This window comes from Sander vitreus, chromosome 13 (genome assembly GCF_031162955.1).
Source record: "Sander vitreus isolate 19-12246 chromosome 13, sanVit1, whole genome shotgun sequence".
NCBI classification, from domain to species: Eukaryota; Metazoa; Chordata; class Actinopteri; order Perciformes; family Percidae; genus Sander; species Sander vitreus.
In genome coordinates, this window is record NC_135867.1 from 15682077 (window position 1) to 15926039 (window position 243963).

The window sequence follows — 243963 nt, forward strand, 5'->3', positions numbered from 1 at the left end:
GCCATGTCATCTGCTAGTGTTGGTCCACTGTGTTTTCTGAGGTCCAGGGTCAACACAGCCGTCTACCAGGAAGTTTTAGAGCACTTCATGCTTCCTGCTGCTGACCAACTTTATGGAGATGCAGATTTCATTTTCCAACAGGACTTGGCACCTGCACACAGTGCCAAAGCTACCAGTGCCTGGTTTAAGGACCATGGTATCCCTGTTTTTAATTGGCCAGCAAACTCGCCTGACCTTAACCCTATAGAAAATCTATGGGGTATTGTGAAGAGGATGATGCGATGCACCAGACCCAACAATGCAGAAGAGCTGAAGGCCACTATCGGAGCAACCTGGGCTCTCATAACACCTGAGCAGTGCCACAGACTGATCGACTCCATGCCACGTCGCATTGCTGCAGTAATTCAGGCAAAAGGAGCCCCAACTAAGTATTGAGTGCTGTACATGCTCATACTTTTCATGTTCATACTTTTCAGTTGGCCAACATTTCTAAAAGTCCTTTTTTGTATTGGTCTTAAGTAATATTCAAAAAATGTTGGGGTTTTCGTTAGTTGTCAGTTATAATCATCAAAATTAAAAGAAATAAACACTTGAAATATATCAGTCTGTGTGGAATGAATGTATACATTATACAAGTTTCACTTTTTGAATGGAATTACTGAAATAAATCAACTTTTTCATGATATTCTAATTATATGACCAGCACCTGTATACAGACATGTACATTTTTTAGAGTCCAAGTGTGTGAATAAATGTTATCCCGAAGGTGCGTCTACACAGTCTTTTATACTTCTCAATGGAAGTGGAATGCTGCCATTCTCATTAACAAGAGGGCAGTCCCTACCATCTTTGTATTCAGAGTTTGTCTAGAAACCCTTTCCGAGTGAGTGGTACTGAAACAATTGGTGTGCCACTCTAATCTCAGCACTGCTGCTGAGCTTTGGACTTAGCTGTATTTGGTGGACAGTCTCCCCTTGTGGTGTGTGGTGGCCTGCAATGGCTCTGGTCTCCGTGGCACTTCATGGTTGCCAAAATCTGAAGGAAAGGTCATTTATACTGCAGACACAGTGGGAGAAAAACACCCAGGTGTCTGCAAGATAAGCTGCCTATGTCATACTGAAGTTGTACATCCATTCTGGACAGCACTAGGCTGTGAAGCCTTTTCAGTTTCTGGTGCGTTGTATTAGCTACTTACCATTTCCTTCCTCTGCAACCTAGTGTTCATTTCGTCAGACGAGACTATATATGTTCGTCAATGACCTTTTTTTCCATGACTAACGTTGATGATCCATTTGTCCGTGCGACACTTCCGTCGCGCTGCGCTCAACTTTATTCCTATGGGACATTAAGCAACTTTAACGCACCCGTAAAGCAACCTGGGAAGGCGGCACTGCATTTGAAAAAATGCTGCGCCTCAAGAAGCTGGCCGATGCCCATCTTTATGCAAATGAATCCATTGAACGCGGCGCGACTATCCAGTAGTAGTAGTAGACAAAAATCTTTCAAACTAACCTTTGTGTCATGTTCCTGCTCCGCTCTTATTTTGTGTTTTTTGGACTTCCTGTTTTATTTTGAAGTGCATTGTTTGTTGTCATTACAAGTCACTTGTCTTCCCCTCTTTGTCTGTTTTCCCGCCTGTGTGATTATCGTCTCATTCCTAATGTGCATCACCTGTTAGTTATCATCATCCCCAGTTCCCACTGCATATATTCTCCCAGTGTCCACTCAACCTCTGCCAGATTGTCGTTGTACTTCGTGTCACTCTCTCCAGCGTTATTTTCCTTGTTAGTTCTCTATTGTTATTTGACTTTTGCCTTACTCCTGACAACAATTACTGCCTACTACTTTCTGTACCGCCGCCTGCTTTGTTCTGTGAACAATAAATCTACGTACCTGTGATTCTCTGTCTGAGTCGTGCATTTGGGTCTGCCATTGTACCGTAACACTTTGTCGATCTGAAAGGTAGACAGATTCAGCAACTGTATGGCCTATTTCTCGCTTAAAATGTTTTCAGAAACACGTTTTGGTAAACTATTTTCGTAAAATATGAGATTGTATTCTGACCGAGCCGCCATGACAGTCAGTTGAAATTCTCGAGCAGCCAGACCCACGTGATGTGTTCGTCCAACATGGATGTATTACGTTGCGACACCATGCTTCAGTCGTGTCGCAAAGATGGATCAGTACTGTAAGACTCAACGATGATGAGACTGCACCAATGTCCAAAAACGCTGACTAAGACTAAATTAACATGTATTATTGACGAAAAAAGACGAGACTAAAATGTTTTGCATGAAATAAAAGCTAAGATAAAATCTCTCTTCATTTTCGTCTATAATCGTCTCTACTTTTTCATCATGAGATAGAACTAGTGCAGTGCCCGTTTGGAATACATGCCTGTTCCAAACAGGCCAATTGCTTGGTTCCCAGTATTTTTTTTTCCCCACAACTTTATCTAACTAAGCGCAGTTCAATCAGGCGAGGTTCGGCTGCGGCTCATCTTAGAGATTCGGCGTGTCCCCTTTGTTCGTCTAGCCGTCACACATCCAGGCAGCGATGTGGCCCGGGTGGGAGAGGGAGGGAGGAAGCTCGGTTCAGCCTGCTGCAGAAGCCGCTACAGCGCGTAGCGATATGCCCCGGCCCCGTGCAAGGGAAGGAGCCGCTCTTAAACAGCTTGCAGAACAGCCGGAGAAATGTATGCAACCGCTGGCAACAAAACAACGTGCTGTAGAGCCCAGGAGCCCTGGCGCTTATCTAACATGTGTCTGTGTACGATTGTATTTGCATGAAGGAAAAGGCTCTATATAAAACCAGACGCGTTTAACAAAGTTGCATTCAACAAAAATCATTCAACAAGTGTATTTTGTCAGGTAATTATGACATTTACCCAATATTTGAGATGTGTGAAACACTATTTGACTGAAATGGTTATCAGAAATAATCTCTTATTTAAAAAGAGACTAAAATGTTTTGACTAAAACTTGACTAAGATACCTTGAGTTCTCTTTTGATTAAAACTAGACTAAAATGACAAGACTTTTAGTTGACTAAAACTTGACTAACAAAAAAAGATATGTGAATGACTTAATATGACTAAAAATAACAAGGACATTTGGCACAAGATTAAGACTAAATTAAAAATAGGTGACAAAATTAACACTACTGACACTTTATCAATGTGTTTTTTTCTTCTCTGTCTGGACTGAATGTATCTAATTTTCCAGTTTTAGCATGCATACTGACTACATGATGTGTGTGTTGACAGACATTCAATGCCGAACTGCACACACTTGTATTTGTTTTAATCTTTAATCTAATTATTATTTATCCATCTATTTCACATTTGTTATTGTGAATGGCTTTGTAAATTGACGAAGTAGGTCATTCAACTGAACCCACACACACACACACACACACACACACACACACACACACACACACACACACACACACACGGATGAAAGAAAATTTCAATATAAAAGCTGAGGTGATTTATGTCGTGCCCCGCCCTGTTCCATCCAAGCCAAAGTGCTTGGCCCTCAGCTTGGCAACGTGTGTCAGCCTACATTAGGTGGACCAGTAAACAATGGTCTCAGCCAGGAGCAGGTGGTGGTTACTTGAAACTATGAGAGGAGGGTGTGCATCAGTGGCGTGTGTGTGACAGAAAGAGAGAGACTGGTCTATCTGCCATCTGGAGCACCAGGACAATCCCAGGTGAGGCGGAAACTTGATTGTGCTGCTTGCTTTCTATCAGTTCACTGACTGGCCTCTCTCCTGGATCCAAACTTTTTTTTTTTTTTTAGAGAAGACCTAGTGGTTCCTTGCTATGCCTCTAGTGATGGCACACAGCAATTTTGAGAGTGTGAAATGAGCCATGACAAGGTGTGCAGCACCCCCTCTTAAAGTGGATTGACCCAAAATGAGATCAGCAGACCGAGTCAAGTTTATTTATAGATTGTTGTACACAAACAGATCCTAATCTTTTACAGAAAATAAGGCACAATGTAACAAGTGTATTTGTGTGCGTGTGTGTGTGTGTGTACATGTATGGGACAGTGTGTTTATATGAATACCGGCCTGCATAAGAAGGAAATGAATGACTGCTGAGAGTCAAGGCAGGTTATGAGTAATGTGGAATAAAATAAAGTGCTTCTGAATCAGAATTTTATACCATATCATCATTTTTAAATCATTGTGAGTCAACCTTTTGCACTCTGACAGTTCTTAAATGAACTGAAAAAGTTACCTGGCAGTATATTTTTACTTTGTTGTCTGGTGGGGGACACTGCCTGCTAAGCAGCTTTACATGTGTGATTGAATTAACTTTGGGTTGTTATTAGCATAGGTAGACAACTTCAAATAAGCAAACTTAATTTTATAAATAATGCATAGGCTGTTTTTAGAAGCCATCTTATAATCAAGCTAAATATGCAATCTAAGAGAGAGACCCCGTGCCCCAGAAATATGACATGAAAGATTAGACATATGTGATACAGTATGTGATTGCCAAATACATTTATTTACATAAAGCATTTGATAGATCCATAACTAATTCAACTTTTTTTAAATCACACTAGTCACACTTTGCCAACATTTTACAAAGAACACATTATTAATTTACAAAACCTCTGATTGCAAGCTTCTGATGTCCCTCCTGAGATTATTCATATGATGCCTAACATTCATTTATACGTAGGCTGCAGTAATTATAGTTCAAAGCTGTTTTTTGAGCTATAAAAAAGAATAAAAAAACTATTGTTAGCTATTCTACTGTATGCTATCAGATTATATTCTCATAAAAGCTCATTATAATGTTATTCCTCTTCATATGTTCATGTAGCATCACAAAGAAAGCAGTTTGTAGCCCCTTCTCTCTGATCTCACAACCAGAAGTCCTCAAATTACTTAACTGGTTTTTCCATAGGGCTGTAGACCGCTTCCACCCCCTGTCCCCTACGCCTATACCACGCATTGGCCCATCACATCCCACCTCACCTTTCCACCCCTCTGATTGTCCTCCGCAAGACAATCTTCAAAGCTCAGGCAGTTGTCAACCTTAATATTTCACAGCCCTCTAACCTGGATCATCGCTATCAACAGAGAATGAAATAAAACATATACGTTACCCAATTCATGTGGAAGGACAGCTCACACCCAGAAGCACGTTTGCATGCTCTGTTTTGAATTCTGAGCCCATTCTACTTGTACACTGCAAAAAATGATCCGCTTGTCTCTCAAGTTGTACCCTGATGTGGCTGACAATAATAAGGTCCATTTAAGACATTTGAGGTCCTGGAAGCGATTCACATCACAAGATTTCACATCATATTTTTACAGTTAAACAGCTGAAGCATTTTCAAAGTTTTGCAGTGGCTTACAGCAGGTTCCAAATAAAACCTTCTACAACTCGTTCATCTTTGCTGCATCTCCTGCTGCTGCAGATATTTCACCTTCAATAGCCAAACTGTTATTTATAAAGAATGTAATTCATTTTGCTTCAAGTTTTATTTAGGAGAGATATTTGCACAATAATTTTCAGCTTTCCACCTCTTCACAGGTTTTATTTTTTGTGTCTATGTATGTAGGTGTGTTAGTGTCTATGTGAAGATGTATCTTTTATGTTTCTCAGTGAGTTATTTGTTATTGTGCAAACAAATGAAATAAAATAGAATGAATTAAATTCTGCCACTGAGGGGAAACATAATATATAAGTTAGCCTAATTTATTTATCCTGAGGGAAATTGTTGTGCAGCAGTTGCAGTACAAAGAAGCAAAGAATGCAAATTAAAAAGGTGCAAATATAAAACATAAAGCATTTTTCCCCTCAAAACAGTTAAAATACTTTCGAAATATTTATGTCATTATATTGAGCAAGCTTTGACCTTTCTTAATGGAAAAGGGTTGTTAACTCATTCAAATGGCCTTTTTCTGTTGAGACTCTTGTATTTATTTATTTAGTAGTCAGTAGGTTCAGAAGCTAGCTGAAATTGATATTTTTTGCAGTGCCCCCCCCCCGTCACTTAGCCCCCGGGTCTTTGTGATTGGCTCACCTTTCATGTCCGTCAAAGCTTGTGTGGGCGGGACTCAAACAATCCACTCGTGCTCCCTGCGCTGTGGATTGTGCGCCACAGCAGACCAAGAGCTCGCCAGACAGTAGTACAGCAGCGACAGCATCTACTCTGTCACCGGAGGACGACTGCTCTCAGTCCCTGAGGTCTACTGCTGTGTTTCAGAGTCCCGTACACTGTACCTTCACGCTGCTGCATCCCTGAAATTGTTTTTAAGGAGCGAGAACATTTACGTTTTCAAAAGAAACAGTCTATAGGTCGTGAAGTCGGTTGTGTCAACCCCTTTTTCCCTAAGACGCACAAAAGAAGCACTCCCAAGTCTACCTGGATAGCTGACAAAGTCGCACGGTCCGGTTCGAGGTCCAGTGGGGAGAGACGGTGAGGAGAAGTTAGCGCGGAAGGCAAGAGCAAGACAGAAGACAGGATGAATCTCAAGAGTCATTTGATTTTCACCCTCTACACTATTTATGGGATTCTTCTGAAAGGTGAGACTGGGACGAGTGGTGTGCGGGTGTGTTTTGTGTGTGTGCTTTATGTGTTTGTACGCGCGCATGTTACAGGCCAACAGCGGGGCAGAATGAAGGGGCAGAACGCGCGGTCACACGCGGGTCCTGGCAAGAAGATGCGGAGCTTTCTCTGAGGGGCTTTCTCATTCTCAAGTGGCCTATTTGTACGTCTGTGCGCGTGTGTACGTGCGTTGAGTGTATGTGCGTATGCAAACGTGCGTGATGTGAGACAGCTTGAAGAGAGAGAGAGAGAGAGAGAGAGAGAGAGAGAGAGAGAGCTTGCCCTGTAACATTCGGGATCTCTTGGATGTTAATATTCAGGAATGAGGAGAATCCTTTTCTTAAATGTGTGCTTAGGACACGACCTGCGCACTGACACAGGTGCGTGTCCTGCGTCTGCGATGTGTTATGTTCTGTGCACGAGTGACATAAAAAAAAAAAAATGAGCCGGCTAGGAAGACACACCTCAACATGAAGTAACCAATCCCGCTGTTGTTTTTGACTTGCAGCACTTGGATGAGTCACGGAGACACTGGCAGCGTTTTACGCACCGAGCAGTTTGATGCTGATGATTACGGCAGCTTTAGAGGCTCACAGTCGTGCATATCATTTTGATTCCCTAATTTGGTTTATTTTCTTCAATGATTTTGACTTCTGTTTCTTCTGTGTAGGTGTGGTGACTGTGGCTAGTGCGTACACACATCTCCGGTGTGTTGTGTGCCTGCTTGAGGTTTCATAGAAGGCTATTGTCCATTACCTCAAACGACTCGTACTGTAGGAATAGGTGTACAAGATTGATTGGAATAGCAGGGTTCTCCATTAAATTCTAAAAAGTTTATTTTCCGTTGTGATACTATTAAGATCGGTCTTCCTATGAAATTCTCGACACTGTGCTTACCTTTTACGATGGAAATTAATTAAGCGACGGCTGAACTCAACTAAATGTGAATATTCTGATTTCGAGACTATTTGTGATAATTACACGACAAACAGCTCGCAGTGGTGTTTACATATATTCCTATATCGACTGTAATCAGGAAGGTAGGGTGACATTGGGGGTCAAGGTCACAGTGAATTGCGGGGGCATGTTTTTAAGATGGTTCAGTGTCTTTTATAGGTATATGCATTGAAGTAGATCCATAACAGATATATGTGAAATAACATAAAATGAAAATAAAAAAAGCTTTTGCTAAAACAGTGCCACCGTATAGGCCTACAGTTTTTTAGGTTTCTTTTATGCTTATATTTATAATCTCTAAGTGTCTTGAATAGATAATTGTAAGTAACAACAGAATAGATGATATATATAATATAGATTGTGGAAAACACTTCTGTATGATTTATAATACGTATCATTAAAAAAAAGTGTTCACTTCAGGCTCATTTGAGGATTGCATACCACACTTTGTGCACTGTTTTCAGCTGTGTGGAGCCATTTTTCATTCAAAATAGTTCCACTTTTAACAAATCTGATATATAGTCGCATGAGTACATTCCAGTGGTATTTTTCTGTGGTGATGTCTCAGTACACTTAGCACAATTTAGAAAACAATGTTTAGTACTGGATGGCAATTAAGGGAATATAACAATACACCAATTTTATGTAAGAAGTTAAAGAGGGAGCAGTTCTTTAGTTTCTGGACTGGTACATTCAGACTGTGTACAACAGTGGCAGAAGGGTGATGGATTAATTCTGAAACAACTGTCAGTCTAACAGCATGGCCACATATGCCACGCTGAGCTTTAGTTTTGAGATAAAGTCCACTTTATCCCACTCAAATCATATCAAGATCTATTTAAGGCATTTGATACCAGATTTATTAACATGAAAGTCTTGACTTTAACTGCTTTTTTCCACACAATTAAATGAAAAATCCCAACTGAGTGATCATTTGGGCCCAATTCCCTTGATCATTTGTTGTTGTCTCTTTGAAGTGTATGTGTGTGCATCAGAGAGAGAGAGAGAGAGAGAGAGAGAGAGAGAGAGAGAGAGAGAGAGAGAGAGAGCAGTCCTTCCTTAATAACAGACATGATTAAGGCCATTCTTGATTTAATGAATTGATATGTAATGAGGTATCTGATATATCTGACAGCTCGCACTGCAGCATTTATTGACGTTAAAGGGCCTTTCTTTTCCTCTTAATTCTCCTAAGGGTGACACTCTCATTATGAGAGTGTGTGGTGTGTGTGTGTGTATGTGTGTGTTTGCATCTATTCCTGAAAATGTGGGCCATGTTTGTATAGCTTATGTCTGAAGAGGCCTAAGCAAAGACTTAACCGTGTCGGTAACAGCAGAGTGCATCTTGGGCTCATTTCATGTCCCCACCACACACCCTCCCATCACTCACTTTCTCTCTCTTCCTCTCTCTCCCTAACCCTGAAGAGGATAATGCTAGGCTGCTTGATTTGAACAGTCATCTCGCAGTGCAATACCTATTATTGTTTAGGTTCCACACAGCAGGCAGGTCAGCCTCCTCCTGAATGAAGTCTATCTCGCTGAAGCCGTATCCGTGCACTCTGTAAATGACAGCTGTTTCAGCCCTCTCTGGCCCGGTGCCAGCTGGCATCAAGAGATCCAGACACGCTGAATCTCTGTCACCGACTAGACCTGCGCGGTATATAGTGTGAATGTGAAGTGTTGTGATGGAGGTTGTTGTTTACCAACAGCCCGAGTTGTTAACATATTATCTAGTGTGTCTCATGTGCCACTGCCGGAGCCAGAGAAAACAGCCTGTTATGCAAATGGCCTCTTACGTAAGAGCTCGGGGCTGAGCGGCAGGCGAGGGGAGATAGAGGCAAGAGAGCGACAGAGAAAGAGGGAGATGTTCTAGAATAGAGGAGTTGATGTAAGAGTGATGTGGGAGGAGAGTTGTGGAGGAGGAATGTGCAATCTCCTCAGTTAAAGTGTGTGATATGTGCACTGGTTTTGGATGCCTGTTTATCGCTCTGCCTGCCTGGTAGTTTGTTTTGAACTCTTTAGCCTAAATACAAACCCCCGCTGAGGGATGTGTTTATCCCCGCAGTGAGTCTAAGCTGCTGAAGGCTGACCCACCATCCCTCTGTACTTCCGTCCATTCCTCCCTTGCTTCATCCTCCCATCCTGGTGTGGAGCTTTGTACCACAGCAGCGTGGGAAAGCTTCTGATAACAAGCGGCCTTGTGTGTGTGTTTGCAGAGCCACTGATTACACGGGAAAAACAAGATGTTCTCTCTTTCTTGCTCACTTGCACTCACCCTCCCACTTCTGCGTGTTTGAAAATGTGTTCATTTTCATGGACACGCTTTGACGGATAGAACGTGTGAGGGGCTCTGTACTTTACACTGATGCCATGAAGCTTCAATGCTGAGAATCCTCAGTAGAGCAGCACTGGCTCAATGTCACACAGACACACACACACACACACACACACACACACACACACACACACACACACACACACACACACACACACAGAGCTCCACTGTGGATTTATTGCTGCTCTGCCAAGGGATTTCCCATGATCAAAGCCAGTCTTTTGTTAGTCCAGGTGTTAAAAAAGTTGAAACAGAAAGGAGGAGGAGGCTGGAGGGGAATGTGGTAGGATTCAGAGCTTACAAGCACTTCATGGCAGAGCAGAAATGACACTTCCAGTGCCACCTGTTCCAACTGTGTCTCATATCAGTAAACACTTGGGCAGGTTTTGCTTGCGAATGTACAGCTATGACGAGTTAAATACAGATGCTCTTACAGTGTGTTTAGACATAGGGATACAATGAGGCAGGAGGCCAGTGATTGTTAAGCTTAATACACATGTAGTTGCAGATGGTAGAGATTCACAAGTAGTAAAAACAGAACCTAGCAAGACACCATGGGGGAGTGAAAAGTTCAGAGCATTATGCAAACTAGTACAGTGCCCTTTGAAAATGTGCCTGTTTGGAACAGGCCGATTGCTTGGCCTGTGGTATTGCTGGTTATAGAATTCTCCAAAACCAAATTGTACCCCAAAATTACTTACAGAGGGACCCCAAACCACTTAATATTCAACTCCACTGTATAGCTTACTACTGACTAACAATGTAGGCTACTTCAACATTAGAGGAAGACATTGTGCTACTATATTTACCTGACAGAAAACGTGGCAGATTCACAATTTAATCACAAAATACCACAATTAAAATGCGGAGTAATCAGACAAAAGTTTGGTTGTTAACGTAATATCCAGTAATCATGTAACGCAAAACAGTCAAAGTCAAAGCCGTTGAACCTCTCCCCGAAGCTGTACAGAGCATCCTCAACATTTTTTTTTTTAAATTGCTACAGTCAACCTAGGGGAAAGACTGTTAAATACATTAAAGTATTCGGTGTTGTGTCGAAGTTTGTTCCCCCGTTGAGTACTTTATTGTGATTGTAGTAATCTATTGGATGTAATAAATATATTAGCCAGGTTTTTGTGAGGGAGATACACGTTATAGGCGTAACGTTACAGGTACCCTGGTAATAGGCGTATCATTTGCTTTTTTTAAACGGTGGTATTAACGTAATAAGTTATAAGTGGTGAAAGTTAGAGGCAAACTTACACAACAGTTGCGATGTTCCTGTATGCTATTCACTCGTGCTCCAGGAAAGTGAAGAACAGTTAGTTTGGTATATCCAGCAATCATGTAACGTTGGATGTAACGTTGGAAGCAGGTATTAGTAAGTAAGTGTACTGGAGTCAAAGCCGGTACCCTATTTTACTATACCAGTCCAGTATTAGATATGGAAAGGTGGGCAAGATTTTTACCAAGCAAATATCCCCTTCAAAAGATAAAACAGCGGTAAATAAACAGATTTTTCAGGCACCAGGTTATCTAATATCATAGACACACTCTTTTTTGCCATGATGGCAACCTCAGAAAACATCTGCCAAATTTTAGCCCTATGTTTAAAATACTGTTTGTGCTCATTGCTTAATACCACCAAAAGCTACAGATTCAGTGAAAGGCAAGATGTAATCTGCCTATTTGTGTGAACACACTGGTATGAAGACTCTGTCCTCTGAGAATATGTCCTCACAGTAGCTGCTGAAGTATCATACATAACTTCCAGGTCTCTAGCTCTCACCATTGTGTGGGTACACACACACACACACACACACACACACACACACACACACACACACACACACACACACACACACACACACACACACACACCCACCAGCAGAGCTTTAAAGCAGGCAACACGTTTATTGAATTCTGCAGTACAGGGCTTTACTGATCATGGCAAGAATCTCCTGAAAATAGAATAAATACTCTATAGAGTAATTGACTGTGTGATGGCAATGACGTAGCATCACAGGTTGTTGTATTAATAATCACTGCACATTTCAAGCATGCAAATCACAAGATATCTATAATTGTTTCACATTTCACATTTATATCATAGTAATTCCAATAAATAGTATATTATTTTAGCCAAATTGATAGGCATTATCTAATAGAATCCTATGTTGCTGATGCTGTGAGCTACTGTAATAGCTTCATAGTTACAAATGCAGAACATGTCAACGTGCAACGTTGTAGAGAATCAATGCAGGGGAAATGTAGATTTTTATTTTGGCATTAAGGCTGTGTTTATATTTCTTAGGCAGAGTGGTATTTAAAGCCAAGCGAGAGAAGGGAGAGATGAAATACAGCCTCCCATGGAGAAACGGGTGAAAACAAGCCCACAGGTGGAATTGGCTGCAACAGCAGTGGCAGCAGACAGCGAGCTTGCACCCTAAATGCACCTCCCAATAGTTGAAAGAAGTATGCAAGCTCAGCTAACAAATCAGCTGATGGGACTTTTTCTTCTAAGTTAACATGTAGCTATTTATGTATACAAGTAAGGATATGAACTAACATGCATTTATTGATGTGAGACTAATGTAATAATAAAATAAAACACCCTTACAGTTAGAAAATGATGCTGGAGGTTGCATAAGGTGTTCATTTTTATAGTCTTGACTGACAAGCAAAGGATGTTTGGCTTGTTTTGTTTGAGTCAGACTTCAGTGATCAGATATAATCTACCCATACAAATTACGCACATAAATTAGGAAAGACATAGGCTGTGTTCTTGGGTGTGAGTGCATCAGTCTGTGTGTATGCGTACGTGTGTATGTGATGTCTGTATTAGCATTAAATTCCAAAGGATTAGTGAGTGGCTAATCTGAAACTCCAGTCTTTGACAAACCATGTGTCACTAATCTCAAACACTCTTGAATAAAGAGACACAAACACAATCACTTTTTGGATTAAAACTCTCCAAACAGAGATTGGTTGTAATCTTCCACTCAAACCAGAAAAAGGTAAAGGAAGGTTTAAACTGAAGAAAAAGAGAATTTAGCGAAGATTACTAAATTATTTGTTGCCGTCTTTTTCTCTCTTACACACATACAGTATGTGCATACTTGCAAAAAAGGAAACAAGTAGGTTGATTTAACATGCATTTTAATGTGAACCTAATGTTCTCGACAGGTTCCTATATCGTCCTCTTAACAACTCTTAGCCTAGATAATGTTCTTTTTATGTTGCATGCCCTTTCATCTGACAGCTTCTTTTCATACAATTCCCAGAGGGCCAGAGTCTGGAGACTTGGTAGTACATGTTACAGTAATCATTTCCTTCAATAGAGATAACGATATGGACAGCCGTGACTCTGCCTAGTCCCTCAACTCTCCAACTCTGATATTGTTTGGGGACTGTTTGGTGTCTGTTCTTGATAGAAATGAATTCGGCCAAAGCAAAGACAGCCCATATTGTGTACAGTAACGTTCTTATATGCAGTGTGTGTGTTTGTGTACACCATAGACACACACAAACTGGCACAAATACTGTACACATGCACACGTATGCACACAAAAACCCAGCAGTGTGAAGACACAGCAGTGAATAAACACAGACACATATTTTGTTTTACGGGACTGCATTTTCTGGAGTAAACACGGGATGAAGCTAAAAAAGTGTGGCATTTTGTGACTTTATTGCTGTTTACTGCTTTTTATGACCGATATTCAGAGATAACCTTTTTTGTCCACACACAAACATTTTCTTGTCAAATCAGGGTTGACGGGAAGAGTAAATGGATTATGTTGAAAAAGGTTGGAGGTAGAGCGAAAGCAGAATGCGGAAGGAAGAAAAAGATACATCTGCTATCTCCAGGCCCTACGATTTGGGGTTTAGATGGGAACATACCAACAGATCTCTTTTCACACTGCGAAAAACATTGTCTATATTGCAAAAGTTCCATTAAAGTGAAAGTCCAGTTAGTACATAAACAGAAAATGAACCTATGTCCACAGAAAATTAATCTATATCCACAGAAAATCACACAGATGTTCCCCCAGTCATGATTCATATTTTTGCAAATCACCACTGCTATTCCATAAATGTAATCCCTAAAATGAGTTACATCCCTCTTTAATGACAGTGCTCATTTCCTCCTGATGGCTATTACACATTTCTAATGGATATTTATACTTGTTAATTTCTCTTTGCAATAATTTTGTTTCAAATTGGTTTCAAAATGCAGCTGCGTTAGCTCCAGTACATTGGCACAAGTCGTTTCATGTTTATGCTTCATTTTAACGTTATGGTTCTTTAATATCGTGCAAAGCATTGGTAGTGGAGTTGCTTAACTTGTACTTAAACAATAACAATATGGAATTATGTCATGATACTAATTGAAAAGCAGGATTTACGGCATCCACAAATGCAGATCTATCTATGCACTTGTTTTAGCATCATGGTCTCACAGGAAGCCTAGAAGTAGCTAAAGCTAATTGAAATATAATTCCCCAAAGACGCATGTTCATGTTAATTGACTTTCTGTGTGTGTATGTGTTTGTGTGTGTGTGTGTGCGTACACTGAGTGTGTATCCCTGTATGTTTTTGTATTCATATAATCGCCAGAAGTCAGTTTCTAGTCCCTTGTCTAATCATCAGCTTGAGGCCCCCCCCACATCTTAATTTAGTGTTTGAAAACCATTAGACACTCCTTTGCATGAGCACCATTTCTAAACACATCTAATATAGTGAAATTATGCAGTTAGTCTCCACTGATGTTGTCTTAAACTCAAATTGAGCTCCATTCCATTGTGGTTGGTGCACACCATAAATCAAAGCAGTTTTTACCTCTGTGTTGTTTCAGATCAGGCAACTGGTAATGTGCACAACAATAGGGCTTTAGATGGGAGCAAAGGAAGGATTTGTGCAAAGGTTTCTGCGTGCGTTTCCCTGTGAAAAAAAGAACACACGTTTCAAGCCTGTAATTAAAACTACAGGTGTGAAATGTCATCCAATTGAAAAGGTTTCACACCTGTCACCCCTGTTAACAGACAAGCATTAACACACATACTCACATAGAATATAACCATTAACATAAAAACATGTTTATACCGTACGCAATACAGTAAAAGCTGACAGACAATCAAGTACATTTATACATACATAGAAACACGGACACACACACACACATACATACATACATACATACATACATTATATATATATTAGGGCTGTCAAAATAACGCGTTAATTTCGATTAATTAATCTGAGAAAAAATAACGCGTTAAAAAAAATTGACATAGATGTGTTTTACTGTAGAGGATTTAACACCGGTATGTAACAATCTGCAGCTGCCGTCGGAGAAACAACACAGACGGTGCGTTCAATGAAACTGGTAAAGTACAGCCTCGTGGTGCATTTGAAGTTATTGTAAATAACTTTTTTTCCTATCTGGTTGTTGTTTTTGTCGTTCAACAGCAATTTACTAGTGAAATAAGTTATTGTTATTGTTATACATTATTATTAAATCATTTAATTTTGACCATATGGCCTTAGCAATAAACAAGCCGTTCTTTAATGTCACCAACTGTTGTTTAGTACCCTTTTTTTTCTTTTCTTTTTTTACTTTCTTAAAAAGTATCGGTTCAGGCACCATAAATTATGTATGCGATTAATTTAGATTAATTAATCACAGAGTATGTAATTAATTAGATTCACTCGATTGACAGCCCTAATATGTATGTGTGTGTGTGTGTGTATATATATATATATATTAGGGCTGTCAAACGATTACATTTTTTTAATTGCGATTAAGCTGTATTGCTATAGTTAATCGTGATTAATCACATATTTTATCACATGATTAAAATTCTATTATTTTGCATTTCAGAACAGTTTTTAAGTACATTTTAACAATCGAAAGCAATTCTTAACAGTGTATCTTGATTGGGAATCAAATGAATGCAAAGAAAGTTACTTTATGAACTTGATTTTAAGATTTGTAATTAATTATTTATTTACTGTAAACAAAAGAAAAATGTGTGAATCTGTCATTATTGCACAATTCCTCCACGTACCTAACTAAAAAACTCTATCCTTACCAGAGTCAATATAGTGGTTAGTAACTCCTAAATAATTCTGATTACTGACTGAAGTCCAGTGATCACTGGTTAATGAGACAGTGTTTGCAGCACCTTGCAGCAGTTGGGCTGCTTTTTCCGTGTCATACAGGCTGTGTGTGGGGCTGTGGTCCCCCCCGACGGCAATGAGACGGGTCAGAACATGCCAACCGTAGTACGTCTTTAAGACCCGAGTCCTCTACGATGCTGACAGGTCTGCAGTTAGTTGCCACCCGTTTCGCAAGATCTGTAGTAATTTTTTGGGATTTGGTTTCATCCACAGGTCGGCAAGTAGCACTCTCCAAAATATTGCTTTGCCTGAGTGGGTAGCATGCTAGCGGGTAGCATCACGTTAACTGTACTACTATGCTTAGCTTCGTAGGTGGTAGCTCAAGCTTGACGTGCTTCGGTGATATTTTAATTCGGCTTTACACAATTTGCATATGGCTTCCGACTTGTCTACGAGCCGTCCGGGAGTTTTGGAAAATAAAAAGCGCCATTCAGAATTGTGTTGCTGCTGTCTTTCTCCATCATGCCTGCAGCCTGCAGCAGCAGGATGTGTTACGAGGAAGTGGCAGCTCGATGATAAGTAACGGTGCTGCAAAGGGTCAAAATAGTAGCCTGTTAGGCACTATAGCCGAGTGAAGTGTAAATAAATTAATAAATGGCGGCATGCGATTAAAAAAAAAAAAAAAAACGCATTATGCTTGGCCCTTAATCGCATCGCGATTAACGTGTTAATAGTGACAGCCCTAATATATATACACACACACACACACACACACACACACACACACACACACACACACACAGAACATGATCGTGACCTTGCCATTTCATTACTCCAAATGTCTCTGTTTCTCTCTTTGTGGCTCTTTGTCTCTGCTGTCATACTGCATGATGTCTTCCATTCAGTTGTGCTTAGTGCTGTCTGTATTATTTTTTACCATATGGATCTTATTTCTAAGAAGAATTCCAAAATCCTATATTGGTTCTAAATTTGGAGTCTGGCCGCTTTCTGTGTAAAGATTGCTCCAGGCCTGTTGTAGAGGGGAGGGAAGATGGAGTCAAGTGAGACAATTTATAACAGTTAAAAACCAAATGAACTGAGACCCTTGGCTTGGGTGAGCGAGCGGCAGCATACATAATGTGCCTTAGGGATTTATTCTCCACACATATTGGGCTGTGTGTGTGTGTGTGTGTGTGTGTGTGTGTGTGTGTGTGTGTGTGTCCAAGCTAGCAAATACATAGCACACAGAAATACAAAGCACCCTCCACCATCTGTCTCTGTTTGCCACATTGCAAATGCATTATATGCTACACAACATTATTCCCCCCACCGTAAGTGGCACACACCCCTGAGCTTACTTCAACTATCCTACTCAGTGGAACGGTGACAATTTGCCACCGCATACACATCTTTGTCAAAGATGCTGTGGCATGTTTCCAGCTGGATTTAATACATATTTTCATGCTCCATTTGCATTTTTTGTAAATTGGTGTTAAGCATTGATGCTTTGAGATTTTACAAGCCTGTTTGCTTGTTCCTGCTGCTTCATGTGGGAATTTGTGTGATGTTTTCAATTGGTCCCCATTGAACTGTCACTGGACTTTAATAATCCTGCACCTCTAGTAATACCGGTATTCATTTTTGCATTTTGGCATACAGATTTAACACACACACACACACACACACACACACACACACACACACACACACACACTGCATGAATCTGGCTATGGTTTGGCTCAGTAGTTTTATAGCTAACTCATCTCCACTTCTAATCAAAAAGCTTCCCCAGCCCTGAACCTCCTGCTGAGGAAACAAAGAAGTTATTATGTTTTTAAATGGTCTCCAATTACGGGTAATTTCACTGCCTATCTTAAAGCTATTTGCTTTTCTCTCACTTTGCTCCGGTTGGGTAGAGCAAGCATTGTGCTCTGCAAATACAACGACTAGACAAGTTAGACGTAGAGCAGATGCATTCTTTTGGAAATAAAAAGAATGGCCTGCCTTTCTTTGCACTCCCTCTCTGTCTCTCCTTGTCTCTTATCTTTAGAAATGGGAAAGACAGTTAACTCAATTCCTCCTTTATCTTCCTCATTAGTGTTTGTCTCACAGTGCACTCCTTTACCCAGAAGTCAAAAGCCCCACTGGCTGAAGTGAGTCAAAATTCTCATGTAGTAAGATTCATTAGTGAGTAGTGAGTGATGCCAAAATTGTGCATTAATGTGCTTAAGATAAACATTTTCAATCCATGGCATGTACACTGCTTGTGTGGATTGAAACAAGTTTAGTATAGCCATGTCAGTTTGCAGCCTGATGCTACATTTCTAGGTTTACATAACTTTTACACTACTAGTCAGAGCCTTACTGCTATGGCATTTTACAATTTTAAATGTTAATCTATAGCCCACCTGGGAAGTGCATTTAGCACAGCTGGATTTGTCTTGATGGATTGGATTTCAGTTGTAAACTTGTACACTATGTTTCAGCTTTTTGTTTTTTTTCATTTTTTGTTTGTTTGACATTTCAGTAATAGCAGTTTTTTCACTGGATAATTTGTCAATATTTGTTGTTGCTTTTTAGAAATGTGTGTTCCTCCTGGTAGCATTCTTGTAACGGCTCATATCATCTGGCGATTTCATATCCAAATAAGAGGAGTAAAAGACAGGCAGGAACTGAACTACACAAAACGGAGAATACAGTTGTGGTCAAACAATCAAAATTATAAATTAAAGACTGAAACAAGCTTTTTGTATCACTATTAATGCAGCTGAATGAACCAACTTCCTTTTGAGAATTTCATTTTTTTGATTTTCAGAGACACTGAAAGTCTTTTGTGACGTTTTTTTTTTGAAACTGTGCAACTGTGTATTTCTCTTTCTCGCTGCTTCCTTATCTCCTTCTGCAAATTCATGCTATAGATACTATCCCAGACTAGTTTGCCAACATGCTAATGCTGCTGTATGTGTATCCAGTTCAAATGGACCAGCTAATGCTAATCTCTGCTAATCCCCTGAGAAGCACCCTCAGAGCAACATTATCGTGCTACTCTGTAGTTGACATGGATACTGCAGGAGAGGAGACAGCAAAATGGTGAATGGAGATATCAGCATAGCAAGTATTAAATCATAACAGCTGACACACTCAAATCATCACACCAAAGGTCACTTTCCAATGCCCCCTTCTCCGCGCACAAACATACACACACCCACAGGCACACACATGTGCACACAGAGCTGCAGACACAAGCTATTACTGTAGAAATAGCCCCAAAATCTCCCGGCATGGCAGTAGTAATGAGTCAGTGTTAACCAAAGTTGCACTGAGCTGCTAAATGGTAACCTACTCACCAGGACTAAGTGCTGATCCTAAGCCCTTGTTGTAATGCCCTGGTCATCCTATTCCTGACCTTATTAAAAGTGAGCCAGAAAGGAGCCATATCTTTAGACTGTAGTAGTTCCCCAATACAGCTGGTCCTAGCCCAGGCTGTTAGATACGAGGTGATCTTCCCATGTTATAATCCGAGCGCCATCTTTCACCCCAATAGGCATTATGATCACGGAGCTGAGGTCACGTCAGAGTTAAATTTTGTGTTTCGGATGATACTGATAGCATTTATTAAGAAGATTAAGTAATTGAATTCTAAGAAAAGTGCAGTGTGTAAAAAGTACAAAATCTAGGAATAGTATGATTGTGTATATCTGACATTTCCTGTTTGATATGGATAATTTCCATATTCACACACTATCTCAGTGCAAATGATACCCTGCAGTACACAGAGCAGTGCTCTGTATAATATTGCACATGGCAGCAAGAAATAATGAAATTTGAAATAATAAGAAATCTTTTCTCAATCATCTTTGGTAAATTTACACCATTTAAACTACATGCTCATATCCACATGGCAAATGTATAGTGATGACAATGTTTTTCTTATCTGAGATATTTAATGAAAAGCTGTAGCTTTGATATATTTTCATAACACCATGGCCTACACTAGCCTTGGTGTCCTATATGTCCCACATAATGCCGCTTTACTCGAATGAAATTGATCAGTAAAAGATAATCATGAAATTGATGAATTGCAGTCTTGCCCTTCTCTCTCGTGAACACATGGCTCTGTCATGCTGTTGGAGTGATTTAATGTGTTAATTCCAGTGCTTATTTCTTGCACTTTTGGGTTCATTATATCTGCAAAGAGATATGGCTGCATATATATGTCTGTTACTCCCACAGACAGAAAATGTGACATTTAAACCTATGACACTTTTCCATTTTAAATTAAGAAAAATCACTGACATTATGGTGCATTATGTCTGTGCACAGTAGTGTAGTCTGAAATATCGTTAGCCTATATTAAGAATAAATTAAGAAATACTAGACACTACTGCTGAATGTACTTGTGAAGCAACTAAGTAGACACTTATTTGTTAATTTGTATCAAATTAGGCCTTTTTAAGTATGCCGCTATACCAAACAGAAGTACTTTCATCCCTTTCCAGCTTGATTAGAAAAAATAATTGCATAATCCTTGAAGTCTCAGCAGTTCTCCTGATACCCAGTGGGTATTTGTCATTCAAAGAAGACCACCTTTGATAGAAGAGATAACAGCAAAGAGAAAGCAGAGAATGCACCACGGGAAGGTGATGGGTTGTTTTGAAATGTTATGCAAGTATATGTTGTGCCCGTGGCTTGGCTGGGATCCTGGTTGACATGTTACTGGCCTCTGCTGTGCCATGCTCTCTTAAAGCCTCACTGTGATAGAATGACATGAGACAGGGATGAGGGTAATAGCAAAACATTGTGTGTGTGTGCGTGTGCGTGTGTGTGTGTCATAAATAGGTTGAGGGTGAGGGGCATAAAATATGTAGAAGGCTGTGGGAGTAACCGGATGGATGGGGGAGAATAGAATAATTCCTATGTCACATCTGCTCCTCCACTATATACCAACAGGATTGTAGAGCAGAGACAGATTAACCCAAAGAGAATTTGAGAAAAATAAATAAAAATAAATGAAAAACAGAGCCAAAAAAAGAACAGCACATAAACCAATCTGAATAGTATACGCAAGCATTAATTTGAACCATTTAGGCTTTTATGTATGTAAGCACAATCACAGAGATAAACAATGGATAGTTATATTTTATAAGGTCCATTTATTTTACTTTTTTAGAAGCATCTCACTGACTGCAATAAAAATAGTTAAAAAATAGTAGCTTCATATGTTTTTTTTTCCTTTCTTTTTGTGCCTCTCCTTCCACTCCTCCACTCTCTCTCCTTCCTATCTGGATGTTTCATTTCTTTCTTACCCCCGAACACCTCACTCACCAGCGTCACCCTGGGCTTTCATCTCGGCAGGGTGCTTCCTTTATGAGAATACTCCAATTGGCAGACAAGCGTCCTTGTCAGACACCATTCATTGCACTTGCATAGATATGAAAAGTGTTTTAACAAGCACCACTGGGTTTTGCGGTGCACTGGTAACTGCATACCAATGGCAATGCAGATCCTGTAACCAAATTAAAGAGGCAGTGAAGTTTGGAGACAGTTATGTTGATGTCCTTATCATACATAAAAAAGTTTTATTGCAGCCGCCCCAAGGACAGCCGCTGGGACAATATGCATTTGTCCCGATTCGGTTCTTTCACAATACATGTGTACTGATTGAATTTGTATTGCGATTTTCAGTTATCGCAATTCTAGAAGTATTGCGATTTGAAAGTATTGAGTATTTCAAATCAATTCAGTTTATTTATGAAAGGGGACAGTGCAAATTAATAAAACGCATGATTTTACATGGGTTAAAAATGCCAGAAAGGAAGACAACACAAGCAAAACAAAACTTCACAGAAGCAGAAAGATTAACAATAAAACAATGCACAATGCAGAATGCAGAAAAAGGGTTCAAAGACATGACACTAGATAAGTATAGACATTGAGTAGTATTATTGTATGAGAATGTTGATAATGGTGATGATTATGATGAACATCATTATTATCATTATGGTTATCATCATTATTTAGGATATTAATCACCTAATGGTGGTAATGTACTGTATGTATAAATGTAGGTAAGTCTATGCATTGACACACTGTATGCATGCATGTATGTAGAAAGTTATCTGGGTAAGTGTATATGTTCTTTAGTTTTTTTTGTATAATTTATTTTCATCTTTCTTATCTTGTAAATTATTTTCCTTGCCAATTTGTTTGTTACTCTTAAAAAAAATGTGAGAGGGGGGGCATTATATAAACTGAAGCTTCTGACCCTACCCTTTGGTTATGACCAATAAACTCATTAATTCATTCATTCATTCAGCACAAGCCAAGACACAACACAGAAGCAGAAATATATACTGCAAAGCAACAGAGTATAGGGTAAAAAGATTAGAACAGAAACAGCTGTTAAGAACAATAAAAGCAGTAGTAAACTAGGAGGAAACAATAAGTAAAATGCATATATGTCAAATTATTCCCTAATATCAGCTCATTCCAGTTTTCCTGTTGGATTGAGGTTTGGAAATTATTTTGCTCATTCCTTGGAATTCTATAAGATTCTGTTGCAACAAAGGGTTTAAATCGTTTGCTGTTTAGCTTCCTGGACACTATAATGAAATTATGATCAGACAGTCCTGTTAGCATATTGAACGATTTTAAGATTCTCTCAGGTCTATTGCTAAAAACTAAATCAATCTGTGTACTGGTGGAATTAGCTGTGTGAAATCCATCCCATCCATAACCTTTTTCAGATTTTTACTATTTTGTTTATCCTCCCAGTTTATATTTAGGTCACCCATGATGATTACCTCTTTCTTAAAATTGCATTCTTTCAATACATTATCAAGTGTTTCATAAATGTCTAGATTTGATAAAGGGGGTCTGTAAATAACTATAAGGACATTTAGACCAAGACATTCCAGTCCATTTTCATTTGATACATGGATTTCATGACAATTCAAAATATTTGTGGCATAGATCAAAACCCCCCATCCCTTTGAGCCCAATATGTCCCTTCTCTATATATATATATATATATATATATATATATGTGTATGTATATATATATATATATATATATATATATATATATATATATATATATGTATATATATTTTAAGAGTCTGCTCTGAGGTCACTTCAAGAGGGTTTAGGCTTTATTTAACAGATACATGGCTACTACTGTCTGAATAAGGAAGTGTTAAAAGAGATGTTTGGCCCAGGATAAAGGAAAGAGAAGGAAGAGGAACAATTCAAATGAGAGAGATGGATGACTGAAAAACCTGTTCAGCAATATTTTGGTCTTGTGCCAAATACAAGGTATGGAACAGAATCTTTTTGTAAGTTATGCAAAGCTAGCAGACTGGGGGGTGATGTGGTAGTGAAATGTGCCTCCCTGCTTGCCCGGTCAAATTGACTACTTCAATGGTCCTTTTCCTTTTGTTGTTATAATGCCCCCTTTGTTCTTGATCCCAAGTATGTTTTACAATGACTGTAACAAATCTGCAGCCCAGAGAACCTGTGTGAGGCACTAGACATCATTTTTGAATTTGAAAATATATAAAATATTCTATTGATCTGACTTTAACCTGTAACAAAGGCTATATACAGTACTGTGCAAGTGATTCTTTTTAAATATATGTTGAGCCAATAATTCTTCACCATTCGTGTCATGGTGCATACCGACAATTCTAATCCCAGTAAGATACCAGCATGGATTTATCAAAACTTGACTGAAGCAGTCATATTCATAGCAAGTCTTCGAAATATCAAATAGGGTGTAAAGGTCTGTCATATCATTATGCTTCTTCTATTTTGGCTTTTTGCGCTGGTCAACATATGTGAATGGAATTCAGGAAAGTCTATCCCTAAAGTAGCTTGATCTTCTGCATTCAGCTACAGCAGAGAAACTTAATGTCTTAAAGGAGGTGATGTCATCATAATTGAGGCTTCTACATCCAATGTACAATGGTCTAAACCACAAGGATACTGTCTCTGAAAATATACAAAGTGCTTGCTTTATAGACCATGACATATAATTTCCTCTCTTCAGAACGATACGTAAAGTGCTCTGTTTCCACCAGAATGCAGCCAGGCTGTACGGATGAATCTGTTAAACCAGCAAGCTATGTTCTTTTTGTTTCATTCTGTGTTCTTTACACTGTCTTTCTCTCTATCTCTGGATGAAGTGAGACTTCAGCTTGATATCGGTGCTTTGGCAATTCAGCTGTACAAAGGTTATGTACATTCAAATGACAGTTATTTTTGCAGTCGTTCAGAGATGATGTCTGAACTAACCATGTGTGTGTCTTGTCCTGTATAATGTTTAGTGTATAGCATAATAATTATCCTAATGGTGTCTTTCATAGTGGTGAAAGAAATGTGGAAGTTACTGTTAGGTTCCTGTAATGAAAGGGTTAATTGATTTGACTTGGAAGAGGATTTCCTGAGGAACTTGTTGAACGTGACCCGGAGTTGTATCCCAATCTCTGCGTTGCCTTTTGTTGAATGCAGGAGATGGGGAGCAACACATTACTGACATCTGGGTACAGCAGCAAGATAGTTGGTTAAGAGCAGGTGCGGGGAATAAACAGTTGAAACACCAAAAGGCAGCTGACAGTGTGGAAAAAACATGAATACAGGCTTTGTGGTAGAACTTTCTCCATTTGTTCCATAATGAAAATCTATCGATAACATTGGATTTAATGGAAATAAAATGCCACTTTGTAGAAAAAAGATGTCTATGCATTTAATTTAAACTATAAGCTATATTTATACTTAAGCACAACATTTGTTGGTTGTTGTAATACAGTATAATACTGGTGACAGTGAATGCAGCTAAATATAGAGAAACAAAAAACATAGCACAATTAGGACTGGCCGGGTGTTGAATGGCATTGCTGGCTAAGTAACAATCAAACGTTGACATAGTGTAAGGCCATAAACATACATTTACAAGTGTGTCCTGATTTGCCAAACATTTCAAAAAGCGTTTTGTTTATATTTCTCCAAATAAGTATTCGAAAAATGTTGGTATTTGTACCAAAAGTCAGGTATTGTTTTGGCTTTTGACTGTTATATACAGCTTTGAAGGAGACAGCATGCTCATTTCAGGTTCATACTGGTTTCTACTAGAACATGTTTACATGTTTTAATGTTCAAAAAACACAATTTTTCTCATACTGTCTGTCTGAATGTACCTGTCTTCACCCTCTGTCTGGGTGGAGATACTCAGATGGGGGGCAGTACATTGTAATGAAATGTTACATAGGAAGGGGAGCCAAATTTGAATTTGAATTGAATGGCTTGTTGAAGCCCATGTTTTCTGATCTAGGCAGTCCACACAAAACTTACTGGGTTGTCTTTTTTTTTTTTTTTTTTACAGTTTTTGCAAGAACAAAAGTTTGAGGTGAGCAAAAAAACTATGTGATTTTATATCACTATTTCCACTTTCAATTGTATTAGGATGAAAATGATGCAATTCATTTAACAGAGTGGCACTTAGTGTGCTATATTGTGCCTCATTGGGCTCTGTGCCACAGGTGACACAGACACATGAGACTGCATAAAAGTTTCACGACAGACAATCATGTACATATTGTAAGCTACTGATCAGCTACAAGGAATCTCACATCCGTCTGACTTTGCCTCTGTGTGTGTGTGTGTGTTTGACTCCTGGAATGGAAACATGACTTGTTTACAGTCTCTGCAGCAACAACTAAATGAAATCACATTTCCCCTCAGTCAGTGGGCTAATTGAAGATAGCTCTTCCATTAGTTGTCTGCTCACATCTTCTTTGTAGGAAGCCAGACCGATCAATACACACACACACACACTATATATATATATACTGCTCAAAGTTTATGACTTGCAGGTGCAATCATTTTGCAACATGGTCTTCGTTCCATACTGAAAATGCTACTGAATACACCTTTATCTTTCTCTGGTGTTTTCATTTCAACCAACCTTTTTTATTTGCAAATGTTTTTGCATGGAAAAATAGTTTCACTGCTGTATAAGGCTGAAGGTGATAAAATCAAGGATAATACTTTTGCTGCTTCGAATGTATGTATTAGGGAATGGGAGATTTGAGCTGCTCTTTTACCATCTTTTGTGGTATAAGAAGGACTCTAGCTGTTCCCACAGTCTTGCAAATCCTGCCTTCCCAAATCCTTTTTTCAGTCATTCTGTTGTCCTGCCAACGGTGAGTGAAAGCGCAGAAGTGCATTATGGACTGGTCATGCATGAATAACGAGGGCCCCTTTAAATCGGTGTGCGTGCGTGTGTGTGTGTGCGTGCGTGTGTTTTTTCTGCCCCATAGAAACCTAGTTATTATGCAGTGGCCCTAAGTGGCCCTCTGCTCCTCAGTTATCGCACATGCACACTCACACTTACACATCAGCATACACACAAAAAATACACATCAGCATTCATTAGAAACTTGCTTCTGCAGTTCACTGTAATGAATACACCCACACCATCCTTCAGCAGCAACCCCCAATTTTCCTGCATAAACCGTCTGTAGTAGCGAGGCATTAACAGTAAAATCACTGAGTATGATTTCATTTTCAGAACAGGTTGCCGTGAGCTTCTTTTACTCTGGACAAACCAAGCCAAGACAAACCTGACTCAGTTAGGGAGACTGTGACAATTTCCCACATGCCGGCAAAAGAACATTTTGCTGTTGGACGAGGCAGCAGTTCGGATTCAGTGTTGTGAGGATTAGGGTGAAACATTAGTCCAATCTGTGTTGATCTAGCAAAGCAGGAGATGAACAGCCCGTATGTCCGATTGTCATTTGGATGGGTTTGGGTTTTTTATCACGTCACGCTTTGGTCCATTGTGTATTGGCGATGCTTTTGAAAGCTGTACCGTGTTTGCTTTTCAATACCTCACTGGTGCCAGTGCAGACAACTGTCATCAGCAGAAGAACGGCCAATACCGGATACCAGCCATATAGATCTATTTTATAACTCTCTTAATGTGTCCATGTATATTGCATATTCATATTTAACACTTTCTGCAGCCTTTCTGCAGAAATAAAATGTATATATATTTTGGATATATATATATATATATATGTATTGAGAGCCCTTGATTTTCAGTTTGAGAAATTAGTCAAGCCATAGTATAGCCATACATACTATAACGTAGGCTTAGAATATTTTTCCTATCCACTGTCAGCATTCTATTCTGTTTAAACAGATTTTCTTTAAACCTGGCCCGCTCAGTACCTGTCTTGTCTCCTACTTACCTTTTCTCCTCGCTTACATGTCATGGCACAGACATGCATTAAGGTCATAAGTGATTACTTAATCAGAAATTAAAGCTGTACAACCTTGCCTTGTGCATGTTGCTTAATGATGTTGACAGCAGCCTGTCACATAATAGGCGCCTACATGGAAGTAGATCATCACCGTTCTTTGATTTAGAATAATTTGAGCCTAAAGAGTTGATATTAACTTGCTGTTTGATATAGAGTAAACAATCGCCAAGCAACTACATGTGATTTTTTCACATACCACCCACCAAACACACACATAGTTCCACATGCACTGTCAGCTACTGGTGTCTTTCTGATCTCAGCCCATGTCAGTGTCTCAGTCACATGCAGGTCAGATGTAATCAGCGTGGCTCCCACACATAAACACAGGCACACACCTTTAACCAAGGTCATGTGTAACTTGTTCAGCATGCTGAGATGTATTTGCTGATGTTGCTTTGCACTCTTTACACCCCCTTTCTCTTTGTTCTCATGAATGTTTCAGTGTGGGTGGGGTTATTGCACAAATAACATGTGTCTGTGCATAGTATGCATGTGTAAGTGCTCAGACATGCTGTCATTTTCCCTTGCTACAGGCAGAGTTGTGGTTTTGAGGCTGGCATTATTTGGCTTTCTTTTAGTCACATTCTATTTTTGTTGTGCCTCAAATGCATCATGACTTTTAGCCCACGGCACAGCATAGTGCAAAGTAACAGAATGCCAACGCATAGGATTTGTGTTATGTCTTTGTTTCTGTTTGTTTATGTGTCTATGGCTCTAATCAATGAAAACCCACTGTTACACAGATGTGTAAATAAAGGATTCAGTACCAGCAGAAATATAACAGATTTCTCTCTGGTTTGGGTGGCTGCAAGTGTTTGCATGAGTATTTGCTTATGTGTCTTGATGATGTGAAAACTGCTGCTGTGAATCGTTAAATAATGACCAGTAGTGACAGAGACAGAGGCTTTGAGGCTCTGGAATTGTCTTTCTTAGCCTCTCAGCATGCAGCCAGCCAGAGCCAAAATGGCTCTACAGGGTCAGCTTCGGCCCCCTGACAGGCTGACGAAGCGACCGCTGTCTGTTAGGGGCCGGGCCTATTAAATGATCTGAGTCTATGCTCCCCTGACACCACTTTGACTGAGAGGCCTCAACTCCTTCCTGGAGGCTGGCCCAGAAGTGTGTAATTGTGCGCAAAAATGTATGTTTGAGCATGTTTGACTTTATTTTCAGTTTCTTTTGGAAAAGCTTGTATTGCATAACAGCCACAATATATTTTGATAATTCAGTACAGTGTTTCCCCGGGGGCTTTTGCGTTCAGGATTGTTGTTACGCTTCAGTTTTTTGGAGCTGGCACAGCGCTGTGAAAATGTAAATTGACTGTCAGCTGTTATCAGAGTACGCAGATGAGGGAAACAAGAAAAAACAAAAAATCTAGAACTGCAAGCAGTTATGATGGGGTCCAAGCCTCCCAGTGCCAGCCGCCCCTGACGACCCGGGAAGCGTGCGGAAGCGGGACCCAAAGCTCGACGGTGGGGAGGCAAACGTCACTAAATATCGAGAGGTGTGAGGTGCAAGGTCTGCGATACATTGCCATTGCAAATATCCCATTAACATTGATTGAGTAAAAGGGCCAAAAGTGGTTTAGTTGACTATGGCTACGTTCACATCGCAAGTCTAATGCTGTTCACATTACCTTACATTTGGTCAGGTCGGTCTGGAGATGCTACCTGCCAAGTTTCGTGCGGATCGATCGCACTATCGATGCGATCGCACGTCGGGAGTTTTAGGTGGAGAAGAATGGAAAATGATAGCAAGGGTAGGATGGCGAAGGCAGATAGGATGGTGAGGGAAGACAGGGGATAGGTAGGATGGCAAGGGATCTTACTGGGATAGGATGACGAGGGAGCTCGGGGAAACCGGGGCCGAGGGAACCGGGGAGGAAGCACTGGAGTCCGGGGAACAGGGAGAGTCCAAGAGGGAAAGGCTGGGAGCAGGAGCGAAGGCAGGATGAAGCGGGGGAGAGTCCAAGAGGGGAAGTCTGGGAGCAGAAGCGGAGGCAGGGTGAAGTGGAGAGCCGTGAGGAGGGGGACCAAAGGGTGAAGCCAGCTGACTGGAAGCGAGGTGTGGAGCTGATGACTGAGGGGAGAAACACAAGGAGAGGTAAGGACAGGCACAGAGTAACAACAGGTAAGTCTACAACTATTAGAGGCGCGCGCCTGTAGCGAGTGCCACCAGTATGGCGGAGACAACAATCCAGCAAGGATAGTGAGTGGAGCTGGGGTTGAAGTACTGAGCTTGATTGCAGATGGAAGGCAGGTGTGAGCGGCGAGGGACAGTGATGGTGGAATGAGGAACAGGTGTGCATCGTCAGCTGGCAGTAGCAGGCAGGAGGAGGGAAAACACAGGAGACAGATAAAGGAAGGGCCAACAAAGAAACACACAACAGAGAACAAAAAAAAAAAAAACAACCACGACATGTAGAGCGGCTATCCGCAGAGCATACGCACCACTACGCACTGCTCTTGTGCCTGGTGTGGCCACTTTCATTGATTATAGTGAAAAAGTAGTGTTGGATGGTCTGCTCCTTTACCATTTGCCAACTGCTTCCCACCAGTGTCTATAAAGGCATAGATACACAGGCACAGCAAATCGTGACATCTGGTTGCAAAAACCAAGATAGCAACGCCAGTATCTCCAAACTCAAGGCTTCAAAACTGCAGTCCACAAACCAATGGGTGACGTCACGGATGCTACGTCCTCTACGTCTATGGAATAGCCCTGCGGTCGCCTCTTCTCCGTGCACCAATGCTTAAATGCAGTAGCCTCTAGTTTAACCGTATATCCGCAACGATTTTACAAGTTCACCTGGAACGACCAAACTGCAAGTAAGTCTGTTACTCTCCACTGAGCCTAACGTTAGCTATGATAGCTGACACTAGCTAATGTTATCGCTTGTTAAAGTGGACCTCTGCTTAACATCAGATACGTTAAAAAAACATGAAAAAAACAGATGGCAAAGAAATAGACTTTGCTTAACAACATACTTGCTTTCTGGGAGTTCCAGGTGAACTCATGGAAGATGTTACTGTAAGCTAGCTGTGTGATAATGCTGGGCTTCAGTGCAGTGGGCTGTGGGTCCAGAAGACTGAAGTTGTCTTCCAATTACATGTAAATCGAGCTCTCCTTGCCTCCTTCCCTCAAACCCCTCAACAGTGACAGAAATTAAATATGAAACAACATATGCAAAAATGCAAAAAAAAAATCTAAATAAAATATTATTTTTCATGTCTTCATTACTCGTTTTAGTGCACTTTAACACTGTCAGCTGTTGCTTTCATACAGCTCCTTTACAATTGTCTACAGCCATTGTTATTGACAGAACTTAAAGGAACACGCTGACTTATTGGGACTTTAGCTAATTCACCGTAACCCTCCGAGTTAGACAAGTCGATACATACCCTTCTCATCTCCGTGCATGTTGTAACTCTGTCTGACGCCCCCAGTGCTAGCTAAGCCTAGCACTGGGGGCAACCGGTTCCAACTAGCCTACTGCTCTGAATAAGTGACAAAATAACGTCAACATGTTCCTGTTTACATGTTGTGATTTGTATAGTCACAGGCAGGCCCGGATTATCCATAAGGGCACTTGGGTCAGTGCCCATGGGCACCAAACATTCACAACCAGTGGGGGGGCACCACATGAGACAAACTTTAAAAATATTTTTCGTAAATTCTTATATTATTCACTTGAAATTGTTGAAAGACCATACATAACTCGTTTATGAACACTAATTTAATAATAATAATAATAAATTATAAATAAATCAAGATTACATAACCACTATCACTCCCCCTCCCTCCCCAATCTGTCAGAGTTGAGTTGGTTCACAAGTACGCGCAAATGTACAATTTTTTTTAACGGCTACAGAAAATTAATCCAAATCCAAAATGGACAGACGTCAATTGAGTGGTTTTGCAAAAAGAAAGTTAGAGGAAGACAAGGACTCTAGAAGTTTAGCTACAATTCAAAATGTTCCAGCGATCGGAAGTTTTTTTGTGAGAACATCAGGGGGAATTGCGATCACTAGCAGCGCTGACAAAGCCGGAGCTAACCGTGGAGATGGTAACACTAGCATCTCAGATGGTACCGCTAGCACCACTAGCGGGGGAGAAGCTGCAGCCCTTACTGCTAATGTTAGTCTAGGCGTCGGCGATGACCATCAGGCGAATGAGGATACTATTCTTGGGGGAGATAGGAGCGAGGAACAGAACAAAACATCTGAACTTGTATGATAAAATTTGCACTTGTAAAAAATATTCACAAATACATGATCTGAATTTGAATTCAAGGTTAGGCTGTGGAGCTCTGAGCCAACAGAACGGGGAAAGCAGGGTTTCTATCACCAGATGAGGGACAACTCTGTCCGGCTTATTTATGTAGCATGGAAGCTTGGTGGAATAGCAAGCGAGCGTTAGCTAACTAGCAGCCAGCCTGCTTCTAGATAAATACCTTTTAATTATCTAAACACTTTTTAACCGTCAAACTGAAACACTGGCGGTGAGCTCCAGGTACTGCAGCCGCAGACGGATCCTCATCAGTGGGGATCAGCCAGCGTAGCAAAGCACATTGCTATTGCCTGAAAGCTTCGCTGCCGACTTCAACCTGCAGTCGGAGCAAGTTGCAGCTGTCATTGTGGTGTCAATGTAAATATCAATCTACACATAATATGTGTAGATTGATATATTTTTTCTCTGACTTCACATTCAGAATACAGGTGTGTGAACATTTTCTACCATTGCAAATTTCAACTTACAAGTTCAGATTTTTTTTTACAAGCTCTCATTTGTTTTTGTTTTCTTTGTGTGACTTCAAATTCAGATCACGTGTGTGTGAATATTTAATATAAAACATGCTTGACACTTAACATAAACATAACATAAATGTAAAGGACAGAGTCATTAAGAATAATAATAATAAAAAAATGAATAAAAGTAACAATAACTAAAAGCTTCTCATCACATCCTATTAGATTTGACACAGCTTCTCAATCAGCCATTGGTACGTCATTTCCACGATGTTCAAGAAAGAATAAGAAAGGATTCCAGATTTCCTCAAACCTCATAGATTTACCTTTCACAATATAAGTTATCGTTTCCATAGACATACTTATTGCCATTTCTTTCAACCAGTTACCTATACTTGGTGCCTTTATGTTCTTCCTTTGTAAAGCGATAAGACGCTTTGCTTGTAATAGACACATGTCTATGAATGCATATTCCTTACTCTTCAGTGGCATGTTTAGAGGATATAAATGTCATATAAATAATTTTGCAGAAATTGGTATATTGATTTTCAGGATTTTATCTATCATGCATTTCACATCCTTCCAAAATGTCATTATATGTTCACATTTTCATTATATTTGTGCAACATGGTGGGGGTTATGTAAGTTCGCAACAGCCATTTATATTGCAATAGTTTCAATCAGACATTTACTGTTTGGGTTTGAGCTTCCTTGCACGCCTCACAAGTGCAAATTTTAACATACAAGTTCAGTTTTTTGTTCTGAAAGTTCTCACATGGTATTCTACAATCTCTCACATTTTGCACCATATTTACCTTCATATACATTGGCGATATGGTCGAAGGCACTTCCAGCCAGTACATGAGAGTGCACTCCAAGGAGATGGCGACGAGGAAGACGAGGGGGAAGACGAGGACGTTAGGGATGTCGTCAATAAAGACACCTCCAGGCCAGATGTGCAGCCGAAGCCAGTGGATCATTTTACCCTCCCAACTGATCCTGCGCTATGGGGAGATCTAACTGAACTAATGACAGAACTGGCTATTGCTAAAGGTTCCGCCACCTATCACAATTGGGCAGCTAAATACCCAGCATCTGCACGGGACACTGGTATGAAAAAGCAATTTCTTTCAAATGATCTTTTGCAATGCCACCTCCCAAATAAACAAGTGGTGTCTAGAGATTGGTTAATGTACTCGCCTTCAACAGGCATGGTTTATTGCTTTGCATGCAAATTGCTGTCCTTGCAGCAAAATGCTTTTACATCTGGATATTCTGACTGGAAACATCCTGAGCGAGTTTCAGCTCATGAAAAGAGTGCAAGCCATTGTGAAAGTATGTTAGCCCTTTTAAGGAGATCAAGGAATGTGGGCACAGTGGATGCCTTAGTCAGGCAACAGAGAGATGATGGGGCGAAGTATTGGAGAGAGGTTTTGCAGCGTGTGGCTGTAATCAAATTCTTGAGTGTGAGAAGTTTAGCGTTTAGAGGGGATGACGAACTTCTGGGCTCATCGAGCAATGGCAATTATCTCAGACTGTTGGAACTCATTGCAGAGTTTGATCCATTCTTAAAAGAGCACCTGGAGAAGTATGGTCAATCTACTGTGTGTGATGAGCTCATTTGTTTAATGGGTGAGAAAGTAAAGAGGAGGATTGCATCCGAACTACAGCATGCCAAATATTTTTAAATCATCACGGATTCAACACCCAACATGTCACATACTGACCAGCTGACATTTATCTTTAGATGTGTCAGTGATGAAGGCGAAATAGTTGAGCGATTTGTTGGTTTCGAGCCTATTTATAGCCACACGGGAGAAAGCCTCGCTGATTGTGTCGTGAAAATTATAAATGATCTTGAGTTAGACCTGTCAAATTGCAGAGGCCAAAGTTATGACAATGCCAGTAACATGTCCGGTAAATACAATGGCCTTCAGGCTCATCTTAAAAAAAGAAATCCCCTGATTCATTATGTGCCCTGTGCTGCACATTCACTCAATCTCGTGGGCGTGAACAGCATAGAGGACCGTTGTCCACATGCAAGAAATTTCTTCGACTTGCTCCAGTCTCTCTGTGTTTTGTGCTAAGTCCACACACCGCTGGGATAAAATGTTCCACAACACAGATTTGATCAGGACTCTAAAACCCTTATTCAATACCAGGTGGACATGCAGAGCGGACTTGACCAAGGCATTGAGGGAAAACTACAAGGCCATCAGAGAGGCTTTGGGCAGATTTTTCATCGATCCAGAGGAGAAGGGGGACGCCAGATGTGAGGCCAGATCACTCTGCGCTCAACTTGATAAATTGGAGACCGCGATTTTGACAAATGTTTGGGATAGCATACTAACCAGGTTCAAGGCCACTACTGAGACTTTGCAAAAGCATGACATAACTTTAGACACTGCAGAACGTCTTTTGGAGTCACTGCGTTCTTATGTGGCATCGCAGAGGGATCATTTTGAGAAGTACGAAAATGCCGCTCGAGATATTGAAGGAGTTACTCGCCTATATGAGGAGGAGACCAAAAGGGTCAAAAAACAAAAATATTTTCCAGATGAATCAGGAGAAAGCGATGCTCTACTAGGCCTGCATGGCAGCCGACGATTCATAGTGGAAACCTACAATGTCATCTTAGACAAGTTGCTGTCTTGTCTTGCCAAACGCATCGGCGCATACACAGAATTGAACGAACTGTTTAGTGTTTTGTTTAACACCGACACAGACTGTGATAGTGTGCATAAATGCGCTGCTAAACTCTCCTCCAAATATTTGGATGATCTGGACAAAGACTTTGGAGAAGAGCTCATCCAATTTAAGACTTTCGTCCAGGAAGAAAAAACACGTTCTCCTAGGGTAATGCTACAGCTTCTACACAGACGTGGCCTCCAAGAAACCTGATAGATTTGTTATTATTTTTGGGCAAACGTGAATTGATGCTGTCAATGAATTGATGTACATTTTGAATTGAGACATTTGAATATAGTGCTCACTGCTCATATGCCTTCATGTATGTAGTTGGACAAGTTAGTAAATTACATTTGAGAAATCCCCTATGTCTGACGGGGGGACTTTGAGGTATAGTGCCCAGGGGCACCACACTGTCTGAATACGGGCCTGGTCACAGGGTGTACAAATAACAAGGTCACTATGCTTTTACTATCTAGTAATTGTTGCTTCTGTTACTCCAACTCTGAGCGAACTCCAGGCGAACTCTCTGCTCCTCACCACAGGGCTTCAGGTGCTGCTAGCAAATCACTCCGCCGAAGTAGCAGAAGTAGCAGTATGTAAATAGGAACATGTTGGCGTTATTTTGCCACTTATTACAACACGCTACAACACGCACGGAGATGAGAAGGGTATGTATCGACTTGTCTATCTCTGGGGGTTACTGTGAATAAGCTAAAGTCCCAATAAGTCCTTTAAACAAGCCCTACTTTGCAGAGTTCACAGGTTCAGGTGTTTCTATGGGTGACGGCATTACATGGTTCTGAATACAATAAATGCGACCTTGATGGCCGTGCTCTGGAGGAGATACTGAAACCGATTTCCAGGAAACTTGAAGTGTAACCAGAAGTGAGATGGGTCATGATTGCTCTAGCAAGCACATTGCCACATCTGTTAACATCACAGAAGGTGTTTTTTAAGATATATTTAGTCTAGCCTATCTATAATAGTTTTACTCAATTATGGCTGACCTGCCAGATTTGTTATTCCAAACTGTAGTTTCTGTGATGTGTCATGGTGTAAAAAAATCCAAAAGAGGCCAGAAGTCAGTAATTTTCATTCTTTTATTCATCAAAACCTCTCCTAACTCCTTATTCTCTACTCCCTTTCTGTCTTTGTTTTGTTTTCACCCACTCTGTGACTTTGTGGTTGGAAACCAAGAGTTGCATATGGTAGACAGACAGCTCTAGATTTAATTTAAAAACCATCCACAATAACACTGCATAATGCCATCCCCAGGCCCATTGTGTTGGTTTGTTTTACTGTGTTTATGTACATGAATTATATCTCTCTCACTCTGTCTCACAAAGTTTCACATGTTAATTGACAACAAATTGGCAGTTTGATCCCTGACGCCTTCTGTCCACATGTCAAAATGTCCTTGGGCAAGACACTGAACCCCAAATTCTACAGATAGTTAGGCCTTGTAACGCTACATGTATTTTGCTGCCATCAGTGAGTGTGTGTGTGATTGAATGAGAGCAAAATATAAAGTGCTTTCGATAAAAGGGTTATATAATTGCAGTCTATTTACCATTTAATTAATTGAATATGAAAAATAAAACATAACAATGAATTATGATACCACTGGAAATTGTTTTGTATTGCATGTATTTACCAAGAATTAAGTGTACAAAATTAATTAAAGTTGTTTTATAAAAGTAAAATGACTATAGCAGGTTGTGTGTGTCATTAATCAAGTGGAGTATTATTGTTTTCAGCATCTCGCCCAAGTCTACACATTACCATTTTAATGACATTACTCTCCTATTAATCTGCCTACCACATAGCCACTGGTGCAACTTATAAAACTATCAAAGAAGTACTTTCATAAAAAGAATAGAAAAAACAAGGCCATAAAGAGAGAGGGAACAGTAATTAAAAAGCCACTCTTATGAAAGAAACTCATAAACAAGAAATAAGGGTAAAACTGTGGAAAAAGTGCATATGCTGCAGTCTTGAATTAGACGTGCGGCAAATAAATGGATGCCCTATTCAGCACAGAAACACTGAGTGTGTGACAAAACAAAGTCATACTCAATGCCTCCAGCTATACCCTCTATAATTTAAACTTAGTTCGTTCCCTGGAGACTAATCAGATAACTAAATTAAAGCTGCCATCAACATCTTGCAGTCTAGATTTAGGAGCTCAGGAAACCGTTTCCAAATGGTTTTTAATGTCAGTTTAAATATTTCTGTGCTTTTCTCAAGCATCTAGGGGTGAAGTGAAGTGAAGCTGAAGTCCCTCATCAATGGGAAGATTTTTCTTTACCAAATGATGAGCTGATTAACCTTGGTCACCAGGTCTAATGAATCTGTGAAATTCATTTACATGGGGTTTAGGAGCAGGACTTGCGGGCATCCACAATGATGAAGGGCAAATAAGGCCCATGGGCTGCACTTGGCCACTGCACCTCTTAAATCTATGCCCTTCACCTCAATTTTCAACACAAGAAAAAAATTCAACCATCATTTTCACAATATTAATACATCTTGTATGCCTAACTTAATATATACAATTCAATATGTGTGTATCTATGGACGTGTGTGTAGAATACAAAGAGAGCTGGATAGTTTACCTGCTTGAACACACAGCTTAAAGGAGACACTTCCATTCCAAGTGTCGTTGTTCCTCAACGGTAAGCGTGATTTGGAGTTTCAAACAAAGTTTGCTTAGCTTAACCTATCACAGGTTAACTAAGAGTCCTAAAAAGAGGACTGAAGGGACTGACTTTTTACATCCAGTATATTTTAAATAGTTATTCTGCTTATTATTTAAAATATAAGCTATAACACAGTACATTATCTGGTCTTATGCTGATAGCGCAAGCTCAATAACATAAGATATTTTGCAATTCAACATTATCAAACTTGCCTCCTGTATAACATTGCACCTCATGTAGCAATACTAATACTAAACTAGCTAATACAACTCAAATTTAGTTGTGATGTTTCACTGTTTTCTGTTGGAGATTCACAAATGTGTTTCAGTTTCAGTTACGTTTTCTTTTTGTCGCTCATTAGCTCTTTTTGGGGCACTTCCTTCTCTTTACTTCTCTCAGGAACACTGTGTCACACTGTGTCTGTTAATTGGGCCTTTCACTACTAGTTGCTTGTAGTTAGTGCTTATCCTGCTGTTTTGCTCTTTTTAATTTGCTCTGGAGTATGGATGTTCTGATCAGGCTTTTGATCCTTGATGAATTATTGAATTAATGCCTTAAGAATTGGTCAATCCAGTGCTGATCCTGTTTTGGTGAACATTTTTACCAAAACCTCCAGCATAAGATGCCCTATTCAAACCACCTCATTTCCATTATGTTGAAAGAAGGTTACCCATGTTGTTTGCAAAGTTGGACTCACTATTCCAAATTATTATATACATTCCTCTATACGACAACACATTACAGGTACCACACTCTCCGCCAAAAAGGTTATGTTTTCAGTTTGTTTTGTCAGCAGGATTACAGAAAAAAATACTGGCCTGATGATTTTTATGATACTTGGTGGAGGGGTGTAGCACAGCCCAAGGAAGAACCCACTTCATTTTGGTGTGGTTCCAAATCACGAGGCAGTTACACAAATAGTTTTTCTCTTTTGTTAACATTGCGACAGGGCACAGTCCTGGCAGACGTCTGCGCTCACTGATTGCCTTTCTAGTTTTTAGAGATGCATTACATACTCTTACATATACTATATTGCTTTTCTTATAATAATATAGATATATAGATATTTATCAGTCCACTTCTCTTTTAACTGCTGAAAAACGGTATCTTTAATAACTTCAATATCTACCTTTTCTCGCATAAAATATTATTCTTCAAATTCTGTCCTCTGAAATAACATATGGATATACTCAGCCCAAGACCCACCCATCTGCATGTCCCATATTAACATTTTCTTACATGATCTACTGTCACTCATATCCAAAACTCTATTCCATAATCTGCACATAGATACTACCCAGCGAAGTTCACAAGGTTCCCAACCGATGTCTCCTGTAATTGCTAGTATATTCTATAAATATAAAATTCCATTACATTTTACATTTTTTGAGATAGTGCTAGTATTGTTTACAACTACTACATTTGACGTCTTTTTAAAAAAAAAATATTACATGTTGAAAAATGAGGAGGGAGCGAGTCTGCCAGTTGGCCAATGTGTGTGAGAGGGGGAGGGTCGGTGAGTGATTAGTCAACTGTGTGGGTAACGTCATCTACACTCGTGTGTCTCGCTTTCGTGGCATCACACTCATTGTCTGTAAAAGACAACCATGGCGAAACGAACCATTGACGCATTTTTTCCATCTCAGCTCCTCCTGTCCTGTATCAGAGCCAGGCCCTTTTATAGCAGCAAATCGCAGCGGTCGACAAGTTAGAGTCAGAATAGGCTGTGGCGAAAAGGGCAAGAACACACTGACAGCATTGGCTGAGGGAGTTTACATGGCTTATATTTAGCAAAACCCCCAACACCATGAGCTGTATTTTCTGCACTAGATGTGGTCCACAACATGCAGAGAAAACCAAGTTTGCCGAGGCAACTGGCACCGCACAGTTTAACATGACACATGTTAAACTGAATGAAGCACAACAGCCGCTTTAAACAAAATATGCAGAGACAGATACAGGGCATGTGCCCACAGGGGGATGTGCTCTGTGGGAGAGTAAGGCGAGGCAAAGTTGTTTACTTGTTATAATGCTGTAATGACAGTAAAGTGACAGTTGACCAGTGACCACTTACAACATGTTTACATCTAATGTATTTGACAGCAATAATACTTTGTTCACATTTCTGAATGTGCATTTGTTAAGCACCATTCAATTAAAATGTGACTGTGAACTAAAATAACTAACAGCACATTGTAGTTTCTGTATTTATTACCAAAGCATTTATCAGTAATAAAGTTAAAATGGAGAAAATGCGAAAAATTGCGTTGCAGGTCGATTTAAGGTGTGCGTCCCTAAATCTTGTGCCTGTGCCCCTAATATTTTCAGTTAGTGGCTACAGTGTTCATAGTAAAACAAGTTATTCTGGAGCCCTGCAGCCAATCTGGCCTTGAACCACAGCTGTTTCTGCATCTTGGTTCCCACTAATGCTTTTGGGTATTGCAAAGTTGAATGAGATGACATTTGGCAAAAAAGCATCTCGTCTAAATCAAATTCTAACACACCTCTGAGAATGATCAGTCACCCTTTTATGACGTTACACCATGCCATGTATAGAAAGGCACTGCCCCTGTCAGGTGGCTCAACAGAGCAGTGGGATGGGAATGACAACTCTTTATTATCAGTTTCCCTGATAAGGAAATTTAAGAACCACCAGTTGAGGCATTTGTAGTTAATATCAGCTGATTGGGATTGACTCTGATCAGAATTGATCAGTGTAACATCTCCTGAAGTGTAAGTCAGATTTTTCAAATGTAATGTGAATGTTTTTACGCCCAAATACCATCAAATAAACTTTATGCTAATACAATTCTTTCAAAGAGGGAATATGAAAAAGAAATCCAGAAGTATCATGAGATCAATCTCCAGCCTGCTACTCAAGTCAGCTCAAATGAGTTTTAATGTAGACACAATCATGAAATGGAATCTTTGCCATAAGAGAAGATAATGGAAGAAAAGATTGCGTCAGGTAAGGGAAGAGAAACCGAAAGGATGTGAGAGTGAAAACATTGTATGAATGCCTGACATGGGTTCAGATAACGTAGTGGAGAAAGTGTCATACAGTAGAGAGATGTCAGGATTTCATGAAAAGGGTTTGTGGTGGCTTACATAAACAAATAAACAGATAGAAGCTGTAGCAGCAGCAGCCGTTGTGGCTTCTAAATCTATCTCGCCGCTCTTTCACTCTCGTTTTTTTTTTCCAGCAAATTTTTGCAAGTGTCATTTTTTAGAAGCTCAGACTGGAAGATGATTCCTGAAAGTTGCATCCTGGTAGCACAAATGTGCTGTCCAAGAAAAGGTCTTATTGGCTTATCGTGTGCTGAGAAGACCCATTCACATAATCCTTAAGCAGCTAGAATCCAGAACATCCATCCCTGTCAGCCATTGTTCTATTCAGGAAAACAGATAGTTTGTGTGTGTGTGTGTGTGTGTGTGTGTGTGTGTGTGTGTGTGTGTGTGTGTGTGTGTGTGTGGCACATACATATAAACGATGCTGCCTACACGTCCATGCTTTCATGTGTCCTTGTCGCACATTGAACTACAAATGTGTGTTTATGTGTGTGTGTCTAAGTGTCACTTGGAAAAGAATAGCAGTGCTTTGAAACATGGAAATACATCTTTATTTAGATGGTGGCAAGAGGAAGAGAAGCTTAACATAGTTCTTTGCCATTCTATTGTAAAATCAAGTTAGAGGACTGAGCTGACTGTAATCCAACTATTTCCATTTCAAAAGCAGAGCTAAGTGACTGTGTTAGATACAAATGCAGCCTATTACCGCTGTCATTTTGTGCCTGTTGGATCACAGGACCATGTTCGCCATGGGATGTCCATGTGGTCAAGGGGAAAACTTTGCATGGTACACTAGATAAAGTTATGAACCCTTAATTGGGAATTAGTGCAGCACATCAGAACTGACCAACATCGTTGTAGTCATTGTAGTAAAAGTGTGTGCAGCTGTGGCTCTCAGTTTGTGTGTCTTTGTGTGTGGGAGTGGGGCGTAGTGGGAGGGGGGGTTGTTCCCCTGGCAACCTGACCAGGGTCAACATGTCACACTGTTTCACTGGCTGAGTGTGCTGCCATATGCAAATGAAGCCTGTGCCAGCCTTTAAACATTAGCATTAGTGAGCATTTGCAAATCAACTTTTGCCGATGTAAGAGCAGGGGAGACACTAGAGAGCGGACGGAAAGATAGAAAGAATTGGGGTTTGAAAATAAAATACGTTAACAACAAATTGTTTCAGCAGTAAAAGGCAGCTTTGCCCTTTTTCACCCATTTTCAGATAAACAGTAACTCTCTTTGAAATAAATGTGTCTGTGTCAGTGGCGTAACAAGCCAATACCGGGCCCCTATGCAGGGTTATCAAGGCGGGCCCCCCTAGTACAGCACGTGATGACGGCACAATGTCCACGAGTAGGCTACCATAAATAGGACAGGATAGCATCATAGAGACACAGCATATAAGAGATGAGATGACTGACAAAATCAGGAGTAGCCTACGCGCACCACAACAACAACAAAAAAACACTGGTGAATGTGTACCATAACACATGAAAAAACACACAAGGGCAGTCCCTCCAGGATTTCGAGGCCTTTTTTTGAGATTGTTGCGGCCCAAAATGCCTGATTTCACGGGAGCTTTTGTAAAAAATTGCGATAAAATTTGCAATTTCTTTTGTATGTTTGTTATGTTTGTATAATTTTTTTTGTATAGTTCTTTAAAAATAAAAAGGAAACTTGTTTTGGGGAGAATAATAATTATTACTATTAATTAATTACTCTGGGCTGAGATTTCCTAGTAACCTTACCAAAAAGGCTCAAGATGCTGCAAATGTTGGTGTAATATGAAAATGACTGGTGGATTTAAGACAAAAAATAATAATTTATTGAATTAATCAAATATGAACATATCTGTCACTGTCAGTGGCTTGTTGATCTTTACATTGTTAGTTAATTTCCGATCCTGGCCACACACACACACACACACACACACACACACACAGATATTCATACAGTTTGATAAAGTACTTATTGGACTTTAACTTATCATTGCACTTACAATAACGAGCGTAGCTGTCCTCAGTTTAGGTCATTGTGTCGTCTCATCTGCGTTTTTTTATTGTGTGTGTGCGTGCGTGTGCGCGTCAGTCGTGGGGGAAATGGAGCAGCAGCCCCATCCGCTGCAGACAGCTGACAGATTGAAACAGCAGCCGCTGACTTTAGAGTGAAAAAAACGTTCCAGCGTACATTGATGTTAAAATGTATGCAGGTTGGCAGGACTTTCGCTGTACGTTTTGTTGGGAAATGTGAGATGTTCGAGTCACACACGTCTCGTCTTTATAACAGAAACAAGGAAATGAATTTGACCCGTTCTCACTCCCGCTTGGTCAGTGGCTGCATGTGGAACTGCTGGGATTGTCGCGAGTAATGAAAATGCGATAGGGGGCCCCAGCTGTCAATCAATATCTTCCAGTGATGCTGGCCCCTGATTGGTCCGGGCCTATAAGCACCGCTTACCCTGCTTACCGATAGTTACATGTCTGGTCTGTGTAGTCTCCAGCAGGGCTGAGAATGCCCTGTGTTAATGAGGTTGAGACCTGCTAAATTATGTCATGACTGACATGATGTGCAAAACACTTCATGTTTTCACTATCAAGATACATTGTTTTGTGTCTGTCTGTGTGTGTGTGTGTGCGGGTGTGCGTGTTTGTGTGTAACATGGATTTGTCTCCAATCAGCTTTCCACACACCAAGCCGTTCTCCAGAGATCAAAGAGCCTACCACTAACTAGCCTGCTTGTGGACCAGGTGTTGAGATGCCAGCATGCACCTCTCCCTTTATCTGTGGATTGAACTCCCTCTGTCTCTCTTGCTCTATCAATTTTTCTCTATGTTGCATTATTGCAGCCAGCTTTTGTCGCTTTTAGTACTGTTTCGAGCAAAATGGGGCAGTCAGCTGAAAGCAAAATATATTGTCAGATAAACACATCACATTTTCTTCTTTTCCTCATTAGTTTCTTCTTTAGTTGTGTGTTCGTGAGTTTGCTGATTGTGAGTTGTACTAAACAAAAAAATAGATCTTTTTGGAAAATGCTTGTTTGGGTAGAAATAAAATTTATCGCTGCATAGGGCCAGGTACTTGGACTATTAAAGGACACCAAGTGAATCTCGTTATAGTGCCATATACAGAATACTGTACAGTAAACCAACTAATGATAGAAGAATGAATGAAGGACGGAGGAAGAGAGGGATGGATGGAAGTCATGAGAATTTGTTATCCCTTCTTATGTTTAGAAAATCTATGAAAGCCTCATTTGTTTAACAGTCTACATATTGTGGCCCTGTGTGTGTGTGTGTGTGTGTGTGTGTGTGTGTGTGTGTGTGTGTGTGTGTGTGTGTGTGTGTGTTCCAGCCAACAGTGAGAAAGCCTGTTAGGCACAGAAAAATATCCGACGCTCCCTTGGGTTTGCTTTTAGTTCACAGAGTGTAGTTTGTCACAGTGATTGGATATCGACAGAGGCATCATGCTCTAGGCCATAAGTAGACCATGCACACACACACACACACACACACACACACACACACACACACACACACACACACAGAAAATAGATAATAGATAATAATGTATGGACGTGAGGATATTTAAAGATCATCAAATATATGAAGCTGTGTAGAAATAGATGGATAGGGTTAGACTAGAAATTCAAATGATCTTTTATAGATTCATAGATATTCCTTATTTTCTCATTCTGTCCTTTTCTGTCTCCTTCCATTTTTTCTTTTCTCACTCACTCACTCACTTACTCACTCACCTACTCACTCACTCACTCACTCACTCACCCACTGAGGCAGTGGGCAATTGTCCACATGCAGCAGTTTTCATTTTAAAGCCCTTTTTGTTTCCTGCTGCTAAATGATGTTCCCCTGAAGGTGCCACAGGGAGGAACCTGCAACAAGCAAATATCTTGTCCACCTTTTTCCCTACACTCCCCCATTTCATAATCTTCCTGCTGCTTCTTCTGCTCCTCCTCAACCCTCCTTCTCCTCTTTTGCCGTTATTTCACGTTGAAGAACTGCCTGCTGTGAAAGCTTATGCAACATTACACACACTACTACACACACGCACACATGCATACACAAACTGAGGGGTAAAGGAGTGAGCACAGATGAGAAGAAGGGATGAAACGTTTTTTTTTTCTTTAGCTCACACATCAGAGCAATTAAAAAAAGTTTATTGAGTAGTTGTTTTTCTTTGATACATCTGGCAGTCTTATGTTTACACAGTTTTCATTGTTCCGTGGCATAAGTTGACACCAGGCTGCCAGATATTTAATTAGCTGGAAACAAATGATCAGGTTATTGAAGTTGGGTAATTTCTCTTGAGAAGTAGGCCACCCTGCTTCCATGATTCTGTCTGTTTTTACATTCTCTCTTGACTGTCTGACCTGAAGTAAGAACTATTTTAAGAAAAAATGCTCCAACATTTTAATGCCTGGAAAGAAGCAATCCCATACATGCAGAATAACGCATTCTATGTCTGTTGGTCACTAACTTCAAACTGGCATGACTACTTTGTAGAGTCAAATCAAGTCATCTTTATGTATATAGCACATTTAAAACAACAGAAGTTGACCCAAAGTGCTTTTCAGTTCAAGCAGATGGGTATTTTTAAATTGGGCAATAAAAGACAAGGATTGTTTAAAAATGCATAAGATACAATTGAAAAAATACTGACGGTTTGACAGCTGCCACTCTTTCCATCTATTGTGCATAATAAATTATATAGTTAAATTTTTTATAGTTGTCTTCATTGATAGTGATATTTCTTGTTTGTTTGGCATGTAAAGCATCCCCATTGATTTCCTTTAAAACCTCTGTTGCACTCGCAAACACAAAATTGGAAGCTAGTTGTTTAAACTATATGTTGTCTCATGTTTCTCCTCTCTATTCTTTTCCTATTTGGGGTTGTCGAGCATAGGTTGTAAAGCTTGTCTGCCTAAAGGGGAGGAATTAAATTATATTGCGTCAGTTACACAGTATGTTACTGTCTATGTTACTATCTGCTGCACTTGATTCATTTTAAAGCCTTTTTTGTTGCATGCTGCAGTATTACCTTTAATTATCCCCTCCTAAATCATTGGGTTGACTTTAAAACTTCACAAGACTCTAAAATTCGGTGATTTTGCAATGTATAAATTGACAAGAACTAAAATGGTCCTCTTGCTGTCTCATATTGTTTGCAAAGCACAAGCAATCAATTCATCACAGCTACAGGAAATCTACTTCCAGATGAGTTTCGGTAACAGATCTAACGCTAAACTTAGATCACCAAGATCACACAGGCCATCAGGTAACTTGCTGTTATGGATCATGCAAATGCAGTTCAAAGTACAACTTTGTACTGTATGCGTGTGTTTGTACTGTACATGGGTGCATGTGTTACCGAGACTCCTTTAATCCCATATGGCATGCCACATATTGTGACAGGGGCTGTCCCCGCCCACAGCTTTGATTTTGTGAGAGAAAAGATAATTATTTCACCTTTCACTTGAAATTCATTATCAGAGGAAGAGAGAGATGTGTAAATGACATGTAATTGCTTTTTAGAGTCAACACCATTCTCCCTCCAATATACCAGAGAAAGCAGCGAGATGTGAGGAATAGAAAAAGAGAAAGTGAGAGAAGCGAGACAGAGTGGGAGGAATGAGAAGGAAGGGCTAATTTCCGTAATGAAAAGGTAATAATTTGTGGTGTTAGAGTTAGTTTCAGTCTAGTGTCTATGCTGTGTCAGCTCCTTGCTGGAGGTCATTGTGTGGTACCAGTCATGCATACTAATTCATTAACAAAACCTCGCCCGCATGGCCTGCCCCCTCTCAAGAATGTCAGTTTCACCTTCCCTCTTTCCTCTCATCTTTCCAATCCCACCAACCCACACTCCCTTCCCACCACACCCGGCTTTCTCTGCTCCTTTTTTACTTTCCCACATTTCTTTTATCTTTTTTTCTTGCTCCATCCAAGGGCCTCATGTGGTAATAAGGAATATACACATGATGAATTATATGCAGTCGTGGAATCCCACAGAGGCTATGAAATACTATGCCATCTAGCGTTCCCTCTCACTTGTTCTATTCTTATATTGTAACATAAATAGAGGCCTCTACTATGTCTTCTCACGCACACGTACACACAAACATACACACAGAGCCCCCTCCACCAAGCTACATGAATGATTTAGGAGCATTCACATTGACTATCTGCCACCTGCCTTGGGCTCTGCTCAGGCCCACCTAGCGGCTGCTGGCCCTGCATGTTAATGCCTACTGGATAGGGACTTGCATGTTAACATGGAGTGGGACACTAGGGTAGCTGACAGATTGACAAGGAGCTGACACTGTGCACCTCCACTGCCGGTTAAAGGGCTAAGATAAGATATCAAGGAAGCTCTGCTTTTAAGTTGTTTTTTACTTGTCGTGCATGTGTTCAGCTGAGTTAAGTGATTTAATGATTGAGCTATTGGACACAAGTTGGACTTGATAAGAGTCATTCACTGAATCCCTATGTAAAGGATCTTTAAGGGTTTTGACCAGAGCTGTTGCAGAATCGTATGGAAATTTCAAGTGAAAACAAAACATTGAAGCTGTTAAGTCAGTTAGTCAAAGGCAGATAGCTTTTGTCCTTTTTTCCACTACAGTAACCCCCATTTTTAACAACTGCTTTCGGGAAGTGCTGGCGATGGCAGCTGCTGTTGCTATGTGACTAATGGAAACACGCTTGAAGTGCACTTCCCTTTTGCAAGCTAAAAGTTTGTCTTTCTACTCCTGGTATCGTGAGCTCTAATCACGTGCTAAGCTCTCAGTGCTGTTGTGTCCGTTGTAAACAAGGAGAAGTTCTTTGTCTCGGGTCATAGCAACGGTGAATCACGGAACAAGACGTGTGTGTGTGTGTGTGTGTGTGTGGGGAGGGTGGGGAGGGGGGCTTGTTGCATGCATTTTACACTGTCACAAATTTTGTGGTTCAATCTTGGTGAAGTTTCAGAAAGCTAACATACTGTCTGTAAAATTGAGCAAGTGCTTTAAGCTGGTCTTTAAAGCAGCTTATCATGCTTCTTACTATACTTAATAATAAATTGTAAGCTTAGAATGGAATGTGAGGATGAGAGTTGTGGGTTTATAATGAGAGCATTTGATCTTTCCTCACACTTTTACTTATATTTCTTTTAGCTTAAATATCAGTTTACAATAAAAAAAAAAATATTTGTCTTTGTTTCCACACCCAGTCAGTGTGTGTTCATCATTGTGGGATGGGAGCTAGTGTCTGAGCTTGGACAGCAAACAGAGGTAATTGAAATTCATTGTATGTCTATGGTCACTTTCTCCCCTTTATTTTTTGTTTCCAGCTCGCTTGCTTTTCTAAAGAGACTTAATTCTTTTCAATATGAAAACATGTGCTTGAAGAATATTAATGTCTCACTTGCAGCCAGTTTTAAGAGGTTGAATACATCATAGGTTTAGAGAAGACTGTTCCTGAAATTTAATTGGCATTATTAATAATAAAGCAGACCTAATTTCAAAGAGATTGATGCATTTGCATCAGAATAAGCCATTCTCAGTGATAAATGTGGATTTGGTAATGTGGGCTCACACACAACATCCTGTGGTTATGTATGAGCTAACTAAATAACACGGAAACTAATCTTAGTGTAGAAGAATGAATATTATACTTGGGTTGTGAGCAGGTCAAATAACTCAGTTTGGGTTTAAAACATAGAAACCTGCTCCAATATTTAAGGTTTTTCTGTTTGACTTATGCATGTTTTTGTTCTCTAGGTGAAATTGTGGTCTGTGCATAACTGTGTAACAGGATTAACCCAGCTGGGTTGCATATCTCTTCCCACTATCTCCCACTGGAAATGCAGAGTGTGTCAAGCTGAGAAGGCAATCAGTGGGTGGGCGACATATTCGCTAGAGGGGGATTTTATAGAGTCTGGCAACTGCTACAAAAAGGACTCAGGCAGGTAGCTCCCCTTCCTCTATCCACCTCCCTCCGCTGTCTGGGCTTGTCACTACTAAAAGGGGAACAAAAACGAGAGCAGCTAAGGGATTTGATTGTTCTTGTTTGGAGGAGAAATGTGTTGTTAGTATGTTGCTAGCATTTGTAACAGGTTGTTCAGTAACATCCTGAACATGGGTTTATGCTCAAGGTGTGCAGGAAGTTGGCTGGCTCATCAAAATGTGCACTTGTTCCATGTTTCCTTCCCTCCAGATAATCAATTCCTGAATATTCTCCGTTGCTAATGTGAGTGTTAAATGCGCTGTCTTAGTGATGGGCTGACCCATGTCCTTTAAAGCAGACAGGCATGGCCGCTAATTCAGGCACAGGTGCAACTGCATCAACACTTTGTCTCTCTCAAATGAATATGACATCTACGACAACACAGTGAGAGTGCAGCTGACAGGACTGTAACATAATGTGATGGACTACTGTACATCTGATATACACAAACACAATAGCAAATGACTGCAGTAAACCTCAACAAAGCTTATTTTCAAATGCTGCAGGGTCCAAATACTCCAAATATGGTGTTCATAATATAAGCATACATGCTATCATTGTAAAATGAATATTTTTGACTTGTTACTTTTTTTTTGACATTTCACACAAACTAAACTAAAACTAAATTGATTAATGGGAATAATTAACAGATGAATCTAGAATACAAATAATCATGAGTTGCAGCCCTTAGTATATATCATCTTACATTGCATTGCAAACTAATGGTGCAGAATCAGAGCAGAACATATACACACACACAGAAGCGGCCACGTGCACAAACACATGCAGACGTTTCAAGTGTTGTTGATTGTGCTCATTAGCTCTCATAATCCTGGTTGCTGTCATCAAGTGAAACAGTAATTGGTTTTTTTTTTTTGTTGCATTAAATGCTGTCGATAGGGAAGATTTTATGAGAAAGGAAACTTAACCATGCCACTTTCAAAAACACTTACTTCTCAATTAACACAGACATGCATTCACCCTCTGAGAGGAACATGTGAAATGCTGTGGCACGCAGGGGCAGTATCTTGTTTACTTTGTTTTGCTTAAGCGGACAGCCCTCTTTTTTTACATAACTGTCTCGCAAGCATGCGAGACAGTGAGTGAGAGCGTCAGAGAGGGAGAGAGATGGGGGGGGCTTCAAATGTTTTCTTGTTGGGCACTGAGGCATGGATAAATATTCTACTTGTAACAATAAGTGGAAGAGACAGAGGTTGTCTGATCTCCTCTCCTCTCCTCTCCTCTCCTCCTTACCTCTTTATAGTGTCTCTTACTTCTGTTAGCTGATATGGTCATTATTAAACCTAGTGTCGATATTTGAGCCAAGTAGCCCAGAGCTCTGACGATGAACTAGTCCCTTTCTTCATGCTGTATTGGTCATGTAAATCTACTGCATTGTCATAGTACATACAATAATTTAAAGAAGCCTTTTTCCACGTGCATATCTCTAATACATCACAAGCCATGTACAAATATATAAACCACCTGAACATGAATATTGTTATTGTTAACAATTTTATTATAATATTGTGATAGTATAATAGTATGATTTTGGAGGGACTGTGTGCATCGTCATTGTGTTGAGCAGTTGATCTGCCAGTTGATGGACAGACAGACTGGCGTTCAGAGCACTCAGGGGACAGCAGACACTTTGCCTCCCCTGGGTCAGTGATGAGGAACAGAGGACGCCACAGGGAGCCAGCTGACACCTTGGTCACTCTGAGAGAGTCTGCACCTCATCTGGCCTCTTTGTTTCACTTTCCAACTCCTAATGTTCTCTTTAGACATTTTGCAAATGCCATTTCTGCATCGGTATAGAATGTGTGGTTGGATGTTTTTTTTTACCACATTCACAGCTTTCATGTTTGTGTATTTACATGCAAAATTGGAAAGCAGCTCAGATCCGGACTGGGAAATGAATGCCAATTATTGCAAATGCCAAAGAAATCGGGTAGGGATTTCCTATAGAAAAATGCAATGATGTTTCGACAAGCTCAGGAAAGGAAGTGCCACTTTGTAATGTGAACTGTGATCTTGCAGTATGCCAAGCATTCCAGTAGTTTAAATCAAACTCTGAATAATATGTGCATCTCAGGTACACATCTGCTCATGCACATAGCACACACTAATCTCTGATAGTGTTTTTGACGTAGGTTGCTACGATGTGATGATTATATATTTCTGGTACAGAAATTTGTACATCCTGTGATTGACAATTGCGCTTGCATCTGCTGTAACTACGATATGTTTCACTTCATGAAATAGGCCCTGAGTACAAGAGAGTTCTGTCTGTAATAATAGCATCCTTAGCAGGGTTGAACCTGTGAGATGCTGACGGCACACCAACACCAGAACAACACAACAGCTCCCTTAATTTCATTTGCAGTTCCAAACCATTGCTACCTCAAGCCTATGTTCTTGTGTTAAGCAGTGATGAAACATTGATACTTAAAGGAGGTGCAGCCTGGATTGGAGCAGATGTGACATGTTTGTCAAATGACCTACTTCTGTCCCTATCACGAATTAAAATTGTATGATGAAGACTGGGGCGACTAATGAATGATAAATGCTGGGGGTGGGGCCAAGTGGGTGGAGAGGGAAAACAAAGGTTACGCAGACATAAATGTGTATTTTTTTATGCTTATGTGGATAAATAACACATTCCACTTCATGTGCCATAAACAGATTGCATTAACCTAGAGAATAAGCATAGACACAAACAGGGATACTGACCCACACATCACCCGCCAAGCCTGACCGCTAATGGCTCTTTAATTGGTTGAGTGTTTGCAGGGAGGTAGCTGTAGACAGATGTTATCTGGCCCTACTCTCTGTAGGAGGTGAGAGTGGGGCTGTAATGGTCTGTGCATATGGAACCAGGACTTGGACCCGGGGTGGAGACAGAGCCTGCTGATCTGGCCCCTTTAGCTACTTAGCTGCTGAATTAGTTAGCGTGGGAAGAAAGTTGACTAAAGGAAGATTAATTTCCACATTTTGTACCAGACCGTATTGTGCCAATATCAGCAAATAGTGTGTCAACTGCTTCTGGTAACACTACTCTTGCCCTTATGGACAAACAGCGGCTGTGAGTAGGATGCTGTTTTTGATAAATGGACAGTGGCTTCTCTCAAGAAAAGTTGTATGTCTGTCTTGACCCCCGCCCTCGTTTGTCTTTCTTAGTGATTCCTTCTTTGCCTCATCCTCCTCCTCTTTGTCTCCCTGCTCTCTCTCCATCTCGCTTGCTCCCTCCGGCTCAGTGAGGCACAACTGTGTGTCGTGAGAGATCATATCCTTTTGACCTTGCTCCAGGAGTTCTGATATATTTCATCTTTTATCGATTTTCTATCCTCTTTCTAGCCATTTTTTATCACCCACTCCCTCCCTTCCATTGCCATCTTTCTTCCTATCCACAGAATCATTTTCATCTCTCATCCCATACAAACATACTAACAGAATTTCTATTAGTCAGAAAAAAAGAATGGAAAAAGCAAGAAAGTGAGGGGATGAAACAAGATCACATTTTCCATCACAGTGAACTCTGAGAAAATGTCCACAAACACAAAGAAAAATACAGGTATGCTCACAAAGTAAAGATGAGAAAAGAGGTGGAAAGGAAAATCAATACACTCACGTGCACGCAGGTGCGCGCACACACACACACACACACACACACACACACACACACACACACACAAAATAAAGTGTGTTTTATGGATGGGCCCTACTTACAAAGCACCCATTTACTTCTATACAATAACAGCAGCACTTCACTTTGAGGTTTCTAAACACTTGGGTGTCACTAGATGTGAAAAGAAAGAAGACACAAAACAACTTCTTTCACCAAATGACTTTTGGACCTTGATGCCCGTGCTAATGTATTTTGACTAACACAGTCTGTGCCATTAGCACCCATGCTGTTGGAAGCCTCAGGGTCAACCACCGTATGGTGTAATAGTCAGGGTTCAGGGTTATTGTTACGCGTGCAGCATTGGCATCATGTTTACTGTCCACAGAGGTGACTTGGCCCATGACCTGCCACCCTGCTGCACCTTGGTCCTCCCTGTGGAATGGCTCTTTGTCGCTTTGTGCATCCGACCTCAGCTGTCACTCAAATCCTCTCATCACCTCTCATTGGTGTGCTTCATGCCTTGTTAGGGATGAGTTGTGAGAATAAACAGGATGAGAGATGGCAAAACAAGAGACATCTCACAAAGGAATGCAATGGCTAAGGTTTTCCCCGTCAACTCATTTCAGCAGTTTGCCTCATTTCAACATAGGCAGACACACACAGACATCCCTGGAGTGAACAGCTCCCAGAGGGCAGAACATTATGATGGTCAAAAAACACGAGTGAGTCTTTTCTGGGGAGGATGGCACAGACTAAGCAGCATAAACAGACTCCCTATTGATTTGTCGGCTTGATTAAAAACAGGGTTATGCAACATCTTGCTCCATCTTCCTTGCCATTATAACTAATTGTTCTCTTAATTTAGCCATCAACAAAATTTGGTATGTGTGTGCACATGGTGGTGCTTATGTAATCGAATATATTATTAGTATTATTATTACTATTAGAGAGATGGAGATTTGCACTGTTATCTATTTCAATAGTGTTTCCATTGAGCACAAATTAAAATGAGGCACTTACATAATTTTCTGTCTCATTGTTTTGTAACACTAATGCTTTTTGCTGTTCTGTTGCTCATTTTGTTCTCTCTTTTGCCTGGTGCTTTTGTTTGTTTTTTCCTTTAATAAGAAGAGACAGTGGGGTCAGTCCAGTGTCAGTCCATAATGCATTTTTAAGCAGTCACTATTAGTATATGTTTAAGTATAAGTATATGTTATGCCCAAACAGAAACTGCCAGGGCAGTCTCTTCTTGTTTCACTGTTCATTTTGCTGTTGGTATGTCTCTCTCAGTGTGATTGTGTGATTGTTTGTGTGTGTGTGTGTGTGTGTGTGTGTGTGTGTGTGTGTGTGTGTGTGTGTGTGTGTGTGTGCCAGCGTGCTCTGTGTCCCCTCTCAGGACTGTCTAACCTGCTAAAAAGTCAAAGGTTACAGCACTGGTAATTTACAGCTTTCTCCCCTATGGCATTTGTAGAGAGACACAGATAAATAAATGAGCAAATAGGAAGTTCAATAGACAACAGATCACACCAGGTCCTCTGTTGTTCTATTGATTACATATTGGACTAGCAGACAATATATTCAATTATGTAGAAAATACATTTTAGTTACAAACTGATGGTCAGACAAGGTATTTTGCCACTCCTCTGGCTTGTGGATAAAATGGCAGCTGCAACAGCTATTATACCTGAGCTTCTACAGTTAACTTTGGCATGCACATATACACACACTCTTTTACTGTCTTAACTCTTTAACAATCTTACTGTTTAATGCAATTCATAGTGGCATACTGGTTTCATTTACACTATATTGTCTGGAAGACAATGCAATGCAAATTGACTTAAACTCTGTCGTAGCTGAGGAGTTTGCCAGGTAGAAAAAAATAAGGAGCTCCATTGGTACGTTGAAAATGTCATAGGCACCGGCTAACAGGCTGATAACTTGACCTGGAGACATAGCTTCCTAGATTTTTTTTTTCCCTACATAATGTAATAATTCAAGAGGTTCCAAGCTGTTCTTCAGCTACACGTTCTTGCTGTAGAAAATATTAAAAAACAAAACAGGTTAATCATATGCATATATAGTTCAGCGGTATGTTTCAATTATTTGATTCTAGGATGTTCAGCAGCTGCCACCTGAAATTAATTTTACAGTTGATTTTGTGTTCAAAGCAGTTTTGTAAGCAAATACAGGTCGACTGATAAGTAATATCCAATAATGAATTTTACATTTATGGTTTTCTACGAGAATATATCAGGTGTTTTAAAAAAAGGGTAAGATTGGTAATTTGTTTTAGCTTTTTTAATGGGGTAAGCCTTACCCCAACTCAACCTTATATTATTAGCAGGCTTTTCTATCAGGATGCATCGTTCACTGCAGAGGCTCTTTAATCAAGTGATGTGGAACACTGTGCTGGCCAGAATAATTTAATCAGCTCTCCTGTTTATTTTAATGGGACTTTCACAGAGTTCACAAGTCATTCACACACATTCCGTTAAACTAAAATAAATATCCGTTTTTGTTTTTGCCACAATAAGCTGCAATGATGTCTTGGTTTAAGTGGCAGTGAACATTTTGTGTTAGTTATCTTTTAAGCACTGTCTGGTTTTCCTGAGCTGTTACTGTTCAACATATTGTAAATAACAAGTGCAGAAGGCTAAAACAAAATTATATATTGTTTGTTTTTGTATATTATATCAGTGTGTTAACAATTTTCAAAAGCAGGAATTTTGGGTAAGGTCCGACATGATTAGGTGCTTTTGTTATTATCATTGACCACCTTGTGTTTTTGGAAAACATGTTGTACAACCGTGCTTTAAATACTTAGAATATGAGTTTACTCTTCACCACATAACCCTGGTGATTTACAAAATGTCAACACCCAATCCCTACCATGTTTCCACCGCATTGTACCGAAAATAGCTATGGAAATTCATTTTTCATGGATCACTTTCTCTGTTTCTGGTCTAAGTCCTTACCCAACCCTGTCCATCTCATCAGAGATTGTGGAGGACATGGTGAGCAGCTTGACCTCTCTATTTTCATGGTTGACTGAAAATAAACTGAGTCTACCTGTCCCTGTGGAGTTGGAGAGGATTGTAGAGGGCAGGCCGTGGCAATCTATTCCCTGTGTGCTCATGGTTGGCCTCTCGTGGACAGCCAGATCCGCAGCTGACATTTACCCACAACTTACTCGGCTCCCAGAAAGAGTAAAGAAAAAAAATGTAAGACTTGGATTAACTGACATCTTAAGTTCAAGTCGCTCAGTCTTGCCCAATAATAGCACGCACAATGTTTTATGATTACAAGCAATGGATACTATAGACTCAGCTTCATGTGGTGAAACATTAGTTTTTCAATGGCGGACTTTGTTGTTACATTAGCTATAAAAAAAAACATACTGATTAACCAGTTTTAATTCAGCCCAGATATTACATTCATCATTCATTACAGTTCCTGTTCCTTTTTCAGCTTAATTTAGCAAACTTGTAAGCAGTAGAAAATGAACTCTCTATTTATAGATAAAGTATTGATTTCTATGTGCATGTGTTAAGTGTTTTATAACTAACAATCTGGAAATATAAATGTGTTGATAAGTGTGGTGGTGTCTGTCTGGTTTTGCCACACTGTCAAACATGTCTGTTGGGAGCAGCAATGCATTTACACACCATTTCACACAGTTAAGTGCTCAAAATACTCGCTTTCTCCCACACAACTCATTATACAGTATACTGTTTATTTATTTGATGCTGACCTCCCTCTATTTCTCTCTCTCCTTTTCTCTTTTGCTCATAGGTGAGTTCTAGGACCCTGGGGGCATGATGTGTCATGGTTGTGAGAAGCACTTGGTTGGTCGTCACAGTAGGCACTCGCTTTACATTCAGTTTTGTCTCCACCTTAGATTCACTGTGATTCTTGAGGGCATCTGCACTCCCCTCTCACTCCTCTCACTTCCATGAGTAATGGCTGATTATTGTTGTGTGCACTACAATAGATAATCATTAGCCATATGCATTGTGTACGGGCATTGCTCAAGATTTAGAGTGCTGTCCATGGTGCTGAAAACAAATCTATTGCTGCCAATTCAGCTCAGTTGTATAACAGGTCTATTGTGTGTGCAAGAATCTGTGGGAGCATGTGCCAGTGTTTCCTTGTCCATCTTTGCAGCATGTGTGTGTGTTGGCGTGTGTGTGTAGCTCCATTATCTTTGCGTCTGAACAGTTTTCCCGTCCCATGCATCATCCACCCCCGTCTGTCTCCATGTCAGGCCTGATAACAGCTCCTATTGCCCACAGAGATGACTAATCAATAACACACAACCATGGGAACAACAGCTTGCTGTCCACACACACACACACACACACACACACACACACACACACACACACACAAACACATACACGCAAGGCGGAATTATTGGCTCACTGTCCGCAAACAATGCATTGATTGCTGTAGACTGACAAAGAATCTAGTGTTTTCTGATTTCAGGATATCTGAAAGACTCACACTTTCACAACAACCCCGAACCCTCCCATAGCTACATCACACCTTCACAGTAAAACATGCATGTGCTCTCTCTCTCACACACACACACACACACACACACACACACACACACACACACACACACACACACACACACACACACACCAATCTGACAATAGACCCAAAATCAGTCATGCTTTACCAGCCTGACAGTATCACTGTGTGGTGCTGAGGATGTTTCTTTTGATAAAGAATCTTCAGTTTCTTTCTCCTTGCATCACGCTCACCATTTGTCCTGTTGCCTTCTTATCTATTCATGTTCTTCACTTTAATATACTCTCCAAGTACAAGACCTGTCGACTTCTGTGGAAGCTAAATCAGTGCCTCAGCTGAGTGGGACTGCTTACTGATTTCACTTGATTCAATGCCCCTCACCTTCAATCAGTATCTCAGTCGGCCTCAATGGAATAACACAAGAGAGATGACAATAAATGCATAAAACGCCTTAGAAGGTACTGACAAAGCACTTTACCTTCTTCCCCTCTTTTTTTTAAGTCTTGAATTCTTCCACCTTTCAGCAAGGTGTAATTCCCATAGACAGACTGGCCTGTATAAAAGCGTGCCTGTGTCTGCTGTCCTGATTCCCCCCTGAGGTGCCATTCTGACCCAATAACTCCTTCATTCCATTCATGCTTCATTCACTCCTCTTTCTGCTTCCTTCCCGCCCTCTTATCCCCCTCTCACTCTTTCTCGGTCGCTTGCTCTCTCTCCCTCCGGTGGCCAGAATGCTGTAATTGAGTTTTTTATTCGAGTCAATTAAAAGTGCAGGACCAGCTAGAGACCAAACAAGTCTGCATAGTTGCTTTTTTTCCTCGGGCTGCATCATTATTTATTCACTCTTTATTCACTCTTTATCATACTCTTTATCATACTCTTTATATCACTTAGTAGCTAAGAAAGCACGGGGTGTGTGTTTCATTTCATATGTGTCATTAAACTGTTTTGACATTGTTTACAATGTAATTTATCTTTCTCTATGACGCCTCCCCTTCCCCCAAAAGAAATCCTATTTAAATGGTAATTCAAACTTCCATTAAGTTGGGGCCTTTGTGAATGCCATACAGAAGTTGCTCTATTCCTCCCCTCTGCCTCAGCAGGCATCTGAGGCATGATTGTTTACTCCCCAAATATTCATCAAACTGAAACAGCGGCTATGTTGTCTTCAGTTGATAATGCTTTCCTATTCTCATTTAGCATCATATTTTGTTAGCCACTGAGGAGCTAAATGATGGTGCTATTCATAGGGATAATTCAAGATGATAGAGCTTTGATATCTGTCGCCTGTCGATGCATAATAACTTTGTAATCAGAGGGAAGGTTCACCGAGGTTTGAATAAGCTTGTCCACTTCTGAGGAATAATCCCAATTTGAGTTGTGGGTACAAATTGTAGATGTTGACAGAAACTGCGCCACATATCACTACTTAAATGTTTCTCTCCCTTGTTTACTGAATCTCAATTCATCTTGTGAAGGTGATGCTCTTCATGTGCAAATGAGAAATAAACTGTGAGATTTGCAGCATTCATTTAAGGAAAGCAATGAGATTTATGGTGGCTGTGGGGCTAATTTTCTTTAAATGCCTTTATCAGCAAATCGTTTGGAAGGCACAACTTTGAAATAGAAGTACACACACACACACACACACACACACACACACACACACACACACACACATACACACGTACACTGCATATAGAGAAGTAGGTTGCAGGGTTGAGGTAGGAAAGCTGATATATTCCTTTTTTTCCAGGTCAATTGTCTGTCAGTTTCTGATTCAAAAGTTTTGTGCTACATAAGTTACCCCACTGAGACACTAAATTCATTGTTATCCTTTATACTTCTTTTTTATAGCAATTTTAGTTAGCAAATTATTCATTAGAAATGCACAGAGTCATCCTGTTGAAACTGAGGCCCTCTTATTATTATTGCACACTTAAAGAGAGAATAGAAACGCTTTCAAAACTCCCAGCATTCTGATGAAATACTACATGTAAGAGAATAGCAACATAATGGATGTGGGATGGACGTCGTTACACTGTGGACCGCGAGTGGAGGTTCATGCCATTTTGTAAGCCAGTGTATGTATTATCTCCAAAAGGACCTAATGTTTGAAATCATGGTTGTATACAGGCCTACTGTGTATGGTTTTACAAGCCCACTAATAATTAACTCCTAAATCCAAATATTGCTAACAAAGTTGTTGTTTCACTATATATATTCAATATATAAAATAGAAAAGTAACGCACTCCAAGGGCCATCGTGAAGTGCTGATCACTGGAGGTAGACCTAAAATTAGGGGCACAGTGTCGCACACTGCACATTTTTATTTATTCTGACAACGTTTCGGTCCTTCTTCAAATCAACAAATTAAATCGATTATATGTATTCAAACCATGATGAAGACATTAGGGATTTTGCCGTATATGTCACCTAAATGTGTGGTTGTGTGGGAAAGTAAGCACCAACTACAAATCAACTGCTTCTCTTCCAATAATCTAAACGGTAGTGGATGACTCACAGAAGCTAACTTTTCCTAGCTAACCTCGAGGTGTGAACATTTACAGCTACTATCTTTGGTTGTGTCCTGTGTTAATAGCCTGATTGTTAGCCCTTCATTATTTAAAGGAAGTTTGCATTAGAGCAGTGTAAATGCCATGAATAACTGAGGGAAGATAATTGATGTTGCCTGTAGACTGCAGAGGAGGATATGTCTATTTAATCAATACCTGTATCAATACCATCTTAACACCATTGCTCACAGTAGAATCGTTTAATAACATGGTTTAGGTTATACAGGATAGATGTGGCTGGTTGTGAAACATTTTTGTTTTGTCAGAGGTTTTTCCTTCCTCAGTCAATTTGTTCACCTTTCTGTAAAGATTGAAAACCACTGCATCAGATCATTTGATGCTTGTAAGCAAAGCAATGTTGAATCCGGGCAGTAGTGCAGCTGGGCAGATTGAAATTATTTCTGAATCTGGGAGATCAGACATTCATAAAAAGTCTCCTTGAATAAGACACCAAACTCAATCCTTTTTTTTACTGTCCCACACACTGGCACTTTAACATCTAGTTCAGATAGCTGGTTGCTGATGTACCTGACGATTTGAAGCCTCTTGTTCTCATTGGTAATTATTTGTAAGATGGTACATCATTGTTTTCAACATCTAAATGAGGTTTTTGATTGGAAGCTCACCACAGGTTATGGCACAAAAGATTGTTACATTACATCCTGTTTACTGGTAAATGCCACCGCACTCATTTTAATTGCTTTGGATGAGAATACCAGCACAATAACTAAAATGGAAATGGAGTCATTCTTTCTTCTGACAAACTAAATCAAAATGTATGAAGAAAGTCGACAGGGTGAGTTATTTCAGATTATTAGGAAAGTAATACACATTTCTGATGAGCTATCCAGACCTACCAGACCATTAATTCCAAAAATAAAAATAGGAAAAATAAAAGCCCACCAAAGGCAGTTTCAGTTGATGATAACAGAGATAAATACATAGCATATAGTAGTCTCTGCACATCACATAGAATATGCTGTTGGTTAAATGAGTTCAGAGAATAAATGCTTGCTAATTTAACTAATAATCTGACACAACTGAGAACATCTAAGAAAAATACTACTGTATATTAAGTTTTCAAGTATTTGGGACCTGCTTCTTCAAATGTGACGCATCAAATAACTGCTTCTGCTAAATGAAATGCTTTGAGACATGGCATTTTAAAGGCCAAGCCATAAGCCTGCTGCTATCAAACCTGTGTATTATTATTTTATCTTTTAAACTGTTTATCTGCCCTGAATTAACAAAGACGTGAATCAGTTGGCATTTTAGAGTTCCTACTGTAGCTATCACATCCTTTAGCTTATCAAAAGTTTTACTTGTGAACAATTCCCAAATAACGAATTTAAAGTTTTCATGCGATGCTAAGGCAGTGTTAGTGTTGTTAAATACATACTATGTGAATCATGTATATTTGTATGTATAATTTGATCCGTCTGTCCGTCCATCCATCTGCACTGTACAAGGGTTCAGCAGTCCTCTTTCACCTGCCTTTCTTCTTTCAAATCTCTCTGTTTCCATGGTTACTGAAGACTGTAATAGGCAGGTAGATATAGAATATATACACTTTGGGTATCCACTATTTGGATTTACCAGGATTAAAATTCTTACCTGAATTGTCCATCGTTTAAATGATCTTAAGAGTCCTGGTAGGGGTGGACGTGGGTTGCTGTTTGTAATGCATTGTCATTGTCACGACTTGTAAACAGTGCAAATGAGAGTTACAAGAAAACCAGACCTCCTGTCTCTTTACCCTGCTTTTTGTTAAGCTTGGTTGTTTTGTGTGTCATAATAATAAAAAAAGGTTCCTTGTACAAGCATTGCAGCAATATATAAGATTAGTGTGGTCACTTTGTTTATACAGGGCACTCACAAGCTGGCAGCACGACAACTACTGCAAACAATGGACAAGATTTGCATGAATGCGCAGGCTAGTATTGTAGGTAGATCCAAAGGTTCACAGTCTTTGAGGGTTTTTTTTCGTCATGTATTCTGCTGTGAGAAAAGTGAAGTTTGAAGAGAACTGTTGCATGGACAAATCTAATTTTAAGTCACTAAATCAAAATGAAACAAACTTTTCTTAAGTTATGCCCATATACTTGTCCCTATACAAATGCATTAAGTAAATATAAAAATAATATTTTTTTATTTTTATATATATATTTATTTAAGCTGGTGAACATGTGTGACATGTTCACCAGCTTAATGTTGCCTTTATTTTCAACAAGTAACACTCTGGTATGATGTAAATTCCTCTTCTCTCACCTTTTCAATCTATGCTCTTGTTATTTCTTATGTTTTATCACTTCTCCCAGAGCTGTCGTTACAATAAGATGCAAGTCTGAACCTCTGCCACAAATATCAATTCTTTACACATGCTATAGCCACTGAGGATCCTCAATAGGCTCTGTTATTTAGCTGTGATTAAGTTTGTGTCTGAAGTATTAGATCCAGGTTTGATTCATTGGTTTTCAGCCAGCAGGTTCTTGTTATTGGCGAGTGTCCTGCGATTTGACAGGACAGCGTTGTGGTATTGGAATAACTCTCCTTCACTCAACCACTGAAATATGATTTGCTCCGTCACAGAGCACCTGCTGATATGATTTTTTGACAGATTGTAGGGAGGTTTACAACAGTTGCTTTTTCAAGAGAAGTTGTCAATAAGCATAGCACCTGTAAGTGTTTTTGCTTTCCATTGTTTTTACTTTGTCTTCTCAATGTTAACAGTATTAATAGTGTTTTATTTATCTGTTGATTTTCTGCATGTTTGTTGCAGCTTGCTTTGTTTTGTCTTTTTTATTATGAAGAGTTGCAGTCTTCAAGTGGATCGTCAAGATAGATGAACTTAACAATTATCTCAAGTTAATTTTGTTCATAGGGCACAATTTAAAATAGCAAATGGACTTACGGATACTCAGTTAATGGCTTAAACAACAAGAGAGGCTAAGAGCTAAGATGCAAGCAAAACATTTACAATTGGATTATAAACAAGGAGAAGAGCATTTTGAAATGAATAACTCACTGCATCCTCATAAAATACTCTCATGCCCTTCACAAACACACATTGCCCTCTTTCAGATCCTTGCACACTGAGTCTTGGCACAGTACAGGGTAGTACGGATGCAGACCAGATACCTTTGTCAACTCACCTCAGCAGGATGTAATGATATTGATGACAGGAAGTGATCATGGAGGACATGTATCACAGCAGGAAATGTCATAGGTGAAGCATGTCCCCTCTCTATTCATCAATTCTTTAGCAACCGGCTGTCACCTCACTCTTCTGAGTACAGCAACATATTCTACCCTTGCTCATTTTCCATTGGCCCTCTCTGTCTCACAAAAAAAAGGAGTATTGACACTGTGAGACATAACAGACCAGTAAGAACAGTGACTTTTGTGTAGTTGTGTATGGCAAGTCAAGTATATGCAAAACAAAAGTCCACAGTCATCTCTTTTTATAGTAAAAAAAGAATGTAAACTGTTAACAATACTGTACATTTAGTATTGTTTACAGTTTTCTATTATTAAAAGAAAGAAAAAAAGGTCTATTACTCCTTTTGGTCTCAGCCAGGTGGAGGGGCGTGTCCATGTTTGATTGACAGCAGCTGGCAGACTGAGCAGGGGAATGAGAGACAGTAAACAAACTACATGTCAAGTCATGGGCAGATAGCGTGTTGTTAGTGTAATTTTGGAGTAAGCACCACACCAGCATTTATAAAGACCAAAGTAACATTTGCAGGTAAAGTTATATGCGTTTTAATGTGTTGCAGCTAATCAGCTAGTTAGCTATGTATCCTGAAAGCTAATGTTAGCAATGCACTTTTTCCCAGCGAATGTTTGTATGGTCGCTCAACAAACTGAGGTGTAGGAAAAGACCTGTGTTCATGTTTGTAAGTTAGATAAGAAGGAGACTTTAGCAGGAAACTAATGTGGTTGTAGTTCAATATCCATGGCTCTTGTGTTGTATAGCAGTCTGCTGTCTGGCACAGTGTCACCTTCTACTCTGCCTATGATAGAATGATGACTTTACTGCTTTGAGTTGCTGGGTCGCCACCTATGTAGACAGAACCCTGACAAATTAATTCAAACTGGGGCCAACATGAAAAAAAAAAATCAAATATAAATGTCTCCCCTTTTGGGTTCTGATTGTTTTTCTCAAAAGAAGAACACAGGACAAGAGATTATTACTGTACTGCAACTGGAATATGCACTTAAGTAAGGTGGTGCAGATTTGAGCCTTGTACTCAAACGTGTTCAACTAAGCAGAATCAACAGTATGCCTCAAGGTTGAAAAGGTGCTTAGTGTAACTATAACAGACCAGGAAGGCTCAGCAGGCCGAAGTAGAGGTTTACTCCTGATAATATGATCTGTATTTGGACATGGGTGAAGAACATTAATGCAAGGTGAACTGTAAATGCCCACAACATGCACTGTAATGTGATTGTGATTGTGTTGGCCACATCACCTCTGGATGCAGTCGGCCTTAAATTGCATTTGGATGCCAGCCAGAGTCATCCAGGTGCAAATGAAGTCTGCACAGTGTGTTCACAGTTGTGAAAAGTTGTTCTCACAGGGTTTGAACATTATGACACATGCATGTAACCTTCCACACAGCTTTACTGAAAAAGTGCCATGTGATCTCCTCCCACCTGCCTTTGCTCTTCCCCTCATTCATATCAAAGCGGTCTCTGTACAGCTGTAAAGGCTGGAAACACTTGCAGCAAAACCTGTTCTGGTATCAGATGCATCCTAAGAACCAGCCAATAAAGATGATGTTTTTTTTTCTCATTTCAGCTTAAATGTAAATACAGGCTGCACCTGCCATATGTTTTGATTGACTGTGCTGCCTCCCCACCTGCTCCGCTGCTTTGCATAGTTCATATGAAAAATGACAGCATCATAAAAAGGATACAGTATGTATAACAGCTGTGTGTAAAGCAAACAATAATTGCCTTGATGATGATTTAGAAAGGTCGGTTTCAAGATGCATGGAAGAGTAAGTGTTGTTTTTAATTTTTTGGAGGGTTTTAGCCTTAATCCGACCCATGTATGTGACATTTGAGTTCCCATCTGCTCAGCATGACCCCAGAATTCCCATGATTTATGATGTGTAACTTCCTGTTATATTTCGTATAGGCTTCGCCCTCTAAGCCACGCTATTGGGTTTATCCCTTTGCGCATGCGCAGTCGTGAAGATTTTCTTTCCCACCCTCGCGTACCACTCGGGCTTCAACTAAATCCGCAAATACTGTATATAAACAGCGGACCCATTGCTCTGCTCCCACTTTTTCTTCAAGCTAGAAGTATGAAGACAAGCTCGACTTCCAGCGGTGTTCGCCTCTGCCCCACCTGCCGGACCTCCATCCTCGCTGTGAGACCTGCCTTGGCGCCGCTTACGCCTCCTGCCAGTTCTGCATCCGCCTGCCATCTAAAGAGCTTAACCGGCGGGCGGAAGCTTTTCTGGAGTGTCAGGCTAGTGGGGAAGGGGATGGCAACTGGGCAGACAGACGGCAATCCGTCAACACCCTGGATCCGCCGGAGGAATGCTTTGTCGTCGAGCACGAGTCCGATGGCTCGATTCCCTCGGATAACGCCTCCGTCACCGGCTGTCCCTCCTCCCCCCTGGGAGAACTGGACCTCGAAATGGGATCGATGCCCTCCCATTGCGCCTCTCCCCATCTCCGGAATGGCCAAGGGCACCGCTCCGGTGGTCTTCCCCTCTGCCTCAGGCTGCTCCACCCTCCACCGCTAAGACTCTCTTTTCGAATCTGCTGGAGATCATCAAAAAGACGGCAGCCCAGAGAGGTATAGCGCTCCCGGCTGAGCTTCCAGCCCCCGCTCGCGGCCTCTTGAGCGGGGATGTTTACGCTCAGGAACCGCCCTCCTCACAGGCTCCAGTCTGGCCGTGCTTCACGGAGCTTCGGCCGTTTGTGGAAGAGGCGCTCTCCCAGCCTGGGAAACTGAAGGCTCCCGTCTTTCGCTACGCCCCGTTTACCCGGGTTCAGTTCGGTCCCTCCCCTGGAGCAGAGCCTGGCGTCCATCCTGCTTCCCAAGGCCACTTCTTTCGGCCACCAGAAGCCTACGCCTCCTTCGCCCCAGGATCAGGTATGTGTCAGGTCACTGACCGGTCACACCAGTGTACGGCCCAGGGTCTCGCAGCACAGAACAATATAGCTTTGCTAGCCTCCGCCGTCTCCGCCATGGCCATTACTCCGGGAGCTCTTCCTCTGGAGCTAGCTACGGAGATTGGCAAAGCTATGACCGTGATCCTCACCCTGAAAACGGCGTCCACGGTGGCGTTGTCCAGAGTCATGGCATGGCAGACTGTGGCCCAGCGAAACATCTGGCTCCACATGACACAGCTACCCACTGACATCAGATGCAAGCTTCTGTACGGCCCCATAGCTCCTGATGGACTATTTGGGCCCCGCCTACAGACAGTCACATCCCATTTGTACCGAGCGGAACGATTTTGAATGCTCAAATCAAAAAACAGCGGCGTCGGAGCGCTGGGGAACGTCTGTCCCCATACGGTTGAGAGCTGGAAACACAATGGCCCTTTTAAGGGCCACTCCCACCAATCTAAAGAGCGGTTTCCCCTCAACCTAGCAGCCCTTGTTCCCACTGAACAGTGCGCTGACAACATGAGATGTGTGTCGTTCCCCACACCAGCCCACCGCTGCACGCAGAGCTCCACCGCTCTCTCACTATGCAGACAGCGGGAGCGAACGCTCATTCACTATGAACGGTGCCGCTCAGTCATCCCTCTCCCCCCGGCCATGCCAGCGGGACGAGGAAGACAATGACCCGGTGACCGCTCCCGCCTCTCACAGTGGTGACCGGCCCTTTCGACAGAGTCCTACCATGGGCGGGCGTCACAATCTCACGTCTCGCCCAGCGGCGGAATGGGCTCTGCGCTCCTTGCTGACCATGTCTGTAAACAACACACAGACATGCGCGCGCCCGCTCTCAGAGCACAGCGCAGCATGGATCAGGCTGACACACATGGACTGATGGATGTCATAGCTGATAACACGGGGCTACACACTTCAGTTTCCCTCCCCGCCTCGCTTCGCGGGCGTATTGGAAACAACCGTGTCATCCCAGGCAGAGTCAGATGCCATGATGACAGAGCTAGGGGAGCTACTATCAAAAGGAGCAATTTCCCGCGTTTCTCCGGGGGAGGAGAATGAGGGATTTTATTCCCGCTACTTTCTCACTCCAAAAAAGTCAGGCGGGTTATGCCCCATCCTCGACCTGTCCCAGCCCAACCGGTGCATCAGGGAGCGCCCATTCTACATGCTGACTATCAGACGTGTTGGAATGCCCAAGAATGGTTTACATTTGTGGATCTGAAAGTTGCATACTTTCACATCCAAATCATTCCCAGACACAGGAAATTCCTGCGCCTCTTTTTCCAAGAGGCCCATTTCCAGTGCTACCGTTCGGGTACTCACTGGCCCCCCGCACATTTTCCAAGTGCATGGAGACGGCAGAGTCCTGTTTTATCTGGACGATTTGCTCATTCTGGCTCCATCTCGGGAAAAGGCGGCGCTGCACACTGTGGCAGTTCTGCGGCACCTGCAGACGATGGACGTCTGGACGGCGTGATATCTCACCCCCCGGTGATAACCCAGCGACTGTGGGGCTGGCTGCTGAGCGGGAACGCTGCTGTGGTGCACACTATTCAGAGCGCGAGAGCCCCCTCCACAACAGCATGTTACGCGGCGTGTTGGTCCGCTTTCCAGCGCTGGTTCACGGAGAGGGAAACAGACCCCATATCGTGTCCCCTGCCTCTCGTGTTGACTTATGTCCAAACATTGGTGGATAACGACTTGGCTCCGTTCACAGTCAAAGCCTACGCAGCAGCCATTTCATCCTGCCACGAAGGCTATGGAGAGAGGACGGTTTTGGCGCACCCCCTAGTAAAGCGTTTTTTGAAAGGGGTCAGACGACAGAAACCCGCCGTGCGCTCTCTCACACCCCAATGGGATCTGGCCCTGGTGCTTCAAGCTCTAGGGAAGCCTCCTTTCAAGCCCTTGGCACTCTAAAAACGGTGCTTCTCCTTGCCTTGACGTCAGCCAGGAGAGTGAGCGACTTACGTGTGCTGTCAGTTTCGCCGTCCTGTCTCTCCATTAGAGGGGACGGGAGCGCAGCCACCCTACAGCCTAACCCCTCTTTCACACCGAAAATGTTAACAAATTCCTTTCGGTCGAGGGTTTTTTCCCCCCGCCTCATAACAACGACGCAGAGGAGGTTTTCCACCGATTGTGCCCGGTGCGTGCATTATCACAGTACATTTTACGCACAGCGGACATAAGGCGGACACAGCAGCTGTTTGTACACTATAGGGAACACTCCCAAGGAGCGGCCCTGTCAAAACGGCGTCTGTCTCACTGTTTGTGCGAGGCTATCACCCAGGCCTATAACACGGAGGGGGCAGAGCCCACCCAGGGCATCCGGGCACATTCTGCAAGGGCACTATCGGCATCAGCGGCTCTGTTCAGAGGCATGTCATTAGCCGACATCTGCGCAGCGGCCTCCTGGGCATCCCCATGCCCTTTCATCCGTTTCTGTCTGCGGGATATGTCCGAGCCCTCTCTGACCCACTCGGTCCTATCCTCACTCAACGACAACTGATGCCCTGTCGTATCTGTGTTCTGTCTGCTGCCGGGTGCCGGGAGGAGAGCGGTGTCCCACATATATGTGTATGTATATGTATAGGCCCTATATATATATATATATAAGTGTATATATATATGTTATATATATATATGTGTTTTATATATATATATATGTTATATATATATATATATATATTATATATATGTTATATATATATATGTGTTATATATATATATATATATGTATATATATGTGTATATATATGTGTGTATATATGTATATATATATGTGTGTATGTATATATATATATATATATATATATATATGTGTGTGTGTATGTATATATATATATATATATATATATATATATATATATATATATATATATATATGTGTGTGTATATCATGTACTACCCTCACCATTCATGCACGCCTGCACTCACGGCTTGGGCCTTACAGCCAGCTAGGCCAAGTCATTACCATGGCAGGCTCCGTTATCAAGATGGTAACGGCTTATCTGATACAGTGTCCTGTCAGTGCATGAGAGAGAGAGACAGAGAGGGGAAAAAAGTTTAGCTTATGTTCCACTTGTGGGCTCTGGGTTGCAGGTGGCATTGACTACATCAGCTTCGCCCTAACCCAATAGTGTGGCTTAGAGGGTGAAGCCTATACGAAATAGAACGATAGTTACGTTATTGTAACTCCAGATTCTATGAGTATAGTCGTAGCCCTCTAAGACAAGGGCCACCTGCTCCGGTTACATTAGCTGAAGAAAAAGCTTATGTTGGGAGCAGAGCAATGGGTCTGCTCTGTTTATATACAGTATTTGCGGACGTAGCTGAAGCCCGATCGGTACGCAAGGGCGGGAAAGAAAATCTTCACGACTGCGCATGCGCGAAAGGATAAATCCAATAGCGTGGCTCAGAGGGATATGCCTATACTCATAGAATCTGGAGTTACAATAACGTAACTATCGTTTTTCTTTGCACAACACACTCGGATAATAAGATACAAATTTTGTTTAAAACCTCTGCAAGTCCAATCAAAAACCAAAAAATAGATTTAGCCCACGTGGGGGAAGGAATTGTATTGTATACATTTACCATTTAAATGCTTTTCCCTTTTTACCTTGAATTTTAATAATCTCTTAAGTCTAATAGAGTATGCTGGAATAAGATGTGAATAAATACAATTTTAGTGCAACAAAAAAGACAAGAAAATAAAGTGAGGGGGAAAAATTTCACGAGAAAAATTAACTGAAAGAAAGCAAAACATTTCCTGTGCTGTCCCATTTTTCTTTTGACTTCAAAAAAGGTTTCAGTTGTTTTGCAGTGTTTGTGTGTCAAAGCAAAAAGGGTGAGGCTTTTGTGGTGAGGAGCAGAGAAACAATCAGTGAACTACAAAGTGTGGAAATTGACAGAGTTTAGTCTTTGACTGCTGACAGAGTTAATTGGAGTAAAGCCGAGGTTTTCAGGCTGCTTCCACAGACAGTGAGATCTAAATTAACCAAGACTTTTAGACACAGTGCAACATATTGCTAGGCACTTTACCCAGTATACTGTATGTGCACATGGGTAAACATACAGTATAGTGGTGTGTTGGATCCAAACAAATGTGCATAAACTGATCTTGTACAAAATAGCCAACCGGCACTCAGAGACAAAAGACTCAGAGACCATGTGGTCTTTCAAACAGAGGGTTTCGGCCTACATGTAAATTCCACATCCCTTGCTCCAAACTGGCCGGAGGGAGGGTCCTGCAGATAAGGTTCGCACCTTGCTGGAACTTTGATTCTTCCCATTGGTTCAGAGGTTCCTCAAACACAGCATGGGGCCTTAAACTATAAAACCTGCTGACTAGGGGTGGTACGGTTCATAAAATCCACGGTTCGGTTCGTATCACGGTTTTAGAGTCACGGTTTTCGGTTCTGTACGTTCTTGTTATTTTTTCTTTTAATCTTTAACACTCCAGAAATATACTTCAGCATATGATATATAGCTTAATTATCCACAATGTAGGATACAGTATTAAATAATTATATAGTTATATCATGTAATCATGTACAAACTGAATTTGACTTGACTTTAAGCACATTATTGGGACCATCTCTGAGGAAAGCTAGGTGAGATGTTGATACAGCAAGAGGGAAGACATTGATGATTTCAACATGCTTTTCATTTATTTAGCAAAAAAAGAGAAAAGGAGAATGTGTATTACCATCTACAGGAACTTTTGTGCCTTTTTAGCACATGAAGATTGAAATATTACAGAATATCAATTGAAATAACTTGCATTTATCAAACTGCCAACTTCAGTGTAGCTCTTACAAAAATGTATCCTTTAAAAGAAAAAGAGAGGAACTCTTAAAGTTCTGTCTTTTGAATAAGTCAGAATACGTTAAACATAAAAACAGTTTACATTGTTAGTTAATTTCCTATCCTGGCCTGGGCTGGGACACACAGTCATACGGTTTGATAAAGTACTTGTTGGACTTATCATTGCACTTACAATAACGAGCGTAGCTTTCAGGTCCTCCTATATATGTCTCACCTCCGTTTTTTCCTGCATCCACCGTGTGTGTTTCTGTGTGCGTTTGTGTGTGTGTGCGCACGTCAGTCGCGGGGAGAACTGAGCAGCACCGGCCGCTGCAGAGACCAGACAGGATCTAAACTGCAGCCACTTCAGCGAATTTAGAGTGAAAAACGTTACAGTACATTGATGTTAAAATGTATACAGGTTGGCAGGACAGTCTGAAATGTTTTGCACGGTCTTTAGCTGTACGTTTTGTTGGTAACTTGTCCACACCTCTTCTTTCGTTAGAAAGGGAAACACACTGTCTGAGGTCACATACGGGCACCTGACAGGCACGAGGCTACATTGCGCATGCGTCGAACCGTGCGGCACACACACGCTCCGAACCGAGACAAGCGGACCGAGCGGTTCGGATGTTTTTTCATGAAACGTACCACCCCTACTGCTGACACACCAAAATCATCGCTTTCCATCTCAACTCTGGTTGTAACAGGTCAGCACCCAAGTTTGTGCTAAAACTTCCATTTTTGAAACAAAGTGGATTTAATTTCGGTGCTGGGAGCACCGTGGATCCTATGAAACCACGCGCCAGTGTTTTCATATCTGCAGGAGAAGGAAACAACGTTTTTCTTCTCAAGTCGACTAAACTGTTCCCTTCCTGCTGCTTTTGGAGGGAAAGTTTCTCCGTGACCACTGACAAGCGACGCGGACCCGTTCTGTTTTTCTGTGGAAATCTATGGACAGAAACAAACGGACTGAACACACAGTAAGAAGGCTTAAGGTTTTCTGGGCAGAGAAATAGTGTGTTTTATTAATGTCAGTAAGGCTAATGCTGCTATTTGTTACGACATTAATGTGATTTGTTCGATTAATAAGCGCTACTGTTGCGCGTGTGATTTATTAATCTATGATTGTGACCGCTGCGTCAAATCTATTTCTGTAAATGTATCTTTGATCAGGGTACTTGTTGATGATGTGTTGAATAATGTAGCTTAGGTAAACTGTAAATGCTACATTCCTAGCTCCTTCCACAGAGTTTAGGTACTGTCCAGCGAGATAATAATCTCCGTTGGTCCGTCTGTTCACAGCCGCGAGGCGACGAGAACGCCACCCTGCGGTCTGTGTAGACCGGTGGAGCCGTTTTATCTCTGCGGAGAATCAGCTGTTTAGCACACCAGAGTGTTTATAGTGAACGACCCCTCAGTCAGACGAAATTCTCAGAGTCTGCCCTAATTACACGTTAGTCCAGACCTGAGTGACTGAGAGGGCTGGTAATTATCTACTACGATCTAAGTGTGTCTCTTTCTTTCCCCTTTTTTTTCTTTCAGTAACCTCACACACACAAACACACACACACACACACACACACACACACACACACACACACAAACACGTGCGTGAATAGCTAAACCGCTAGCCCATAGCAAAGTAGCTAGTGTGTCCTTTGGTCTGTAAGATGTTAGCCTGAAAGCTAACCGGCTTGCTCTAGCCACACAGCGCTGCACCCAGCACCACTACCGCCCTCTTGATGCTAAATAGTTTTGTGCAGCTCACAGGAGTAGCCATTTTTGTAGTCTTTGGGCTAGACTACATTTCGACACCCACTCCTCCTCGCACTCTCTCACACACACTCATACAGACACAGACGTGTCTCCTCACGTCACGTGCTGGTTTGTTTTTGCTTTGTTTTGTTGTACTTTAAAAAAAGGTATATTGGTTTTAATTGATCGAAGGATTATTGACTGGCCATTGATAATTTTGAAGTTAATAAATTCTACTATATTTTAAATAGCAGTTGTCTGTGATGATTTGTGTACTTATTGTAATAATTGCTGGTTGAGCACAGGTCAGTGCTCGGATTCACCCTTCCTTTTGTTCCTTTAAAGAATACCAGATAAATTAATCAAATTAATTCAGATCGGTATTTTAAAGGGAATACCACCTAATGAGACTGTTTCACAGTTCGGTTATTGGCCCCTGAAGTTCCAGGGTGGTGCCCCGTTTTGATTGTTTGTCGATTTGATGAAGTTATTAATAACCATATTCATAACTTTATTAATATTGATAAAACATCTTTGATAATTTGCCAATAATTAGATCTGTACACCTACGAGTTCCCAACAGGTGTTTGCAGACGCTGATTGAGAAATGACTATTTTCCAGTTGAAATTAAAGTTCCACAAACTTCTACATGTATCATTTTGATATTGATTGATTTATTAAATTAGACACATTTGAACCATGTTGGTTTTGGGACTGTGTAAACCATTACTTTATGCTGGATGTCCCCAGGGGAAACTGGTGTGTTATGAGAATATGCAGGCTATATATTTACTTTTTCCAATATCGATCATTTGAACAACCACTAATGGTCGGAAAATCTTTAATAAAGTTCTGCTCTGTAGTTGTTGGGATTTTGCCACATAAGGTAAAGAATTATACTTTGTACTATACTAGCAAACACAGCCAAGAACATATAACATCCATTTGTAATTAAGATCATATAGAAAGCTGCCAATTACCTTAAATGTGCAATAGGTAAGATGTCCCATTATTGAGATTGACTCCACTATTTCTTTGCTGAGTTCTAAATTGTTCTTGCATTACAAGACATTTTGATCTCAATTCATACATTTGGCATGGCTCGTATACTGCTTTGTTACCTTTTTACTATATTAATGCTGCTTTTGATAATACAATACCAGTCATAATTCTTTAAGGCCATACTCTAATGTCCTGTACTGTCAGGACACGAGTTTGAGAATAGCAAACCTTTAATCTTTGGGTTTGGAGAGAATGTTTTTCATTTGATTCCTTGTTGGATCAAATCTGGCCTTCACTAGTTGGCTCTTACTTCTATATAAAGTAGCAAGTCTAAGTTAAACAAGGTCTATTTTTTACTACAAGAATGAAATTTCCATTGAGAATCATTTGAGTCTGGCAGCAGGGATTGTTTTTTGGCAGGATTCTCTACCTCTCAAAACCGTCATTTAAATTAATACATTGCACAACCTACTTTACATGTACATGGCACCAGAAGGAAGAAAAGGCTTATTGAGCCATGCCAAACCACAATGCGCAAAGCACAGTTTTTTGTCAGTTTTTAAAGAAAAATAAGATTTTGGCAAAGCTGATGATATCTCAACAATAAGTCTAAAATGAGTCTCTCAACAAACCAGATTATTAGATAATCGTGTAAGTCTACTTTTTAAAAGTTTTTTTCAGTAAAGAGTAACTTAATCTGAAAATCTTGTTTTGCTGACTTGTGGTATAGCTTCTCACCTTGCCACAGTGATGTACAGGTGTTCAACAAACACATCACTGTTGGGTGTGATTACAGGTGCAACAAGTCAGATTTCTCACTTTATCCATCAGTATTGCTGGGTGTGGTCAGAAGTAAAACATGCTTGCAACTTTCAACCACAGTGGGCAGTAACACACTGCCTTTCACCCTAGTGTTAAGTTACTCATTCAATTATTTAATCATTTTTGATTTATTGCTGAGGCTTTTTCTAAACCAGGAATACAATTATCATCAAACCATCAATTTTCCTCTATTGCGCTAGTTTAGAAAGACAAGCCTATTTTGAAGGCCTATTTGATTATCTTGACAGTCAAGTCTTTAACTGAAAAGTACTTGTTACTACTTTAAATGTAGCATAAAGAAATATGACAGAAACAGAAAATTGTAAAATGAATAAATGTAATTTGATGAATACCTGAGGCCCCTTCTGTAGACCTTACATTTAGATTGCTGAATAGAATAACACCTGAATACCAGCAGCAATGTCTGTTACAGCATTGGACTAATGGAGTCCTTAAGTAAAAATCAAAAGCATTGCTGATGCCCATTAAAATAGAATTCAGGATAGAATAATGACCACCTCAGCTGCCCATAACACTTGGAATGGTTTGACGGCATGGTCTTGTAATTGAAAGTGTTTTAAATGAATGTATATTTTGATATTTTTTCTTCTGTCAGTGATAACACTTTGTATTTTCACCAGAAGCTTTTTCACTGTTAATGGACATTTAAGATAAGAGATTGGTAGTTTAAATTTCTCTAAAAAGATCTCACACTTGTACAGTGTTATGCTTTTTAAGGCTATTTCTATTTTATAGTATATGGTAGTTTTTTTTCTTCTTTTCTTTTTTCCATTTTGCCTTTATAGACCGGCTTGGCAATGTAGAGGAGGAATGTGGGGAGAGAGATAGAGAAAAGAAAGAGAGAGAGAGAGATGGGAATTGTGTGCAATAAAGATCCCTGGCCGGACCCAATCCAATGGACACGTACCATGTGGCATCCCAGAATGATGGGCCACCAAAAAGGCCTCAGGAAAAGTTTTATTCTTCTAACAAGTCATGTTGCAGTGTGTGGTGTCCCTTGATATGTTGCCATCTCTTTAGCACGCTTATTTCCACTCTGCTTTTGATAGCTACACATGGGAGGAAGGGGGTGAGAAAAATAGCCTGGCACACAATTTCATTGTCATTCGGTGAGATTAATTTCAAGTAGTCCTTTGAAATAAGGTGTACAATAGAATATTGCTCTCTTTCCCTCACACTTCATCATGAACTGTTTATACACTTGACTTGACAACCAGTCTCTGAACTGTCATTTACTCCTCTTGTTGATTTATGAGGCTAAGACAAATAAGTCTCCAGACCATGTCTACTTAATTAGTATCTTTAACCAAACTCTAATGCACAGTGTCCTACCTCAACAATCACTTAATATTCTTAAAAAAGAAAATAGGAAAACAGGTGCAAACGCCTATGCATGAGTGGTGATAATACACAAGCCGTTATAACAACAATGAAAACACATTTGGTAGCAGTTTTTCTTTCTTCCTCTTATCACGCACGCACGCAAGCATGCACACATGCACACACGCACGCACACACGTTTTTCTTCCTCTACGCTGTTTGCCATAATGATCTGGGGGAATTACAAGGCTGCTCTGAGGTTGTGCTTAAACTAAAACATGACTTCAGATATTTTGGTCGTTCTTGAGCGGGTGAGACTGTGAGCGTGTTTGACAACAGCGATGTACTTAGTTGTCTGAGTTCCGTGTACTGTCCTAAGTCAGTTTCATTTTTGCGTGTGTGTGTGTGTGTGTGTGTGTGTTATGTTCTATAAATAATATTTAGCACATCATGTACTTTGCCTGAATGAATGAGGATCATACAGCTGATAGGGTAGTGGTCCTACTTTTTTTAATATTTAAGATTTATGGATCCTTAATCGACCTGCACATATGCTGCTCCATTAGCAGAGATTTTTTTCTCACTTGCGGCTCTGCTTGCAGTACAGCGTCACATGTGGTGGGACATTAGAGATGAGCTTGCTTGAACACACACATCCACACATACAGTACACACACACACACACACACACACACAAACTTTCACCTTGTCAGCACTTGCTCCAGATGCGTCTTGATGGGTAAAGTATCCATTAACACATTAGTGTGTCTTTATCCATGTCAGTGCAGCTGCACACCTCAGGATGTGCTCCTCCGTACAGACTGCTCAGCTTCCTGCAGAAGGTAGAGCTGAGTTTGTTGCACAACAGCAGCACCAGCAGGGCGAGCTGTAACTGGGTGTTTTCTCTTGATGACGTAAAGTCAATTCACCGAGGCATTAATGTGTTTACTGAAGAAAAGTAACTATTTTTTCACCTGCTAAAGATCACTTTGTTCAGTGAGCTGAGTTTGACTTTCTAATGTTAGGTTTTATGTCAATGACCCGAGCTAATGTGCAAGTTCCCGTTTGGCACAAAAGCAATAGTGAGGTACCTTAAGGCTACCTCTTTGTGCCTCATTGGTTTTGCTATCGTTTGATTGGAGTTGATGAGCCTCTACTTTGCTTTTGACTTCAGACCAGGGCTCATTACCCCTCCTCTCTCACTCTCTGTCCATGCTTACCTTTTTCCCCTTGTCTACAAACGTTTTTCTCCCACATACACATAAGCAATTTAAATAGCATGTGGAACCAGGCTTTCAAGAAATGTCACTAATGAATTTATTAGACTCATTTACTGTATATGTTGCACAATCTGTTATCAATAGCTGCAAATACAATTGCATTTAATAAAAAAAAAGCAAAAAACAGAGTCTCCTTCATACAGTTATTTGGAACTGCCAATGATGACTGACACTGAAAGGCATCTCGCAACATTTCACAAAATGCCACGATCTCATCCCATCTGCCCACTCTTGCACACGTCCTTGGAAACGCATATACAGAAATATACATACATGCATACTTTCTTTCCTAATGAACACACTCTCTACCCCCTCTAATCTCTATCAGTCAATCTGCAGGAAGAGACGAATAGTTTCTCCTCCGATCCTTCACTGTTTACTCTCCATTATGAAGGGAAGAAGACCTTATTGCTGTGTGTGAATGTAAATGTGAACATACAGTATTGTGCACACAGTAATTTGCAATGTTAGGAATACAGTTCTGTCATGTATTATAGTTGTACTATTACACATAATGCATTGAGTTAACTATTGTTTTTTTGTCTCATTCTCTCTATCTCTGTCTCTCCAGGTGAGTCAGTAATTTGTGGTGAAACCTTCTCCTCTGAAGCACTATGGATGTGGAAAACACATACACACCGTTTATCTGTGCAGTAATGACAGACCCACATTACTGTAAGTCTGTTTTAGAAACCTCTTTTGAGTACACCAATAAATCTCAAATTAATTATGCAGGCAAAAATGTAAAGCCAAGCAGTAGTTCATCTTTCTCTCGGCTCCCAATTTAAAGTTTCAAACCAGGTCTGTACAATCGTTGCCAGGAAGTCATTTTTTTTAAAGCAGTTTTGGAAGGTTTTCTAACCAAGAGCCATCACAGATACATTTTCACTAGAAATGGGAGAGTCCATTTCAGTTCTTTGAACATGGGTTAACCAGGGAAGATCGCCAAGCAATATTTTACGGCACACAGTTTGACATCTCAGCAGCAAATAAACCCTTGTAAACCCTAAGAGGCCCTTCCTGCTTTTCTCTTACTGCCAATGTTATTTGCCCCAAAGCAAGGAATAAGCAGTACACTATTCCCCTCCTTTTTCTTGCGTTTCCAAGAATCTATTTGCCTGCTCCAGGAGCTAAACATGTATTGTTTAGGCTCTTGCCATGGATGATATGCTGCAAATCAAAATCATTCAGTTCAAGATGCACATGCGAAAGATTTCCAGGGGTTTGTAGTTACTCTAACCTGAAGCTATGTTTTTCATTTTTATTATAGCAACACATGGTTAGAAGGCAACGCTTATTTAAAACAGTGCTGCACACTAGGTGGCAGCTACCACAATATGTGAGTTCCTGAGCTGTGCTAGTCTTTTCAGTTTAGGAATGCCATGTCTGCTCTTAGAACAAATGAAAACACATTAACATTTTCTGCCAAAAGACATTTCTTAACATAGGCTGCAGCATTTTGTTGTCTGTGTTCATGGTTTAACATTCTTAGTTACTATTATTTGTATGTTTTTTATGCATTTAAAATCTGCGGAACATTCTGCAGAATCTGCGGAAAATTCTGCAGAATCTGCCGGCGATATTTTATATCTTCAGTACATGCTGTACTCCATTACAAGTTTCTGTCGTCTATATTCTGATATCAGCCCTTCCTTCTCTTACAACCATTTTAGTACTATTTCGTTTTTTCAAGGTTTTAGCTGGAGGCACCATGTAAAAACTCATTAAACTTTGAATCAGGACAATGGTGTAATCAGAGACACAAACTCATGGCAGCACTAATACAGTTACATTTTTAAAGAGTGCCAACTGCTAACTTGAACACGCAGGCAAGACTTTTAGCATGTTTGTCACACCTAATTATATTTAATAATAGTAGGGCGCTAGGAAAGATCACTGTAAATATTTGTTGTTAATATGTAAACCATTTTGAATGTTTATTAATTTTAATGAGTCTTAGTTATTCTCTTGTGGCCTCTGGTTGCATGTTGGGTGATGGCTGGTACATTTGGGAATCACACTTTACTCTCTCCTCTTTGGTGTCTGTTGCTTTGAGACTGTTGACTATGTTTGTGCCTCAGGTATTTAAATTGGAAAATTGCTTTGAATTGATTTGCCTTAGCTTACTTAATAAACTAGGTCCTAAACTACATACATTCCCACCTATTAAGTCACTGCAAACAGAAGTAATGATTATGTCTCTTAAGCCTCTTTCCGACCAAGTAGTTACAGGAACATAGTTATAGGAACAGTCCACTTCTAAACAGTTCTACTAACTACTCTGCCCCAAAACCGGTTTTTGCATTTGCATTCGCACTTGCATTTGCATTTGCACTGGCAAGTGGCCATAGGAACTGGTAAGAGGGGTAAGGGAGTTCAGACAAAGTTGTCTGAATGCCAGTGTAGACCTTTTGTGATGATAACAAAAACATTTCACAAGAATGTCAACGGGTGTGATTGGATGGCTGTGTGAACACAAAAGACCTTTTGTTATTATAACACAGCCATCTAACCACCACAATATTTTGTTATGATACCACAGCCATTCTTTTTAATCAAGCAGGTAGGCCTACCTTCATGTGTGCATGTACAAATAACTGTAGTAACCCACTTTTCTAATAAATAAATGTATTTATATCAAAGTAAAACACAACATAGCAATCTTTAGAGTGCAAAGATAAACTTAAGACTTTATCTTTACAAAAGTAGAACAGTAAAGTTAATACAATATTAAAAAAGATGCAGAAAAGGGAAAAGGGAAAGACCCTGCCCTGAAGTAGGAGCTGAAAGAGTTACAGGAACTTAATAATCCCCAAATTGGTCCAGTCGGAACACGAGAAAAAAGGGTTCTAGGAACTGCAAAAATCCCTCCGGTCGGAAAGCGGCTTTAGTAAATCAGTTACCACACCTTAAAACTCCACATGGAGCCATGTGAATCTTCCTCACTCTGGGGATCTGGCTGCTCTGCTCTGTCCCCGGCATCATTTTTCATTTCTAGGGAGAGTTTATGCATTAGTGTTCCAAACAAATCTATTTCCCTTGTTTCTATTTTTTTAATCAGAGTTCATGTTCTTTGTTGTGTTTTCTACATGGCTTTCTTACATCCAGATGATGTAACACCGGTTTTCCATCAGAACTTCTCAGTCTACTTCACTTTTCTTTTTCTGAAATTCTGAGCCCTATTCATTTTACTCTATTTTAAGTAACATTGAAATATTTTGTACTCCCTCTATCACCACTTGTAGGTGAATCAAATCTATTACAGGTGTTAGGAGGCTTACTTGTGATATGCTGTTGTTGGTATTTGGTCATTATTACCTTGTAAGTTATGTCGAACACATATTCACAGTGATCTAGGGAGCAAAACGATGAGATAAAATAGAAATGGTGATTAAAAACAATTCTCCCATCAAATATAACTTGGGTAACATTTTATTTGGATAGTCCAATGCTGTGCAGTAACTGTTCAACAAATAGAGATTTGACTATTTGTCGTTGGCAATAACACTATATCGTTTTAGTTTTAGTTTGACCGTTATCCAAACTGTGACTCTTAACACATTTTCTTCCCTTAAGCCTGTTTTATGGTTCTGCGGAGGCTTCACACAGAGCTTTCGCCATAGCCTACGTAAGTGGCCTGATGTTTATACTTGTGCGCTGGTGTGCGTTGAGCCGGCATGTGTGTGTGTGGGGAGTGGGTGATAGAGCGAGGGAGAAGTGTGAGAGTGACGGCGATTAGCTTCGGAGCGAGTACCGACTCTAGAGTCATAGTGAGAGAAACAAAGTGTCTCCCCTGTGTTTTTTGACCAAGGTAGGAAATCTTTAGCAGGAAAAGTTAACCCTCTCCTTGATTTCATGTTGTTTATGGAGAAGGAGAACCAGGAAATGAGTTGGGGGAAATGCAACGCTACCAAGCCACGGCCGAGCGACGTACGTTGCTGTGACGTGCGTTGCTGCGACGTGTAGTTACATTTTACGTGGCGTGACCGTTTTTATTTCGGCTCCCATGTTAACAGGTTAGAGCTTACACACTGCCTGCATGACACGCACGTCTCAGGCGCAGCTCGAGCGGCGCCAAAAACACATGCATGCTAGAAATAGAACTAACACCTATTTTTCACGCGACACGCAAGCGTGTTGGAAGCGTTTCCAGGCAAAATAGAATAGGAAAAGATGTTTGTCATTTTGACACAAATACATTTTAATAAATGACATGATGTTTGAAAGTCTCTAGGTTTTTACATAAATGCAGATATAAATGTAATTTAAAAAAAAAAAAAATAACAATTATCGATTTTCAAATATTGCACCTGTCGATATAGAACGAAATATTCTGTAACCTATTTTGCTGTCAATACTACTGATGTTGTCTTTGCTGTAATCAAATCAGTATATTTGTATGTTTAACATGAAGTATATTACTGCTTGAGTGCAGTAAATCAATGGGAAACATACATGTGTACAGACAAGGCTAGCAGCAGCAACAGCAGCGCAGCGTCAGACCCGTTTCTGGTGTGCAAAGACAGAAAAATCCACGCAGCCACTACGCAACTGACGGCATTAGGCTTTCTACACATGAATCCCAGCTAAATGACTTTGTGCCAGACTGAGCCATTGCATTTCTATGGTTGGCTGAACTAAGTGCTACATTGGGATAGAGCTGTAATTGGGCCTTAAAAGTTAGGCCCGACAAGGCCCAAGCCCGACCGAATTCGGCTCAAGCCTGACAATTACATTTTGATTGACTGCTTTTTAAAAGCGGGATCCTTTTACATCCTGACATTATTTAAATGTGCGCACACACACACACACTGGCTCATTATTCTCATTATGAACATGGTCAAAAGTTTTCCACACCTCAGACTTTGCTTTCTTTGCCGGTGCAACCAAAATGTAATCACCAGAGGCCAGCCACCTCCCCAGCATCCATTTTCGCGCTAATCGAAACGCATCACGTGACCACTCATTTACCGCGCAACCCGGAGCGCAAGCCCGAGCCCGGCCAGAGCCCGTGTAAAATGATAGAAATTAAGACCGAACCCATCGGGTTCGGGCAAAGATCTTCAGCTCTACATTGGGAGCTACACACTGCTTGGTTTTTGCAGCAATTTTTTAAAAAAAATTCTGAATTATTTGAATTTTAACCCTGTTTGCCCACCAACCTTTCAAATTGTGTCGGCTGGCCAGGAAGCTTTAACACATAGGAAATTTCTCTGAATTTCCAGAAATGTAGCATTAGTGTAATTAAAGGAATACATGTCTAGAGGCATTTTTAATTATCATATAACATCACTTATGTGAGGACAGAGCATTGACTTGAGCTCTCCCAACTGACTGTACCCAACCCTAAGGTGAGTGCATTTGAGACCACTTATCTTGTGATAGTGCAACCTTCCAATCCTCAACCAAAGCCCGTCTACGGAAAGCTGTTCCACTCCCTATTCAGCCCCATTGTACCGAATTTGGTTGCAGTTCTACCAGAGTTCCACTGGGGGTGATCGTGGTCCAGTGCTAAATGAATGGGACTCTATGGAGCTAGACGGCTAAATTTGTCTCTTTCGTCTGATTGTCGTTGAGAAATCTCAGATTTGATTGTAGTTTTTGCAAGTTCAACATGGATTATAGGTCAAAAGTTGAATGAGCAGTACTTGTGTCCTTTCGATTTCTTACAGGTTGAGTCGTTGTTGCCCATAACACGCTAGCATTCTGCTAATGAATGCTGATTGGTCAGTGAAGGACTGATGACGATCGGAGATCCCGGCTAGCGGCATCCAAAGCAGAACCAGAATGTCAGAGTGAATATTTCGACGTGGTCTTTAAAACATTAGCAAACTTCTTTCTAGCACGTGTATTAACAGGGAGAGCCTAACCTGTCAGCTGTGTTGTGATGCTTCGAGAGAACAAAGGAAGCGACTCAGAGCTTGCCGTAAAGCAGTATCTCTGGCCGTATATGTGTTTGACGTCATTGACATTTTTAAAGGCTTTTTAGAATAAAAAAGCCACTTTTAAAAAAATCGAACACCCAGCAGTGTGTATTTTCTTAGCCTCCCCTTTCGAATGCAACATTCAAATTACTAGAAAAGAAATGATATCCTGAGAAAAGTGGATTTTGAGGGGTATAGCTCCATAGAGTCCCATTCATTCTGCACTGGCCTGTGAGCGCCCCCTATATGGAACTCTGGTGGAACTGCAACCAGTTCCGAAGTCGGAAGTAGCGAGAGAGTGGAACTTCTTCCCTTATTAGAAATTCTTTGCCTCAACCCAAACTGAACCCATTTCTAACACTAACTCAGTGCCTCAAATAAGGGCTTTCTTCTCTCTAACAAACAGGTAACTCATATATTGTACCTTAAACTAACACTCCAAATTGCACATGCAATATTTCACTATATATCACTATATATATATATATATATATATATATATATATATATATATATATATATTAGGGCTGTCAAAATAACGCGTTAATTTCGATGAATTAATCTGAGAAAAAATAACACGTTAAAAAAAATAACGCAGATTAATCCATTCCATATTGACGTTTGACCTGGAGCCATTTTAGCCACCATTGGACTGTAAAATGAAGAGAATGAGAGAGACGAGAATGTGCTGCCTGGATTATTAATTGGAACATTTACTTGTAAAAATCTTCTTCCTGCCAACCCTGGCTACCGAAATCTAGTGCCACTGATATGTCTGCACTTCTCTCTGATGCTCTGAAACACAAACACCGCTGCACGTGACGCTAGTTAACACTATACTCGACAGCAGCTAACGTTAGCCTACCGCTAGCTAGTAGCTGGATTAAACACGGTTAAAATGCAACACTAAACGGTGTAAAGTTTGACTGTGTTTTACTGTAGACGATTCAACACCGGGATGTAACAATCTGCAGCTGCCGTCGGAGAAACGACACAGACGGTGCGTTCAATGAAACTGGTAAACTACAGCCTCGTGGTGCATTTTAAGTTATTGTAAATGTCCTTTTCCCATCTGATGGTTCAACAGCAATTTACTATTGAAATTAGTTATTGTTATACATTATTATTAAATCATTTCATTTTGACCATATGGCCTTAGCAATAAACAAGCCGTTCTTTAATGTCACCAACTGTTGTTTAGTACCCTTTTTTTTTCTTTTCTTTTTTTACTTTCTTAAAAAGTATCGGTTCAGGCACCGTAAATTATGTATGCGATTAATTTCAATTAATTAATCACAGAGTATGTAATTAATTAGATTACATTTTTTAATCGATTGACAGCCCTATATTATATATATATAATGTCTGCATCTGAAATCAGTTTTGTTGTTGTTTCCTGGCTAGCTTTATATTGGGGATTTTCATTCTTAACATCACAGATGCTGATCACTCTGCTTTGGTCAGTGGAATAGAATAAGAACATGTACTGTCTGTTAAATTAATGAGGTGTGAAGTAAGCAAATCTACATCACTGCTTGGCTGTCCTCCTCACCAACCAGTAATGGCTCCATCTTTCTCTGAACGCACAGTAGCTCTTGTTTATTCGCTTTCTGTCGATATTTGTAGCGACACTACATGAATAACTTTCAGATTTTGGACTAAAAGTCAGATTCCAGCTTGTTTTTAAATATGTTTTTCATTACTTTATGCTTGTAAGTGTAACATATTGGAAGTCTGTTATTTTAGATTTGGATTCCCAGCCACACCAGCACAGAGAGAAGGACACGTATAAATATATAAAAATAGTATTTTGTTAGGCCTACTGTCTGTTTGAAACAAGCGTGACAATCCCCTCTTCTAAACAGGAGACAATGATTTAAAAAGTGTGGATTGTCCAATGTTCTGCATCAGGGGTAAAGAATACCAATGTCCAGTCCAGCTTGGAGTCGGCTCCTTGTTTCCCTTGGCGCCGGCATAGGAAGTCTGCTTCAGCAGGGCTTCTGTGAACTCCGATCTGGGAATCCAATGTTGTGGGGCCGCTCCGCCGCTGTCAGTGGAGAATAATAAAATCAATGGGCAGCCTGCGTGAAAATAGAAATAGTAACAATTGAATTCCCAGCAAAAGTGAAACCGCGTGCTTTGGATTGGATTACACAGCAGGCAAACCCACCATCCAAAAAAGGGCTGTGCTGCAGTGAAACCATGCTCTAGCAAAACACATACGTGTACATCTGGTCTGCATTAGCACAACATTACTCATCTGGGATACATGTCAGCCCCTGCAATGGAGACCACCCTTCTATTTTCTCTTCCTTTAAGTGTTTACTGAAGTCATGAACTACTGGTTTGGCTTATCATGAAATAAAATAAAAATAATAATTATAATAATAATAATAATAATAATAGGGAAAAAGAAAGAATTATTATCTGTTAATGCATTAACAGGGTTCATCCAAAGTGGTCACAAAGCGCCAATTTTCTTCCAAGAGTTTTCTTTTGTGTGTATTTTCTTGTAGGATCAGGGAACTGGTAGAGCTTTTAAGATAACCTATAGGTTGTCCTGATTTACACAGGCTAGTGAACAAATATTGTGCTAAAAATTTAATGAAAGACTCAGTTGAGAGTTCTACATTTCTTTGGTTTTTATGAACAGAAGACATAATCACACAAACAATGAAGCCACTTAAAAGCTGTCAAATCGTATCAACCTCTGTGTCAGTTCCCCTTCCTTCTTTCCTTTTTTGTTGTGATTTATCACATTTCAGGGTGTAAACAACTTCCAAACTGGACTAGCCTAGCCTCACTTCGCAGACACCAGGAGCTTTCGCATCTCTTGAGATGCCACATCAGATCGGAAACACAAACACACATACAAACACTACACATACCTGCACTACCCTCAGGTTATTGGAAAGACCTAAGGCCATGGAGCAGTTGGCTCGCCTAGGCTCTACCAAAGCACCAAGAAACACATCAAATAGATCCAAATCCTTGACTGGGAAGGCAAACACAAAGGTGCCAGCAGTTGCACTAAAAAAAATTAAATAAAATAACCCTCGTAATTTGGCCTTTACTGTTTGAGAGCGGTTGGAAAAAGCAATACATTCAAGTCATATAGTCCAAACTTAAAAGTGACTAACATGCTCAAATTCACTCATTAAGTGTAGCTGAAATCAGTATATAAATCAAGACGCATTGTGATACTTCTTCTTTGCTCATGCTTCTGTGAGCACGTACACACTGTAATTGAATCCCAATTTCCTCAGGCCTAGAAAGATATGCAGTTGGTTACCATGGGAGGTTAGTGTGAGGTTATGCGAAATGTGGCTTTAGAGAAGAGAGATTGAAAGGGAGACAGAGAGGAGTAGGAAACGTGTCGGTGCAGTGTGTATGAACGTAGCCGTTATTGTATCTCTGAGGTTAACCTCAAGCTGCGGGAAGGAGCCAGCAACAACAGAGCTCAGAAACCCACAGTACAGTGTTTGCTGTTCTAATATCCAACACAAGCGTAGGCATTACCAGTGTCTGGGAGCATATAGGGCACACGTTTGAGTCATGACACGTGGCAGAATGGCATAGCTGTCAGAGTGACTGACCTGTCTCTGAAAGGTCAAAGATCTGAACCCCTCTGCAGTCAGTCTTACACACACACACACACACACACACACACACACACACACACACACACACACACACACACAAAATAGTTATTATAAATGGAGACAAACCTGCAACTTCAAAGCATTCCAGTGGCAAAGCATTTATGTATAGAATTTGCTTTGTATTTTCCATCATAAAGATTTACAAGTTTAAAGGGGTGGTTCAGAATTTTGGACATAGGACCTCATTTCCAAGTTAGCCAGTGTGTTATTTATTAGTGGAGACTGTTTTCAACACTTTTCATCCAGTCCTTCCAGTTGCAGAGTTCGCTAGTTGGCTAACGTTGTCACTCTCCACAATGCATTGAACAGTAATGTTCCACTAACGTTGTTAGTCTCAATCTATCAGTAGCAGCTAGGCTAACATTATGAAAGGGGCTAGCTTTATTAGCTAGAGTAGCCTACCAAAAGTTATTACCTGTTCATCAGTAGCTGTTGGTGCATCTGGAAAGACGGATGGGACCACATTCGTTGCCAGTGACTTGTGGTCATTTAGACTGAGGGGTTTTTCAAAGTCGTCTGGTCTAAAATGATCCCTACACATTTTCCACTTGAGTAGGGTCTCCGCCGGTGTCTTGATGTCCAAGCCAGCAGCTACTAGGTTTCCCGACTGGAGTGCGCTTCTCTGTTTACTTTTTGGAGCAGTACTACTAACCGGAGCTAAGTAAAATTCCACCGCTGTTGAGAAACTAGTCCCTCAAAATGTAATGCGATCATTGAGATGCAAGGGTAGTTTTATTTCTAACATTATTTAAATTTATAAACAGACATTTACATCAATAGTCTGGCGTTATAATTTATTTGCCTCGGGTGTACTGTGGAGTGTGTAAGACTATTTTTAGTGGCAGACTAGCAGATACTGTTGACTTGCGCTAGCCTAGCACCAAAGAACTCTGCAACTGGAAGGACTGGATGAAAAGTGTTGAAAACTGTCTCCACTGATAAATAACACACTGGCTAACTTGGAAATGAGGTCCTATGTCCAAAATTCTGAACCACCCCTTTAAGAAAATAAATGGATATAATTAATAATAATGCTTAATGTGGTACAAATTACTTCAAACTCCCAAACTTCAAACCTTTCACTAACACAGACATACACTATTTTGTAATTGTGTTCTGATATTTTTTTTGTCTTGCAGCAATCATTTTTAGAGCATCAGGTAGAATACATAAAAAAATCTACAACCTTAATTTCACACAAATAATGCTCATAGATGTAGACTAAAATACATGTTACTGCAAGACAACACAGAAAAACAAAAAAAACGGTGAAAAACAAATATTGTAAGTGCATCGTTACTGTATGTGGGACATCTAAACCCTTTTGATAAGAGTTGAATCAAACAGAAGAGCTGTCTTGTATCGTAGCATTACAAATGTCCTGTTAGAGTATAAGAGATACTCTCAGGTCAGATGTTTTCTATTTTACATTTCTATTACAGTGCAGTTCACTATATCTTAAATTGAAGCACAGAGCTGTGTGGTTTGGCTTCTATTTTTAGTTTGCAGGTTGTCGTGAAAAAGAGCTTGGCTGCTTAATTTGCATTGGATATAAATCATTGTGATTTTATATCTTTCGATATTTTTGTACTTGTTTTTTCCCCAGAAAGGTCCTCATATGTGTCCCAGATGAATCACTGGAGATAAAAGTAGAGCCTTTTAGTGGATGTAAAATGGAGTTAGATTGCGTGGGAGGGAACTGTGGTCTGGGGTCTTGGCTTTTGTTGCTGTTAAATATAGGCTTGTGAAAGACCACAAAGTGAGGGCTTTGCCTCTGTATTAGATCATTCTGGGGCCCACTGGTACAAAAATACATTAATGAGAAACACACTGTTATGTACACCCACATGCAGACACTTTTGTAGATTGTTTTGGTTTTTCTCCTTCTGTCTAACAAACACACACACACACACACACACACACACACACACACACACACACACACACTCAAGTAGACACTTAAAAACTCTTGGAAGATTGGGAAGATCTTACAATATATTGAGCAAGAGAATTGTCTGAGCCTTGTCGCTTTGCAGCAGCAGATCTAAAGTATAGTATCATCTGGCTTCACTGGTGATGTTTCTAAAGTATCATATCATCTGGTTTCACTAGTGATGTTTGTTTCACAATATAAATTCAGTGTGGCATCTTATTAGTATGTCTATTCTATGACTCCCTGGTGTTCTGATGTCCTATAAAACTCAGACTGAGTCATCCGAGTTTGGTTTTAAGTACCTCCTCTGCCACAATTGTATGCCCCAGCTCTGGAGAATCTTTGTTTTAAACATAACAAGCATACCTGTGAAGTGTCCTGATATCTTATCACAAACAGTGCTGTCTTGCAGATTCTTTTGTACAGACCTAAGATCAAACACAGCGCTGATATGAGTTTGACCTGAAGGGGGCAGGGACTCTCTTGGCAGAGTTTACTGCGGACCAAGTGAGAGCCAATAAACACTCCATTCAAACAAGAGCAATGACATGGAACAGGCGGATATTTGTGTATGTGCTTGCATGTGTGTCCAGCCCCGCGCTCCGATGTTACTGTCCCCTGCCCCATCAGAGTCCACATCGGCCCACGTAGAGAATGGAGGTTTGGGGATTGAGACTAAAAGGTTGATTGCATTAGTGACTTCTATCAGGATTCATTTGAAGACTGGTTTAGAAACAATGTGATGGTTTTTGAACTCTGAGGGTGGCCTTGACATTTGGGTGTCCGAGCAATCATACCCATTCGGAAGTGTGTGTCTGTATGTGTGTGTGTGTATATGCTGGCTGCAGTAGATCCACAAGAGCATACAGTGAAGAACAGCATGCAGAGTAAAGCTTTTTTGTGCTTCTTTTTCACTCCTTGATTGCAACATTCATTAATTATGTGTGAAAGCGAGTTGAAAGAGTGCATCAGATTTTGGCAAATGTTTTTTTTTTAAGACATTTAAAATCTGGCAAACATAATGATAAAGATGTGCAGACTGAGGAATAAGAGGGGGAGTTTACGGACATATAAGAGGAGAACTAGATCAAAAAGTAGGATAGGGGTCAAGATAATAGTATACATCATAATGGGAGTGGGAGCAAAGGAACAATGGATAAAACATGAAAAAAGAAACAAAACATACATTAAATTCTACCTTTATTTACCTCAACTGCAACTGCCTTTTATTATATAGACATTCCTTTATTCTTAATTTTTCCTGTTTTATATTTTATCATATATTGCTAAGACGGCTCAATTTTCTGATTCGCTCATGTTTGAATTTTGCTGTTTGCACACTTCCTCCATGTTTAACTGTTAAATTATAATGAATTTCACAGCATTAACTACATTATGTCATAATCACCCTGGTCGGCTTTAAAGGATATCACAATTTTTAGCATTTGTTGTTCACCTTTTTAACTGAAGTTCTCTATGTTTGCAAATCAACACATAAAGCCTTCATCTGACTGGTACTTAAAAGGGTCAGCCACAATCTGAGCCAAAGTTCAAATAACTATCTCACCCCTCTCTTTTCCCCACCGCCCCCCCAAACAAATGTGTGATTTCAGCCTGCACAAGTCAGCTGCAGTGTGTACTGGCCTTTACAATTCCCTGACATTCAGTTTCGTCTGCAGTTTCAGGTGTTAAAGTGAAGCACATTTCCCACACATTTTGTAACCTGAGTTAGGAGTGAGCCATGTTGTATGAAGGTGAGAAGGAGAAATAGAAAGGGAAGCTTGCCTAGGGAACAGTGACCTACATGGCAATATACAGTAAAATGCATTTCAGACAGAATCCATCCCTGCTTGTTACGTCACTGTCTTCCCCAGAAGGGATAGGAAGGTGGAGACAGACTGGATTGCAACCTTCGGCTTTGTCCTTCACAAAACAATAGCTTTAATAATCTTGCTTCCCCCCTGAGGTCAGTGGTAACAACATACTGCGTCACATGGATACAAACTAATTCATTTGCACACGTACAAAGACGTTTTGATTAGACCCCAGATTAAAGAAAAGTGCCTTCAGAAGAGCAGTAACACATAAAGTTACCATTTTGTTATTGGTAGGTGTTATTTAGATGCATTATTCTCACCTCTATTCTTGTCTACCTCCCTCTCATCTCCTCTACATTCTCTTGTATGTGTGTGTGTGTGTGTGTGTGTGTGTATGTGTATGTATGTGTGTGTGTGTGTGTGTGTGTGTGTGTGTGTGTGTGTGATGGATGGGCTTCTCTATCATATGAGTACTACTAATATAGGCCTGTCTGTATCCACTGGCTCTAGCCCTTGCAAATTGAATTTGTCAGAGGCCTTTTTTTTCCTGCCTGCGCTTTTTTTTATTCACTCCCTCACCTTTTTCACTGTGTGTCTAAGGGTGTGTGACTAAGCTGGCTAGTTTTTACACCATCTAAAAACATTAGCGTTATTCTCCTCCCGTCTGAGCATGTGGGTAAATGTGTGGACCTTTTGAACAAACCATTCTGTATTCAAATGACCTTGTATCGACCCAGATCATGTCAGCTTTATCTAGAGAGAAAAGACTGAGTGCTGGATCCATAGCTGTTCTTGTCTTATCCACTCTTTATACTTTAACTTTGTCAAGTCCCTGCTCCTGTGCTCTTTATTTTCTCATTTTCAAACCACTTCTATTGTTCCATGATATCTAGTTCCAAAATCTTATGTGGTTTTACTACACTGCTGCAGAACACTTACCCCTACCAAGTAGCAATTTCAAAAAATAGGCCCTTATTCTTTCTGTCTGTACCCTCCCTGGTGTGACTCCCATACTAAATGAGCCACCGTCCACTGCTAACAGGGAGATGAAAGATGGACAGAAACAAGTCATACCCCACTTGCTTACTCCCTCCGTCTTTCTCTTGTCTTTCTTTCTGTTTTTCACTCTCTCTCCTGCTGCTCTTCCCCACAGAGCTGTAATCTGACAGATGTTGAAAACACAAATTTATTAATTTTGACTGTTTTTCTCCTCATCTGTGTGTGTGTATGTGTACACAAACAGGGTGCACACCGTGTGTGTGTGTGTGTGTGTGTGTGTGTGTGCTTTGGCCAGCATGTGATGTGTGATCACGCATACACCTGGTGCATTTACACTTTGTTTGTCTCTCTCAGCCATCAATATGCTGCTGAGGTGAAAGCTGGGTGTGATGATCCTGTCTTGGCTGGCCAGCTGGCTGTTACCTATCTGCTTGTTTGGATGGTAACACATTAACACTTGGGGAACAACATAGACATCCCAGGATCCGCCCTTGTACCTGCAATTGGATAAGCACAGTGTAGCTGAACATGGTATTTGACCTATAAAAGGTTCAGTTCTTACAGCTTTTGGTTAGTGTTATTGGTCATATTGTAGGTGGGTTGTTTCTTGTTATCTACAGTATTTCTTTATTACCATCCCTCAATCACCCTGTCTGTTTCTATTTGTCTTTGCTGCACCAATTACAGTACCTCTCTCACCCAAACTTATACCAATTCCCTTCCCCACTTTTCCTCCCCCTTATCGCCATCTCATTTCCTCTTTCACATTCACTTTATTCCCATCAACACATTCTTTCCAGCCATTCTTTCCCTCCAATGTGTTTTCTCACCTCTTCTTTAAAACAGCATCAGTTTTTCTACTCTCCTCGCTCATCTCTCTGCCGTCACCGTGCAAACCTTCCCCTCACTTGTCTTGAGCCTATCATTAGGGACCATTAAGGTTTTTGCTGTTCCAGTGAGAATGATGGAGACACTTTGACACCTTCAGTGGAGAAATTAGGCATGAGGTACAGTATGATAGAAGGGAGCACATTTGAAATGAAAATGAAGAGAGCAAGTGAATTAAAATAGAATTGGGTGATTAGGAAAAGGATGAATACATTGTGACAATGTGAGGAAATATGATGATGATGATGATGATAATGATGATGATGTGCATGCTTGTGTTATTGTTAATTTTTGTAAAGAACCAGGCAACATAACATAATACTGGTTGGTGTGTGTGGGTGGGTAGAGTAGCCATCACTCCCTATGCATCTTAGTGAGTAACATATAATTCATGACTTCCAAACACTTAGCTGCTCAACCATTTTATTTGTCTCTGACAACTCTGGTTTTATGCACATAGTAGCAATTCTGGTGACCTGCACTAAAGTTATATGCACAAAAATAATTTGTACAATATATATTATATACTACATCTGTACTGTATGTCAGGTTACATATACCATTGAATCAGCATGTGTGTGCGAGAGAGAGTGAGAGAAGGAAAGAGATCTATCAAAATGACACTTATAGGCTCGTCGACTCGTGTGCTGCTCAGCCAAAGTGGAGTAGAAGTCCCTCAGCTCATGCCTGGTACTCACACATCTATTTTAATTCCACTGCTCACTGTCAGTCTTGCCTGACTAACATGTGATCAATATAGGCAGACATCCATATAATTATGATAGATTTGATTTCTCTGAGCATGAAACTCATGACGTCGGGCAGGGGGATTGTGACATGTTTAGTGGGACGTTAGAACTGTTCTCATTAGACAGCGTTTCGGCACATCCTTGTTTCCAGAATGTCTGCAGTTCAGCATGTTCTCCTACATCTGGTCAGATCATTTGTGTAGGTCAATCCTTTTCTATTTTATTTGTACTGTTCAGTTGCATCTAGTGTTTTTGTGTGTTCATTCCATACACTTGGAAAGAAACCTCTTTTAGAAACTTTTTAGAACCCCCCTTTTTTCAGCGAGAGTGCGTGCTTAGCATCTTGCACACTTATGTCAGTCACAGACTGCATAGAATTGCATCCTTTATGGAGATAAATATATGCTGCACTTCCTAGAAAAGGCGTGTCTTGTTCCTCTAATGTGTTGAGAGATTGATGGACGCAGATGGAAGTCCTGAATAATAGTGCACCACACTTACTCTGGTTCTGGTTTCTGCAGCCCCTATTTTCAATTAGATAAAAATTAAAGAAATTATGAAATCAATAAGTCAAGTGTTTCCTAACAATTTACATACATTAAACACATATCCTTATGATTTAAGTGAAATCTTAAATAGATATTCATGTCAGACAATTTAGATGTATCTATTTGGAGGAGGGCTGCAATCATTAATGGGGCATGTCTGTAATGTTATGCCAACAACAACCCAGATGGGGTATAAAGTCCTTAATTACCTTTCTTATTATTTACTTTAATGTCAGGTCAAGTTGCGCAGATGTTGGATGAGCTTGATTAAGGCATGAGACCCCTTAAACAAGAATATAAGCACAGCTTCCATTATGGCTTTAATGTAGAAAATGTCTGTGATTTTGCTTGTATTCATGCCATTGAGCAGCCTGTGCTGATAGCTGCTAGTCATATTGTGTCTCAGGAAGTAAGTAGAACATTTTACACAATTGGACCTGTGTCGTGTACTTTTGTCATTGGTTACCTCAGGGTAGAGTGGGAGTTATGGTATTGGGGCCTCAGGACAAAAGAATGCCAGAATAGCAACGAACATTAAGGAAATGTACTTTGAATGCAGATGCTGCAAACTACCCAAACCAACTTTACTACTGAATATTAGGGGTGGGGGAAAAAATCGATACAGCATAGTATCGCGATATTTTCCGTGGTAATACTGTATCGATACACAGACGCCAAGTATCAATCTATTATTAGATATGTGTTGGTCAGTCTGTCTGCTTGACAATCCCATTTTGCAGCAATAAAATTGAAGTGAGATGAACAAACAGAGAAATGTATCTTTTTAGATAAAACAGATGTTGACAAAGTTTCCTTTTGGGGACATGATTTGAAATTGGGAAAAATTTAAAGTTGGAAAAAAGGTAATAAATTGCAATATATCGTAGAATATTGCAATATGTTTAAAATCGCAATAATATCATATCGTGACATAACTATTGTGATAATATTGTATCGTGAGGCCCCTGCTCATTCCCACCCCTACTGAATATCATTACGTCATGTTGATATATGTGACATCAACAGCTTGACGATATCAGAGAACTTAGGTATGTGACATTAGTAAAACTCATGCTGTAAAAGCTGTAGATAATAGACAACCAGATGTGAGCATGTGCAAATGTGGTGTGCTTTGAACACCCTTGGGTTTGTGTGTTTTGGAGCACAGCACTACCAGGGAACTGAAGCTACAAGTGTACAAGCTAACAGAAAAGGCGACTGTGTAAATCCAAAACAGCTTTGAGGGGGTCTTCAAAGTTTCAATTTGGGGTTCACTCAAAATACCTTTTAGAGGGAAGCTGTTCCACAGTCTACAGGTGACACAACAGTAAATGTATGATCCCCTTGTGTATCAGTATAGTCTGCAGAACAGCCAAAAGCTTTAGGTCAGACGACCTAAGAGAACTGGACACTCGACGCGTTAAAAAAATCTGCAATGTATGACATCATCTCAGTAAGTGCCATAAAAACAAACAATAAGATGTTATTAATTTATTTTTCACACTAGAAGCCAGTGCAGAGCGGCCAGCTCACGGGTGCCAGGGAGAAGTCCAACAGTAGCAAGCTGCAGATGTGATGACTAAGACTGACTAATACCAACATATAAGGAGAGGAAATATTGGTGTTAATAACTTTCTCCAGATCATGAGGCAATAGTGAATACAATCAATTATTGTTATGGGAAAAACCTAAAATAAGGCCCAGACTGAATATAACCCAAATTAATGCTTTATCATATTTAGGACGTAAATGTACCATTACAATGAGATCATACTCCTCGATGTGAGTGAATTGGAAGCATAGCGCAAGTGGTGGGAAATTTGAAATCTTCTGCAGCAGTTCACCTCCACAAAGCCAGACTTTCAGTTTTTGTTGTGTCAAGTTTGATTATGCAACAAAAAAAATGCAACATTCCCTATGCTGACAAGCAAACATCACTGAATAACTCAAGCAAAGCATTTGCGAATCAACACGCAGTAGTGCCAGTAAAAGCATGCAGATTATTTTCTCTGTTTGAGTGGACTCCAGCAGGCACTTTTGATGCTGTGTTGGCACCGTGTGCATTTATCCAGTGAATAACAAGCAAGTCACACTTGTTTAGTTTCTAAGAAGCGCAAATCAAATGTCATATGTCAGTCATAAGCGCCCAGTGAAAGCAATAATCAGTAGTCAAATCTATTTTTCAGTATGTCATGTGCACTGCAGTGTGTGAATTATCAGTGGTAGTCCAAAATCACTTTGGCCATTATTTGGCTCGGGAGTTACACATTTTTTTCTTAGACTGTTAAAAAAAAAAGGTCTGATAATACAGATTAATGCCACAGTATATCTCTGCACTTCAGCCACTGTTCTTGTCCTAAAAATTGTACAATTATTGTAATATTACATATGGCACAAACACAATTGTGGATGGATGATGGATGATGTTATGCTAAAACGTTTACAGTTTATTTTGAGACTAATAGAGTGCATAAAAAACCTGATGGATTTGTAATAAGCCAGTTCGGTAGGACCCAGCTAAGGTCAGGTTAAAGTTTTCTTTAAATTTCCAGGTGTTTTATTCTAGTAAACATGAGAGCAGAACATCTTTATACTGTAGAATGTTCTGTTTCTTTTGGCCTGAAGCCAAGTTACATTTTACCATTAGCATTAAAGACAGGCTACTGTGCAGTGTTGTTGTCTATGTGAGAGAAAGAAATATTTAACAAAGATGTGTGATCTATGTGTGGGCAGATTTATGTTAATTATGTGTAGTTAAGTTTGGAAAAACAGTGAAAAGAGGAAGAACCGCAAAGACGAGTGTCTACATGTAAGCTTTATCTACATTAGGTATCACTCTGTAATGTAAATAGGTAATTATTCTCATATGAATATTCATGGGGGAGAAAGTGGAGACCTACAGTAAGGGTAATGCCACAGAATGTCAATTATTTCAGCCAGGATATATACAATATACAGTATCTCTACTATATATTGCTTCTGGGTTTGTCTGTGGAAGAAGTTTATATGTCTTTATTATGTCATCTGTCAAGTGGTTGTTTTATTGCCCTGTGTGCTACATTAGTGCCTTATAGAAGTAGTTTAATGCTGCATATTTAAAGGTTTCCCATCTCGGTGTTAAGCTGTTGTTTCTGAAGAACTGGAAAGTTTACAGGAGTGGGGGGAAATGACAAAATAGGTTATGGTAAAGGGTTGCAGAAATTCAAATACTCATTACGAGGATGGTAGGGCGAGGAGAGTCGAGCAGAGGCGACATGTCAGCCGTGCTGCCAGACAGGGAAGGTTCACCTCAGCACCCCACTAAGAGGGTGTTGGGCACGGGTAGAGAGGCTTGCTGTTCTCCTGTCTAACTCTGTCACAGCCTCCCTATGGGAGTCTGCCATGTGTCAGCAACCTTAATTACTACACCTCATCTCTGCAAAGATTAATGACACCTCTGTTCTCCCAGTATTTATCATCTTATCTGCTCATTTACATTCTGCTGTGCATATACTGTGTGTGTGTGTGTGTGTGTGTGTGTGTGTGTGTGTGTGTGTGTGTGTGTGTGTGTGAGCATGTGTGAGAGAGTGTGTGTGTGTGTGTGTGTGTGTGTGTGTGTGTGTGTGTGAGAGTGTGTGCCACAGTGATATGCTTATCCTCTGGGTTATTTTTGTATTTGTGATTTCCACTTAAGACTGTACTTGCTAAAATGAAGTGAAATGCCTTGAAAATGGAGCATGCTGTTAAACTTATTTGTTTTTCTAAATACCTGTTGAGCGCAAAGCTCTTGTTTGCCTCAGTGTTGAGGCCCTGCCCGGTGAGGTGTGATTTTACGTTTCATCATTTGTCTTTCTATTTCACACAGCTTGCCGTGTGTGTTTATTAGGCGCCCAATTGTGTGACAATATGTGCATATTTGAGGCAGCGTTTTCATGTATTTTTGTCATTGAGAATAGTTTCCAGGGCGAATTACAGCTCATCTATAAATACTGATGCATCATATTGTCTTGGTCACAGTGTAACAGCTCAAACTGGAGCAGACATTCAAGACATAATATATAAGGTCAGGAGGGTCTGTCTGTCTCTATCATCTGCTGCTCGCTTTATGAAATATTTATGTTGCGACTTCCTTACCCTCTGTCCCTTTGATGCACACACCATGACCCACTAGCCAGATCACTGATCTGGTTCAAATGCCAGTAAACTACCATCTAGTAGAGGGACACTGCCCCCACTGTGTAGTTGTTTATTTTAATAGGGATCAAGAGTGGCTACCTTTGTACTGCCTGATTGTGTGGCATGTCAGTCTTTCCTTGCTAAGTCAATCCCCCAGTGGTACGTATTCATTCATTTTCAATCATTGTTCAGATGTGAATTGCTGCAAAAACTAGCCCTGATTATCGTGCGCAACTGAAATTTTATCCTTAAATCCTCTTTTTCTCTTCAAGTCAGCAAGTGTTCATTTTTCTGAATAATGTCACAAATATAAACAAAATGTGAAAATAGCTGGGCAAGATGCTGCCAGCCAAATTACAGTTATTAATATCAATTTATTCCCAACCTCTCATCTTTTCTACAGATTTTGCATAATCAAGCTGTCATCAGGCAGAAATATAGAGGGTAGAAACGGAAAGTGAAAAAGAGAGATAAACATAGTTGAAACCTCAGGGAAAATGTATTTCTCTTCAATTTGCTCAACGCAGTAACTGAGCATGGCACTGCATAGAGTCTTTCAGGAGTTTGAAAAGTATTGTGTGAGTGTGTGTGTGTGTGTGTGCACGGGGAATCACTCATTAAGACTGGCTAACAATATGTTTAAGGGTAAGTGTACATAATGATTACAGGCAGGAAAGTTTAAGTAGACATTCAAATTTGATAATATTGAGACAAGCTTAAAATCCGGCTGGGTGACAACATTAAAATGTACCTGCTGCCAAAGACGGCAGTTGTGTATTGTGCTTTTTAATAATTCTTATTATCTCCACTTATCTAAAGCACCAACTGAAAAAAAGATTAGTGTGTTAATTGATTGAAAAGTCATTAATTTACATCATAATGTGTTGGAAAAAAAAACACAACCCCGTGTGACAGATGACGGATGATGATAGGCAACTTAATTGCTGGGTAATTAATGCGAGCAGAAGCATTTTGTGCAATATTGCAGTTCGATTTTTACTTCTTTTTCCAAGATTAGACTCAAGATTATATTTTAGGATGGCAATTTGTGTTTTGGTTAAAATGTTATTTTTAAGGGCTTGTCCAGGCTCTTCTGAACTTTTGATATGAAGCCTTGCATAAGTGGGCACAGTGATCCAATGCTTGTGCAAACATATGAATGCATTTTGTGATGTCATACACTCCAAGTCAGAAAGAAGAAAGGAGGACTTTTTTTGGATTAAAATCTTTTTCTATTGTTTTTGGGAAATTCATCCATTCCAATCTCTTAACTGAAGCTATTTGAAAATATGAGTATATGATAATATACTAATAATATAATTTAAAAATATATATAATAATATAATATGGTTAATTGACTATGTTCACTTATGTTCTGTGCAGACTGTGCAAAGTTGCGTATTAAAAGTCCTGTAACAAGATATAATAATATTATATCTTATATCTTAGTATTATAACATAATATTTAGGCTCCTCTTTAAATTGACTTCCATCACTTAACCTGGCAAAAGTACTATGTGGGCACTTAAAAACCCATGAGATTATGGCTGTATTTTTAAGTATTGTGCCATGGTGTATTACGGATCCAATATTGTTATAGAAATTGCACAAGATATTTCCAACTAACCTTGGGCAGAGAAAGGGCTTAGGAGGGAGAGGCAGAAGCAAATAGCAGTATTAATCACAAGACAACCTCACCAACACTCCCTACTCCCATCACCCCCCAACACACACACACACACACACACACACACACACACACACACACACACACACACACACACACACACACACACGTTAACGCATACACACACTGTCTAAGGATGGAGGAGGAGGCTGCAGCCACATACATGGAACTCCCTGCCAGACAGAACCAATCATTGTCGGCGAGGCAATGAGATCCCTGATGAGCAGCATCAATAGTAATCATAGAATTTGCCATGACGGTGATGGATTTTAATGCCTTTTTGCCCTCATTACAGGCCAGTCTGATAGCTTAGCTAAACTCATATTTACTTAGCTTAACTCGTAAACTGTAACATCAGTATATTTATTGGTGATTCTTATAGGTATACTTCTTCTGAATTTGCTAAAGCAATTGTTTACAGATTTAAATTGTATTCACTGTTTTCTTTTACTGTAACTGTTATCCTACTTATTGACAGAGCAACTGATTGTATAACTCACTGAATCCCAATGCATGAAGTTAGAATTTATTCCTTCATTAAGGGCGTGCAGTTTCAAGTTTAGCCACTATAATTGTGAATGCTTGATAACAGCCTGTTTGCTATTATACCAATAACTTGGCTTTATGTCTGCAGTGCATTGCACTCTAAAGTCAGTTTCCCCTTAGCTACAAATACAGACTTAAAATCATTTGAACTGTGTAGGCGGTTCCACCGTCAACAGGCTCATTCTTCGATCCAAATTTGCTCTGAAGCTCTATTAGCAAAACATTTCTAAATTCAATACTCCTACAGTGCTAATGTTGGGCTGGAATTGCAGTTCATGCAGTAACAGCTTGGCTGAAGCCACATTTTTTTCAAGCATTTTATTTGTCATACTTTAAATCAAACATCCGTTTAAGATAAATTATGAGGGGTTCCTACCTGCCATTACACCAAAAGAAGCCATTTACCTGGACTTAACCCTCTAAAAAATACAGGCCATGGTTAATTATATTTCTAACTCACAGTACAATAACATCCTTAAAATGAATATGAAATAAGATGTTGACATAATTGTTTTGCAATTTTACTCAGTAATAGAATGTTGAATGTATTTCACAAAATATACTGTTGTACCATTTTAAATGTGTCTATCTTATGTGTCTTCAATTAATCGGTTATTTATCCTGAGATTATTACAGGAATTAATGGTGACATGAAGTGAGATCTGCGGGGGCATGGGAGAATAGAATAGAATAGAATGTGGGGAAGGGAGGGATTGAGTGCAATGAGACCTTAACCATGCAGGTCACGGAAGAATGGAGAGGGTATCTGAAGGTTAAGCTAACTGGTCGGTGTACAAACACAGCCCTGCAGCACAGTATGAGTGCTGTTGATTATGTGTGTGTGGGGTATCAAGGGTATTATAACCTTTGTTACAGTAGCACGCAAATAACAGCATTAGGGTGCAAACATTACCCTTATTGGTCATTTGGTTCTTTGGTTCAGTTTATGTGCACATATTAAATTATAACCTGCTATAAAGCACATGGGACCATGCTTACCTCATAAATTACTGAGTGGGAGTGCATGTGCCCACTCATATCGAGCTTTTACTTCTGTAAAAACATATGGAATAATATATCTCAAATACAGTGGAAACCCACACACACCAGCACATTAAGTCCCTCTTCTCTTTCCCAATAGTTTATCGCCCTCTTCCTTCAGAGGTCATGGATACATGCGTATGTACAGTACCACACGATCATGCATAGCACACAAAAGCAGACATGCACAAACACACACAGATACACCGTGATTGCCTTATTGGAGTCATTGGTGATAAACATGAGGTAATCATTACTAGTGGACATGTTTTTAGACTAAACTCCGGTCCTGCAGAGAGAGCGCAGCATGTCACACATCACTCGATGAGTGAGATACATGGCTCAAGTGCTCTTTGTAATTATTTTTCTCTCTGTTTGTTTGTTTATGCCTCACCTTTGTTCTGTTCAAAATATGATGTATAGATACATACCTGCAGTCTTTTTTTTTTTATTCAATTTTTTTATTTGAGAATTTGTATCTGTGTCTGAAAATGTATGTTTTGTATGAGTGGGTCCACTGGGAATCAAATCTCAACGTAAACAGTGTTTTAAGCTATGGATCATTTTTATGGTTAAGTTCTAGCCTTTGGTATCGAACAAGGAAATAAACTTTTTTGTTTCAGATGGCAGAACGATAAAGGAGTAACAGCATGAAATTATTTAATGAAAAAAGTTAGACAGACAGAAGAAATTGACAGAGAAAAGGTTTAAAGAAAAAAGAGAGAGAGAAAGAGAGTTTATTATGTAGGTTGTTATAGACTGTCTTGCTGTTGTTTCCAAGGGAACAACTATGCTGTGTGTGGAGGTTGCTGTAACCCCTGAATTCTCAGGCATTACGTTTGGCTATGGGCTGAAATTGGCTGGGATATAACAGGATAACATCTAATCTCTTCAATTAGATCCACCAGGGGGCTTCACACTGTGTGTGTGTGAATATACAGTATGTGTGGATTGTATAAAATGTGCTCTTTACATGAATGACTCTCTCTCTCTCTCTCTCTCTTCCTATCAAATGTGTAAACTTTTAATGTCCTTTTCTCACACTTTTCAAAAGTACATACTCGATACTCTTTACGTTAGCAGACATGATGTATAATTATCTATGTTCAGCACTCCTCAAAGTGCTGCACTTCAACCGATTTTCAGTCTTATTCTCCTTTATCCTCTCTCCCATCTGTCCTCGGGGAACAAAATGTGTTCCTCTCATCCCTTGTGAGGCATAATTCTCTCTTTCTCTCTCTGTCTTTCTATCTTCCACTCTCTCCCCTGCACCCCTTTTTGCAACACCTAGTCCTGTGATGTGAGTTAAGCAAATGTTTTCTTATCACCTAACATAACTGTTGCAGCATTAGAGCTGAACTGTAAAACATAAACATATATAAACTTAAGAGGTAATAAGCAAGTTAACTCAAAATGTCAACTTTTAATAACCCTATGAACTGTAGTATGGACATTAGTTTTACATACATCGTAATCATACCAATTATTATGATCCAAGTAAACATCAGCATTACACATCCTTGCACATTGATGATGTCTGAGAAAGCTAAAATGAAAATGTTTTACATGGCTCAAAATGTCTGAAGAATAATTATAAACTATTTTTTTAGAATCAATAGTGTTTGATGATTGCCTGTGAAATCAGCAGAATGTGAATGAAATTGGAAACTGTAGGGATAGTTTATTGCTTTGGCCTAATATAATCTTTGACTAGGAAGGATGGGGCACTGTGTCAGTCTGTCTGGCAAACATGATATGATGTCACTTGACTGACTTTAATGAGACTTAAAAGGATGATGGATTTAAGCACTGTGACATTAAAAGATGTGCAATATGGAGGTTAACTCTTCTAAATCTGAAAGACCCTAATTAAAGCAGTGGTCTGATTAATACTTACTACACACATGCAAAATGTGTTAAATATGTCTAGGCTAACATATAAACCCATGTATTTTCAGTGTTTAGCTAGTGTTTGGCCTTATTATAATAATTATTTCACTAAAAAATGTACTAAGCTACTTTAGTACTTTTAAAAAAGACATTATGACTAACAGTCCCTAAATGTAGGTGTATACGTAACATCATTCAGTAATATTAAACCAACCAAATCTTATGTTTCATTATTAATTTCTTTATGTCTGCTTTATGTCCTTTTTTTGCAGGACAAGTGGAATGCACAATGTCATTTGCGATATCATGCCAGATTGCTCTTCCACCACCAGCAGCAGTCACGAATTACATAATCAATCATTAGGTATAATCTGATGGTTTTCTCCCATACATCCCACATAGCTGTCTTGGGCCTTTGATTGTGATACATTCCAATAGCACAGCTAGTGAGCCCAGAATAGACGCACACACACACACCATGTGTATACATTGTGTGTACACCGTACATGTACACACACTAATGGACAACACAGATTATGTTAGCAGTCACAGATATGTTTCCTCTTGAAGGACACAGTCCCACAGAAATGACAAATCATTTGTTTCTAACCAATATGAGCACAAGAGTCTCATTCATCATTTCAACATTTTCTAAAAATATTCCTCATATTCAGTGTGCCATTTGAACTATCTGAGTGTCTGCATGTTATCAGCGGTGAAACACCCATGGACAGATGTATTTGTGAGTTATACTCTTAAGTCATTAGATGCCGTTCTCTTTGTCTCTGATGTTGTTATATTCATTATTTTTCCACCAAGCGGAGTCCATATAAAACAAATTAATTCTTATTTTTTGTTTTATGCATTTCATATTCATATTTATTTAAGCATTCATATGGCTCAAAATACCCTCCATTTGTGTGTTATTGGATTCATTTACTTTTGTTGAGAATACATGCAAAGTGGTTGCTTTTGCCTCATGAGGCACGTCTCACATCAAACCATAATACTCTCCATGAGGCAGCACTTTCAGTAAAGTGTTACACTTAGATTTACAAGTGATCTTGTTGACATTTTCTACTTACCCACAGGGAAACAGTTTGTTTTCAAATGTTGCAATGTGAGTTAAAGCAATCTCTTTAAAACACTGAGCATTTGCAAAGAGCAAAAGAGGCAAGGCTGCATGTATTTTAATATTGCTAGGATTTCGTTTTATTCTCTAATGTCTATTCTATTTAATTTCTATTTAAGCATCTATTTAATGCTTCCTAAAGGAATGTAGTGATGCAAATGTCTGATGCTATCAATGAATAATTACTTTTTTTCTTTTATTGAGTTTGGATTTCTCATGATTTTGAACTCAAATCTGATCCTGAGGAAACTTTATAGTTAGGGCAAGGTGACAATGCTAGATAGATAGATAGATAGATAGATAGATAGATTCTGGCAATACCATATACAGTAAACTGTAATGCAGTTTTGATTGTCTGTCTGTAACCCTTTCGCATGTGTTCACACCTGTAGTTGAAACTTTGCAACATCATTGTGTAAATGACACCCAAAGTGCAAATTCTCATAGAAAAGATTGTATATACCCATCCTTATGTTATCAGAAATGTGATTGCATGACCTGAGCATGTAAATTAATATGTTGATTGAAAGAAAACAAAGATCCCGAATGGGAATGATGGCAAAAAAAAAGAAGTCTGAGCAGCCTGGCATGGGAAGAAATTTGTCGCCAGCTGTCAGCGATGGTTAAAGATGCAGTTATTAAAAAAAACAGCACATGGAGGAAAATCCTAGATAATTAGCAAACTGAATTCCCTTGCTGTAGAGATTTACTTTAAAAATAAATGACCAGCATTACAAAATGACAGACTAAGCCGTCACAGTCCGTATTACCAACTCTAGCAGTCATTAGTTGTTTGATCTTCTACCTATGCGAGGGAAAAGTTAATCTGGCAGCTTTTTCTATTCCATGAGGGAAAAGCACGTATGGGTGCATACTTTTCTGCAATCACAACAATTGTATAATCTGACAGAAGATAGCCATAGCCCTGAGAAAGAAACATTACTGCCCCGCTATCTAATTGGGATACTTGGTGAGGTCAGAGAAAGCAAGAAAATGAGAGCTGTCACTAACCTGTAAGATCAGTACCAACAACAGATCAGCCTCACTGGGGTTAAATTTAGCATATGTTTTCATAATGACATTCACATGAGGAAATACCAACAATAGAAAAATGTCTTGGATTATGTTCCCAGCGTTGAGTTATTCTTCGCTCCTTGGAATTCTACCTCTTTCCTGTAAACCTGTGTGACCTTTAAGTTTGGGATAATCACAGTTTGCCCATCTGACTGCTGGGCCTTAATCCACTGACTCTCTTTATTCTTTATTCAATTCTTTAAAGACATTATTCAACACTTAAAGACCAACACTTCTCTTTTAATTCAACAAATTTTACATATCGTGCCTTACTCTCTCTCTCACTTTCTCTCCAAAAACACACATGCAAACATTTAGTTATTGTGCTCTGTTCTCTCCCTAAATTGTTTTTTTTCATACAGTAATTTGCTCATATTGCATGGCCTAATCAAGTCAAATCTAAGTCAAGATTACCCTGTTTTTGTAGCATCAGCTCAACACATACAATAATAAAGCATGTACGAGATAATGGTGGAGAAATCAGAGGATCCATGTTGTATCCACCGACTTTATTACTGTACTTGTTTAGGGAATGGGATACATTTGTGCAGGAGTGGATGACAACTTTGAGTTCTGGATAATATTTCTTAAGAAATAAAGCTTACTTTTGTACAGAGCCCCCGAAAGGGTCACGGTGAGAATTTGTTTGGGGACTACTTTTGCGTTCCCTTGCAAAAAGGTTTGTTTTACCTCGCAATACTTTTCTTCTTCCATTCCTTCTAAAACATGTGTCTATTTCCACTCAACTGCCCAGCGCAACACCCCAGTATGGAACTAACTAATACAGTATGTTCTGTTTTAGACAGTAAACAAACACAGTTAACACCTAATTACACATCATACACCTAAATTAGAAACCACATAATATGCAGTGTTAGACCCAAAATATACTATACTTAAACACTATTAAACCAAATTATACTCTAATTGGAAACCAAATAGGAGATCATAATACACTATTATTAAACACCACTTTACAAGGTCTAATTTGAAATTAATTACAATGGCATATCAGATCCAAAATATGTTACAGTTTGATGCTACCCATGCTACCAAATTCTGCTTGTAGTAATTAGACACCACATTTAATGGTACCAGCATGGGCCTATGATAGCTTAATTAGACAACACAGGCTGTAATCAGACAAATGTAATGCCATATCGACATAGCCTTTGTAATAGTCAGACAAAACACTGAGAGCTCAGAGGACAATACATTTATTATATGTCTTTATTTAACATAGTTTCACTTTCTTACAGAGTAATGTGTTGCTAATTAATATAAAACTACCATAAACTAAGGTCAAATCACATCGCATCACATCTGGTCGTTACTTCACACGCCCCTCGTAGCCTGGAGATTCCCAGAGTTCCATGGAGTTTTCAGTTAGTAAAACCTCCTAAAACATGCTTTCTCGACACTCTACTCCCATAAAGACACCAGACCATTTAAGGCCATGTCACTATCCGAGCCCAGTAACATTAGGCTATATGTGTAAGTGCTGTTGTATAAATGCTCTTTATTCATTATGCATAATTGCTAATTAATTCATAATTGATTGCATAATTTCATGCAATGAATAAATGATTTATTTTATGTAAAGTTCAAAATTAAAATCCAAAAAATTCGCACTGTGATCCTTCGGGGCTCCGTATTTTTGTTGAGGTTATGAAATGCGAGTGAGTGTAAATAAACATCAACTATTTTTCTTATGTGACGGCAGAGATAAGCAAGAGGTCTGTTGGCTCAGCGGGTCTGTTGCATTGGTACTGTAGAACAAATAGCCTATGTGTGAGTGTGTTGGGAGGGCAGGTGTGTGAGCGGAATCTTCCGTGAGTGTTGGGCTGTGAAGCAGCTGTCTGAGACGATGACTCTGACAAAGATGGATGAGATGGCTACACAAGGCGCTGTCCACTACCTAGGGTACATTCTTCCCTCAAGGAAGACAATACAAACACACACATACACTCATTATGTCTCTCTCATTCCCTCTCTTATATACAGTAACTCTTTTTTACACGCACCAAAAATGCAGGGTATCTCAGAAGGTAGCTCTGAAGCTCCACTGTGTCGTTGTATTGCTGAACTGGCAACTAGAATGAATGGCTGCTCTGAGATTAGCTAAATCTGAAAATCCGAATGCCATGCTTGTCTGTGCCAGCTGACACAGGACCAGACTCTCACTGACATAAACAGCAGGTTTACACAAACACACACAAACGTACACACTTAGCTAGCCTTATAGCACACGCTCTATTTCCTGACAGATATAGATTGGATTTCTGTTCTTTTCTTTGTCAACTATGGTGTCACCTAGCGGTCATCCCTCAGACAGTCAGTTACAAGTTACACACACACACACACACACACACACACACACGCAATAACACAGATCACACAGATTTGCCAATGGCATACTAGCTAATACCACAAGATTTCAGTTATTTTTTAGAAAGATGCCGTTATGAAGAGTGAAAGAATGAGGACTTGTGGGCGTATCTTATTTGTCTCCACCATTTCAGCTTTGGGTTTTTTTGTGTTATTTATTTGTTTTTATGTTTTGGGAAGGGATGTTGAAATGTTGACAGGTAGACAGATAAAGGGAGGCAGAAATAGAGATAGAGAGAGCAAAAGTGAGACTAAGGCCAGGAGTACTCACACACAGTCTTCCTCAGTAACACTCACTCACTCATTATACACACACACACACACACACACACACACACACACACACACACACACACACACACACACAAACACACAGGAAGTGAGGGGAGCTGTTGCTTGTCACTGCCAGTCACTTAGTCACAGAGGCGTGGACAGCCACCTTGTACAGAGTACGTTTATATACAGAGGGAAGACAAAGACAGAGAGGCACGGTAAGGGTGGCAGGGGCAGAGTAACGCAAGTGGTTGCTTGGGTGAAAAAGTATCTTTAATTATTGGTGGCTGCTAGGTGGTCACAGAATATAAATATATTGTCATCTAGCCAAATTATAAGTATATCACATAGTAGATAATATATATTTTTAAATGAATGGTATAAAACAAGTTGTTTTGTGTTGAAAGGTGACACAAATTGGCCCAAGGCTGACATACTGAAGTATTACAAAACAGAGATATTTTTGTCAGAACATTAAGCATGTCCTCTGGACAAAGAAGACAAAGATAGAGCCTTGTTTGGTGCTGTTAAAGATAAACAACAGACTAGACCCCAATGGCTAACTATGCCCTGAGTCAGTGTGCACAGTATGCTTACCATTATTGTATCTGTTTTCATATGAAAGTAGTAAAGCTAGGATATTTAAAAACCTAATTAGTACACCATTTTATAAACAATCTTGTGAAATGTATCTAAAATTGTCCCAATGGTAAATGTGCTATTTAACAATTCTCTTGCATGCTCCTTGTTCTGTTTGTACTGCTTTAATCAGGACAAAATAACTTGTTTTCTTTATACTGTGTGCTGCCGTATTGTTTTGTGTTGTGTTAAGTCTCCACTGCTTGTGAACCTGTTAGCTCGCTTGTATTGTTGCCATCCTCCTCCTCTCTTACATTCACCAGCTGATGTGAGGCAAGGCCACCTTGTACTGCCTGCTGTCTATTTACTCCCATTCAGGGGATTCACTTGAGAGGCCACAGCTCAAATAAATTCACTCAACAGCCACTGCTCAGTAGGGACCTCTCTCTCCCTTACCCGCTCGCTTGCTCATTCTCTCTCCATGCCTCTCCCTGTGCCTCCCTCTGACTCTGTTCTTTCTTGGCGTCTTTTTTAATTTCTCTTTCTTTCCCTGTCCTTCTGTCTCTTTGATTTAGTTCCATTCTGTCCATAGCTCCATGGCCTTTCTGTTTTTTCTTCTTCCAACTGATGTTGCAACCATTTAGTTTAACACCAGAGCAATCACCCAGCACCACAGGAAACATTTGTGGTGTAGGACTTAAAAAGGAGTGTGCTGGGTTGCTTTAAACAATTGTTACTTAAAACAATGTAATTTGTCACAGATGACTTGGGTTGTGCTGTGTGAAGGTGTTTCTGCAACGGCTGTAAAATGTGTGGCAGGGGTGCATATGATAGTTGGGTATACAGAAAGGTAAACCTTTTGCATAATTCATGTTTTTTTTTTTTACCATTGATTATTCAGTACATTTTAAAAAGCAGAATGTATTCTTCTGGTGAATTTTTACGTTACATGCACATAGGCCTACAAATAAACACACGTGCACACACAGGCACCTGATCTGGTGTTTCTCCTTTTCAGAAGGAGCATGAATAAAACAGCAGTGCAGAACCTTAGTGAGAACAGTGAGAAACATGGAGTGTACTGGCAGTTATCTCTGCAGCAGTGGCAGTGTGTTCGTGCCACAATCTCCGTGTCTGGACTTACAGGATTAGCTTGGACACTGTCAGCTCTGAGAATACATACTGTTTTATTAACCTGTCTACAAACACACACACACACACACACACACACACACACACATACATATAGACACCCATGTGCACAAACACCACACTATCCATCCCTTTTACACAATACACTTCCAAAGTGCAAACAAAATACTTTTTATGTTTATGAAGATTTACTGTGCAGTAGTTATGATTTTTTTTTTTTTTAAAGACAATGGAGATGTGGTAATTTAACTTATTTCTAATACTAAAATCAGGTGGGGGGAGTCCTTTCTGTGAATAGCAACACATTCTCCTCCATTCTTCTCCGAAGATATATCAGAAATTCAATTATGTGCCGTTCTCCCTTAAAATATTGGCATCAGTAGACTGAAACTGTGTGGGTGTCTATCTACTTGCTCTCTTAGCTGGTCTTCAAATCAATACCTCAAAATCTCCAGGGTTTCTTTGCCCTGCTAGTGAAGCAGTTATGAATTCTGAAAACTCAGCTGACTGAACCTCTGACCCTGAAAATGGCCCACTGAAAAGAAATGAATGCTGCTACTATGTTATTTCAGTCTGTGTAAACAAATGGAATGTGGAACGTGAAAAAAGGCAATGCCTTTCAGTGCTTTTAATATTTGATTCTCCTGAACGACCTCAATTCTCTGAAGGTCTGAAAAAAGAGCCTCATTCCAAAATGAGATATCCACTATTTGGAAAGAAAAGTGACATCTTTTCTGATAGCATGACTGAAGGCAGAAAGTGGAAAATAAACTGGCAGACTTTTTAAGGGATAGGTGGCTTAAGAAATATACTCAGTAACAGTAATACATTATTTAATCTGCCACACAGCATAATTTCTTTCATTAATGACATGCCACTTTGCAACAAAGTAATACAGTAGATGCCTAATTTATTGATATGATATTTCAAACTCGATCCAGCTTACTACAGTGTGCTACATTAAGTGGATCATGCAATTGCTTAGTGGCTTAACCATCAGTGACGTTACATCGTTCATAAACACGCTCATGAAATAGTTTTTAGTCTGATTGTTTTGACCACGGTTAATAGTGCTGGCCTTACGCACAATTACATTTACCACGTAACGTCAGCAGCTGTATGGGTAGTGAATTAATCTAATGCTAAGTTAGCAAGCCAGTGGACCCATGTCCATCTTCCTCACTCCCCGTTGCTAAGAGACTTCGTTGGGATGAGAGCAGACAACAGCCCCGGGGACACAGCCGCAGCTAGCCCCCAGCCAGTGACTACAACAACCCAATCCCAGCCAGCACAAACCCCAGTGCCGGGTACTAACGACACTAACGGCAATAACAGAAAGTTTGCTGATGCATCTCAAACCACTGGCGCCCAAAATCGAGTCACCACAATGGCCAACCGAAGGTCTCAGGTCTGCCCTGGAGCTGCCGCCCATGCCTCTTTGATTTTGAAAACAAATAAGCCTACCAATAATGTATATACTTGCAGGATCTAACTGTAAAAGCATTTGTATCAGTCAATACTGTACCCTGCTCTGTCTAGACTGTTCATGTGTATTGCTATAAATCACAAGAATGTACCTTGTGCCTATATCCATTGTGTATGTGTGCGTGTGTATTTGGGTGTGTAAGCGTGTTTGTCTTTACTCACAAGTGTGTGCGTGCAGCTTGGTCTGCCAGTTTGCCAGATAAGGGAAGTGGTGGGAAGCCTATGAAAGCTTAATGTGCAGCTTCATATTTAAAAGGAAGTGCATTAGGGGCTGTGTGCCCCCATCAGTCCTCTCAAAGCATCCCTCTCCAGCCTGCAGCCCTTCTGAAATCCCTCTCAAAACCAGTGACCCCAGCTCACTCCACCTCTGTCGCAGCAATGGAATGCAGTCACGAATGAATGAGTGCGCATTTAGTTGGAAATTTCCTCTCAATAGCTCAGTTCAAGTTAGCAAATGCAAAACAACTGAGCCAATATAGTGCTGACAATGGGCAGAGGAATTGGCAGACAATCATGTTTTTGTTTGAATTTAATTTGATATAACTTTAGGTATTGAAACAAATCATCACAATCACAAATCACAAAAGATCCATAATCTCACTTTAAGTTAAAACAAACTGTTCACATTTAGAATAAGATATATTTAATATTTGACAATGCATCATTTAAACATGTTTAAAATTAACTACATTTCTTCCCAGTCCTTGAGCTGGTTTCACTGCCTTTACTGTAGTAATGACTAGGCCACATAGATTTCTTATATTTTCTCATTTTGCTAATGCCTTCAAAATTTACCTGAATTTGTTCAATTCAGTGTGCATGGACAAAGCAACAATCACGGTGATTGTGCAGTAATAGCAGGAGACCACATTTCTCCAGTAGAAGAATCATCAAGAGATCTTGTGGTAGCATTAAATTATTGGATGATAGACTCCCGAGGCTTTTAGTGGAGATATTTCCATCGCTGACACCTCTATGACAAATGTATTCATGTATAAATGTTAAATCAGAACAAAGTGGCAAATATATAGAAAAGGCCCTAACAGAGATGTTACAGAAGTTAAGAGGTCTCACTCTGTAGCTAAAACAGAAACCTGACAGCGTGTGAAAGGAGGAGCTGCAGCAATGTGCAGTAGAACAAATATATATATATATATATATATATATATATATATATATATATATATATATATATATATATATATATATTGTTTAAATTAAACCATGTAAACCTATTCTGGTACAACCTCAAAATACAATTATGAACCTGAAAATGAGCATAATCTGGCCACTTTAACTAAGGTGTCTATTTTACCATTAGTTAAAGCAGTAAATCCTTGACGGAAGGTGAGGGACATCTGGCCGAAAGTGAGGGACATCCGGAAGATCTTCCGGCAGCACTGGAGCAATCCCCTAAATGAATCGTCGTTGATATAGACTAAACAATGTTAAACCTGAGGGTTGCTATTCTCACATATACTCACAAGGTCATCTTCAAAGTCTAACAATTGCAACAAAGTACAAACTATTTGGATGAATGAAATGGCCTTATAACAACTATCTAATGCTAATCCCACCTGTTTATTTTACACATAGGTTCTAGCGGTAGCTATTCTCAATAGCAGCTCTAGCTTGTGTAGCTGTAATGTACACAGCAGTGAATATTCAGAACTTCAAAAGCAGATCATTATCATCATTATCTCAAATCAAGGAATATTAATGCACAAATCAGAAGGAGACGTTTGCATCTCAAAACTTAAAGGGTTTAAGTCAATAACTAAAAGGTGCGCTGCCTGGCAAAGTTAGCTGACGTTAACTGCAAATGGATTTGGCATTTTGGCAAGTACAATCCTACTTTTAGGTAATTTAAAGTTTGGCTGGAGTCAGTGGCCAAAGCAGGTCCATTCAACAAACGCTAGCCTATCTTATCCTATGTTCTATTTTCAGTCCATGATCGCAGTTAAGCTAAATGAGATGTTTCTTACCTTTTTTAAAAGTTTTTTTTTTTGTTTTCTGTGTGATTGAAAGCCAAAGCTAGCTGTACCAAACGATTAGCGATGGGTTCGAATGAACCAACCCAAAGGGTGGTCCAAAAATAATTTTTTTTATTACTTGTTTTTGTCAATGTCTGAAATAATAAAATGATCATTGGCTGCTAAAATATAATCACCCGATTGCAGGGTATGTATGATGATACATTTATTTTTAAAAATAAGGGGTAGCAAAAGTATAACTTGTTCCCCCAATTGAATAATGGGGATGCATTTGCTCCACTTGCTCCATTGCTCAGTTGCCTGTGTATGTTGTATTCAGCGGATGCATAATGTTGAAGTCCCCTCTCTTTCTTTGGTGAGAGCTCTTTGAGTTTGTCAGCTGTATTTCAAACCATCCATCATTTCTATCTAACATGGGCATTATAATCCTCAAGTGTTTTTAGTCCTGCAGATGCTGCTGAGTCTTTCACTATTTCACTATACTGCAGAAAGCAGTAAACTGCATAGCACATTTATCTGTTAATGTTTTCTACGGTGGGGTACAATAGTCAACCGTAACTCCCCTGCTAGAAAGGGTGATAAAATAGCTCTGTCTCATGTCCATTGTTCATTTTGGGTATTGTTGTTTTGAAAAAAGCTCAGTTGGGGTAACATCAGGATTCCAAAGCCTGTTTGATGTGACTGTGTTCCCTGTCGTTAGACCCTTTTGTGGACATGTTGTCCACCTGGTGGTGTAAGGTCTAGGTTACTCTCAGTTTTGTTCCAGTGGATAGTGCAAGTCTAAAAGGTTGCAATGGTTTGCATTTGTTTCCTGTACAGCTTGATGTCAGCTTTATCTTCTTCTTTTAGAGTGACTGCAGAGTTCAGAAAGGTCAGTTTATTGTTCAATATCTTCCCTCTTTTTGATATGATATAAGGGCATGCTGAGACGACACCTGGTTTAACCAAATGACCCCATACCAAAGCATGAATGTAATGAGTAACACTGCCTATTTTGTTAAATGTAGTTAGTACATGTTAGTGCAGTGCATCAACATGTACATATATGTCAGTAAACAGGCCCCTAAATGCATGATGCAGCATAGAAGTGCAAACCCCTCAGGTCAAGACTCAGTAGTTCACACAGCCACAGGACATTGAGCAACATACACACATTAATAGTTTGAAAGAAACACTGAGAAGACCACCTGCATCAAACTGGAGCAACACTTACAAAACAGAGGGGGGGACTGCCACATCCCATGTCGGCAAATATCTTTATCTTGGCAGTTCTCAGACGGCTTAGTCCCATTCACAACCTGGAGGACATGACATTATGGCCCAAATGTGCAATGATGCAACATTTTTTACTCTAAATAGGAGTCACAGTGAATGTAGTTTTAGACAGGTTTAATCTAACATACAGTACATACCCCTCCTAGATTGGTCAACTGTCTTTTTTTGTGCTTGTAGAAAAATGCACTTTTGCTGCATCCTTGGAATCCTGCTTGCATAGTATCTGAATGTGCATGTTGTTTGTGTGTAATGTGTGTTTGTGTGTGCAATTTCTTGGCGGATCTCAGTTCTTCTGAGAGTAGCTTTTACAGAGTTGGCCTGTGCTGTGTTTTTACGTAGTGGTGCAAAAACTCATTAGAATAACTCAAGTAGAATATGGTAACAAAGCTATTAGCTCTCCTCTCTTATTGACTAAGAGAGCAGTGTACAAAACATTCAGCTAGCAGCTTCCCATTTCAGCCAGTGCTGACCATTGCTTTCACGGTTAAAATGACAAGCGTTGCTGGTGGTAGGTCAAATCAGCTGTCGTTAATTAACAATGAAAGTGAGTTGATGGCAGGCCAAAATAAATTGTGTGTTTCCACAATACATCTCTCTAGCATATTGCTTCACGTTAATTTAAGAGTTGCATTCTCCCAGTTAAACTTTCATCCATATCATATCAATAATTTAAGTTTGTCAACTTTATAGTTTTGAATTTAGAAGGCAACTGTACAGCTGTTATTTCAGGGCTTCAGATACATATTGAATCAACATTTCGGTAAATATATATTGAATCAGACTCTGTATCAGCAGATACACATTATTGAAGGACTCTGATTGAGATCGAGGCCGAAAGAACTTGATCCGGACAGCCGTACATTTAGCTACACCTTTCCATTTGGCTGCCATCCCCATATTTAGAATATAGGGTTTGACATATACTGTATAACTGTGTTCTATTGTAATAATTGCTTTTAGTCATACTTTCTACTGTATAACATCTCACTTCAAATCAGTTCATATCCGTGAGCACAATGCTTACTAATCACCCGTTAATTTACACTCTATTATCCATCTCTGCCCTTTTCCCTACTTTATTGTACATTAGGGTGAAGGAAGAACTAGTTACATTTCTTAAGTATGAATTACACAAAATCGTCGCTCTTCTTTCTTTAATTACCAGTGTAATTCGTTTTTAATGTGTGCTTTTACACTGAGCTTGTCTCTGTGAAACTTTGAATGATTTTTTACATGGTGATTAAGACTGAAAATGTGAATTCCCTCTCTCTCTCTCTCTCTCTCTCTCTCTCTCTCCCTCTGTTTCACACATACAGTATTAGCCTCACACTCATCACCTACCTCGTCCTGCATCATAGTCTCCCAATTACTCAGAGTCTCAGTGTGGTTCAATGCAGAACAAAGGCTAATTTGAGGCATGTCACTAGCTAATTTGTGACATGTGGGTAACTCTTTGAAATTATATCACACATAGGCTGTTGTGTGTCATGAATGAATCAAGCTGGGAGGAAACAGCTCTGTACTTTGATCTCATTAGCAGCCTTTGTTCTACTTTGCTTTTAGTTGCACATTGGCACTGGACTCACTATTTATCAGCTATTTAAAAGGCAATATAAGAGGAGATGATGCTAAGCCTCTCATCTCTGATTTTGTGTGCTTGTGATAAGTATAATAATGTAAATGTTCACGTACAGTTGTGGCCATGCCCGTTATTTATCTAACATGCCTTCATTTATAATTTTCTCAGTATTCTGAGTATCATATTTCAGTAACAAACACCCATGTGTTATGCTCTGCTCCACTTTGCTATATTACCTTACTGTTGCTGCAGTTTGCTTTTAATGCAAACTCAACACTTACTCTAGCTGTTTTACATTAAATCCAGTCATTCAGGAGTCATAAATATATCCCTTACATGGAAGGTGTTTACTTTAAGTATCTGCAGGAAGCATGAGATTCAGTAGCAGCAGCTGCACACAGGTACAGCAAAGTACAGTATATCTAGCAAAGAGGGAACTTTTACTTCAGCTAGTAAAGTACAAAAAACTAGCAGGAGCCAGCCTTCAGGTAGTGTAATCAAGATCCACCTACCAGGAAGTACTGTAGCATGTTAAATTACCAAATGCAATGCTATGTGTGAAGGTACCACTATCATGTTGGAATCAACAGGTGGACTTTTTAAAGCTTGCATAGTTTCACTCACTCCATTTATAGTCTACTGCTACCCCAAGTTCATAACAAAGTGCAAACATACTTAATTTAAATAACCCAACTTGATTTATTGATTAATGGATTACTTTAGTGACTCTCGAACAAATGTGAAAAACATTGTGTGTCCCTCTCAAGCACTTTTTGCAAACTGTTCTAATCAGATATAAGCTACAAACAATCATTTTGGCCCACATGTTATCGTCAGTGTGTTGAGCGTTGGTGGCTTATGAATATCTTTAACCAGACGAGACAGGTTTTGTTCTTCCCTCTTCTTTAGCTCAATAGGCTCCGTAATTAGCATGAGTGTGTCTGGGCAGGGGAAGAGCACAGAGGCCTTGATACCCAGACGTGTAAATGAAAAGTATTTTCTTGTGGCTCTAAACACTAAATGATGAGTTTTCCCTACACGGGCCAGGTGACCTACTACGTCCTGATCTTAGAGACCTTGCCCTGATCAACTCATGATAAAGCTTTGGTTTTTCATAATTCCTCAGTATGTCTCGTATCTGAAAGAGAGATGAGAGAGGCTCTCAACCAAGATTTAGTGTGTTTTTGTGTTAATAAAACACCTGTTGAGTGAAAGCAGGTTCAGATCATGGAACATTAATGGTGGGTTTCCTCTTTTGTTTACATTTGAATGTAAATGAAAGGCCCCTTATACACAGAGGGAATGTATACTATTGGAAGCTTCAGATTGTTCTGTTTGGCATGACTTTGTCTTTCTCAGCTCACACGTCAAATATCTGTCATTCATATCCCATGCTCGCATGTGATTTTAAATGCCTTTCCTGTTCAGCTAACTGGGATGTTGTTTTGCTTTGACCTCTCTGTATGACCACTGTGACTCATGCACATACACACATACTGTACACACAATGCCCCTTGCATCCCAGTGGTTGCACCCCCACCCCACCCCCCAGCTACTGTATTGTTCGGTGCCTCTCTGTTGTGAGTGACTCACTGCGGGTGTCCCGGGCACAGTAAATAAAACATCCTCCCACCAGTGATGAAATATTGAACAGACAAGGCACTGAGATGCGTGTCTTGTCTGAGGTAGGGGGGGTAGAGAGAGCCAGAGGGGTTGTGGATGCAGAAAATGGAAAGGAAAGCACTATGGTTAGGCTGAAATAGAGTGAAGATATGAGTGAAAGCACATCCCCACAGAGAATCCAGTTGGAAGAAATGGTACTAAAAGACAAGGCGATGGGAAGATGGGAGGGAAATGGAGACTGATAATGGACTGCAGGCAGAGCGGCTCCAGCTTCCTCTTTCTTTTTGTCTCTGAAACTCAATAATTTGTACATGAACTGGGCACAAGAACACAGGTGAATCCAGGTTGCGGTGGCTTTTCAGCTTCAGATGTGTATTGGTCTCTTCTTTGTTCATTCATTAAGCTCTTGCTGAGTCACTTTCCAGAAGCTGCACACAGCCTCACACTATCTCAAACCCATTATCACATCAACACTACCACATGCCTGGGAGCAGCAAAGCACAACGCAGCTCTCTTTAACACATGCAAAAGAAAGAGAAAAAAAGGGGGGGGTATTCATGCTACAGGGCAATTCTAGTTGCTCGCTTGTGTTTTTTGTTTTGTTTTTTTTGGTGTATTTTCTTGTTGGATTTGAAGGTAGACAATGACGCAACACTTTTCTTTACCCTGTTAGGTCGTATAAATTCTTCTAGACAGTGTAAAACTTTTCCTGGTCACTTTTGGGCCTGATTAGAAAGGGAGTAAATGAAAATGAGAAGAAATTGATAGAGAAAAGACAAGGAGGTGGTTCTTCCCCCCCCCCAATCACCTATAGTATGATTACCAATGCTTGTGCATAAGGTATATAGTCTGTGTACAAAACATCCAATCAGGTCCCCAAAATCACTCCTTCCCTCGCCAGAAAATGTCGGATTGAACATTTACAGTAAATTGATGAATCATATTGTTATATTGTTTGCATGTTTCCATAATGCGTTTTGAAGTGTGCACTTTAACAGATAACTATTTATTATCGACATACTTTGTGTTTCAGTTTGAGACACTATACTGTGGCCTTTCACTGCTATTTAGCACTTTTCAAAACCAGACAAACAACAACAAAGCATTGTGCTGTAGGTAAAAAAGAAAATATACCTCCTCTGTGCACACTAACACAAACAAAGTAAAAACATGTTCAAGAAAAATAACATGTAATATGGTGGGGTTCCCTGCTGTCTCTACTGTATATATGTAATTTTACCAACGCCTTCCTGTGTACCACGACAGCACCACAGACACTAATTACTACTTTTCTGCTTGGAATCACAAAGAAAACTAGCTCCTATAACAAACCTTAAATCAAATGACTCCATTATTTTGATTGGCATTTGTATGGTGCAAATGGGTATGGTAAAACATGTCCTCGCTCTATATCAGGATTTTGTGCAGACACAATAGCTGTGAGAGGAAGAAAACAAGTAAATGGGCTTGTATGTGTGAGCATATGTATGTTCCTCCATTAAGGTGTATGTGAGTTCACTTCTCTCTTCAGAGGAAAGTACACCTGAATCCTATCTACCTGTCAAACAGTCAATTAAGCTAACGTTAGCTTTGCAGAGATCGTGGGATTTCCCAAACTGAATAAATACCACACATACAAACACAAAACTGCTGCTAATTGTGTTGTAACTAAGATATCTGCTGAAAAAATAATTGTTCTATCAACAGATTACAGATTAAGCTCACAAAATTCACATGTAGCTGCTATTTTTTTCCATAGTGACGTGCCACCGGCACAGCAGATGTGATGCAAACATTACCAGTAACAGTTAACTCCAGAGCATTGAAAAAAGTTGAGTCGTTTAACCCGATGAATCACTTTATATGAATATGTTGGAGAGTTTCTGTGTGTTCCACTGTGGTTCCTGATTTATTTTCACTAATACAAATGTTTCAAGAACATTTTTTTAAATTCAACTCTGTAATGTTGACATGGAAATGGCGTATGGAGTATTTTTTTAAGTGATGAGCCTGGTGTGCTCAAATGGCCCTGGGTGTGCTGTCATGCTGATTTGAGCATCTTCTAAATGTCTTGATGACCAATCAGATTGCCTGGTCGGAGTTGTTGTATAATTGAAGTTCAAACAATGTTGAATATTGTGTTCAAGTTTGAATGGAGTTTCTTTGTAAATGTATGAATGAGTATATACTAGATAGCAGTTGAAAATGCATGAAAAACTCATTCAAGCCATTAACCATTAGGAGTAGTTAACTGAGGAGAATCAACGGATACAGATGCAGGCTGAACAAAAGGAAATTTCAATTTATATTGATTTCATCATCTTAAAGATCTTGAAAAAAAATGGGTGTTTGCTTTTGTCAGTCGGAGTGTTGCAACACAGACTCCTTTTTGAGAAAACTGGAATATAAAATGTGCCATTTGACTCACCACATTCTAAATGTAGAACAGCAAATCTTCGATTTAATTGATTCTATTTAGCTTGGCTTAGGTACTGACAGATTACTCTCTTGAAAGTCACTGCAAGTATGAATGAGAATTCCAACAGACAGTCCATCTGTACACTAAACTCAAGTCCAGGAATGAAAAAGTGCTCATGAATTCTTTGTTGGTACACATTTTGCCCATGGATACAACATCCCACACACTGATGCATTTTATTCAGATATAAGAAATCAGTCTTCATCATAGCAAGAGATTGACTTTTTAGTTGGGCAGAAGCATCTGGACTTGATTATTTTTAATTTGTTTTTATTTCCTTACCTGTCATTACCTCTGTGTTACGCTTCTGTTAATATGGCAAAAAAAACATTGTTGTGGTAGAGTGATGCCTGAAGAATATCCACAAATAATCTGACCAATTCTAACTTCATATTGTTTATCAATTGTGTGCAGAGAGGCAGTTAAATTCTGACTTTTTAACTTTGAAACCTTGAATATTACCCCTAGTGCATTAGACTCAGCCCTGCACTTGTGCTCTGTTTGTGATTGTAATTCATCACTTGAAAGTGACTCAGTGATTCAAACCAGAAAAAAGCATATGTAATTGTGGAAAGAATTGTTCTTTCTTGCTCATGAGTACATGGTCCCTGCATACAGTAACTGGCTGCCCTGAACCTGACGTGCAGCAATTTGTGGCAATATTTACTTGAGTTCCAACATTTTTATTTTCTCACCTGCTAAACAACAAAACTTCAAAAACAATGAACCTGTAACAATGTTTGATTCAGGAATGTGCAGCCTGTTTATTACCGGTGATAAGTTATACCTGCAGTTTAGACATTGGAAAATCAAAACAACGCACCAACAAACAAAACAGAAAATGCATTGCCTACAATGCACACACAGATGCTCACACAAACACACACACACACACACACACACACAGTAAAGCATCTGGTAGTTATATTGTATTTGCCTTTTAAGTGACTAACAGCTGTCCCCTGGTTGATTTCTAATTATGAAGCTATTGATTACACTCAATACCAAACTTCCACTTTAGGCCCCATGAGCAAACACAACAGATGTTTGAAAAATTCATATATGGGAGTAATTATTTAATGAATGCCATATTTTCACTTAGTTTTAGTACCCTATTTGAAAACATCACACTTATTAATGAGCTGCAGGCGCCACCAATTTAAGACCAGTATTGCAGTTTTAGGTTTAGGTTTTCTTTAGCAACGACATAGACATTTTTAAATCCAGCCAAATGTCGGTCTATTTTTAAATGACCATCTGCACAAAATCTGCTGTACTATATTCCAGTGGGAGTAAAATCATCAGCTAAAGTTGTAGTTGCTCTCAATTAATCAATGAGCCAATCAACAAATCAAATTCATTTATTTAAAGTAAAACTGTAAAAATGCCAAGCATTTGCTAATTCTATCTCTTCAATTGTGAGAATTTAATGCTTTTCTTTATTTTATAGCATTTTGAATTTAATATCTTAATATTTTGAACTGATGGTTGGAGAAAGTCAATTTGAAAGAAATTGGCACTACTTTCTTACATTTTTTAAACATGACTTTATTAGTCAAAAAAGTATTTAGAGATTAACCAATAATGAAAATAATTGTAAGTTGCAACCTTACAGGAGTTGCTTGCACGCTAGCTTCCTTAGTTCATAATGGTCTTTACTGAAAGATGCACATCAGTTCACTTGCTCCACACTTGTTACATTTATGTCTATTCCAACAAATTGCCAATTGAGCAAAATTCCAGTTTACCACAAAGGGTGTGTGAGTCCAAATGTTATTTTTTTCTGGGTTTTAACAGTAGACTATGGTCTGGGGTGAAGTAAGGAATGTTGATTTACCAGTTTTGACAGCTATTAAACATGCCTCAGGTTCAAAGTTATTTCAGCTGAGGGTACAGTTACGTCCCTGTCCCTGTGGGTTGCCTTGCAGAGGGTCCCTAATGAGATGTGTTATTTTTTTCTCTTTTGGGCATTGTGTCTGTGTGTCAGCTCATGAGAAAGCAGGCAAACAGAGAGACAAACATATGGCAGTATAAGTGCACACAAAGCTAGAAAAGGTTCCAATCTAAAGTTCTGTGTCCACTGGTCCTGATAACTTCTTTTTTTTTTTTTCTAAGTAATGCCCGGCTTCATTTCATTAGTCCAGCCTTGTCGATAGTCAATCTGTCCTCTTTCCTGTCAGCTGATCATGACAACTGGTGTATTGACTGACCGTATCTGCCACGCACATATGCTGCACTCTGACAGACACAACCACACAACTGACCTCACACCTCGACACTAGTAAATAATGCTTGTTTAAAAGCCACACAGCCATAATGACATTATCAGTTAAGTTGGACTATTTCTCACCACCGGAAACAGAGTTGAGGTGCACTGCCAAGAGGGTTGTTTATGGCAGTCCTGCAGAGTAATCAGCACAGACAGAATTACTTGTTAACAAGATGTATACATCAAGAATGTTTGTTAATTGCTTTAACCTGTAGTGGAAATGCTTGCAAAAACATATTTTCAGAAAACTCATTTGTTTCCTTTATTTTTTTTTATTATACTAACGCAATCATTCATTCTTTTCAATGAATGTGTGTGTGTGTGTGTGTGTGTGTGTGTGTGTGTGTAGCCAGGCCTGTGCATGTGTATGGGACATCACACACAGCAACCCTCACTAAACCCTCTTATCCTTCCTCCGGGGGCACAGCTTAGTGTAAACAAAGGGAGAGAGAGCGAAAAAAGGGAGAGGAGGAGTGGATTATCTTCCCTCTCCTCTTGAATCCAGGGGAGATCAGTGAGTCATTTACACAACATAATTCATTTAAAATGTAATATTTCCCTAAAACTAATGGATTTAAACACCACAGCTGTTGCCAGCTTATGACACACTACAGTCAGTGAAAACAACCAATCAAGGCTGGGGTTTCACTGCAGTTTGGTGTCCCAGCATTGAAGCTTTTCACCTTGGTGCCCTGGAAAAAAATTATGTGTGCTTTTCTCTTCCTCTTTCTTTCTTCTCACCGTGTCCAAATCCTAAGCGTCACTTAATGTCTCTCTAATGAGAGACGGGAAGGATTTCCATACTGTATACAGTATACTTCTTTCGTACACACACACATATATACACACACCAGACTTGCCCCTAAAGAGCCAGGTGCACACATAGGTATATCCGTTGCTACCTTCGTGACACACACACACAAACACACACACACACACACACACACACACACACACACACACACACACACACGTACACGTATCTTAACCTAGCATTGAAATGTGAAATCAGATATACCCTTGTCCTCGTTAATGATGATCATAACAAAAAAGAATGAAATATGGTAGACATTGTTGCCCTGTTGCAATGGTCTTTTCATTTAGCATAACATTCAATTTTAGTACTCTTGGCATGTTTTGTGAACAATAATCCTCATGTCTTCTCTTTTTTTATCTTTCATTTCCTCTCCCTGCGGGCTGACTGTTACCTGACCGCTGTTGTTCCATCAACAGGTAAGCACACAATTTCCTGCCCTCTGACAAAAGTCTGTTATCTGACTTGGTTCCACCCCCCTTGAACACATCCATTTGCCTCCCCCCTGCTTGATCAAAGCATTTTTGCCTGGCAGGTAACTAGGTATTAGTGATGCAGCTAATATTATGTTCTGTCCTCAGAAGTGAAAATTGAGGCCAACATTATATTTTTCTCACTGAATATCAAAGAAATTGGATTCTTGATGAAGAAGTCCTGTTTAACTTTCTATCCGAAGGTTTTGGCACCCATTGTGACATTTATATGAAGATGTCTTCCCTATCACTCTCTGACTCATTCTGTTTTAGTAACAGATGTCTTTTCCTATAAGATTGTTTATTGTACGGAGATACAGTGATTAGGGTCAATCAAACGTTGCAGTCCTGCCTTCTTTTTATACCACATTTACAATGGTAAGAATCACCAACAGAATTTAGATGGGATGTCATAGGTAGCTGGCAACCTCCCTAGAAATGCTACACCTATTTTTACTAATTCACTTTAACCATTACATTGTGTTATGGTCAAGTTTGACCCGTTTTCAATTTTAGATGTGTAAAAAGTACCATTTACTTTTTTTATTGGAACAAGGCTTAATGATATCCTCAGAAATGGCTGTTGTAACAGAACAAAATTCACAATTTTAGTAAATTCTAAATGTCTCTAAAAAAGTAACAAGTGGTGTTACAGGTAAAATATGCGCCGGCAAAGAAAATTGGCTGTTGCATAAGTTGTGGGCTGCTTTGTGGATCACATTTTGGAGCTGTTGCTTCTTGCTGGGGTGTACAGATCCTGGAATCAGGGTTCACGAATGGCAAGTGTTCCACCCATTTGTCCTTAACATCCATAATAGGAGCAAGCTGTCATTCACACGGCCAGCAACTCTTGCCTCCCTATTGTGAAAGCAGATAACTCTTGAAACAGAGGATAACACACAAAGGTGTAGATGTCTCTTTTGGCATTAATCCCTTATTCCCCTCAACTAGATTGCCACACAGTCATGATGTCATGTAATGCATTCTTCAGAGCTATGCTGCCCAATACTGACATCTAACATATACAAAATCTTATTTCAGAATAAGCAGCAGAATGATGAGCTGCCAAAGCTTTGGCATTGTCTGTTGATCATGTTATGGACAGTGTTTGGTGTTTTAAGCCCCCAATATTGCTATTTTTCTTTGATATTGATGAACTTGAAATCCCCTGACATATACCATCTTGTTTTGAGGAGCAATACACAAACAAACATGTCATCATATTTCAATTAAATACGCCCAAATCTGACACTTTTTAACACCTAACAGAGAATTAGGACCGCATTCCTTTTAACCCAATAGTTCTGAATATAAATAAACAGAAATTTGTTTGCTCATTATAGCCTATTTAAGCTGTGTGCAAGTGCCAATAGGTTGCACCCACAGGCATGAAAATGAGCAAGGAAACAAATCACTGCTGAATGTTTGATAATGCTGAAAACTAAGCCTGTGAGTATGCTCAGCATGTCAAGCACAAGCAATTAAAACTGTGGACCTTTAAGCAAAACGTGTCATTCTCCCAGTGCTGTGTGACTAGACTAGGAGGAAAAGCAGAAGCCCCGAGCAACAGCAACTCGAGCATCTGCTTAACAGTGGTATCCTACAAAAAGGTGTTCGGTGGAGGCAGGGCCATAGTTAGAGGTTAGAGTTAGAGGTTAGTGGGAAGCTTTCAGGGGTCAAGCCACTGATGGTGGCTGCAGTAAATATCTGTAATGGCCAATAATAAACAGAGAACATATAAGGTCCCTGCTATTGTCAGCAGAAAGCTTGATACTACATCATTCTAATAGCATCCCAAATGGACAATGTCTGCCACTGTCTCTAAAGCACCCAAGGCAAGAACAGTCACCCCCCACCCCCACTTTATCTCTTTAACTACCCAAGGCCTGGAGAAATACACCTTGTGGTACCTCATAAGATCTTATCTTCCACCACAATAAAATTGAGTCCAATGAAAAGGTATAATATTAGTCCTGTGCTGCCAGTTTAACTGGCTTACTTTAGTGTTGGATGGGACCAGCGTGTGAAGAGCTAAGCAGTACATTTTTGTTCTGCTTTGGACCCGTTACCCACCTGCACTTATCCCACCAATGTAGGCATGGATTCAAAATCATTATATGTACAAGGGCGTCAAGATTACTTTATGTTTGTGCTGTATTGTAAGTAAGTAAGTAAGTAAAGTTTATTTAGTATCACTTTTCACAGACCAAATTCACAAAGAGTAAAATTGTATTATAAAAAATAATAAGACCATAAAACATTAAAAAGAAACAAACATAAACAACAACAGACATTGAAAACCCACAAAATTACAAACACTAGAAAGCATGCGGCGAGAAAAAGGCCAGTTTTTGTCAGAGAAATTAAATAAACTCAATAATACCAATATGAATAATACAAAAAAAAACATTTATAATGTTCTAGTGCAAGTCTTTGTTCTAGATCAGCATAACAGTGTGAGCTTAGGAGAGCTTGTCCAGTATTGGGTTCATTTGAGTGCACACATACATGAATGCACCTATGTACAATATGCACTCTCACACACAGGCATGTTCAAATAACATAAGAGCCATTTGTCATAGTGTAGCATAGGCCCACAGTCGATAATGTTAATTGTCTTCTCATATGTACTGTGCTCATGTAGACCAAAGATCCCGGTGCACACACAGCCAAATGGTAACGTTCATTGTACTTGTCTCTGTATCCCAGTTCCCCAATGGAGGATACTGAACATCTACAGTGGCAGTCAGCTAAAAGAGAATACCCTGTACCCAAAGGAGATGTTTAATCTGTAAAGGCTTTGTGTAGGGCGGTTGTGCTACCCCAGCAAACACTTGTCCACTACTGAAGGTGTACATGTAAAAATGTGCACTAAATGTAACATAGTTATGTAGACTGTAATGTTGTAAACCCATAACAGGTATACAATTTTTTTTGTTCAAATCATTTAATAGAATAAAATGAGTTTTCTGTATTTTGTTGCCTAAAGATGGCAAAAATAATTGTTAGTTGTTTATATTGAACAGATGGTGAAACGGAGTGTCATATTGAATTTGTCGGAATGAAGAGTTCTGTGCATGTGTTCATGTACAACAACCGTGTTGCATTCAAACTGAAGATGTGGAGTTGACATAGTCTACATAATGTAGAGTTAGAGTAAACAGAAATGGCACTGTACATCACTCATGGAAAGTGGCTTTAAAAACATATTTATTTGTGGGATTGATTGTGTAAAAAATAGGGTGGGACAAACAGATTAGGCAAACCAGGTATCTGTTACAGTACATGTGCTGCGGGTACAATTTCCATCGCCTCAGCTGCAGCACTGCAGCTGCTACTGTAGTTTTCTAAGTCATTTGCACAATGACAAGTATTGGAGCTTATTGTACGGATCCAGTTTTTAATTTGAAGTGATTGACATAACACAAGCAGAATATGCTGCAAAGAAACAAGTAGTCTAAAAAAAACATTTTCTGTTTGAATAGTGTGATGCTGATTAACCATTCACATAATACAACAATATGACAAGTGATAGAGGAAGTTAGGAAGATAGCATATTGAATGCATATAGCATGGTTAGCATACAGTAGACAATGTTTAATTCAGCATTTAACCATCTGCTGCCAGCACCGAGTCCCTTGTTACCCATCAGCCCATTCGCCAGCTGCCTCATCATTACCTATCTCCCCTGGGCGGCCCTTGTCACTCAAAATACCTGGGAAGAAATCAGTGTGTGTGTGTGTGTGTGTGTGTGTGTGTGTGTGTGTGTCTGTGTCTGTGTGTGTGTGTGTGTGTGTGTGTGTGTGTGAGAGCGAGAGGGCGGGTATGTGTTGAGTAAATAGTGTCTGCTTGAATGATATGTATTCAGTACTGAAGGTGACGGATATCTGATCTTTCAGCCAATTTCTGATGATACACTTGTACCTGATTTCTGACCAATGCAGAGTGCTGGATTATGTGCACAAGGACAATGTATTCAACATATTTCCAAATATATAGGCGTAGCACGCGAAGTTGTGGGTGAAGTGGAATACAATAATTGTCCTTTAAACCTCATACTACGTGTCTCTTCCCTGTCAAACAGCTGTGCTGGTCGTAGAATATGATTAAGCCATTAATGACTGCATAAACCGCCGGTTTCCCATAATATAGGTCTATTGTTGTTTCCAGAGAAAGTTGTTTTTTTATCTCATACATATGATGTATACCAATATAAACCAATTACATATTTATGTTATCATATTTTATTTTATCAGTCTTTTTTGCCAGACAAGTTTGGATGTAGTTATTTTATGAAACTGTGTTAACTGTTTGTGTTCAATTACTTTTACATGTTATGTAGGTTGCGCATTGTGCAAACTGGCAGACTCCTAAATTCTAACCAACAATACTGATTTAGCACAGTTTGTGCATTTTGTTTATAGCCACCTGGCTTTCTTTGTGCAAGATTTCAACAAATGTGCTGTAATCCCAGTGCATCAGCATGCATAGTGATGCTTTGCTTTAGTGCAGTGCTTTTTGTCAAATTAGTTGCTGCAGATGAACCAGCCTTCAGTTGGCTGCAGGGAGTCAATGTTCTGAAAGGGAAAGCCCTCATACTTCATACTGCTAGAAGCCATCTTGGTTTACCTGCTATGGTATAATCCATTAACCTTTAGTATCCTTATTTACTGGGATTCATTCTATAACCACATTGCACTTGTATTTTTATGATAATCTGGAAATGTCTACTGTAAATGTATAATTAAAGTATTCACATCACCACCATCATTATGATATCAGGACATGCATTTGTATTTGGACTTGCTAATGTATCAGGCATCAGTTGAGTAAGTTTGCCTCACCAGAGAAAGTTCTAACTTAGTTTGTTTATGTGGGTAAAACAGGTTGCTAAAAAAAGATAGTCAGATATTGATTGTTTTTTCATACATCATGTCAGGAAAGTCAGGGCAGAAGCATGAAACGTGAATTATCAAGCAATACAGTACAGTACATTTTAGCCACAAATATGTCGTAACCAGATGTTTTTGCCAATTGGCTTCATTTGTAAGTAGCCGGTGTACTAATTTCAAATTCAGTGGGAGGTGTAGCTTGAATTTCTTAGGTCTAATGTGTTGGGCTAGGATGAAGTGTGCGTGGGGTAGTTAAGTGTTTACATCATCTGAAAATGTCAAAATGGATGATACTGAAGTAGAAGCAAATGAACAGATGATAAGAAGTGTAGGGGGTGAGGAAGGGAGAAAGAGAAAGTTTTCTCAATGCCAGATGGAAGAGCAGTTGGCACCTCTCTCATTACTGTGGGGATGGACTTTCCTCTATCGCACCTACACACACACACACACACACACACACACACACACACACACACATACAATCACATAAACAAACATGCACACACATGCAGAGCTACCTCCTGTCATTCCGCACCACCTGCCCAGCACATGGTCATCAAAGCAAGACCAAGGAGGGCACTCATCTTTAGTGGAGAGAGAAGGAATTAGAGCAATGGAGGAAGGAATGGAAGGGCACTAATGTGATATGCTTTCACCTTTATGCCTGATTCTTCTCTTTGCTAATCATCAATTTACCCAAATCAGCGTTCTATCATCTCCTGCCATATTGGATCTCCTTCTTTCTTTCTGCTGTATGTTAGTGTTCGCTTGAGGGAAGACATGTGTATCTGTGTCATGCCCAGCCCTCTCCATCAAGGCAAGCAAGGCCTGTTGTGCCTGCGATAAATTAAATGTGACACAGATGGGTGGAGTAGCTTCCCCCTTTGATCCAAGCGGTGCAACAGAAGGGACAGACCCTGACAAACACATGTCAGACAAAACTGTTGGGCACTACCAAAGATAGCGGTATGGTCTCATTGGATGTGGGCCAGGGGGTGAAACCATGGTTGGTTGGACACACACACACACACACACACACACAGACACACACACGCACACACACACATTTAAAGAAATGGGACCATGGGCAGAAACACAACTGCAATTATTGAATTTGAAGAGACACAAATTCTATGGTGTGAGCGAAAGTGTGTGATAAAATGTGTGATAGTGATACAATATATCGTTGTGTTGAAAGCTACATGTGCACTAAGTTTTGAATTCATAATTTCTGCAAGTGTGAACTTCTATCTCCTCTCCAGATGTAGCTGGAAGGTGACAGTCAGATGAAAAATACGCTCCAAATCATAAAGCCATTGTCTGGCAGATATGTCACTCAAACAAGAGCAGACAGCAGCATTAAGTTGCTAAGCGTTCAGAATTATCTGATGTACAACAACATAGTGACCATGATTATTGATTCTCCAACTGAGTGGCAGTTGTTTTCTCATCTTTTTTTAACTTTTGAAATTACATTTTGTAAGTGTCAAATTTGCATGAACAGTCTTTGCACATTAATGTATTGTTTCTCTAAATAATAGCGGAGTATTTTCTGAAGTCAGAACTTAAGCGGGTAGTATGAGTTACATTTAGTCCATTACTCTCCAATTTTCACTGTCCATGTCTCGCAAAGTCAGATGCAATTTAAATCTTGATCGGTTAAAGTCAGCTGAGCCTAAACCCAGATATGGATCGATAAGGAATTTAGATAAGTGCATGACATCACGGTCAAAATTCAATTAATTGCACAGCCCTAAAACACAGTAACAAAACCGGTCATCTTGGATCACATTGTTGACTTGACTTTATTGAGCTCACTTTGTGAAATCCAGTAAGACCCTGGTTCCTGTTGTGCTTGTTTTAATTTGTGCTTTGACTTTAAGCAAAACAGCAGATTATGCCTCTGTTATAAAATAGATGTGGTGTTGTGTGTTGAATGGCATTAAAATGAATACAATACCATGCAATTGACAAAGGTACTTCAAATTCTATTACATTCAATGCATTACATTACGCAGGTGGTCATGATAATGTGTCTAGCTTCTGTATTCAGAGGTGCCACCAGTGGGTGCTTATTATGGGTGAAAGACCTTCAGGGGGTCCTAAGCAAAAGGTCTTCGGACAGGTGTGGGGATATTTCACTAAACAGGATACGTCAATGTAAAGGGACCCTTTTTGTCAGAGGGCCCAGAATGTATTACACCTGCTGTTAGGAATGCATTCTTATTGAAATTTATATTGATAATTATGTCCATGTTGTGAATAAATTCACTCCTACCTTTATTAACATTGTGATATTATGCAAACTTCCAGACAGACAGGATACAGGTAAACTATGAATTAGGATCTATTGTAAAATGGCTTGTTTGATTGTAATGTAATACATGTATCTAAAAATGCATGCGTCCTAATGGCATACCCAGGCTACTTTTTATGCTGTAGACTTGAAATATAATAGTTACTAAGAGATATAATACCATGGCTGCTTCTAAATTGGGTGGAAGGTGAAGAAAAATCATTTTGCTACCACCCTAATGTCTTTGGATATAATAGCCTATTAGATTCCTGCTTTATAGCATGGGTACTGCAGTACTTACACCAAACTGTCTCCAACCAGCCTAGGTTATTCAGGCTTGGAAACCTAATGAGAACAATGACCTTGTGTTCCATTTGGATGGGTGGATAGTATGTCTATATCTACCCACACCCCTTCCCTCTACAGACATTCATCTTTAAGAATTTTCTCCTTTTGTCATTCTTTTTATTCGTTTTTATTTCCACCATCATTTAGTCATCCTTTTCACTCTCTTTCTATCTCCCTTTGTCTCTCTCTCCTCGTGGTGTATTCCATAGGGTTCTGCACACAGGCATCCTAAATACAATTACAGTCCACAGCTGAATGGAGAGGAAGGGTCCTTGGGGATCCCTAGAAACAGGAAATGGTCAGGAGGGTTGGACTGAGTAGGGAACTGCAAATCCCTAATTCAATTGGCTGAACCTTGGCAACAAGCCCCCCGGCGACTCTTACTGTGGAATCAGTTGAATCAAACATTGCGGCTCAAACCGCAAGAGAGATTTTCATCCACACTAGCAAACACACGCACACACTCTCACAAATTGACACAAATGCATCTCATTTCCCCTTTCCTTAGCATTAGTGTTTCTCCCTATTTTCTCCCTTCATATTTTCCCATACCCCTTCTCTTGTAGATTGCACAATACTTGATATAGCCTTCAATAATGATTCAATTTAAGATTTTCACTCAGTCTCCATATCCCTGCATGTTGTTCTAAACTGTAAGATAACTGGAAAGGCGATCAATAGCTGTTCTATATGTCCGCGATGATGACCTCCAACCCAGGGTTTATGGCTTACAATTGATTACTGAGTAACTGCATGGCACTTCTGTACACTTACAAATATACAGACAGATGTGTGTGTAGAGTGAGAATAAGAAAATCAATCTGTAACGGCACTAAATCGTTTAATCCACACTGTGGGTGTCCATATGCAACCCAGAGAGAAGGCCAGTCAGCATGCGTACATGCACAGAGGCATTAATAACTAATGTCTTGTGGCGTGAATATATAAGTGACTATAATAAAATCTCAGTTGTGTCACATTATAAATAGTTGGTGTTCTCTTTGGAAAGTACAGGCAGATAGTTTCTCCCTCTAAATTCTCTCCCAGCTAATAACTGTGAGCACTGTCACCTAAAAAAAAAGAGGGTTTTGAAATAAGAACTGTGAATGCCACTATCTTTTAATCCAATTAGAAATGCCATCATCATGCCATCATAACCCTAGCCTTTCATTAATGTCATGGCATGTGGCCTGAAGATAATAAATGCTCTGTCATAAATAAACAGCTAGAATTTGCATTTATGCATCTATTTGTAAAAGCTTTTTTACATAATAGCTGAATGCTTTGGAAATAAACCCACAGTGTGGTACTGGTTTTGTCTTGACTGACTAACCCAACAAAGGTGTGGCAGGAAGATTTATGGTATAGAAGCTGCACAGAGATCTGTCCTCCAATCTTAAAGAAAAAGTGCAATAAAATAACCTGATTTTGTTTTATTTGTCACATTATATTGTGTTCTTTTCTACCCTTTCCCTCTTACTTCCTCCTACTCTCCTACAGTAAGCCTCCATTATCAGGTGTGCTTGCCTCTGTTCCTCTAACGCTTGTGTGAATAGCAGTATTAGACGCCATACCCCTTCTGATAATTGGAGCAAAGTGGGAGATCAATGCAGAGGGCACACACATACAGTACACACACGCAACAATATGAACATTTCCACACAAACACACTCTGGTGCATTTACATACAAACAGTGGACCAGAGCACTGGAATCAATACAACTCAGAGGCAGGAATTTCCTCTGCATTTACAATGCATGCTCCAGACAATCCTGCATTTAACATTTTATGCAACGGATACAAAAACGGCTTAACTGTTTGAGGTTGTTTGTTGTCGTTGTTGTTTGCTGTTTGTTCTTTTTTTGTATGGTCTTATTAGCTCATCAGTCCATTAACATGCAGCTAACCACCAGTCAGAAAACACAAGCTGTTTCTGTGTATTTTCTTGACTGAGATGTATTGAATGTTTTTGCAAGATCTGGCCATTCTAACATATCCTAACCATCCGGTTGGAAAAGTTTAGTGCTTAACTGATATGTTAACCCATATCTACCTTGATGTGCTGCTGTGCAGCATACATCAATTCAAGTCAAGTCAATTTTATTTTCAATTCTGCAATATGTGCCAGAAATACAGAGCAATTGAAAATACTTTTCTCTCCGACCCATGGTGCAATAAGGATTGCATGTGTGTAATCAAATTTTATTTGACCAGAATCTGGCATTACACACCAAACAATGTCAGTTTTCAGTGACAGAAATGGGTTGAGGGATCATGAGCCTGGCTTTCCTTGCATAAATATCTGCCTACATTCATGTGCATGTGTCTGCATTTGGCATGCATGGATGCACATGCACGTGTGTATTCCACAAAATAAATGTCTTGTCTTGTCGGAGTTTCTCTTAGGGGAGGAAAGAGCAGCCAAGTGAGACTAACAGGCAGGTCTAAGTGGAAGTGTGCTGATGGGTCTAAGTGGAAGTGTGCTGATGTCGGATGTTACTACATCCCATTAAAACAGGAAAGATATTTGATCATGGCCTCCAGTTGTCCTTTCAGGACAACAGCACTATAAATATATTTGCAGACAGTCAGTGTTTGTCTCTCCACAGGGAGCCTATTTGTCTGTATAGTGCTAGAGAACCACAAGAGTTCTGATGACTTTGGTTTTCCATGAAATATGTGAAAGCCATATTAATTCAATTCCATTTTAAACATCATACTTTCTGTAAATCCAAATAAAATGATACTGTTAATACTTTACTTTATGTTACACTTCTGGGATTGCTCCATTGCTGGCGGAAATTCCTCCGGATTTCACTCATTTATTTTGCTATTTTGCAGCGGCACCGCGGCTTTTCCCGGTGCCTAGCACCGCCCAAGGCGATTGTGATTGGTTTAATGAAATGCCAATAAACCAGAGCACGTTTTTCTCCCATCCCGGAATGCTGTGGGGACTTGCCAGACCCTCCTTCGCAGCGCGGTGGAGGAAGGTCTGGCAATGCGAGACTATCTTCATATCTAGATCTCCAGTTAAATGAGCAAAACCAAACTGAGCCATGCTCATCTACTTGTCTGGATATTTCAGTTGGTTGTCAATCTGTTAGAACTGACCTATCCCACAGGGTGTAGGCCAGGTGAAAAAGACATTAGTGTGTAATTGATTTCTTTGAAGTTGGCTTTTTTTCAAGTTGATACTCTTAGAGGGGAAATATTACCCTATCAATTAATGGTTAAATCAAATGTTCGCTGCTGGCAAAATGTACAGTAATTGAATTAAATAACCGGCATGGAGGTACTTCTTATATTGCTTATATTTCATTTTAATTTGCTTTAGGTTTAAAATATAAAACAAGAGCAGAAGTCAGCAGTGGTCTCGGGCTTTCATGTTTTAAACCTGGGTATCAACACTCTTAACCATCTTAGGTTGTAATTTCACTATTGCAAACATCGCTAAAAGATAATTTAATCTCCCTTAAACATCCATTACATCAATTTAATTTGACATGTACTTTCAAACAATTAAATATTTTAAATATATGTTCATACTGCAAAAGTACTTGTAAGTTGGTTATCAGTATATCATCTTTTAAAAAATAAAATGGCATTATCATGCATCGAAAACATGCTCAAATTATTATTCTTTTTCTCCTGAATGTTTTCAGTTTGCCCCCTGCTCTTTGTGTTTTGCACCATGAAAAGAAATGTCAAAAACCTTTGTCATGTTTCTATTTCACAGCTCATTTAGTCAGAGATTGACCACGTACGCAATTTGCTCTGCCCTTTGTTTCCTTGGTATTATTAAGTAATTTGGTTGTGTCCTAGACATTTTAGAGAAGAGCACAAGCTGTCAACAAAAGTCTGACATTTAACCACATTAAACACGTGACTTCCTTCTTATTTTTCTCCATTTGGACTGATGTCAAAACATGAGTTTAGGTTCACACCTGAATCCAATTATCACACATTATCACACAGAGCCTTGAATATTGTAATTGTCTTAAATTTACATTTATGTGCATGTGTGAAGAAGAAACCAAAGAGAAAATAATCTGTGAGCTTAATAGTTAAAAGTATTTTTCTGTGTTTGTCAGATCTACATCACTGATAATTGAAACAGACAATTGAAATTATAATTGTCTTCCCTTTCACAAACAATTACTCTGTATTTTATTTGACACTGCAGGCACATCATAATGTGTCAAAACATATTCGCACAATCATCATGTCTGCACAAGCCTTGTTCATTTTATAACACACCTTTGCATATTAACACATGCTTTTCAATGCTTAAGTCATTATCAGCCTGCTTAAAGGCTTGTCATATTAGCATGTGTCCTATCAAATCCAACACTGATTCACTTTTCTGCACTTGCACTGTATGTGACTTGAATTAATAGTTAATGGAAGTGCAGGAATGGAAGGAATGATTTTAAGAAATCATGTGTATGAAATAATGAATCAAATATACATCAATCTTTTTTCTTCTCCTTAATATCTCAACTAAGCAATCGGAATGCTTCATATTGTTTTAAGTTCATAAAACTGGAAGGAATTTATTGCTTTCATCAGGAAGGGCATTATTATCTCATAATATTAGGATATGCAGAGAGGCCTAAAAGTTCTGGGAGGTTAGAAGAAAAGCCTGCAAGAAGTAATTGTTGTTATTGACCTGAAATAATTGAAACTAAAAATAGTGAGCTAAAAAAAGAATAAAGTGAAGGGAAAATGAAAAGCCGAAACAAGATTGTGTTTGTGTACTTGGGCAGTGTTAGCAAGACTGTTGCATGATAAAAACAATGAGATGTCCGTAAATTGTAATTGCACTGGATGATACAGAGGTGTTGTTACAATACATAAGCATTGCTTCATTTTCACGTTCATGAATATATTAATCAGTGATCTTTGAGTTTCTCTTCTGAGAAATTAACTGTAAAATTCACCTGAAAATGCATCAATCTTGAAATTCATTTGAATTTGTATATATACTAGAACTGGATAGCTAAAATGGGCATTTCAGCTTGTCCAATTATGAACTATAATATGCAATATGCAAAATACAATTACATCTAGATTACACTTTAGAGAGACTTACTTGATGGGGTAAATAAGTTAATCTTAAAGAATCAGGATAAATGTGTTGAACGTGTTGACGTTCAAGAATCACAGAAGAGACAACTATGACAAAAAAAGACCCAATAAGGAAGATATAAATACATGAAGAAACTTTGCAGGTAAGGTGAATCAAACAATATGAGGAACCAGTTAAATAATATATTGGAGAAAATGATTTAAATGGGGGGCAGGATAACATATTTATTGGAGACATTCATTTTATTTTACGATGAAAGGCAGGAATTGCCTTGGAGGCACTGTTGGAGCTGAAGAAATTACTTCAAGAGCCTAGAATGAACGTAGCTGTACTATTAGATGGAAGACAAATAACCAAACCCTGTCAGTCAGTGTCCATATGTGTGTCTGTGAGAGCACACCAGAAGTTGATTGTGGAGTCTACAGGATTTGTGGTAGTTTGGTTTGAGTCACTGTGATGTCAACAGTGACTGGATTGTATTTGGTCTTGTTAAAGTTGAGCTTGAGGTGAAGGCCAGATATGTCAAATAGATGCCAGCTGGACGTGCCAGCCTCAACCTGGCTGTCAGAAGCTGTTGGAATAGTAGTGGAAGGCGACTAGGAGCCTTCCACTACTATTCCGATTGAGGAGCAATGATGACGCAACCAGTGAGTTTCACGTGTGGAGGAGTGTGGAGTTAGAATGGGATGGAGCCCAGGACAGAGGCCTGAGGAACTTCACAGGGGATACAGTCAAGAGAGGCTCACGTTCCACAATATTTTGGGATATCCAGTTAGTCCGTCCTCCCTGTGTGCAGGTAGAAGAGCCAGCTGTGATCAGTGATCTCTATGCCAGTGAAGGCCAGTGGTAGTTTTGAGCCTGATGTACCTTTAATACAGAACTAAGAGAGATCAGATAACTTTTTTTGGAATGTCACTTTCACTGGTTTTGGAAGGATGAGACACCAAACTCTATTGCTTGACATCAGGTGGGCTGTGGGTCAGTTTTATGAGTGCTGTTGTCCAGCTGATATCTATGGATGAGGCTTATATTTAAAGGGATATTTCACCGTTGGAAAGATGAATATATCTTTAAATTGGGTCACTTATGTAGTAGAAATGTGAAATTGTTTTAGAAATTGGTGGCTTCTAGGCTGAGAAAAGCCAGAAAATGTGTTTTTGGCTCATGTGGATGAAAGACACCAAATCCCAGAATGCACTTGCTTCGCTGCTTTAGAGTCCACTCCCAAGCCACGCCTACCGTTTACAGACAGACAGACAGTGAGACAGTCAACTCAACTCAAGTGTGTTTTATTGTCATTTCAACCATATACACGAAACAACGTTTCACCGTGGCTCAAGTGGTGTTACACATTTAAAATATATAAAAACGACATTACATAAAAACCACTGTTGTTCAGCCATGTTTCCACAACAACAAAAACACAGCAGACTCTGAACTCGCGTTGGGAGTTTTGTTGAAGTTGGATGTAGTCCAGTTTGTTGTCTAATGAGCGGACACTTGCAAGCAGGATGGATGGAACAGGTATCCCCGCTAGCGTTAGCTTTCCACCTAGCTAGGTCACACTCCAGCACTCGTTCCGCGTTTCACTGCTGAGGATGTCCCCGAGCAACACCGCTAGCTGAGGTGCTGGTCTCCGTAGCAGATGAAGCTCGCATAGTGTGTTGAGTATTCCATCTGTAATAAAGTTTCCTTCATATTCTCCGATCTGTACTAATGTATCCCGGTGGTAAACATGTGCAGTAGTTTGAATGCACATAATTGTTGTAAATGTATTCTGCTGAAAAGCATCAAGATGGCTGACACTCGTTTTGCTTCGGCAAGCTTCAGGTAAAGACGACAGTCCAACCCCCTATGGGCGGGTTGAAAACATGTGGAAGTAGCTCCTACTACTGGCTGTAGTCCATTGCCTCTGGGCAAAAAATCTTCCGATGACGCAAAAATCGTCGTTTTCCGTCATCGGAAGATTTTTTCCAGACCCACAATACAGAGATCTCTCGTCTCAGCGGGACATGAGGGAGGGAAGCACGGTCATTCAAAAATACTAGCGTGTTTCTACTGATACAAAGCTTAATGCTAAATCTGTGAAGTATCCTTTTAAAGTGAAATGCTATTATTTCAGACTGTTAGACAGAAGTAAATTGTCTCAGCATTCGGTTCAGTGATTTACTTTACCCAATCCTAACTCTGAACTCATTTTTACGGCTGGTACTGAAGTCATTGCAAAGGACAAGGAATCTGAATCAAAGTCAGAGCTCCATCAAGCCAGCCAAGTACCGAAACACTAATTACTCTCAATTTAACCCGTTGAGCAATTTTTTTAAGTTCCTTGAACACAGAGCTCTACTATATGAAGTGTCCTTTTTCTTTTTCAAAGGAAAGTGAGTATCTGAGGTCATCTTGTCTCTCATTATTGATTGTTAACATGGCCATACATGTATCTGCATGTAGCCATTCACGTTTCTGTTGTTAGGTTAAGTTACAAGTATTAAATAGTGACTTAATTGACTGTCAATACATACAGTCTGATAGTATGAGTCAAACCCTGACTGTCTAGCACCATCAGCACCATTTCAACCAGCTATTTGGTAAATCTAATCTTGATCTTCCATTAATTGTTAACAACTAAATAATGCCGATTCTATACAGTCCCCTGATGCATTTGTGTTGATGAAATGCAGTATTGTTCTTTTTTTAATAATGCAAAAAGGATTTGTGGGAGTTGTGTGACATTTTGCAGGTAAGGTGTGAAGCTTACTTAAATTGTCTCAATAACATAGCTGCAGTATAACTTTTATTAGATACTGCAAACATTGGTGATGTCTGACAGTCTCACACGTGACTGAGCAATCTGAATGAGTCTCCTGATGACCGGGGTACTTTAGCGATAGCCGCCTCATTTCCATAAGTGCTGATTTGCCAGAGTTGACAGGTGTGATTGTACCAATTGAATACTTGACTCAGAGGAGGAAAACATATTCATTTATTAAATCTCAGTGGATTGCTTCTCTTGAGCATTATATATGCAGTGGCCTTTTTCCTGAGTTACCAACTGACAATCACTGGTTACCACCCATCTATAAGAGCATGGCTATGTGTCAGGTAGCTGACATTTGAATGGCCTCCTCACTCACTGTGTGGTGTTGAGGTGTCAACACCTTTGTCTGGCCCTGACAGAAAGTCCGCTCTGATGGATATGACATTGCAGCTCCTTGACATTATTGCTCCCATTGAGAGGTCCGTAGGAGTCCACACCTACAGGATACAGGATGTCTCTGTCTGTCTGTTTCACACACCCACACATTCACGCACACATGTGCATGAAGTGAGCATAAATTCATGAAGCCAAATGGCATAATTCTTCAATGATCCATCAAGTGTTTGAGCAGCCATTGTGTTCTGACCATTAACTAGGCGAGAGCATAGGCGCCGATACCGTGGGTGCTAAGGGGCTCGAGCACCCACGGAGAATACCGAGCACCCACTGAGCACCCACGTGTGCCAGACTGCCAGTAGGCTACATACATTTTAAAAATAAACATTGCAGTTGGTGCTAAGTGGAGCGTCTGTCATAGTGTGATTGGTTATGTTGCTGTCAGTCCCCTGCTCCATATCCTATCCACCAATCACAGCGTCTCTCGGATAAAAACGCCTCTTTAGTGACCCCGCTCCATCCCCCCACTATACAGTGCGTGTACGAGCGTTCAATAGCATAGTGGCGGTCCACCATGGTAAAATTTTCAGCGCCACAGTATCAGAAATAGGGCAGACGCACAACAGGGTTTCCGCTATGTACACCATGCACCACCGCTCCTTCAGCTGTTTATGAAAAGTCATAAACTCGTAGCGCTGTCTGCTCTACTGAACTCAAGCGAACTGTCATCCGCTCTCTCTTCCCCTAGGGTGAAGAATGCAAAATATGCAAATATGATAACATTTCATGTAAGTTCAATGTTAATTTTCTCGCAAACCTGGCACTAATATCATTGGAAAGCTAAGATGGTTGAGGTGGTTGTGCCAGACTCACACCTTTGGCTGAGTCAGAGGGAGAGCAGGTGTGCGTTTGTGAAGAAGTTGGTAATTTCATGGCGCAGATTAACACTTTTGTGTGCACTGTATCTGTGTCACATTCTCATAGGGGCTGAGCCCCCCTAAAGGTCTGATCCTAGAATCACCCCTGCTGCTACTTCATACTTGTACTCCACTACACCTCAGAGGAAAATGTTGTAATGTTTACTGCACTACATTTATCTGACAGCTTTTGCTTTATTGCTTCACGCTGGGCATGTTTCTGCATTGAGTATCGGATACAATTAAAACTATTGAGGAAATATTTTCCTTTGGTCCAGTATTAAACGAGATCGCAGTCGGCAACGGTGAAATTAAGCTACAATGTAAGTTAATGGACGTCAATTGTCCAGCTTGTATTTACGTTCATAAAAGTGCTCGTTTTGCTAGATAAAAAGTCCGCAAAATTGCGTTCGCTAAACCCACCAGACTTCATGTAAATAAACAGTCATTTTAGCATTGTAAAATATGGACATTCTAGAACATATCTGAGCTCTGAGCAGCGCTTGCTCTGTCTTGAGTTTGCGCGTGTAGGGTGCGCGAGTCAGCGCGACTATATGTTTGGTCAATGTTTTCTTTCTTTCATTCCAATTTCGGGTCTGTCAGTCACAGTGAAAACCGGGGACATTTCCGGGGACAGCTCCAGCCGGGGACAGGTCACCAAAACCGGGGACTGTTTGACGTCTGGTCACCCTAAAATAAGCCCATACCCCCGCTCCCCGCCACCGCTGAAAAAAATTCTAGAGCAAACACTGGAAATGCAAACATTTTTGGACTACTTTTTTTTTAAAACGGCGTAAGACCGTGAGCACCCACGGAGGAAAACATAAATCGGCGCCTATGGCGAGGAGAGCATCTTTGAGATGGTAATGTTGTTGCTCTCATTTAGCGCATAGCCAAGACAGAATGCCAACTGCTAATCAGCCATGCGTGTGTGTGTGTGTGTGTGTGTGTGTGTGTGTGTGTGTGTGTGTGTGTGTGTGTGTGTGTGTGTGTGTGTGTGTGTGTGTGAGAGAGAGAGAGAGAGAGAGAGAGAGAGAGAGAGAGAGAGAGAGGACCATTAAGGCTTTTCAGAAATTCACATAGACAATCTTCCTCATTATTTGTGTGGATAATAGTCATCCAGCCATAGTCCATAATTGGGTTTTTGTTGGGAATCATATGGAATGCAGTTGATGCTCAGTATTTATGTATACCTTCTACTAGCAATAAACAATACCAGCTATTAGACAATAACTGGAGCATAATTAGTGGGTAACTGGTGACAGCAACTTTCAGCCTAAGGTGCAACTAGAAGTTGTTCTGTTGTTTGTATGGACGTTTTAAACCATTGACAAAACTCTTAACCAGTGGTGGAAGAAGTACTCAGATCTTTTACTCAAGTAAAAGTAGCAATACTACAGTGTAAACATACTCTAAATAATAATCTAAATATATTAATAATCAAATATGTAAAGTAACTAGTAATAAATGTAGTGGAGTAAAAAGTACAATATTTAAAGTGTAAAGTAGAAGAAAATGGTACTTCAAATTTGTACTTAGTTACATTTCACCACTGTTCTTCAGATAGTGTTTTTCTTTTCCCCTATAGGTCTTGACTGTTATTACTTTAATAATATGGTGCTCAGCTGAAAATGAGGGAGACATTTTGCTCTTTATAACTTAACTAAGTCAGTAGCAGTCTGCTAAGATACAGAACTGGCCCCTTTTGTTTACCTGTTTGTATGTGGGAGAGGTTTTCACCTATCTGATACTTTGTTGTATAAAAAAGTAATTTACAGTAATTTTGTTACTTATACATCTACTACAAATTGTCTACATCTAATGTTGCTGGACCCCCTGATACAAATTAAGTTCCTGCTACACAGCCACAAGAGTGGCCAGCACACATTTGTGACTGAATGCAGTACCTGTACTCAGTGTATTCAGGGGTTGATGAATTGAAGAAAAAGAGAAGTCTACACGCAAACTCACGGCAACATGTGCATGCCCACACAAATGTGCAGCATGGTGCATTGGGATGTTCGGGTGCATTGTGTGGTGCACTATGATGTTGGGGGCGGACATTTAACAGATGGCGCCAGCGACTTCCCAGGATAGTAATGTTCAATTATCTGTGTCCAATTTACACCTTCGTAATGGGTGAGAAAGACAGGGAGAGAGGAAAGGGAGAGAGATTTTGCTTAAATGAAAGCTAGGATAGACAGGAAACATGGTAGGGGGTGTAACAATGACAGCAATATGAAGTTTTTTTTTATAATAATAAGCTGGGTTATGTGCATTCTCCTGCAGAACCTGCATCACAGTTTAGCACTGCTGTGTCCACCTCCCCCCCCCTTCCCCTCCTCTATGTCTTTACACAGCTCCCATGGGCTTGTGCCTGTGGATAGCTTTAATGGGAGCATGTTGAGGTCAACTTTAATTTAATGGGGGAAAAAAGCAAACAAGGTACCTTTTTATATATTTATTTAGTTAAATTGTAACACTCGGAAGGAATTAGTTCCAGTTCAGTTTGTTCAAAATGACCCAGATGAGTTCAAATTTGTCTTTGGTAATTGGACACAGTTTTTCTTTTGTTCTTCTGTAAATATAAGCTGAGGCATGAAATGGAATTTATTCATGTCTCCCAGCCTTGGGTGAAAGGTAAGGGTTAAGGCAAGGAGTGCAGTGCCTGGATATCTTTTTTGTATTATTAATATTATTATTATTATTATTATTATTATTTGATCTGTTTTGACAGCACAAGTATATTGGTCTTTTATTCTGCCCACATGTTTGTATCACAAGAGCCTTGTAACAGTTATCATAGTTTTGATGAAGACCTGTTTCAGCATATTTGCATTCAAAGCTTGCAGCTTCACTTCTGTAAATTTGAGTCAGTAAAAACATTTGTATTCTTCCTGAGCATACTCATCAGGAGATTTTCCAACATCTAAAACTTTACCAAACTGTTTTTAATAAATGAAAAAGGCTTTTCATCAGATTAATTTGCATACAGAAAATACTATGTCTAGTGAATGACTGGGTCAGAAGATAAAATGGAGAGGATAGAAAGAGGCTGGTCTTAAAATTTTGTTTTTTAAAGATCATTTTTTGGGCATTTTCTGCCTTTATTTTGATAGTACAGCAGAAGACATGAAAGGGGAGAATGACATGCAGCAAAGGGCTGCAGGTCAGAGTCGAATCTGGGCCCGCTGCGTCGAGGAGTAAACCTCTATATATGGGCGCCCGCTCTACCAACTGAGCTATCCGGGCACCCGTAAAATGCATATTTTTTAAACATACATTATGTCTGATTGGTTGGGTGGTTGAAAACAAATGCAACATTTAACCAGGCAGGACACTTACAAACATATTATTATGACAAGGACAACCTGGCAGGACTCTTGCCAGGCCGGCCCGGCAGGAGGCAAGCACACACACACGATCCTGCAAAATATAAAGGACAAAACAGATAGAGTGGTAGGAAAATAAGAAAAGAAAACATTACAAAGCACCAGCTAACATTAGTATTGTAAATCAATGGACAGGTAAAACAATAGAATAGAAGCAAAAGAATGAGTAAATATGCAGAAAGAACTATTGTTTAAATTTATTTATGTGGGAGACACATTTGCCACTTTGAGTTTAAATGAATCAAAATCTACACTTAACACTGTGCTTGTATGGAAATGTGTTCAATTTTTTAGCAATATGTCTATTCCAGAGGTAGTATAGCTCCATACCGAAGGCTTATAGAAGCTGAGAAGCAAACTGGACCACGGCGACAAAAATACAACAGCACAACTGTAACAACTGAACGCATCGGCCCGATGATCCAAACGGAGTAACATAAACCGCTGACTCAAGCCGTTAACGTTAACTTTCAAAAAAGTTAGCGTTTGAGAACGAGCAGCAGGCACACTACGAGATCAAGTGTAGGAGTGTGTCTTTGTTTGTGTGTCTGAGAGAGACAGATACAGAGAGACTCATTGGATAACCACTGTATTGTGAAGCCAATAGTATCCTCTAGTATAGAGCCTCATAGACTGAATGCTAACTGAAGTTAGCGTAGTGGCTCGGTTGCACAGCTAAGCTAAGCAGAGCTAGGCGTTGCTAAGCATGGCTACATCCATACCTCCTGATGAGTCTCCACTGCCCCGCAAAGTAACATCGCTGTTCAGGAATACCAATAAGGAAATAGCTGATCTCAGGGAAGATGTTCGTCGGATGTCCGAGGAATTAAAGAATAAGGACGCCCTGCTGGCCGCCTGTTTTGATGTAGCCCATGATCAGTCGCTGCGGATCTCAAGTCTATCGGCGGCCCTCCAGGATACAGTGCACTGGGACCGGTCCACCTGTCCACATCCGTCCTCCTGCTCAACGCCGACCGTCAGGCCGTCCTGGACTGAGGTGGTCCACGGCCGGAGGAAAGCCGAGGGTGGGGCTGCATTGCCTCCTGCCCTCAGCCTTTCCAACCGCTTTGGTGCCTTGTCGGAGCTAGATGCCGACCTGACTGGCTCACGCTCGATGACCGGGGTTGGTGAAGTGCCTATTGCGACCTGTTGCATCCCGACCCTCCCAGCAGGCTCGGTGCCTGGTGGTTCCGGAGCTCGCCCCGGTGTGCAGCCGGCTCCCCAGCAATCACCATGGGGGAGGACTGCTGCACGACTGGCTCACCGGATGTCGTCGCGGGAGAGTACTGCTGCATGGTCGGATCACCGGTTGTCGTCGCGGGGAAGGACCGCTGCACGACTGGCTCACCGGATGTCGTCGCGGGAGAGTACTGCCACACGCCGGGAGCTTCTACAGGATGCGGGTGAGGTAGGCCTACTATCTCCTACTTGTCAATGTCCATCTTGTGCTGTTGCGAACTGTTGTCCTTCGGACGCTGGCCGTTCACGCTCCCCCGTTCCGCGCCTGCTCTTCCCCCCAACCACAATAATCATTGGTGACTCCATCACTAGAGGTATGCGGTTTTTTAATTCCGTAACACATTGCTTCCCAGGAGCCAAAGTTGTAGACATCCTTGCCAAAGTTAAGGCCCTGATACCATCCCTCCCGATTTCCATAAAATGCATCATGGTTCATTGTGGACACAATGACATGTCCTGTGAGGAAAGTGAACGCACAAAGCGAAGCTTCAAATCTCTCATTGACACTTTAAAAAGCACTGGGAAAAAGGGTTTTATTTCGGGCCCAGTGCCATCTCTAGGTCGTGGATCATGCCTTTTTAGCAGACTACTCCAACTTAACAAATGGCTCCAGTCTACATGCAACATTTACAATGTAGGTTTCATTGACAATTTTAATCTGTTTTGGGAACGTGGCGTGCCGTTTGGCAGGGATGGTATTCATCCAAACACACGAGGCAACCAAATGCTCTGTGGGAACATGCGCCATGCCCTGCAAACACCGACTTTTAAATAACTGTTTACATACTGTGGACATGAGCACATGCACACTTCCACAGACGAGCTCCATCCACAGACCAGCTCCACCATCTCAGTCAGAATCAGTAACAGACAAGACGGATCGGTGAAGTCACTATATAACAACTACTTAACTGCAAAGACAGTGAATTTAGTATCTATTTCTTGTCAGCCACAGTCTGTCACAAAAAATGAGACAGCTAATAACTTTAACACACTGACATTTGCACTACTAAACACTAGGTCCCTGGCAGGCAAATCATTCTTAATCAATGATCTTATTATTAAGCACAACCTTGATTTTATGTTTTTAACTGAAACCTGGTTGGACAATAATAACAGCGCTGCTGTCCTTATCGAGTCAGCCCCCCCTGGCTTCAGTTTTATGAATGAGAATAGAGTTAATAAGAGAGGAGGTGGGGTCGCTATTTTGTTTAAAAACGTATTCCTATGTACGCAAATATCCGTTGGAAATTTTGCTTCCTTTGAGTATGTGGCTCTTCAGCTAAGGTCCACTAATAGAGCTATATTCCTAAATATCTACAGACCACCTAAGTACTGTGCAGCCTTTTTTGATGATTTTGCTGAACTACTGTCGATGATCTGTGTTGACTTTGACTGTATAATTATTACGGGTGATTTCAACATTCATGTCGACAACCCTGAGGATAGAGGTACAAAGGAACTGTATTGTATCTTTGATAATTATGGACTGACTCAACATGTGACTACAGCCACACACAACAAAGGTCACATCTTGGACTTAATTATCTCTAAAGGTTTGAACATTTCCAAAGTTGTGGTGAATGATATTGCTCTCTCTGATCATTCCTGTGTTTTTTAACAGCTCTATAACTGCGAAAAAAAATTGTTCAAACTAAGGTAATCAGAAAACGATACATCACTGAAAGCACCAGTGATGAATTCATTCAGCTTTTCTCGTCCACAACAGCCCCCTCTGGAGCCTCAGTAACTGAGTTTGTAGATAATTTCAATTGTAGAATGTCAACTATTATTGACACCATTGCTCCCGTTAAGGTCAAAACTATCTCTAGTGAGAAAAAATCTCCATGGAGAAATGTTGCACCTGTAAGATTCGAAAAAAAAGAGTGTCGAAAAGCTGAACGCAGGTGGCAAAAAACTAACCTCCATGGCCATTATGAAATCTATAAAGAGAGACTTTGTATTTATCATGTGGTACAGAGGAGTGCAAGGCGGTCGTTCTCCGAAATTATTGCTAAAAACTTGAATAATTCACGTGCTCTATTTGCTACTGTCGATAGGTTATCAAACCCTCCAGTACCAGTAGCAGCTGAATTTTTGTCCACCGAAGCCTGCAATAACTTCGCCATCTTCTTTAGTGAAAAAATTCAGAAAATTAGACTAACAGTCAGTGCATCCATATCAGGTAGAGGATATGTGCTGTCTCAGTTTTTAAGCAAAACAAGACCCCATATGACACAATTTCAAACGATTCACCAAGGTAATCTGGCAGATATCATACAAAATCTGAAAACCTCTTCCTGTTGCCTTGATGTTTTACCAACTGGCTTTTTCAAAAATGTTTCAAATTGTTTGGCTTCAGATCTTTTACAGATTGTAAACATGTCTCTTCAAGCAGATATCTTCCCACAGGCATTAAAAACTGCAGTAATCAAGCCACTCTTAAAAAAGAATAACCTAGATACGTCACTAATGGACAACTACAGACCTATATCAAACCTCCCATTTTTAAGTAAAGTTATTGAAAAAGCGTTTTTTTCAACAAATAAACCTTTTATTGTCCCAAAACAATATTTTGGATCCCTTACAGTCAGGTTTCTGACCACATCACAGCACTGAGACAGCTCTTCTGAAAATCTTTAATGACATCCACTTAAGCACAGATAGTGGCAGAACTACAGTCTTAGTATTACTAGATCTCAGCGCTGCTTTCGACACGGTTGACCACGACATATTATTAAACAGACTGGAAAACTGGGTATGCCTTTCTGGAACAGTACTAAAGTGGTTTGAATCCTATTTAAAGAATAGAAATTACTATGTGTAAATAGGTAACTATGCATCTGAGCGTACAAGTTTGACATGTGGAGTTCCCCAAGGCTTCATCCTGGGGCCTCTACTGTTTAATATCTACATGCTGCCCCTAGCTAAAATCATGGAAAACAACAACATAAGCTATCACAGTTATGCGGACAACACACAGATTTATATAACCTTGTTACCCGGAGACTATAGTCCAATACAACACCTGGCCAGGTGCATTGAACAAATCAACGATTGGATGTGCCAGAATTTCCTAAAATTAAACGAAGATAAAACAGAGGTGATAACGTTTGGACCAAAAAATTAACGATTAAAAGTCGACGCCCATCTTCAATCAACAACGTTAAAAACAACAGACAAAACAAGAAATCTTGGCATAATTATGGATTCTGACCTGAATTTTAACAGCCACATTAGGTCAGTAACTAAATCTGCCTACTATCACCTCAAAAATATAGCAAGGGTAAAAGGACTTATGTGCCATCAGGATTTGGAAAAACTTGCTTTCGAAATCCATGCTTTCATCTTCAGTAGACTTGACTACTGCAACGGTGTCTTTACAGGTATTCCTAAAAAGTCTATTAAACAGCTGCAGCTGATTCAGAACGCTGCTGCACGAATCCTTACCAACACCAAGAAAATAGAACACATCACTCCAGTTCTGAAGTCCTTACATTGGCTTCCTGTGCACCAAAGAATAGATTTCAAAATACTCTTGTTAGTTTATAAGTCACTAAGCGGTTTAGGACCAATTTACCTTTCAAATTTGCTACTACACTACGAGCCGCAGAGATCTTTGAGATCATCAGGGACAGGTCTGCTTGCCATCCCCAGAGTCGGCACAAAAAAGGGGGAAGTTGCGTTCAGCTTCTATGGTCTGTACATCTGGAATAAACTACCGCTAAACTGTAGATCGGCACCTACGTTCAACTCTTTTAAATCAAGGCTAAAGACTTCTCTTTTCGATACTGCTTTTGTTTAATTTTACTATTTCACAATTTTATTCTTTTATTCCTGTATTTAATCTGTTTTTGACTAACTGCTTTAATTTGTATGAAATGCTTTTAATGTTGTATTAACTATTTTTAATTTTGTAATAATTTGTATTGATTTCTAACTGTGTTTACTGTTTTATTGTTTTATGTAAAGCACATTGAATTGCACTGCTGCTGAAATGTGCTTTATAAATAAATTTGCCTTGCCTTGCCTTATAGTCAGTTATTGTTGTGTGCATTGCTACTCCACAGGGCCGTTACTTTTTAGGCTCACAGCTGATCTCCTATACATTAGCCTATTCACTAGTGAATATAATTACTGCAAGTAATGGCTTTCCCAGCAGGATAACACTTTTGAAATAGCATAAGGAATGTGACATGAGACTATCCTGTACTGATCTATGTAATAGAGGCTGCACTTGCAGCACATTACATTACCAAGGCCAGATTGATTGTCGGGTAAAAAATGATATATTATTTGAGAACCAATGTAGCGAAGCGAGGACTATAAACAACATGGCAGAAACATATTACTTGTAAGATTGTTTGAAATTATTATTGAGGGTTTTTATGTACTGGAGAAGCAGGAGATTTCAGAGCAGAGGATCCTTGCAGAAGGCTTGGCTGACCTGGTTAGCTGGAGCCGATTTAACTCCCATGGGAAACTTGTTGTAGTGCTGCTCACCTCACAGCAGCTTCATTAGAAACTCTACTGCACTTCCCCGTCTCTCACGTGTGTGTTGGTATTTTATATATTTTTGGTACATTTATTCATGTGAAGACACATCACCCACACAGACACTTGCTTTTTTAGGAAACACTGTATGAATAATGCAAGCTTTTGAAGTGGAATGAATGCTTTAACACATACACGTTAGCCATTTTACCCTACCTCTGCTCTCTTCCCCCTTGTCTTCTTTCTTCCACTCTTCTACTTGCTCTTATCTTCTCCACTGGCCCACCCATGGATAGAGCAGCACATGGTGTATTGTTGATTGTTTTTAGAAAGGAAAAAAACATTACATTAGAAAGCTGCAGGTGTAGGGATAAAAAGGGAGGAGAAAGCAAGACAAACGAGAGAAAGCTATAGTCATGGACTTGAAAGGAAGATGAATCCACATATGTCTTTGAGACCTTTCTTCTTCCCTTTATCTTTTATAGCTGTGGTCTCCAGTGAGCTGCTGCCCACTGAGACAGGCTGGGGCCCAAATGCCTATTGCCATCATTACAAAAGACCACTTCCACTGCAGCACTCCACACACATCTGCATGTGAACATGCAAGATGGTATTTTGCTTTTAAACAAACTCATAAAAATCTTAACACATGCACATACATGCAACATTCAGGGGTGCAGAGCCCCACAGGTCCCAAGCTTTAAGTCCCTCCTGCTGGAAGCATTCTGTTCTCAACCTGCTGGAAATCTACAGAAACACAATGCCCTAAATATAATGGGATCTAAAGGTGATGGTTTGAAAATACCAAGTAACAGCCTAGCAATGACTGAAGCAGTAACAATCACAGGGAGCTTGCGCTATTTGATGCCAAATAGTCCCTTGAGGGTGAGGCTCACCGGTCAGCTCCCTACAGAGACACAGTGAACACTTTGCCAATTTACCATCATTCTAGCCTTTGTAATGTGACACAGCACAGACACGCCTTTGTTCACTGACCTTTGAATAATTCAGCTTGAGCAAAATGCTATGACACATTTTTGATCAAAGTCTTACTATCAAGGGGAGGAGGCCTTTTCCAGACGCCGTGTGTTGCTCTCCATTGAGGATAAAAGCTCCTCTCCGCAACTTTGACTAACAGTGAGGATAAAGCCAGAAAATAGAAAATCCCATATAAATACAGGACAATTTATATGTTTGCATTAAAAAGAGAACCTGATGCTGAATAAAGCATGATAACCACATATTTCCTTATCCTGTAGGAATTTGACCTCTGCACAGGGTAAAACATTAAGCTTGTATTATCTGGAAGTTTTCATAGGAAATCTCCTGTCCCTTCACCCTGTGACGAATGGCTGGAGATTACAGGTTGGTGACCAGGTCTACACATCCACTTCAAAGCTTTGTCTGGAGGAAGCCATTTGTTACCCCCAAGGCATCTATCACAATATAACTTCACCTTCTAAACTATTCATTTGAGGAAGCAGTGGAAACAAAAAGCATCTGCTGAGTTATAGGCTGTACCCAGACTGTCCATCATCCAACAGCACTACCTGTTTGACAATGTGCGGTGTGTGTGTGTGTGCGTGTGCGTGCGTGCGTACTTGTGCACATGTGTATGCATTTGTGTGTGTCTATCATCCTATAGCAATTGCTGTTTGACTTTTCTTGTTGGGAAGATTCATGATTTCGATATCCCCCGGGTGTTATGTGGAAATTGAAATGTGTTTCTCGAGCCCCAGGGGAATTTCTTTAAGGCTTTAAATGGCAAGATGTTATGGGCTGTGTGTGTGAGTGTAGGTGTATGCACATGCATGTGCCAGTATTTGTTTTGTTTTTTGGTCAAAGGGCAGTTTTTATGAGATGAGCATAGTCAAACCTACACTTGTCTTTAATTTTTTTCTCCTCTGATCCTCATTCCTCTTTGCCTCTCTCCTATGACGGATAGAAACAATGCATACTATATTACCCGCAGTAAAATGATAAGAGTGGATTCAAGATTTCTGCGATAGGGCGCTGCCATAATACAGTCCAAAGGTGACTTAAATGGATTAATGAGATGAGTTTGGTGCTCCTGTCTTGATAGTTTTTTAAGAACTCATTGAGAATTCATCAAGTGCCAAATGGAAAAGTAAAATATTATTTATTAGCTAATAAGTTTGGAATCGTATGCCAAAATGCAGATTTATAAATAGTCCCAAGGGTCAGAACTCATGTTAACTCTTTTTTATTTATTCTGTGCATGTAACATGAGACAAACCCATGGCTCTGTGTGTTTTTTGGAGGGCCTGTTTACTTAATGAATTTGGCTGCTACTGTATATACAGTACCTGCCAATAGACCAAGGTAGCTGTTAGGCATACAGCTCTAAACAGTCATCAAGCATCCCCGCTTACAGCATATGCTTAGACATAGTATCAGTATCAGTATAGATCAGTATCAAATCTATATAGCTACTTATAATTAGTCATATTAAAGGCTGATTGCCACATCACACAGACAGAGGCTGAACTTGCAATCGACTGCTTAAGTTTTGGCTTTTGAGACATTCACATCTGTGAGAAAATGGAAATGGAGAGAAAATCATACATTTTTTGATAAGTAATTTAAAAGTCCCAGTAATAATGGCTACTTAATATCGACTGGCATCCCAGGTATTTCTGACACAGTGAGCAAAATACAGCTTGTGGTTTTAGCTTTAAAGCCTATATGTTTAAAGCAAAGTGCACTTTTTGGATAAATATTTAAGAAACTTCTTTTTTTTTACTATCAGGTATGTCAAATCTCTGATGTTTAATATATATCAGAACAGTGCTTCAGCCATTTAAAGCCTGGTAGTTCCAAGCTTACCATTTGTCTAGCAGAGTCCCAGTCAATTAACATGATATATGAAACGGGTCTAGCCGTGGGGATAAGATCAGTATAGGATTCTGTGCAGTACACACTACTGCCACATATTCCTGATGAGGTCTGCTGCGCGCGGGGGAGGGCGTGAAATATGGCAGCATGGTTATGCGTTCTGTAAAAAACCTGTGAAGTATGAGATTTGGTCGAATAACATGTTTTTTTATATAAAGTGTGTCTGCTGTGTAAGTGAATGTCCAAAAAATATGTGTAGTTGTAGTGAGCACTGTACACACGTTCTGTGTTTTTGTGTAGCTGTGCATGCTGTGACCTTTCTTATAGAACAGCTGTGAAGTCAAGTGATAGAGGAGCAGTAATCTAAAATGTCCTGACATTAAAACCACCAGGCCACTGCCACTGAGCCCTCTTCCTAATGCACTAACCGTGGATTGCGTAAAGACCATAGTACATGCACTTTTTTAGAACAGAAAAAGAATAGAAGAATAGATCTTTATTGTCATTGTTTTCAACAACAAAACACAGTTTAGCAGCTCTCAATATGACAGTTTAAATTACAGACAAATAGATATAATAGCAACGAAATAGAAAATGTAAATAGTAAAATATAACAATCAAGACAAATAAACACGATGAGGTGGGACTATATACATGAGGTTATTGCACCTCCAGTTTTTTGGGTTTTATTGCACACAAGTCTTTATAGAGGGAGGAGATAGGAGACAGAAGACAGTTCTGTAATAACTATTTTTCTCTCAGATACAGATGTCCATACAAACTCTGCATCACAGTTGAAACATAGTTGGGGCCAACAGCTTAATTACCACTTTAAATGAATAATCATAGTTGGTAAGCATATGTTAGATTGCACATAACCATAGCAACAATGAGCTTAATGCTATGTCAGTGGTAAACTAAGTTTGTTCAACTTATTTATGCTCTTTGGTAAGTGGACATGTGTGATAATGCCTTTTCCATTGTATTCATACAGTACACTGGACACATCATTATTATTCACTACATTGTACATCACTTCTGCTTCAGAAACTTGGGAATATTTGAAAACCATTATCATTCAGATCCCTAGAGAAGAGAAAAAATACTACCTTCCTTTCTCAATTATACATCTCCTGTATTCAAACATTGGGTAAATTTTTTTAAATAAGCAATATTTATTCAAAGAAACATGAGATAATATAAATAATTATACTGCTTCAATTCAAAACCATATCACACTGTGTATAAAAATTGTATAACATGGCGTAGGGTGTTGCACTGACTTCAATATAAACCTGTTACAGTCATGTGGAGTCCGTGATTGCCCGAGAGAACAGAGCAGATGTGGCAGTAAAGAAATATTTCACGACCTTTGGCTATTTATTACCTGAGGAAAACCAGAAAAGCTAAGGTGGTCATAAGTGTTGCATGGGACACCATACTAGGCCATTGACAATCACCAATAAACTGTGACTCCTTTGAGTCATTATCTTTGTGCATTGCCTCCAGACCATGCCCACATTGTCACCAAAACTAACCAAAAGTTCATATTGCATAGTCTTGAGTTTCTTTCTATATTCACAAACATCCCAGACCTTCATACCATATTCTTATGAATCCATTAAATATTTTCAATTCTTGGCCTCCAACAAAATAAGGCATCTGGGGTCCAGATTTCCTGGTGCCATTCACACATGGTCGGGTGATGGTGATTCACCAAATTTGGGTTTTTTTTAGTATGAAAAAATTTTTTTACAGTATAAGGTGTTCACTCCAAAACCATAAACACTGCTGTAGACCATCTTTAGCATGGATGAAACAAATGTTGTGCAGTGTGTGTATGCGTTAACGTGTGTGTGTGTGTGTGTGTGTGTGTGTGTGTGTGTGTGTGTGTGTGTGTGTGTGTTTTATGGGCATTCAACTTATGAGCAGATAATTTTATTCTACCATGGACAGGGTATGTATGTTTAATTGTGTTAAGGAGTGGAAATGAATTATGCTAGATTAAATGACAAAACAAACCGATGTGTGTCTCCCTGTAATGTAAGAAAACAAGGATGAGGTAGACAGATCTAATAAAGCAAGCAGTATGGTGGCAATAAGCTGAGTTAAGTAAGCTTGATTCCATCTATTAACACTGTTTACCATCTCCTTTATTACCCTGAGATGAATTGCAGCGCTTAGCAACAGCTTTGCTAAATCAAATAAGATTTAAATACAATTGCTTGTATTCATTTGGAGCTATTTTGATGCTGATGACTCTCTTGAAATCAAATCAGTCACATATGTGTGCCAAGAATATGTGTCACAATGTATATTTTCCTCAATGTTTATATACTCTTGTGTACTATTGGGTCGATAGCTCTATGTTCAGCCAAGTCATAAGGTGACAAAGAGTGTGTTAAGGTTTTACACCAATCTGCTGACCGGTGGAATATTGGTTTGATTCCAAGGGCCTGGAGTACATCAAACATATGGCAAAACAGCTGCTTCTGTACGAAAGATAAGATAAACTCTCCATCATGCCATGTGACAGCTCAGAGAGCCACGCTGCACACATCGATCTCCATAGGCTTTTCACTGCATGTCAGACTCTGAATATATCTGCCACGGTGAAAAAGGTAGCCTGAGGGGGGAAGGAAATGCAGAAAGGGTGAGAAAGATACAGGGAAGGAAATGGTTAAAAGGGAGGCAGAGTGAATATGACAAGGCAGGAGAGACAAACTCCTGAATGAGCATAAATTGAAGGGAAAAGAACAGAGAAGGAAAAGAAGAGGAAAAAAGGAAGGATGTTGGAATTGAACACATGTCCCAGGAGACTTATACCCTAAGGAAATACTATGATCACTGCTGTGTGCGTGTGTGTTTGTGTGTGTGTTTGTGTGTGTGTGTGTGTGTGTGTGTGTGTCACAGCAGGTGGTGTCTGTATGAACTATCACACAGTTTATTTATGACGGCGCCCCGCTGATGGTGACAGAGACAGACAACAACCTGCTTACAAGATTTTTCTTTTCCACTACCATACAGTCACTCGATTTTCACTCTCTTAGGTAAAGTGTGTGTTTACATACACACGATAGACCAAAAGCTTCAAGCCAGGTTTAGGTTAATACTTGTAAAAAATGGTTTACATGCATCTTCATGTTCATATCGCAATTATTTCTCAACATAAAATATAAAACAAAAAACAACTCAGAATTTTTATTTAAAATGTAAGGTTTTGATCACCAGGTATTTGTGATAACCAGTCATAAAACATATGCAGGAAGTGCCTTAAGGTGAGAGTTTCTGTCATGCAGATTTGGACTATTTTCAACTTGCAGGACAGATCTAAATTCTGTAAATGTCAGTGGGCTTTTACCTCCAAATCAGTTTTTTAAAACTACATGTAGTGTCTTTGACCACTATTGGGCAGAAAAAGAAAAAATGTAAACAAACTAGACTCAAAACAATCAGCTCAGTGTTGGCAAACAACTATTGCACAGCCAACAGAGCAATGTTCACCACCTGAATGTACAGTAATTAGGGGTCCAAGCCCGAGGGGGCTGGGATCAGGTTCACAGATCCAGTGGAGCTGTGGAACCCTATTGCTTTCCTAAGGATTATTATTATTTTTCCGTTGATAAAACTGATGCTACAGCCTAAACCGTACATGGGGGGGGGGGGGGGTTTTCAGGACTGGTCCAGATCCCTGCAAGGACCTCGGACCAAAAAAAAAAATTGCACCAATAGGTGGCGCTATAGCAGAGACACGCTTTTGGCCCTATAACTCCCAAACCATACATCGCACATCAAAAATACACATATCCACGCATTCCCTGAATTCAGCTGAATTTCCTGATATAGGCCACGCCCATTTCCGCCTAGACTTCTATGCACAAAAAATCGTGATTTATCGTAAACCTACTTTTTTTTAACTCCTCCTAGACCGTGCGACCGATCTGCACGAAACTTGGTACATAGCATCTCCAGACCGACCTGACAAAAGTTATCAAAAGAATTATTATTTTATTTTATTTTTTTTATTATTATTTTATCAGAACAAGGTACATTGAAAATATTCAGTGACAAACACTATTAAAGGCTGTGATTTTTCAATTTTTCCATCTACAGATTCCCATCCCAACAAAGCATCCCCAGATGTATATATATATATATACAATATAAACATGCATGTATATACATACATACATACATAATAAATAAAGGAATGGTGGGGGGTCCTCAAATTACTTTGAAGAGGGAGGAGTATATTCTTTTCAAAATAGTTTATCAAAGGGTCCCATGTTTTGTAAAATGTTCTGGTTGATCCCCTGAGAAAATATTTTATTTTTTCAGTTTTTCGAAACATCATTAGATCACTAAGCCATGAAGACATGATAGGTGGATTGTGTGATTTCCACTCTAGGAGAATTCTTCTTCTAGCTAGTAAAGTGGAAAAAGCCAGGGCATTCTCTTTATTTTTAGCTATTCGGGAGGCGTCACCACTGACTCCAAACAGAGCCATTATTGGGTTGGGCTGAATTCTTAATTTAAAAGCTGAGTTTAAAATCTCAAAGACTGAAAACCAATATTGTCTCAATTTAGGACATGACCAAAACATATGGGTTAGATCTCCCTTTGATGCATTGCAGTGGTCACACGTTTCATCTATATTTGGGTACAATTTAGCCAACTTTGCTTTACTATAATGAATATGGTAAAGAACCTTCATCTGAATCAGATTGAGTCTATGGGACAGAAGAAGTCCCATTTACTCGATCAACAGCTTTATCCCAGGTGTCTTCAGATATGTCGGTTCCTAACTCTCCTATCCATTCTGTTTTGATCTTTTCTATTGATACATTTTGGAATGACATGATCAGGTTGTATATTTTTGAAATAAATCCCTTAAGGTGTGAAGGGACCTTCAGAACTAAATCTAAACGTGACTCAGAGGGCAATTGTGGAAACAGAGCAATGGGCTTGGATAAAGTGGCGAACCTGAAGCAATCGAAAAAAATCTGAGTTTCAAAGACTAAATTTTTTAACAAGATCATTGTAACTAGCAAAAACATTATCAATAAAAAAGTCGCTACATTTAGCTAGGCCTAGGTGCTGCCATTGCTTGAAAGTAGGGTCTAGCTTGGCAGCCGGGAAAAGATGGTTATTGCATATGGGGCTTTCCAAGGAAAAATCTGTGAGTTGAAATGCTTGTCTAAACTGGTTATATATTTTGAGAGTCGAAATTACAACTGGACTTGAGGAGAATTGCGATGGTGAGAATGGTGACTTCATTGTAATCAGCACCGCAAGAGATGTTGACTTGCATGATTTAGCTTCCGCTGCACACCAGTCTGTATCTGGAGACTGAAACCAATAAACAACTTTTTGTAAATTTGCTGCCCAATAATAATTTAACAGATTCGGGAGAGCCAATCCTCCATCCTTTTTTGGTCTCTCAAGAAGCTCTCTACGTATTCTTGGTTTTTTGCCGCCCCAAATAAAGGAGGACAGCAACCTATTAGTTGACTGAAAAAAGGACTTTGGCAGGAAAATTGGAAGACTCTGAAACAAATACAATAATCTGGGTAGCACATTCATCCATCCATCCATCCATCTTCATCCGCTTATCCGGGGTCGGGTCGCGGGGGTAGCAGCTCCAGCAGGGGACCCCAAACTTCCCTTTCCCGGGCCACATTAACCAGCTCCGACTGGGGGATCCCGAGGCGTTCCCAGGCCAGGTTAGAGATATAATCCCTCCACCTAGTCCTGGGTCTCCCCCGAGGCCTCCTCCCAGCTGGACGTGCCTGGAACACCTCCCTAGGGAGGCGCCCAGGGGGCATCCTTACCAGATGCCCGAACCACCTCAACTGGCTCCTTTCGACGCAAAGGAGCAGCGGCTCTACGCCGAGCTGCTCACGGATAACTGAGCTTCTCACCCTATCTCTAAGGGAGACGCCAGCTACCCTCCTGAGGAAACCCATTTTCGCCGCTTGTACCCTGGATCTTGTTCTTTCGGTCATGACCCAGCCTTCATGACCATAGGTGAGGGTAGGAACAAAAACTGACCGGTAGATTGAGAGCTTTGCCTTCTGGCTCAGCTCTCTTTTCGTCACAACGGTGCGATAAATTGAATGTAATACCGCACCTGCTGTGCCGATTCTCCGACCAATCTCCCGCTCCATTGTCCCCTCACTCGCGAACAAGACCCCAAGGTACTTGAACTCCTTCACTTGGGGTAAGGACTCATTCCCTACCTGGAGAAGGCACTCCATCGGTTTCCTGCTGAGACCCATGGCCTCCGATTTAGAGGTGCTGATCCTCATCCCAGCCGCTTCACACTCGGCTGCGAACCGATCCAGTGAGTGCTGAAGGTCACAGGCCGATGATGCCATCAGGACCACATCATCTGCAAAAAGCAGCGATGAGATCCCCCAGTCCACCGAACTGCAACCCCTCTCCACCCCGACTCACGCCTCGATATCCTGTCCATAAATACTACAAACAGGATTGGTGACAAAGCGTAGCCCTGGCGGAGGCCAACTCTCACCTGAAACGAGTCCGACTTACTGCCGAGAACCCGGACACAGCTCTCGCTTTGGTTGTACAGAGATTGGATGGCCCTGAGAAGGGACCCTCACCCCGTACTCCCGCAGCACCTCCCACAGTATCTCCCGGGCACCCGGTCATACGCCTTCTCCAGATCCACAAAACACATGTAGACTGGTTGGGCATACTCCCAGGCTCCCTCCAGGATCCTTGCGAGTAAAGATCTGGTCCGTTGTTCCACGACCAGGACGGAATCCGCATTGTTCCTCTTCAACCTGAGATTCGACTATCGACCGAACCCTCCTTTCCAGCACCTTGGAGTAGACTTTACCGGGAGGCTGAGAAGTGTGATACCCCTGTAATTGGCACACACCCTCTGGTCCCCCCTTTTCAAAAAAGGGGAACCACCACCCCGGTCTGCCACTCCTTAGGCACCGTCCCAGACTTCCACGCAATGTTGAAGAGGCGTGTCAACCAAGACAACCCCTCCACACCCAGAGCTTTAAGCATTTCTGGACGGATCTCATCAATTCCTGGGGCTTTGCCACTGTGGAGTTGTTTAACTACCTCAGCAACCTCCACCAGGGAAATTGATGCCAATCCCCCCTCATCCTCCAGCTCTGCCTCTACCATAGAGGGCGTATTAGTCGGATTTAGGAGTTCCTCAAAGTGCTCCTTCCACCGCCTCTATTACCTCCTCAGTTGAGGTCAACAGCGCCCCATCCTTACTGTACACAGCTTGGATGGTTCCCCGCTTCCCCCTCCTGAGGTGGCGAACGGTTTTCCAGAAGTACCTTGGTGCCGACCGAAAGTCCTTCTCCATGTCTTCTCCGAACTTCTCCCACACACGCTGCTTTGCCTCTTTCACGGCAGAGGCTGCAGCCCTTCGGGCCCTTCGGTACCTTGCAACTGCCTCCGGAGTCGTCTGGGATAACATATCCCGAAAGACTCCTTCTTCAGTCGGACGGCTTCCCTGACCACCGGTGTCCACCACGGTGTTCGTGGGTTACCGCCCCTTGAGGCACCTAAGACCCTAAGACCACAGCTCCTCACCGCAGCTTCAGCAATGGAAACTTTGAACATTGTCCACTCGGGTTCAATGCCCCCAGCCTCCACAGGGATGCACGAAAAGCTTCGCCGGAGGTGTGAGTTGAAATCTGTGCAGGACTCCACTCAAGGTCTCCAAGAAGGCCGAATACTCTGAACTCTTGTTTGGTGCATATGCACAAATAACAGTCAGAGTTTTTCCCCCACAACCCGCAGACGTAGGGAGGCGACCCTCTCGTCCACCGGGTTAAACTCCAACGTAGCGGCGCTCAGCCGGGGGCTTGTGAGTATCCCCACACCCGCCCGGCGCCTCACACCCTGGGCAACTCCGGAGAAGAAAAGAGTCCAACCCCTATCCAGGAGTATGGTTCCAGAACCAAGACTGTGCGTAGAGGTAAGCCCCACCAGATCTAACCGGTAGCGCTCCACCTCCCACACAAGTTCCGGCTCCTTCCCCCACAGAGAGGTGACATTCCACGTCCCCAGAGCCAGCCTCTGCTGCCCGGGTCTGGTCCGTCGAGGCCCTTGACCTTCACTGCCACCCATGTGGCAGCGCACCCGACCCCAGCGGTTCCTCCCACAGGTGGTGGGCCCATGGGATGGAGGGATGTCCGATGGTAGCACATTCATTTTAACACAATTGATTTTGCCAGCTAGAGACAAATATATAACACTCCATCGTTGGAAGTCAGATTCAAGTTTTTTAAGTATGGGACTGTAATTTGCTTTAAACAGACCAGTGTATGAGCGAGTGATATTAATTCCTAAGTATTTAAATCCTGATTTTGATATGCAAAAGGGCAAGTCCGTATCCATAATCTGATCCGCCATATGGTTTATAGGGAAGCATATACTTTTAGAAAAGTTTAGTTTATAACCTGAAAAGGACCCGTAGTCTTTGAATATCTTTACAATCTGAGAGGCACATGACAGCGGGTTAGTTATATATAATAATAGATCGTCAGCATATAAAGAAACTTTATACTCGACATTCATTCTTTTAATACCACTAATAGACTGTGAGGATCTGAGTACTGATGATAGTGGCTCTATAGCCAAAATAAATAGCAAAGGGCTAAGGGGACAACCTTACCTTAAGTGAATTTTGAACCGAATCCAAATTTGTCTAACACAGCAAATAGATAGTTCCACTCAACTCTATCAAATGCTTTCTCTGCGTCCAGAGAAATAATCACTTCAGGACTACTCTCTGACGCAGAGGAATGCACAACATTAAGAAGTTTTCGAATATTAATGAAAGAGTGACGCCCCTTGATGAAGCCCGTCTGGTCTTTTGAAATAACATCTGGAATTATATGCTCTATTCTAGAGGCCAATACTTTAGATAACATTTTTACATCCACATTTAATAAGGAAATCGGTCTATAGGAACTACAATCCAGAGGGTCTTTATCTGACTTCAGGAGAACTGTGATATGGGCTTGTGTAAGACTTGGTGGCAATGTCGACTCTTCGAGAGAATTATTGAACATACTGAGCAGTAAGGGAGACAGTTTTGAAGAGAATTTTTCATAGAACTCGACGGGAACTCCGTCTGGTCCCAGGGCTTTACCGCTCTGCATGGCTTTGATTGAGTCTTCTATCTCTTGAAGTTGTAAAGGTTTATCCAGATTGCTCTTTTGATCTTGTAACTCTTGTAACTGAGGGTAAGTTTACATTAGCCAGGAATGTTGACATAAGAGTTTCATCATGTGGAAATTCGGAAGTATACAAATCTGAATAGAATTTTTGAAAAGTAGAATTCATTTCTTGAGGGTCTACTGTAATTTCTTGACATGTTTCCCTAATCTTGGGAATAAGCTGGGATGCTGATTTGATTTTTAACTGTTGGGTGAGAAGATGACCTATCAAAAGAATTTTTATTGGATAGAAATTGCGCAAATTACGCATGACCAAATCTAGCTACGAAAACACAAACTTTGCCATATCTCGGCCAAAATTAATGCTATCAACCTGAATCTTTAGATTCTTGTTTTGCCATGACTTTGATGATGATTTTACGAACATTGGCCACTAGGGGGGCGCTACAAGTCCCAAAAGTTTATATTTCATTAAAGGCTCATCCAATTTTTACGAATTGTTGAGGGTATCATCTAGGGCAGTGGTTCTCAACCTTTTTTGTTCCAGCGCCCCCCTATTCCATTATCCAGTTCCCTAACCGCCCCCCATCAAATAAGATGTAGGCTAATTGCCCCGAATATTAATGACTACGCTCTAATATTAGGCCTATTATTGTTGTTACTATTGTTATCAAAAATCATTTAAAAAATCATATCATTGAGTGACAAACAATATATTTCTTAGTTTCCCAGGTATCAAAAAAGCCATGTGAATAGAAATTATATTTACAGGTGTTTAAAAAAATGCATCCATTTGACATTCAATTTAAATAACAGCAGCCAATCAGAATGACTAGATATGTAACGTTCCAACTTTAATTAGGTATTACAAACACTAACAGTAGTCAATCAGAAACAGCTAGCAATTTAACATTCAAATCTATTTTTCATTCAACTCTAAATCTATAATCGAATTGTTCCAAGGGAAAACAAGCTGCCACTTATCAAGGAGTAAAAGCAGAAGGATTTACTTCCAAATGGAAATAAGTTTACAACCTTTGAAAGTTAGTGAGAGCCCTTTGTTGATGCTTATAAGAGTATAGGTTTGCTATCGCCTGTCTTGCGAGCAAATAGCAGAAGAAAACATTTGGAGAAATGCAACCCCAAATCGCACTGAGTTTTGAGGAGGTGTGAGAATCCCGTACAGTAAACAGTTACATCACTGCCTCTATTGCTTCCACAAGAAAGTTTTAAAACACCAAACACAAGCCCTGAACTGCCCGGGAGTTTGTGAAACAGCTAAATGTTTGCCAAACAACAAAGCACAGTCGATCTCTCTCGCTCGTCTGTTTTCTTTCTCTCTTTCTCCGTGAAATGAAGCTGCCTTCAGGTGCAGTAGGAAACGTGTTCTATAAACGATCTGACGAAAAACTGTTACTGTGAAATATAAAGTCTACTTGTGCTACATTGGGGGGTTAAAGAACACAACGGGACGTCGCACCACCCTGCGGCGATTGCTTTTTTTTTTTTTTATCTGAACGCAGCTTCGCGCTGAAGTACGGAGCTCATTTAAGATGATGCTTTGACGTCTCGTTTCCGTGAAGGCAGCACAGAGCTGTGCCAAACAAAGCTGACAGAAAGTGAAGAAGAGTTATGATACACCGTCTCGTCCATTTGCAGTGCTGTAAACTGGCAGGTTTTAATGTAGCAGACCACTGTTTTTTGCAAGTAGTTTAAAGTGTAAACATATTGTTATTGTGAATCTTTGGTTTAAACTAGCTTTCAAACAAACGCCCCCCAAGGGCACCTCAATGCCCCCCTTTCCAAAATATTGCTTCCAGTACCGCCCATCATCTTCTGAACGCCCCCTGGGGGACAGTACCGCCCCCGTTGAGAGTCACTGATCTAGGGCCACTCCTGAGGCCACGCCTACAGTTGGGTACTTATTTGTCAAAGTGGGCGGGGCCTATGGGACCCAGTTTTGGATTCACGACTTACATTAATGTGAGCAACTTCAAATTTACGGTGTAGATGTAGAATGGTTCATGGACCTCACATACCAAATATTACACACATGGACCACTAGGTGGCGCTATAATGACGTCAAACGTGTTTTTGCCTATAACTCCCACATTACACATCGCACATTAGAAAACCTTACATCCACGTGTTCCTTGAGTCAAGCTGAATCACAGGATATAGGCCACGCACATTTGCGCTTATAAGTTTCTTCGCAATGTGCAAAAACAACTTTTTTGAACTCTTCCTAGGCCGTGCAACCGATCTCCAAGAAAACTGGTACATAACATCTCCAGATGGACCTGATAAAAAGTTATCAAAAGAATTTTGCTACGTTGAAGTATGCGCAATTTACAACCAAACTAATTTTTGTAGCTAGCCACAAAACACGAACTTTAGCATATCTTGGCCAAATTAATGGGTATCAGATCAAAACTTGGTATTATTGTTCGACATCCCACTCCGAGATGTGTTTTGGCAAATAAGTCAATGGATTTAAATGGGAAATTTGCGATAGCAATATCTTTGCCGCAGTAAATGCTATCATCACAAAACTTGAGATTACTGTTCTACATGCCACTCTGCGGCTCTATACCAGATTTGGTGATGATCTGCCTTTAGGAGGCGCTATAATTGAGGTAGAAGTGTTTTGGCCTTTTACTCAATGAATGGGAAATTTGCTATTGCATTTTACTACAGACTTTGGAGCTCGCACTTGTGCTTTGGGCTCTCCTTTCGCGGGCTCCACTGTCGTGGGTTCCGCTTTTGTGGGCTCCGCGTGTCATCAGGGGTGACTCAGACCGGTGAGGCTTGGACCCCGTCATAACTGCTTGCAGTTCTAGTTCCAATATTGCTGCTGATGTTCTGCTGATGTATCCTCTAGTTTGTTCCACTAACCCCAGTTATTCAAACAGCAGTCCAATGAACTAAAATATTTTAAACAGTAGTGTGTTGATCCATAGTAGGGTCATCACTACTTGCTACACATTAGAGGAAATTATTAAAAGATAGAGCTTGATAGAGTTTTAAATACATTTTAAAAAATCCCAGACATTGCCTTAATGTCGATTCCCCCCCCCCCCCAAAAAAGCATTGATGCTAATCATTATTAACTTTTTACTGGACATGTGACAATGGAAAATGAGGGATCAAAGGAGAGTGTATTAGGTAAAATGATGCACTGTATGGAAAAACATAGCTAAATTTGATCCCATTCAGGTGCCAGTTTTTGTCCAATCAGGAGTATTGAGAGCATTTGAGAGGTTACCATTGTGTAATCAAGTGGGAATACTCTGCTCATGGCATGGCAAAATGGCAGAATGAGAGAGTGGAATGAAAAGTGTTTTATTCAATTTCATCTTGCCAGGACTTACTGAACTGTTGTGTTGGTTGCCTGGTAACTGTAATACTCGGATGTACAAGAGTGTAGTGAATAAGAATTCACAATTTTTCTCTTTTCTTCACTGCTTGTGTTCTTCTTCGTCTCCCTCCCTATAGCTGTATATATATATATATATATTCTGCCGTTGTTGTCGAGTGAATAGCTGTAAAACCATATAATGTGTTTTTTTCCATATTTTGTCTTCAGGACCTGTCTTTTTTTCATGGGTATTGACTGGGAGAGATCACAGAGCCACAGTTGTGACAGGGAACTCATACAATGGTAGCAAGGATGAAAGGCAGGAATAGAGCGAGGTCAGACTTTGCTGAGGGAATATTTCACAAAGCCATCAGTCTCATGTAGAAGGCAATGTTGGTAGAGAAGTGACATCCGCTGCCCTGTTTTTCTGTCGGCTCCTCTCCCTCTTGACCAGTGACACAGCAGCAAGGTGTGAAATGTTCACCGGCCGCCTGTGTGTGTGCATTTGTTTGTAATAGAGTAATAGTGTAGCTTTTTATGCGGTTTTTTTTGTATTTTGTTCCTCTCATTCGTCCCCTGAGGTGTGCCACTATTTATTTATTTATCTATCTATCTATCTATCTATCTATCTATCTATCTATCTATCTATCTATCTATCTATCTATCTCAGGTTTATTTGTCAGGGACAATGTACACTAATAATACCTAAATAGACCAGATAACAAACAGGGCACAATAACAAAGACATGTGGACATGCACAAAAACAACATTGCTGGGCCGATAACAAGCAACATACTATTTTCCTAACTATACAATAGTGAAACAGACTCACAGGCAGAGCACAAAAAAGCACTTCTCCTTAACGGGACAATGCAGTCGCCTCTCGCCGCAGCCCGTGTGGATCTGTAAGCAGTTGGTGCTGTGCTCACAAACTGGCTCAATCCCGGAGGAGCTAGACCATGTAAGATTGTATACATAAGACATAGATCTGTATATGTAAACATGTTTTCCCAACTTAAAAGGTTATATTTTTTTAAATATGGCAATGATGATGGTGTATGGATTTCTTATCAAGAACCTTAAGAGTTTGTTCGAATAGGGAGTGTAGTGGTTTCACTAGCTTGTGACCAGGTTGTCAAACAATAAGCGATATGCGAAAATATCATCGAGTGCATGCACATCATCGCAGCCTTTGTTGACATGCAGCTTCGGACATATCTAAAATTTGGCAGGTTGTACTTAATATGATTACAAACCTTCCTTATGTGCAATTTAAAAGTGAGATTGCTATCAATGTGTACACCAAGATATTTGAAATCTGAGACAACTTGTAGTCTCTCCCCTGCTACAACTACATCTGGTTCTGCACAACGACTTTTGGATTTACTAAAAATACTGTGATGCTGAAGACCAGGAAATGTGTGCAAATTGAGTGAAAATTCACTGAAAGATCACAGGAAATGATCCGTCCCTCTCTTTCAGTTTATCACTTCCTCACTCTACACTCTCTATCTTGCACCTTGGCGAGCTGTCGAATAATGCGAACAAAACCCAATCATCTCCATCAGCTACTGAAAATTGGCTATCACAATTTGATGGCACTCAAATATAAACAAAACAATGTGTATGTGAGAGGCCAAAGACTGCCCAGCAGCTGGCTTGTATTTTTTGCTCCCTCTCTGACAATACATTTAAATCTTTTTACAGTATGTTTATCAGCCAAAATGAAGAATTCTATATTTGTTGTGTACAGGGAGAGTGATTTATTAATCAATAATTGAAAAGAAAGCACAATATCTTTTCTAACCTGCAGTCATCTGCGGTTATATTCTTTTTGTTCTTCCTCTCTTATTCTCTTTCAGGTGTTGTCTCTTAGAGCTGTACAGGTTTTCAGGCTCACTGGAGGTATTCCAATAGATCCATCAATTTGGCAAAGCAGTGTGTGTGAAGCATGAGAGTCATTCCTTCGGGATACACACGCAAATACACAGACACACACTTGGCGCTAATAGACAATCTATTTTGTTTATTTGGCTCTCTTCTGTGTTTTTACCTGCAGGAAGTCTCAGAGGTGACGCTCTTGTTGTTGGTTAGGTTGTCTGTGTTGTGGTTCCCTTTGTTTTTGTACATATCGGCCTATATGGTTTGCATCAAGCTGTTCATTGAAGCCTCCCATGGCGTATTCTCTGCTAGACGACAGTCCTGTCTGTTCTTCTCCTCTCTGATTACAGTGCTGTCAATCACAACCTAATATGATGGTGCATCAGTGTCTGCATGCATGACTGTAGTCCTAAGAGCGTGCACACACACACACACACACACACACACACACACACACACACACACACACCACAGACAAATCATTACTCTCTTTAAGTAAAACTGAAGCCATACGGGCATTAACTGAAAACAAGATAAGTGTGTTATAAGAGATAAGTGTTAAATGTTCACAGTCTGTAATTTCCAAGAGAAATCGAATGACCCACAGCATTCACTAATCAACAGCATGATATATAGAGTATGCCCATATCCGTTTGGGCCTTGCAAGCTCATTAAAAAGCAACAAGCTTCATTGCATGATCCAGATGATATGACGCAATTAATTAAAAGGTGCCACACTGTAAGGTCTCAATTTGCTGTTGAGCGAAATCGAGACATTCTCTTTCAGGGTTGAACGATTGGAAAGGTTTCACCACTCGTGATTGACATTCAAGATAAAGACAATGCTGTTTCTGCATATACGCAATAGATACACTGTTCTTCCTACAGTTATTTAATCAGTTGCTCTGTCTTTTGTCTTTGTTTTTTTCCTCTCTGTTTTCTGGCGTCTGCCTCTCTTGCTCTCCATCCAACCCCTCTTGTCTACTTGGGGACTCCAGTGATGGCTTCAAAAGGCAAAGCTCGAGGTGAGTTGTGGCTGAATTTCACTGCTGTGCCTCTAACTCAGCCTTACATGACTAACCTTAGTGGAACAGAATGTACTTCTTTTTTTTTTGTTCTTTTTTTTTTTTTTTTTATAATTGACTGATGCCTAGTCAACACGCACATGGGTATTTTTGTAAACAGGGTTTTTCCTGTCCACACATGCACTGTTTTAACAAAATCCAAGTGGATTTTAAAATGGTAGCACAACGACAACATAAAGCTCATTTTATATTCATCTATAGTTTTTTTTCTTCATATTGCCATGTTAATTATTTAAGCTCAGTCAGTCTGAGGTCTCAAGGAGGACATAAGATTAATAATCAAGTGTTTAACTGTGTGATATTGCCCTTTACCATTACCAGGCACTGGAGAGGTGGTAGTAAATTACAATGACCAAAACTTTCTCATCATTCCCTGTGTATTCCCTGTGTCTGCAAAATGGCAGTGAGAACGGATTATAGCTCAGAGAGTCAGAGAGGAGAGACTGTTTATTTGAGAGGAGATAACCTGATTTCATTCAGCTGTGTGCTTCAGTAAATATGCCTCTCAAAACTAAGGATTTAGTCAAACATGAATATAATCTGATTATGTTTAGTTAACATAGTTTACTAATGATTATAGAAACATAGGCCTTGAATACAGTCACATTTCTGAGCAGAGATGTTATGATAAGTCAAATGAAAGGATAGACAGGAGTGCATATAATCAGAATAATAGCACCACAAGTAACCACCTTGATCTGAAGTGGCCCATATATAAAAAAAAAAACTATATATAATCCAGTCGACAGATAAAAATGTGTTGTGTACAGTAAATGCTCTTTCTAATTACCAATTACTCTTTCTGCACATGCTCATCCAGCGGAGTCAACAGCGTTCCCCTGGGAGGACGCACCACACTCTCTGCCTTTGTTTGTCGTTCATGAGCACTCTCCACCACTTTTCCATGTGGTGCATTTTTCCTAGGAGACATGTGTTTAAATAAGTGGCGTTTACTTGGAAGAATGTAAATCATAGTGGGTAGCTGGCCATTTGTTTATTAACCGCAGTTGTTTTGTTCAAACTTTTGCTTTTGTACAAACAACAGTAAATCATTTTGCATTTCAAGCTTGAAGCAAGGTTTGTCGTTTTCAAAAGTTTGCCTATTGTGGAGTGATAGATTTGTTTATTGCTCATGTGAAAATCCTTACAGTACTGTCTCCCTTTTCCTCCTCCTCCTCCTCATACCCAGTAGTAGCAATGGTACAGTAGTAACAGCATCAACATCACGTTTCCCCTCACACTTCATTTAGCTTGTCTACCTGCTGTGTCTGAATGTGTAATTAATTTAAACCATCTCTCCGGGGCAACATCCAGCTGCATGAGTTTGACTAGAGATCTCCATCTCATTCACTGTTGACCCTCCTCTCTTTAAAGGCCACCCTTACCTGGCTATCATCCTTTTCTATCTAACTGCGACAGTATAGGAAATCCATTGCACTCTTAATAGGGGAACAGAGAATGTGTAGATCAGAGTCAAGCACATGTCTCCCTCCTGCCACTCTCACCGTTATAATGAGGCTATTGGTAGGAAAACATAACAAGCCAGATAAGATTCATGCTGATCAGTGGGCAGATAAAGGCTCATTTCACCTCAAAGCACCAGTTCATCAGCGTGTATGTGCCTGGGAGAGAGAGAGAGATCTGTATGTGTCTGAAGGACTGAGTGACTGGTTAAAGCTGCAGCAGGTAGAATTTAAAGTAGAGTATGACCTCTTCCTGGAGCTCTCCCTTTCCTGTTCTGTCTTGCCCCTCCCTTCAGGCGAGCATGGACATGCACTGGCTTCATGCAGTAACCTTTACGAGTACGAATGATTCAGTTCATCCAGATGGCATGCTGTTATATATTGACAATTCTATGAGAATTACCCGTTTTCTTTGTAAAGCCCTTTGAGATGACATACTGTGATTCAACGCTTTAGTTAATTAAGTTTTAATTAGCAGCAGCAATGACTAGGGTTAGCCGAATGGCTAAACCACTAGCTAGTCTTCCACGTTTATGTTTTCTCTCACAACACCTCTGGCGTCTTCTCGTTTGGTTGGCAGCAGTAGGCGATGCCGCAGCTTAGGCTGCCTTCTGAACAAGGAGACGGCTGAGGCTCCGTGAGAGGAAACGTAAACATGACAAACAAGCCTGTGTTTGTGCTAGGCTAAAGGCTAACCCAAGCAGACCAGCTCTCCCAACTGTTTTCACAGCAAATGTTGACTCTACAGACAATAAACTGGATTACTTTTTTATACAATTTGGTTTATATATGTACTATATAGATTGATCATAATACAGTCTCTTATATAAAAGATTAGCCTTGAATTAACTGCAGTCTTGAGCATTTGGCTACGGTAAACAGAACTTTTGCCAAAAGTAACGTGCACGTGCATTTGCATTGGCAGAATAGCCAATAGGAATGCTCTCTCGATCTCTCTAAAATGACCTGTGATTGGCCAAAGTCCCCTGTGACGCTAGATTTACTACAGCCTGAAAACAGCTAGCCAAGGAGTAGATGCAGAAGTCTTTTCTCAGACCTCTTGAGTTACAATATGCTGAAAGATTATTATGGAATGTTTGCCCAACAAAGCCAAAAACTTCAACCACCAGCGTTAAGAGTGCCTGTTGCATAAATTTTTTTGTAAATGTATATATAGTACAGCTGATTACTGTATACAGCGCCAACGATTAATTAAACCTGTCACTACACTATTATTATTTTTTTATTGGTGGAAGATTAAATCAGTGTTATTTCAAGAAATGTGACAACATAATGTCTTCCCTGTCCGGAATCAGGGATGCAAATGAGCATGAGGTGCTCATTAAACACAACACACAGATATACCGCATGGCACCTGTACAGGGTGTGTGTGTGTGTGTGTGTGTGTGTGTGTGTGTGTGTGTGTGTGTGTGTGTGTGTGTGTGTGTGTGTGTGTGTGTGTGTGTGTGTGTGTGTGTGTGTGTGTGTAAGTATTATGGACATTTATTTGTGGACATCAACGATATTTGATTAATTCCTCAAATGATGTACTCATGCTGGGTTAGACCAGTCTGAGCTTTGCTTTGAGACGAGATCTTCAGTGTCAACTCTGCCCTGGCTGGAAGTTGTGGTAAAAGAGGATTGCAGCTTGACACACGAGCCAAATGATAAGAGCTGTTTTTAAAACTAGCACTTTCTGTTCACTGAATCTTGCAGATCTTCCCTGAGGCGAAAAGCGTTTCCCCCGATCATTCTTAAATGAACAGTATCTGTCAACACATCACCAAACATTAGAAAATCACACTATGGCATGTTGATTTGGGGAATTTGGGAGTTTTTGGTGGCAGCAATGATTAGTCTGATTTCCCTCGTGAATGCCACCCTCATCCTTGCGATCATTCCGCCTTCACCCGTATGAAAGCATAAAAAATGAATTGCTTTCTGTGATAAAAAGAATTCAAGAACATTTCTCCTCCACATCAGTTGGAGAACATTTGAGAATGTCCTTCGCCACTATAAATCTGATTTCCCTGACCTTATGCTTTTATGACATTTAATTTACAAAAACTACTAAGCCAGCAAGCATGTGTATGACTGCTAATATTGCTTTGCTATTGCTTGGCCTTATATTTAAAGACGGAATAGAGTGGAATATTTGATCCTAGATATACTGTACATAGCCAAAGTTTTGCCTTCTGTGTCCTTGTAGCACTGAAAATAGACCAGATGAGACTGGGATTTTGCTTTTATGAGAATTGAAAATAACATTTAAAGCACACTGAGAAATGCACTTATACCTGCATACAGTTTATGTATAAATCAGGACAGCATAATTTAAATGCCTATTTCCCACATGTCTGCTTGACCATATCGAAGAGTGTGAGAAGCAAGTCCTCTTTGGCTAGAAGGAAGCATTTTAAATATTATTACATTTTGCACTTTTACTCCGGTCCATCCTTCCTTGCTTTCACATATCTGTCAAAATATGTACTTTTGTCCTTACCCTAACTCACCTTTCCTCTTCGCTTCTTCTGCTCGCTTTTGCCAGCTGGAAGGAAGCAGTGTATGGAGTCTTTATGAAGGCCAGGTTTACCTCTGTTATAAAACCATGATATGTCTGCCCTTGGCTCAGAAAGTATAGTGAGACCCTGGCCATTCTGGACTTAGCAAGCTTGAACTCAGGCAGCTTACACACAGAGAATGGGCAGGGTTTTATATATCTGCCCTTTAACTTGATGTGGCTGAATCAAGGGCAGGAATACTGGGCAAATGATGGGAAGTGTGTCTGGTTACCAATTTGAAATGAGCTTTTCATAAATGATTATATAGGATTTGTAGTTTTTCCTCAGCAACAAAAAACAGAAACTACTGTGTGCTCTGGTATGTTTGTTTCTTGTAGTGCTTTGTACACACAAGAAGGTGCTATCATAGGAGAAATTCTTCCTGGATGTTTTTTCATCACTATATTACCGTCTGTTAACATCTTTCACACCCCAGATGCGACTAGAAACACCCTCCCCCAAATCTCAAAAACAAGCCAAAAGATGTCATTTTCCCCTCTGACAGCTCATAATTCATACCAAACTGTCACTCCATGCCGCGCTTAAACAACACCTAATATCTCCATGGAGAAGTAAGTGATATTTTGTTGATCTGACTTCAGTTGATGAGTTGGACGTCAACTTCGTGATGGCAGCACCAACAGCTGCCCATTCTAATTTCTGTATGTAAATGACAACAGCACTGCCATAGCCAGCCTCTCTGGTGCCGGATAATTAATTTCATTTTTGCAGACCAGAAATGACTGTCCTGAGGTGGTTGTACACCAGTGCTGAATACAACGGTAGCTCCACCCTCTGCAGGGGTTGCATTCAATTTGCTCACAGCAGGAGTCATATCACTGTCAAAATAGCATGTTTAGATTAGGAAGGTAGACACACACACACACACACACACACACACACACAAAGAAAAGAACATACAATTCACTCATAAACACAAACAGAACAAAGCATAGAAGAACAAAAAATAGGTTTCATCACTTCAGTTATAAGAAATATAATAATGTGATTTATATGAATATTTTTAACTCATAGAGTTCAGTTTATTAAATGTCATTAAACTTTAAAAAAAAAAAAAAAAAGTCATTACGCATCATTACCTATTCTCCCAGCATGGTGTCTATGAACGGAATATATTACACATACATTTATACATCCTGTGAATCAGTTAGTTGCAGCATGAATTGATATTCAGATGGTATATCCAAACAGCTTATTTGAGTTTCAAATGGGCAAATGCATATATCCTCAGATATATGGAAGATAAATTGAGAGTATTTTCACTTGGCAATGAAGGTAACCTAAATGTAACTATATCCCCATTCCAAACAAAACCGCTCTAAATGCGTTTAATTTAGTTTTTACTCCTTTAACACAAAATATTGTGATTGCAGAGGACTAACTTATTTAATGGCTGGCTTGCTCAAACTTGAGGGTCTGGCTGTTGACATGTGTATTCACCTTCTCCTCTGCTTTGAAAAGATGTAAAAGAAACTTTAAGTGGCAGTACTGCAACCCCATTTGCTTTCTTTTTAAAAAGACACATATTATATCTTGTTTTGTCTCACTGGCAAGCAAATTTAACAGGGACACGCAATTTAATTTTAATGTGAATAGTGGAAGCTCCTTTTTCATGTGTAATAGTGTTATGACATGTTGATAAATCCGATTTGAGATGCACTGTGGATTCGGGATGAATCTTGAGGAGAAAAAAACAAGACTGTGTATAACATGTTCCTGAGAAAAAGAAGAGTTTGTGTGAAAAATGTCACAGCGGGAGGGAGAGTCCCAGAGCGAGGGCAGGGAGTGATGATGCACTTGTCTAGCTTCTGTTCCAGGAAGTTAACAACATTTTGTGTTCCATATTATCGGCTAAAATTGGTCCTTGCCCAGAACAACAACAAAAAAAAACCTGCTTGGAAGTCAGTACATTTGTGTTTTCAACATTTTTCTGTTGCTGTAGACCGGTGAGTAGGTTGTTTTCTTGCTCAAGGTCGCTGTGACAGGATACATGGCTGGTTGATGAATTCACACCAGCTCTTGAGATGATCAAATTCTCGACCTTGTACGGTCTCCCAATCACTGGGCCACCCTGCTGCCTGACACTCTGAGAATCACTCAGTCTGAGAAGCTGGTGTATCCAGCTGCGTAACCACCTGTGTAAACTTATAGACACTTACTGGTCATGGCAAAGCTGTCATGTTATCTTCTGCATCTCATTCGTGATCGTCTGAGGGGAATGCTTTTTGAACAGTGAGTCACTTGAGGTTGTATTTAACACTTAATCCTGTATGATAAAAACAACGGCATGCACTTTTTGTTTTTTTACCTTGAGTTTAAACATGTATTAAAAAACATTAATAATAAAATATTACTCTATAAGGCAATGCTGTTTAGTGTTATTTTCACCAAGCTTGAATATTTGCAGGATACTTCTGGTGTATTGCAAGTTGGTTCTTGGTTGGTTCAAACCCAGAGGTTAGCCAAACATCAATAGGATCATGACCCAAACTGTCCTTTGTAAACATCTGTCTCAGTTTGCATAATGTTGTACCACCTTTTTTGGTTAATCTTCGACCTTCTCTTCTTACTGTAGTGCATGCGCTTACAGTATGTTGCAATCACGGTTTATAAGTGAACTTTTATTTTTTGGGCATTTTAGGCCTTTATTTGACAGGAAAGCTGAAGACATGAAATGGGAGACAGAGGCAAGCAAAGGGCCACGGGTTGGAATATATATGGGCGCCCGCTCTACCAACTGAGCTATCTGGGCGCCCTTATAAGTGAACTTTACGAGTGCACTAACTTTTGGGGTTACCTGCCATTAATTGGTTTATAACCTGCCTGATTGTTGTAGCGTTCTGTTTCTTGTGTCAGTGTAGCAACATCACCGTGTTCCCAGATCTCAGAGATTAATTAAGTTTTCATATCTGATAGAAATAATGGCATTCTGAAAACAAGACTAATGCTAAAGAATTCCAATTTACAGTGATGAAATCTTGAATCTGCATTCATAAGGTATTTATGTTCAACTAGCTTAATAGGTGAATTGGCTAATCAAAACTGTGGACTGCCTCTATCCATTTTATATTCTTGTATTCCAAGCCCATACATCATAGCTCTACAGCTCAGTTGAGCTTCAGTCCTGCTACAAAGGTCAGTAGCTCCAGGCTGTCCGTCTGTCTCCCTGCATCTCTCTCTTTTTCTCTGCTTCTTGAATGCCTAAATAAGAAAGGTTAGTAGACTCAGCTGCTCTTGCTTGAAAGGTCATGTCGGAGAGCAGACAGGAAGCATCCTGGATGCTCGTATCAGTATTATTTGTCCGGTAGTTTGCTTTGGCAACAGGTACTGTCTGTCTGAATGTTGCTTCTTGTCCTGTGAATATCTCTACTGGCCGCACAGGCATCTACTTTTGGCATAAGTCATAATTTGGTCTTTTGACAAATATTGCATTCAGTACTTTGTTTGGTAGGCAAAAGTCCAAATGATCGTGGGGTAGCTTTTCCGCCAGCTTTGATTATCAGCCAGTGCATACACTGGGTACTGGAGGGTACTGAGTGGTCCCATTAAATCTTAAGATTCAGCTCATCTAGGGAGACAGCTGTGTGAACAGTAAAGTGTGAGAATCCATCTAAGAAAATAATTATTTGCTATTTGTTTAGAGGCAGCTGTAGCCCACATTGCATAGTCACCATCCCAAATGAATCAAGTCTCACATTGCTAAATGGCATTTATGGTGACATACTGCATATATATCCAATTCAAGTTAAATAAAGCAAAGCTAATTTCATTTTGTCATTACTTTATAATGTCATGCACATACGTATACGTTTTTGACCTGGCTTAGCCTTGGCATGCCAGTCAAAGTGGAGGGCAATTAAACTGACCCTACTCTTCATGAGAGATAGAGCCCAATTGAGCACAAGAAAGGAGGTAGGATCAAGATAAATTTGAAAGACTGGGGAGCACCGGGAGACAGAGAGAATATGAAAATGAGAGACAAAGAAAGTGGAAATGCCACCCTTCAGGGATCAACTAGAGGAGGAAATGTGACACAGAGAGAGAGAGAGGAATAGAGAGATGGGAATTGAGTGGAATGGATGTGAACTGGAAAAGAGAGAACACGAAACTGAAAGTAGGAGAAAGCGTGGAGGTGAAGTAAGGGAAGGACCTAAATTTAGACATTGAAATCAGAGAGAACAGCTGCCTCTTTCCCCCAGGAGATACATTTAAATCAGGTCTGGGTGGCCAGTGGGGAGAATGGAAGAACCTATTCCACTGGCCAATTAGGCGCACAGAGCACTGCACTGTTCTAATATAACCATCATTGTGGCCCCTTTGGCCCTTTCAGTCCCACTGGACATGTTTCACCAGACACCGATGCAGGGCTTAGGCAGAGGGATCCCCGGACTATTGTAACTTTGTATAGGCACTAGTGCCAATGGAGAGGAGAGGAGAGGATAAAAGGGAAAGAAAGGTAAAAAGAAACTTTAATATATTCTATAATAATTTGTAGCTTCTATCCTGATAAGTAAATGTAACTCATTTTATAAATGGATGCAGGGTCTCATGTGTGACACCTGTAGTGTGTAGAGCATTGAGTGTTGTTAAGCATTATTGCTGTAACATTAAATCACCCAAATCTCTTGTTTTCTTGTTTGTCAAAAGCAGAACAAACTAGCAGATTATATTTTCAGGAATGAGTACAAGGTTGACAACAAGCGTGTGTTATCCCCAGAGTGTCTCCATCTTCAATTAAATTTTACAGTGACAAATCCACTGCAGTAATGAACTAAAATTATACACTACATATTGTGCAGAACCTCACAGAAAAAGCATCATTGCCAATATGCGGTATGGCAGGTAACCATTAACTTCCCTTTGTGGCCAGCACAAAGGAAATAAAATGTATCACACTGGGCTGTATGTTGCCCAACTGCGTGAGTGAGAAAAATTAGAAAAAAGTGATTTAAAGAGAGGAAGTAATAAGGAGAGCGAGGGCAGGCGCAGGAGAATGGTAAATCGTTGGCAGATCATGCCTCATGCAAAACTTTCATGAATAAAACATATTCCTACCCTCCCATAGCTCAGATCCATTTTCTGCCGTTTCCTTGCTCTTCCCTCTCTATCTCTCACACGCATGATTAACCTCGGAAGGCCTTAATCAGCACTGGAAATGACCCGTGCTCCTTGACTTACCTCTCTCTACCTCTCCTCCCCTCCTTCACCTCAGCCTCTCCCCTCTCAACATGTCCTTCACCACAGGTCTGTCGGTGATGGGGTTTACTTCACCTGCTAACCCTGCAGACAAGCGCTATTTGAGGGTTTGTTTATCTTAGCTGTGCAGTCATTAACTGCAGTAAGGTACACACAAAATGCCTGCTGAATGAGATATATTACATTAACAACGTTTGAATGGAAATGTATCAAACATAATCACACAGGAATGGAATTTAAAAACGTATGTGAAAATATTTCTTAGTTCTTTATTTCCTTATATATATATACACACTATTCTTTTTCAGTTGTATGATCCTTTCCTGGGGGGGATGGTGGTTTAAGACGGGAGAGTTAGCTTGGAATGAATAATCTTTCTTACCTAAGCCTTTATTCAGTCTTTAAAACCTGTCCTCTGGGGATAGGGACAGGGATAGATTTATGGTTATTATTTACTTGCTCACAGCCTACCTAACACACTAAAGCATACACACACACACACACACACACACACACACACACACACACACACACACACACAAAACACAACAGTGAGCTGTCCAGAGTTCTGAAAACTGGCAGGCAGCTATTGATGAACCTATTGCAAAAGTGACCTGTCCATGGTGCTGAAAACTATCTCCAGTCAGACTTCACACATAATTATATAGCTCTGTTGTCTGTATCTCACATTGGATGCAGGCATTACACACACACCAACATTCATACAAGCACACACAAGTCCAGTGAGAATGTTTTTATTGGTCTTCCTGTAGCTGAGGTTTCAGGGTTGGTACCACAGACTAAAATGCCCCCAGTGTGTTCTGTGTTAGCGTCCAATTTAGTACACAGTAGTGACTGGCCATCCTGGCTGAACATTAATTCTAGAGTGTTAAACGTTTTTCAAAGACATAAACCAGATTTCCTCTCTTTGTCCTGTAGTGTGAGGGGCTGATTTGCTCCTCCAGTGATGAGAAGTATTTTCTTTATTTTATGTACATCTTTATGAACCAACTAGATAAAAATCACATTACTTTTTAGTCTACCTTTGTAGTTTTAATGTTATATGATCATCTGAAATCTATTAAGCAGATTTAATTACCAAAGCAACCTTACAAATCAAGCAATCAAAAATTCACCATCTGTTTCACTCTGTCTACCTCCGTATCTTTCTCTCTCTCACTCCTGATGCATCCTCATCTCCTTCTCCTCTTACACGTTTCTCTAATGTGTCATGTTACAGGCATCAGCGGTCAGTACCCTCTGGTTCAGAATATGACGGTGACCGAGGGTGGGACAGCGAACATGACCTGCCGTGTGGAGTATAATGACAACACCTCCCTCCAGTGGTCAAACCCAGCACAGCAGACCCTCTTTTTCGGGGACAAGAAAGGTGAGTTTGGAGATTGACAAACAGCAGCAGCCGCACGACAGATGCAGTCTTACAAAGTATTCCCTGTGTTAAGTTTGTGGTAGTTCAGAAATGCACAAAACACACAAAAACAGGATTATTTTTTTAGGCTGGAGAGCAACCTGGAAAAACCACTCTGTGTTCCTGTTTGTTTGTCACTTGAATAAGCTGCTGTCTTTGTTGTGTCATAGCATCTGTCCCACATTTCATGTGTCTGAGTTTTCCTGCCTGTGCTCTGTTTTCACAGCAAGTGCATTCACAGTACGAAGGAAAAGAAGCACACCTTTCCTCTTGGGATGGATTGGATGTGGCTATTATTATTTTTAAATAATCCATCAACCTCACACACACACACACACACACACACACACACACACAAACAGAAACCCCTCTGTTAAGGAGAACACTTGAGAACAAATATGGTTAGCTCTCTTTCTGACTTATTTTGCCAAAAACAGGATAACCAGTGGTGATCATCACCTGCCATGAACAATTTGGGAGCTTGAATGTTTCTGTTTGTTTGTTTGTTTGTTTGTGTGCAGTCCATTTTACTTCAGTGTCAGACGTGTTGTGTATATTTGATAGTTGTAAAATTGAAAAGGATAAATACTGTGTAATTTTGAATTCGAGATCAACAGGGGAAGGTTGTACTGTAGATAGCTGCCATAGCTTTGGTGATTGCTGTTAATGATTTATATCCATTTCATGATCAGGCAAACCTTGAAACAGGTTGATTACATCCTATTGAAAGGAAGTGGTGGATCAAATTGTTTTTTTTGTTCCTATACTTTTCTATCTGAATCAAAAGATGCATACTCGAAAGTTTCATATTGTTGTTCAGAACAAGTTAGAACATAAGAGTGTGCGAGTGCCCTTCACTGCAACTGTGTAGTACTTAGCCCGTACTGCCTCGAGCACACACAGAGCAGTATGAATTACATTTTAGCTAAAAGAACAAATCCAATCACCTGAGCCTTGAATGGTACAGCATTATGGCCTTGTGTGTAATTGATGGTGTCAGCATAACTACAGGGGTTAATAGGGATTAATAACACGTGTACCGAGTCGACCGTTCTCTGGGATATGTTTATGAATTTTGTCGCGCAAACATCAACGATGAAGGTTAGATTTGTATAGAATAGTGGAGCATGACAAGCCAACAAACAAACTATTTCAAAAGATTTCCCAATTCAATACTGTAAACATGCCCAATGGGAAGACATTCACTAATGTTTTAGAAAGGGAGCAGATCAAAATAAGTCTGTCAATCAAAATAATTTGTTTAATCAAACAAATAGTTCAAACTTATGAAATTTTGGATATGTAACAATGCAACATAAATAAAGCAAAAAATTACTGTAACTTCAGTATTGTCTTTATTAAACTATTTATATACAGTATATAATATAAGAACGTTTTGTATAGGAAGTTAACAACCTCATCAACCTGACACCCCACTTCCTGAGAGAGAAGGGCCTGAGAATCATGTGATCTGCAAAAAAGACTCCAAGCTCTGTATAATAAACACTTTATATACTGGAGACCTGCATGGTGCTGCAGAGACATTTCTTTCATTAAACGGATGCAAACCCTTGTTATCTTTGCACACATTCACAGACAGTAATGCACACACAAACTAACAAATACACACACACAAATTGTGGGTGTGGCACAAAGCCACCAATGTTTTAATGGCTAATAAGTACAAAGGCTTTATTCCTGACCTTTTACACCCTCTTCAGTAAAGTCTCCATAAAGAGGATTCATGGCTGTTATTTTGTTGGTCCATGCCTGCTGAAATGATTGTGCCTGTGCGTCTCTCAGCTGTATTAGTTGAGTGTAATAGAGTATGAATCACACTCTCTTGTAAGTGTCTGGATTAAGCACATATGGGATTTACACAGTCTTCTTCCATTATCCATCTGCCCACTGGGCTGCCTTGTCCATTTGTGTTCATACACTGTATGTGTGTGTGTGTGTGTGTGTGTGTGTGTGTGTGTGTGTGTGTGTGTGTGTGTGTGTGTGTGTGTTTTCATGTGCATCTGTGTTTATAGGTGTTTTTGCATACTGTGAGTGAATGCATGCAAAGCATTTCCATTTTCAACCATTCACATTTTCACTTACCAGAAAGAGCAGCAGTAAAAAGCTGCTTTGAACATTAAATTCAACAGTTGATGTTCTCTGCAGGTTATTCCATATCACACCCCAGGGTCGGTCTTGGGGGTCTATTTCATGGCATTTCCAGTGCAGAGCTCTGAGATTGGAAATGAAAAAAACAGTCAAGGACTTTCTTATTATCAGAAAAGCAAAGGGATACTACTGTGGCCCCCAAATTGTGTTGCTGTTTTGGATCGGTGTGCGTGCGTGCGTGCATGCGTGTGTGTGTGTGTGTGCGTGCGTGCGTGTGTGTAGGTGTGTGCTTTGGGACTTGTCTTGCTGAACGTGGCAAATTCAGATGCACATGCTGATGGGAGCACTGAGATGGTGAGTGTTTCCAAAGTGCCATTGGCAGTGTGAGAAAGGAGATATGTCTCAGCTGCAAACGCCTTTGAGCACAGTTGGTTTCAGATTAATTTTCCTTGCTGCCTGTTGGGAAGAAGAAGATGGGGATTAGGGCACACAGTTGCTCAAAAATACAACCTCACCTGCCAACTTTTTGCATACATTGCTCTGTTATGAAAAAATATCTGGTTTTGTTCTTTATGGCAACATACAATAAAGTATGTATATAAAGTCCAACATCTTTATTTATGTAAAAACATTTCAAGTTCCAAATAATTAAAATGTTAACATTTTATTGTGAAGGCAGTGCTGAAAATGTCTCTTCTAGTTGAAAAAACAAAGGTTTTTGTGACTTATTCATTGCAGTCTATTAAAAAAAATTATAACATACATTTTCCACTTATATCATACAGAATAGATTCATATTACAGACTTTTTGTATATGCTGGCAACTCTCCAAAGAAATCAGCTGAATCTATAGTGTTTGTTGTCTAATTCTACAGACTGTCTGTGCACATGTGCCTGCATGTATTGTATCTCCAATAGTGTCACTTACATCTTCTATTAAAGTCAGCATAAACATATAGTTTTTCAAAGACAAATGCAGCAACTGACTTCATTACAGTCCTTTGAGTGGTGCCGGTTTCACCGCAGTTGTTGTTTAATGCCAGGGCTCAGGCTCACCTCCAAGATGTTTAGTCAGATGAAATAGACTCCTCTTGTCTTCCGTCCTCTCAAAGGTGCTCCAATGGCTGTGAAGAGTTGTTTGAATTTCAAATAAGTCATTGTCCCTAAAGTAGCCAATTATGTCTTTTCCATCACTTACCACAGAGGGACTTCAGCTTTGGCAGTGAGAAAGATGAGCACTGTGCAAGAGGGATTATCTCTTTTATAAGATTTATAAGAAAGAGGCTAATACTTCTTCACAAATTGCTCTTTTGGTTTCATGTAATTCAAGAACTTATAATAGCTTTATTTCCTGGATTGAAACATTTTGCAGTAAGGCATAATTACAATGTATTTGCTATTCCTGTACAAGATAGAACCAAAGTGTAATTACTTTCCAGGCTAAATTAGCAGGCATATTTAGTGGACAACCTACAGTACTCTCTTGATCTCTTTCCCTTTTATTTCATTATCTGTCCACCCCTGCCTTCCGAAGTCTTGCAAAGGATTGTGTTTTACCTGTCCTTTATCATAAAGTATTTGCTTAACAGCAATCATTTGGTAGACTTGAATGCATATAGCTTTGTCAAAAATGTGGCTAACGCAGCACGCACATGTATCAGCAGATGTATGGACACAAAAGATGCTGTATGTATTTTTCAGATAGGGTGTCAGTGGTTACTACATTAGGGTGTGGGTCATTTTGTCGTAACAGAGAGAATGGGTGCTCTGCAGGATAATCAGTGACATGATTGGCTTCATGGTAGTGCGGTTGTTCTTTCTTCAAGGTCATATTTCAAGAGTCTTGGGTTTATTTTGAGTTTTATTGCATCTGTATTCAGTCTTGACTCACTTTCTGACATAAGGGAATTTACCACAAGACTGGTTCAGCATGCACATGTACTGACAACTCTTCCCCTTGTTTACATTATCTAATAACAATTTCTTTGTTGTTTTTTACCCTTATTAGATCTAAAAGTCTCCTTTTTGAAGGACTCAAAAGGTTAATTTAATGATTTTGGAAAATAAAAAAACATGATTGGTATTACTTATTATATTGTATTTTTATATATAATATCAGGATTTCTTTGTGTACAACTGACATGACAATTTGGCAATTAAACTATCCAAACATCAACATGGATTGCAGTTATACAGTGTCTGACATAATTCTAAAGAAATGCTTGATTTATGTTTAAAAATGATAATTTTGAGCACACATTTATGATGTAATTGAGGATGATTGGATTTGGCTCATGCTGTTTCATGGAAAAGACAAACTGACCATCAAACGGTCACAATGACTGTGACTATAACCTTAGTCTGAACTCAGTGAGTCACCACGCACATGCATTGATTCATTAGTACAATTGTTATCTGCAGCATTTTTAGTAGGGATAGACCGATTATCGTCACCGTTTTTTGGCAGTTTGCAGATTATCAGTATCGGTGTTTTATTTGCCTGATAACCAATAAAGTTAATTAATTAAAAAGTGCACTACTTTGGCTCCGCTACCACTCTGTGTCTGTTCCTCTGCTTCGGTTTCACTCACCACTGAGTCTGACTTAATGTGCCACCCACAACACTATCTGACTATCTTTTACTGTGTATTATGTTGAAAGTTTCTAATTTATGAAATAATTGCTTAAAGCATTTAAACTAAGTTTTGTGATGGATTTTGTAACATTCCCAAATCTTAATTTTGACTTAAAGATTTTCATTTTCACTGTATATGCATTTTGGTTCCAAATATTGGTTATTGGTTTTATTAACTAATAATAATCAGTATCGGCCTTGAAAAAACAATATCGGTTGATCCCTAATTTGTAGTGTAAGGAAGGTAATATGTTGATGTTGTTTGCAAAATTACCAAAGTGCCTCCTATACCTGGTGGACATCTCTGCCTTCACTGTGCCATCTGCAGATTGATTGAATCTGTTTAAACATTAAGATTAGTGTTCTGGGTGAACAGCTAAGGGCCAACTGCTCGTTTTTAGGCCCCGAGCTGCTAAATATGAAGCTATTTGGTCCTCAGATGTCAAATATTCAGCTGTCTGAATCAATTTGCTGGCTGTTTGTGCTTGTGTGAGTGCATGTTTGTGTGTGTGTATGTAAGTGCACATGTACGTGTGTGCATGTGAAATGTCAAGCATTCCACCTCGCCGGTATGCAACCATGAAAGCTTTGATGCATTCAGGGTATCTGTGCCTGGGCAATTTAGGGGATAGGCTTTTAAAAGTTTTCCAAAGTAAATAACAAAATAAGAAATGCCTGACAGACTTTTTATTAAACACGTAGCAGAACTTTCTCTCAAAACTTAATCTTAGCAGGAAAGTTAAACTTTTGAGACAGCTGCCTTTTTTTATCCTGGAAGAGTGCCTCTATGAAACATCCTTTCATATCGTCCTCCAGATTGGTACGGTGTTCTCTGTGATAGAAAAAAACTTGACTGTAAATCGCCAAAGATCCCTAACAAGTCCCCTCTCCCCAAGACAAGCACCATAAAACATGAGAGGAAGAAAAAGAGGAAAAAGGAGATGGAATGTAGGCCTTGGTGGGATAAAGGGGAGGAATTAAGGAGGCATTTTATGAGAGCTTTCAGACGCAGTTATTACCTCCGAAAGACACAGGCAAACTTTACTTTGACCTTGAGCATTCTGCGTCTTCTTTCTTTGTCGCCTCACTTTGCACATGTCTTTGTTTGAGTATAACATTCAGCTTTTGATTAAAAAGAAAGCTTTTTCTACATACTTTGCAATGTATTTATAGTTGCTGACAGGTATAATAATTACAGGCAGAGATCTGTGTGTCGCCTATGGATCAGAGAAACTGGTGTCAGATAAATGTCAGCTTTGTTTCCGCTGTACAGCTGAAAAGAGTAAGAGACTACATTGTCAAATGAAGCAATATATCCAGTAATTACTGCCTTTATTAGTAGAGCCACTTATCATCTAGGAGGTATAGAGAAAAATACCTGAGGCAAATGGGAATAATTAGCTCACTCTTAGTGGCAGGTTTTTTCTTTCTCTCTTCCGGGAGAAAGTTCTAGAGCACAGACTTGGGGGAAAAGAAACCATATTTTATAATAGATTTTCAAAATGAAAATGTGGCTCTACCAACACTGTCCACTTTCTTTCAAATGCTTTTCAAAGTCATTTTGAAGGATAGCTGTAGTGGGTATCCTAGAAAACTCTCCGTATAGACCAAGGTGCTTGTTCTTCTATTTTGGAGCCAGAGGGGGAAAATGTATCCCTCTGCAAAACACAATAGGGTTTATAGGCAGGAGCTGTCTCCTCACTGACCTGCTTCTCACAAGGACTTAATGAAGTAGGGCTGGTGGAGGTGTCCCACTGAACTCGGCATGGCAGGTAGAAACTGATGAAAGGAAATCATTTCTGTCACAGGAGAAAATCTCCACAAGCCAATTACTGTATGGAGTATGGCACATTTTACATTTTAAAAAGCTTGTGGGCCTTCGGAAAGGTATAACATGTAATGGAGGTTGAGAAACGGCTGAGATACAGAATATACATTAAGCTTTTCAATAAACATTGCATTGTGTTGCTTCTCTCTCTCTCTCTCTCTCTCTATCGCACCCTCACACTCACACACACATACACAGACCAGCTCAAGTCTCCAGATGGGTTGTTGACAAGAAAAAGAGAACAGTCACATCCACACACAGGCAGCTGAATGTATATTCTGAAATTTGCACTTTTCTCATTATAAAAGTGTGTCAGTTGAATGAGCAAACAACTGCCAAGGTTCTATTCTAATACATACTGTCCCTTGATAGACGAATGGCTAGGGAGGGGAGGAAGGAGGTGAGGCCAGTGGAAAGGCTGGGAGAGGAAAGGACGGGGGGGGGGGTATAAAAAGGCAAGTGAAATGTGCAAACATGATAGCTTTAAAGTGAGTGAGTTTGGAGTCATGACTGTTTGCTTATGCATGCACTCTGTATGCCAATACAATAAACACATCCTTAATGTACAAATGTAATTACCCTTCATACACACATGCCCGCGCACACTATGGTTACTCACCTGGTGCTTTTAATGACGGAGAGAAGCCGTAGGAAAACTGCTAGATATGCAGCCAATTTAGATATGTAGGTATGTGCTGTATGCCTACACAGCACACCATAATACAGCTACACGGTGATGTGTTGCGATTTTAGTGAGACTCTGGCAATATACTGATGAATCACGAAACCATCAGCTGTGTGATAACTTTCATACCTGTAGTTTGGTTCCCTTGGTCTGAAACAAGTGGACAAAGAGATTGCCATTTAGCTGTTGTGGGATCCACACACCAAGTGTTGTAAACATGAATAATTTATTTGACAGTTTGGGAGCCCTGTGTCGTCCCTGCATCATAATGTTAATAGCGATCAAAATGAAACAGGCATTTACAGCATTCACTACGTCCGACTGTGTCATAGTCAGATGTGGATTCTCAACAAAAAGACCAAGCCCCATAACTAATAATCGGGTTTGAAGCAGGGGAAACGTTGTTGTGTCATGTTTTTGTGACTGTACTTGTGGGTATTCATGGGATGCATTCACAAGATACAGTACAGTATGAAAATTTGGAAAACAAATAATTAGCAGGATGTTTAAAAAAAATTGTAAAGTCGGAAGCATCTTTCATGGGATAAAACGTTAGGCCTGCAGTGAAAGGAAATGATCTGGTGGAAATTTCCATACACACTTTTTATTTTATTAACCTGTTACTGTTATGTTATTGAATGTAACATCATACTTTCAAGAAGACTATTTCACTGGCTGACTGAACGTCTTCCCCTTAGAATAAAAATATCACATTAATTGTATTTGAAAGAAACAAAAAATATTTAACCTTTTCTCTGTGCAGCGTCTCTCTGTCTCACTTTTCCTTCTCAAAGATGTGCCTTTCTTCTCATCCTTTACAGTCTTTTTTTTTCAAAAAGACAGCTGACTTTTCCCCTCTCTGTTCTGTCCTTTTCGGAATACTGTTAGGGAACAGAGAGCCTTGTGGCTTTGGTATTATGGCCGTTTACTCTCTGTTATCTGATCGGTCATGGCTGCATTCAGAGGAACCACAACACGGCCTATAAGCCGACGGTCATCAGCCGTTGTAATAACATGAGGAATCTTTCGGCCCCAACTGGGTTTCTGAATATCTAACTGCATCTGCTTTGGCAAACTCATAAAATTGTCACATCTCAAGGTACTGTGTTAGTTCTGCTGAGATTAAGGCAAGCAAATGTATAAAAGACAACTCTCTCACTCTCTCTCTCTTTCGCTCTCTGTCTTTCTCTCTCACGCACACACAAACTGTAAGCTCCTTTGTACTTCAGCAGAAAAATAGACACAGGTGTATTGACCAATTGTTACAGTAACAAATCAAAGATTGATGCTGAAGTGCAGCTTTGCTTCCTGTCTCTCTTAATATGTACACAGACAGACACAGATTAAGGCTAAATGAGCAAAACATATGTTTGTACATTCAGTAAGTAGTTATTGTGGAATACAAATCCTCCACTCTTTGTTGTTGTTGACAGTGCCGTCCTCCATGAACACATTTAGGACTGACAGCACTAATGGACTCTAATGGATGGCAGGCAGCTGCGGCACCTTCATAGACAGGTAGCAAAGGATACATTCCTCTCCTCTGCTCTCTCTGTTTATTTTCCAACCTTTCACTGGGCATGGAATGAGAGGAATGAGAGACAGGAGGCTACATTGCTCCTGAGAAGAGGGAAAAATAGAGACCTTCTTGTTTTCTTATTCTTATTTTGCATATGAATGGTCTTCAGAATCTCCAAGATCAGGTCACAGGTGATACTCAATCAACAGAGACGTCTGTAAACTCGTGGTAATAAAACATTTAAAACTGCATCAGCGTTTAACGTTGACGTTTGTTTAAGCCATATTAGATGAGAGGGTTTAATTTTGAGGTCCGAAAGGCGCATTACTGAAGTATAGGCCTCCTCAAGTGTAATATTGTGATTATACAACAACGGTTATTCTTATTTTGCATAGGAATGGTCTTCAGAATCTCCAAGATCAGCTGTAAAGTCTACATTTGCAAAATATTTCAAGTGCAAAATCAAAACAATGAAATGAATGAATGAAATTAATCATGTTTTAAATATAAATGTATAAATGTATATATATATAACGGTTACCAACAAAATAAGTGATAAATCTGTATTCATATTGTGGAGCAATTCGCTCTTGAAATACAAAAAACAGACAGGATTTATAGTCCCTCCCTGTACAACCAACCAATTTACCGTGGGATTTATCAATCTGAATAAATCCCGCTCACACATATAAACACAAAACTGCTTTGCTAACTCCAACGTGTTGTAAGTAAGACATCTGCTGAAAAAGTTATTGTATTACAATAGCATGATTGCCGTACTGTTTAGTTCACAACCAGACGCAAGCTTTTATTTTGAAAAGCCGAAGCTCTGGGACGGCACCAGCCGGGAGGGCATGAGACGGGAGCATAGACTCTATATTATTAATCTATTATGTTATTAATAATATTAATAATAATATTAATTTAATATACAGTTTATGGAGTTCTCCAGGCTGCAGCCATACCCGACTCTCATAAAAAGGCAAAGCGCTCTCTCCCCGTGGGGTCGAAAATCCAGCTGTTCCACTAGCTGCTCCCTCTAGAGGCCTGGGGAACTTCCGTTGTATAATGTGGATGCTGCGTTTTTTTGTTGCATTTGTTTTCTGGGTTTGTGTGCTTTTCTTTTTGCATCGTTTCATATTTGCAGCGCGTTTATGTATTTGGTTGTGTTGTGTGTATTTGCAGCGCATTTATGTATTTGGTTGTGTTGTGTGCATTTGCAGTGCGTTTGTTGAATGCTGCGCATGTGTTGTCAAATTAATGAAGTTGTTTTTCTTTTTGCATCGCTTCTTTTTTCGGGGTTTGATGAAGATTATTATGGAATGTTTGCCTAACAAAGCCAAAAACTTCCACCACCAGCGTTAAGGGTGCCTGTTGCATAAATTATTTTGTAAATATATATATAGTATATATATATATATATACATATAGCGCAAACGATTAATTAAACCTGTCACTACACTATTATTATTTTTTTATTGGTGGAAGATTAAATCAGTGTTATTTCAAGAAATGTGACAACATAATGGCTTCCCTGTCAGGAATCAGGGATGCAAATGAGCATGAGGTGCTCATTAAACACAACACACAGATATACCGTATGGCACCTGTACAGGGTGTGTGTGTGTGTGTGTGTGTGTGTGTGTGTGTGTGTGTGTGTGTGTGTGTGTGTGTGCGTGCGTGCGTGTGTGTGTGTGTGTGTGTGTGTGTGTGTGTCACTCCTTTCTTATTTTGCATATGAATGGTCTTTAGAATCTCCAAGATCAGCTGTAAAGTCTACATTTGCAAAATATTTCAAGTGCAAAATCAAAACAAATCATGAAGCCTTGGTATTCATGTTTTAAATATATATATATATATATATATGTCCCATTTAAATTGAGTGAGACAAATAAGCTATAAAACTATCAGAACTAAGAAGAATTTAAAGACAGAGCCATTAATGTGGGACTTTGTTTTTAAGGTTTTGTTCATTTGATTAAAAACATTTTTTTCTGTATTTTGACTTTATTATGGCATCCTTACCAGTTATATCACAATTGCATGATTATTTACGACACCTTTCATGTTTGTTTGTTTTTAAATCCACCCTTCCAGGGAGATCAGGATGTTCCTGCTTTTTGGCATCTAAACTACCCTGATCTCTGCCTGTAACCATGAAAAAAGCAGAAACAACACTTAAAGCTGTGGTAGGCATTTTAGTTATTGGGCAAAAATAATTATTCAGCATATTGTAATTCAAGTGGTCTGAGTGAAAACTCAAAAATCTGAATGATCATAATCTTCAAATTCAATAAAACTGGAAATCTGTGTTATTACTATTATTATTATTATTATCTGTGTTCATTACCATATAATGCAGGTGATGATTGACAGGGAGTTTTGATATTACTAGTTATATAATCAAGTTGCTTTAGCCGAGTCACGTTTCAATTAGGCCCTCTTGTTATAAATGCAGATGCAATGTCATCACAGCTTTACAGAGTTCTCATTACCTTGCTTAAGTAGACCAACAAGTCAAATAACTATGTATCTGTCCCTCAGTCTCACACAAACAACTTCCCAGAATGGGCTGTTGAAGACAGACGAAGGAAGAAAGTAGAGCTGCATCACCACAACCAGCAAGCCAGCAACAGTAAATGTATTTTCTGACATTTGCCTGCTCATACTTCCTTGCCCAAAGCAAATACGACAACAGTTGAAAAGAAGCATTGTTTAACTTGTACACATTCACAAGTTAGTGGAGCTGCCTGAGTCGACAGAATGAGGTCTGTGGGGGTAGGAGGAAGGAGACAAACGAAAGAAATAAAGAGGCAAAGAGAATCTGTTCTTTGTCTAGAATCAGTCAAAATAATCTATTCTTTGTCTTAGTGTGTTCTTTGATGAGACAAGGTGTACACATTTTGTGTATACATACTGCATGAAATAGCTATCTTTTTCAGGACAGGTCTCGTCATTAACTGAACTGCCAGTGCGTTAGAATAGATCCAATTTGGTGGTCTTGCATTGATGGCAATGTGTACTTATACACACACACGCATAAAAACAGGAATGTACTGTCACCCGTGCCAAGCCTAAAGATATGTCTTGTGCTCATATCAATGTGTCAAGCCTGCTCAGGCTCAGTACACAGCATGTAGAGATAACCGCTGTTGCGAGGGACTGGAAGGGACAGAACAAATGCAATAATAAATGAAAGAGAGCAGCTGTCGTTTAGCCAAACTGATTACAACTCTACTGCCTTTTACTGTAGGTGTTTAGCGTGGAACCGGCAAAGCAAAGCTATTTATCCCTCGGCAGACCAAATGACATGAGATAGTGTGCTCGCTGACATTTCTCTACATTTGTCAGTTCTGTGATCATTGCAGCAATGCATAAACAGACGCTGTAAAAAGAATGCAGCTTATGTGCCAAAAACCACCTTTCTTAGTCACCTCAAGGGGCTATAGACATTTACTAGGGACTGACAAATTACAGCCGTATGTGGGTGAAAACACTGATACTGTAGCAATCGGAATTGATTTAATCAATCAAATGTAAGACACTTAGACTTGTGGCACAACAATTAATTGTCATAAGTTAACTGAAAGCTGTTTTCAAAGTTAATTAATTGTTACTGCAATTTACGTCCTTCGTAAATAACACTTTACATTTATTTTATTTATTTTTATAGATCTTTAATTGATCATGTGTTAAGAGTATAAAGTAATTGGGGTTTGCATTGTAGTTTGAGAAAAGGTTACATGCTGGTTTAAAGCTGAGGATGTTAAATCACTTTCAGTGTTTTAGATACCTCTCGTTTCTCACCACCCACCCAACCACTTTTTCAAGTACTCTACACACAGACTGTCTAATGGCCCATTACTATTTAAATCTTCTTGGAGAGGTTACAAAATCAGGGTGCTCTACTTTTTATATGATTTCTCCCAAATTACAATAAGATAATAATATTCTTTCATGTGGCCTTACATAAAAGAAAATATAAACACGTATAATACAAACAATAATAATAAAGCAAAGTAGCCTTGGCTACTCATATTAAATAAGTTTTGTAGAAAGGCATTGTACTTGCAAAAGGAAGGCTTGCATATATCTCTTGAGCAGCCAAGTGCACAAACCTTCTCACAGACAGAATGAATGTACTTGTTATTGCACTCAACAATCCACATAGTCTTTGTTTAATGTACAAACCAGCCTTTTGTGCGGTTTTGTTTTCTATATAAAAATGCACCCCTTTGGAGACAACAGGCAGGAATCACATATTTTTTACGGTGTTACCACGTTCTGAAGGTCTTTCTTTCACTATCACAGACATAAAGTAGAAAGTCTACTTCGAAGACCATAGAGTATCTTTCAACAAGTCATCCAATTTCAGCAAATCCATTTCAACCCTCACATCTTGCCAAATTCTCATTAGGCCTTTTTCTCAGCCTGTTATTGCAGTATTGATTTCCATTCCTGTTATGTCTTTTGGAAGATTACATTTTCATATAAGTAAAATGTCTACAAGGGTTTCCCCCAGAGAAGAATGAGTGAGTTTGGTTCACTGTAGAGGTTTACTGAAGCATTTTCAGATTCAACAGAAAGTTCAGTTTTGAGGTCACATTTTGATATGATTATTGATTAATTATGCATTTAAATCTATTTATGCATACAGTATTTCCAGTATTTGTCAACAACATGCACATGTTTAGCAGCATACAATAGAAGGACAGCAAAATATTAACATACCACTGATCTCTCTTTTCCATTTTGCAGTTTCCTGCTGTTGCTATCTCACATTCGTTAATGTCTCTCAGTGTGCCTCCTCTACACTGTCTCTTTTGCTTTCTCTCTGTCTATTTGACTGTGTTGGTGCATAGTGTGCCCCTATAGACATAACATGTAGAGAATGGGCATCAAGCTTCACATAGTTTCTAGTTTGAAATGTTTACTAACTCTCTGTCTGTCTCTCTGTCCAGCTTTAAGGGACAACAGGATTGAGCTGGTGCATGCATCATGGTCAGAGTTGACCATCAGCATCAGTGATGTCACGCTGACGGATGAAGGCATGTACACCTGTTCTCTCTTCACCATGCCTGTCAGAACAGCCAAAGCCTACCTGACTGTTCTAGGTAAGTAATATTTAGTATTTAAAGGAAATGTTAATTTGCGAATACACATAAGATACAGTCTGTAATAACAGTTTGTTGGTGTACTCACCTTTCCTCAATATCAATCTTTCCTGCCTGGTTTAACATAGTTAAGAAAATCCTACACTTCCAAGAAGTAAACAACAGGGGTTGCTTTCAGTTTGGGAGCACACATTTGTAAAGAAATAAAAGTAGTAGATTAGGCAGAAGAAAAGAACAAAGAAAAAGTTTCATCCCTCACTTATCCACATTTATCGTGGCTGCAATGCCTTATGGTCTACATAGGCTACTGTTTGTGGAAAATGATGGTATTTTTTGCATCTTCTATAGTAATTTATCTCTACAGGATTGTTTAACATGAAGAATGCTTGTTCTTTGAATCGTAGGAGCTGACCAATAGTAGAGCCCGACCGATAAAGGATTTTTAAGGCCGATATCGATACAAATATTTGGTGATTTAAAAATCCGATATTCCGATATATCGGCCAATATATATAAAAAAAAAAAATCCAGAAACGCTTAACAAAACAAACAGATTTCCCTAACATGAGTTATTTGTAGTTATTTATGAGTTCTCACTAAAATAATATGATAATGCAGTTTAAAAATAAACTTGTTTTATTGTCACAACAGAACAGAGGAACATCAAAATATATTAAAGTTCTGATAAATAAAATGTATAAAAATACAAACTTAAGATATGAAACTTAAAGGGTTAAACACGAGTGTTGCTAACAGGGACGTTGTAGAGCGCCCTCTGGTGGACAAACTATGCAACGCCAACACTCATAACATGGTTGAAGGGTGTTTCGTCCGTTTTTATTTTTCAAATATTCATTTATCGGCCATTATAAATGCCGATACCGATAGTTTGGAAAATGCCTAATGTCGACCGATAATATCGGCTCGCTGATATATCGGTCGGGCTCTAACCAATAGACCTGTTTTTCACAACAGACATTTTGACATGTCATAGTAGGAAAAGCACAGGTGTATTTAAATACATTAATGATAGTTGAATTCCACTTAGGAGATGGTCCTAGTATTGTTCATGCTGGCTGACTGCAATAGCTTACTGGGACACTTAATGGAACTGAGCCATTTTTAATGTTATCAATTTCATCTGCACTTTTCCTACTATGACAAGTGAACATTTCTGCTGTGAAAAAGGTCTATAGTATAAACTGTTGAGTGTGTAAATTTTAGACCTTAAAACAACAATACGTCACCAAACAAAAACGTCTTGAAAGGTTTTAATGAAATTACATGGAAAGGGAAAAGAGAGTATTTTTTGGTTCAGATCCCAGAATATGTCAAAGGTTTGTCAACAATGCAACACTTGAAAAAATACTCTGGCACATGTATGCAATGATTTTATCAATATGTGAATTCCGTTTTGTGTGTACGTTCATTTCAAAACATACTAAAATGAAACCTCTAGACAATTCTGCAATCTTGGTGGAGGTGAAGTTTTGAGTACTTTCTTGTTGTGTTTTTTGGTTGATTTTTAAATTTAAATAATGTATTAGTTTTGCTTTTGTTTAAAAAAAAGAACAAATTGACTATGGTTACAAATACTCTGTTGCTTACCATCATCTGCAGACAAATGAAAACATACTGTTGGGCCTTCTAGTAATGTTTGTGTTGTGATCATCGCCCCACACAAACATTGTCTCATTTCCTTCCACTGGGCTTATTATCTTGCCAATTAGTTTCCGCTAATGTTAATAGATGTCCTAGTGCACTCCAGGACCATTAGCTGGCTCTCTGTGTTAACAAGCATTCAGAGAATTAGAGACATTAAAGGCTTCTGCTCAATAAGGATATGGAGAAAATTATTTTGCAATGCTGAACAATAGTTAATGGTGCAAGCCAGGAAACATGGAGGGAGATTTAATAAACATACAAAATGTTCTGGGAATGGCCTGGTTTATCTGCCTCTGTTTCAGGACAGTGAGTGCTGGGAATGAAAACAAGAACACATTGAACAAATACTAAACTGATAAATAAATGTGCAACAAAATTAGCTTCACATTCAGATCTTCTCAAAATATATTGGATAATCAATACAAACATGCTCATCTATTACCCACAAATTGAATTTTCAAAACACTATAAATACAATTATAAATAAATCACTATCATTATTCAACTATGAATTATAGGGTATGAAAACAGTAATGTTATAAAAAATCAATGAGACTAGAGTCTACAGCCATGCTAGTGGCTCTGTGAGGCTGTATGTTGGCACAACTGTGCTTTGAGCCAAATGTCAGCATGCTAACTTGTTCACAATGACTACGTCATTTGGCTGAAGTTTAGCAGGTGTAAGGTTTTACCATGTTTACCATCTTAGTTTAGTGTGATAGCATTCCAGCATTTGCTAATTAAACTAAACACAAAGTACAGCTGAAGCTGATAGGAATATCATAAGTTAGCAGTTATTTGGTCATAAAACTAATTACTGGAACATTTTGACCCGATGGTGGGGCTAGATGTAAATGTTAAGTGGTCACCAAAGTTATTACAGTTCATCGTGAGGGGCACATGAATGTGTTCAGTAAATGTTTAATGGTTATCCATCCAAGAGTTGTTGAGACATTTCACTCAAAACCACAAATGTGAACCTCATGGGGGCATTGGAGGAAAAGTCAGGGGATCACCAAGGTTATAAGAATTAATCCACTGGAGGCCATGAATGTCCGTACAAAATGGCATGGCAATCCGTTCACCAGATATTTCAGTCTGGACCAAAGTGGTGGACCCACCGACAGACTGACATTGCCATCCCAAGAGCCACGCCACTAGCTTGGCCAAAAAAATGCTCAACATGACAGGCTTTAGCATTACAGATACACAACACAAAAGTGTCATTATTATTAGTAACTGACTTTGATTTTGGTTCTAAGTTACTTCTCATAAACATGACTTCTCTAAACTTTGAATAAAATCTGTGATTAGCATAAAGAAATGTGACCACAATGGCCACAGGCAATATTAGTGATTCAGTGAACAGGAAATTTCACCTCGCATTAGAAATCTAGCTTTCCTTTCTTTTTCACGTCTTCCAAACACTGTTGGTCATGCTTAAACAGTCATGCAACCGCACAAATACCCCTCAGCATGTACAAATCCAGAACGCACAAATGAGCAGAGAAACATGCACAGTTAAGGGGAACGTGGCTGTATAAGATGAACATTGTATTTGATCTGTTTTGGTTCGGTCTTGGAGCAAAACCATCAAACACTTCTCTGAGTCAAGCCACACTTACTCATTCACACACACACACACACACACACACACACACACACGCAGCACAGTACTTAATTAGATATAGGGACACTTCACATACTTGAAACCTATACATTTGCATAGCAAATTGTATAGTATTTAGTTAGATTAAAGGTGCAGTAGGTAGGACTTATAAAACTAACGTCATATTTGCTGAAACTGACCCTATGTTCGAGTAGAATTACATGAAGCAGGTAATTAAAAAAAAAAAAATCTGGCTGTAGTGTGATTTGCAAAAATCCACAGCTCCCTGTTCAGATGCACCAATCATGGCCAGGGGGGGGGGGGGTGTTTAACTGTGTGTCAATCACTGCTCATGCACACGCATTCATTCTCCCTTGTGGGGGGAGGGGCTTAGGAGAACGTTTTGGGCTTCAGCAGAAAGGGGAGAGGGACTGAGAAGTTGTTGATGTTCAAATTTTTGGGCTAAGTCCTGGATCTTCCCAATCCTGCCTACAGCACCTTTAAGAGGGATAAATCTAACTGCATACTGTATCTACAAAGCAGCAGCCCATGTTAGGATTGCGCATACAGTTTGTTCACAAGGATGTTAAACAGAAAGCAGGAGGACCTTTAAGTCTGGTAATAAACCTTACACAAGGTGGTGAGACAGACGAGGCCAAAGTCAGTCAATGGCATTGACTGACAGACCTTTCAGTCACTCAGCCTGAGGCAGACTTATTGCTCATTGACATTAGAAGGGCAGACTCCACACACCTAAAACACTCATTACAGGGAAAGCCACTAATTAACATTTGCTGTACAACCTCATGGCCTCCTATGTAGTCACCTGTGCTACCCCTAACCCACATTGTCACAAACACACAAAAACATATTTTTCAACTTTCATCATGTGCTAGCCATAAAGAAGTTTTTTTTTTTTTTTTTCTGTTGTTTTCTTCTGTAGCAAATAGTTCAAGTGAAAACACAGCTGTTGTATTTTAGTTGATGCAGAGACAGATATGATACAACCTGGCCAAATTATAATTTGGTTGAACCTACCCTTAAAGATGAGGACCAGAGATGGGAGACCATTCACAGTTCTCAAGCAGGAAACTGCTCAGGGATGCTGCTCTGTAGTCTGCTGTCTAATCTCCCTGCAGGAACGCAAGCTGGAGGAGAATTTCCAATAAGGCATTACAATATTATTGTTGCATAATGACATGCCGCTGTGTGTGAATTAGTTCCATCGCTGTGATTTCCTGTTCCATCCTTCAGGTGTGCCGGAGAAGCCAGAGATCGATGGCCTGACGAAACCTGCCATGGAGGGAGACCACATCACTCTGACCTGCATGACTCACGGCAGCAAGCCCGCTGCCGACCTGCGCTGGTTCAGGAATGAAAAGGAGATCAAAGGTATATAACATCTGTATCTGCAGATGCATCACTGCCACTTTAACACAGTGTGTGTAATGTCATACAGACAGTATGTCAAGGGTTTCATTTTTGCTATTTTAAAACATGGCAAATTGATTTTCAAAGATGTAACTCATTAATTGGACTACATATTTGTTTTTGTTAACATTTTCTCAATGAAGCAATTTATCATAGTACCTACCATAGTTTTAAAAAGATAAAACCATTCTATGCTATTAGTAATGTTGCTACATATGTAGTGATATTTCCAATACCAAGCTATACTGTAGTTTACCTTTAGGGTAAAATACTCAACTAAATAATAATATATAATAATAATAATAATAATATTATAATAATAATAAACAGAGCACAAATGTACCATAACATATGCATTTGTTTTAGAATACTATTTTGAATGGACAGAAAGTATTTTCCATAAAACTGATACCATGAAACTGCTGCAGTGCATCCTTTAACAGTGTGTTTTTGTTCTGAACAAGTTGTTTCTAATAGAGCAGATTCAGCATGTGTCCTCTGGCCTGAGACCGATACATTAACCTCCCTTGTTATGAGAGGGCTGTTCTAAATCACACTGGCTGGACTACACACCACATTTCCACCCTGCTCCTGCTTTGTTCTACTTGATGAACCATCCGCTTTGTAATTGTTTGAACAGGAGACCGAGAGAGAGAGAGAGAGAGAGAGAGAGAGAGAGAGAGAGAGAGTTTTAGAAAAGAAAGCAAGGGATATGAAATGATGAAATTAGGTTTCTGAGGAAGAGAGAAACAGATGCGGTTCTGTATCAAATAAAATGTAGTACCCAGTGGGACAGACTGTCACAAATCATCAGCACGGTTGCAGAACTTTTCACAAAGGTTTCTCTGCTGTTTCACAAAGTAGAATAAAGGCAGATAAAAAAAAAATGCAAATCACCCTTTTCTTATTTAAATTGACTGCAAGTGAAACAAATAGATAGGCTTGAGAATCACAGGTTTTCTTTTTCTTATATTAGAACTGCCAAAAAACAATGCAGGTTTGGTAAGACACTATAATAGACACTACAATCAAAATCTTTGTGTAACCCAACAGATCAATGAAACTCAGTGGTGAGAATAACAAGAAGCCAGGTGTTGTACATCCTAAACACCCAATTAAATATAGAAGAATTTAGAGTAAAATCACATTTGGGATGCGAAACACACAGACACTTCACAGAGTTCATTTCACTGCTTATATACAAAGGATTAATAAACCACAAAAATCCTTTTTGCCAAAGCATGCATAATTTTTCTTATTAACTTTGCATATTAATGCTTTTTCTTTCTGCTATCAGTACTTCTCTGATATCACAGACAACATTGACTATGTCTGTCTTCTATCTGGCGCAATGTACGCCAGATAGAAGACAGACATAGTCAATGTATTCCCATTCTTAAATTAATGTACAATGTGTACAGTTTTTTAAATAACTTTTGGATTGCAGGTCTATAATAGACATGCCTTAACAAACACCTAGTAACTGAGTTTTCTTTCCCTAAACAGCACTTAACCAGCATGATTACAGTTTTCCTATCCTTATGCTCATTGACAACCTCACATGTTTATTCAACATCATTCGGAATACTTGATACACATGTTTATTCAACATCATTCGGAATACTTGATACTCTGTCCTCTTGTTGCCCTTCTGAGGAACATGAAGCTTATAGAAGAAGAATATACTCTAATTAGCAGAGTGGGTATTTTCCCTTATAGGGTTATTGTGTCTCTACGGGTGATTATTGTTTCTCCCAATACTGCGAGAAGAGTTTCCTTTAAGGCAATAGAAACATAGCGAGGACATAATGTTCTTTTAATTTAACACAGAAAGCTACCAGGTAGTCAGAGATATCCTTGGTGGTTTGAAGTGAAGGTAGTCTCAAGAGGATACGCCTTCTCATTAAGGTCATATGCTATAATTCTCTCCTCAGCTTGGCACACTACTCCCTTTAATTTGGGTCTTGTACAGTTTTATATCAGTATATTATTCACTGTGACAAGGTTGTATTTCTTTGCCCAAAAAGGACACAAATAGTGTGTTCAGCTTCACCCTTCTTCTGAAATCTTGGTAACATTGTCCCAAAACAGAAAGCAGAACCTTGAGACCTTACACAAATGTCAGATTAGAAGATTTTTATCAGATGTGCTTTTGGACTCATCAAGAATTTCGATCAGATGGGTGATGTTTCGGCCCTCACTGAATTCACTGAAAAGCTCTCTTGGTGTCTACCAATACACCTTCTGTCTGACTTGTTATATATCTCACCAATGGAGTTTATTTGTGTGCAAGCCACTCTCCGGCGGTTCGACGTTCTTTCCACATTCAAAACCGACAATATAAATAAACATGAAGCAAGCAAACACAAAGGGCAACCCACGTTAATACACAATGTATGTATGCAAGTGTAGGTATATGTGAGTGCACTTGAAGTGTTCATCATCCTGGATCAGGGTGTGTTCAATGTAAAAAAAAAAAAAAAGAAGCCATCTGATTGTGGGTGACCATGCTGGGAATAAATGGCAATTGTGACATATTGGTGTGGGATTTGGGGGAATAGAAAAGATTATATTACCGGCAGAGCCACTGGAGCAGTCCATCACCCATTCGCATGCAGTTAACGGACACCCTATGCTAAGTGTGTGTATCTTCGTATATGTGTGTGAGCAAAACCGACAGATGGAGTAGACAGCCTGCATGTAAGGACATAAGCTTGTGTGTGTGGAACGGAATCCAATATTCTTATTGCTCACTCTCTTTGTCCCTCAGATCCCCTCAGTCCCCACCCAGTAATGATATATTTCTATCTCAGTTACACACCATAACCCAGAGAGACCTCTGCCAATATCACCACATGTAGCACTTGTTTACACACCGCTGAACCAGAGGGAGCTGTGTGGAGACCAAGAGCAGAGATGAAATGAATATTTATTTCAAATAAGGGTGGGGATGTTCGCTATCGGACTAGTATTATCATACTCTCTGACCTAAACTGTAGAGGTTATTGCTTCATCATGTTAGGCGATAACTCGATTCCAAGGGGGCTTAAGGAAGAAAACACAAAGATTTGATTCAAATTTGCTTGCGGTCACATCCCTATTCTGTTGTCAAACTTGTTAGTCAAGGACAAGGAACTGTTACTGCAGACATCCTTGCACTATTTTATTTGTCGTTGTTTGCTGACTTTTCAGTACGCTATCGCTCAAGTCTGCCCGTTCACTGAAGAGTTGAACTGTGACTGAACAACCTTTTTAAATAGTGCTGACTGTTTCTTCATTTATGGGTAATTGTCCTTCCTGTGAGTGAGAACAGAATAATGGCCATCATTATTTCAAGGTTTGCTCTGGAAAGAGCTATTGAGGATAGGGAATAGGCAATAGCTTATAGAGCTTATTTCAAAGAGGATGATGTTGATGTTGATCGGACTGCTAGTGGCACTGTGAACATTAAAATAAGAATTAAGCTCAGTATTTTAAAGTAGTTTTCCAGAAAAGAAAAATACATTTTCAGTCATTTTGAAAGTGTTTGACAACCTTGCACACTACTTAAAAAGTCTGTGTTGGGACTACATTTATACTATCCAGCTCCCTGGGGTGGAGTGGATCAATGACCATTAAAGATGTCATTTCAAGATGGCTCTTGCAAGTCACAGTGGCATGAATAAAAGATGTCTAAGTCACACACACAAAAACGCATATTCACCCTCTATATCCTGTACACATGCACAAGAACATAAGTACTTGCATGCATGCGCACATGCCTGAAATGATTTCTGTGAAAATCTGTTAGATTTTTATACTAATTAGGGTTATGCACTGGGTTAAGATGAGACATCTCTTTGTAGCATCACAACTTTAAGTTAAATAGTTTTTGTCAAACTCTTTAACCACAAGATGGGTAGAATAAAGAGCAAAAAAATCTTGAGCATGAATATCTCATGCTCACCTCAACTTTCTTTCTTTCTTTAAACTTGTATCACCTTGATTAAATATGTGTATCCAACTTATCCTCTGTCTCTAGCATCATAAGAGACAGGTTAACAGACTTAGACTTGAGCACTGGGGCGAAAGAAGAGGAGATCAGATTGCTACACCGACTGTCTATGCCAGTTAAGAGCAACATCCTGGAGGTGGAGCACCTGTCCAGATTTAAATGCCATGGCACCGAGACTGACCAGACCTCTCCTTTTGATGGGCCGGTGAAAAAATCCTCATGAACCCACAGTAGACATTTCTTAGCTGTGAATGCTCAGGGAGTTCCATGTCAGAAAGGACATTATGTAGAGTGTGCCAGGCACTGATAGAAACTCAACAGTGCTCCCTGGTCGTAGTCACCCGTCAGTTAAGCCCAGAGCCCAGCTGGTAAACCAGGTCAGATAGGGGAGGGGGCTTTCAGGCTGCCAACAGGCCCAGCTCCGCAGCCAGAACAAGTGAGAAAATGGTGGATGGCACACTACAGGATCTCCACACCTCCCTGGAGCTGGAGCCTGCTGTATTAGTGCTCTTGTTTTAAAGTTTAGCCATACCTATTGCTGTGCAGCTCATCTTTTCTCTTTGCATTGTGAATTGAATTATATTGTAGTGTTTTGTACTATTATATATTGTGCTTATCCTCACTCACAAGAGATTTTACAGGTGAATTGTTTTAAATCTTAGATGGGATGCAGTTCAGGGTATGTTGAGTCAGCCCTCGGACCCTTGCTGCCAGGATTAGTCAGCTCTGTCGCTGTTGTTGATGATTACTCCCCCATCCCAGAAGTTATCCTGTATCTCTCTTGTCTGTCCCTCCATCTTATTTTCTTGGGTTGTCCCTTTTTCCTGTGAAATGGCATGAAAGGGTCAGATTCTCACACTTGTACGCCTGTCATTTCCATTTCTAATACTCCAAGGCCCTGTCTTGGCTCACACCAACTACGCAGAGTTCTGATTACCCACTTACAGAACAGTGTGCCGTGAACACAGCCAAATACTGCCAGGCTTTTTGTGAAGGAGAGGTTCCACAGGTGAATATGGTAGGATATCTTTTGTATTTAGAATTTTTTTTTAAATGCACACGTTGACAGAGACTGTTTTTGGATATGCTGGATACCCCAACAATTCTTAAGTAAATCATGTAGATTGTGTAGAAATAAGAGAGCTGCGAAAGATGTAATAACCGTATAATGTGAGAGGGCAGTTTTAGACAATACACATGGGGTTGCTGCTGGCTGCACTTAAAATGTATATACAGTACATTCATGATGGCAGGCTCAAGAGCATAAAGAAGATGCATTTTTAATTTGCTTGCCAGTTAAAATAAAAATACAAAGAAAATTCAAGCTGGGTTTTGTCTCTTTTATAAACTGTAAAAATGCCTCTATCCTATATTTGAAAAACTCACTTTTAATATTTTCTTTTTTCAGCCCTTCTAAACCACATAGAAAGGCTGCAAAAGCAAGACTCCATGATTTAATTTTTTTGAGAGATAGTTTAATATGAGTACTGAGAGAAACACTGTAGTGTGTATTAAAGTTCTAACACAGAGAAAGCAAGAGTCTTGTGAAGTTACCAACAGCTTAAAGTAACTCAGTAGCTGCTATACAATTGACAACTCTGAGCTTTAATGGCAGCACAATGTCAGCTGCTTCTTTCAGCTGCACTTAAAATGTGATAAGATATTTATAGCCCAATTATACCTTCTCTCACCCACACACATGCACACACACTTTTGTGCACACACACAACCATATAGAAGCCATACAGATTGACGCACTTTTACAATGAGGTATTGCTTGCTGTTAGACACCTGTTATTATGTTCTCAACGTGGATCTAATAAGCCTTTGGACCAAATAATGATATTAACAAACTCAAACTTTGTGCAAGCACGTTTTACCCTGAATCACACAGAGGCAATCAGAGAGTCCATTGAAATCGCCATGCGACAAGACATCTTGTCAGACATCTAAATGGTTCTACAGACATTGAAATCACAAAGCAGAATTATATAGGAAGTGAGCTTCACGATCTCTTAGATAGATTTGTTTTGGAGCGGAGCACATTTACAATAAGGAACCTCTTAGATAAAAAAATGTATGAACTCACTTTGAGAAATAATCGTGTTGTTTTTTTGCTGAAAGCCAACCTAAAATAACAAATAGAGGAGTTTAAGTACAGACAGAACATTAGTTTAGTTTCTACCAGGGCATCTCTGAGTGCCCATTACATTGATTGAAGTACTTAAATTCTGGTCTTGAACGGCATAACATGTGACATGAGCACAATCAAACTGCACAATTCAGGATGATTCATTCAGTCAATGTGTTTTGAATTGACATACTTTAAAAATAATAAAAACACTATAAGTTATTATCCACTTTTCAAACTTGTGCCAAGACAAAAATATAGTTGACTTAGAAACAGCTGTGAAGTAGAAAATGTCACATAACCTTTTTGAAAATATTTTATAATTTTTCAGTTACGTCGGTGTGTAATTGAACCTTTCTTTGGTGCAAGTCAGTTTAACTATTCATTGACCCCAATACTAACCTCAACAATAAAATACAAATATTAACAGGGGAATAGAGGAAACAGACTCAAAGAAAGATAGGGTGATTGAAAACAGCATATCTGTGGAAGGAACCTTCTGCAGACAGAAGGAGAAAGACACGTTTAAGAGGCAGGGAGAGGCAGTCTATGAGGACGTGGAATAACTAATAGAAATAGCAGGAGAATGTTTGCAACTGCTAAACATGCTTTGATATAGAAATTTGATGTCCTCTCTCTCCAGCACTCTACTTTTTCTCACTATCCCTTGTCTCCTGCAGTTTCTTTTTTGTGAAGAAATCCAGCCATTTCCCCCTCTCTTGTTGTCTGGTGGATGTTGCTAACACTGCAGACCTGTCAGTCATTCATCTCTAGGGGAGGCGGGAAGTGACTGAGCGGAATAGTTGATTGGCAGAATGGAGAGGGAGAGGAGACAGTGGGGTAGAATGCTTAGAAAGTGGAGCAGATGAGCGCAGAGGAGAGAAGGATATGGAGCATAAACAGTCTTTTTAGGAGATACAAACAAAGCTGGCCAGCATGAGAGAGAGAGCATGAGACTGTACATACACTGATGCTTTCTTGTATTTGCTATGATGAGAAAAGAAAAAGGGACACAATTTTACAAACCAGGTCAACACCTAAATGCAGAGCCTGGACAGCTAAATACAGTATTATAGTATTTTTTCCTCTTCTGAAAAATACCTTGTAGGAGTGGGGATGAACAAGCTTGATGTGATTTCAAATACTGGCTGCTGGCATGATGTGAGCAAACCAACCACCCCCAAAACACTGGCTGAGCAGATGTGATTGAAAAGAAGAATCTGTTGGGTAAATACCTGCTTGGTGGTGGATACATGTAAGCACTTAAGTTACAGCTAGTAGGTTAAAGCAGATCTGGCGGTGGTGAGTTGTAAATGTTGGCATGTGTAGTCTGGAGGAGGATGGTCATTTGTATTACGTAACGCATACTTAACAGTCTATGAATTTAGGAGAACATTCATGTGATATGCGTAGGCTGAGGCTTCATCAAAAATTGGCATCATCAAATGTTGTCTGGTACCTGAACACAGCCACAGTCCTTAAATTATTAGGTATGAATTTGTGCAGAATCTTAGGATTCTTAGGTAGGTAGTATGATGTTGAAAACTCTGTTCATCTGGACTGTGCGCAGGGCACTCTGACCAGGTACAGAGTGTCAAGCTCAAATACAGTGTGACGGGGACGGAGGATGAAAGCAGTGCAGGGTCAACTTTGTGACTAGTAGGCATCACTGCCTTTAGGGATGATGATTCATTGCAAGCCAATACGTTTTCAAGGACACTAATGTCGTGGTCAAAGATTGGTGTCATGAGGGTCGTGGAACTTTAAATCAGACACCTTTGGCTTATCTAGGGCCCATCATTGAGCCCTAGATGGGCATTAGATCATTGGGGAGGCTAATGCGGCAATAAGTGGAATGATGTGATCAAGGAGCAAGCCAAATTTTAGGACATCATGTAGATGATTTAAGGAACCTGGGTTGGAGTAGTTCTCCAATGCCTTTGCAATGATTGGGGTGTTGATGGGCGCAGAGAGGTGGATCAGCTGTTTGGTTGGTATTACAAGGCAGGTGTTGCAGGGTTAGCTCTGAGAGCAGGTTGTACAGATGGAGAGGACTGTGCATAATAATACTTTGCAACAAGGCTGATTGAAGTTATTGGCAAACGTCTGATTGGCCCTGGTAATGTTTTTGTCCCAATGAGGCTGGAAGTGGTTGTCAGGTAGAAGGATTAGAAAGAGAGAAACGTGTTTGGTGAGATTTAGACATTGTGTGGGAGCAGTGAAGCCCCAGGCAGACATGGTAGGGGAGGCCAGAGGTGGTCAAAAAGGCCTACGGTGTAAATATACACATTACATTCAAAGAGTCCCCGACCTAGAGGTGAGGCAGGTGGGTTTTGTTAAGAGTCCTGCCAATAATTGGACATGTGCTATAGAGATGCCAAAGCAGCATCCAGGGAGATGTGTAATGTGAGCTGGGCTGTTTTTTCTCGTTTGATCATGTGTTTAATTATTAATTCTTTTGTTTAAAGCTATTTCATTGCAGAATGTTTACAGGAATAATGGCATGCATAATTCCCCTAACATGGCCAATAACTATAATGAAGATATCAATGTAAAGATACTGTGGAATTTCCATTTAGGTGCTTGTTACATTGCATGCTAGGCCCTTGTCTATATGTATAGAAGACCCTGGTGTAGTCTGGCTGTGGATGTAAAGCAGGGCTAAGCTGAACACAGGGACATCACGTTGATGTGTGGCCCTCACTCCTTGCAAGATAAATGTGCTGCACCTGTGACAGTATGCAACTTTCTCCAAAGGTGCCAAAGAGGTGAATGCAAGTGGGAAGACATTTACGGTGCGGAGCTCTCTGCAGCTGCACGTGGACAGAAATGATGATGGAGTGGCCTACACCTGCAGAGTGGACCATGTGGCACTCACACAGACACCACAGCAGGCCACTGAAGTACTGGAGGTCCATTGTGAGTGTACACACTAAGATATGCACACACTCAAACACAAACAGAAGTGGAAAAGAAAAATAGATTAGAAAAAGGAAGTAGCTACGAATGCTTTTATAGCTGCAGAATCCTGTTAGCTCCAAAAAAGGAAATTTAATAATTTATCATCCATGAAAAACTCAGATTACAAACTCCAGGTGCTGTGTTTGAATCATGACAATGTTCTTAAAATGAAAGATCAAAAATTACAGTTCTTTTTCATGATATATTTTATCAAAACCTGTCACAGGGTGACATCTTAAATAATTTTATTTCATTAATATTTAGAAAATTATAGGATTTTGTTCAAGGACAATTCAATGAGAATGACCTTTTTTTTGGTTCATGCTTTTTTACCACTTAAATAAGAATATTTTAGTAAATCATTAAATTATAACACAATAGCAAGATAAAAATGGGATGGTAACTTTAATATGAATGTATTCCATATTGTCAGCCCTCACTTTGAGCCTTCTCTGTCTGTCCTAGATGCTCCACGTGTGCAGATCATCCCGTCCCTTGCAGTCCCTCAGGAGGGTCAGTACTTAAAGCTGGAGTGTGTGTCCAAAGGAAACCCTTCGTAAGTCACTCAACTTCTGTTAGTTGATGTCAGCCTTTTAAATGCTTCAGACAGGAACATGAAGCATGCCTTGTTTCTCTTTTATATCCTCTAACCTCCCAGGCCAGATCCTGTGATGTGGACAAAGGACGGGAGTGAACTTCCTGACCTGGACAGGATGATTGTAGAGGGGAGGGAGCTCACCTTTACTTCACTCAACAAGACAGACAACGGCACCTACCGCTGCGAAGCCGGCAACCACCTAGGGACCAGCAGTGCTGAATATGTACTCTACGTCTATGGTGAGTTTAAAGATGACTGACGTATGGGTAATTGTTTTTCAGGTAATCATGTCCAAAGGTAAAGAAACAAAGATAAATCTTCATCAGTTACTCATATGACAAAACATACAGATAAAGTACCTTTCAAATGAGAAAAAGCTGCAAGAGGATGCCTTGGACTCCAATAATGCTACAAATAAATAGTAGAAAGTATGAACCTCACAGACACAAGCACCAAACTCCATTGCAAAAACCAGGATTATAATACATCCTGATCTGCATACAGCATCAGTGCTAAGAGTGATTAGTGGTACTATCTCTCACCGGGAGAATAAGGGCCTTAGGTGACACAAATGCCACCAACGCCTTTCCTTAAATAAACCTGCATCCCAGATCCTCTACACACACACACACACACACACACACACATATACACTATGAGGGAAATGTGTGAGGGAGGCAGAATTTAGTGCTGCGTTGTCAGGAAGGATAAGTAATTCCTAGTAACGCCAGAGGAGGTGGGGGATAAAGGGACTCAGTGTGAAGGAAAATAGATAACTCTTCCTAGCTTCCGTTTCTCCTCTGCCATTTGTCTCTTGGCATAAAGTAATAATGCTTTAAAAAAAGCAGAGCAGTGACACATCTCTTCCCCCTCAGTTTTAAGGTAGTGAGTGATGAGGGATAAAGAGGCAGGCAGTTTTTGGCCAGAGAGACCATACGACTGGAGGTAAAAGAGAATTTCCCTAAGTGGATCAATAAAATATTACATTATTAACATTACACGAAACCTAAGGGGGTGTTTCATTTGCTCTCTTATTTAAAAGCATATCTAATCTGATGAACATGAGAGATTAAGCCATAGCCGATAGCCAGAGCTAGAGTGATTTCTAGTACGTTCTTGACTGCCCTTGGTGGATGTACAGTAATAACCAGATGTGGAGCCGATAAAGGATGCAACCAAGGTTACCGTCAATAGTTTATGAAGTGCTTTCTGATGGTCATAGCCAAGGCCACAGCAATATGTGAAAACCTCTGAAATCAGGAATGTTGAAATGTAATGCCACAAATGCTACATAACATACTGTAAAGTAACAAATGGCACACAGGGTGAGGGGAAACAAATTATTATTTGAGATATATATATATATATATATATATATATATATATATAGTGTGTGCCATTTGTTACTGTATGTTGTGTAGCATTTGTGGCATTAAATAAAAAATAATAAATAAAACATTCTTTGATATATATTATCCAAATGTATATATCAAATAATGTTTTTTTTCCTCCCCAGTTTGCCATATAAATAAGTGTACTTATATAAATCCCAATTCTGTATTTCTGTAATTCCTCTGTTTACATTTTATGACACATCACAGTAAAAGCTAATGTATATTTTCCGCATCCACTTGAACTGAACCATGCGCATCCACGTGGAACATACAGTATGCTAGCAAGGGTGGCCTGTGATTAGAAAACAGAAATAACGCATGCAGGTTATTTCTTTCTCCAACAAAAAATCCACAGAAGGATCTTGACTTTAGCCATGTCATTACACAAATGCATTGTTGAAAGTCAAGCACTTTATCACTTTATTACATCCATGTATCAAAATAACATTGTAAATGCCATATGAATAGAATTTTATCTTCTAAATTAAAGGTATTTTAATGGCTTACAATGTGATCTTCAGCTAGCAGCCAAAGTAGGGTATGTTGAGTGAAATTAAACTGGGTAAGGACAAGGTAAAATCCCAATGTTATACAACTCAAACTTGACTTCTCTGAATTAGTAAGGCTGTCGTCAAACTGTATTTTTTGATTTCATACTCATCTTGTGCAGAAGTTACTGGTACAAGACAGATTTACATTTGCTTGCATTTGTGTATATACTGTATGAAGACCTTAAATTCAAACCATCCCAAATGTAGTAATAACAATGTTTGCAGTTACATAGTCTCGCTTTGCCAGTAGACACTCCTCCAAAGCGCGCTGCAGGAGTGTCTACTCCACATAGCATTCGGGGATGGGAGGAAAATGTGCTCTGGTTTATTGGCATTTCTTTAAACCAATCACAATCCTCTTGGGCGGTGCTAAGCACTGAGAAAAGCTGCGTTGCCTCTGCAAAATAGGCTTGGAAGGAACTTGTTTTGGTGGAACGTGTACGTTTAAAAGTTGTTTTAGTCATGCAACAGAATACTCAGATTGGACAGATAGTCTAGCTAGCTGTCTGGATTTACCTTGTAGAGATCTGAGAAAAGATCAACCATAGTCCTCATAAATTGACTGGAGTTTAAAATGCCAACCCAAAGGAAGCCCAAGACAACAGATATCCGGCCTAAATAAGTGAAATCCGCGGATTTTCCGGTGGCAACAGAGCAATCCCGGAAGTGGAACGTCAAGGATATAGACTAGCAGTTACATTACTAAGATATTTAGTTAAATAATGTATGTCCAAGGTGCCATATTTACATTGAAAGCCACAACACAGGTCAGCAATGATGAGTGAGTGATACATACCATCTGATATTTTATATTATTTTATTTTTCCTTCAAATTAAAATCCTGTGTGAAGGCTATATTAAAAGCGGAGAGAGATGTGAAGTGTACAAGGTAAGAAGGCTGCATACCCATGTCTGAATCTGATTACCAGAGTTAAAAAGGGACATATAGCAGCATATTGATTAGAATCATCCAAGGGAAAATAAAAGTAATGTTATTATCTCTTTTAATAATGTAATACTCCACTCAAATCGGTATATCAGGGCCCTGTATTACTAACAGTAAAGCTTAAAAGTTTTATTTTTATTTACCCCTCCAATAACCCCTCACCTAATTGCCTGTGAATAGTTTGGGCCGGTTTAATGAGTGTCCCACATGCCAGGGTGTCTGCGTGCATCTAACAATTCCTTTAAATGCCAGCTGAATGTAACAACAAGAATAACCAATGCACATAATGACAGTGATGTTATTTAACTGACAAATTATACGCCACAAAAAAGGCAATTGGGTATGGGAGGGTCAAAGAGGCCTATTCATTACATGTTCTTTTGAAATGGCACCTAGTCTGTTCCTACCCTTCATTAGTGATTAGCACACCTTTTAGCCTTTCACAAGTGCCGCCATAATTCTTTGAAAATACCTTTTTAATGGTTCCCTTCCAACGAGGAGACATCTTCTCTCTAACCTCTTTCCCGAAGACACTTAGCTGCTTAGTAATTCATGCTTAGGCTGAAATGTCACTGAGACACACAGGACAGTTGGCCCTGGGAAAGAGTACCACAGCCAATTAAAAGCCTCAAGCACACCATAAAAAGCAAAATGACACAAACATAAAAGCCAAGGCGGTAGTCTAACCTTATTAACTTTGTCAAAAAATGTTTTAGTCCCATTTTTCCTGTTGTTTCATCATGTGACAATGAGAAACACTGCCTTCGCATGAAGCATTTTTACCGTGATCCTGTAGTGAGAAGTCAAAAACAGAGCATGGTAATGATGGCTTTGCAACCTTCTCCTGAAAATGTCCTTGCAAACATGGATAATTGGCACAGATCATTTGTCAAATGACTTTCTTCATTTGGTGTGGAGAGGTTCCCAGTGCAGGATCTATCCTCACAGATGTCAGCCAACATTAGCAGATTGTGGGTTAATCCTGATCTCTTGCTACAGAAATGACCCTCACATTCCAAGACAGAACATTTTAAATCAAAACGACGAGGAAAATATAGAGGATTAGGACTTAAACATAACATGAAGATGTCAACAAATGTTTCTTCCGTTACACTTTAAGTGCATACTGCATCACTGTTATTCAGATTTTGCACTTTGCCTAAGATACACCCACAGGCTATTCCCATCCATGCAGAAAAAGTCTTAATACAGCCAAAATCTACTCCTGTCTTTTTATTGATGATATAGATGCTAAATGGTTATAACACAAAAGTGCGTGGGAGATATTCAGCTATTTAACTATGTGTTTGTCTCTCAAATATGACTTATGAACATTGACCCTAAAGAAAATATTGTAATTAAAAGTCAATCAAATGAGAGGCCACAAAAAAGATCAGCAATTGAATTAATGTAAGTTGTGTGATGCAACACTTTGCATCAACAGTGATTCATTGTTGTGTGTTTTCAATCGTATGTATATCCTTTGAATTGTGTCATCATTTTGCCCTTTTTTGTTTCCCATCACTATATAATGTTTTGCAAATTTGTGTTGCTATTTTAAAGTACCTAACTTCCCCCATGTGAATTCATTTTTTGTGTTGTTGTATTGTTTTTGTGTATATGTGTCTGTCTTTCCTCTCCACCAGACGTCCCCACAACCCTGCCTCCATCCACCACTCCCCCCCTACCTCCCATCCTTCCAGATCCTACCGCTCTATTAGACACCCACGCCTCAGACCCCACAGTCACTGGCAACAGAGGTACAGTACCCCACCCCATGCATCTCCACAGCCCCCTCAGCATGCTACTGTATATCCCCGCTTCCCTCTTACTTTCGTGTCTCCTCCGTCCTATTAATTCTCTCTCGGCTATTTCACTTCCTCTAACGTCAGCATTTCTGCCTCATGTGGACACAATGAGACATGGAGAAACTAAGAACTGGCAAAAATATCTAATGATAAACATGCTTTAAAATCCCTCCTATCTTCTGATACTGCATTTTCTACCTTTTTTTTCTTTTTACCCTTTTAGTAAATATAAACTGTCTTGGACATGACAATGACATGCATGTCCATTGACATTTACTTGTTTTGTTTTTTTTAACAATAAGGACATTATTCCGATTGTAACAGTTTCTAAAACACTCCAGGTCATTGTATTCAAAAAGAGTCTAGCTGTTCAAATACCCCGTCCACTGTCCCCTTGGCATTCCAAAGACTTGGCTACGCCTGTGCCCTGAAACCTCAAAGAAGCAAATGTCATTTCCAACTGAAAATGTCTGGCCACTGGAGATGTCTCATCATGACTTCTAATGCTGTGTTCAAGCTTAGAGATTTCTGACTTAAAAAGCTTTTTCAGAGAGTTAACTCAGTAGCCATCACATGGGCATCTTACTGCTATATGATGTTCTTAGAGAATCTATTTCTCAATAATATGAATGTTGTTTATATAAAGCTTAGAGAATTATACCATAAAATATGAATAAATGGATGTCAATAAAGCTGAAAAAGAAATGCTGGGGAGGTTTACAGTACTGAGGTTTTCTCACATTTCCTGCACCTCATTCCTGCAGAGGCTGGCAGTGGCAGAGAGATATGGTTATGGATTTAAACTTTAAAATCACTGATATACAGTATAAATTAAATCGTCCTCATCCTGCAGGTAAAGGTGGCAGTCTCGCTATGTTGACTGTATGCTACAAAAACTGGCTCCTTGGAGGTTGAGTGTCACTTTACTGCTGAGGAAGAAGCTGAATCTTTTGTTGGACATGGAGGGATACCAGCTACATACCTCTGGAGGAATATTTGCTGCATCTTGGGCAAGGTTGGGGACATTAGATATATAGGGTATTAGAGTCCATTGGGCCCATTGTGTAGGCGACTCCCAGTCACCAGAAGGTCACTGGTGCCTGTCATGGCAGCAACCCAAGAACCTGCTGGTTGTGTCCAGAAAGATGTCATCAACGGGAAGAAATACTGCTGACCTGGGTGATTAAAGGAACAATTTGAAGAACTTGAGAATGTTGCCAACACATTGGAGGCAGAGTTAAAACACCTAGAGGAAGCCTTGCCTTCCTTCTGGTATAGGTCACTGAGGTTGTCAAAAATCCCTGCAGTTTAAAATGCCAGATGGATGAAATGTACCCTGAGGTGGTGAAATTTCTGAATATAGTTTTGCTCTCTTAGTTGACATGCCTCTTTAATGTTGCATGGAGGTTGAGGACAGCATCTATGGACTAACAGATGAACGGTGGTGGTTCCCATTTCTTTTAAAAACAGTACTGGAAGTGTTCTCCAAGTGTGCTTGTGCCAGTGTGCTGAAAAAAGACTCTGCGATTGTCAAGCCTCAGATTCAGATGAAGCAATGCAGATGTTGTTGTGGTAGTTGACCATTGAACCAGTCTGCATGGTTTATAGAAGTTTGTACATCCAATAATTTAAGGGCACGCGTGTCCCTCAAGACTTGACCGTGTCTGTCTTGGTGTCTTGTCGGGTTTTACGACGGGAATATAAATGCTTGGGCCGTCGTTATGAGTAATCTAGTCTTGTACAGTTGCAGTAGCATCTTTGCTTAAATTAGTTATATTATCCTATTTTGTATGCTGCCTTCAATTTACTACCTACTAGCTTACTATCTTTGCCCCAACCATCCTCCGAAATCACAAGTTTTGGGTAGTCAAATGGCTGACATGATTCCCCTTTGCAGAGTGTATGTTTGCATTAAAAGGAGAGAGTTGAGTTAATTCAAACATCAGATCAATCTCAGATGTTCTCTCTCAAACTCTGCAGGTGTTCCAATCTAACTGGCTCTGTATTTAAAAGAGTCTGTTGAGTTGGTTTGGGTATCTTACCAAGATGCCCACGGGAAACCTCTCTAAGGAGACTCTATAGTACATCCAACTAGGAAGAGACCGTGGGGCAGACTCACAACATGCCAGAAGGGTTATATATCCCACCTGGCTTTTGAGAGCCTCAGGATCCATTAGGAGGAGCTGGAGGACATGCCGGTTTTGGAATCACTGCAACACAGATGAGCGGCACAAGTGGCATTAAATAGATAGACAGATGGAATGGATATCACAAACTTCTGGGAAGATATAGTTGCTCTAGCCTATTAATCCTCCAAAGGATATCTGTATAATACAAACATGCATGGTGAATGTACAGATTATGGGTTTTTATTTTACATAATTTATTTTAAGATATACCTTCATAACCCAAAAGCAACCGAGTTAGACTCTCTTTGTTTGACTCAACTTTAGTTATCTTAGTAGCTGGAAAGGAAGTGGTAAAATATCCTGATTACTTTCACCCTGTTTCAAAAGCTCTCATGTGACTAAGTGGCTCACTTAATCACACAAAGGTTTGCACAGTTGGACAAAGACCTAAGACATTACAGTTGTTTGGTTGAATTGCAGTCCATCTAGTGATTCTTTCTAGTTGCATACTGCAAAACAATGCCAATAATGCTGACATGGCACCATGTCTGCTGCAGTAGAGTGATATGTCAATCACAGTTTTTGAGTGACATGTCAATTTAAAATGAATGTGCTGTGATAGGCTGTATGCAAATGAGCTTGCTCACTAGGTCAGTGTATATTTTGGTCATTCGATTTTCATTTCATAAACAGGTATTAAAAAACAAAAAACGAATGGTTATTTGATTTTCGTTTTAAAATACAAAATTTGAAATTGAAATACAAGCCATTTTTTTTCCCTTTTCATGGTCAAAAGGGGATGGGAGAAATTTAAAATATGTTTTTATTTTCATTTTCTATTTCTTATAACAAAAAATAAAATCACTCGAAAATAGAAACGAAAAAAGGCGTGTTTTTTCATATTCAGAGACCGGATGTTGTCATTTCCAATGGAACAGCGCCAGTGTAGGCTACCACTGTCAGTGTTGCTTTCAGCCCAGGCTAAAATTACTTTGAAAACCTAGCCATACTCTTGATAATGCTTGGAGAGACTTTTATTTCATAATGTCACATTTCTTTATTACCCTCTCTCCCTGCCTTCCTCTGACTCTCTGTCTCTACCCGCAGCAGACAACTTCGCCCGAAGAGAGTCAAACCACCTGAGGACTTGACTTTCAGTTCACGGCTGTAACGTTACTGTTACATTAATGTTACCTTTACAGCGCCAAAGTCTGGTCCCAGCAAACTTTCTGTTGCTGCCGTTAAGCTTGCTGATCTGGCAGAAAGTCACCGACGATTCGGGATCAGATCATGGGGATCAGACCTCCGGTGCTGGGTCTAATGTTATAATGTTCGCTGCTGCCGCTGCAGCTAGCTAGCAGGTGTAACCTAACCTGTGACCTGGGTCCCCGGTTCGCTCTATGTTCGCTCCCCGGTGCTGACTGACTCTGGTCCGTCTGCAGAGCTGGTGTTACCCGCTCTAGTTAAGCTGGGAATCAGACGAACCTGCTGCGCTCGTGTTTTCTTTGCAGATAGTGATATGCTTTGATGCACTGATGTCAGGCAGGCTTGCTAGTTGCTTTTAGTCTGAGTCTGTGAGATAACCAAACTTCCTTTGAATATAACGTGCAAATAAATAGACGGAAATAAATAAAAGTCCCCTGAAATAAATACAAGTAAAACATGTAGGCTATTGAACTATAATGACTAATGCATATGTTTATATGTATGCCTCATTTATGTATTTCATGATGTATTTCATAGCCATATTTATGTAAAGAGGTGCAAAAAACGGATGATCAGTCGCTCAGGAAGTTAGTCTATAGTTTCCCTCAACTGCAGCCTGGTTTAAAGCAAAACTGGTAGGCTACACCGGTGCTACTCATGGATGTATTAAGAGAACGTGCTACTGCCTTGAAAATGCAACATCCGGTCTGTGGCATTTTTTCATTTCTGTTTTCTAGTGATTTCATTTTTTGTTATATGAAATAGAAAATGAAAATCGAAGCATGTTTTAAATTTTCACATTCCCTTTTGACAATGAAAAGGAAAATACGCCTTGTATTTCAATTTCAAATGTTGTATTTTAAAATGAAAATCAATTTTTTTTTAATACCTGTTAATGAAATGAATATCAAATGACCAAAACATACACTGACCCTCACTCATATATCATCTTAATCATGGTTTCTAAACATTTTTATAAGTTTGTGACAAGATGACTGTGTAAACTCACTATTTCTAATAAGCACATAAAAATGTTTCTTTCTATTAGATAACATTTAACGCTGTACATTTTCTCACTCAACAGTACAAAACATAAGCATTCAACCTCAAATAGAATTCAAATAAAATATTAATACGAACAAATCAAGACACTGATCTCTTCTCTTTGTCCTAAGTTCTCTGCACTTTTTTTATCCAGTTCTCTCTAGCAGCTTTATTCAATTTCATTAATGTGTCCATTTTCTATACAGTCATGTGAAAAAATGAGGACACCCATGCTAAAGTTGACTAAAAAGAGGAATAAAGAAATCATCTTTTGGAAATTGATCTTAATGCCTTAATTAAAAAAATGAGGAAAAATCCAATCTTTAAGGACACCAATTTTCTTTGTGAATGAATAATGTATCGTAAATAAATACATGTTTTTCCTTAAAATACAGGGGACATAAGTAAGTACACCCCTATGTTAAATTCCCATAGAGGCAGGCAGATTTTTGTTTTTAAAGGACAGTTATGTTCACCATACCTAGAGATTGGCATGGGGTACTTTCCATAAAATCATCTCTCAATGCAAATCAAACCAGCTATTAGGCTAACTGAAATAAAACCATGCCAGTCTCTAGGTATGGTGAAGGCTATGTGATGATGTGGGGCTATTTTAATTCCAAAGACCAAGGGAACTTTATCAGGATGCATAGTATCCTGGATCTATGAAATAACTGGCCTTTAAAAATAAAAATCTGCCTGCCTCTATGGAAATTTAACATAGGGGTGTACTTACTTATGCCCCCTGTATTTTAAGGAAGAACATTTATTTATTTACGATACATTATTAATTCACAAAGAAAATTGGTGTCCTTAAAGATTGGATTTTTCCTCATTTTTTTAATTAAGGCATTAAGATCAATTTCCTAAAGATGATTTTTTTTATTCCTCTTTCTAGTCAACTTTAGCATGGGTGTCCTAATTTGTTCACATGACTGTAAATGTTGCAGAGTTTAGCTTCTGTCTTGTCTCTGCTTTTTGTTTGCTCCCTCTGAACTTCATGGCGCTCCAAAATCAGATTCACTCAGAATAATTTCCTCTATTTACCGCTGCTTTCTCTGAATTAAAGTTCTTAGGATTCTTGACTTCCCCTCTACATTTTTCTAGCGAAAGCTTTTGTTTCACTTTTCTCTCACCCGCTTCTTCTCTTCTACCCTCACATCTCTCTGAAGACCCTTTTAGATAACAGGCTTCCACGTGTTGTTGAATATTCCTCATCAGCATGTCTCAATTCTTCTTTGATGTCTGTTTGTGTAGTGCAGAGACACAAGAGAAGCTGAGCCTCTTAGTGTATATCTTCAGGGAATCTAAGTATCAGACTCCTTCACTGCATCCCTAGTCACTGGATACTACACTATCTGCTTTCATGTGTCTACTTGATTTATTACCAGGTCTTTTCACAGGCTCAGGATGGAATCAAACAACTGTGGAGCTGTACCAGCCCCATGACATTTTGTCTTTTTAATAAAGTTGTCTTCCTGTGCAGATTAAATAGACAGTGTAGGTTCAGCTCTGCAGCCTGTATGCAGATTATTAGCATATTTTATACTTGATGAGCTCTTTCAGGTGCACCCATCTTTTCTCTCTTGTACTTCATCAGCACATTTTTCCAAACAGCACAACCGTACCTAAGACTACTAAGACTAAGGCTTCTTCCAAAAAGAAACTGTGGGCAGAGAAGAGACAAGCAGTTGGTGGTTAAAAAATAATAATTAAAAAGCAGTTATACAAGATCTTCAAGATCGTCAAGAACTCTAGATTCAAATGTATTGGCTTTCATTTAATGGATGATCGCCTTTTCCCAGCTGAACCATGTCAGCCTCATTAATATTATTCATCCAGGCTAAAAAAACAAAACATGGACAGTAAAAAAGGTAATTTGGAGAATCAGAATATAGTTTGTTAAAAACAAAACTAGATTATTGTTGTATGAGAAAGTGTCCTGAGTCTCCCAGACCTTCAGTACCAAGACCTCAGTCATAATTTATCTTCTGTGATATAAGAGCTAGGTCTTTTTGGCTTAGCCCTGTTAGCTACCACGGCAACCACAGGCCAATGGAAAAGCAAGGTGAGGCTGATGGACTACATATTCTCTACGATAGAAATATAAGGTCAAACTATCATAAGGCGCCTGGGTAAATTTGAGTTCCAACAAACTGGATGTTATATTAATTCAACATAAAATATCCTTAATATTAATTGAAAAAAATAAGTAATGCTTGATACTACCCATTACTCATATATAACCATTTTGGGGGCTTTTTGGCCAGGAAAAACCTGAATGAGTTTAGAGAACAGTGAGGTCCAGATGCAATTAGTGTTTTTTTGTGCTTTTCACTTGTTTTCATGTATGCAAAAAAAAGCCTTTTATTGACCAACAAGATATTATCCCGCACAATCCAAGAGTAAAACAGATATTCTGTATTTGGATGACAAGTGTAAACATGGCCACAGAGCTGAAAACAACTTTTTCTCTCTGACAATGAGTTGTTCTCCTCTCGGTGTTTGTGAGAAATTAAATGTGACATTATTTTATGATTTGACAACATCTTTTTACGTCTACTTTTGCCATATTAGTGACATTGAGTTTTAGTGGCAAATACACTAATGCACCATTTAATGGAAGCATGTACTCATCCTTGCAGGAATATTAATGAATAAATATTTGATACTGTAGACTCAGCGGTTCTAATGGGAAATGTAAATTTGACAGTAACCCATGCCTTTAATACTAACTGCTGTCGACCTTTGTGGTGTAGCTGGTGGAAAGGTATGCAGGAGATTCCTCTGTTTTTCATCTGGACTGTGTAATGCCAGGACTGATGCATAACTGCAGTCTGTGATTCACTTTATTAATGAAGTGCTGGCAGGTATGCCCAACACACACACTGCTTCAATGGCCCAGCCATCCTTAATGGCTATAATAACTCTTGTGCTAAGTATCAGAGGTCTATGCAATGTCATAAGTCCCCCCCACCACCACCACCACTGAGTTCTTTAAAATTTGCCAAATGCTTTTTCATGGCTTGCAAATTAGCTTTGACCTTGTGGAGCTGAAAGGTTGAATCATGCACAAGGGTTTCTTTGGTGTTTAAAATATTTACTATTCAGTTCTCATAATCAGCATTCGTGTGGCCAACCTTAGCCCATGTAGCCTGATATTGCCACAGAAAATGGCCCACTGCATAGCAGACAGCAATTATTCATGCCTAGTGTCTCTGCCTGTGGAGAGGACAGAAAAACTAAAATAATACCTCCTTAAAGAGTAAAAGTTCTCTTTTCTGTGGTCCATTAGCTGTTCCCTGAGAGGAAGGAAGTAAAGAAATGCATCAACAACCTTGAGACTCTTAATCAAAGTGTATACTATAACGTGGAAGATATTACTAAATTGTCTTAAATTGATAAAAAGGGCCAGGCATGGATTGGCCGTTGGGAGAAAACTTGCTGCAGAAAATAAATGAACTAAAGACGATGAAACAGATTACTCAAACTCCTTTAGTAATATGCTTTCCAATTTTAAAGTTTTAAGTTTTAATTCCAGTGATTCCTGTATTATCACAGTTACGAAGTATTGAGGAATTAAAAGGACAGGTTGCACTCCACAGGTAATGTTTTCTGTCTTTAACCCCACGTTCAGCTAATTAAGCTACTTTAGGACAAACCTTTTGTGAAAATTCAAATAGGGAGGTTACAATTTTCATTCCTTGGAGGTATTTGTGACTGCTTTATTATATTGCTTTTGATCTTGTTTTAAATGGAGGGAACCAGTTAGGCCATATGATGAGTGAAATACATATATTCTTGAGGGCAGGTGTCCAGGGAAGCTGGTTGTTTGATGTGTTTAAACCAGAAAGGCTAGGTTCAGGTTGCAGCATCCCCTGAGGTGGTGAAATGGTTAAATATTGAACAGTACTGACCATCTTCTCTCCATTTTATGCCATAAAACTGAGGCGCACAGGAGAAATTAAAACATAATGCAAAGGTCTTTCCTCTTATTGCTGGGAAATTTTTATTGATGACCTGTCACATTAACTCGCTTTGGGGAAGAATTATAGCAACAATTTGGAACAAAGTGTAGAACAGAATAAGAGAAATCATTAGATCCTGGGGCTAGTGTTATGAATTACATGTAATATCCCTTCTATTCATAAAATCTCAATGGCAGGGGACACTTTCGGCAATCTTCAAGAGGCACACACATGCATGCACACATACATGCGCACACACACAGTTGAGATAGTCTAATTTTCATTTGTTGACATGAAGTTTTATATATGGTCCTTTATTCATTTTGCTCTGCTTGTCTCCCTCAGGGGATTGTTGGGCTTGTGGTGGCAACTTGCTTCCTCCTCCAAGATCACTCACTCATTTCTGTGTGGGCTACTGTTTCTGCTGCTCTTGTTCTGCTGTTGGCTCACACAAAGCAATTCTTCTAAACTAACCAGCAGCATAATGCAGTTTATGTATCTGAAAAACAGCAGCAATGTATGTACTGTATGATTAAGTTACCACGGGTGAAACATTGATGTCATCTCCCTGCCTCTTCCTTTGTTGTATTTTATTGTTGTTTTGAAGAGGTTATGGATTTTGCCGAACATAGAGCTGCTTTGATATATTTATTCTTGCATGCAACTTAATGAATTCATATGATTAATTATCTTACTTTGCTTTTAACTTCATGCTGTTACCCTGCTGACCACAATTTACTTTCATTTTGAGAAGAGAGAAAGAGGTTGTTGAATATGCATGATAGTGCTTTATTGAATGATTAGCAGAAGTAATTTGTTTTTAGAATCTAATTACTCCACTCTGACCTAGCAGGCAATACTGTGCAGGACACACATGCCCATGTCTCCTCTTTTCTGTCTTTCTAACTCACATGCATGGGTGCATGCATTTAAAAGTGTATGCACATGTGTCTTTCAGCCCTCTGCTACAGCCTCCAGGGACTCTTTCATCTTGGTAGTAGAGCAGCATTAGATGCAGATTGGTGAATTTCCAGTCTCAGCCAAAAAAGTTGGGCATAATTGACTCATTGAACAAGTAAGGTCTGCAGGCACTTTTCACCACTTTCTCTTCTTTACTTTCTCTCTGTTTGCAGGCACTCTTTCTTTTTAATTTTCTTATAAATTTAACCATCACTGCAGCGGAATTGATGCGAAGTAATATGTGTCTCTTCATGTTTCACTTTTAATGATGTAATGTGCAGTGTAAAGCCATTAAGGGGGAGGCGTAAAGGTATTATTTATTTGGTTCCCTACTTTTGGTTGCAGTTTATTTCAGGTAAGCAGACTGTATCTTATGTAAGAGTCATTATCCCGTAAAGAAACATCGTATTAACTGCAACAACAAAAAAACTATAGAATATGCGCTCACACACAATCATGCCCACTCAAATATTCCCTGACCCACACCACAGAAACAAGGGCACTGCAGCTCTCCCATACTTAAGCAAGCTGCTGCTTTATTGATCTGAGCAACTGAAAACACTGCTCCACAGAGCTATATCTAGCGAAGAGACAAAAACTGTAATCCAAAAGAAGAAGAAAAAGATGCCTGTAGGGGATGAGAAAGAATTTTAATATTAACACATGTAATACCAAGGAGGAAAGAGAGAGAGAGAGAGAGAGATGTATGTTAAGCTACAAGTATGTGAAGGACATTTGAGTTGCATACTGATATGATTCCAGGACGCTGCATCTGATCAGTTGAGATTTTTAATTTAAAAGATGACTTTAGATGAAAGGCAGTGCATATGATGGTATAGTGTCAAGCCCAAGAGATGCTGTAACAATACTTTACACGATGGCAAACATCTCCTGTGAACTTCTCTATTAACAGGGAATATGGTGTTTGAAAACTGAGATAAGGACACATACTACATACAGACATACAGTAAGTTGCCCATGCAACAAGCATTCTTTGACAAAGTGATGCACCATTGGCTGCTCACATAAAGAGCTCTCGCCTGTTTATCTGTTGATTTGGCAATGCAGCAGTAGCCCTATCTAAGCAGGTGTAAACTAGCTTAGTGCTCGATACATACTGCCCTCGCCGGTTTTGAGTGTGAAGCAAAAGTTGTGTATACTTTGCTGAACCTGAATTATTTTTGTTTATGTTTCATGAGGAAAAACAAATATAGATAACTTTATTACTATATTAACTTATTTACTTTCGACCCGCTTATTTACTATATACTTAATTATAACTTTACTTGTATATTCCTACAGCTTTAGATAATCTGACAAATGTGCTTGTGAGTTGTTTTTTCTTTGCCACCTGATAGACGATGAAGTATTATATGCAACTAACCAAACCAACCAAGTCAAACCATTTGGTACTCAAACTGCTCAGCCACTCCAGTCAGCTTCCCTTCTTAGATATTTAATAGATTTCCCTTTCACATTTTTATACATGAATGAAAAAAATAGACTTCACCACTTAATGTATGATTTTGTAGAAAGTAAGGTCAGATGGTATAAAATGAAAGTTACGATCTGATTGAAGTCGAATGTCAGCAGGTTTTTCTTGTAGACTTATCATTTCTCTCCAGCTGAGCCCTTGATGGAATATTTGAGCTTTCACTCAAACTAATAATGTTCCTTTGCACATAATTTCCAAATCCGTGTACCACCTTTTTGGAGCTAATCTAGGACTAACGATTGTTTAGTTTTGTCACATTTCAGTCATGATGAACAGCAAACTTTTCTGGAAGTTTGGCATAAAAGCAGCAGCCATCCCACATGCTTTTATTTTGATGTGCAGTAAGCTTCACATTTCCTGCAGAAATGTCATTCTATGATTATTGTCATTTAATCTGACCGGATAATATGACTCTAAATTAATATTGTTCCCATTTGTAGTCTGCACATCCACAGGATAACTATCACATATCCTTTCACAGAAACCCCATATGGAGCCAGTATCAGTGAAACAGATCAGATGAGGAGTTAGTGGGGCAGTTTACTCCAGAAAACACTTTTGGTTCAGTTCGGCCAAGCACTGGCTCACAGAAGCCTTGAACCCCTTTAATTTATTAAACAAGCCCAACTCGCAAGGCCAGGCGACATGGTGAGTGTTATAAATATTAAAAGAGGAGTTTGCTCTGCCACGCTCCCATATTAAATCACACAGAGAAGAATGTATGTGCCCTTATTAAAAGATAATGTGTTCTGGAGCCATAAAAATGTATAACCCTCCCCTCTAGATCCCTCTACTGTGTGTCTTCTTTCCTTTTCCTTTTCAATCTCTACTTTTTTCATATCCTTTCTCTGTATGTCTTTATACACATGTTTACACAATTTTCTCATACTAGAACAGAATACATAAGATCCCAATACTGTAGATGAACCGTGTTTTGACAGCACTCACATGAAACATATTTAAACTTTGTAAGTTGTGATTATGCCACATGCTTCTGTTGCTTTATGAGTTTCAAGTTAATATAATTCTCCACTGAAAATCTAATCTTAAGAATCAAATACTCACCCCCAGTTGGCTGAAAGATGCCTTAATCAATTTAGCATTGCACTTCTATAACATTGTCTGACACACGACGGACAGTTTAAAAAAAATAACCCGATTGTCATTTTTATTCTACACATTCTGCTTCCTTATTAAAACCTGGCGCCTACTTTACCCACAATGCAACTCAACCACCAACAGTATAGCAGCAGCTAATTTATCCTTGAGAGATTTAAGATTCAAGTGACATCACTTGAGGCGATTTATCAGACTTTGTGCAACTCTCTCTGGAGCTACAAAAGGCTTCATAACAAATAGGCTATCATACAACTTTTTTCACACATAGTACTCCCCAAGACCTGTAAACAGACTAAGATAGGTACAATTCGTGAAGTGTCCCTTTAATTGGTGTAGCTAGCTCCTTCACAGACAGACTTTGCCAGTAAATTGCTTAGTATGCTACTTCTGGCGGAGCATTGGAGCTATGAGGAGGCAATAGCATATATAATAAGTAGTGTATTTAGCAATGTTGTGGAGAAACTGTCAGTGATTGTTACATAACGTACAAATCTACATGGATGTATTGATACCTTCAACACATATTTGGGCCATTGGAATCTACGTATATAAACTGACTTCAATGGCTAGCTTTCAAGAAGGAGCAAGCAACAATCTATTCAGAGCAACCTTTCAATTCTACGCAGAGGAGAGATTTTCGGTGGAGTATTCCTTTAAGGAAGTGATGCAGTAGCAGCAGGATCAGACAACATGTTGTGGAAGTGTCCAGGGGTTTGACTTCCAGCCCAACCTCTTGTCAAGTCATGTCAATTTTATTTATATAGCCCGATGTCACAAATTTGCCTCAGGGGGCTTTACAGTCTGTACAGCATACGACAACCTCTGTCCTTTTCGACCCCCGCTTTGGATTAATGAAAAACAGCCCGAACAAACCACTTTAACGGGGACATGACATAACACCAATATATTGCGTGGCCAAACTGTGTAGTACTCTATAGGCAGACATATGACTGTGTGGTCATGGCTTGTTTGTACCTTCACTGATTTGAAGCGAAGTAGGAGGTCGGCAGGTTTTTCTTGTAGACTTATCATTTCTCTCCAGCTGAGCCCTTGATGGAATATTTGAGCTTTCACTCAAACTAATAATGTTCCTTTGCACATCATTTCCAAATCAGTGTACCACCTTTTTGGAGCCAATCGAGGACTAACAACTGTTTAGTTATTGTTACATTTCAGTCATGATGAACAGCAAAGTCTTCTGGAAGTTTGGCGGTTACAGAAGTATCTATCTGTCGTGACAGAGAGTGGTGAAGAGACACAGTCATGTGTGTAACTAAACGCCCGAGTCCTCGCCCTGCTGGGCCGTGCCAGGGGAACATTCCTCTACTCTCTGCTCCACTGACCAAGCAGAACTGCAGCACAGTGAAACCACGCCGCTCACGTCTGTGTGTGTGTGTGTGTGTGTGTGTGTGTGTGTGTGTGTGTGTGTGTGTGTGTGTGAGTGCGTGTGTCGATATGAGTGTGTGTCTGTCTACTGGGAGGCAGTGAAGTGTGACGGCCTGGTCACTCAGACCATGGAGAGTTATGGACCGAGAGCGAACCAGCTGTTCAATTTGGCCACATGGGCGGACACAGAAAGAAAAGGAGAATACTGAAGATAAACAGTGTCAGTATACGACATGTGCTGTATGTCTAAACCACCATTCTATCACTGCTTACCCTGCTCTGACATTGCCATATTCTAGCTATCATGAGCCGACATACACACACAGAGTGACAGGGTGGTATATGGCATGCCCTGGCGCTCGGAGGAGGATAATGAGATGAGTGCTAATTTCTCAGGTGTCATGGACTGATATGAATAATACAGGCTATTCCATTACCCATCAACCCCACCGCTGTCTCTGTCAACTTTTTTCGATTCACCTACAGTGGACACCCTCAGTGTCACGTCCTTACTCTTAACTTAAATAACCTATAAGCCAGACTTTGTGGAAAAAGGAAGTTGAGGTGAGTGAAGGAAATAAGCTTCTTCTTTTTTTAAATCAAGGGAAATCTTTGATGGGTTTTTGCATGAGACGTGAACAGGCTCATCTTTACTTTTTCATTACTCTGCTATCATTTCCACTGCTTTCCCGACAGCTGGGGACCTGTAGCAACTCGCTAACACACAATTCATTTTCCTAACAACAATCCTTCCTCGCCAAGAAACAGAAAAAGATTGATCTTTCCTTTTTATTTTCCGTGTGATGATTTATTTACTGTGTACTACTCTTCCACTGCTGCCCTGGTTTGCATTTTGGGGACTCCTGGGGCTCCGTGGGGGTGATCCTGAATTCTTCACTTCTTTCTTCCGAATCCATCTTTCATTCTCTTTTTCCTTCATTTTGCAGGGCGAATGTGTGTCTGCTGCTCTTTGTATCAATGTAGTGTCCGTCTCTCTTCCTCCCTCTCTCTCTCTCTCTCTCTCCATTTTATTATTCTCAGAGAGCTAGGCAGCTCTGCTCTGACTGTATGATGTGAAAGGAGAGAGGAATGACAGCAGCTCATTAGAGCAGGAACGAGCTGGAAATAATCTTTTTCCTCCTTGCTCTGTTTTGTATGATCTGTCTTGTGCTGTTCCTCTGCCCTCACTCCCTCACCTCACCAACCGGCGCCTTCATCTGCTCTCTTTGTTTTTCTCTATGTCTTTCCTCAGATCCCAACGCTCTGGGGCAGCATGGCACTGACCATGCCTTGATCGGAGGAGTGGTGGCCGTAGTGGTCTTTGTCACCTTGTGTTTAATCATTGTTCTGGGAAGATACCTGGCCAGGCATAAAGGTAAAACCACAGTGGACCAGACCTGAGTCTCTCAAGGCTCATGGAACTATGGCAAAAATATACTTTTACCTGTTACATCGTGCAACACATTATGGATCCCATAAATAGAAGTAGGACAAAGAATAACAATAAGAGTTTTAAAAAGTTAAAAGTTAAAGTTTTTATATTAAACTGAGAGTTGCATCACATTATTTGGACGTCCAACTTTAAATCTTAGCTTCCATCATTGAGAACAATAACAATGTTTTTTGATACAGGGTTTTACACACTTACTCACTGCTGTATTTGCATATCCTGTACTATCCTGGCGTTCCATCATTCTGTATGATGTAGCATTACTGATGTTGTCTTCAGATGTGTTTTTCACCTCAGGCAACAGACACCATGCAGGGTTGCTCTGTATTTGTTTTTCCTTGATATAGGTTTGTTTTCTGTTTCCTTAGGAACGTACTTGACAAACGAGGCCAAAGGGGCGGACGACGCGCCCGACGCCGACACAGCCATCATCAACGCTGAGGGCAACCATGCACACGCAGAAGAAAAGAAAGAATACTTCATTTAGACTGCAGAGGGAGCTGTGCAACTCTCTTCTTCCCCTTTTCCCTATTTCAATCTCTATATCTCTTTTTCTCTGTCTCTGTCTCCCCCTTTTCTCCTCCACCTCTGACCACGGCCCCCGCCGTGTCAACGAGGAACCCACAGGCAGTCCACAGACAGAGAAGTTCCCCAAGTGTTTTCCTATTATTGCCTTTTGTCTATCATTTACATCTTGTCCATTATATCGTTTTTTTTCTTTGTTTTTTTTGGCAGTCGGTTTTCACAGGCAGCTTGCCATCGTTGCTGAAGTTATCCCCTTTCTCATATTTTTCCTCATCTTTGACATGAATGCCTGGAAGTCTGTATATCTACCATGACTGCTTCTTACATGAGCCCTTCTTTATCTTCTCTCCTCTTTCCTCTTTAAGCAGAAACCCCAACACAACACTATATCCCCTTTGTTCACACACGTCCACAAACACATATCATATCTCACATCAACACGGTGCCTAAAAATACAGACGCCATTGAACTTCTGTCAATGCCTTCATGTATCGTCTGTCAGTAGCAATGTAAATGCTTTGTAGATGGGTTAACTGGACCATAATTGCATTGCTTAGCTCACAGCTTTTGATTATGCATTGCGTTTATTTTTATTTTAATGAAGACCTTTGCTGTTTACGCCTTATACATGTCTATCACACTGAATATGGTACTTTTAGATCCACCTCTCCAACCCCCTCCTCTATAAATAGACTTGTAATTAAACAGTTGACCCTTGTAAGATAAGAAGATGGCTTTGTGTAACACTGTAGCAAGGTTTGTCAGATAAGTGTATAATATGATTTTCATTATTAGGGTAGGGGTAATAAAGGGTAGTGTGGAAATGATTAGAACAGAGAACACACACAGACGCTAGATGAAGCATTCCATCGAATAAACTCAATCAAGTATATAAAACCATCTGCTAAATCTGCTGTCCCTATGTACTTTTGTCTGTATATTCCTCCAATGCCCAGGCTGCAGTTTAGCGAACCACCAACACCTTCAATGTCCTCTTGACAGCTTAATGTAGTTTGTGATTCACATAAAGGGTTCAGGTGTACAGAAAGAATCCCTCTCCTCTCTCTAAAAGCTGTATAAATTGTATTAAAATGAGTTTAGCTTTCCACTTAGAATGTTTATGTTTATGTGACATTGGAATAATTTTAAGGCTTATGGACCCCATGAAATGTAAAATTAACCAAATATACAGTAACAGTACACAGTTACAGAATGAATTTGAAATTAGGTGTTGATTGATGATTTAGAGAATAGGAAATTTAGTGTACATTTTTTAGTAATGTAATTTTTTTCCATTTCATTACCCTCTCAAGCTTCGCCAGTGGTTTGTATACACATTCCTGTTCACTTACTGGCTCATAGATAAGCATTAAATCATATTGTTACTTTATACAAATAGTGGTGACATCAGTTTGACTAAAACCACATGTTTTTGTTTCTATTGCCACCTCTGCCTTTCGGTTTAACAAGTTTCTAACAATTTAATTAAACTTTATATATCACCAACATGTCGAGACTCCCACCTCACAAACTGCATAACTGCTCTTCTTATTTCCTCCTTATTTTGTTGGAGTCGCTCTCCATGAACTGAACTTTGATTTCCATTTCATGGGGTCTTCAAGCAAATAAAAGAAAATAAATAGAGAAAAAAAACAACAGTGTGTGAGTGCTGGGTCATATATCTGCAGGGGCCTCCTTTCCAAAAACTAAAAACTGAAGACAAATAGAAAAGCACAAAGATGTCTGTGAGTAACTGTGTTCCTTTGCCAAGAACTACATTGCCTCGGGAATTCAAATGGGTAGTGGAAAGATGACAAGGCTTTCTTTGATTCAATTCTGGAAGAAAAAAAATATGTAAGCTAAATCATGTTTTTATATAAAAAAATGTTTTTAATATTTTTGGTTTAAATAGTTCTAAGCTCCCTGCTGTGTATTGTGTCTACTAAAATGTGGTTGATTGTGAAAATTGCTGTTAAATTCTGAATTCCTTCAAATTTGTATATTAGCCACCTTATCTATTTACTTTTTTTATTTTTCATTGCATAATCCTCATTGGGACCTATTTTAAATAAATGTATTTTTCTTTAGCACAAGGCATGTATGTAATGTGTGAGGACTAAATTGGTAATACACATTAGCATGTTTTTGTTTGATTTCTTTTCATATTTTAATTTATTGGAACTGAAGATATTTAAGAGAGAACTGCAATGAAATGATTTGTTTTGAAATGAATGTCTTAATTTTGGAGAGCAGTGGCTTCTTGTGTTTGTGGCGTGCTACAGATCGGAGGGATTCGGTGTTGTAAAAAAATGTGATGAAGAAAAATTACAAAACTGAACAGAAATAGAAGAAAATGTGCATCTGTCTTCTTCACCAAATCCTTCAAATACAAATTGGAATTGAAATGCATTCAAAGAAACATTACCTTAATGTTGGAGGCAATACATATTTCACACACACTAAGAGAAACTTAACAAATCCTTGTAAACAACTTCTGTTTCTTTTCATATATCCCTAGCATTTTTCTTTCATCAGTTTGCAGAAGTTTGGCTAATTTACTCTCTCCGGTGAAAGAGTGATAAACACTGTGGCCTCTGGAACTAAAGACTTAAAAGCAAGGCTCTAATCTACTAAGGGAGCAAATTTTTACCAAGGGCAATAAAATAGTGGGCCCAGCTGTCTCCAATTTGGTGGCCAATTTACATCATTATGCAAATAAGGTCAGCAAGTGAGGTCTTTCTCTATGTGTTATAACTCAAACACTGCACAAGTTGGGAATCATTAAACCTGTCACCATGGATGTAGAATTTAGGTTGCATATTACATTTTAAATATGGTAATGATTTGTTTTAAAAATGCAGAAGCTTTGCCGCAATTTCCATATGTAATCATTTTAGTGCACTTCAATCAATATATCACTATTTCCAGGTTTGACTTCAGCCTGAAAACGTTTCTTCAGTAGACCCAGACTAAAGCGTCTGGTCTTCAGAAAGCTTCTGTATCACATGTGTGTATAGATACATTTATCACAATGATGTAATGTGTTTTTTTGTTTACTTTTCTATCCTCTTTTCATTGTGTCTTAAATCAATGACGTCAATTTAAAATTTCTGTTGCTTTACGCCTGTGTATCGAATAGATTTGTTGATTGTGAAATCAGAGAAACAGGCTGTTTTATATTAAATGAATATTCATAAATAACCAGGTCTGCAGTGATGAGTTGGTGTTTAGAAATGAAACAGGTGCCATTTTCTGAATTATGCCCTCTGGCTAATTTGATGGATATTTCTTAGTAAATGGTGAAATGTTTTGTTTATTGTTTTTCTTTCTGAAAACCACATGTAAATATTTGTTTTGACATGACCGTAATGAGCTAATTGGTTGCAAATGGCTTGTTATGATAGTTAGACCAAACCTAAATCTTTCTTTAATTTGTTAAACAACATTTGTTAACAGCCTGGCGCATACCATCATGCACTATTTTACTATGATAGAATCAACTGTAGCTGTTACATCTTTGGGTCGGTTATCAGTCGTTTTTCTTTTTATGTTGTCGGTTGAAACTAAGCTTTAAACTTTTTGCCTCCTTGCTTTCCAACATATATCGGTTCAGTTAATATGCGCTACATCATGGGCCTCTAATTTCATCCTGGCGGCAGGACAGTAATAGCGTTAACCATGGGCACTTCTCCACTCGCCTCTGTTTGGTAAATTTCCTGGCTCCAAAAAAAAGCACTTTCTTTAACTGAAGGTGGGAGTGATACAGCTGAGGTTACTTGTTTATGCAAATCAGGCAGTGAAATACTGGCAGTAATTTTGGCATGAAATTGCACACAATTTTGTGAACACGTTTCATGATGGCAATTACACATATTAACAGACCTGTTCAATACAAAACTTGCATGTGACTTTTAATTATTTGTGTGTTCTACCCATACTTGTAATAGGCAACAGACAGTAATTATAGGAACACATTTTATTATACTAAACGTTACTGTCGATGTTGACTAAGTGCATTGATATCATTATGTTATAAAATAACATATCACAAGATTTCAGTGTATACTGAAATTTAAATTCAACTTTAAAAGGGACATCAGAACATTCTAGGATGCATATTTGGGGAGCTGTTTATTTGTGCCTTGCAACTGCACCTCCAGTTTGCTTTTCTACCCTTCTCCTGCCTGTATGCTTCTTTTAAAAAGGGATGAGATGAGCTGATGTGGTTGGTGATCATTGAAGCTTGTCCAAACTCCACCTGCTGAAACGGCATTATGTATTCATCCTGTTACAGCCTTTGCACCACACTGCACTGCCCCAGGAGAGGACCTCTGGTCACAAAATATTGCATTCAGTCGGGGCGCACACACACACACACACACACACATTTTTGCTCAAGTTTGCGCTCACAATTGTCCCCAATCTCAGGAAATTAGAGGCCCATATCCACTAAAAATGCCAACTCTGAATCCCTTTAAAAAAAAAAAAATGAGGGATGAATGAGAAAGTAATGGCCACTTTGAGTCATAATCTGTCTAAAATGCTTCTTTTTCTTTAACAAAATTATGGGTTTGCATTTTGTTTTAACTCAATGGTTGTGTTTTCCGCTGCAGTGACGATAGCATGACATGGCCCCGTTCAGTCCTGAAATGACAACAGTGTGACACAATTGCATATAAAGATTTTTCTTTTTTTAAACATATCTCTTTTGTTTTGCATCTCAGGAAAATATTTCATTTAGAGATTTCTTTTTGTTTGTTTTCGGTCTTAAAATGGAGACTTGTAAGCACTTCGCCCTCTTCTTGTCCCTGAATGCTGACACCATGTATTTGTTGAGTTTAAGATTATCGCAATGTTAATAAAATTATTCAGTGATTCTTCAGTAATTCTGTCATTTGGATATTAAACTTAAAAAAAAATGTTTTTTGATATGATCACTGGCTTGAAATACTGACATTTAGAAATATGCTGCAAATAATCATGAGTTTCAAGAATGATAAAGTGGACTTGTGTTTTAGCTTCTGGTAAATAAGCAGTTCAATGCTTTTGCCCTCTATCATGATGTTTTCCTTGTAGCAACGCACATCTTTATGTATATCAGTCCTTAGATGGAAGGAGTTGTGACACACTATCACTCACAAAATATCCACAGCAGATCAGGATTATAGAGCTAGACACACATTAGTTTAGCTTCTGATGTACCTTGGTGAAATAAGGGTTTTCATATCAAGCTGTACAGAGAGGGCCTGATTCGATATAGCACCGTAATGGAGGTGTTTTTCTCCCATTGTCTGTGGGATTTATTTAATTTAATTTAGAGATTCCTTCTCATGTATGAAATGAAAATGGTTGAATAAATAGTTGCCAAAACATCTGTATAAGCCTCATTCTATTGTTTTTTTTAATCATTGTTTTCCTTCTGGAAGCCTCTTACCGCTGTATTTCTAAACTGAGAGACAAACAATGATGATGCACCATAAATACTGCTGCTTTGGAAACATCTGAATTTGTTCCATGCACACACATATACACACTCACAAAAACACAAGGAAACACATTTGTGAATTTTTCATGAATTTTTATTAACATGAATAATTCTGCGCTCTGTGGTGGCGGTGTTGTTATGATGCCATTCAATTTGTCATGTGAAATCTTTCAGCTGTCTGAGCAGTACTTTCCCATTTTAATCGACTACCCTATATAAGACTGTAATATTCCTGCAGCAGCTTTACCTGTGATATACAGTATACAAACTGTATTAGTCCAAGTAAATCAGGACAGAGTAATGTAGGGAAAAGTAATTGAAAAAAGAAGAAGAATGAGGAACACCTTTAAATCATTTTGACATTAAAGTCCATGATGTTGGAAAATAAATCTGTGAAATAATTAGAGCTTGAAAGACTGAAAGAAAGTTTCTGTCTAGGCTGACTTCAAGAATGAACCCTCACTTATATCTACTCAAACCAATCCCGAAGACAATATAAAATGTAAGCCACAATAATATAGTGCTATAATAACTATAGTTTCTGCAAGTTTTACATGTTTCTTATAGCTTTACATTTCGAAATGCACAGACACAGTAAATCCCTAAAACTGAAACACTTGGGCATGTATCATATTATAGTGCAATATGATATATACTCTATCTATTCACTTGTAAAAGCCTTCAATACTTTTGATTTACGGTATTGGCTCAGGATATGTTTGTATGTCTGGTGGTGGTAAAGTGGAAATCCTTTAAATCTTAACCCTTTGTGACTTTCTTACGTAAATTCTGCTCCAATAGCATCAGGAGAGTGAAGAATGTGTAAAAATGTAAGGAAAGATGTAGCTATAAAGAGAGGTAAATTAATAGGGAGAGCCTGAGAGAAGGTGGAAATGAGCCAGATAGACAGGAGGGAGAGGTATCTAGCTTTTTCAGTGAGTCAGAAGATGATGACTGAGGGGGGAATTAAGAAATGGCAATAAGACGTCATGTTAGACTAAAGAAAGCTGCAATCAGCCCACCTGTCGGAAATACAGTAACTGCAGCCTGGAGAGGGTTGCATTTCTGTAGCTGTGGTGTGATTCTTCTCCTGATGAAAAGTGAGGGGTCAGTGAAAAACTCAATTTCCAATCAATCAATCAGAGCAGTTTTGTGACCTGGGACAGCTAAGTCTAAAAAGACCAGACAGAAATAGCTTTTCATGCGAAATTTTGCATGAATGATTTTTCTCATCCTAACTTTATTGTCAAGCCGATTTTGCAGCCAAGTGTTTGCATTCCCCAAGGAAAATGATGTTCCAACTTTCCCAATTCAGCTGAAAGTTTTTCGTTTGTAGTATTCCAGTTACGTTTCGTTAGATGGTGCAGAATAACAGGACAGATGGAGGAGACAGGTGGGATGACAATGGATTTGAAGCCATGCAGTGAATGAATAGCATGCAACATAGTCCAACGAGCTGTCACAAAACCTGAACCCACCAGTTGTTGTTGTACACCATGTCAACATGGCCAATCACACCCTACATCTAATGTTAAAGTGAATGCTACAGTAAGATCCTGTAACCGTATTACCCAAAAAAGAGCCGTTTCTTTTTTATAGCACACATGAATCTCTTCAGAACGGCAACAATTAGATACTCATTATTGAGAAACCCAAAAGCCTTACAGCTAGACTTTCTCCAAACACAGCTTTCGGAACTTATTTTCTTTTCTTTCTCTGGGTTATTTTACTTTCTGTGCTGAATATTGGATTTGTCAACAAGTTTCTTGGTGAAAAGAGGACAACATGGTTTTACTGAAAGCCTACGTTTTTAGGCCATTATTCTGTATTCTTTTAACATAAGGAAACTGGTGATTTTGGCTCAACGTTCAAATGTATGATCAATGGCTAAAGTAATTTGCTGATACATTTGCAAATTTGATTCATTCAAAAAGTCCCAGAGCAAAAACAGGATGCATACATGTTATAGTAAATTGAAGAAAGATGACAAAATATATTACCCTTAATCTTGCTGATTTGTGCTGCCTATTAAAAATGTGCTGATTGTCGCCACCAGTGAAATGACAAGGGAATAAAGCAGGATGGGAAGCAAGGGGGAATATTGATTGATGCATTCATTTAGGTTTATCAGTGCAAGACTGTTTCAGAATGAAGAATAGCCCACCTCTTGGCCAAGCAACAAAGTGACAAGTTAAACATGTTCATAGGCAGGCTCGTAGCACATTTTGATACAAAGCTGAGATCCAAAGATAATGAAATAAGCCCTAGAATCAGTCGTCATTGGAGACAAGTACCTCAGCTTTTCATATAATGTAATAACATGAATGCTCACTGTTCAGTCGATAAAGCACTTTCCTGCCCCTCTGTTTAACTTTGGGAGAGAAAGAAGAGAAAATTGTAGAGAAGGAAACGGCAATTAGAGAGAAGGACGCAGTTGGATGTGCTAGGGAAAAGAGAGAGAACTGATACAGTATGGCTCTATATTTGAAGGCTGCTGCACAAAGGGCTGTTTAAGATAAATGGTGCCCCCTCCACACACACGGACAGACACACACACAGACACACACACACACACACACACACACACACACACACACACACAACTCTCGATAAGTGTCACTTTCTGAATGGGCCGAGCTTCACACCTGCCCAGTGCTGTCAGTCTGCCAGCTGTGAGAGCTGCAGCTGTCTCAAAGGTATCAGTCGCTCCATATGCAAATACCTTCCTCTTCTTTATGCCCACATCTCTGGTTGCCTCCATTCAGATGTTCAGTCAGAGCCACTTTGTTCCAACCCTGCATCAATCCCAATCTCTCCCTAAATCGCTTTCCGCCATTATATCACCTGCCCTTCACACAAGCCCCATAACTCATATTAATTTCCTTCTTCATGCCTCCTCTGCAGAATCCAGTGTAGCTAGATCTCCGTTTACTCTGCAGGATGATTCACTTCGGAGGGATTGACCAGGGATGACAGCAGATATTTTAGTAGCCTTTGATGTTCTGTAATTGTGCTGACCACGTGTAGCCACAACCACACTCACACATAGGCCACACACACACACACACACACACACACACACACACACACACACACACACACACACACAAACTGTTTGCTGTGCTTCAAGATGCCATCAGAGAGAATTTGTGCAGAAAAAGCTTTGATGTCTACAAGCTTTACTTTAAAGGAATTCCCCCACATGAGCCCATGAACACACTGAGATCCTCAAACAACACCTCTTTGACTTTTCTGAATTTCAGGCCAAAGACCAGAGGTGATCAGGAAGGTGACCTCCAGTTAAGACTTTTAAAGGCACAGTCGCCCCATGTCAGGGAGACATGCAGTCAATACAGACATCTTTCATGTGTTGTGTAAACAAAATAAAATAAAATAAAATCCAGAGATACAGTAGTTTAAAGGTTTAAAGTGTCTCTTTCTGCAAGCAGGTGTGATGCCATTGTGCTTCAAATGGTTGGGCTTTAGTAAAAATGCACAATGTTGGTGAATTTATTTAGATTTAAAGTATCAAATAAAGGCCTATAAAGTTATTTAAACATCTGAGCAAGATTGTAAATGATTCAACCATGAGAGTTAGTCATGCTGTTAACAAATCTGCATCTAAAAATAGGCTTATGATCATTTATTTTCTTTAATTCTATCATCGGATCATTTTATCATGATAATCTGCACAGTTCTTTTAGCACTGGCACTGTGTAAAGTTGACAAAATGTGGCAGACGTTTTCCAACTGCTTATTTCATGTGGGAGAACATATCCATTAAAGCTGACAGTCTGGACATAAAACTAATAGCAGCTGTGTCTAAAGTAATAACAGCACAGAGCCAAAACATCAATGTATGTCTGTCCAAATGCCTATGAAGCTCATTTTATGTGAGACACCAGTGTAGTAGGAGTATATCATAGTGGAATGTGAGCTTTATGGAGGATTGCAAAACATTAGTTGGCCTTTGGCTGGATGCTGCTGTGGTTGCAGTGATTCTGCTAATTTATATCTGCTGCACAACTAATGGAGGATATAAAAGGCCTCAGGTTTGTTCATATGAGGCTGTGCATTTAAAGGGCACAACCTAATGATGAGAAAGCACAGTGTTAAATGAGTTTTGTGGCAGTTAGGATGTGTGTGTGCTTGGATGGTGCCCGATGCCTCATTAAATAGCTAAAGAATTTTGATAGTTTATTAGAACAGATTAACACTCTTTGCATTTTTATCTCTGTTTTATGAAGACATACTGTATATTGCACACACACACACACACACACACACACACACACACACACACACACACACACACACACACACACACACACACACACACACACACACACACACACACACACACACTATCCAATCTGTCAGCTTGTGTTGTTGTTGCTTCAAGTACAAAACCAGGAGCAATCATTCCATTTTTCTGTCTCTGCCATTTTTCCTCTCTGCGTGGACAAACAGAAGCCATTCTCACCGAACCTTGCATTTTAATTGTATTTCATGATAGATTCTGATGAACAATGTCATGAATAAAGTGTCATTGTCACTCATTGGAGACAAGGCCATGTTTTTGTGGATCTAAACCATCCACACGGATGCCCACAATACTACCTCAAAGCTTCATCGTGCAACCAACCAGAGTTCTACTTTAACCATCCTGTTGTCCTCGGGTCAAATTTGACCCATTTTCAAAAAGTTTCTACATCAGAAATTTGGCTTTTCTTTTGACCAAATTGTCCAAAAACATAACGTGGATGGTTCCATACAACCATTATTCTTTACAATTAAAATAAATGATCAGTTCACTAATTTCATTGAAAAAAACATTATCAAAGAACATTGGAAAAAAGTCACAAAAAATGTTGGAAAAAAACAAAAACTTCAAAACAAAGTGCAGAAAAATCGACAAAAACATCGACAATAACATCGGAAATTTGTGACAAAAAAAATAGAAAAAAAGTGACCAATAAGTCTTTTCTTTAAATTTTGACGTAAACAGATGTAACAGAAGAAAAGCTAATGCTGATACAGAATTACACAACAGGAGCTATAGAGAGCCCATTTTGGTAATGGAAATTGTGTAATATTTCTATATGACTTATAATATAATATATATTATAATATCTTTAAATTCTGACCTATTTTATAAACATTTTAAAGTCACTGTACAGTTCCTGGACCTCATTACATTATAACAATAACATTACTTTGCTTTGAGACCTAGCAGACAGACAACACCCAAAAAAAGTTGTAGCTTTTTCAGAGGTTGGGGGCGAAAGGGTCACGCTGAACCAGATGTTTTTCACAGAGCTCTGACTCCACATGCTTCTCAATCCACACATGCTGCCCCCTGTGGTTTGGCCTGAGGTAATGATCTATGTCAAGAGAAAGGTACGACTTTACATCAAGGTACTACACGGGGGTCAGGGTCACCTTTGAACAGATGTTATGGCAGGGGCTGCTGCCAGTGCGTAAGGACATGGGTCAGTATTAAGCAGATGCTGAGGACCAAAAGGGATTAACATGTCACATCCTCTTTGAATTGACTAAATGATGCCGTCACTGTCAAGAGACCCCCTGCTTGTGAGTGAGATAGTGGGAGTCCAGCTGTAAAAGCTGTTACCATGGTGTTGCTAAGAAATCATTGCTAATGTTAACATATTGTGAGAAAGCGTTGCCGAACCCTAAAAGGACTCTTAATGCTCAGTCCCATCATTTAGCCACTGTCACCCAATATGTGGCTAATTAATATTCCTCTGAAATAACCTTTGATTCCCTTTGATTGTTTACGAGAGATAGATGTATACGTGTAATTTATAGTTTGTTATTAGTGCAATGACTTTATTTTATTTATTTATGTTATTTGGAAATCTCCATGTTTTTGGTTTTGAAATGCATCCACATCCATGGATATTAAAATATAGAATCTTGATTAAATTGTGGCAATGGCTACTAATGATGCTAAGTTTTCCAGTAAAATAGCACAGCAGTGAGCATCCAAAAATGACATACTACAATGTATTTTCCCAATAAAATTCAGATATATTTAAATTAATTAATTAAAATAATAAAGTTAAAGTCTTGAATGTAAATGATGAAAACTGACATCCACACAATTTACTTTATAATCACTTACCTCCAGTTCATAATCTAGAAAAGTTAAAAAAACAGGATTATCTGGCAGTAAGAGTAAGTTTTTGACTAATTATTATAAATGTATCTAATATATTCTTAGCATAATGATGACGTATTTGACTGTCTGTGGCAACATAAATATGTGCTCCTAAAAAGTGTTTCCACTTTTTTTCTCACTGTAGAAGTAATAAGCACAGCCCTGCAGAATGTGTTTGGCTTGTGTGAAGGCAGATCTGCTGAAGAGATGGAAACACAGAGACTTACTTATTAGAGAAACTACAAACATCTTACAACATTTTGACTTTTCATCCAACTTGAGATCATGCAGTACGTGTCTGACCTCACAATGCCTTTCACTATAATGTATTTGCCTTCTGACTCAGCCTGTCCCACTAGAGAATTGTGTGCTTTGCATTCCTAGAGATATTTACAAGCAAATCAGTAATTTCCTCACATACAGTATGGTTCAGATGTGCAGGTGTCCCTATCTCCTTGAATACATAATAAGCTTCTGTCTCATGGGACTGTGGACTTTAATTAATTAATAATCTTGTAATACACAAAATACGTGTAAGTGCTATATGTATTTAATCAGTCAAGCTTGATCAAATTATAGCTGATGATTGTCACAGGCTCACAAATTCTGTTGCACTTACTTATTATTAGTCAATCATGATAGTTCTTTAAAAGTACCATTTTATTAGTTCAGTATTTCACTTTCACCCCATCACCTTGCAGTGTGCAGCTTCTGTCTGTGGGAACAATTGCAAAGGAAGTGTTTCATCATTTCATTCTAGCTGTTCCTTCCCAGTAGGATGAGCAGAGTTAACTAGAAAATGCATTTCCTGTAGAAAATGCTTGTGAATAGGTGCTTTCCGACCGGATAGTACTTGTACTTTTTAGAGGAAAAGTACACTTCTAAGCAGTTCTAAGAACTACTCTCCCCCAAAATCTTTTTTTCCGTTTGCATTCCCACTGGCCAAGTGGCCATATGGGACTGGTAGGAGGGGTAAGGGAGTGACGCATGCACTGCAATGGTCTTTGCCGGTGAGCCGCAGGACACACTTGTGGAGTTTAACTCCGAAAAGACAGTTAACCACAGGTTCCCGTTAATCTTATGATGGACATGTGTTGTGATATTTAAACAAACGAACCGTCAACGGCGAAATAAAAGCCTCTTATTTACGAGAGCGGTCTGAGAGACCTCCAGCTTACCGCGAGGTGTCTGAGCGTGACTGGCCGAGCAACGAGCTAGAAACCGGGGCAGGCGCTTGCTGGCTGTCGCCTCACTTGATTCTTCTGCTTCTGAACTCTGAAAACTTTGAAGCAAATTGTCAATTCGGCATCAATTTTCGCAAGACTGCCTATATTCGAAATCTAAACAGTTAATTTCTCGCCTTAAACATTGTCAGAAGTGAATTTAATGATGAATAAGATGGTGAAAATTGTTAAAAATGTCCCGTTGTTGCTCTGTCTGCAAGTTTCTGAGTTGGCAGTGGGCGTGACTTCTAAGTTCGACCAATCAAGTACCCCTAGGAAAAGGGAAAAGACCCTGCTCTGAAGTAGGAGCTAAAAAAGTATGCTACTGAGGCCAGAGGAACTTCAAAATCCCTATATTTTTCCTGTCGGAACACGACGAAAAAAGTGTTCTAGGAACGTTTAGTTCTAAGAACTGCAAAAATCCCTCTGGTTGGAAAGCCCCTAACGCTGAAAAGCTAAATTGATATTATTGAACTGGATTGCTGGCATAATTGTGTAAAAGTCATAGTATAGGATGTCGAAAAAAATCATAAAATTTAATGGTATAGTTTGTCGACAAAAAAATCATGAATAAGTCATAGTATAGTTTGTCGACAAAAAATCATGAATAAGTCATAGTATAGTATGTCGAAAAAATTCATAGTATAGTATGTCAAAAAAGTCAAGGTATAGTATGGCAAAAAAGTCATAAAAAAGTCACTTTCTTTGAAAAATGAATCGCTCCTACTAGTATGTCTCCCCAACCAGCCTTCTAAAAGACTCTGAATCTATGAAACAGATCATAGTATTATTTGTTGAAAAAAGTCGAAAAAAGTCAAAGTATAGTATGTTGAAAACGGTCATAAAAAGTCATAGTATAGTATGTTAAAAAATTATAAAAAGTCATAGTATAGTGTGTCGAAAAAAGTCAAATTATAGTATGTTCAAAAAGTTATACAAATTCATAGTATAGCATGTCGAAAAATGATATAGTATAGTCAAAAAAGTAATAAAATATTTAGTTTGTATAAAAAAAGTCATAGAAAGTCATAGTATAGTATGTTGAAAAAAGTCATAATAGTATATCAAAAAAAGTCATAAAGGTAATACAGTAGTATAGTATGTCGAAAAAGTCTTAAAAAGTCATAGTGTATAATGTTGAAAGTCATAAAAAGTCAGAGAATAGTATGTCAAAAAAATTCATAAATGTCATAGTATAGTATGTCGAAAAAAGTCATAGTATAGTATGTCAAAAAAGTCATAAAAAAGTCACAGTATAGTATGTCGAGAAAAGTCGTAGTATAGTATGTCGAACAAAGTGATGAAAACGTCATAGTATAGCATGTCCAAAAAAGTCAAAGTATGGTATGTCGAAAAAATTCATAGTATAGCATGTTGAAAAATGTCATACTAGAGTAAATTAAAAAACGTCATATAATTGCTTGTCAAAAAAAGTCATAGTATGTCGAAGTAATAAGAAGTCATAGTATAGTATGTCGAAAAAAGTCATAGTATAGAATGTCGAAAAAAGTCATAGTATAGTATGTCAAAAAAGTCCTATTATAGCTTGTCAAAAAAAGTCATAAAAAGTCATAGTATAGTACATTAAAAACAGTCATAAAAAGTCATATTATAGTCTGTTAAAAAAATCATAAAAAATTTATAGTAGACTATGTCGAAAAAAGTCATAGAATAGTGAGTTGAAAAAGTTATAAAAAGTCATAGTATAGTCTGTAGAAAAAAGTCAAATTATAGTATGTTCAAAAAGTTATACTATATAGTATAGCAAGTCAAAAAAGTAATAAAATGTAATAGTATAATTTGTAAAAAAGTCACAGAAAGTCATAGTATAGTATGTTGAAAAAAGTCATAATAGTATGTCGAAAAAAGTCATAAAAGTAATACAGTAGTATAGTATGTCGAAAAAAGTCATAAAAAGTCATAGAATAGTATGTCAAAAAAGGTCATAGTATAGTATGTCAAAAAAGTCATAGAAAGTCACAGTATAGTATGTTGGATAAAGTCATAGTATATGTCGAAAAAAGTCATAAAATGTAATAGTATAGTGTGTCAAAAAAAGTCACAGTATAGTATGTCAAAAAAGTAATATTATAGTATGTCGAAAAAAGTCATAAAAGTAATACAGTAGTATAGTATGTTGAAAAACGTCATAGTATAGTATGTCAAAAAAGTAATATTATAGCTTGTCGAAAAAAGTCATAAAAGTATTACAGTAGTATAGTATGTCGAAAAAAGTAATGAAAAAGTCACAGTATAGTATATTGAAAAAAGTCATAGTATAGTATGTCGAACAAAAACAATACCGAGCCTGGACTGGGTATCGAACCTGGGTCAGAATCTGCAGTGATAACTTGAAGGGTGCTTGTGGGTAGCAGTAATAACCTCTAAGCCGCACCCTAGACGCACCCTAGCGGCAGCAAATTTAATTTGCAGCCAGGGGGGTCTAGGCACTCTCCGTTGGCTTGCGAGCTGGAAAAACCAAACTCTAGTCAGGCCAATCACATCGTGTATAGAGTCGGTGGGCGGGCTTATGGCTGCTGCTGCTTGGAACAGCAGTCTTCTGGAAGACTTGGAGTTAAGCTTTTCTTTGAGAAAAGAACAGCACTGAAATCATTCTTAAAAAAGGAAGATGTGTTCGGAGTTTTGCCGACTGGATACGGAAAAAGTTTAATCTATCAACTAGCTACCTTCTTCGTTGCTCTGCCTGGTTGTAGTGCTGTCCTATTGCGTGCAGAGGGAATTTGAAAGACAACCATTCATCCACCCCTCGGATTGAGCCCTGTCAGTGGTGAGTTCCCAGACCCAACATCTTGATGTGGGTCTGGCTTATCAGGCTACCACCCAAGAGTTTATGTTTGAAAACAGTAATAGCATAGCTTATTGAAAAAGATGATAAAAAAGTCAAAGTATAGCATGTCCAAAAAAAATAATACAAAAGTCATAGTATAGCATGTTGAAAGATATCGCCATCCTGGACTGGGTATTGGACCACGGTCAGAATCTGCAATGATTATTTACTGGTTACTTGTTGGCAGCAGTGATAGCCTCTAAGCCAGTGTGACACCAAAAAGTATACATTGAAAACAATAATAGCATAGCATGTCGAAAGAAGTCATGGTATAGCATGTTTAAAAAAGCAATTAAAAAGTCAAAGTGTAGTATGTCAAAACAATTGCCTGGCCTGGCCTGGCCTGGGTCAGAATCTGCAGTGACAACTTGGAGAGGGCTTGTGGGAAACAGTGATAACCTCTAAGCCAGAATCCCACCCAAGAGTTTATGTTAGAAAACAGTAATAGCATAGCATGTTGAAAAGGATGATAAAAAAGTCATAGTATAGCATGTCGAAAAAAGTGATAAAAAAGTCATAGTATAGCATGTCTAAAAAAGCCATTAAAAAGTCAAAGTGTAGTATGTCAAAAAAATTGTCTAGCCTGAACTGGGTATCAAACCTGGGTCAGAAATTGCAGTGATAACTCAGAGGGTGCATGTGGGCATCAGTGATAACCTCTATGCGCCCGGCTGTGTGTCGCGCAACGGCCAGCAAATGACAGCTCGAATAACTCCCTAGAAATGGCCAATGAGGGGGCTCGTTACCACCAGAAAACAGCCACGAGCAGCCAATGACAGCTTGAGTGTCTCCCTAGAAAAGGAGCCAATGAGGAGGCGCATTTCCCCCTTCGTTTCTGCGGAGAAAGATTTCAACTTTGTTAGTAAGTTTGTTTACGTTTTTTTTACTGTATTGTAAGTGTCATGTTAGCTCCACAAACTCTGAACTCTTTATAATAAAGCTTTAAAGCTTTATTTTGGTGGCCTTTTATTAGCAAAGCGTTTATTACTATATAATAGCATCAAGCTATAGGTATGTGTGTGTGGGAGTCTCAGTACAGTGTCATTCTCTTTTTTTCCCCCTGTAATGGTGGCTACCTGATATGCTGAAGTAGCTAGCCTACCTGCATTGATATGATGATGATAGATAGATAGATATGATGATGATAGATAGCGCTATCTGGACTTGTCATCATGTTTCTAACTTTTTTAATAGTCTCTAAGATGTATCATTAGGCTAATCTTCTGATAGGTGCTCAGATAAACATGATGTTTTAACATTGTCTTCCTTACTGACAGATATGGAGCCAAAGTTTAGAATTTGCAGAGTTTCCATCTCCACATGAACAGGTTCAGCCCAGGTAAAAACTCATCTCAACTTTAGCACAAAAACATGTAGATTGATGTAGAGAATTAAAGCACAATTGACTAAAACAACTATTTCTATCTTTAGGAACTCTGGCCATCTCATTTGAGTTAAAATGTTTTGCATCTACTTGTACATAACCTATAGTTTGATGTGTTTACCAGTGTGCCCCCAGGACCTGCTGCACCACCCACTAGACGGTCCCCAGCGTCTGTCGCACCACCCACTAGTGTGTCCCCAGCGCCTGCCACACCACCCACCAGCCAGTGTGGGGAATTGGCAAATTGGCGCCCTCCTTGCAGCTGCAGGCGCCCTGCTTGCACCCCCTACTTTCACAATGAAATCTATGGAGTTATATTACTATTTTTATTCAAGAGCACATTATTTCAATTTGAGAGCATTTCTCAGTGATGTTACATTCAGGTTTCTTGCTCTCACACTCAAATAGTCACTGCTCGCGCTTGGATTTGCTCTGCTTGTGGTCAAACTTTGTGCTTGGACTCAGATATGTTGTTGTTTGGACAGATTTCCTGCTCTCAGCTTTGAACCTTCTCCTCGCACTCAGGCTGATTCTGCTCGCTTGCAAATTTTCTGCTCTCGGATTTCTCCTGCGCGCTCGGATTTTTTTTGTGTTATAACCCTATCAAAATTCAACAACCAATAGAATGCCAGCTGTAGTGTTGACCAATGAAATGATCCCTGCCCCGTTGAGGGTGCGTTCACTTTACGTTAGAACGTCTGTTGAGGGCGGCTGCTCTGTAACCAAGTTAATTTACCCCCGCGCTGTCCATTGCTTTATTATTAGTATATGTCAACAATGTGCGCAGAATGGTCGACACACTTTCACCTGCACCCATCAGGAAACGGGAGAAAGCTTTGAAGTGGGACGTATGAAGTTATGTCCACAACTACGAGGGTGAGTAACATAACTTAAGCACCTAGCTAGCATATAG

General features: G+C 39.6%; 1 protein-coding gene across 2 annotated transcripts; it reads left to right on the forward strand.

The window, feature by feature from the left end:
• Positions 1-6134: 6134 nt before the first annotated feature.
• cadm2a (cell adhesion molecule 2a) lies at positions 6135-230811 on the forward strand. Of its 2 annotated transcripts, XM_078266238.1 has the most exons (11): positions 6135-6553; positions 166913-166939; positions 177481-177630; positions 191407-191559; positions 196088-196225; positions 205147-205308; positions 205816-205906; positions 206009-206187; positions 210486-210599; positions 225207-225329; positions 225773-230811. In XM_078266238.1, the coding sequence occupies exons 1-11, from the start codon at positions 6493-6495 to the stop codon at positions 225889-225891; spliced, it is 1317 nt and encodes a 438-aa protein (XP_078122364.1). In that variant the 5' UTR covers positions 6135-6492; the 3' UTR covers positions 225892-230811. The 2 variants fall into 2 exon arrangements, with proteins under 2 accessions (XP_078122364.1, XP_078122365.1); XM_078266239.1 differs by lacking the exon at positions 166913-166939.
• The last annotated feature ends 13152 nt before the right edge of the window (positions 230812-243963 follow it).

What these genes read in the sequence shown, in the direction of transcription:
- cadm2a (XM_078266238.1), top strand. Translation starts at nt 6,493, where the DNA reads ATGAATCTCAAGAGTCATTTGATTTTCACCCTCTACACTATTTATGGG. An exon ending in GAATGAAAAGGAGATCAAAG is followed by an intron (nt 196,226 to 205,146) that starts GTATATAACATC and finishes CTTTCTCCAAAG; the next exon opens with GTGCCAAAGAGGTGAATGCA. An exon ending in TGAAGTACTGGAGGTCCATT is followed by an intron (nt 205,309 to 205,815) that starts GTGAGTGTACAC and finishes TGTCTGTCCTAG; the next exon opens with ATGCTCCACGTGTGCAGATC.